Source organism: Saccostrea cucullata, unplaced genomic scaffold (genome assembly GCF_032062105.1).
Source record: "Saccostrea cucullata isolate Sc308-1 unplaced genomic scaffold, CSIRO_AGI_Scuc_v1 ctg176, whole genome shotgun sequence".
NCBI classification, from domain to species: Eukaryota; Metazoa; Mollusca; class Bivalvia; order Ostreida; family Ostreidae; genus Saccostrea; species Saccostrea cuccullata.
The window spans coordinates 698,486-946,106 of NW_026939570.1; the positions used below are offsets into that span (position 1 = coordinate 698,486).

Sequence of the window (247,621 nt, forward strand, 5' to 3'; positions counted from 1 at the left end):
GTAATCTACATATATGAATGACATTGAAGTCAGAAAAAAAAACGAATTTCTATATTTAAAAAAATGCTCAGGATTTCTAAGATCGATGGTAGTAAGAGAAACTGGAATTGTGTAAACCCCGTAATATGATACGCCCCTTGATCTTGTTTAAGATGACTTGTATTTTTATACTTTATTAAAGTAGCGGTTTTTCTAAAATGAATCCTGCACGTAATATATTAGAAGTCGTGATTTTCAAGTAATGAACTCAAACACTCGTAAGTGGACATGAAAAGATCAGATATGAATCAGCACCGAGCCAACTTATTCACTGAACTTCCGTTATAAGTTGAATGATCTTCAAGAATGGAAGGAAACTGCTCTCGATGTAGAGAGGAATCTCTTATAGTCTTATCATCGGAATATTACATAGATAATAGATACATCATGGATATAAATGTAGGCTACAGATAACGGCGGCAATTATTTTTTGTAGATGCTTTGAGTTAAATCGTCTCCGAAAGAGAATAGAGTGGAGGTTGATTGGGTTTACCTTAAACAGCTGTTAATTAACTCAGGAGAAGTTGATTGGGACAGTTACGTGTAGGAAGTTTTCAGCTCTCAAGTATTAATGAACAGAGATTTCTATTCTTACTGACACTGGGCAAATACGTAAAGTAAATAAAGTGTTCAATAATATATATATCGGTCGTTTTAAATGTTAAAAAATTATTAAAATGCTTGAATTGATTAAAAACTTCGTAATATTCAATAGGAATAATAATCTTATTTCCAAGGGCAGATTACTCTAAATGCATGACATTTCCACAGAATCAGAACATAAGAGGGTAAATTATTACCTGTTTAAAGAGCAATAACTCAGCTGGAACAAGTTTGTCTGAAGACTTAAAAACAACTGAGAATTCGGAGGAACTTGAAGTCCCTTCTCAGTTGTTTTTAAGAAGGATTCAGACTTAAGTATGGAGATGGAAAATAATATTCAGAGAAGATTCAATCTTTCTTGAAGATACTTTTGTAGACTTACACTACCTGTAATTATGAAATCTCAAATTTCAATCTCACCTTTCTTGTAATTCCGCGCTCTACGTGTTCCTTTATTTCTCCAAATTAACGGATTCACAACATATTCTGGTCAGTTATTCTGTACGTCAGTAATATAGAGTGCAATCATTTACAGCAGTTCCTTTAAAAGCCCCCACCAAGAAAGTAAACGATAAATGAAAGTTCCGGTGACGTGAACGCACTTTTTTTCATTCAATTCATTGTAAATGATTTTTCCTTTTTGATGATCATGAATAGATATTATGTAGACTAAGCAATCTATTTAAAGTTTTTCAAAGGTTTACGGTAACTGAGAATTTAAAGTTTTTGTGAAGTGCGATGTAAACATATATAGTGTTTGCGGATTCTCTTTAACCTTGTAACTCGATTTTTTTGGTTCCGTTTACATTTTTCAAGATATAATCCGGTATAATAAAAGTCAGACATGATGGATAGTACTTATTTGTTTATTTTATTTATTTATTTATTTTACACTTAAACGTCAAGATACAAATATTTGGACCTATATAACGTCACAAAAAATCTGATCCTCCGGATATTGCACTTGCTAACTCGCCATTGATTTTTATATTCAGTCTGATTCAAAACATTCGAGTGAGTTTAACTAGTCTCGGACGTTTTAGTCACGGACACTGCATAAGAACCTGGAGTGACAGATTCTCTCTAGCCAGTAACTCTGTTAAGGCTGAGGAGGGAATATGCAACACACATTCTTTGGTAAAGTGTGAATTTTTTTAAACACATCTTGGAATTCATCGATGTCCGGAAGTCCCCATATCTTCCTCGTACCCCTCGTCGTCATAGTAGTCTTCCTCTTCCGGAATGTCAGCCTTGCTGTAACGGCTTCCGCTCCGCATGCGACTGGGCATGCGTGAAGACATTCTGCCATCATTTTGTTCAAGATGTCCATTCCATGAAATGTCATATGGAACGGCTCTTTTTCGGACTACAGCATGTAATAAAGAAATTAGTGAAAATGCTTGTTGTTATTACGAATCACATTGTGAAAATATAAACAATCAGACAAGACTATTGAAATTAAAGGAATTACAGGTGTTAATATCATACCTGGATCAAAGTACACCCCTTGGAATCGCCTCGTTTTCATGATAGGTTTTTGTGCTCGTGGTGATGGTGACATTCGGATATCCGGAGCCGAGTGTCTACCGCTTTCTCTGGATATTGGAAGTTCCCTTTGCTCTGAACGGAAAGACTGGGAAGGTTTAATGGAAGGCTTCTTTTTGTCTTTGTGCGTTGTCATGAATGGGCTTTCTGGCAGCGGAGGCAGAGCAGGTTGTGATCTTGCTGACAGACGAGACCTTTCGCGGGACGGAGGCGGGGAGTGACCAATCTGAGGAAGCATTACTGGATAATACGCTTCCTCTCTAGTGATCGGTCCCTGTGGCTCATCTTCCTCCTCCTCATCAAAATCATCATCATCCATTTCCTCTACTCCTGTGTCATTGTCGTCTTTTTTCTGTTGTTTCTTTTTATTGTTAGATTTGCTTTTTGATTTTTTTAAATTCGGCTGAGGCTTACTTTTAGTGGACACGGCATCTATATCATCTTCCTCGGATAAAAGATCTTCATCATCATCATCTTCATCCTGATCATCCCCCTCTTCATCATCTGAGAAGGCCGGTAATACTGGTTTGGGGTAACCATACACATATTTCATCTTCGGTCGGGGAATTGTCCTTTCTTTCTTCTTGTTTTTCTTTTCGTTGCCCTTTTGTTTGGGAGCCGTTTGAACGTCTCCTTCAATCCAGTTATCCTCGAATCTAAATACACCTGCATGTGATTGGCCTTTTAATCCAGTGTGAACACAGGTTATATTTTCATAAAGCATGGAAGGAATGTTTTTATTTTTTCGTCTTGGGAAACAACTACATGTTTCATAGTCGTCTGCAGTTTCTGCCCTCGGTCCTTTTGGTTTTGTTGATGGGGGCGGTGCATATTCTGGGTAATAATCCACAAAGGAATTATCTTCACTGACATCGTCCTCATCCTCTTCTTCTTCATCGTATTCATCTTCATTTTCGGCCTGTTGACTAGGACCTGCTGCTCCTCTGGATCCGCCCGTCTGAGATGGCCGGGCCGAGATTCTGCCTTGTTGAGATGGTCGTTGAGACCTAGGTGTGACGGCTTGTTGAGACAGGTTACTTTGTGGGATAATTTCTTCCCTATTACTCCAGCCTCCAGGACTTTGAATCACTGACCGGTTTCTGTCCTGTGTTTGTAAAACAGACCTTTGTCCATCCTGGGTTCTCTCTCTAGATCGAGGATCCGTCTGCTGACTCCTCTGTCTGGACCTGTTATTGTTCTCATAGTCTTCGTCATATCCTTGTTGAGATCGTTGTCTAGATTGGTTGAGGTTGGGTTCAGGTTGAGTTCTCTGTCTTGATTGATTGAGGTTGGGTTCTGGTTGAGTCCTTTGTCGTGATTGGTTGAGATCTGATTCAGGTTGAGATCGTTGTCTTGATTGGTTAAGGTTTGGTTCGGGTTGAGTTCTCTGACGTGATTGGTTTAGATTTGGTTCAGGTTGAGATCGTTGTCTAGATTGATTAAGGTTGGGTTCTGGTTGAGTCCTTTGTCGTGATTGGTTCAGATTTTGTTCAGGTTGTTGAGATCTTTGTCTAGACTGCTTGAAGTTTTGGTTCTGGTTCGACCTTTGACGTGACTGGTTGTCTGTCCGGCTTTGTATTTGTCGTCTGTCGTCAGACTGACTTTCTCCGTGTTGGGGAGGCCTCGCCGACCCTCTCGTTTGTTGTTTAGTTCCCGCTCTTGACCCCTGTGACGTGTGTTTCAAAGTCCTCGCGGCATCATTCATAGAAGTCATAATGTCCAGAAGACAGTTTTGTTTCAAAGATAGATCACAAATACCTTACAAACAACACATCCAAAATTAAATCAATGGCTTTTACACTCTATTGCCAAGAAAGTTTTATTACTTAGTAGTATTTTATGTGGATCCGATACAAGAATCCTTAATCCGAATTATAAACTTTAACTGACCCGGAACAAGTGGCTCATAGCATTTAATCGTTGCCCAATAACAGTCTCAAACACGAGTGCCATGTCGCATACTTACAGAGTATTTACTTTCTTCACTGACCACGTATTTCACATATAGAGTCACACGTGTTTTACTTTTTAATGCCTTCTAATACTTTACAATCTTTTAAATTACTCATAAATTCATACAGTTTTGTAATGTTTACTTTGACAACAAAGTATTTACAACCCTTTTATATTTATGTAAATTTCAGCAAATACCGCACGACCGAAGAAAATGAAGAGCGGGTGGAGTGGGGGCAGTATTTCTGCTGTCATATGTAGATGACATTGGTAGTCTCTTTAGAATTGCTATCGAGACCCTCTCCCCCCTCCTCTTTCCAAATATCATTTTTTCCTGTTGGTGGACCGAGCTTCTGCTAGACCTGTCTACATAATTACACTATATATCACAAAGATACATAATGATAATTGTAGCACGGTATCTGCCATTGGCAGATACCGTGCTATAATTATCATTATAGAAGTAAAGCATTTCGATGAAAACTGAATCGACTTTTTAAAAAGAACTATATGAACTTTTTTAAGTCCCCTATCGGTGAAACCAGGATGACTAATGTTTATAATGTTTCTAGCTGTCTGTCTGTTGCTCCGTCTGTCTGTCCGTCTAGCTGTCTGTCTGTTGCTCCGTCTGTCTGTCCGTCTAGCTGTCTGTCTGTTGCTCCGTCTGTCTGTCCGTCTAGCTGTCTGTCTGTTGCTCCGTCTGTCCGTCCGTCTAGCTGTCTGTCTGTTGCTCCGTCTGTCCGTCCGTCTAGCTGTCTGTCTGTTGCTTCTGCGCTTTTTTCCCCAAAAACGCTTGAAAATATTGATTTGAGTTTTATTAATTACAGATCAAGTTTGCATTTCGTTTCGATTAATTGTTTTTAGGAATAAGACCATTTTAAATAATTTATAGGGATTTTCCGCATAATTTTGCCACCCGTTTTCTGAAAGTGGGGGATATAATGTGGGTTTGTCTCTTTCTGTCTGTAACACTTTCGTTTACGCACGATATCTCGAGAAGCCTTTGATTTTTTGCAATAAAATTTTACAAAATAACTCCCTGTGGCCTAAGGAAGAACAGGAAGAAACCCCTCCCCAACTGATTTTGACCTCAAAGGTCAAGGTAATAAATCCTACACTTTCATTTCTCCGATATATCGAGTAGCCTTTGAGCTTTTACAATATACCATAACTCCCTATGGTCTAAAGAAGACGTCTATTGATTTTGTGGTCCAAAGGTCAAGGTAAAAAAAAAAAATACATTCTGTTTGTCTGTATCACTTTCATTTCCGAACGATATCTGAAGAAGCATTTGGGTTTTTTACAATAAAATTCATACCATTACTCCCTATGGTCCCGCCGCCCCTACCACCCTTCGACCCCCATCCCTCTAGATCCGCACATGCTCTTTTTTTTTCTTAAGCGAGGGACACATATTCTCTGAATTAGCTTGTTTCCAAATGCTTGCAGATACCGAGCTGATTTCTAGTATGTGATTATAGATTCTACCTTGATAAGCTATGGATCAAGTTCGTATTAAGTTATCCTTCTAGGATTTTTTGACGAAAATCACGAAATCAAATTTTTAGTTTTTAATGCGAAACCGTTAACGAATTGCACTACCGGCTAAATGTACTGTTCATTATTTTCAAAAAAAAAAAACATGAATGGTAGTAACCTAACGTCAGAACTTAAAGATAAATATGACTTGAACTTTTCTATTGCGAACTTCTCTTACTTCTCTAGCAGTATACATGTACCATTGTCATCTGGATATAGAGCTTATGTCTCCCTTTTGATTCCATATGCAATAGCTGCAGTAGCATGCTCTAAATCTAGGCAAGCTTCAGACAAATAAGTTGATAATACAAAATATCATCGATCTTGTTTAAAGCCAACATTTAGCAAATTTTAGTCGATAAAATGGCCTTAAGAGGAAGCAATCTATCAAGTCAAATGTTGAATGGAATTTTTCATAAAAATTGTTAGGCCATTATCATCTAAAGATTTTCCTTTGTCTGATCATGACAAGGAGTACAGATTATATGTGACTGGTTGACAGGGACACTCAGTGGCACCTGATCCCAGCTCTGATGTTGAATGAATGGGTACAAAACTGATACCTCCCCCAAACCACCTATGATGAAAAGGTCAACATAGTAAACGTTTTCGGTCAATATTGATATTTTTCTGGTGAAAATCAAACCATATTTACCACAGAAAAGAGTCCGTATTAATTTAGAAATGCTGCATTGAACAAAACTTTCCAGGCATGAATGTTTGGTTTGATAATACATACTTGAGCTCCCTGCTTAACCATGAATGTTTATGATTTTCAACATCAGTCACTTTAAAATCTGAGTTCCATGCAGGATTTAAAACACTTCAGAGCAAGTACACTTAACTCAGTCATTTTTTTAAAATTGGTATGGATACAGGCATTATAAGCTCAAAGCCAATGTCACCTTAATCCTGGCATCACAGACATATACAGTAAAACTCGGTTAGTACGAACACGGATATTGCGAATTCACGGATATAGCGAAGTTATTTTGGATCCCCAACTACATGTATATGAATTTAATGAATTCTTTATACGGATATAACGAATTACGGATATAGCAAAGTGATTTCATAGGTCCCTGTGACTTCATTATCACCGAGTTTTACTGTAGATGATAAACGCAGTTCTATCTGCTTCCCCCTTCCCAATTAAAAAGAAAATCTTGTTTGTGATGTTTACATGAAGAAGCTGCAATATGTAGCCCTGTCTGTTTTTAGACGGGGTCACGTGACCCCGTCTATTAGTTTTTTTTTTTAATCTGATACACCCCCCCCTTCAAGAAAAATAACAAATAACCAGAGAGGTCTACATTATTCCAACTAGATATTAAGGTGATTGTAAATTCCAGGGAAAAATTCAATTTCAATTACCCTTATTAATTTGGCCCTCGAAGTTTCTTTGTACAATTCTCAGTATTGCTTGGACTTTCAGTAAGGCATGGCATTCTCGACGTTACATAATTAGCATCTAAAATTTACACAGCTTTCATTTACTGTTTAAATATTCATGGGACAGAAATTCAGGAGAATGTCAACGTGTAGAAAATAACCAATAACAGTGTCTCGTAACACAAAGAGGTGTATCGTGCGACAAAGAGGTGGGGCTTAAGTTGTCTCATTGTTTCCAAGAACAATTTCAAGTTCTTGATGTTATTACCATAATTTCTTAACCAATGAAAATCTATTCGCTATTGACAGATGCTAACTATGTAGCCCCAAGATTCCACGCCTTACTGAAAGTCCAAGGTTAACTGAGAATTGTACTATTTTCCTTTGTTGACTTGCCTTTTATGTTCAGATGTTCTGATTAAGACAGTAAATAACAAATTTCATGTACTTTTAATAATCCTCAAAGACTGTAACTGCACGTTATAAAAGTCACAAAATGAATTTTCTAGGTCGGCTTTTTAGTCCCTGAGCCTCGTGGATCTGTTGTAGGGGGGACGTCCGTAGAAGAATTCTCGGAAGATACCCTTATCCTTGTAAATCTCGTCGTGAATCTTAACTCCCTCGATTCTCCTGTCATCGCTGTAGTACCATCCCTTGTAGTCCTTGTTGTATCTCATGTGTTCATCCACCATATGGTGTTTACTCCTTAAAATGGTGAAGCATTAATGGTCATTCAGTGAAATAAGAAGCTTGCTTTACGTTAATTTTTTAAAAATAAATTTATTAGGTCACCTGAGTCACTCAGGTGACCTACTGCTATCTGTTTTCATCCGTCGTCATGTGTCATGCATTAACATTTGAACATTTTCAGCTTCTTCTCTGAAACCACTGAACCAATTTCAACCAAATTTGGTATATAGCATCTATGGGTAAAGGGGAACAAAAATTGTGAATTTTATGGTCCCCGCCCTCCTGGGGCCTGAGATGTTGGGCCACAACCACTAAAATTAATGAAATCTTTAATAATCTTCTTCTTTACTCCTGGACATCAAGCAGTCAAACTGTTGGCATGAATGTAATGAGCATTGAGTCCTCTACCAAAATTGTGAAATTCATGGCCCCAGGGTCAGGGGTTCTAGTACTAGGGTGGGGCTATATAGATTATATGGTGAAAATGCATTATTTCTTTAAGTCTTCTTCTCTGCTCCTGGGTTTTCAATAAACTAAGTACATAGTTATGATGAGGAAGAAGACTGCCTCTTCCAAAATTGTGAATTTCTTGGCCCCAGGGTCAGGGGTTCTGGTGTTAGGGTGGGGCTCTATTGATTATAGATTGAAAATGCATTAAATCTCTGAAAATCTTCTTCTCTGCTCTGGAATATTAAGTAAACTAACTAAGTACATAGTTATGATGAGCAAGAGTGCCACTTTCAAGTTTGTGAATTTCATGGCCCTAGGGTCAGGGGTTCTGTTGTTAGGGCGGGGCTCTATTGATTCTATAGTGAAAAGGAATTATATCTTTAAAAATCTTCTCTGCTCCTGGGTATTAAATAAACTAACTAAGGCTAAATAAAATTGAAGTCTTGGTTCTCAGGCCCGCGCGCATCCATTTTGAGGTAGCCGCATTGCCGATTTTATTGTATTTTTTAAAAAATAAAAAGTGGGTATTGCGGAGACCAATCCGGGAAAAAAAATTCCGCCCTCATTTGTTTCGTAGTTTAGTATTCAAATATCACTTCCGGTAGCCATTTACAATGAGATTTTGGCTACTTCGTTTGAAAATACATTTGAGGACATTACCTACGATGTTTACACGCTAATGCATTACATCCTTTACCCCCTGATGCCACCATTTGACGCTATGCCCCATTTCCCTGATGCCACCATTTGACGCATACACACAACAACCCTAAATTAGCTCTGTAATTTCCCCTGTTTCTAAATAAATTCAGCTCTAAATGATAGCCAATCATGTGTATTACACATTAGGTAATGTTACTATAATTAGTGAAGTCACAGCTTGGTGTGAATTCACTTGAGATTTACCTGTGTGAAAACAATGGCACCCAGTCTGTTTACAAGAAGAAATTGGGCCTTGTCACAAGCAAAATTCAGCCTTAATATTGCATTTTATGTAACATACCTTGGATTGTATTAATTAGCATTCACAATGTTTTTACATCAGTTCTAAAGTTGAATTTAATAGAAATAAAATTTTACAATGAAAATTAGAGGAAGAACATCATAGACTTTTTAACAAGAACAACAATGGCGGCCACAGATTTCCCATGCGTTTTATGAGTACTAAATAATCTTTTGAAGCATTTTTTTCCATCAGGGCATTGATTTAGATAAAACATGTATTAATTTATTTTCCCAAAGACTTTTGCAAGAAGTGGTCAACTAAATATATAAAATATTTATAAATATGCCTGCTTGAACATGATTGTGAAGTTTAATTGGCTCAAGTCTAAGATAATTACCTATCATTATTAATCTATCTTAATTAATATTATTTAAACAAAAAATAAAGAGCCTTTTAATTGGTTTGGTATTATATTTTAAGTTTACTGGTATATTTTATAGAAACTTTCTCTCATATAAAGGATAATATGAAGATTAGTTGTGAAAAATTCATTTTACCTGGTTTCACCTATATATTGTTTATTGTAGATTAATTATTCTTAGAAAATTATATGACAATACTAAAGTTCAATCCATTCCCCAAACATTGATATATAATATGTGACACTTTGATGATGTTCAGGTACTTAATTAGCATGTTCTAAATGTAATGGTCAGTCATTTCAAGTCAGTCAAAATGGCTTCAGGGGGCAGCCAGATAAACACTCTAGGGAAATCACAAGTGCGTCAAATGGTGGCAACAGGGGGAAAAGAGTTAAGCAATGGATAAGGCAGAGAATTTGACCAGAAATGGAAAGTATATCTGTGATTAAAAAATTATCTTTATGTTAAAGAAAATTCGGAAATTAAAATTAAAAAAAAAAACCTCCCTCATCTACTTTATTGCCAATAAAATGAAAAATAAAATGCCGTCCTCCCGCATCTGTTTTGGAGAAAATTGGCCTGAGAACCAAGGAATTAAATTTAGATAGCCTAAGTGCAAGGTTATGATGAGCAAGAGTTCCTCTTTTCACTAATTCACAATTATCTCCCCTTGGAAGAGGGGATGGTCCTTCATTTAAAAAACTTGAATCCCCTTCACCCAAGGATACTTTGTGGTAAGTTTGGTTGAAATTGACCCAATGGTTCTTGAGAAGAAGATGAAAATGTAAAAAGTTTACAACAACGCCGACGATGACATGCAACGACAACAACGACAACAGATAACGCACAAATTTTGATCAGAATAGCTCACAGGAGCCTTCGGCTCAGGTGAGCTAAAAATACCAACTTCTGAACTAAGTCATTTTTACAAAATGTTGCATACAGGGCATGTCATTTGACCAGATTACTCCTCCTAAACTTTTCAACAATGGATTTTTTTAATTTTCAAAACAATTTTTTATATGCAAGATATGCATATACTAGGACTATAGATATTTAATTTTAACTACATGGATTTAAGAATAATAATATTTGTCATTTTTATCTAGAATCTCCCAATCAGCCCCTTCACGATAACTACAGTACTACACTTTTGCAGGGCAAAATAATAATGCTTGGCGAAGTTTTTGTTGATAGATAATTAAATGACGTATCTTTAACAATTACTTTTACGTATATTTCGCCAAACTATATCATTTTGCCCTGCAAAAGAGCAGTATCGCAGTTATCGTGAAACGGTCTATAGGGAACATTGATTTTGTTGGAATTTCACCTACAATTTTCAGAATAGAAAAACTTTCATAATAGACAATATTCACATTTAAGGAAATAACTCTTCCAAATGCAAAGTTCATCTATTCATGTGAGAAAAACCACAGTTTACACAAAGAAAAACCTGGTAGGCTGTCATATTGACAGATTTCCATTTGTTCTTTTTTGGGAACGAGGGAATAATTAATTTTTGAATACAAATACTTACTTTGCAATTTTCCTCCTACATTTCAGGTCAATGGTATGCAGATTCCTTTCGTAAGCCTGTTCATATGATGAATAAACCCATTTGTGCATAAATCTTTGAACTGGAGTCTAAAATTATATAATAACATTACAATCAAGTGTATATACCTTAAAAAGAGAATAAATTCCATTAAGATGCAAGGTAATGTGTGATAATTAAATGGCTATCATATGAAGAGGCAGCAAGATAAACATTCAATTCTATTCAATGTTCCGTTTTTCATGTTGAAATTGACAGTAAAAAATTCAAGTCAAAATTTTTAACCGCTCCTCTAAATGGCCTTCTACTTCTGAGTTGTACTTACTTGTCATAACATGTATAAATGTGTTTATTTTAAGTGATTTCCCCCATTGAGAGTACTGACTGATGTCTATATTCCTGTAGCTGTGATTTACCCATGAAACTACCAGGGTAAGTGGCTCCCCATGGACACATGACCTCCCCATTATTTATGTTTTTTTCTTGTGGTGTGCAACACATCTTGAGGTTATCCAAATGCACAAGTTCTCTCAGAGATGAATCTTACCCTACAGTATTCCCAGAGGTAAATCTTACCCTACAGTATTCCCAGAGTTAAATCTTACCCTTTAGTATTCCCAGTGATGAATCTTACCCTACAGTATTCCCAGTGGTGAATCTTACCCTATAGTAATCCCAGTGGTGAATCTTACCCTATAGTATTTCAGTGATGAATCTTACCCTATAGTAATCATAGTGGTGAATCTTACTCTATAGTATTCCCAGTGGTGAATCTTACCCTATAGTAATCATAGTGGTGAATCTTACTCTATAGTATTCCCAGTGGTGAATCTTACCCTATCGTAATCATAGTGGTGAATCTTACTCTATAGTATTCCCAGTGATGAATCTTACCCTATAGTATTTCAGTGGTGAATCTTACCCTATAGTATTTCAGTGGTGAATCTTACCCTTTAGTAATCCCAGTGGTAAATCTTACCCTATAGTAATCCCAGTGGTGAATCTTACCCTATCGTATTCCCAGTGGTGAATCTTACCCTATAGTAATCCCAGTGGTGAATCTTACCCTATAGTATTCCCAGTGGCGTGGTTCATATCCCTCGGGAATATCCTTTAATTCAGCTGGACCTGTAAAGAAACTGTACCATAACAAAACAGAGAAAACTTTAATAATCTATATAATACACTCCAACTAAGTATAAAAGGTTAACAATCTAGTTTTAATATATTGACATTATGTTACTCAGTTTGTTAATCATGGAGGAAGTGAAGGTTCTCTAGCAAACTGCATCCAGTTCAACAAATATCTTCAGGTTACCCTGAAATACAGCTGACATCATGACATGCAGTCTCTTTTAAAAGAGTTATAGACACTTGAACGTAGGTCTCGGACTTACCTATATAAGTATTGACAAGTCCTAAAGCAGCAACAGGGGCCATGGCAATCCAGAAATACTTTATCTATTAATAAAGCAACATAAAAAAGAAATTAATTTTTATTCTGCACATCTTCATCTTTTCTCCTTAATCTTACTCTTAAACAAACACATAATCAAAGTCCTAAGGAGAATCACCAACAAAAAATGCCCCTTTTAATCATGTTTATGTCTTAGTGTGTTTGTTTTAATTGCTAACTTGTGAAATTTTAAAATTAACTATTTAATATTTTTGTACATGTTTACAAATAGAGTAAGACACCTGTAGATTTTGGGATCGTGTCACTTTGTCTGTGTGTATGTCTGAACTCTGAATGTAAATCAACTATTAGTATTAACTACAAGTCATAGTGCTGCTTTTCAGCAGTGACCTCTATGTGAGTCCCTAATGTGCAGAGTGCAACATATAATAGCTCTTGATTGTATAAGGATCCAAAAAACATTGCTTCTTCAGTTTGCACACATTTAATTAAAAAAAAATAAAGCCAATTTCTTATTCAAAGGCTCTGCAATCTTCATTTTGTGATATCTCTCAATTCAATATGAATATTTCTAATAAATCATTGTATTTAACTTACCAGATCATCTCGCACATAATATTCCTTGATCCTGGTTCCAAATCTTGGAACACCAATATAACCATTTCCATAGTGTGCACTTCTCACCAGTTCTAAATAATTTTTTCAAACATTTGTAAGTTCTGACAGTTATTAACTTCCTACTTTTACAAGTTAAAAAAAGGTATGCGTTTCATTTATAGTAGTCGTTTTAAAGTCACAAACCAAATTAGTGATTGTCTATTTATTTTATAAAGAATTTTAAACAGAGTAAGTTAACAATTTCATTGCTTTAAAATTCATACGAATTTCCTCTACTCTACAGTTTTACCTTGCAGGGCCGACTTTGATTTCAAGATTTCACTTTTTGTTTGTGGTGTTTTTATCGCTAGACTAAACATTTGTCGTGTCCCCTGTCCAGGAGCGATCCTCAGGCAGCTAAAGAGGATCATTTTGATCCCTTACTACCCTTAGCTCTTGGATTTTTTAGTCTCTTCGGCTCATTCAATAATTTTTGGTAGCTACAAGGTTGCAGCAGGTTCGCAGTAAATGATTTATAAATTGAAAAATTGACGGACAATTTTTCCGGACGTTAAAGTGTCATGCATTTTTAAAAGATATTTTTATATCCGTAATCCTATATAATAACGAAAGCTTTGAAACAAATGCATAAAGTATAATGGAATTCTAAAATAACTGTATTTAAAAAAAAAAAAATCGACCATAAAATATCGGGTTCGTTTTTAGCAGTACCTAAGCGATAAATTTAACCTCGTTTCCCGAGGTGGTAATTCCCCGATGTCTACCGAATGTGCATGCAGTAGGCCTCGAGAACTTAGATACAGAAGCTTTCGCAAAAAATTATTCAGTGAGTAACTGAAAGTGTGAAAATGGATCTACTTGGTTCCATTCTCGGTAGCATGCAAAAGCCGCCAACGATAAGCGATGCAGAAAAGAAAAAAGCAAAGGGTACAAAATTGATCTTTCTCTTTTTGTAAGAAAACGTCAAATAATTAGTTCGAATTTGCTCAGTGCGTTCGAATTTGTTCGAATTAAGAATTACACCTGTTTATATCAGATGCGAATTATATACTTTGTCGGTCTGTTTCAAAAATTGGACCAATACGTTAAAATGTTTTGTCAGTCACTGTCAGTCTTGGTCCGATTTGTAAAACATTGTGGATGAAAATTAATAAGGTCAGTTGATCAGAATGTGGTCACTTGACTAATCCAGCTGCAGTTGCCTGGTGTATAATTTTATGATAATTGGACCAAAATTTTAAAATAATTTTTCATTCAGATTTTTTTTAGTTGAGAACTTGTTTAAGGGTTCAAGAGGCACGGAATTGAATATTTATCTGGTCCTCCATGTGTACTCGGGGTAGACTTTACTTTACCGGTCCCCAGATCCGCAAGAACCTCGCGCTCATTGGACTATGATGTAACAATATGTCACTCAACTGAAAATGGGTTAAATCTGCACACTATATAGAATCTATTTGACTGATTAGGGTTAATCTTGCACCCACCTGACAGATCAGGGTTAGTCCTTGCACTAGTATTCAATGATTTATTCAGTTGATTAGGGTTAGTCTTGCATCCATCCGAGAGATTAGGGTTAGTACTCGCACATTTTTCGACTGATTAGGGTTAGTCTAGCATCTGCCGGGGATATTTTGTCTAAACGTCGTAGTCCTTATATACCATCCGATGGATTTATAGGGTTAGTGACTTGTTCTTTTGGATAAGTTTAAGAAATTCAGTTGTTTCTGTAATTTTTCCAAGATCATGAATCAGCTTCAATGGTATTTCGTTATTTGTTTACATGGAAGAATGGCTGTGTCCAAAAGAAATGGCACTAAGCATGCGCGGCACGCGCATCATTCAGAATTATTAAATTTTTACAATGAATCAACAATATTTATTGATTTTTTTCAGAGAACAGGGTTAAAAACTACATTTAAAAACGAAATTTTAAACTAAACTTTTAACCGTACAATTCAATTTTTGGGTCAAAAGGCCAAAAACCCTCGTATTTAATTTTTTTTCAATCACTCACGTGATCTCATTTATACTGAAGTTGCCTTCAGTGACATTACATTTAGCGTGTTTTTCTGGGGACTGGTAAAGTAAAGTCCTCCCTAGTGTACTCCTTTCCTGCTTTTGATGTTTGAACCTTGACCCAAAATTGTCTCGTGAAAAAAAACACCTGCATTCAGTATTTAAAATATGCAGATTCACAAACCAACAACAAACTTTGATCGTATGGTAATTCATTACAATTTTCTTTGTTGAAGTGTTGTAACATTTTTTTAAAATTATCAGAGCAAAAGGTTTTACTTGAGAAGCAACAAGAAAAAGAGAAGAAAAGTTTGCAAGAATTTAGAGAAAAGGTATGTTGTTCAGGCACTTTTATTTTAGCATCCATGTTATAGAACTGTAAGTAAACATTTTGAAGCATCAGTCAATTATAATACAATTTGCAGATCTGATGACTATGATAGTTTTACTGCAGGTTATTTTGTGCATGTTCTGCTTAATATACAGATTTAATTTTGTCACTTTCATATGAAATAAACATACATGCATGCATACATGCATATTTCAAATCCAGCCACTGCACATATCAGCTCAAGACCAACTGCTCTCTCACTGAATGTTTTTCAAAAATTACAGATACAAAAAAGAATACATGATTTTATCAAAGATGGGACAAAACAGAAGAGCAAATTTGAGCCAATGGACAAAGGATGGCGATCCATAGTGTAAGTCTTATTTAGTAGAGAGGGTCTTAGGACAGAGGATGTAGAGCCATGAAGTGTAAGTTTAGGTTAAATAGAGGGGGCCTTAGGACAAATGATCATGGCGTAAACTTGACATGAAGCCTTTGAGTATGATTATATACTTAATGACTTTATTTTGAAGCCAAGATTCCTGACTTCTTCACCTTTCTGAATTCAGATGAAAGCTTGTTTTTTGAAAGAATTGTTTTTTTTCATACATCAAGTATGTTTTAGTAAACTGGACACATATTTAATCTCAACGATTTGCTGAGGAAAAACAAGTGTCCTGATTTATTAAGCTTGACTGTATACAGTGGATCCTCAGATATTCGGATGCTTCAGTTTCCGGACGATTATTCATGGGAACAGAATTTTGTGAATTGTATATATTTGTCTTTTCTAGTCATGAAGTTGCTGATGTTGCAGGGTTGACCTCCTTTTCCTTTGGTGTAGAAGAACATGACAGATATGTCATGGTTTGGAAGAAGGTAACAAATGCTATACAACTGACAGAGAAATGTTGCAAACTGAAAGTAAAATATAATACACAGAATACAAATTTGATGAATGTTACACTGACATAAAAATGTAACATTGACATACAAATGTTACTTTGACAGACAATTGTTACTTTGACCATGTTGACATACAAATGTAACACTGACAGGCAAATGTAACAATTACCTGCAAATGATACTGTAAATTACTTTTTATACAAATTGACAGTGTGGCGAAAAAATGTAACAATTACCCACAAATGATACACTGACATATAAATGTAAAGCTGGCAGGTAGATGTAATATTGACACTAATGTATTTTTGACAGAAATATTTGTACACAACATGTTCATTAATTAATGATTCATAACATAGACTTCTTAGGTTGTTTTTTAGTTGTTTTTGGTTTGATACTGTAAACAGGGTAAGCTTTCTACATTGAATTCTATTGTGAAGTGATTGTGATGATTGTGATATGAGCTACCTTGACATGTCTACAGTGTGCTCTGTGTCTTCTGCAGTAACAGTGCTGTGTGTTTTGTAGGAGTTTGCTCCGACTGATGACGAGATAAATACCCTGAGGGCCGGTAAAGAATGGGATCCAGAGAAAGCCAAAGAACTAGAAAAACAAAGGGTCAGCACACATTAGATTGAATAGATTCTAATTCAAAACTAGTGCTAATTGTAACGGGAACCGTTACAGATGTTCCCCAAACGCTCCCCAATTCATTTTTGGTGCCATATTCGCTGTAAGCTTCATTAAATAAGACAAACTCTGTGCATTTTTGACTTTAACAACGTTTTCTTAGAAGGATACCAATTATATTCAAATTCTAGCATTGCACCCGTGCGCATGTTAATGCATGTGCGTATTAATGATCATATCATCTTGTCTACACTATCTACATATTTAAATATACAATATATTAAAGCATTCAGTCCAAAAGTATGAAAAATCATTATTTCAAGTGTATTTTTCATTTCACTCGTTAAAGACGCACGTGCGTGCACGTGCATGATGAATACCTTATTGTAGGAGTCCCTTATATCTATCTATATTCTAAATCCCATCCTGTTAGGTTGAAAAACAAGGGAGTTATAGTCATTTCAAGTTTAAGCCAATCAGATTGCAGCGCACGTGCATGCCCGTGATTTCATGATTTTTTCTTTCTATATCATATTGTAAGATATCCTAATGCATGACTTTGTATTAAATTTCAAAGCATTTCGTCAAAAAACAAAGGAGATATAGCCATTTAAAGTTTCAGCCAATCAGATTGCAGCACGCGGGCATGCGCATGCTTTCATGAAAATTCTTATATATCATGCTGTAGATCTTCATAATGTATGACTATATTCAAAATTTCACAGGATTATGACGTAAAACAAGAAAGATTTTGAGACTTTAGTTTCAGCCAATCAGAGCAAAGAGCACGTGCATGCGCGTGAGATCTTGCTATTTTGACCATGTCGTTTTGTCTATGCTTCTAATATATACTTATAATATGAGTTTCAAAGCATTTCATCAATAATTTAAATAGTTACGTCTGTATCAATTATATTGGACATTTATCGTGTTGCACGTGCGAGCTCTTGCAAGCACATGTGCATGCACATGCTTTCATGATAAATCTTATGATGCAGGCTGTAAATCTCCCTAATGTATGACTATGTTCAAAATTTCAAATGATTTTATCAAAAAACTAAAAAGATATTGAGACTTTAGTTTCAGCCAAAGAGCGAAGCGCAGGTGCATGCGCGTGCGATCTTGCTATTTTGACCATGTCATCTTGTGCATACCACTAATATATCCTTACATTATAAATTTCAAAACATTTCGTCACAAAATAGAAAAGTTACGGTTATATCCATTATATATTGGTCATTTTAAGTTTTGCACGTGCGCGCTCTTGCAAGCACGTGCGCGCAAAATGACCTTGTCCGCAAATCTACATAACATGCCTACTTACCCTAAAAAGGTTTCACCTAAGTCGGATGTGTAGTTTACAAGATCACTCGCGGAAAAGATTTTCCCAGGAAGAAATAATAATAAGAATAATAATAATAAGAAACAGAGTAAAATCAATATGTTCCCCAACTTCGTTTGGGGAACATAATTACTTGTAATTTGTTTCATCAGCATGAATCATGTTCCTTCTATCAGTTCTGTGTGAAGCTATTATAAAAAGGGCCATATTTCCAAAGAATATTATTTTTTACCAGATCATTCAGAAAGTTAATCATAATAATATAATATAGTCCTTCAAATGTATATTTTAGTCTCAATGTCTTACTTATTAAACACTGAATACACAATAGTGTCATTTTGTAGACTATATGTTGAAATTATTTTTAAATGAATATTACTAATGGGGTCATATTAAGGGGTTCTTTTATTTGTTCAGTGCCTTTCCAATAACATCTTTATATTTGCTTAGAGAATTTAGAACCTTAGATTTATTACTTTACCAAAGTTGTAATCCATATTTCAGGAATTAGAGAGACTGAGTGCTGAGGAAAATCCATCACATCAGAAGAAAATAATCCCTAATTCTAACTACAAAGATAAGTACCGGCATCTGATTGGTGATGAAGCGGCAAAGAAAGGCGCAAAACAGACGACAGCTAACAGATCGTACGGATTCGGTAAGAACCAGCGAAGCATGTATTGTATGTCTGATAAATTCCTGTAAACATAAATATCAGGTGTTCTGGAACTATACAAATAAAAATTTACCTGAGAGTTGACAGATTACTTGCATAATGTGTAAAAGTTTAATGTCATTCTATGTAAAGTATGACAATATGCTTTTGGAAATCCTGAGTAAAAAGGAAGGAAAGAGAAAATACTTGTAAAAATTCATATATCAAGTAGTCAATAACAAATGGAGATGTTTGATGCAGTCAGATATGAGTTGTTTGTTATTTACAGTGCCAAGTGAAAATAAACGAGACCATAGGACAATAGAGGAAGTGTTAGCGGAAACCAGGGCCAAGAAAAAACTTAAAACGGAGGCCCAGAAAACTCCTGTCAGTGGTCCAGTTAACGAGGGCCATAGCTCCCCCACTGTGAACTCTGGGGATCAATCGTCAGAATCAACAGACAATAATTCTTCCAGTGTTTGACCCGTTACAAGATACAACATTAATGCAAAAAAAAAAATCCATGTGTGATGACATTTACAATGTTTTAATTTTGTTTTCTGGACTGAGTTTTTATTTTTCAAGCATATTCACTTTTTATTTTTCAAGCATATTCACTTTTTATTTTTCAAGCATATTCACTTTTTGTAAATACAGTGGTCCTTCAGATATCCGGACGCTAGATATCCGGATGCTTCAGTATCCGGACGCTTTTTTATCGGAACAGAATTTTAAAATGTTATACTGTATACAGGGTTATTTTTGCCCCGTCTTATTTTCGCCCTTTCACACCTACAAACAATTTTGCCACGTTTTAAATTCGCCCAGTCATAGGTTTGTTTATGAAATTATACTGTATTCTTTGAATTTGTCCCATTTTAAATTCGCCCAAATGAGGGTTGGGCGAAAGGGGCGAAAATTTCCCTGTATACAGTAATGTCTTGTTTAACTGGTGATTCAGGTATCCGGACGCTTCACATATCCGGACAAATTTACTGGGAACCAAAGCGTCCGGATAAATGAGGCTCCACTGTACATTGAAGAGAAATTCTATTTCTTCTCTGATGAACTCATTCAGGAATACATGTATATTCATGTGCAGAACTACTTATCAAACGTATCATATAAGAGGAATGCATCCATAACATATGATTAGAATGCAAAACATAACTTGCATTGACAAATTTTGTTCATGAAAACTGTATACACTCTACATAAGTCAAAGTGTACTCTCCTATTAAGAAAATTATTATAGCTACATTTATGTATGCAATTTGAATTGTGTTGAATACCATGCCATATTGAATAAATGTCAAATAAACTTAATATTTCATTGAAAGTTATCTTTTTTTAATCTAGGTAATTTAAAGGAGAGAAGCTTTTTCATCAAGATATTACCCCCTTTTGACTATAAGTCTGTAGGAGCTATGGTGGTGTCAAAGAATTCTGTTTATGAAAAAACTTGCACCTATATTTCTCTCTAAAATCAAAAACAAAAAAATCCCCAACCAGCTGACATGTTCATAGTTAAGCTGCAGAAGATCTATGTCTGTAACTGTAGCTGATGCTGGTAGTACATACTGTAACACATGTTAAAATTTGATTTTAGCATTCAAAATTACTTTAGCAAAGGTTTTTCTAAAGATTCATTTATTCACAATTTCACAGACTATGTAAAAAACAATAGTACAATCAAAAGATAAAAAAGAGCCCCCCACATGGTACTGGAGTAACTGCTATGTCCAGAGTTACACCCCTTTGCAGTACAGTGACACTGGGTGACCTCCCCTTTGAAAGGAACCAAGTCTGTGACGCAGTGTTTGTTGTTTCCACTTCCTTCCATGAGACCAGCTACTGCAGTCTCTGAACAGGATCTGTCCACTGAAACAAGAAAATTCATTAAAAGTGACGTTTTTCCTTGGGGGCAAGGCACAGGCGCGATCCAAGATTTTTTTTCAAAAGGGGGGGGGGGGGGGGGGTCCAACCTAGTCCAAAAAAAATTCCAGCCCAAAAATGTCTTGACAAGCAAAAAAAGTAAACTCCTTATTTTCCTAAACGTGAAAAACCTATTCCATGGGGGAGGGTGGGGGGCTTTTCTAGCGGGGTCCAAGGTCACTTTTAGTTGGTTTAGTAAATACATTTAATAACCCTGCAAATGCCAGGGGGAGGGGGGTGGAGGGTCTTGACACCCCCCTCCTCTAGATCCGCGCATGAGGCATATGCACACAATAAAATATGTGATATATATTCTTTAATCTATTTTTTAAAAATTATGTTTGTATTGTTCTTACATGTCTGGATGAATTTACTGGATCGCTTCACTTTAAGACAAGCAAATGGACATTCTACCAGAAAGTCGGATCCGCCCCAGAAAGGGTCGCCACACCGAGGGTCGTGTTTGGTACTGCAGTTGTAACAGGGTATTCCTGATGCTGTCAAGAAGCAATGTGAAAAATTCAAATACATGTAACAATTCTGTATGGTTTCACCCCATGCCTATTCTATGCTCCCTTGCACTTTTTAAGGGATACTTGTTCAAATGTACTATTACGTCCACATCTACATGTGTCCTGCATATTAGCTGCTTGTTTTCTGGAGGAGCATGATCCGTATTCCATCCGAATGTGAGATCATAACCTTTTGGTTTAAGTTTTTGTTTCCCCGTCCCTAACAAGTTCAGTTTTCCCCCAAAGGAATTAAACCCTGGCCTATATAGCCGCTTTTAAGGTCACCTGAGTCAGGTGACCTATTACTATCCGTTTTCGTCCGTCGTCGTTCGTTCACATTTGAAACATTTTCAGCTTCTTCTCTGAAACCACTGAACCAATTTCAACAAAATTTTGTATACAGCATCTATGGGTAAAGGGGAACAAAAATTGTGAATTTCATGGTTCCTGCCCCCCCCCCCCCCCGGGGCCTGAGGGGTGGGGCCAAAACCACTAGAATTAATGAAATCTTTAAAATCTTCTTTACTCCTGGACATCAAGCAGGCAAACTGTTAGCATGAATGTAATGAGCATTGAGTCCTCTACCAAAATTGTGAAATTCATGACCCCAGGGTCAGGGGTTCTAGTGCTAGTGCTAGGGCGTATAGACATGAAATAAAATGAAATTCCATGTCTAATAAGTATCGGATGGGGTGAAGTAATTGAAGGACATATTCAATAATTCCCAATACATGCGTGGATCCAAATTTTTTTTCCAGGGGTTGGGTGGGTTCCACCCTAATCAAAAGAATTTCCAACCCTGAAATTTCTCGACAAGCTACAAACGAACAAACTAAAAAAATCCGTTATTTTCCATTTGCGAGGATAAACCCTATCTCGTGATGGTGGTTTTGGGATTCACCATTTTTAGCGGGGCCGGAGGGGGGCCCAAAGTCATTTTTATATGCTTCTGTCCAGAAAGGGGTCTGAACTCTCTCCCCTTCTAGATTCGCGCATGTCACATGTGTTCTTATCTGGTGTAATTGCTCAAAGGTATTGAAGGTTAATGTTGATTTTCTTAAAATGCATTTTTAATTAACATTTTATGAAATATTTAACGAGAATGGTCACTGCTGTTTTCATATAAATAATATAAAATTGTTAACAATCAAACCTTGGTTGATGTTGATGCAAACAAATAAACAACAAGCTGCAATCACAAAGGAATCCATGATGATGTCGAGTTTTTGTCGTCATAAGAAATTCTAAAGGGGAATAACAGCTCAAGAAAGGGGGACAAATTTGCCAATAATTTAGAAAATAATGTTAACCAAAACTAATGTTATTCCCCTTCTCCGGATGATTCCTTATCGTGAACTGAGGTTTTCATGTCTCTCGTGATTTGATTCTGTAGTAAATCAAACATATTACTACAACTACATGTATATTTACCATGTAGATGAAAAAAATCTGGAATATTGTAGCTAATTGTAACTTATGAAACAAAGAAATGAAACAAATCACTTAAAATCGAGAAGGAAAACGGAGGAGAAATCATTGTAGAACTCTGACCTCATTGTTTAGATAAGTAAAAGTATTCATAATTCATTTTGGAAAAAAAAATACATTTCTGCAAAATATCCAAATTGAATACATCTTGTAAGAATTCACATGCGGTATAAAGATATTTTTTTTCAATATAAATTTTGTATATAAAACAATAAATATTTTGCAAAAGAGAAAAGTTTGTCGTTACAATTAAACAAGCTTTTTTTATTCCAAAGATTTCAGATTGATAAGGGTTTCGTTTTTATAACTGATAGTTTTGTTTTTAAAAAGGAAATCTAAAACTTCCCGGAGAAGAATTTCATTTTGGGAGAAAACACGAACAAAAAAAAACAAACAAACAGAAAATTGGATTAAACAAAGACACAGTACTAACATGAAAAGTGGTCTAATTAATACCTTGTTTATTAATATCCTTATATTAAATATTATCTTTTTTTTTTCTTATCCAAATGTGAATAAATCTGGTTTTATATCAACTTTTTACATGAGACCACATAAATGATTTGATGTACAAGAGTTGATGATAAATCATTAACTTCAAAAAATAAGCAAAATTAAATTTATGTATACGTCAAAACAGTTTGTGGGCTAATTTTAGCTTTATTCAAATCTTAATGTCACGTGGACTCTTCCACGGTCCGATGAAGCGGCTTCTATTTCCCCTTGTGGCGCCCCTTTCTTTAATGACAGGAGTTAATTTATTCCCCCGTGTCTCCGACTCTTCACTTTAGACCAGCCAGCCAGTCGGATTAGCGGTCACAGGTATGTTATCCTTTAACTTTCCTCATTTCCTTTAGATTTATTAATCAATTAATTACTGCAATTGATATTACCGGGAACAAAATCATCGATTAGCAAAAAACCAGAAAAACCAATAATATCACAAGAGAATTCAATATACCAAACCATTGACGTCCTTTCTCGACAGTTTCAAGGGCAGCTATCAGTTACTGGCTATTTCTACATATACGCGTAAATGTTTATTTATTTAACAAATAAGTTTACCTAAAATGGACAAAAAACTTTTTCATCTCAGACGGTGTTGATCTTGGTGATGTAATGTTATGTAATATAAAACCTGAGATAATCTTTGGCTTTTATACCATATTATACAAAATTATCTAACAATTTATTGTTCTCTAAACTAACATTTATGTCCCTCCCAACGTTTAAATCCAGTACCTCCTCAAAGCACCAGAATATCTACCATAAATTTTGTTTTTAAAAATGTAGACTTGACTTTGAAAAAAAAAATGTTACAACACGGTGTATAAATATGATGTAGAACCGCCTGAAGGTGTACGCACTACAACTCAATTAGCTTCAGTTGTCTGGTGGACAGAGGTCGAGTTGTTTGTTAAGTTGATGTTCCTGTCAAAATTGTCCAATATCTACATTTACAATTCTTGATTTATTTTGACACGTTTATTATGCGTGTTCAGTATAACTTTTGTAGAAAACAGCAAATATTTGAAACCTTTTTCTTAATCATTTTAAGAAATTGCAAATTTCTATATTTTTACAAGTTCCTTATTTTTCTTTCGCGAATGTTAATAAGTTTTAATTATTGGTTTATTTAATAATTTTTGTAGTATCTTACAAGGAACACTCTTGTACTAAACGCATTATAAGTTATATTAGTTTCAAAAAATATTTTTTAAATGTCATTTCCTACCTTGATAAATTAGCTAAAACAAAAGAAAGGAGCAAGGTGCCCTTGATGCATATATTCATTGAGTGAAACAAGTGCTTTAGACTGTAATAAATTTTGTCAGCCAACACGTATGTAACACTTGTCAGAGCGACCAGAATTTTACATAGCTCATGTTTTATGGATGTTCAGAATTTGATTAAAGCTTAATTGACCTATTTAAAAAAAATTGAAAGAAAACTGGAAGAGATAAATGTTTATTTGATTACTTTGTATATTTGTTTGGACAACTTTCACGATACGTGAGATCCCCTACCTCTTTGTCTTTCAGAAATCATGGAAGTCAACTCGCTACTGATTGCCTTGATTTTCCCCGCCATTGCGGTTGCCCAGGTTACCAACACAGGTAAGAATTTAAAACATAAAAATACATATTAAATGTACATGCATATTAATTTATGCAAATTGAACTTTAATGAAATAATATACTTAACAGAAACTTTCACATTGGGAAAAACATATAAAATATATTGACGAAATCTTGTGTTATATTAAACATGTTACAGTTGAATTTAAAACTAGGCGTTACATTTCTTCCCTTTATAAGGCTGTAGTCTGTCAGTAAAATCTACAATTTACAACTACAATATATTTACTTTTCTCTTGTAAATGGTAACTATATATAAATTTAATTTCCCGCGCTTGCGCGGGTGTTTATCTAGTAGTTAAAAAAAGGGTGAATAAATACTGATTTCTTTTTTTTGGTCAGTCTATCTGGACAACTCGGCAGGAAATGAGTGTGGGAAATCAACCAAGCTGTCCAGTGGATCTCAGATCCGCCTCAGCACCAATGGGAAGACAGAGGACGGGTACTGCGGCTTCCTCATCCACCGAATCTCCGACCCCAACACCAAGTGCCCTTTCCCGGGAATGTGCGCGCGCATCGACAACTCTAAAATGACGTCATGTCAATCTAAAGTAGCATTTACAGGAAAATATTTCGATAAAACTCCAGATAGTACACAGGTATCAAAACTTTTTAAAAAGCTCATTTTATATGAGAGTTTAACGGATGACCATATGATTCTGAGAGGAGAGATGCTTTATTTATGCATTTTCCTGCCTCGCCGCGCAGCTAGGACAATTAACTGTTTTATTCTGGACAACATTGTCGCATTGCAAGGATGATTTTCCAGGGACATTTATTTCCAAAATCTGCCAAGTCCTCATCCATCAAAATGAATCTTGATAGTTCCCTTAAGTAATCAATTGTGGCAAACGATTAGAAGATAGTTAATCGTATTGGTACTTTTCTTAAAACTATGGCAATTTTGTATGAAATGTCTTTCAAATTGAAAAGATTCACTTCTATCATTGCAGGAACTAAGCTGCTACATAAAACCAAAAGGAGCTCAGTTCTGCACGCAGGCGCCAGCCATGCGCGTGGAGGTGACGGAAAAGCCCGACTATGCAATGAAAGAAGCTCATGATTACGGATTCAACATCACTGTGTACTCCCAGTGTTTTGACAACAAAGAGGCTGTTATTGTGGAATATGTTGAAGATGGTAACAATTTTCTTTCACGTTTAGCATGCACATAGATTCAGAAACCCTTAGCAAAGTCTAAAAGGGGAGTGACTCTAGCACATGGTGCGTAAGGGGTGGGGGGTGGGGTGGGGGTTCACGGGGCCGTGAATAATATTGCCAATAAATATACTTTACAAGGAAAAAGAAAGAAAACTAACTGTAACGTCTCCTCTATGTTAAGTAGATAACTATTGCAGGCATTGTATATGTACGACTCACTAAGTACAAAACACCATATAATATATATATATATATATATATATATATATATATATATATATATATATATATATATATATATATATATATATATTGTGACTCAAAAAACTAATATTAATTTAGCTATTTATTAATTGCCCAATGTATTTTTATTTTATATGCACTTATAAAATACTAATTCTTATTTATTTTAAAACCACAATGGTGACTATATGCAATATTATAGTACTAATACAGTTAATTATAATAATTCACATTTAACTTAGTACAAATAGTCTATTGCTTTCGTTGTTTTGAATTTAACTTCTCCGTATTAATATGTTACATATTATTTGTTTTCTGTACATACTTGTTGAAAGTTGTTGGCAGTTTATTTTGATAATATTAAAAATGATTTCTTTGGTAAGTATTCTGTTTAGAAGTCTTTTTTTCGTACTTTTTTTAATTACAGAGATTGCTATACTAGTATATTTTTATTTCGTCCAACTTAATAAATATACTAGTAAGCAGAATTCTAGTTACTGGAGTTTGATCATTCAGTATTAATTCAAATTGCTGAAAGTTAAGATATCATTTCTGAAAAATTGAATCAGCATTACATTTTCTCACACTTTTTTTTAAATGTACACGTACATGATAAATACAAATTTAAATCTTTCTGTTTAGATCAATTTACTAAGGTTTATTCACTTATTAAATTGATAGACATAATTTAGGTCTATCTTAAATTAAATATCTTCCAAAAGAAATCAAATTCAGCATTAGAATGTACACCGTCTCAGCATACCCTGACGTGGAAAATTATGACATAAATCATGCACCTTCTGATAATTGTACAAAGGAATGGCAGTCATTAATCTCAGTAGAGTTATCTCTCTTACCAGATGGTCAATGCACCTTAATTGACGTAAAGCCTTTTGTACCTCACCCATATTTCATGAAAATAATTCCCCAATACCATCAATACAATTTATATTTACTTATCCCATGCTTGTTAAACTTGGAACTACTTTTTTGTGTTTGAGAGTTTAAAAAGGGGGAGGGGGGGTCCACACCATCTGCATGCAGTTGTTGTTTTCCTGCTTTTCCAGACCATGACGGATCAAGGGTCACATCGAGCTTCATGAGATAAAAGAACTCTTTCTAATCTGATATTTTCTGTCTTTTTCTTTCCATCAGATTATAGGGCTCCCAACTTGGAGGAGGGCTGGCACATGAATTACATCTTGGGCATCGTCACAGCCTCGTGCATTTGTAGCATATTCCTTATCATATTGTGTACAGTCAGATTGTACACGCGCAATAATCCAAACTACAGAAACTTAAGTAGCGACGCCAAAAAATAAAGACACACAAGAGTGACCCTAGAAAAATTAATAAATATTTCAATTTCTCCTTTTTATTTTATTTTAACTTTATTAGTGTAGTTCGTGTTCTATGTATGTACTTGTAATCGGGTCTCACTAACCAATAGTAGCTCTTTGCAATCTATCGCACTATCACGACACGCCATTACTTACACTTTCGAACAGTTAGCCAACATTTTCATGTTTGATTTCTTTATTGGTCAGTCAAAGGGAAATTGATTTGAGTATATGGGGCGTTTATGTTCTTCCTTCAGTATGTAAATTAAAATTGTTTAAATGATATAATAATTTTTTTAGGAGTACATTTATAATCCATGTTAATAACTTACCTATTGTATGAAATATGTTGCATGCGCAACAAGAAAATGGCAAAATTAAGAAACAGGAGATGAATGGCATGAATGCAAGAGATAAATGCTCATGAATATTGTGTTTGCTTTTTGGATACAAGACTGACAGAAAATGGCTGAGAAATGAATTGCTTAAAATTTCCAAGAAATCTTTATTAAAAGCTTGCAACTTTTAAAAAAAATTAATGCTTTTAAATTCTTTAAAATTAATGCTTTTAAACTTCAGATGGACTTGAACATTTTTGCATGATAAAGATTTGGAAGTTTTTCTATGGAGATTTTCAGATCGGCTGATTTTTAGTTATATTTATAAGAACAGAATAGTTCGCACGTTTCGATGAAATGCTAGCTTTTTGGGTCCCTGTGACCGTGCATGTTTTCGCTAACTGACACACTGGCTTGCTTTCTTACAGACTACAAATCCCCGGATCTGGAGGCCGCATGGAGAAAGAACTACATCCTGGGAATTATCGTTGCATGTTGTCTATGTAGCATTTTCCTCATCCTCTTGATTATTTTGAAATTTTACTATAGAAACAAGCCTTACGCTGGAATCAAGGAGGACAGATAAATTTTAGGTCTCTTTACAGTTCGGTGCTCTGTCTTTCTGCCTTTATATCGTAAAACAATGTTTTTGAAGAAAATAAGATCCGAAGTCAAATCTAATTTGAAAATTCAGTATGATGAAAGTCCTTTGAAATACCTTTTCTTCAGGGACCTCGGAGCACCGGACTGTATTTTTATAACGAACCAAAGAGCATTCCTCCTCAAAATGTAATGTACACTGAACTATTGTCCAGGGCAAACCCTTGTGAAAAACACGTCTACGTTCATAAAAGTTTTTTTTACTTTATTAATAGAACACCATAATGAAGTTGAACTAAATGTTCAGTGTAACATGCCAATGTAACGAAACATTTAAAACTGGAAATGCCCTCCTATAATGATCTTTTATATTCTTGCACGAATCAGCAGTCAATAATTTAAAACCGAATTGTATCTTCTTTACTTGTTTAAACTTTTAGAAACATTTGTTGTAAGTCAAAATAATTGTATATTTGTAAAATTTTGCTAAACTCCGAGAATGTGTTACAAAAAAGATGAATTGTGCTCACATATCTGATGACGTTTACATTTTATTTTAAATCTGTGTTGTCTTTGTTGTATATAATTTAGAAGTATGTACAAGCATCTTTGTGACAAACCATATTATCTGTAAGTGTACATGTAGTAATAATCAGGGATTCCTGGAATCGACTCTGTAGCAAGATAAAGGGGGCTCGTCACAATATGAAATCTCCCTACCCCACACTATGCTATAGTGTAGGGGTGGGGCAATTGATCGATTGTGACAAACTCCAGTGATTTGATTCAGTTAGCATTGTCCATTATATGTCTATGAAGATCTTCCATCATCAGTCAACGAATCTCGATGTTCTAGTCCGACAGAAAATAGCTTTGTTTTCTCTGTTTATATATGTAGATATGTGCAATTCTCATTGTTTTTGAAATGTTTTTTCTTCATGCAATAAACAAGAATTTTTAATTACCATCACACTTGTTCATTATGTTTTGTGTTCTGAAGATGACTTCTGAAATATTTCTCTACGCTTTGCAAATCTTGACTTCCAAAAGCATAAAACATGTAAAACATCTATCTAGGTACCAGTATGTATGTAACAAGAGGCCCAGGGGCCACATCGCTTACCTGAGTACTGTGGTGAGCAAAAATCAGTTTAGTATTAAAAAGCTTAAATGCATGAGTGGTCCCAATCTACCCATAAAAGGCGTAAGGGGGAGTGGATACGATATGAACAAACATGAATCGAAACATACATGACAATTAAACCATGGCATTGCTGTTCTTGATAAGAAGATTGTTCCTACTGGTATATATATACTCCTATAGTAAAATTTGATCGTCCATTGTGACTCCACCCTACCCAGGAGATCATGATTTGAACAAACTTCAATCTACACTACCTGTGGATGCTTTCACATAAATATGAACAATCATAGTTTTGTTGTTCTTGAGAAGAAGATTTTTTTTAGGATTGTACCTATTATACTCCCATGTTAAATTTTCATCATCCAGTGTGACTCCACCCTACCTAAGGGGGTCATGATTTGAACAAACTCGAATCTACACCGCCTCGAGGATACTTCAATATAAATATGACGGGTGCATATCATTACCGCTACATTTTCAAAATGTTCATTACCGCTACATAGTCATTACCGCTACAAAAAACTTACATTACCGCTACATAAAAAAATACATTACCGCTACATTGTTTATTTAGCCAGCAACATATGCTTGTACAGTACAACCTATAAATGCATAAAACCCGTTTCCCCTGCTCATTATGGGGAGGTGAAAGTAGGACTTTGACCAGGATGTTTTTTTTTTCATTATTAAAATCAATTTTATTTCATAAAACACAAAAAAATGAAAATCAAGCACTATTCATAGATAAAGTTCTAAGTTTTGTCAAATGTTTTTAACACTCTTGCTAAAGCCTTGAAAGCCATTTGCGTGACATATTAAGGTCTTCCGTCTTCAGCGGAAGACCTTTCTGTTATTCTTAGGTTTCTTTTTCACTTTTATTATTGTTTTTTTTCTTACCGATTTTGTGCACGCAATCGAAAACATGAATTTTTATGAAACTTTAAAAACTTTTTATCATCATAACCTTATGCATTTTTTTTCTTTTCTGATTACGTCACTTCCGGTCTGAGATTTTGCCGATTTTATGAATTTTAAAGGGTCAGGTTGTCCAGAGTTTTTCTGGAAAATGGGTTCAGATGAAAACTTTCAGGTATGATAGACGTCTGTAGATGTGCCTTTCGCATTTAACTTTTTCCGGAAACGCCGCACGGTTTTCCAAAATAGTCCTGTCGAGAATTTCAAAATTTCTAACACCTTTTCTTCGATATCTTTTTACCTAGAAATATTTTGTTAAAACATATAGAACAAAAGAAGTATAATTGAAAAGATCTTTCAAAAGATATGTACTGAAAATCTGAAAATTAAGGGCCTAGAGGGAATCGTAAGTTTTTTCTTTATATCTCAAAAAGTATTGAGAATTTTTAATAGGTCAAAGAAGCAAAACAAAATGTCAAGCCTATCTAATGAATTTTCAAAAAATATCAATGTGCGATTGTCATATAAACCGGAAGTAGATGAAAGAGTCAGAAAATGTTTGATATTTTTGCCATTTTTGACACGTTTCTGAGTAACTCGGAATTTTCATCTTTAGAAGGAGACATTGAAAGAAATAATAATTGCAAATGTTTATCCCCACGGCCACATACTGTCTCGTTTGAAATAATGACATGAAAGAAACTTCAATTATTCCATTTATATCACAGGAGAGTAACAAACCATTTTTTAATGAATGAAATTAAAGAAATAAAATTAAAAATCAACATATTCAAGTTCAACAAAATGAAGTATCCAGGTTTCATGTGATATGGAATGCATAAGCATACGTATATTAAACCATTTTTTTGATCACGATACATATAAAAAGAGTAGTCAATATTTATTCTGCATTCATTAATTTTGCTAAAAATGAGTATATTTGCACTGTAAACGTTTCGTCAAACGATAATGGTCTGCGACGCAAAAAAGGAAGGGGTGGGGGTGATAGGGGTATTCAAAAATTGCCTAAAAATCTACATTTAAATACGCTTTACATACGAGAACTTTTAAATTTGTAAGTTAATATACTTTTGAAGCAAAAGCAATATTTCAATTTAATTTTTTTTAATGGGTATTTGTAGATTCATATAACAAAGTGATAAGTGAAAGACGCGCGGGAACGTGATTTATTGAGAAAGGGGGAGGGGGTAATTTTCCCTATTAAATTTGTAACAAAATTATACAAAAAATAATGAAGTGCTACCAGAAAGTTTTTTACCAAAATTAAAGCAGGTTTTTTCACAAAAAAAAAATTATTAAATTTCAAGGCTTGCAGAGTTTTTATTTATATAAAAACGTTTTGATTATGTATATCAAAAAGATGACTATGTTTTTGTGTTAAATGGTTAAAAGAATAATCCAATGAAATTTGACATTTATATCTAACCTGGTTTTTTTGAAAATCAAGGTTTAATACATTGATTAAAAATTTTCTCTCCTTGTAAACCTGGCTAAATCGAGTTATGTCCAAAAACCAGCGATTTTGTCCAAAATATGCATACAACCAGTAAATATAGTCATATACTAAATATACAAAAATAACGAAAATTAAACGACAGGAATTTTTTGGGGTAGGTGTGTTGTACATCCTTAAACCATGGCATTGCTGTTCTTGATAAGAAGATTGTTCCTACCGGTATATATATAATGTAAAATTTGCGATAATGAAGTCATGATTTGAACAAACTTTAATCTACACTAATGCTTTCACATAAATATGAACAAAAGTTTTGTAACGGTTCTTGAGAAGAAGATGAGTCCCATGAAATTTTTGGCAATGTAGCGGTTATGTTAACCAAGGCTTTGATGTTTCCGAGATTTTACATTCCTATGTAAAACTTTGATCAGCCATTACAGTCCCATCTTATCCCCGGGGTCCTGATATGTACAAATTTTAATCTACACCACCTGCAGATGCTTCCATATAAATATGACAAATAATGGCTTAGCTGTTCTTGAGATTTTTAAAGATTTTCCCTATGATATTCCTATGTAAAATTTTGATCAGCCATTATGGCCCCAACCTATCCCCGGGGGTCATGATTTGTACAAACTTGAATCTACACCACCTGCAGATGCTTCCATATAAATATCACAAATCATGGCTTTGCTATTGTTGAGAAGAAAATTTTTAACGATTTTCCATATAATATATTATATTCCTTGTAAAACTTTGATCAGCCACGTGGCCCCGCCCTACCCCGGGGTGTCATAATTTTAACAAATCTAAATCTGCACTACCTGAGGATGCTTCCACATGAGTTTCATCTTCCCTGGCCCAGTGGTTCTTGAGAAGAAGATTTTTAAAAGATGCCATTAAGAATTTATTGCTAATTCATAATTATCTCACCTTGGAAGAGGGCATGGCCCTTCATTTGAACCCCCTTTATGGTATTTTAAGCCATTAATCTAAATCTCTATATTTGCCTACTTACAATCACATTTTCCCATTCTTTCCTTTTTAATTACCTCTTGAACAAGACATAAAAATCATATGCAGGTTATACATGTATTGGATTAATTTGCAAAAATTGGAGAGGTTGATGTAACAGCTGAAGTCATACTGTTTGTCATATAGTCAGTTCAACATATATTTAAACAAGATTTGTTTGTGAAACACTGATGCCCCCCATAGCAGTTTCTAGCAAAGGTTGAAGTTTCTCAAATGCATGTCAAACTCCAGAGGTCAATGTCAAAATTGTTGGTATCAAGAGGAATGTCTTTTCACAAGGAATACAAATATGTGAAACATGAAAGCCACAATACTAACTGTTAAGGTGAAGTTAAAAAATACTAGTATTTATACCAGTTTTAAAGATCTTGTCAGGATGAATACATATGTTAAGTATGAAACCCTAGCACAAACTGTTTAAAAGTTATCGCCAAGGTCAAAGTTTCTTTTTTTTTTTTTTTTGTAAAAGTGGGTCAACCTACTATGAAATTACTGTATAAGTGGAAATTTTAGCGAGACGCAAATTTAGCAATTATTACCTAAAATCTGGTATTTTAATACAGTAATTTTGTGATTTTAAATTGCTAACTAAATAAGCTATTACAAATAGTCCCAATATTCAATTTTCAAAAGTTATAATGCCAAAATTAAATCCTCGCTAAAAATTTTACTTATATGGTATATTTCCCTGAATCTTTGATTAGGGGGGAGGGGCATTAAAAAACCTATCAATTCATTCAACAAACAAATTTTAATCTGAAAGGTTCACTGGTTCCTCTGGCTCCTCAGGTGTGCAAATATGAAGTATTCACAAGTAAGACAACTATCAGATTCACTATCATTTATTCCAAAGGCTTGCAATGTAATATTTGACAACAGATTTTATTTCATAACATTCACTCAATTTTTGTAGTAAAAAATATTGTGGAAAAAGTTTGATTTTTTTATAAAATGTTATTTGTGTGCTTGTGTCAGTACCCTTTTCCTTTATCATCCTTAAAATTAAATCCTCGCTAAAAATTTTAGAAAAGGCGCTGGTATAGTAAGGGTAGGCTGAGTATATAAACCGCTCATACTGAGTGTGCTGTAACGGCCTCACCGACACCTACAAAAGAAATCGTCAAGTCAGTCAAAAATGTACACCAACCTGAAAAGTACAACCTGTACCTTTTTTAAAATTAAACATTAAACATATGTATAACTTATTATAAAGAACTATTATCTAACCTGTGTAGACAACTATCAGATTCACTATCATTTATCCAAGGAACTTGCAATGTAATATTCAGGTAACAAAGGTTTTATTTCACTGAAAAACGGAAATTCAAAAATAACAGGGATTTTTGTAGTAAAAAATATTGTGGAAAAAGTTTGATATAAAGCTATTCATTATTAAAATGTTATACATGTGTGCATTATAAAATATATATCCCTCTTTTCCTATAGGTTTTATGCCTTTAAAATGTAGAAACATGTACAGCTTGGTAAATGCACACATTATTTTTTTCTAATTATCAAATATTTGAAGAATATATATACATCCAAAATGTAAGGGTTTTTTTTTTTTTTTGAAAATTCAAAAGATTCTTTAGCATGTTTCAGATAAATTGATCGTCTTTCTAAAGTATACACTGATAACTCCTACAAATATACCAAGCAGAACAATTATCTAACAGAGAAATATCAATACCAATTTTGGCTAAAAATGATAGTGATTTTTAATGAATTTATATAAACAACCTGTACCTATTTTAAAATTAAACATTAAAGTTGATGTATAATAACTTATTATATAAAAATGAATAAATTACTCTGATAGATACACTCTTCACACCTTTAAGATAATCTAAGAGGTCAGTGTCTTTTAATTTTGTACTTGATTCAATTTCTAATTGTAATCCAGGTTTTTTCTCTCTTTAATGCTTTTACACTTTAAAACGAATATTCGAATCATAAATTTATATTCAAATATCAACTCATCGAATGAATATTCGAATATTCGTTGACATCCCTAAAAATAACAGTGGAGAAATATCTGAACCATCAAAAGGATTTCAGAGAGAAGACCCTAGATATCTCTATCAGAAAATTCAATACATTATCATTCTATAGAAATACATCATTTTTCTGTCTATGTTTTTGATGAGATTATCTACAGTTATTTAAAGTTACATAAATTTATCCTGAGTCCTTCTTACTTGAGTTCTTGAGAGTAGTTCTGACAAATGGGTCAATGCGGACGAATTCCAGCTGGACATCTTGACCAGAGAATGGCTTCCACTGACCGTCCTTCAGTTCTTCTATCTCAATAGAGTATTCCTACAAAAGCCATCATTCATAAACCATTATTCAAACAACAAAAGAATGTATGGCCCAATAAAATATATTTAAGGCCATGCAAAGTTAATTACTTGGTTCTCAGGCCTTTTTTCAAGAAATATGATGAGGGAGGAAGGCATTTTTTTTTTCTTTTTTATTGCCCTCAAAACATGATACAGCTTTTTACATTGTACAAAACCCAAAAAATGATCATAGTTTTTATTTTATTGATTTAGCAATTTGGCACCCTTGGAAGAGATGAGGGAGGGCCTGAGAACCAAGAAATTAATTTTTTTTTGCCTAAATAAATACAGATATTCCTTGGTATTTTTTATCAGGCACTCACCATCATGTCATAGACAGGTTTGCCTGAGGACATCTGCACTTACCACCATGTCAAAGACAGTATAGACCTGACACATTTGTACTTACCACCATGTCATAGACAGTGTTGTTTTAAGTATTTGTACTTACCTACCACCATGTCATACACAGTGTAGACATTAGGACATTTGTACTTACCACCATGTCGTAGACTGTATAGGCCTGAGGAGGCTCTTTTTCTCCCTGTTTGTTGTGTTTCACTGCCCCGACACGTAGGACTCCCTTCTCCTTAAACACCCACTGAGACAGGCTTACAGCTAGGTCCTCATTACCTGACTTGGAGAACCTGGAATTAAAGCCATTTCTCATTATGGATTATATATAATGTTTAGAAAAGATTTCCCGTATGGTGTAATTGAGATTTATCAGCTTTATATCAGATGCATGTTACAGAATTCAAATATCAAAGTTTTGAAGAATACAAATACCTAATGAAAGAGGGTATCTCTATAATAATCTTTCTTACTTTTTGTTGGTCATTCCATTCTGGACATTGGCAGTGAAGAATTCATCACTGAAGAAGTCCAGGGAACCAAGGAAGACAACTCTTGCGTTGTTTCTGGCCTGTAGAGCTGCTACCAGCAGGGTGTTTTTCCCGACAGCATGAGGATACTAGAAGTAGGAAAACATGCTCAAAAATCTTATAATAATTCATCATAACTGAATAGCATTACTAAATAAAGGTTTTCACAATACAGTTACTTAGATTTCTCTTCACCGCATACTGAGGAAATATGATGTGAATTGTCAAAGATTCCATAAGGGAACTACAACTCACATCGTCAATGGGTTTGTCTGGGAAGAAGGAGTATGCAGTAGAGGAGGCATGTAGGACACTCAACACGAGGGGGTTCTCTGGATCAGCCACCATTCTGTAGCAACACATAGCAACAATATAAATGATATATAAAAGTTAAACAAAATGAACAAAAAATCTCTAATTAAACTATACCTTTATTGCAGAACTTTGTAGTTTATGATTTACTTTTCACTACTAAGGTAAAGAAAGATTTGAAAAAAAATGATGACAATCACCTAACCAGGACTTATATATAAGCTTTTATAGTCTTTGACCACAATAACTTAAAAGGATAACAGCACCCTATCCCTATTTATTACATTGTTCACCCTTTTCTAAGTGCCCCTCATTTACCCCACTCCGCGGTACAGCAGGGGGTTGATGTTCTTGGAGCCAACTATAAGGGGGGCATCAAGCAGATTTTTTGAGTCAGCAATCACCATTGTGTGCTAAAAAGTAAAAACATAAAGAATGTTTCCTGAAATTCAATCTGAAAAGTTTGATCATAGCTTACAAGGGTACAGGCTGCTATTTTATTTCTTATCTTTGTAAGAGTTGTTTGGGTGTCCAGTATCCCCTCACCTTTCCCTGATCCTTGATGTCATAGTTAAGGTGGTCAATAACAGCTGTCTTCTCGTAGTCAAACTCTATCCCGCACTCTGTGGCCAGCTCACGAATCGGGTCACCTGAGTGACAGAAAATATTGGATGTAAGGTATCAGTACCTCATACAGAAATGTTTGAATGTTGAAAATACTTAATAGCTTGTAAAATGTGTTGATAGAATACCTATATCTGAACTTGCTGCAACTAAAACATTTCCCCCTCCGTCGATAAAGTTAGTGATGGCTGCCACGTCAATTGATCCTCCAAACTCTGTCAAAAGATATTAAAGAAATTAAAGTACACCAGTACTTTACACCTTACACTATAGAGCTGTATATTTACATCCAGTCTGAATATTTTCTCCCTAATTTCTTAAAAAAATTTCTCTTAATCAATCCATTTACATTAAACTACTTAAAATCTTGTTTTCCAAAGCCATTTATAAGACTATTATATTTGGTGATAATATGATATGTACACTTACCTTTAAATGTATACATACAAACTTACCATGGAAAATAATAAAAAATTCAATTTTAAGTATTATGTATAATAGACAGGTGTAATATAGATTTAAGACAAAAGTTACCTTCTACAGAAGGAGAAAACAGGACCAGGTTGTCGTACAGGAACTCTCCATACTTAACGAGGGCCAGACTGGAGTCATCAGCCGTCTTAAAGGTCAGCTCAAAGCCACGATCTAACATTGAATAAAAACAACATAAAGGACTATCATTAACACATCAGAAATTTGAACTAATAGCCCATGGGCCTTGATAGAGTTGGGTATTGCGAGTGAAAACCATATTGCGATATATTGCAATATTTTACTTTGAATATTGCAATATATTGCAATATATTGTAGGTTAATTATCATTAATAAATTGGAGCAGAATCTTTAAAATGCTGTCAAGTTCAAAGACTATTTGAATTTTTAAAAAGGTTTTAAAGGGGGAGGAGGGATAAGAAATTAATTGCACACATAATAACATAACTTTTAATCAAATTCAAATACCTAATAATATAATAAAACAAAATTAACTCTCTTGGAAAATTTTCAAATTGAAAAAAAATTATATACATAATATATAATCTTTATTATTATCATTATTTTTTTTTCGGGGGGGGGGGGGGGGTGTCAATGAAGTAGCATAAAATGTTATTACAGATTAAAACATTACATACTAGATGAAAATAATTTCATTATTGTGGTTTCAGAATAGAATTAAAGCCAGAGAGAAATTGTGACCTTTTTTTGTGCGTTTTGGTGTTTTAGTCTAACCCGACCTAATTTCACATTATGACATACTATGAGGAAATGGCCTATATCTACTGTTTTAATATACATGCTCCTGGTATAGGATGAAGGTGGCTAAAATGGCATGAAAGTCATTAAAAATAAATTAAAGCAATACTTCTACAAGTGAAAACAGGGATGACCATTTACTTGTACAGCCTACTCCGGATATATTGAAATTCAGGGGACCATGAAGATTATTTCAATATATCCATAATTCAATATAAGCGAAATCGTGAAGCCGCCGTTTTTTTAAAATTAAAAGTTCAATCCCAATCTTAAATTAAAGAACAAACCCGAACAAATTAATTTTGTCTCATCGTTTACCTATAACATTGTACATATGACATGGAATATTAGTACTTGAAAGTTTAAATAAAATTGTTTTTTTCTTTTTCATCGATAAGACAATCTTCAACTTCATTATTATTCCCCTATCGCGTTTATTTACATTTTGGAGTAAAATCAACGATGTCAAACCGTTGAGTACTGCTGAGCGCTGCATGTATTTCATCGTAAGTGTACTCGGGTTGATCTCTTAGCTATTTCAAATTAAGGTTTATCATTAGCCATTAACAGTACGAATTTAATTTGAAAGTTAAGTTTTTTCTAGATCTGTTGGGGTTACCATGTTGTCTTTAGCTTAAAACTTCCGTATCATATACATAGAAACAAAGAATTTAGCAGTGAATAATTTTATTTCGTAAGAGCATGCAGTATAAAAACATAAACATAAAAACACATAAGGTGAAAACTTAATTATTCACACCTTTGTATATCAACTGGTCAATCAGGCATAATTTCTGCCAACAACCGTAATGACAGCCGCCAGGGAGTACTTCATTATAACCGTTATGAAAACAACTCATTATCACCTGTGGGGACCGATCAGTGGCTTCAATATAAGCGAAATTTCAATATAGCCGATTTCAATATAACCGTTATTTTAATGCAAAGAATATGAGAGTCAAAAACTGGGGATTTATTTTTATTTCAATATAAGCGGAATTTCAAAATAAGCGAGTTCAATATAAGTGGAGTAAACTGTATTATGAACATGTATATATATAACTATATTGAACATCGATCGTGTACATTCCATGTAAGATTTCGAGAACCACAGTAAACATGGTATTCACCCTGTAGAAATGTTTTATATATATTTTCTTATTAATTTTATTTTTAAGTTTTAACATTAATTACTGATTTTATTTTAAACATATTTAAAATTGCAACAGTGAATTTAAAGCTTCCTCTCTCTCTCTCGGCAAGCGGTAAATCTCTCTCTCTCTCCCGAACGAAGCTGACGAATTATTCTTTCAACGAGACTGAAAAAACCTTTAGGATGTTACAAGTATTATTTCAGCAGTTTCTACAATAAAGGAGGTTTTTATATATTGTTATAGATATCGTGAAATACCGGTATCTGATTTTCATATCGCGATATATTATCGTGGTGATTAATACCGCAATATACCGATATACCGGTAATATTGCACACCCCTAGGCCTTGATGTTCTATCCAAATATAAGGAAACAAGACATGTGGCCAAGTCGTTATGCAACAGGTTGGGAACAATTGCCCAAAGGGGATATAATAACCCACCTGGGATAAAAATTTACAGTGGAAAAATTGAAAAATTTTATTTTGGCTATAAATATCAGAAATCGGTATCAAAATACTTTAAAATGAATAACTTTTGGCAAGCAAGTTTTTCTGCAACCCTTAAGGATTGTTAGCTCCCCAACATGCCCAAGAACTTCCGAGGGATCAATCTCTTAAACAGGTTGGGCACAGTTCCTTTTTCGGAAAGTATTACTATAGGCCTATAACAGGATTGTTCCTCTTTTCAGTAATAAAAACATTATTGTATACGATGGATTTTTTTAACTTGTTTGCCCTCTATTCCTGTGTTTGCTTTGAATAAAAGATTAAGTGCAATATTATTTTCACATCCACTAAATATTTATAGTCTATTAAGTGTATGGTTGCCTAAAACTACAAAATTTATTGCTGCAAAAGCTGAAAAAATGCAATGAAATTTTTCTCTGATATAGATTTCTTATGGAAGCTTACCTGTGTTAAAACTGTGAGATTGAATACGTTCAGCACTTGCTAACTTGTTTATAAATTATTTTTTCTAATTTAATTGTATATCATTTCTTTAAAAGACTTCATAAATTTACCCGGTAATTTCAAATACCACTGCTTCTTTTAAAATTTGTTACAGATGAAAATAATTATTTGAAATATTAAATCTCATCATAGACATACTCCTGATTGCAACACTAAAGGACTGACATATTTGCTCAGCAAGGTTGGTTATTACAATAAAGTTAAAACACATCACTGTCATCACATTGTATTTTTCATGCACTTTTTAATTAATGAACTGATTCGGGACATTAGAGAGGTTGAGATTTCAAACGTGTACGTGTACAGGTACGTCTAGTAGGGGAATAATCTAAATTCTGTGTGTATTACGTCATCAATTTTAGTGACGTCAAGATTACTACACGTTCTTAGAACTTGTAAAAGGGCATCTACACGTAAGTGAAAACGTGTAGCTTTAATAATAAAAATCGGTCAATTTATGTGTGAAAATGTAGTTGTTATACATTTTTAAAGATGTTTAGTTTCATGCGAACTTATTTTAATCTTTTGTTAGCTACATAAAATCAAACTGACGTAACAAAACTTCTAAAAAGTTGTTACAGAGACTCCGATGGCGGTGTTCAAGTACATGTTACACGTCACAAAAATCTCAACAGACAAGTTACAAAAACGTATTCGTCAAAATTGATGCACATCTACACGTACGCGTAGACGTTTAAAATCTCAACCTCTCTATTATTTGAAAATATGACGAAAACTCCTGTATTCAGTAATGCTTTTTATTACTAAAAAGAGGAAAAATCTTGTTTTATAGTACATTTGTAATTATAAATACTTCACAGAAAAAGGAACTGTTCCCAACCTGTTAAACAGTGGTCATACAGAAAATTTAACCAAAAGTTATTCCCGTATAAATATTTTGATGTGGATTTATATTTATAGCCAAATTTTCATTTTTTGCATTGTAAAGGTATACCCCCCTTGGTATATTCTATCCCAAACAGGCTATTGTATCCAAGGACCCATTTGGGCCATTGGTCCCCATCTGATGTATTATTTTATAGGTTATTGGTGCTTGGTTTCAGGATGGTGTAGTTTGTGTATTAAGTATTTTTCTATGCATGTCTGAATACCCTCATCAAAACAACAAGAGGCTCATGGGCCACATTGCTCACCTGAGAAGCTTTGACCATTGTGGCCCCACCCAACCCCCTGGGGTCATGATTTAAACAACTTAGAATCTAAATTACTCCAGGATGATTCCACCTGAGTTTCAGATTTTCTGGCCCAGTGGTTCTTGAGAACATTTTTAAAGATTTTCCATATATATTTCTACGTAAAACTTAATTCCCCATTGTGGCCCTGGCCCCAAATCACGAAGGTCATGATTTGAACAATTTAGAATCTACACCACCCCAAGATGCTTCCACCTATTGACCTAAGTTTCAGCTTTTCTTGCCCAGTGGTTCTTGAGAAGATTTTCTAATGACCTCACCCTATTTTTCTTTTCTTGATTATCTCCCTTTGTGAGAGGACCGGGCCCTTCATTTAACAATTTAAATCCCCCTTTACCCAAGGATGCTTTGTACCAACTTTGGTTAAAATTGGCCCTTTGGTTCTTGAGAAGAAGTCAAAAATGTGAAATGTTTACTGATAGACGAACGATGGACAAAATGTGATCAGAAAAGCTCACTTGAGCCTTTGGCTCAGGTGAGCTAAAAATTGCTGATATTAGCATGCTTTAAAAATGTCATTATTACTGTATATAAAAAGAGTGAATGGATGACACTTGCAATCTTGGATTTCCGGGAGTGTCTCTGTTCAGACTTGTCTAATGAGTTTAATCAATATCTACACTCTGATGAGGGTACTGAAAAGGGGATTAATTTCACGAGTTGTAATTTTAACGTTTTTCTCTCATCTAACATGATCGCGGTTCCTTGAATTCGTGGAATTGGTATATAATAAAAGTTACCTCCCTTGTCTATATCCGTTTAATCCATACCATAGCTACATGTAAACGACATTAATCGGCATTATGTCTTTTTTTTGCGAACAAAAGGGTAGGTTAATTGTTAAATTTAATACATAATTGACGATTAATTAAAGCAAGAGCAGTTATCAAAAGTCCTTGACTATAAAAGTCAAATGACTTTCCTATATACTATTACGAAGACTGCATGTGCACCCCGAGATCTTCAATACAACGCTGCGAAAAAACATTGGTCATAAATGTGTTAATGTAGGTTGCTGGAAATACTAGTAATATCCTTCCACATCTTCAGTAAGTTCGATAGTTATCTGAATTATTTTTTTAAAAACTGCAATATTGATAAAAACTAATATGCATGATAATGCAGGTAACACACATACACGTGATAACATTCGTTGCGCACGGGTAATCTGAGAACCCATGGCCCACGTGTTTTGATTGATGAAAAATGTAGCGTTGGGTATTAAAACTGCTTTTCAACAAATACAGGTTATTATCTGCTGATATGAATTAAAGTAAAGCGTTATAATTGAAATAATTTCAATGACAAGTACTACTCGTAATTACTAAAATGGCTGTGTGCTGCACATACATGTATATAAATCTATCGTAGTCTATTCTCAAATTTCCAATAAAACATGGAGATTATTAAAAATTTATTCACAGTTTCTTGAATTCACAGATTTATTAACACCGTGAATATAGCGAATATTAACACTGCGAGTTATTTTCCCCCTATACAGTACTGAGACACACATAGAACAAGATGTGTTTGTGAAACAATTATGCCCCAGTATGGCAACATAGCGTAGATTAAACTTTATTTAATATATTGGTACCCAAAATAAGTCCTCTTACTTCAGTCTCTTTAAATACAATTGTGAAATATCAAAACCCTAGCACCACCTGATCAAAAGTTATGCCAAGGTTAAAGTTTTTTCATAAGAGTTTAAGTATGGAAATCTCCAAGGTCAAGGTTGTTGGTATCCAATGAATGGTCTTGCCACAAAGAATGTACATATGAAGTATAAAAGTTAAGAAGTTATGACCAAAGTAAAAGTTTGGAATTTGTGTAAAAGTGGGTCTAACTCCAAGGTCAAAAGATCCAATTTGGTGGTACCCAAAAAAAGGTCTTGTCACAAGGAATACATAAATAAGAGAGTCATAGCTCCACTAAATCAACAGTTATAGACATGGTTAAAGTTTTTGCAGACAATCAGACAGAGAGAGACAGGCAGACAGATGGACATGACAAAAACTAAATACATTATACTGCAATAAAAACACTTAATACACAAAATACACCATCCTGAAACCAAGCTCCTATAATCTAGACAGGTCCAGCACGATACCCTGATACGGGTATATAGCTTAATAAACTATATAGCTAAATCAAGGTACAGTGAAGTCGTCAATTCCGGGTAGTCTCCAATTCTGGGTCACTCGTGTATTTTATGCCATATTGTTAAAATTAAAGCGGAAAAAACTTAATGAATACACTGGTCATGAAGAAGTGGTCTTTCTGTCTGAAATTAATTACAACATTTTAATTTTGAAAATGAACCTAAAAAGAGCATCGCACAAACAAAAATATGAAACAGGCTCATTGAAGACATGGATGAATCTGTTTTGTTGATGGGCTACTTTCGTTTTTTGTTCACTGAAGTAAGACTGATATATAAGTTCTAGATAAACAATAATAGCTCGAAAGTATATCACATGCATTTAGTTTTAATTAAAAAATCAATCATAATGATCACTGCTCAAACAAATTTACACTGATTAATAAATCAAACTGTAGTAATTTCTCTAATTGCAGTTCACATAATCTCAAGGTATGAAACATGTCAAAACTCAATGTACAAAACCAAGTGGAAACCGTGTATGAACCTTGATTATTAAAAGGGTTTTACCTGGAAAATATTTTCCTGAAAAATAAATTTGAGTTTATACTTTTTAAATTCTGTTAAAAAAATATATTCAATTGTCTGATTTTAATCCTAATATCACATTTGTAAATTCTGCATATTGCAATTTGTTTTGTTGTTATTATTTTAAAAATAAATCAAACTTATTACTGTGGTTGTTTTCATTTTTCTGAGCTGCATGCATTCTTAGTTTAAAAGATATTTTCAGGCTCTGACAAATCCCATTGCCCGACGCCCGGGGCTAGTGAATTTTAGAGGCAGGCAAGTGAATTTTTAAAGCAATATGAGCTGCAGTTTTGAGAATTTTATTTTGCTGGTAAAATGTGTTATTATGATAAATCTGTATGTAATCTAAACCCTTATGATCAATAAAACCAAAATAAAGTTTAAAATGTTTCAGAAGAAATATTTCTGTACAACTGAATATACAGTATTATATAAGAAATCATTATTGTACAGGACGACAATAATTCAATTTTGCTTCAATCAAAGCTTCCATAGCAATATAAACAACAGAAGTTTATTAACGTTCTATTTTTCTGTCATTGAAGTAGTTAATTACAAAGGATCACTTCATTATAAATAGGGGTCTGACCTATAGGACCGGGCTTGGTTTTATTCTCTACAAAAAGCTTGTCGATTTCCGTTCTGATTGATGACATTAGGCTGAATACATATAACAATTTGTTTCTCCTAAATCTTTATTTCAGTGAGTAGAGATAGGAGGAACCCTTTTTATTGATTTTCTGATTTGTTATCTCCAAATGTAATAATTGATATTTGTCTTTACTTCTCATTGTGCATAAAGGTAATGTCTACTGTCTCTGAAATTCTATTTTTTATGTCTAGGCTATTTATCCGTGAACATAATAAAAACTTGTCATTATTGTGTGCAAATTATAAAGGCCTAAATGAAATACAAGGGAGTGCATTTACTGAAATATGTAGCAAAAATCAATGTGATTAAATTCTAAGGAATATATACAATTGAAATTCATCGCAGCTCAATGCTGCCAAGAATACCCATATTGAGTAACACACAGTGAGTTATTCTTGTCCTCGGAGAAAGTGTGCTTATACTGAGGTTCGTTCCACCTGACTGACAACTGTACATTGGATTGTTACGATTTGATATCTCTTAAGTGTTTCTTATATCAAGAATGGGCATGCAAAAATAGAAAATTGAAGGAAAAATACACAAGTCTATAAAAAAAAAATTAAAATAGTCTTTGAAAAGGCGAAATTAAAAACTTTATAAGTGTTGTACCAGGTGGATTCGAACCACCGGCTTTAAAAAAGAGAGTATCCAAGGTATAAAAGTCAGCTCATATATCAACTGAGCTAGTCTGACTATAAGAATGAGTGGCATAAATTTAAAGCAGATTATGAAGATCTGGTTTCCTTATTTTTTGTAGGTTTTTTGTGAATTTTGACCTCAGGGCAGGGGTGCCCCTAAAAAAATCTTATCTTAAATTATTCCTTACATCCTAACCTATCAAAATATCACAATTTTATTTAGGGGCAGGCCTGCCCTGATGGACTTCAACGCCAAAATTCATGCAAAAATCAACGCTTTAACTAACAAAATGGTGTTTCGATCAACTTTGGAGGTTTATTGTAAAGTTGTAAATAACAAATTTTACGTATAAAATACAAATTTAAAAAATTTAGACATATATACGGTAGAAAACAACAAATAAAGATTGATTTTTAAATGTCACTTTTTCCGGGAAATATTTCTCTCCTATAGGTCAATTCTTTTGTTAAAGCGAATACATCCTTTGCAACATTTTTTTCCGATGTCAAACATGCAGCTCATATTGCTTTAATAGGCAGCTGCCTGTGGGCAAGTGACTTTAAAAAAAAAAATCAATAAATATTTCTAAAATGCCATAGTTTTCCACGAAATTAAAATTATTTTGTTTTCAGAGTTATCTTCCTTTGTTTGTCACACTTCGTATGCGAACCAGTTTAATTGTGTCAACATTATGCAATTTATTACAATTAAGTTTTACTGAAAGTTTTAAGTACATGTATTTGTACTTAATTGAAAGTGACAAATTGGCATTGGAGAAATAGAGAAAGTTTTGACAGTTATGAGACAAAAAACGATCGAAAGCTGATGATAAGTACATCGTCCATAACAATGTTAGTGAAAAACTCAGTACAAAACTGTCAAAGCATACTGGGTATGAGAAAAGAAAAAACAAAGGTCCAAAACCATTATTTTTTAACAAATAGCAGATATCATAAATACATGTATAGCTGAAATATGATAGCAATTTCACGTCTCTATATGAAAGAAAATATTATTCTGCAACGGGAGAAAGTGATTCGTAACCGGGGAAGCTATACGCCTGTATATATTGTTCCTATTTAGTTACTTTGAAAATTAAAAAACATTTGGATTGTACTTTTAATACATAGATTGCATAAAATATAAATGCAAAATATCAACAAAACACCCTGACCTGACCCTGAATTGGCGACTTCACTGTATTACAAATACCTTGATCAAGGTATTTTATGTAATAAAAAACAAAAAAATTCTAAAATAAAAAAAAATAAATATACTGAAAATTGAGTTCCGAGTTGTCAGTAAATGCACTCATGCATGTAAAGTACTCAAAAACATAGAAATCAGTATAAAAGCATGTCGTGTGAGGATACATTCTTTTGTGCTCTCTTTTTGATATCTGAGTACTTTTCATGCACGAGTGGACACATTGACCACACTTGTAAATTCAATTTTTTAATTTTTTAAAAGTAGGTGCGAGGATAGTTATAAAGCAAAATGTGGGAGAAAATAACTAACTGGAGTTAATACTATGCACTTTTTACATACATTGATATAAAATGCACTTTAGAAATTAAAATATGAAAATAACTGTAGACAGGTAGGCCTAGATGCCATGCTGGGCTGGGGCAATATTACCTCGTAAAGTTCGGAAAAATACCGAGTGCGTTTCTCTAATCGACCAGTTATCCACTAGCACAAGAGTTCTTTTACCAGCAGTTGCTGCACAGATGTACAAACTTATGAAAGGCAAAAGCCACCTCATTCTGAAAATGAATTTCCCCTGAATTTTACGTGGCGGAACCGGTTTCCGTCAGGTGGCGCTACGATTTTATATATCCTGTGGAAGAACGGTGTATTTAAAGTTCCTAACTGAATGTGACTAAAATGGGTAGCGAAACCCGGGCCGGGCCGGGAATTTCGAAACTGAAAACCGGGTTTTTGATAATTACGAAATAAATACTCATTCTTTCTTCATAAAATTTACGGACATAGTTTATTATCTTAAGATTGGCGTTCGCTGAAAGTTTTAAGTCAAAATGTTTTGTTTTTCAATGATTTTCGCCGATTGTCCTTTTCCAAGTGACTAAAATGGGTAGCGAGCCCGGGTTACTCATTTTGGCGATTTAAACTTAATTTCGGGAACATATTTACAATTGTTTCATTTGGATCTTTAAAACTGAACTTAAACTACCTAAAACATCTAACTGTTGCAGTAATTAATCCAAATTATTAAAAATATACGCATTTTTGTGTACCCGGGATTGGTCAAAACCGGATACGTTCATCCGGGCCGAACCTTTTATTTCCGAAATACTTATCATAGGATGTTCGCTATGGTAAACCACACGGAGGTATCCTCATGGGCATTGACGGTAATATTGAACAGTATGAACACGAACTCAGAATTTTAAATTAATTATATAAATCTCCCGGCTAATATATAGCTGTATACCAAGCTGGCTGTGCAGATTTATCATATTTACTGAATCTTAGTCTTGATGAATCTTCCTAGCCAGATGTGCTGACATTACACTGGTCATTAATTTCAGATTAATATCTGAACACCAAGCTAACTGTGCAGAAAAACTTGTCAATGACATATAATTAAAATATAATTTGACTGTAGTTTGATTTGCATATTTTAAATTTTTTTTTTCAGTTTATTTCATAGACGCATCGATCAAGGACTGAAATAATCAAAGTACTCAGAAGTACTGAAAACCGGGCTTATTTACAGGGTAATGAACAAGGACCGTGGTGACAGTTTCAAATCAAGTTCAGACATTCAGAGGATATGTTACACACAAAAATATCTCAATGGCATGTAGTATTAAAAAGTTTTAAAAATTTAAAATAAAATATAGCTAGAAATTAATAGCGTAATATATTTCTCACAAGTATCGTTTCGGGGTAACCGGTTTTATATACAAACAGAAGTAAATAAACACCGATGCAGCAAGATTAATTAAGGTCAAACGACTCTGCACTGATGTGTCCTCAGCGGGGAGTTTTGCATCAAGTCATTAATGATGTTCTCTGCATTTGTGTTAGCCTGATAGTACAACCTTTATTTATAGAATATGACGCAGACAGGGATACCTGGTGAAAACCTTTTGCACCTTTTGAATTGCTTTGTAAAATATTAGTCAAAGGAGCCAGGAAAAATATTAAACAATTTAATATTTTGAAAAAAATATTCGATTTACTATTTCTTAAGGTGTTTGAATGGATTTTGTTTTCTCAACAGCGGCTGGACGTACGAACTACATTCTTACTCGTAAACTCAATTTGGCGGTGAAGAAGCAGCATTTTCTGTTGCTCACCGTCGCAATAGCCGGGCATTGCTCTACGAGCAATGAGCCCGGCTAAAAATCTCTGGCAATCCGGAATTTTTAAGTTTGTCCCGGGTAAACGCGTCCGGTTTTGACCTGTCCCGGGTCTATAAAAAATGACAAAATCCCTCATAATCGTCATTTAATTTCATAATGATTGAACATTTTAACTATTTGAAGGTAATAAACAACCAGTAAATGCAAATATCACATACATTTTCAATGCATTAAGCTTAAAATCGCCAAAATGAGTAAACCGGGCTCGCTACCCATTTTAGTCACTTGGAAATGGACAATCAGCGGTAATCATTGAAAAACACAACATCTTGATTTAAAACTCTCAGCGAAGGCAAAACTTATAGTTATAAACTATGTCTGTAAATTTCACGAAGAAAGAACGAGTATTTATTTCGTATTTATCGAAAACCCGGTTTGCAGTTTCGAAATTCCCGGCCCGGCCCGGGTTTCGCTACCCATTTTAGTCACACTCTTCCTAACTGCAGTAGCTTACTCTTTAATGTCGCTTTTTTAGTTTCATTGGTGATAATTAAAATTTTGATATGTATTATGTTATGTTTGGCAAACTTACAAACTCTTAATTCTTAACTTTGATGGTGCTCATTTTTCCTTACCTGGAATCAAAGAGTTTAAGATTTTTTTCTTTGATATCAATAAGTACATTATTTTGATATATATTATGTTATGTTTGGCAAACTTACAAACTCTTAATTCTTAACTTTGATGGTGCTCATTTTTCCTTACCTGGAATCAAAGAGTTTAAGATTTTTTTCTTTGATATCAATAAGTACATTATTTAACAACTGTTCGATAATAATACTAAATAAATTACTTCAAGCCATACTATAACACATTTCCTCTTTTAAAAGTGTTCATACTATTTGAAATATTTTGCAACTGTAATTCTCTTCTACATTTAAAGATTGTTATGTCCCTCCATATTAAGAAGAGGTCTGGAAAACAAATTTTGTGCTAAAAATAGACCACGTGCTGCTATCCATGAACTACTTTCATGGTTCTTTACACTCTTTTTGAAGACAACGATACCTTGTTTTGAACTTGAAATTATCATTTAAAAGTGCAAAATTTAGACATTTTCTCAACAAATTGTTGTAGAGAGAACATTGATGCACAGTTTGCATATTTTTTTGGATTTTTTAAGGCTCTGCTGAATTCTGTAGGTGCGCAGTTCTAAGGAGCATATCAAAAGCATTTTTCTGCAAAAGTATAGATTATATATGCACAACATGCATTCAGTTATGAATATTTATTGTATCTTTATCATAAGGACTTAAAATTTGATCAAAATATGATGTATTTTAGCCATTTGAAGAAATGTTTACATTTTGTTCTCACGGCACTAAAGGTGGCCGTACATCCCCCTTAAGAACAACTGGACCAGAAAAACTGAAACTTATGTGGAAACATACTGAGGTAGTGTAGATTCTGAATTGTAAAATTCATGACCTTCGGGGGTAGGGCGGGGCCACAATTGATAGGGAATTCAAGTTTTACATAGAAATATTTAGGAACAATCTTTAAAAAATTTCTTCTCAAGAACCAGCTAGTGGGCCAGGAAAGATGAAACTTATGTGGTAGCATCCTCGTGTAGTGTAAATTCTAAATTGTAAAAATCATGACCCCCAGGGGTAGGGAGGGGCCACAATAGGGAATCCAAGTTTTACATAGAAATATATAGGAACAATCTTTAAAAATCTTCTTCTCAAGAACCAGTGGGTCAGGAAAGATGAAACTTATGTGGAAGCATTCTGGGTAGTGTAGATTCTAAATTGTTAAATTCATGACCCCTTGGAGTAGGGCGGGGCCACGATAGGAAGTCCTAGTTTTATATAAAACAAGTATATACTGACAAAACGTCAGAGATACTCAAGCTGTAGAAAGTCAACTAGGAAGTGTCATTAATATCCTAAAATGGTATAAGATGAGGGTTATCGAGTTCAGTCTTAGAACTGTTAAATAAAATACATGTACATGAAACAAAATTCATACATAATATTGAATTTAATTAGAATAAATATAATTAATGGTACTACTTTTTAAAATGAATTTACTTACTTACTTTTAGCAATATTTTATGGAGCATAGTGGCCGTTTCTTAATTTAATGAAAATTTTTTTATGTTGATATACTTCAAACTATATGTACGTTTTTTTGTTTTTTTTTTGCTTAATGAAGTACATCGATCACACGGGTTCATCTGGCTGTGCGATATCCGTATGAATCCAAACGAAGTTATATAGGTTCGTTACCAAAGCTAAAGATAACTAGAACGATCTTTTGAAATTAAAAAAAAATACGAGGGAAGTTTTATAATTGATGTTATGCTATTATTTTACTGTCCTTCTAAGTGGATATGCACTTCATTCTCAGGCCCGTGAGAAGCAATTTCAATATGGGGGGTACAACCATACATTTTCTGGCCATGCATAGTAGAATTTGTTAACGATGGGATAACCTGCATTACCTTTCAGAGTAAACAGTGGACTCGTCCAATGATGCTTTGTCAGCGTCTGTAAAAGTTACCTGAGATTCTTACGCAAAGGAAAGCGCGAAATCTCTGTATAGAAACTGTTGCGGCTGCGGAGCTTCACTCATTGTTCATTCGCCATAGAAAAGAATCCGACATTTAACGCTTAATATCTTTGAATATACAGACTTTATCAAAATAAGCTTCATTTTTGTTTCTAGAAATATTTTTATCTACAAAAATAATATCTTTTCGTGTATTTTAACTGAGTAAATCGATGACCTAGCATCGTTTTAGATAACTCAAGCCCCTCTAGGGCTTGAGTAAATATATTGGAAAAGTCTTCTTCTCAGGCACCAGTGGGCAAGGAAAGCTGAAACTTAGGTGGAAAAATCCTTGAGAAGTGTAGATTCAGGTTTGTTCAAATCATGTTCAAATCATGAACCATTGGGATAGGGCGGGGCCATAATAGGGAGTCCTAGTTTTATATAGAAATATATTGGAAAAATCTTCTTCTCAGGCGCCAGTGAGCAAGGAAAGCTGAAGCTTATGTGGAAGCATCCTTGGGTAATGTAAATACTTAAATGTTAAAATCAAGATGAGGGTTTGGAGGGGGTAGGGGGCCACATTAGATGTAAGAAGAGGGCAAATCTGGTAAAGAACTGCATCATCAAAGTTACTCAGGTGAGCGTTGTGGCCCTTGGGCCTCTTTTTTTTTTTTTAAATAATGCCTATTAATAAAATAATGACTTGGACCAGGAATAGACCTAATATAGGCCACATAATCAAGAAGATGAAGATAATTAGCAGTGATCATGGTGACCAACCTCCCAAAACATGTGAACTCAGCAAAACATGGAAAAAAAAATACTTATGATACTGAGGTCAATCGGCAATCCTCGGCTGACTCCGCTACGCTTCATTCAAACAAGTTAGTGTGCAAGGTACTAGCCACCAGAAGAGCTCCGAGTGATTATAGGTAGATGGAACATTCCCTAGTTAAATTCAGTTTTAAAACCGGTCCAGTGATTAATTAATTAACAACTAATATTATAACAACCATAGCTTTACACGGGGAAGTTGAAATCCCTGTAACGTCAACTTATCTGTCACAACTGTAAATAGCCTGTTTCTGAGTAAAAACTGATCATACACGGATCTTGCTCTTGAGTATCGAATAAGGTACGTTAAAAACGTAAACACCATATACAGGTTATAGTAGAATATTACTACACAAACTAGAGGTACTGTGAGCAATGAGCTCACTAAATGATACCCCCCGCCTCCCATGCAATTATAACTGATGACAAAGTCCATGTTTTGCTGTGGCCGGGAAACCCAAAATATGTGCATGTCAGATAAAAAAGTAAAATAGGAGGTGCACAATGGCAATATGTAATAAAGATTCTATGAAAGATTCATTAAATTTCACTCAGTTGTATAAGAGGAGTTGCGGATAAGAGATGGGTACCCTAAAGCGTAACAGATGGACGGAAGGACGGACGTACAGACAGACAGACATACCGATTACAGTATACCCTCCCACTTTTCAAGCGGGGGGTATAATGAGCTTATCTGGGAAATTTAACGATGGAAAAGCTGAATTTATTACATTTGTAAGTACATGTAAATAGCTTAGCCGTCAATTGGCCCTTATCGCCTATAGTCAGAAAAACTGTGAATATTCCTGTGAATAAGGTGAAGTAGAAAATTAAACATCGTCGATGTACATATAATCTGTATTTAAGTTGTTCGCTACTTCTCATATTATTTAGAAGTTTCTGAATAAGTTCTGCATTACTAATAGGTATTTATAAGAATAAGTTTGATAATAAATCAAAGGCGCATAATTCATTAGTACCAATCTAAACACAATCCGAGGTTCTTGTGGACAGGACCGCTACCTCGATAAACTAGATTCAGTGAGGGTACTGTGAGCGATGAGCTCACTAAATGATACCCCCGCCTCCATTATAGTTATAATGGCAAATTCCATGTTTTGCTGTGGCTGGGAAACCCAAAATATGTGTCGGATAAAAAAGTAAAATAGAAGGTCACAATGGCAATATGTAATAAAGATTCTGTGAAAGTTTCATCAAATTTCATTCAGTGGTATGAGAGGAGTTGCGGATAAGAGATGGGTACCCCAAAGCGTAACAGACGGACGGAATTAACGATTACTATATATACCCTCCCACTTTTCAAGCGGGGGGTATAATAATGTTTAGCTAAGTGAATTTGTTAAACATCCCCCCCCCCCTCAATATATATTTAATACAATAGTAACAATATTTTTATGATCACGTATATCATTGGAGTAATGGAGAAAAACTCAGAACAAAAAACACCCAGTTTCATACGATAACCTTCTTATTATACCCCAGCTTGAAAAGCGGGAGGGTATATAGTAATCGTTAATTCCGTCCGTCCGTCCGTTTATCAAATTAAAGGCATATATTCGCACCACTGCCGTACACAGGGTACACAGTGCATGAGAGAGGCATACCGATATATTTTACATGTAGTATATTGTATTACAAAATATAGCCACTTTATACCTCCTTCGTTTTCAACATTAAATTTCCTTCAGGCCCGTTAGAGGCAATTCAGTTCAGTGGGGGGGGGGGGGGGGGGGGGGGGGGGGGGGGGGGGGCTCAACCAAACATTTTCACTGAATTGCCCCCGCCACCCCTGGGCCCTCATTTAAAAAAATCTCTTTGGACTTTGAGTGTTTCTTCACCCTCCAAAAACACGTGAAATAGTTTTGAAGTTGGGGCCCACTTAAATTGTTTTTTATTTTGTCCTAGTTTCGTGAATACCTGAATTTTTATCAATAAGTTAAATATCGAAAAATTCTAACCCCCCCCCCCCCCCCCCCATATATAAATACACGTGTATTTATATATAGAGGGGGTAAAATTTTTCGATATTTGGCATATTGAGAGACTGATTGATAAAAATTCAGGTGCCTTTGGAATACTATTTAGCCAGCTTCCCTCAAATGGTACTTCGCTAAAACTACTTTTACACCGTTCTTTAGAGCAGCTGGTCGGAGATTTACGATGACAGCCGAATGCTGCGTAGCGGAGTTAGACGAGGATTGCCGATTGTTTCTGCCAATCAAATGATGACTTTCGGTTTTGCCTACAAATTTTCCAAGAATATAGAGGAGTACTGTAAAGAGTTTGATTTTAAGAGGTATTATAATTGTGAAAATTACGATGCTGTATTATTTTATTACATATAGGCCTAGTTAAAATTTTAGGAGCACTATTTTTCACTGCCAGGCGACAAAGTATAAAAAATATCAAGCTTTGTAGACAGTCATGAGAGACATCTGCAGTACTTTCGTTTTCATTTACCCCATGTATTCAGTGTCCGAGTGTTTCTTTTTGAAAATGTCAAATATAAATAAGTCATGCAGTCTTCTTAAAGTAATAAAAAAGATTATAAAGCTTTTGTCACAATGAAATTGTTACTTCCCCCTTAATCCCCAAATATGAAATTACACATTTACAATAGTTGCATGATACTTTCGTTTTATCAGGTCCGGCACAATCTCTTGATTAAGCTATAAGCTTTATTTAGCTGTATGGCTTAACTAAGCTATTCAGAATAGCTTGATTAAGCTATTTTCTCAGACTTTTTTTCTCAAATGTGTTATTTTTTCAACATGTGCAAAAAGTCGCACCTTGGTGCAGTGGAAATATTGTCATCTCGTATCCTATTTTCGACCGTATTGTATTTTCGACCTATTTTTCCCAATCTGTTTCCCATGCAGATACCGCGCGGTAAAACATTATTTTCGGTTTCTACACTTGGAAAAATACCTTTCAAGCACAACTGTATTGAAAATACCCAAAATAATTTATTCAACGGAATTCCCTCCGTGGTTTTAGTCCGATGTCAGAAATTCTGTTCTTTTTACTAATGCACATTTTATCTGTAGATTACTCAAAGCCGTAATCGGTTAATAAAAAAGATTTTTTGATGACATTTTCCCGAAAGAAAGAAAAAATCTCTGTCAAAGAGACACATGAATATTGAAATGAATGGGTGGATCAAACGAATTTTTTTTCTCCCTTAGATATGGGCACTTTCTTAGAGATTTTTACTGAAAAATGCAACGTTATTTCATTGATTTCTTTTGGAAATGCACAGCTCCTGACAAATATGTTCAACCAACGAATAAATGTATTTGCAACTGAAATATGGAACTTGTTCAATGTTTTTTGAAAGACAGGCAATCGTATTTTTATTGTTTGGAATAGCCATCAGATATTTAAAGCCAATACTGTTTGGTCATTGATACTTTATTTAGGTCGAAAACACAAGACGCTAATAGCATACATGTTAACTCTCCCGATTTAGGCGGGAGTCTACCGCTTTTTCATTCCATCTCCCGCCTACCGATTTAATGCAGAAATCTACCGCTTTTCTACAAAAGCTTCGTCTAAAGTATTTTTGGTTCGCTTGGGTATCCATTTTTGAAGCCACTCTCATAAAATCTCGCTAGATATCGTGTGATTTGACTCGGAATCATACAAACGCTTTCTTTGTACTTAGATTTCAAGCACGGATTTGACAACGACAACAACACAAGACTACCAGTGATTACATTGGTTACGATAAATTAATCAACATCCCTGCCATGAAAAAGGAGATACAGCTTTTAAGAATTAAATGAAAACATTTGACATCGTCTTTAAAAGCACAGAAGCTCACAACTTTATCAATAAAGTCAATAGAAATCACTCGATTGACCAAGCCATGTTGCACATCTGTACTTTCGTTTTCGATCATCGCGGGAAATCTGATTTATATAACGAAAGATAGGAACTTGCTTTAGATCTAGATTAAACCATTTTATCATTTGTTTTGTTTAAAAACTGAATGAATATTTTGAATTATTGCTTCTAGGCTAAATCAGCAAATATCACTCTTCACAAGGCTAAGTAAAGTAGCCAATCCAAGCAAAATGATGAGCATGAAAAATATTTGAATTTGTACAATTTATGTCAAACTTAAGGTTTTTCTGTCTTCTTCTTTGCTGTTGATATTTAAGATTAATTAGTGTAGGTACCTGATTTCATTTAAGGCTTATAATATACATGTATATATTACATGAAAGATATCGATAATCGAAGCGTTAAACAACACGCGCGCAATGCTACCGCTTTTGAGGTCTGAATCTCCCTCTTTTTCATCACAATAGGTTAACATGTATGCTAATATTTTTGTAGGTAAAAATGCACCCTCCCCATATTATGGCATATAAATAAAATAAACACAAAACTGCAATTTGGGTTGTATAATTTTATTCATAGACACATATGCTAACATTTTAAGCCCATAGTTTTTCAGCTTCTGTAAAGTTTGCAATAAATTAATAAATTACATCTAAATAGGTCGAAAATACAATACACCAGGATAAACTTTGTACTTTGTATTTGACACAATATGCCATAAATTATAGCATCCAATCCACTAAGACACTCAGAAAGCTGGGAACCATAATTCTTTGAATTTGTTTGTTGTGTAACGTCGCCGTAGCGTTCAAAGAGCGATAACTCTTTATTTTCAATCCTCTGAATGAATTACGCAAAGTACGTTTAAAAGTTTATTTGCACTATTTACACATCATAATAAAATCACAATAACATCCAATAATCACACACATATAATCCCAGTATTAAAACAATAATATAATCCAATGTTCACATAAGTACAGATTCTGAGCAAGTGTTTTTTTCTGAGAACATCCCCCCTATATATATCTTTAGGCCATTGCTCGCGAGGAGCAATGCGTGTTGGTCATTATATAATAGTTGACCATTGCTCGCGAGGAGCAATGGTACGTAAACAAAGACTACAGGTATCTATAATTATATAATAATGGAATCAAATATAAACAAACATAATAATAATTAAAGACCGTTACAACTTCCCCCCACTTAAGTTTTTGACTCCGTTCAAAAGAAACTGACTATTTACAAAACAAGAGGCCCACGGGCCTTATAGGTCACCTGAGTATTGTGCAACAACTTTCAAATTATTAAATTTGGTTCCTGTTTTAAACCAGAGGCCATGAAATTCGCAATTCACAATATTGAAAGAGGCACCATTGCTTATCATAATTATAGACTTAGCATGCTTACTCTATTTACTTAATACCAAAAGGAAGATCAGAGTAACATAGAGAAAATGCACTTCTGCTTTTATAACTAGTTGTGCACATCATCCCAAAGGAACCCCTGACATTGGGGCCACATATTTCAAAATTTTGCAAATTTTATCATAAAATGGTTGATTAATACCTAAGAGCAGATTTCAAAGCATTAATTTTATTTTCAGACTATGTACCACCACCCCACCCCCCCAACCCAGGAAGGGGGGGGCATAAAAAAATAACCATTTTGCTAGATGCACCTTTCTTCATCATAAATATATATTCTTAGATCATTGGCATAAAACCCAGGAGCAAAGAAGAAGATTTTCAAAGAATTAATGCATTTTCACTATATGATCAATAGAGCCCCGCCCTAACACCAGAACCCCTGACCCTGGGGCCACAAAATTCAAAATTTTGGAAGAGGCACTCTTGCTCATCATAACTATGTACTTAGTTAGTTTATTTAATACCCAGAATCAGAGGAGAAGATTTTCAAAGAATAAATGCATTTTCACTATATAACCAATAGTGCCCCGCCCTAACACCAGAACCCATAACCCTGGGGCCAAAAAATTCACAATTTTGGAAGAGGCACTCTTGCTTATCATAACTATGTACTTAGTTAGTTTATTTAATACACAGAATCAGAGGAGAGGATTTTCAAAGAATAAATGCATTTTCACTATATAACCAATAGTGCCCCACCCTAACACCAGAACCCCTGACCCTGGGGCCACAAAATTCACAATTTTGGAAGAGGCACTCTTGCTCATCATAACTATGTACTTAGTTAGTTTACTTAATACCCAGGAGCAGAGAAGAAGATTTTCAAAGAAATCATGCATTTTCACTATATAATCTATATAGCCCCGCCCTAACACCAGAACCCCTGACCCTGGGGCCACAAAATTCACAATTTTGGAAGAGGCACTCTTGCTCATCATAACTATGTACTTAGTTAGTTTATTTAATACCCAGAATCAGAGGAGAAGATTTTCAAAGAATAAATGCATTTTCACTATATAACCAATAGTGCCCCGCCCTAACACCAGAACCCCTGACCCTGGGGCCACAAAATTCACAATTTTGGAAGAGGCACTCTTGCTCATCATAACTATGTACTTAGTTAGTTTACTTAATACCCAGGAGCAGAGAAGAAGATTTTCAAAGAAATCATGCATTTTCACTATATAATCTATATAGCCCCGCCCTAGCACTAGAACCCCTGACCCTGGGGCCGTGAATTTCACAATATTGGTAGAGGACTCAATGCTCATTACATTCATGCCAACAGTTTGCCTGCTTGATGTCCAGGAGTAAAGAAGAAGATTTTTAAAGATTGCAATAATTTTAGTGGTTTTGGCCCCACCCCTCAGGCCCCAGGGGGGCGGGGACCATAAAATTCACAATTTTTGTTCCCCTTCACCCATAGATGCTGTATACCAAATTTGGTTGAAATTGGTTCAGTGGTTTCAGAGAAGAAGCTGAAAATGTTCAAATGTTAACACACCACGGATGACAGACGACACACGACGACGGACGAAAACGGATAGCAATAGGTCACCTGAGTTACTCAGGTGACCTAAAAAAAATGTACAGATATAATCTTCAATCTCCATAGTTAAACAAGTTAATAAACACAAAAATAAGTATTAAAAAATAATAATAACTAGATGAGATCTCGTTGCGAGCAACGAGTAGGTCTTCCGTTCGATTTTTGATAAGATCATAAAACAACTTTAAATGAAAAAAATGTTCATATCAATTAATGAAAATACGTGAAAATACGTGAGAACACATTTAAGAGTGAAATCTATAAATTTCAAACAACTTCCGGTCTTTATAATTCACTTCCGGTGTGACCGGAAGTACTTAAAATGACCTATAACTCCTCTCTGAGTGTGAAGGAATCATCCCTGATAATTTCGAGGAAAAATGCTCATTTTTGGACTACTTCCGGTTTGGAAAAAATAACTTCCGGTGGACATAATATTACTCGAGACACTCTATTTGCCTCCATAAGAAACATTTAAGAAAGAAAAAAATAAAATTTTGCATATTTTTAAACCACTTCCGGTGGACAACGGACGCGACGGCAACAAAAACTATATAGCCTTCTCAAATCTACGAGTCATAATCTATCATCCTTGAAAGTTTCAGGATTCAATCTCCAACCGTTTTCGAGAACACTCTCGGACAAAATGACACTTTAAAAATAGAAAATTGGCCGTATCTCGCGACCGGAAGTGACGACGGCAAAATAAAAAAAAATGCATAAAGTTCAAATAGTTTCCCATCATTGCTGAAAGTTTCATGAAAATCTGTCGAGGCGTTCTCGAGAAATCGTCTGCACAAAATCGGTAAGAAAAAAAAAAATAATAATAGTGGAAAAGAAACAACAGAATCAGTAGAAGGTCTTCCGTTGGAAACGGAAGACCTTAATAACATGACACAATGAAACATAGCGTATAACAAAACATTTCTCCTGTCTTGAAATAATATAAACATGACAAGTTATCATATTTAGATTAAATATTTTCACAATTATTTACAACTTATATATACAACCAAATCACAAATTTCCCTTTACAAGTCTCACATGTACATGCTGATCAGTGAAATGTTTGGGTACTTCACTTAAAATGTCTGAAGCTACTGATTCAAAGTCAATGTCTTCGGGGTTCACATCTTCAGAATACACAATCTGCGAGTCGCGTGTAATTTCCTCTGTCCCGCAAGGGTCCCGTCTCAATGTACGGTTCATTACCAGGCAAATCGTAGTCTTCGTCACAGCGCGATTGTTATTATCGTCTGTTTCGGTCATTATGGAATAAATCACGGTCAGAATTAGTGTCATCACACACAATCACTTGACGAGTATCCATGTTATCGTTCCCGTCCTCCGAGATAACGATCCGTCCATGTCGGCTAGTCCTCGTTCTGGCTTCTGATTGGTTGTCGGGGAGTGACTGATCATTTTGGTCAAGACCATGGCGCGTGTCTGCCGGCAACTTCAAACGTTTCCCTCTCGCTGTCGCGCGTCGCTCGGGTACACGGGCGTTGACTGTCTGGTCACTTGTATATTCCGTCGGGGTCCTGGCAGAATGTGTATTCCCTTGGTACGGTTTTAAGTTGTCTGTATGAACAATTACGGGTTTTGAAGTTTTTGAATGTCGGATTTGGTACAGCACATCACTCAATCGTTTCACCACATACCAAGGACCAGTCCAATTGCGTGCTAATTTTGATTTTGTTCCCTTTATTATTTGTCGTTGATTTCTTCTAACTAAATCTCCAATATCGTAGTTAACCTCTCACACTTTTCGATCATAATTACGTTTTTGACGACACACGTCTTTACCTGTCACATCTCTCACAATGTCGTATAATTCACAAAGGGAATTTTCCAGGGTACGCACATATTCTGAAGGTGTAGAAACACGGTCTTCTTCCCGATTAACATTTTCTGTCACTAATTCAACAGGTAATCTCATTTCTTCTCCAAACACCATTCTGTACGGCGTAATCCCGGTCGTATCTAGCTGCAGGTCTGTAGCTCTCCGAAAAAAAATATATTGATAGACCGGAGAGCTACAGTGCCACCCATTGAAAAAACTGTATATTTATTGCGCACAAAAAAGTGCGCCCGGTTCTCGATTTATTTCTCCATGTTTTTCAAACTGTAATCTCAAAATATTACTAACCGTGTGTTCCTAACATATTCTTTCGCTTTTTCCACAACCAAACATTCCTCATAATTGTTGTTAATAGTCCTCCTGACCTTGATATTGTAATCATCGAACATTTCGCTTATTTATACTGCCATTTTGGTTTCAAAGATAATTCGGTCCAATATGCTTCGTTCGGATGTCAACTACGAGAGTACTTGATAGAAGATAAAGAAATTTTTTGAAATCTTTCCTTATTTGCAATTGAGGTAAGAATTTGGAAGAATTAATTAAGAACCGAGCGCACTTTTTTGTGGGCAATAAATATACAGTGTTTTCAGTGGGTGGCACTGTAGCTCTCCGGTCTATCAGTAATTTTTTTCAGAGAGCTACAGATCTGCAGCTAGGTCGTATCATGTATCGTGCTGTTATATGCGAATACAACTCCGTCTAAGAATTTATCCCAGTCATTTTGATGTACAGAAATATACTTCGATAGCACATCTTTCACAGTTCTGTTTAAACATTCAATCATCCCATCTGATTGGGGATGATAAGCGGTAGTGCGCGTTTTGTTTATCTGCAACATTTTACACAATTCCTGGAATAACTGGCTTTCAAATTGTACACCTTGGTCCGAATGTAATTCCTGGGGACAACCATATCTTTTGATCCAGCCACGGAATATGATATTTGCTACTGTCTCCGCCTCAATATCACGAAGAGGGAATATTTACATAAATTTAGTGAAATAGTCCGCAATCACTAGAATATACACAAATCCGTTGTTTGTTTTCGGGAATGGGCCAGCTATATCCACCGCTATTCGCTCGAATTTCACTCCACTTAGATAGGTTTTCATGTATGCGCGTTTCTTGTTACTTGGATGTTTTCGCTCCTCACAGATATCACATGAAGTCACATAATCATGTACACTTTTCCTGAGATGAGGCCAATAGTACTGGCTTTTGTTTATCTTGTCCAGTGTTCTTCTGACGCCCATGTGTCCTGCTGTTTCTGAATCATGGAAATTCCACATAACATTGTCCCTTAGAATTTTTGGCACACAAATCCGGAATCGCTCACAATCACTGTCAATCCATCAAATACACAATACACCTTGTTTCACAGAAAGTAATTCCCAACGAGCATATAGAAACTTACTTTCAAATCCTAATGGGGAAATCGAACTAATCGATGGCTTCTCAAATTCGGAATCTTCCTTCCATTTCAGAAATCTACGAATATCCTTATCGGTCAACTGTGCCTCCCTAATATTTTCCAAAGTTAATGAAACCTCTGGCTGTTTCTTTTGTCTTGCTCGTGATGGTCGGTTAGCTAGTACATAAACACTACGACAATTCACTGGTAGTACTTCGTCGTCGTCGTCGTCGTCAAATAATCCAATAAGTGAATACACATTATTACTCACATTTACGGGTACAGTTCTTAGTTGTTCTACGTGGTTATATATTGGTCCTGAATATTCCTCTGTAACATCTAGTTTACATTGTTTGCACATAACTCCCTGTACATTAATTCTGCTCAGGCTATCGGCATTTCCGTGTCGCTTTCCTGATCTGTGCTGTATCTTAAACGTAAATGCAGCTAACTGCTGTAACCATCTCGCGATCTGTCCATCCGGGTCTTTAAATTTGTGTAGCCACACTAAAGATCCATGATCTGTCCTTAACGTGAATTCACGACCAAGTAAATATTGTTTGAAATGTTTTACGAAAAACACAAGTGCTAACATTTCCTTGCGGGTTACACAGTAATTCCTTTCTGCTGTTGACAATGTTCGGCTACCATAAGCAATCACTTTTTCATTTCCATCCTGAATTTGAGATAGTACGGCTCCTATGGCATCGCTACTAGCGTCCGTATCCAGAATAAAGGTTCCTCCATTAACGTCTGGATAGCTAAGAATAGGCGAACTCACGAGCTTACTTTTTAACAAACAGAAAGCTTCATCACATTCTTCAGTCCACGACCACATCTTATTTTTGCTGGTAAGTTCATGCAGGCATCTCGCAATCTTTGCAAAGTCCTTAATAAATCGTCGATAGTAAGATACAAGGCCTAGGAAACTTCTGAGTTCACTGACATTTGTTGGCGTTTTCCAGTTCTTAACTGTATCAGTTTTACTGGGATCCGTTTTCACTCCGTTTTCTGAAATAACATGGCCTAAGAATGTCACTTCTTTTCTAAAGAATTTGCATTTCTTTGCCTTCAATTTCAAGTTAGCTGAATTCAAGCGATCAAACACTGAATTAAGATTTCTCAGGTGCTCATCGAATGTACGACTATATACGATGATATCGTCCAGGTAGAGAACGGTAATATGCCATTGTAATCCACTAAGTGCTTGCTCAATGACTCTCTGAAAAGTGGCGGGGGCATTACACAAACCGAAAGGCATGACATTGTATTGGTATAATCCGCCTCGAGGTGTTCCAAATGCAGTTTTCTCCTTATCACACTCGCGCATTGGAATCTGATGATAGGCCATATTTAAGTCTAATGATGTAAACCATTTCAATCCAGATAAAGCGTCTAAATCGTCAGCAATTCTGGGGATCGGATATGCGTCCTTAATTGTCTGGGCATTTAACCTTCGATAGTCAACACAAAGTCTCCAAGTTTTATCCTTCTTCTGAACTAAAACTAAAGGTGACGACCATGGACTTGTTGTTTTCTCTATTAATCCTTGATTCCTTAACTTTTCAATTTCCGCATCTAAAATGTCTCTTTTAAATATGGGAACTCTCCTCACTGGTTCTTTAAATGGGGTCTCATCACTCAAATCAATGCGATGTTCACCTAAATTCGCACGCTGTGCTTGCAGATTGGGGTCTGCAAATGCGTTTTGGTGATTTAATAAAAATGTCTTGAATTCACTTGCTTGTTCCGGGGACAGGTTTTCGCATCCTTCGCGAAACATATTACACAAAAACTCGGGAAGTTCAGCTGAACTATTTCCCACTGTTATATTACACACCTTCACATCATTGCTTTTTAAGGAGTCCAACACATCCCTAACTGGTGTTAATAATGCAATCTCTGTGTTCTTCTTAACACAAACTTCGCTGTCGCCTGGGTTAAACACACGCGCATAAATAACTCCATCTTCGGAATTCACTAACACATGCGCAATTGCGAGTCCATGGGTGTGGACAAACAATTTAAGAGGCACTAATATCCCTTCTTTGGATTTTGTACCGGAAATCACTCTTGATTTCATCACGGCTTCATACATCGGGGGAATCACTTCATCCTCCATTGAAACCACCAGGCAGCCTTGATTTTCATCATTTCTGTGCGCACAATTTATCATCATATGATTATTTCGATAGTCCCACTGACACTCAAACTTGGTCATAAAGTCCTGTCCAAGCAAGTTACTTTTGACTCCTCCCACAAATACACGAAAATATACACTTATTGGCCCCATAGTTAACAACATATTTGCAGTTCCAATAACTTTAAAAGTAGTTCCATCAGCTGTCTCAAACTTTTTCCGTGCACGCTGTAGTACAGGTCTCTCTTGAGGAAGTATACTGTAGTACATGTCCTCTGTAATGAAGGTATTTATCGCACCTGTGTCAATTTTCCACTCTAATGGCGTACCTTGCACTAACCCTTTTACAATCATCCCGGGTTTGCCCTCAACAATGACACTAGGCATTGCCGCCCCTGAGTTGAAATCTATATGCGCTTCATCTAATTTATTTTTCGTCTTAGAAAAATCAATGTGATGTTTCACATCTACTGTACTAGGCCTCTCATGTGCTCCCTTGACCGACGCATGGCCTACTGCCTCGGTCGGTTCCGGTTTAACTGTGGATTGACATTTTGTTGGATATGCTGGTTCTCATGAGTTCCGGTCCAGCCACTCTGTTTGGATCTATTGTCACGGTCTCCCTTTGGGCAATCTTGTATTAAATGCTGCGTGGAGTTGCATTTGAAACATTTCTTGATACCCTTGTTCAAATTAGCTGTTGATTTATCTTCCCATTTTCGCTTGTCTCCCTGAGCATTTCTAACATCATAAACTTGGGGTGGATATGTCTTTGGGTTTAACTTCCTGTTCTCTGTACAACGAATACACTCTTCCTGCATGGCTGCTGTGACTGCCTCGGCAAGAGTTTTAGGTCGGGTTTGTTTAACAGCAAGTCTAAAATCATCATTTCCACTACAGTTGTCCAAAAACGTTTTCATGGAACTTTCCGATACATATTCCCTATTGTTAGGATAAGCTCTCCTATACAAGTCCTCATTGGCTTGTCCGAAATCTCAGAATGTTTCGTTGTCCCTTTTCCGCCTTAATTTCGCCTCTGCGATATAACTGTCTTTCAATGCCGTGTGACCAAATCGTTCATTTAAAGCATTTTTCAGGGAATTGTAATCCTGTAAAACAGTCTCCGGAAGTCCATAAGCATAAGCTTCAGCTTGGTCTCTGAGCGTAGTTAATAGAATTCGTCTTGTACGTTGTTCTGTCCATTGGTTAAGGTTTGCGACATTCTCAAAATATCGTATAAATTCGCTCCAGATTGCAGTTCCATCTCCTTTAAAGGTGCGTTTAAGGGGTATGTTGACAAGAGAATTTCCAGCTGGCATTCCTGGCGATAAATAAGTTGAATATACCGGTGAAGGTGAGTGGGGACGGGTTCGTCGTCGTCTTGTGCTCGTCACAGGGGGTCTAGGTTGTTCAACGGCATCCTGAACTCTATTAGAGCAAAATTTCCAAATAACACTCAGCAATATAACACATGTCAGTGTTATCACAACAAGGAATTGAAATTCCCGGGTGAATTGTATTTCTAGGTGTGTCGGGAGCAAATGGTAAAATCCAGCAATCACTGATGCACAAAACACTACTAACAAAATCCAGAATGTTACAAATCCTTTCCATCCCCAATTGTTATCAATCTCATGAACACTTAATTCTGTTTCGGGCCGTACCGACGTTATCACATTCAAATCGACCTCCGGGGTGTCTGGTAAATCTGTATTTTCAAAGTCCGGTAATAAATTCCGGCGCACCGAGGGTGTTCTGGGCACCCTAGGTGTCTCGGGGGTTCTCACAGTATCCATTCCTATTTCCTGTCTTCCTGAATGAGTCCAGAATAAAGTAATCACAATCACAATATGGGTCACAACCACAAAATAAATAAATAAATCCAGCTTGGAAAAAGTTAATCCATGGCGTAAACGATTTAATAATTCACGGACTGCTCCTGAAATGCTCTTATCCTACATCCACCACAAAACGGACACTTGTAGAAATAGATTTTCCTACTGTTTTTACGAATCCAGTGACGATTGTCATCCTTGGTAAACATTACAAAGCAATTTGGACACTCTTTCCATTTACTAACGTCTATGCATCCAGAAAGTAAAAATCGTCCATCCTCCGTAATCGAGTATGTATTCACAAACTGCGGCATTTTTCACTCGAATAATCCATGTACACGGAAAATGAATAATCCAAATATCACAAGAAAACACATTTAAAACACTAATGGCGTTGAATAAAATCCACACAGAATAAAATCCATCGAATATATAATATCCACATGAACTAATTAAATCCAACCGGAATAGTTAAATCCCACTGAAATTGTTAAATCCCACCAAGCTGCCACCAGCTGTAACGTCGCCGTAGCGTTCAAAGAGCGATAACTCTTTATTTTCAATCCTCTGAATGAATTACGCAAAGTACGTTTAAAAGTTTATTTGCACTATCTACACATCATAATAAAATCACAATAACATCCAATAATCACACACATATAATCCCAGTATTAAAACAATAATATAATCCAATGTTCACATAAGTACAGATTCTGAGCAAGTGTTTTTTTCTGAGAACATCCCCTTATATATATCTTTAGGCCATTGCTCGCGAGGAGCAATGCGTGTTGGTCATTATATAATAGTTGACCATTGCTCGCGAGGAGCAATGGTACGTAAACAAAGACTACAGGTCATTTAAGACTATAGTCAATTTGGATGTAGCCAGAAATTATTAATAGACATCATGGACATAGAAAGTGTAATACTGTAGATTCCTTATTTTTCACGTGTAGTTATTATCGCAAGATGGCTCTTCAACGTCAAATGAGAGGAAATAATTATTCACGAATGGAGGTTGATCAAGAGAATTTACATGGATTTGAGCACCATGAAAATAATAAAAGAGAGTTATTTTATTTCATGAATGATACATATTGTGAAATTACGCAATAATTAATTAATTCCTCTCATATAATTAGAAATCTACAGTATAAACTTTAAAAAATATTCCAAACCAGGTGAATCTTTTGAGGAAAAACAAAATGATAAAAAATCAGAAAAATCACATATTGGGCTGATTTTAACAATTTTGCTTTTCCCCATAAAATTCACCTGAGCCCTGTTCAGCAGAGTGAGTGTTCAAAATTCCTTATACCTCCAATAGTAATTTTGGCGAGCATAATTTTGGCGAGCACTCGAGAACGTTCGCTCTGCTGAACAGGCTTGAACTGGCTTGCTATATTTTTCTGAAGATCATATAAAACTTTCAGCACCAAGCTAACATATTCTGAATTTTTTTTTAATCTGTAACCCAAGTGTGATTTGTCGATATTTTGTAATTTTTCCAAATTAAAATTGTTTGTATTATTTGTCCTTATATCATAACTGTTTTTTGTTTCAGATGTTGAGGACAAATAATAGACTAGCTCATCAATAGATTTTATCAGTATATCTCCAATGGCAGACTCTGAGCATGGAATAGATGATGTAATTGAAGGGATCAAGAACATGGGTATTTGATAGAATATATATATATTATTATATAAATAAGATTGCATATATTGTATATTCATTGATTTTCAGCTCACCGGAGCCGAAGGCTTAAGTGAGCTTTTATGATCAAAATTTGTCTGTCGTCGTCTTTGGTGTTGTCGTAACTTTCCACATTTTCATCATCTCAAGAACCACGTGGCTGATTATAAACAAACTTGCCACAAAGTATCCTGGTATTTAAATTTGTGCAAATGGAGGCCACACCCTCTTCCAAGGGGAGATAATTATGAATTATTGAAAAATTAATGACATTAAAAAAAAATCTTCTCAAGAACCATTGGGCCAGGAAAGATGAAACTAAGGTGGAAGCATTTTTAGGTTGTTTAGATTCAAGTTTGTTCAAATTATGACCCCAGGGGTAGAGTGGGGAACAATGGACGGTCAAAGTTTTACATAGGAATATACTGGAAAAATCTTTCAAAATCTTCTTCTCAAGAATAGCAAATTTTGCCATGATTGGTGATATTTATGTGAAAGCATTTTTCAGGTGGTGTAGATTGAAGTTTGTTCAAATAATGACCCCCAGGGGTAGGATGGGGCCACACAATGGTCCCTCAAAGTTTTACATAGGAATGTATAGGGGAAATCTTCAAAAGCAAAACAGTTTGCAATATAGTTTTTACGTCAAGTACGGTATTATGACGTAACAATGGAGATATTCATGCTTATCCATGGTAGTTCATGAAAATATGAACAAAATTCTAATTTGTAAGGAATGTTATAAACAAATAAATGGAAATGTAAATATTTTTAGCTACTGTAGATCACTATATTTTGGCGACACCTTATTCTTGCAAGATAGTCATTGACTCCTTATTAGCAAGACATAATTTTAACGAATTGTGGCTATTCCTGAATATAAACTTAAGGAATAGTATTATATGCGAGAATGAAGTTTTCGTGAGCTCACTGTTTCACGTAATTACGCGAAAATAATGTTCTCGCGAATAAAAAGTGATTTACAGTAACTGTTTTAAAGTTGAACATAGATTTTACTCTTCATTTGAAAAAAACATAAAAAATGATTCCAGAATGTATTAATTTTTATGCTTTTGCAACATTTTGCAGAAATGGCAGACAGGTTACCTGGTGATGTGGAAAGCTCCGCCATTAGTATCCTGAAGAGGGCGGTAGAATTAGAATCCAGTAAGCGCTATGATGAGGCGGCGACATGTTATCAGGAGGGCCTACAGTTACTGCTAGATGTTCATAAAGGTGGGGCTGGTTCTGTCTCAGGGTCAGTTGAGGACTTGTTCTTGTTCAGTTAACTAGAATGGTGAAATTAACGTGTTGTGAGTTCTTTATTTTATAAATCTAGGGAGTGGAAACTTTAAATATTTGATTATTGTCCACCATAATTTTTTTTCAAGACCTTTTTTACAGGGAAACTTGTATGGGGTTAAAAATGTTTTTTAATGCTTGATAAGTGATTTTTCTAGATTAGTAATGAAGAGCGTTTTGATAGAATTTGAAATATTTTTAGGAGAAACAGATGTGACAAAGAAAGGTAGACTTCGACAGAAAATAGAAGAGTACATGGGTAGGGCCGAGGAACTGAAGAAGTTTGTCAAGGAGGAAAAAACAGGTTCTCTTTTTAATTTTACAATCGTACTCAGTAGCATGGTTCATTTCATGCATGTATAAAACTGTGTAACTGAATTGAAACGGATATATGTTAACTTGCTGAAGGCTCAAGTAAGTTTTTCATATACCAGTTGTCTGTTGTCCATACATCTGTAAACTTTTCACATTTTCAACCTCTTCTCAGGAACCACCACTTCAAATTGCTAAAATGAAGGGCCAAGCCCCCTTTTAAGGGGAGATAATCCAGGGAGGACAAAAATAGTGGTGTCATAAAAAAATATTCTCAAGAACCACTGGACCAGCAATGCTGAAACTTATTTGTAAGCATCCTGGGGTAGTGTATATTCTTAATTGTTCGGATAATGACATCCAGGGGTAGAATGGGGGCCACAATAGGGAATTGAAGTTTTACATAGAAATATAGGAAAAAAACTTTAAAAATCTTCTTCTCCAGAACCATTGGGTCAGGAAAGCTGGAACTTATGTGGAAGCATATTGGGGCAGTTTAGATTCTAAATCATCCAAATTATGAGCCATAGGAGTAGGGTGGGGTCCCAATAGGTATTACAATGCATGGCCAAAGTTATTCAGGTAAGGAATGTGGCCCATGGGCCTTTTGTTTAGAATATCACCAATTGTCAAGCAATGTTGACTGTTGAGTGATTACATTTTTTAGGTCATCTGAGTAAACACAGGTGACATACAGTACAGGCAACGCGGATCCCGTATTAGACCGCGTCCCCTCCGCGGTGTATTAATCCTTTCCGCGTTACACCGTCGCGGGTTTTGATCGCGGTGCTACCTGAGACCGTGTTTACACCGCGGCGGGGCCAGCTACCGTTATTCTTCAGATAAGATGTTCTTACCTGTAAAGTATTGTCGATTTTTAATCGTGTCGCAATGAGGGGGGGGGATTATGAGCACATTGTTATTATAGATTTATACCATTACATGGATTCTTTAAAAATTCATTTTTTAAGTTTTATCAAATTGTTTAATAAAAAACATTTTTTTTTTGTACCAATAGTCACTCAAAATTAATTAATTCTCAAACACGTCTGTTAACAGTAATACATGTACAGTTTAGGATGAAATAAAGTCGAATGATTTATCGAATATATTAACTTAAAGTTTATTTTCAAAATCAATAATGCCACCCCAAATGATCTTCAAATTTCTAAAAAGGTATACTAGTAATTAAAATTTAAAGAATACCGTGATATCACTTCTCTTTATATGCACTGGTGTAATCAGGTGTTCACAATTAGCCCGTGCAGTTGCAGTTACATGTAGCTATGTGTTTATTTATCTGACCGTGAGATCATTTCAGTCATTTGGTTTCGTTTAGAAAACTACCGTTACTTCTGTATACATATCTGTTATAAATAATAGCATGAAAAACGATGATAGATAGTGATACATAATTACAATTAAATTTTAACAAAACACGCGTAAGTGTAGGAATACCGTTGTTCCATTATTATGCACTACACTGTAAGACTATGAACTAAATATCGACGATTTTTATGTTTTTTTTTTTTTTTGTGTTTTTTTTGGGGGGGGGGGGGGGGGGTTATTGTTAATAAAATAATCACAGGTCATTCTATTCAGAATATCAATAATATCATAGCTAGTATTTGAATGTATTTCTATTTTCTGCTCTTTTCGAAAATTACTAAAATCATGTCAATGAACATAAACAAATTTCAGATTTCTCCGGTTCAAATAAAACACAAACACAAATATGGGCCCTTAAAATATTTGAACACACAACACAGAAATTAACTTATTTTAATCAGCAAGTTGCCAAGCTTCAAGTTTTCAGATGTCTGTGTTACCGTTCGGTTTTCCTCAAGTTTGGTGTGGAGTGGAGCTTACTCGAAGCGGATGAGAAGCCCCGAGGGAACGACGCTGTCTAGTGTACATACTACCTATTAGATAGAATGTTCTATCGTTAAAATGATATTGTCCTACGGACCCGGTTTAACGATATAATTCTTTCCGTGTATTCGTAATGTAGCAGAAAGAAACACGGACGATAACTCGCATAGTGCATTTAATAGGAACAATCTAGAGAGTTCCGAATGTAAACACGGCAGGTAATTTGAATCGCGAGAAAAACGTTGAGAAAATTAATTGGATTTTCGTATTTATATGGATTATTTTTTGGGATAAAAGGCATAAGCAATCTCAAGAAGGTTTGTTTTGATTATTTTGGTAGTTATTCCCAGTGCAAATCATTTTATATTCCTCAAATTCGTTTCGGAGCGGATCCGCTCCGATTTGCTACATTGCAAGTATATGGGACGTATTCTAACTGTGGTGAGGGCCTGTACCGAGACACAGTTAGATTATTCTAACTAACTACCTATATACACAGGGATGTTACCTGAGTGTATTACCTGTATGTGTTTTCCTACGACATTGTAAAACGAAGCCGTTTTTTTTTTCATGTGTAGCTCATGCAGTCATGGATTGAAATGCATGAAATAAAGAATTCAATGTTTTTGTTGCAGACAGAATCCTTTTTAAATTTTTTGTTTCAAATAAATATTTTCAATAATTCGACAATTTTAATGTACTGTGTTTTTCTTAATCAAATTTTATAACAAAAATACATTTTTTTTACCACCAAAATATGTCGTTGTAATCTGGCGACAAAAAGGGAAGCAATTCAAATTACATGTCATGTACATATGCTAAATGAAAGAAGAAAGTGGATCATAAACAAGTCTCTCGATAAATAACAATAAAACTTAGACAAAATCCACAAATGGTCAATAAACTGATAAATCAGCGGTAGTTTTATTCGCTAGACTTAAGAAATTGATATACTGATCAAAAAGGAGGAAAAACGATCATGTACGTGCCTTAATATTGTGATATTTTTCTTCTCTCTCTCTCTATCTACTAACTGGTACAGATATAAACAGACACGAAATACCATAGTAATGGATCATTATTTGATTTAAGTAATATCCAATACTTCATTAATTTGTTTTAAAAGTTTGCTTTTTGTTTTTTACTTTTATTCTTTTTATACACTCCGTTTAAAAAAAAGCAACAATAATTTGACACAAATTCCAATGCTAATATCGCATCTGAAAATGATATCGATGAAATAATAATGAAACAATGAATCAATTGTGTTGTTGAATGGCTAGACAACGATGTGCACATCCAGCGAACGTTACCCAAGGTAAACTCTAAGACAGGTGTGAAACCCCCAGGGCATGTCGTTTCCTGCTCAGGCACTGCTAATCCCTATACACAGGAAATGATCGCGGCTAATACTTAATACACAAAGAAACAGAATTTGTCAAAGAAAACAAAAATATGTGAATTTTTGGATTGAATATTTATTAATATAAACTATAATTTCGTCTGTGAAGTTTATCATTACACCTGCACATCCTATCTTATCTATTGAACACGAAAATCGAGAAATATTAAAATAAAAAAGAAAGACATTGTTTTAGAAAGTAATACATGTTAATATGAAGGTGAAAAACGATATTTTGTCTTGATCTCTTGTATAAAGTTCATGTGCTCAAAGTTAACTCTCGCCATCGAATGCTTTTCAGTCATTTGACAATTTGAGAAAAATGCCTGCACATTTATATAAAAGAGGGAAATAAATTAAAGAAAAGTTTTCTTAATTTGGGAACAGAACATAAACGATGAGAAAAAAGAAGAAAAGAACTTTTTTCTTGATATCTTGGATAAAGAAAATTTAAGTTCACGTGCCCTCTCCATGTAACTGCAAATGCTCGTCATCTGATGTTTTCCGGTAACTTGACACTTTAAGAAAAAGCCTGCACATTTTATATACAATAAATCGAAATTAATAAATAAACAATATGAAGATGTACATTTTTAAAAAGATGTACATCTTTTTTTTTTCAAATGAATGCTGAAAATCGTTTATCGAAACTTAAACAGTCTGAGTTCAACATTTATTACAGTTTGCATATAATATGAAGATTTAAAAAAAAAAAAAATAATTAAAATTTCTAGTATTTAATTTTGTTTCTTGATAGATTCTTAGTAACAAAAAATAATTAACCATTGCAAAGACGTAACAATTTAATAAAATTTTCTATTCAATATTAAATATTGATATGTAATTTTAGAAACAAAAATAAACTCATTTTTTCTTAGTTTAAATTCTATTCATAGCAAAATTAATTAATAAACACATGGTTTTTTGTTTTGTTTGGTTTTTTTTTTTTTTTTTTGGTTACAGGGAAAATTTGCAAATTACAATTCGGGGAGATAACTCCCGTTTGTTTACGATACTAATTGTATCGTGCTTCGTGTGTTAACATTTGAACATTTTCAGCTTCTTCTCTGCAATCACTCAACCAATTTCAACCAATTTTGGCACAATGCATACATGTTAACTCTACCGATTTAGGCGGGAGTCTACCGCTTTTTCACTCCATTTCCCGCCTACCGATTTAATTCAGAAATCTACCGCTTTTCTACAAAAGTTGCGTCTAAAGCTAAAGTATTTTTGGTTCGCTTGGGTATCCATTTTTGAAGCCACTCTCATAAAATCTCATTAGATATCGCGTGATTTGACTCAGAAGCATACAAACGCTTTTTTTGTATCGATGTGTACATAGATTTCAAGCACGAATTTGACAACGACAACAGCACAAGATTACCAGTGATTACATTGGTTATGGTAAATTTAGTCAATATCATTGCCATGAAAAAGGAGGTGCAGCTTTTAATAATTAGAAAAAAAATGTCATCGTCTATAAAAGCACAGGGGCTCACAATTTTATCAATTTTAAAAGTCAATAGAAATCACTCGATTGACCAAGCCATGTGGCACATCTCTACTTTCGTTTTTGATCATCACGGGAAATCTGATTTTTATAACGAAAGTATAGGAATTTGTTTTAGATAAAGTTTAAACCATGTCATCATTTGTTTTGTTTAACAACTGAATGAACATTCAGAATTATTGCTTCTAGGCTATACTGGCAAAGATCACTCTTCAAAATGCTAAGTTTAACAGCCAATCCAAGCAAAATGATGAGCATGAAAAGTATTTGAATTTGTACAATTTATGTCAAACTTGAGGTGTTTCTGTCTTCTACTTTGCAGTTGATGTTTGAGATTAATTATTGTGGGTTTCATTTAAGGCTACATACATGTAAATATTACATGAAATATGTCAGTAATCCAAGCGTAAAACAATGCACGTGCAATGCTACCGCTTTTGAGGTCCGAATCTCCCTATTTTTCATCACAATAGATTAACATGTATGCACAAAGCATTTATGGGTGAAGGGGAACAAAAATTGTGAAATTCATGGTCCCTGCCCCCCTGGGGGCTGAGGGGTGGGGCCAAAACCACTAAAATTAATGCAATCTTTAAAAATCTGCTTTTTTACTCCAGGACATTAAGCAGTCAAACTGTTTGCATGATTGTAATCAGCATAATGAGTCCTCTACCAAAATTGTAAAATTCAGGCCCCAGGGCTAGGGTTCTAGTGCTAAGGCAGGGCTTAATAGATTACAGGGATTTATCTAGCTATTTTGTTTTACTACCGTTTTATATGTAAAGGGAAAAAATGAGAGCCGCAGGCTCGATGAGCGCCGGAGGCACGAGTATTCTAGGGCGGTCCGCCCCCGGGGTTCCCCCCCCTCCCCCCCGGAAAATTTTTAAATAAATGGAGCAAAATCCTGCATTCTTAGAGCTTCTGAGGGTCATTTGTAGACCTTTACAAAGGCCACAAAAACTTCACTTTTTAGACAAAATATTAACCAAAAAAAAAAAAGAAAAAAATTAAACCAGGTCAGGACTTTATTTAATTTTTTCTCTAAAATATCTATCACAAATCACTTCTCCTGTTTTTCAAATTTAACTACTGACATTGTTTTTGTTGTTACTCCATTCTTCTGATTCATAGTGATATTTATAAGCTATATCTTACTCATCTACACTTTTCTTTTTAACTCTGCAAAAGCATACGTATCTTTCGACATCATGGACTTGGCACATGTTTACCGATCAATATCAAATAAAAGCTTGAATAATCTATTCTTTCTTTTAAAAGCGTTTGAATGACTAGGATGGTAAATTAGGATATGCTGTTAAACTTCAATCGGACAAAAACGGAAAATTTCAGAACGATGTTTTATGGGGACGACCATTTGATTCTGAGGGGGGGGGGGGGGGGGGGGGGGGGGCTGGCAGATTTTGGAAATAAATAATCTGTCCTTGAAAATGTCGAAAATAAATAACCTGTCCTCCACTACAGAGAAAATAAATAATCTGACCTTGACTTCTGATAATTAAATATTGTAAAAATACCATTTTTATTTACGTGTAATTGAATCTCAAAAGTCTTCAATTCAAAATTTTTTTTGGCTCGCTTCGCTCACCATTTTAGAACAAAATAGTATTTAAAATCAGATTACCAGACTGGATACTTAACATGACAATGTGCACTTAGTAGGTGTGATGAATAACTTTAAATACAAACCAATTCTTATACACCACAAAAGATAAATTTTCTTGTTGAATAATTATACAAATGATAATAATTAATACAAAATATACACTGGCAAATTTAAGGGGGACGTACATGTGTACGACCCCAGGCCCTCCCTTAAAATAAAGTATGAAAAGTATGATACGAATAATAATAATAATGCCATACTTTGGGACAATACCAATATTTTTGTGCCTAGTTTTACTCTTAAAAAACACAAAAACCCAAGAGCTTCAGGGACCTTCGCCCCCTGGGCCCTTTTCATTCAAAGTATGATATGACTTAATAATGTCATACTTTGGTACACATCTAACCAATTCCTACAAAAGTTTTACTCTTGTACATATTGTAAAACCCAAGAGCTTAAGGTGGCTTTGCTCCCTGAACTTACTTCATTCAAAGTACGGTATGACCAGTATTAATTATGTCATACTTTGGTTCAACATAACCAATACTACTATAATAGTGCCTGATTTTACTCTTAAAATACACGAAACCTCAAGACAAGAGGTTAGCGGGGGGGGGGGGGGGGGTACACCACCAGGGCTTTGCCCAGGACCCAATGGGGCACTTTACGGCGGCCCCAGACCTCTTGCCTAAACAAAGTTATACCTGTCCCCTCCCCAAATCCTGTATTCGAATATGGTATATAAATGATTAGTCTTCTAGAATCAATTGATCAAGGTACGGTAAGACATAGAAGAAAATAACCCTTACAGAAATTTCTGATAAGTGACTTATAAGTGATTTATTCTTTTACTTATAAGTTGTTTATTCTTGACTTACACTTCACTGATACATTTAACTTGTAAGTGACTAATATGTTACTCATTAGGATTTTATATGCAAATGAGCTGCTTGACCTATAAGTGACTTATAAGCAAGTATTAGCCACTTATGCTTTATGCAAGTATAGTCACTTATAAGTGACTATAAGTGACTTATAAGTCAGGCATTAACCCTTCATACTTTATCAAGTATTAGTCACTTGTAAGTGACTATAAGTGACTTATAAGTGAAGTACAACACTACCTGTAAGATCTTAATTTAGAACAGAACTTCCAACCATGTAGGGGTTGCATGATATGTTCAAAGCTATTTTTTTACAAATGCACATGTATCTGCACTTTAGATGAAATAATCAAGTAAAAATTTTATGGAAAAAAATCACTTTCATATGACATTTCTTTGATGATGCAAACTTAACGTATTAATTCAGTTTACAAACAAAAATGTTGAACAAAAAGGCAACAAGATTTAATGACCTTGAGGCTTCTTCAAATTTATGAAATCTGAAAGCAACAGAGTCAATTGATTCAAAATTTCAGGCAAAGGAAGTTAAAATAGAGAGATGATGTAAATAGAACCTACTTGTTGTACCTGATGTGAAGGCATACTCAAAATAAATCTAAAATCTCCAACATCCTTTCACAGACACAAACTTGGTTTCAAATTCTTGTTGCTGATCTCTGCAGAGACAAACTTTCTGATTGACTACCTTGAATACCCATAATGCTCCTTGAGAGAAGTCTAGTATAGGGTAAAAATTCTAAGTGCACACACATACTTCGCTCATACCATACTGATCTTCACTTATAAGTGAGGTATAAGTGAACTATTCACTGATATGTAGCTCATCTTTACTTATAAGTGAAGTATTAACGAAATCCGTTCTTCACTTATACTTACTTTGACTTATAGTACACTTATAAGTAAATTTCAAAATTTATAAGTGACTTATAAGTTGCTAATAAGTGGATTATAAAACACTTATAAGTTTCTATTAGTTTTTTCTGTAAGGGAAATAATCTGTCCTTGATAATCTTGAAAATAAATAATCTGTCCTCGACCGGCATGAAAATAAATTATCCGTCTCAAAAAAATTTGCCAGCCCCCCCCTCCCCCCCCAGGATCAAATGGTCGTCCCCTAAATATTCTCCGTTTAATCGGAGAATTTTCTATCTGAAAAAGGGGAATTTTTGCACCTTTTTCAGGAGGGGAAAGGTACCCCGTTTACCGGTAGTAAAAACAGCCTTGATATATATCCCTGGATTATATATAGTGAAAATGCATTATTTCTTTGAAAATCTTCTTCTCTGCTCTTGGGCATTAAATAAACAAAGCAAATACATACATGTACAGTGGAGCCTCATTTATCCGGACGCTTTGGTTCCCAAGCAAATTGTCTGGATAAGTGAAGCGTCCGGATATCTGAATTCTATTGATTTCTCTTCCAGGTATACTGTATTTGTATTGTAACTCTTGTACACTGTATATAAAGAAAGATAAAAGCTATCATACAGAAATAATAATTTATTATTTTATAGACTATATCTTTAGTGTACATCAGCACTACTTTTAAACATTTTTTTCAATTATAATAAATATTTCTATAGCTAAAAACTAAGCGTTGGCAGATTTTTTTCTCTAAGCTGACGGAAATGCCGACTCGCGCTCTCTTTGCTGGCGGTGTAGACATGGTTGTAGCTGGAGAGCAGAATGTCAAACATTTTGTGTTTATATGGGCAGATTTTTAATTACCCAGCTTATTTTTACTTTCTACTTCCTATAAATTGATGAACATAGGCAAGCTAATTCTCTCATTTGCAGCTTTGATTACACCCAAGCGAGCTGTCAGTATCGAGTCTAATTTTAATTTGAACACTCATCCACGCTAAATCTGTTATGTTAAAAATTCACATAGTAATCATCCCAAGCGAAACCATTGATTGTCTAAAATTATTCAAATTTGATTGAAGTTTTTTTCGATGATAACTGCCACCAATCTACAGAAGAAAATAACAATACCGGTTTGTTTGTGCACATGAGTAGACAACGAGATTATGAAACTATGTCGTCCTGTCTATAAAAAGAAAAATATTTAAAACCAGCTCTGTACTAAAATCGTAAATATCTCGCAGATAACAAATAACTGGATAGAAAAATTGTTTTCGGTTACCAACACAGTTAATTGTTGATTTTCATTTGTGTACCGATCCCTCGTATATTATGACTATATCCACTAATTAGCTTGTTTAATCTGTGGATTAATCATCGTAAGTCATTCATAACAGGGCCTAGGTGATCGTCTTGTAAAAACAATCAATTCGGCCAGTGTTTTGATACCAATTATCACTCAGTTCAGGCATGAATGTTGACAAGAATAGAAGTACAAATTGAAATTTACCGTCCGGATAAATGAAACGAATTATCACGTAAAAATACATTTTGTAGTAAAAAAGAGCCGTCCGGATACGGAACGCGGAATTCCGGATAAATGAGCCAAAATAACGTTGAAAAACTCCGTTCCCGAGAAAAATCGTCCGGAAGGTGAAGCGTCCGGATATCTGGCGTCCAGATATCTGAAGGTCCACTGTAGTTATGTTATATAAGGCTGCCTCTTTAAAAATTATGAATTTCATGGCCCCAGGGTCAGGGGTTCTAGTGCTAGGGCGGAGCTATATAGATTATATACACTAGTGAAAATACGTTAATTCTTCGAAAATCTTCCTCTCTGCTCCTGGGTATTAAATAAACTAACGAAGTACATAGTTATGTTGAATGAGGATGCCTCTTCCAAAATAGTGAATTTTATGGCCTCAGGGTCAAGGGTATAGTTTTGGTGCTATAAGGCAGGGTTCTGTTGATTATGTAGTTAATATACATAAATTGTTTGAAAATCTTGGTCCATGGTATTAAACAAACTAACCAAGTACATACTGTAAATCACTTTTTATTCGCGAGAACTTTATTTTCGTGTAATTACATGAGCCTGTATGCTCGCGAAAATTTCATTCTCGCGTATAATAGAATTCATTAAGACTATATAGAGCAATGACCACAATTCGTGAAAATTTTGTCTCGCTAATAAAGAGTTAATGCCTATCTCGCGAAAATATGGTGTCGCGAAAATTAAGTGATTTATAGTAGATATGATGAGCAAGAATGTCTCTTCCAAAGTTCTGAATTTCATGGCCCCAGGGTCAGGGGTTCTGGTGTTAGGGTGGGGCTCTATTGATTGTATGCATTGTTAAAAAGACATTAATTCTTTGAAAATTTTCTTCTCTGCTTCTGGGTATTTTATAAACTTTTTAAGTACATAGTTATGATAAGCAAGAAAGCCTCTACCAAATTTGCAATTTCATGGCCCCTGGGTCAGAGTTTTTGCCATTTGGTGTAAGGGGGGTGGGGTGTTAGGGCGGGTCTCTATTGCTTATACAATGTACATGTATAGTGAAAATACATCAATTCTTTAAAAATCTTCTTTTCTGCTCTTGGGTATTAAGCAGATGAACTACTTATATAACTATGATGTGCAAGGGCCCTTCTTCCAGAGTTGTGAATTTCATGGTCCCAGGGTCAGGGATTATATAGTGAAAATGCATGAATTTTTTGAAATTTTTCCTTTGCTCCTGGGCATGATGCCAGTGATTTTAGTACATATCTATGGTGAAGAAAGGCACCTCTTCCAAAATGGTCAATTTCAGGGCCCCAGGGACAGGGGTACTGGGGGGATACATAGTCTGAAAATAGATTAATGCTTTGAAAACTGCTCTTTGATATTAATCAACCATTTATGATGAAATAAATCTTATGATAAAATATCCAAAATTTTGAAATAAGTGGCCCCATGGTTAGTGGTTCCTGTAGGGTGGGGTTATAAAGTGGGAATGCATTTTCTCTTTGTTACTCTGACTTACCTCTGAGTTTTAATGAACCAAAGCTAGCATGCTTAGTGCATAGGTTGATCAGCAATGGGGCCTCTTTCAAAATTGTGAACTTCATGGCATCTCATTTAAAACACTAACTAAATTCAATTGTTAGAAAGTTGTTACATGATACTCAGGTGACCTATAAGGCCCATGGACCTCTTGTTGTCAATGAACTGTCATGGTAGCTTAGTCGGTAGCTGATTGAGAAAATTTGAACAAATAAAGCAGAGAGCTACAGATCCAAGCATTGGGAGGAAAAGGAGGAATGAGTAAACATACATTGAAAATTCATAAATACATATATTTTTAAACATATGGCTGGACTGGGAATCGAACCTGGGACTTCTGTTATACTAGTCAGGTGCTCTAACCACTGAGCTATCCAGGGCGATGTCCTCTGTCCAGCCTAAATTCCTACTGTACATATGCTTAATTATAGGATACTATTCTAAAAGCCAGAGAAAGCTTTAACTACAAGAAATAATAACTAAAGTAGCGATAAAAAAATTGGGGGCATAAATCGAAGATTTTTACAATGCTTGGATCTGTAGCTCTCTACTTTACTTGTCTGAATTTTGTCAAGCAGAGAGATACAGTTCTGCAGCTACTTAGAATGCTAGCTCTAAGACATGAAGGTCGTGAGTTTGAATCTTAGCTGCCACTGACTTAAGTCGATAAAAAGTAGGTAGCAACTGTTCCTTCACCATTTGCTTGGCACTTTGAAGTGAAAGTTGCGGGTCCTTTGAGACCTTAAAACCGAGGCCCTGTGTCACAGCAGGCGTTGGCATGATAAGGATCCCTCACCGCTCAATAGCCCTGTGTGCTGAGAAAAGGTCAAAATTTGAAGCCCTCCACTGGTATATGGTGATGTCTCTATATTAGTGAGAATTTTTGAATGTGTTGTAAAACAACACTCAATCAATCCGTCTTATGAAGTGCCTCCTTTTATGCTATTCAACTGTCAATTTCAAAAGAAAGCAATTCACACTATAATTTAAAGTCAAGGTACAATATTTTAACATAAAAATAGAGATATTTAGGCTCATCCATTACAGTTCATGAGAAAATGAACTGTTATCTTTATTATTTGTAAAGAATCTTGAGTGACAACACATGGAAATGTAAATATTTGAAAATGAAATACAATTGTGAGAGTTTATGTCTTTAAAATGACTAAATTTTTTCGGACAAGAAAGATTCAGCACATCCTAGTGATGTGGTGGCAGCTGGAACCAGACCTAAGTCACCTCAAAGGGGCACGCATTACAGAGGTTAAAGAATGTCATTGATCACAATTGTTACATGATCCTTAACTCTTTTAATTTGGAAGTTTTAATTGAAAAGGAGACCTATTGCATAAAATAAATTATTTGGGTATCCAAATATCTTCAGCGAATTGATTTAAAGTCTACAAATTTTTTCTATTAAATTAAATGGTGTCTGGCATATGTCTGTTGTCATGTGTTGGTTTAAGCAATAAAATGCTTTCTTTGGTTATTAGTATTGGAATTAATAATGTCCTAGCAGAACTAAAGTTCTGAAGTGAAAATTTAAAGTAAAAATGTTTAGAAGATGTGAAATATAGTTTTACTTTGCTATTTTATGCTATTTTATGCACTCTAAATGACCATTAAAATGATGAAATTCAGTTGGACCCCCAAATTATGCTTGCCAGCACCCACTGGGGGTCTGGAGTGGCCCCCCACACCTGGCTGATTTTCCAAATTTCTCAAGAAAGGATAGTTTCCCCCAAAACGTAGATTAATCCCTGACTGTAGAGAATAAAAAAGTTGATGTAAAGATAAACTTTTTGACTTGCAGAAGCTGAGAATCTCCTGGATATCCATGAATGCTGGAATGAAGCCAAAGTGGAAGTGTCCTTTAAAGGCAAAATTGAAGAACATATTCTGCATACAAATGAACAACCCCACATTTTCCAGTTTATTGTACAAAAACAGCCAGATACACTAATCCAGAAATTTATGGAACATGGATTCGTAGTTAATGTCAAAAGATCAAAAAAATGTCTTTCAATTTCCTGTGAGGAACATTTTAATACAGAAGAATTCAAGAAAAAGTTGGAGATAATTTTTCAGTTGTGGATTTCTTCGACAGTGTTGATATCTTCAACATGTATGCAAATTGAGGAATCTTCATGGCCTTTTATTGAAAAAGAATTCAGTGAGATGGCAAAGCAGTCATTAGAAATGGGGCATATTCAGCTTATTCATAAAACCAAGAATACTTACTTTTTGGTTGGAATTATGAAAGAAGTAGAGAAAAATAAATCAATATTAAAATCCATCTGTGGAAGAGTTACCATGGAAAAAATTGAAAATATGGAACTTTTTGAAGCTTTGCAGTTGAAAGAACTTTTGCAGTCAAAGTACAAAAATGTTCAAGTACAAGTTCATGAAGAGAAATCTCAGTTAGTGTTAAGGGGGCAGAAAACAGAAATCATGGAATGTAAAAAGTACTACCAAAGTTTGTCAGACTTAAAACAGCTGAGGTCAAAAACTTCTGAAGTGTCAAAGTATATGCATGCATTTTTAGCATCTGAAAAAGTAAGACAGGCAATTTATGAATTTCTGAAAGAGAGAGGTTTTCATGTTTTCTTGGCAGTGAACAATATTAAAGAATCAAAATGTACTATAACATGTTATGGAATGGAAGATAAAAGTATTGGAGAAGCTCTTATATTTCTCTTCAAAGAAGTGCTTAAAGAAGTTGAAATTGAGAAGAGACTCTTGCAAGACAATATGCTAAGAGTTAGGAGTGAAAATTCTGCTACCTTTGAAAAAGATGGAAATTTTATTCTTGTGTATTATGGTAGTTTTCCTTCAGCAGCTGAAGACATTGAGATACAAGGAACAGCACAAGTTAAACCAAATTGTATGAAAAAAGTTGTTCTCCCATTTGCAGCTGGAGTTGCATATTATTTGAAAGAAAAGCTCAATGAAAAGTTATCCACAATACAAGAAGATTGTGATGTCTGCATTTCATTAGACAAAGGAGGATGCCTCATGTTGAGTTCAGCATCAGATATTGCTATCTGTAAAGCTAAAAAAGAACTGTTTGACTTGGTGAAGAATATTGCACACAAAAAGGAAGTATTTAAAATCAGAAGAGGCATGAATGGGGATACCGTGAGAAGAGGTATTGCAAAGGTAGAGAACAATGGCCCTTGCTGTATTTCACTGTCTAGAAGTGAAGCTGAAGAACCACAGTATTACAAGTGCTGGATTAGTAACCTAGGCATTAATGTTGTGATTGCTGAGGGAAAGGTAGAGAACTCAGTCACTGATGTGTTAGTCAGTTTTATAGATCAAAATTGTGAACCACTTGGAGAATCATCAGTGCAAATATTTCAAAAAGGTAGGTCAGTGCTCAGAGTGATTTTAGCTCATTTGCATCAAAGTATCCCTGTTTGCTATTTATTAAGTTACCATTGAAAATTGAGTGTTTTACCTTTTCCAGTATTATTCATGTTAAAGATTCATGCTTTCTTAAAACATGTATAATATTTAAATTACACATATTTTAATTTATTTTTACAAAAAGGAGGATGGACTGAACTGGAAAATGCTGCAAAATCTCAGAAAGAAGATAATGGGAACATTGTCCAAGGAGCAGATTCGTCTAAATGCAACATGTATTTGTCATCCAATACAGCAACACTGAATTGCAAAAGAATTTTATTTGTCTATTCCAAAGAACTGGAGAAAAATATGGAAATCATATGGGACACCTTATGCACTGAAGTAAAAAAGAATCGTTGGAGAAGTGTTTGTTTTCCAGTTGGTGATAATCAGGTTGCTGATGCAATTGTTCAGAATGCTTCAAAAGGTTCTGCAAAAAAATCTAAAAATGGACTTGAAATAGTTCTTTGCGTTCAGAAGGACAAGACAGAAAACAGAACACAGCTAGAAAATATTTGCCAAAAAGAATTTAAAAAACCTCTTTTTCATCCCATCACTTTTTTTTGGGAGGAAGTGCAGAGGAATTTGAATGAATCGCCTGAAAGTAAGTATATTTTGATATTTACATCCACTGAATAATTTCTCCTTTATTTCTTAAGAAAACCCATTGCGTTCATCACTGCATGAACTACATTAGGCATGTCGCCAGTACAGATTTCTTGATCAGTGGCTGTTCCATCAATGAAACGTATAAAGACATTTGCATCATTAATACAATAATATTAATCTTTTTATTCAAACTTTAAATGATTATTTAAACAGATATAAATATAAACAATAAAATTCTTTCTTTGTTTGTTATTACTGGAATGAACGGTCGCAGCTATTGCAGAAAAAAATTACATAACCCGCTTACGCGGGTTATGTATTTTTTCTGCAACAGCTGCTTCCGTTAATTCCAGTAATAACAAACAAAGAAAGCATTTTATTGTTTAAATTAATCATATTATTATATACCTGTACTATATGAAGGTAGTTCAGTAATTCAGTATATCAGTTTATGATTTTAACAAACAGTGTGCAGTGTGTTGCTATGGTTACTTTAAAATAGTAATGATTCTTTGAAATTTTTAAAATTGATATTCCTTGTAGAATTTTGGTTAAATAAAATTTCAATTGGACTCGTGGACACAAATATACTACACTTAAATACAAATTTCTTTCTATCATTTTTGTATTTCAACAAATGAAATTTACATGCTTACTAAAAATAGTTGTACGTCACATTTTCATTGAATACTACGTTGCCTACAGTTTTGGTCTGAATAAGTTCTTATGCAGGTAGATTAGTAAGATAGACTTTTAAGCTTTTCTGATCACCTTGTCCATCGTCCGTCTGTTAACTTTTCATATTTTCAACTTTTTCTAAAGAATCACTGGGCTAATTTAAACCAAAATTATGACAAAGCATCCTTAGATGAAGGGAACTTTGAATTGTTAAAAAGAAGGGACAAAGCCCCTATTCAAAGAGAGATACGGTAATAAGAAAATGCAAAAATAGTATGGGGTCTTTAAAAATATCTTCTCAAGAAACGCTTGGGCAAGAAGCGCTGAAACCTGTTTGGAAGCATCCAAATGTAGGGTAGATTCTAAATTGTTCAAATCATGACCCATGACTTGGGGGTACAGTGCTCCCAAGTTACACTTACTTTGCTATTAATGATGTCCTAAAAAAATTTTGGTTGCCATTTCAGAATTTCTGGTCACCATAAACAAATAATTTACTTGTCATGATAAAAATATTTTGTGAATAACACTAGTAAATTTAAACACAGATATATATTAAATCAAGGATTACTCATAACTGTGACTAGAAACAATTTGCCAGGCTATAGGAGATATTTTTATTTAATAAATGCAACTACTAGTACCCTTATGGTTGTTCAGTACATTGAAGAACACAAGTCATCTGGTCCTAGAATTAAAATTTATTCAAAAGAAAATACAAGCTTAACAAGCTTTTGAGACTGGACTTTTCAGCTGTTTGTCTTGTTTATTAACTACATCATGTACATATACTATCTATCTAACCCATTACACATGTGACATTCATTATTAATGCTGCCAAAACTCTTAATTAGTTGTTATATGCAAGCAATTGACCAAACAAGGTCGGTTCTAGAAAGTTTATGAGTTCGGATATAATTTTAACGGGCGTTATGTATATATAGTTTATACATCTTTGTTTTTATTGAACTTTGTATAAATAGTCATTTTTATAGCATGCTGTCATTACATGTGATCCAAGTCATAGAGAAACTTGATAAACATAATTTTTGATACCGATCTCAAATTTCCTCAATCACGAAAATGTGAGTTTAGAAATAAACAACAATGTTAAAAAGTTCTGTGGGAAATGAACTTAGTTGGTCAACATGATCAAAACTTGCCAATACTGAACTCTTTTCAGTTTAAGTTTAAGAGTTTTTAGGTCACCTGAGTAAACTCAGGTGACCTATTGCTATCTGTTTTCGTCTGTCGTCGTGCGTCGTCCGTCGTCCATCGTGTGTGTTAACATTTGAACATTTTCATCTTCTCTGCAACCACTGAACCAATTTCAACCAAATTTGGCACAAAGCATCTATGGGTGAAGGGGAACAAAAATTATGAATTTCATAATCCCTGCCCCCCTGGGGCCTGAGGGGTGGGGCCAAAACCACTAAAATTAATGCAATCTTTAAAAATCTTCTTCTTTACTTCTGGACATCAAGCAGTCAAACTGTTTGCATGATTGTAACCAGCAATGAGTCCTCTACCAAAATTGTGAAATTCATGGCCCTGGGGTCAGGGGTTCTAGTGCTAGGGCGGGGCTAAATAAGTAGGTAGTGAAAATGCATTATTTCTTTGAAAATCTTCTTCTCTGCTCCTGGGTATTAAATAAACCAACTAAGTACATAGTTATGATGAGCAAGAGTGCCTCTACCAAAATTGTGAATTTTATGGCCCCAGGGTCAGGGGTTCTGGTGTTAGGGTGGGGCACTATTGATTATATAGTGAAAATACATGAATTCTTTGAAAATCTTCTTCTCTGCTCCTGGGTAGTAAATAAACTAACTAAGTACATAGTTATGATAAGCAAGAGGGCCTTTATCAAAATTGTGAATTTTATGGCCCCAGGGTCAGGGGTTCTTGTTTTAGGGTGGGGCTCTAATGATTATATAGTGAAATGCATGATTTCTTTGAACATCTTATCCTTTGCTCCTGGTTAATATGCTAATGATCTAATTACATATTTAAGGCCAGGATTTATTTTATTTTCAGTTTTACAAACCCTCCGCTCAAGGTTTTGAATTTTCAGAAAAAAATAAAAAAAATTTTCTTTCCGATGTCAAATTTGAGTCGGGATCGAGATTTCAAATTTATGAATTCGCTCTTCCGGGTTTACGATGAAGCGGCGGGTCTGTGAAGATAGCTTGGTTTAGTGTAAAATTCATCGATAAGAGTGCCATTCAAAACGTTTCACCCGTTCAAAGGACAAATAAAATGCTGACGACTTTGTTGCACAATGACATGCTGGTGAGGTAATTATGTATTCATTTCAAAAGTAACAGTCTGTAAATTATTTTCCTCCCCCAGGTTTTAAACTGCCCGTGGTAGCTATTGCATATTGCCAGCGACATTGTTTAGGTCTCTGTTATAGCTTACAGTCTAAGCATCATTCTTCAGAAAAGGGTTGCTTATGCATCAGATGTAATGAATAAAACTATGGGAGAAGTTAAGTCCATTTGAAGAAGAAATAAACAATAACCTGAAGAAATTAAAAAAAAAATTCAACTATTAAAAGGCAAGAATATACAAATATATACAGGCATGTAGTATCATTTGTATCAGCCAGAAATATTATTTTACACTCAGTGATTTTTCTACAATTTTTAAAAGGGGCCTGGGCCTTTTCAGTTGGGAAAAATTGTCGACATTTGTGTCAAATTGGGAAAAATAATAAGATTGTAATTCACCTTCATATTGACAAGTAAAATAAAATATTTAAGTTAATGTAATGTCATCAAATTAAATTTATTTGCTACAAAATTTTCAACAAAATGGACACAGTTATATTTTTAGCTCTTCTGAGCCAAAGGCTCAAAGAGCTAATGCTATGGCCATTTGTGCGGTGTGCGGTGTGCGTTAACTTTTTAGAATATGGGCCATAACTCAAGAACCCCTTGGCCAATCAGTACCAAATTTGTCACAGGGTATCCTTGGCCCAAGGGCTACCATTTGTACTAAAATAAGGGTTGGGACCCTAAAACAGGAGAGATAATCAGGAAAACAAAACCAAAAGTACTGGTTGCTAAAAAATCTTCTTCTCCAGAACCACCAGGCAGATTTTCACCAAACTTACATACAAGGATCAGGATATGTTGAAGATTAAAAATTGTTCAAGGCATGACCCTGGGGCAAAGGGCGTGGTCTCAAGGTCACTTCAAAGTTGACCTAAATTTACAATTAATAAAAACGTGTATATTTTTCTTACTATAAGGACTAGAATCATCAAATCTTGTAAGTTAATGCATCTTACGACTTCACATCATGTTAACTCAAAAGTAGGTCACGGTGACCTACTTTTTAAACTTTGTGGGGATTTGTTTTCAAATTGATTTGAAGGCATATTTTGGACACTTTAAGGCCTATGATCATCAAACTTTGTCAGTTGATGCATCTTGGGTCCTTGAACAATGTCAACTTAAAAGTAGGTCACTGTGACCTACTTTTTGAACTTTATGACTTATCCTTTTAAAAACATTTAATCCCATTATTTCAGACACTGGGAGGTTTAGAATCATCAAATCTTGTAAGTTGATGCATCTTGGGACCATAAAACATATTTATGTAAAAGTAGGTCACTGTGACCTACTTTTTGAATTTGCCGGCATTTGTTTTCAAATTGTTTAAAATGCATATTTTGATTACCTTCAGACCTACGATCATCAAACTTGGTCAGTAGATGCATCTTGGGTCTTTGAAAAATGTCAACCAAAATGTAGGTCACGATGACCTACTTTCGACATTTTATGGCTATATTTCAGTATCTTAGGCATTTATTGGCTTAGAATCATCAAACTTTGTGAGTGGATGCATATTTAGTTTTCGGAGAGTGACTACCAAAAAGTAGGTCATAGTGACCTACTTTTGACATTTTATGGCTTTATTTAAGTATCTCCGGTACTTATTGGCTTAGAATCATCAAACTTTGTGAGTGGATGCATATTTAGTTTTCGGAGAGTGACGACCAAAAAGTAGGTCATGGTGACCTACTTTTGACATTTTATGGCTTTATTTAAGTATCTCCGGTACTTATTGGCTTAGAATCATCAAACTTTGTGAGTGGATGCATATTTAGTTTTCGGAGAGTGACGACCAAAAAGTAGGTCATGGTGGCCTACTTTTGACATTTTATGGCTTTATTTAAGTATCTCCGGTACTTATTGGCTTAGAATCATCAAACTTTGTGAGTGGATGCATATTTAGTTTTCGGAGAGTGACGACCAAAAAGTAGGTCATAGTGACCTACTTTTGACATTTTGTGGCTATAATTATCTCTGGTACTTATTGACCTAAAATCATCAAACTTTGTCAGATGATGCATCTTGGGTTTTCGGAGAATGTCGACCAAAAAGTAGGTCACAGTGACCTACTTTTGAATATCTCAGGTGCGTATTAGCTTAGAATCATCAAACTTTGTCAGTTTAGGCACCTTGGGTTTTCGGAGAACGTTGACCAAAAAGTAGGTCACTGTGACCTACTTTTGAATATCTCAGGTATGTATTAGCTTAGAATCATCAAACTTTGTCAGTTTAGGCACCTTGGGTTTTCGGAGAACGTCGACCAAAAAGTAGGTCACTGTGACCTACTTTTGATAATTTTTGGCTATATTTGATTATATCTGGTACTTTTTGGCTCGGAATCATCAAACTTTGTCAGTTGAGGCATCTTACGGTTTCATTGAATGTCCAACAAGAAGTAGGTCACGGTGACCTACTTTTGAATATCTCATGTACTTATTGGCTTAGAATCAGCAAATTTTCTCAGTTTAGGCATCTTGGATGTTTGGATAACGTCGTCAAAAAAGTAGGTCATCGTGACCTACTTTTGACATTTGATGGCTATATTTAATTATCTCTGGAACTAATTGGCTTAGAATTGTCAAACTTTGTCAGATGATGCATCTTGGGTTTTCAGAGAATGTTGACCAAAAGTAGGTCATGGTGACCTACTTTTGAATATCTCAGGTACTTATTTAATTGGAATCATCAGTCTTTGTCAATTAATGTATCTTGAGTCCTCAGAAAATTCCAATCAAAAGGTAGGTCACTTTGACTTACTTATGGTATTTGATAATTATATTATAATATCTTCAGTCTTAACTGGCTAAATATTATCAAACTTTGTAAGTTGATGCATTTTGGGTCTTATGATACTAATAGAGTTGGAGGCTTCTAATAGAAGTGATAGATTGTACAATTTATCAGAAGAGCGATTTAAGGCCCTTGGGCCTCTTGTTTATTTCCTTTCGTGTTTGTTCTTTGATTGTCCTATATTCCATTTTTTCCATAATGGTAGACATAATTGAGAAAAAAATCATTCCCGATTTCTCGTTATTGCTCGCATTGGAGATGGAATAATCTTGACACAATTTACAAGCATGTATTGCTGTATTTCTCTGCAATGCAAGTATCTTCAGGATGAAGAAACAGTTTAATTTTCGTGAAATCAAGAAAGCTTGTTGTAAAACTACTAGTACTTGCAATTTACAAATAAAGCTATGTTTAACCGATTCACATGCATATTAAATTTCTTACGATGAATTGATACACAAGTTTGACATCCACATGATCAATGTGTTTTTCCAAGTCTTGCAAACACCAAATAAACTGCTGTTTTCCGCCATTATTTTAAGCGTCCGAATGACCAAAAACCATATGGTATAGCGTTCCATTTTAGATAAGTCGTACATAAAAAATTCAATATAACCAAAACAATACGTTTTGATTTGGGGAAAAAAGCAGTTGAAAATTGGGAAAAAAATAGTAATTTTTGAGAGGGGAAAGGGCCGATATTCGGACCTAAATTGAGTGTAGAAAAATCACTGTACACTTAATTGAAAAAATGTTCACCCTACTCCCCAATACTCCCTGTCTGTTTTATGATATAGGAATTATAATTTTAAGGATCAAGTAAATTTTAGAACAATGTCTACACATTCACCTAACACATATTAAAAAAATGAATATATAATGAAAGACTTATAAAGAATTGATTTTTTAAATTATATTTTGATCAACATCACAAAATTTATATAACTGGCCCAAACTAGCAGATGATGAAATTAATAAGCAATTAAATGTTCTACTTTCCTATTTGTAAGCATTATGTGTCCAGTGGTAAGGAGCCTATTAGGATAGCATAAAAAAGGAATGTACAAATGTTAATAATTGATTTATCAAAAAAAATTTTTTTTTTCCTTCTCCTTTGGGATTTTTTTATTCTCATGTTCATAACTAAACCTAAACCTATAAAAAAATGCTGGCCTTATAATGAAGAAAAGGGCCTCTTTCAAAATAGATAATTTCAGGGCCGCTGGGTCAGGGGTACCAGGGGGGTACTTTGACTAAAAATAAATTAATGCTTTGAAATCTGCCCTTTGATAAGCAATGGTGCCTCTTTCAAAATTTGTGAATTTCATGGCTTTTGGATTAAAACACGAACCAAATACAATTGCTGGAAGTTGTTACATGATACTCAGGTGACCCATAAGGCCCCTGGACCTCTTGTTCGCTCACCTGAGCCGAAGGCTCAGGTGAGCTTTTTTGATCACGTTTTGTCCGTCGTCCTTCTAGCTGTCCGTCTGTCCGTCAGTAAACTTTTCTAGTAAAGAACAGAATGATCAAAGCTTCTCAGGTGAGCAATGTGGCCCATGGGCCTCTTGTTTAGCTCACCTGAGCCGAAGGCTCAAGTGAGTTTTTCTGATCAAAATTTTTCTGTTGTCTGTCGTTGTTGTCGTTGTAAACTTTTCACATTTTCATATCCTTCTCAAGAACCACTTGGCCAATTTCAACCAAACTTGCTACAAAGCATCCTTGGGTAAAGGGCATTCAAGATTGTTCAAATGAAGGGCCCAGCCCTCTTCCAAGGGGAGATAATTATAAATTAATGAAAAATTAATGGTATTTTTTAAAAATCTTCTTCTCCAGAACCATTGGGCCAAGAAAGATGAGACTCATGTGGAAACATCCTCAGGTAGTGTAGATTCAAGTTTGTTCAAATCATGACCCCCGGGCGGGGCCACAGTGGCTGATTAAAGTTTAACATAGGAATATATAGGAAAAATCTTTAAAAATCTTCCTCTCCAGAACCATTGGGCCAGGAAAGTTGAATGTCAACTCATGTTGAAGCATCCTCATGTAGTGTAGACTCAAGTTTGTTTAAATCCTGACCCCCCGGGATAGGGGGCACAATGGCTGATCAAAGTTTTACATAGAAATATATAGAAAAAATCTTCTCCAGAACCATTGGGCCAGGAAATGAAACTCATGTGGAAGCATCCTCATGTAGTGTAGATTCAAGTTTCTTTAAATCATGCTCCCTGCCCCGTAAGGGGGGGGGGGGCACAAAGGGTAACAAAGTTTAACATAGGAGTACATTGGAAAATCTTTAAAAGTCTTCTTCTCAAGAACCAGTGGGCCAGTAGAAGCATCCTTTGGTAGTGAAGATTTTGAGTTTGTTCAAATCATGACACCTGGGACAAAGATGGGTCCTTTATGGGTGATCAAAGTAGGATTACATAAAAATTATCTTTAAAAATATTCTTCTTGAGTTGTGATCAAAGTTGTGATTGGTCATAGTTATATGGATGCATCCTCGGATAGTCTAGATTCAAGTTAATGTTCAAATCATGACCCCCGGGGTAGACATGGGGCCAAAATGAGGTATCAGAGTTTTTACATAGAAATACTTCGGAAAAATTGTTAAAATGTCTCACAAAGCCATCACGATTGATCATCAATTTAAAGCATCATTAAAGTGGATCATAAATATAAACAACAAAGCCATATATTAATTCAAAAGCATTCTTAGGACATGTAGATTTAAGTTTGCCAGGTTTAAATCCCCCCATCCTTCAAACCCATTTTATAATATATTGAAACTTTTCAATACTGAACTGATTTTTGCTTTTACCTAGTTATTTGCTCAGGTGAGTGATGTGGCCCCTGGGCCTCTTGTTTGTGCTCAAATGAGCAATTTGGAGTATGTTTTTAGCTCACCTGAGCTGAAAGCTTTTTTCTGATCACATTTTGTCTGTCGTCCGTCTGTCTGTCTAGCTGTCTGTCTGTCTGTCTAGCTGTCTATCCGTCTGTAAACTTTTCACATTTTCGACTTCTTCTCAAGAACCGCTGGGCCAATTTCAACCAAAATTGCCACAAAGTATCCTTGGTTGAAGGGGATTCAAGTTTATTCAAATGAAGGGCCACGCCCTCATTCAAGGGGAGATAATTGGGAATTAATGAAAATTTGGTGGTATGTTTTAAAAATCTTCTTCTCAAGAACCAATGTGCCAGGAAAGATGAAACTTATGTGGAAGCATCCTCAGGTAGTGTAGATTCAAGACCATCATGACCCCCGGGGATAACGCGGGGTCAAAATGGCCGACCAAAGTTTTACATAGAGATATATAGGAAAATTCTTTAAAAATCTTCTTCTCAAGAATAACAAAGCTATAATTAATCATATATGTGATTGTAACAAGACTGGATCTACATGACTGCATAAAATGCCATTTCTTATCAAATGTGTGAATGCGGTTTTTTATACTAACTTTTACGACTGTAAAATGGTGAAAATATTGACCAAAATGATGTTCAGATTTGAAAATTGTCTCTAAAATCATTGTAAAAATTATTCTGCTCCAGTTTCATTGAAAAATTATAACTGATTCTTTATTTGTCATGCTTTCACAAACTAGGCTGAACTAATTTTATAATTATTTTTCCACCTCTTAATAGTAAAACTTGCATTAATGTGTCTGTAACAGGAAGGACAAAATTTTAGGTGAACCAGTATTTTGATTTCTTCTTACTCCGAAATCAAATAATTTCCAGGTTGGAGTTTAGTGTTTTTGTGTTCTTCAGATATGTGTTTTATGGTAACGATTTAAAAAATTTGATTCTAAATGCAAGGAATTTGCTGATTTTTCCAATATTTTTTTCTGCGGTTTTTGATGATGACTCTTATATGGAAGCATCCTCAGGTAGTGTAGATTCAAGTTTGTTCAAATCTTGACCCCCGCGGGTAGGGCGGGGCCACAATGGCCGACTGAAGTTTTACATAGAAATATATGCGAAAATTCTTTAAAAATCATCTTTTCAAGAATTGCAAAGCCATGATTGGTCATGGGACTACTTTTGGATTTGAACTTTTCAATAATAAACCAATTTCTACTTGTTCCCAGCCACAGTGCTCAGGTGAGCTATGTGGCCCATGGGCCTCTTGTTTTTATGATGTTTTTATCCAAGTACAAAACTTACATAATGGAGGAACTTGAGTTAAATTTAAACTAATTCTGCTTCTCTTTATATTCAAGGTTTGCAGTCTTCAATTGACATAGAGATCACTGTGGGGTCCATCTTGGATGTTGCCAATTCTGAAATAGTAATTCATATAATGTGTCACCCCTAATATTACTTTTGTCAAAGCTGTCATTAAATAATACTTTTCATTTATTAACTCATTTGTACACTATTGCTATCCTGTGTCAGTTCTTTGCGCATTTGTAATCCCTGACAAACTTCATTCATTATTTCCAGGCATGCTTCTCTTATTGATATTAGCACTAATGAAATTAAATTAGTCAGATAATGTAAGTTGAAAATAAATGAATGACACATTAAATGCATGTTTTAGCTTTACAAGTTAATTGTTACAAGCTGAGAGAAAACAAATGTTATCTCCAACTTTTAGTGTCTTTGTGTGTGGGGTATGTCTATGGCATATTGGTTCAAATATGAACACATTATTATATATATGTAATTTGGTATTAAACATGATCTATAGGTAACATTCTTTTTTATGATAAAGTGCATATTAATTTTTGGCAGGTTGATGTTATAGTCAATTCTACAAATCCTTCATTAGAACTAAAGAAGGGATTTGTTTCATCTCTTATTTTGGTTCACGGTGGCCAGGGAATACAGAATGAATGTGCAGATGAGTATAAGGATGGCATAGGCATTGGAGATATTGCTGTCAGCTCTGCCGGAAAACTTAAATGCATGAAAATTATTCACTGTGTTTTATTTGACAACTGGATGTCAACTGGAAACCTTTGTTTGAAGGTAAACTTTTAAAATCAAAACATTAAAAAAATTACTTGTGATGACTTTTTAGCTCACCTAAGCTGAAGGCTCAAGTGAGCTTTTCTGATCATATTTTGTCCGCCATCCATCTGTCTAGCTGCCTGTCTGTTCATAAACTTTTCACATTTTCAACTTTTTCTAAGAAACCACTTGGCCAATTTTAACCAAACTTGGTACAAAGCATCCTTGGGTGAAGGACAATTTGAATTGATACAGTGAAGGACCATAAGTCCTTCACAAGGGGAGATTTTCAAGAAAAGACAAATATAAGGTGGGGTCATTAAAAATCTTCTTTTCAAGAACCACTGGCCGAGGAAAGCTGAAACCAATGTAAAAGCATCCTGGGGTAGTTCAGATTATAAATTTTTCAAAACATTATCCACGGGGGTAAGGCAGAGCCACTATTTATAATCCAAGTTTTATATTGAAAGAATGAATGCAATTTAGTATGTCATTTGGAACCTTTTCGGTAGGGATGTCAACGCATATTCGAGTAACGCTTACTTCACAGAATGGGCGAAGCTTAATATCATTTTCATCCGTTGGTGTTCGTAAGTGATGGACCTGATGTTACATTACAAAAGACAGTACAAAATACATGTATGTGAAAAAAAATAAAATGAAAGGTATAACAAAACATTTATTGACTGTTTTTGGGCAAAATGTGTTTTGTCGACCCTCGAACCAGACTGTCTGCCTTCGGCCTAATGACCTCAGACAGACAGTTTGGTTCTTGGGTTCGACAAAATGCATGTTGCCCTCAAACTCAGTCAATAAATATATATTACTGTATTTGTGCTGTTGCAGAGTATCAAGTCCAACTGCTTCTTTTCTCTGCCTTTCTTATACTTTTATAATACAAAAACGTACAGTAAAGTTACATTCTCGACAGAGACCTCTGGTTTAAATTGATAATTTTTCAAGGTCCAAAAGATCATTAGTATAAAAGGCATTGCTTTTTTTTTAGCTCACCTGAGCCAAAGGCTCAAGTGAGCTTTTCTGATCACAATTTGTCCGTTGTTGTCGTTGTTGTCGTCGTTGTTGTCGTTGTAAACTTTTCACATTTTCATCTTCTTCTTAAGAACCACTGGGCCAATTTCAACCAAACTTGCAATAAAGTATCCTTAGGTGAATGGGATTCAGGTTTGTTCAAATGAAGGGCCACGCCCTTTTCCAAGGGGAGATGATTATGAATTGGAGAAAAATTAATGGCAATTTTAAAAATTTTTCTCAAAAACCACTGGGCCAGGAAAGATGAAACTCATGTGGAATCATCCTCCGGTAGTGCAGATTCAAATTTGTTCAAATCATGACCCCCGGGGGTAGGGTGGGGCCAAAATGGCAGATCAAAGTTTTACATAGGAATATATAGGAAAAATCTTTAAAAATCTTCTTCTCAATAACCACAGTGCCAGGAAAGATGAAACTCATGTGGAATCATCCTCAGGTAGTGTAAATTCAAGTTTGTTCAAATCATGACCCCCGGGGATAGGGTGGGGCCAAAATGGCCGATCAAAGTTTTACATAGGAATATACAGTGGACCTTCAGATATCCAGACGCCAGATATCCGGATGCTTCAGTATGCGGACGATTTTTCATCGGAACAGAATTTTGAAATGTTATTTTGTCTTGTTTAACTGGTGATTCGGGTATCCGGACGCTTCACATATCCGGACAAATTGACTGGGAACCAAAGCGTCCGGATAAATGAGGGTCCACTGTATAGGAAAACCTTTAAAAATCTTCTTCTCAATAAACACTGGGCCAGGATAGATGAAAGTCATGTGGAATCATCCTCAGGTAGTGTTGATTCAAGTTTGTTCAAATCATGACCCCCGAGGGTAGGGTGGGGCCAAAATGGCCGATCAAAGTTTTACATAGGAATATATAGGAAAAATCTTTAAAAATCTTCTCCTCAAGAACCACAGGGCCAGGATAGATGAAACTCATTTGGAATCATCCTCAGGTAGTGTAGATTCAAGTTTCTTCAAATCATGACCCCCGGAGGTAGGGTGGGGCGGAAATGGTCGATCAAATTTTAGCATAGGAATATATAGGAAAAATCTTTAAAAATCTTCTCAAGAACCACTTCATGACTTGGCCAGGAAAGATGAAACTCATGTGGAATCATCCTCAGGTAGTGTTGATTTAAGTTTGTTCAAATCATAACCCCCTTCGGGTAGGGTGGGGCCAAAATGGCCAATCAAAGTTTTACATAGGAATATATAGGAAAAATCTTATTCTGAAGAACCATTGAGACAGGAAAGATTAAACTCCTGTGGAATCATCCCCAGGTAGTGTAGATTCAAGTTTGTTCAAATCATGACCCCCGGGGGTAGGGTGGGGCCGAAATGGTCGATTAAATTTTAACATAGGAATATATAGGAAAAATCTTCTTCTCAAGAACCACTGGGCCAGGAAAGATGAAACTCATGTGGAATCATCCTCAGATAGTGTTGATTCAAGTTTGTTCAAATCATGAACCCTGGGGGTAGGGTGGGGCGGAAATGATCGATCAAATTTTAACATAGGAATATATAGGAAAAATCCTTAAAAATCTTCTTCTCAAGAACCACTGGGCCAGGAAAGATGAAACTCATGTGGAATCATCCTCATGTAGTGTAGATTAAAGTTTGTTCAAATCATGAACCCCGCGCGTAGGGTGGGTCCAAATGGCCGATAAAAGTTTTACATAGGAATATATAGGGAAACCTTTTAAAATCTTCTTTTCAAGTACAGTGGACCCTCATTTATCCGGACGCTTTGGTTCCCAGTCAATTTGTCCGGATATGTGAAGCATCCGGATATCTGAATCACCAGTTAAACAAGACAGAATAACATTTAAAAATTTCGTTCCAATGAAAAATCGTCCGGATACTGAAGCATCCGGATATCTGGCGTCCGGATATCTGAAGGTCCACTGTACTTCAAAGCTATGCTTAGTGAAATTTTTAGGGAATCATCCTCAGGTAGTGTAGATACTATTTTGTTCAAATCATGAGCCCCTGGGGGGTTAAATTCAAGCCCCCTCCCCCCCCCCCCTCAGTTAACTTTCAGTTCTGATCTGATATGTGCTTTTTCCTAGCCAATTGCTCAGGTGAGCGATGTGGCCCCTGGGCCTCTTGTTTTATCAATATGATTGATAATTCATTTATCAATTTATTTTATGAGAAAATATGTTATCAGTCATAAAGGCATCCTGTATTTTGTGGTATCTCTTTTTATATTCGGTCAAAGTAATTGTATTTCAGTCTTACATTTTTCTCTTAAAACAACAGATTTTGTCAAGTGTTGTGAGGAGATGCCTTTCAGCTACAGAGAAACATAAATTCACATCAATAGCATTTCCAGCTCTTGGGACAGGAAATTTGGGATATCCATTCATCCATGTTGCACAAACAATGTTAAAAGCTGTGAATGATTATGGAAAACAGTTTCCAAACACCTGCATCAAGACTGTGCATATAGTTCTTCATGATTCAGAAAAAGAATGCATTAAGGTAAAGAAAAAGGTTCTACGGTACTTGGTATATACTCGACAATAAAAATGCTAATATACATGTAAGCTAAAAGTCTTGTAGTTCATTCACAGATTGTCTAAAATTCATTGATAAACATTAATTGCCCATATTTAAATCAAAGAACTTATGACCAGAGAATTTTAAAATATATTTGTTCAAGGTCCTTTTGGCATGTCCAATGTCCCCTTTAGAAAATTGTATTTGAGCAACTTAAAATATTGAACCTTGGGGTGTAAATTTTAAGCTTACTCACAGTACTTCTAGTTAATCATGTTCATTTTGTATTTCAGTCATTTACGAATGTGCTTGACAGTGAACTACATACATCAGCCACTAAGATTGAAGGTACATGCAATTAGGCCAAAATAAAAAATAGTCTTGTTTCCTGCTACCCGACCTACCCTATTTTTTTGCATCGACCCTAATGTTTTTTTTAGCTTTTGGGGAAAAAATTCAAAATTTTAGAAATTTCATGTTTCAAAAGTGAAAAAATTTATATATTCTCAAGTTGTATTTCATGAAATATATGTTTAAAATATGGACTTTCATAAAATTCCACTTGAGTTGTGCATCCAAAGACATGGAATTTCATTTTGAAAGATGATATTGACCTTAGCTATCTAAGCTATGACATGTTCAATTTGGTTTTGTAGTAGTTCATATCCAAAAAAATACCATTGGAAAAAATAAAATAAAATTAAAAAATAAAATAATTTTCCTACCTACCTACCCTATTTTTTTCTGGCTGGTAGCAGGAAACAAGACTATTATTTTTTTTGGCCTTAGATATTTTATTGAAAGCAGAATTCCATTTTGATATTATATTTATCTTCGACCATTTTTTTTGTGCTCTGAATATGGCCAGTGCAAAAGTATATGCCTTATCCTCTTGACAGATTGCATTATACTTTCCAGAAACTGTTCAAGATATTTTTATCACAATCTTAACAGGCTCTTTAAGGTATTCAATCCCTAATAGGAACAAATTCAACGAAATTGAACACTTAACAGATGTGAAGGCATTGAATACTCAGTTTATAGACATACTTCCCATTTATTATGCCCCTCTTCGAAGAAGGGAGGGCATATTGCTTTGCTGCTGTCTGTCGGTCGGTCTGTCGGTCCACTTAGTTTCTGTTCATTTTCTTCACAACCGTTGCACATACTGAAATGAAATTTTGTATACAGATATATCACATGAATTTCTAGGTCAAGTTCTGGTTTGGGTACGTTCGCGCCATTTTTGACAGAGTTATACCCCTTGGACTTAGGAAAATTCCAATTATTTGCAGTTTCCGTTCATTTTCATTGCAACCGTTGCACATACTGAGATGAAATTTAGCATACAGATTTATCAGATGAATATCTAGGTCAAGTTCTGTTTTGGGTACAATCGCTCCATTTTTCACTGAGTTATGCCCCTTGGACTTAGAAAAATTTCAATTATTTGCAGTTTCCGCTCATTTTCTATGCAACCGTTGCACATACTGAAATGAAATTTTGTATACAGATGTATCACATTAATATCTAGGTCAACTTCTGTTTAAGGTATGATTGCACCATTTTTGACTGAGTTATGCCCCATAAAAAAAATTCCAATTATTTGCAGATTCCGTTCATTTCTTCACAACCATTGCACATGCTGAGATGAAATTTAGTATACAGATTTATCAGATGAATATCTAGGTCAAGTTCTGTTTTGGGTACAATCGTGCCATTTTTGGCTGAGTTTTGCCCCTTGGACTTGGAAAAATTCCTATTTGGGGGGAGGGGGGCATAAGTGTTTTACAAACATCTCTTGTTACTATTAGTATGTATAGTGGGATGTGTCCTAATTTATGACCTAGAATTTTGGTAAGAGTTATCTCCCATAATTTTAATTAATAAAAAAAATCAATTAAAAAAATTTTAGCCGGTAAAAAAGCTGTTTCAATAGTCATTCTATTTCTAATTAATTCAATGTATCTTTCCACCGCAGGATTTATGGACATTCAAATTATTTGAATTTTTATTCTGAAAAAACGCTTTTTCCCATAGACTTCAATGCAATCTTTTTTAATTAACTACTGCTTAATTAATGAAATTTTTGAAACTTTCTCACGGGCAATCCTTTTCAAATATAAACTGCTTTAATATAATATCAGAGTATTACGTACTTGACACATGTTTAAGGGTAGAGAATTTTAGTCCCATTAGGGATGGAAATCCTTAAATTATAATGAGAGCATTGTGACTGCATCCAAATTTTTTCGTTTTTACTTTGATCACACTTCTTTGCTCATCTGAGTTGAAAGCTTAGCGTCAGCTTTTCTAATCAATTGTTATTGGCTCTTCTGAGCCAAAGGCTCAAAGAGCTAATGCTATGGCCATTTGTGCGGTGTGCGTAAACTTTTTAGAAAATGGGCCATAACTCAAGAACCCCTTGGCCAATCAGTGCCAAATTTGTCACAGCTAGGGTATCCTTGGCCCAAGGGCTACCATTTATACTAAAATAAGGGTTGGGACCCTTAAACAAGGGGAGATGATCAGGAAAACAAAACCAAAAGTACTGGTTGCTAAAAAATCTTCTCCAGAACCACCAGGCAGATTTTCACCAAACTTACATACAAGGATCAGGATATGTTGAAGATTAAAATTTGCACGGGGAATTACCCTGGGGCAAAGGGTGTGGTCTCAAGGTCACTTCAAAGTTGACCTAAATTTACAATTAATAAAAACATGTATATTTTGCTTACTATAAGGACTAGGATCATCAAATCTTGTAAGTTAATGCATCTTAGGACTTCACATCATGTTTACTCAAAAGTAGGTCACGATGACCTACTTTTTAACTTTTGAGGGCATTTGTTTTCAAATTGATTTGAAGGCATATTTCGGACACTTTAAGGCCTATGATCATCAAACTTTGTCAGTTGATGCATCTTGGGTCCTTGAACAATGTCAACTTAAAGTAGGTCACCTTGATCTATTATTTGAATTTTATGGTTAATCTTTTCTAAAACATTTAATCCCATTATTTCAGACACTGGGAGGTTTAGAATCATCAAATCTTGTAAGTTTCTGCATTTTGGAACCTTAAAAGATATTTATGAAAAAGTAGGTCACTGTGACCTACTATTTGAATTTTGCTGGCGTTTGTTTTCAAATTGTTTAAAATGCATATTTTGATTACCTTCAGACCTACGATCATCAAACTTAATCAGTAGATGCATCTTGGCTCTTTAAAAAATGTCGACCAAAATGTAGGTCACAATGACCTGCATTTTGGGTTTTCGGAGAATGTCGATCAAAAAGTAGGTCATAGTGACCTACTTTTGACATTTTGTGGCTATAATTAAGTATCTCTAGTACTTATATATTGACCTAGAATCATCAAACTTTGTCAGTTGATGCATCTTGGGTTTTCGGAGATTGTCGACCAAAAAGTAGGTCACAGTGACCTACTTTTGACATTTTATGGCTATATATTTAAGTATCTCAGGCACTTATTGGCTAAGAATCATCAAACTTTGTCAGTTGAGGCATCTTGGGTTTTCAGATAATGGCGACCAAAAAGTAGGTCATGGTGACCTACTTTTGAATATCTCAGGTACTTATTTACTTAGAATCATCAGTCTTTGTCAATTAATGTATCCTGAGTCCTCAGAAAATTTCAATTAAAAGGTAGGTCACTGTGACCTTCTTTGGTATTTTATAATTATATTATAATACCTTCAGTCTTAACAGGGTATATATTATCAAACTTTGTCAGTTGATGCATTTTGGGTCTTATTATGCTAATAGAGTTGGAATAATAACTTAAAATAGAAGTGATAGATTCTACAATTTATCAGAAGAGCGATTCAAGGCCTTTGGGCCTCTTGTTTACTATTATCTGTCCGTCTTTAACTTTTCACATTTTCAACTTCTTCTCAAGAACCAGGTGGGCTAATTTCAACCAAACTTGGCACAAAGTATCCTTTGGTGAAGGGAATTCAAGTTTGTTCAAATAAAGGGCCATGCCCTTATTCAAGGGGAGATAATTGAGAAATAGTGAAAATTTGATGGTATGTTTTAAAAATCTTCTTCTCAAGAACCACTGTGCCACTATCCATCGGTAAAGAAAATTCCAAATTTTATAAAATAAAGGGTGAAGCCCCCTTAATAAGAGGAGATAATCAAGTATCGTTTTATAATTAACTCATGGGTCGCTATTGGTTTTCTGGTCACTGGTTGAGATTTGATGGTTACTTTGGTCACAGCTAGTTTAATTATCAGTCATTCTAAAAAAACATGACCAATTAAGGTTTTCTATGTCGCTTACAAATATACCACTCTAATATCTTGACTATAAATTTTATGATCGTTTTCAACTGTAAGTCTCAACATACACACATGATTTTGTAAATATTTACCTATATGTATGCAGTTCAAGTTTCCATAAGAATATAATGTAATGTTGAAAAACAAATTCAATTGCAAATCTTCATGTCGCTTCATTTATTTACAATTTTATTTAAGATGGAATTCTCAGCCCTAGAAGAGTCCCAAACAGATTGTGATGAATGTTACCAAAAGTTTTTTATCCTACATAAAATGAAATCAAACCACTTCTTGCAAAGAAATGCATGGATCTCTTTCATGCAAAATCATTGCATGTTGCTAAAAATTGATTAACTTCGGTAACAATCTGATTAAAATACAGATCTCTACATAGCACAAAGTGCTCTCTGCGTATTTTAATCATATTGCTTTGGTAACCATTTTTAGCTCACCTGAGCCAAAGGCTTTTCAGATCACATTTTGTCCATCGTCCGTCCGGCTGTCTAGCTGTCCGTCTGTCTGTCTGTCCATCTGTAACTTTATCACATTTTCTACTTCTTCTCAAGAAGTTCACTGGGCAGATTTTGACTAAACTTGAAACAAAGCATCCTTAGGTGAAGTAAAAATTAAATTGTTAAAATGAAGGGCCAAGTCCCCTCACAAGGGGAGATAATCAAGAAAAGACAAAAAAAGGGTCGGGTCATTAAAAAATCTTCCTCTCAAGAACCACAGGGCCAGAAAAGTTGAAACTTGTGTGGAAGCATCCTGGGGTAGTGTAGATTCTAAATTTTTCAAATGATGACCTCTGGGGGCAGGGCGGGGATGCAATAAGGAATCAAAGTTTTACTTAGAAATATGTAGGAAAATCTTTAAAAATCTTCTTCTCTAGAACCACAGGGCCAGAAAAGCTGAAACTTATGTGGAAGCATAGTTGGGTAGTGTAGATTCTAAATTGTTTAAATCATGACGCCCGTGTGTAGGGCGGGGCCGCAATAGGGAATCAAAGTTTTACATAGAAATATATAGGAAAAAATCTTCTTCTCAAGAACCACAGGGCCAAAAAAGCTGAAACTTATGTGGAAGCATCCTAGGGAATTGCAGATTCTAAATTGTTCAAATCATGACCCCCCCCCAGGGGGGGGGGTACATAGAAATATATAGGAAAAATCTTTGAAAATCTTTTTCTCCAGAATCACAGGGCCATGGAAGCATCCTTGGGTAGTGTAGATTCTAAATTGTTCAAATCATGACCCCCGGGGTAGGGGGGCCACAATAGGGAATCAAAGTTTTACATAAAAATTTATGTGGAAGCATACTGGGATAATGTAGATTTTAAATTGTCCTAATTATGACCCATGGGGTAGGATGGGGTCACAGTAGGTATTACAAGGGGGAAATCTGGTAAAGAACATCATGGTCCAAGCCTCTCAGGTGAGCCATGTGGCCCATGAGCCTCTTGTTTTAAAATTTCACGAACAGAATGCAGATTTCAAAAAGAGCTGAAACTTATCTGAAAGTGACCACGGAACCTTATATCCTTGATTTAATAGCGAGTCAGGTCATTTTCGAAATAAAATGAATTACAGAAAAACTGTTGTCTCTCTTAAAGATTTAACTTCCGTAATGGTATTTCAGGAAAATTTTTGCATTAAAGGTATACCATTTTTAAGGTAGGATTTTCTCAAATTTTCTTGTATTTAAAAATTAATGAAATTTTCTCAGAATGAAGAGGACAATACAGTAAAACTCGGTTATAACGAAGTTACTGGGACCTGTGAAATTACTTCACTATATCCGTAATTCGTTATAACCGTATAAAAAAATTATTAATTTATATAGCTGGGGCTCCAAGATGACTTCTCTATATCCGTAAATTCGCAATATCCGTGTTCGTACTAAACGAGTTTTGCTGTATCGCTAAGTGACAGTATCACTGAGATTAAATTTGACTGTTTAATATTAGAGGCAAGGTCATGTCAAGGTCATTACCTTTTACCTGGACAATTAGAATAAAAATTCCTGTTGCCAATCGCGCGATCCCTTCTGGTATTTCATACATATATATATAGCAGGGGTGTGCAATTAGAAAAATCATTTACTAGCCCATGGGCTAGTAGCAGCTTTAAAGTTACTAGCCCAAATATATGGGCAAAAATTTAAATAAAATGAAATTAATTGTTGAAAAAGTCAGGGTACTGAGGTAATTCTCTTTAAATTTAATGTATAATTCTCACTATTAAAATAAATCATGTATAAATTTTTATGAAAGAAAATTAAAATGAATTTAAATAAATCATCTTCCCTTCTTCTAAACATTGCACTAGCAGCAGCTCATTTATAATGAAATTAAATTTATTTTGTTTTCATGTTAGATCATTAAATACACTAGAAATATATTTTATGTGAGTCACAAAACACTTATTTTTCAGTTGATTGAGTGATTGTAAATATTTTAATGAGATATCTGCATGTATTTACCATAAGCGAAGGAATAGAGGAAATTCGGATTAAGAAAAAAACGATCGTTTTTGGAAGTAAATAAGTCAGGTAGTACTGCAAAACAGAAAGATTATTGAGATTTATTGACAGTTGGAGCATATTGTCTGGAAAATATTCACTGGTTGGGAATTTAATAGCAAAAAACCAGTGAAAATATCGGTTGTGCTTTTCATGTATTGTGTGTAGTTATAATTTTTACTAGCCCGACGGGCTACCTCCTTGCAGAAAATCACTCGCCCGAACCCAAAAAATGGTAGCCCCGGTGTCATATAATATATTGAACCCCGTGATATTTTGAACCCGGGTTCAATTTGAATATTGAACCCCCCTATAAAATATTGAACCCGGGGTTCAAAATATTATGGCCATAAAATATTGAGTCCCCCTTCCCTTTTAATTTATGAAGGAGGGGGGTTCAAAATATTATGGCCATGAAATATTGATCGAGTCCCCCTGTCCTTCTTATTTTACAGAGGGGGGTTCAAAATATTATGGCCATAAAATATTGAGTCCCCCTTCCCATTTAATTTATGAGGGAGGTGGTTCAAAATATTATGGCCATAAAATATTGAGTCCCCCTGTCCTTTTATGTTAAGAAGGAGGGGGGTTCAAGATATTATGGCCATAAAATATTGAGTCCCCTGTCCATTGAATTTCACAGGGAGGGGGGTTCAAAATATAATGGTCATCAAATCTTCAGTCACCCTATTGAACTGTTTTGAAAAGGGAGTGATGATATAATATGCCTGCAAATAATCTAAAACCCTTCTCCCACTTACACACTTCCACTACTTGAGAGTAGGGTATCTTTATAATAAAACTTATTTTTTCGTCCACATTCATGCAAAAAATCTTAAAAGAATTGAGGATAGGATAATATAATCATAATATTGAAGTGTACAATAGTTACCTAGGAAATAAAAAAAAATTGTTTTTTTTTACTATTAAACCCACAATATTCTACATCAAATAACTATAAATATACACATGTATCATGATGTCTGATAGAAAATACAGATACATTTATTTCTGTGTTTTTCATTGAAGCCCATAAGGTATTTATTAGGGCCCCGCAAGAATTTGCGGGTGCCCTATAGTAATCACTCTGTCCGTCTGTCTGTCATTCTTCTGTCCACAAATTTTCTGTTTTTTCCTAATAACTTTTTTTATGGTTGTCCAATTAAGTTCAAATTTGGTATGGTAGTGCAGTAGGCAAAAAGACATATTTTGATGCTAGGTTTGTTTCTCTATGTCCTCTGGTTTGGAGCAGGGGTGGTGGGGTAGATTCCTTAACTTTATATAAGAATGCATTGGCAAAGAGAGATAACTGCTAAAGATGTTCCCCATTGTAAACTGAATACTGCAATTAGTCTCTTGGGATTAATTAACTTTCCTCCTGAAGAAAATCCAAAGCATTATCTTTATCTGTCACATTGAGATGAATTACCACCTCTGCCTGCAAATGAAAGAAGAAGGTACAGTTTCAATACAAATAAAGCCCTATATTTTTCTAAAATATGAAAGTGATATAAGAAATTAAAATTCTTGTTTTCTGAACAATAGTAATTCTCTGCAGTGAGAATACACAATTGGTTTTTTCTCATATGACCTCCTAAATGCCAATTGTGACGTCATTAACTTGTGCATTTTCCCGTATTTTCTTAAAAAGTTGCAGAAGACCTCAATTTTCAGTGGAATTTTCTTTTAGAAAACATACTCTGCCACCGTCGCCCGGAAAGATTTTTAGATATGTGATTTTTCATAGCTGTTTGCACAATAAATCCGAAATTCAAAGCGGGCGACGGTGGCAGACATTATTTTCTAAAGGAAAATTAGCACAGAAATGAGTCATTCTGCATTAAACTTGAAAATGTACCAAATTAATGACGTCATATTTCAAGAAAGGCTCTTCTTCATGCCATATTCTTTAATGATTTATCATATTCATCTACTCAACTATTGTTAAAGCCAATTTCATATCTTTTTAATAACATTAAATTTTTAGGGCACAATAAAGCTCAAACCGTACCGTCTTCTTTGTTTTGAAGTTAAGTCAATTTGGAATGCTTTGAACACCCTGAAATGTGGATTTAAGTATAATGAAGGTTTATACGTGTACTTTATTTTTGTTAAAATATCCTGTACAATGAGTTCTGATTTCATTGAATTCTAAAAACAAGAAATAGATTTAAGAAGATATAAGATTAAGAAGATAAATTTTTAAGGTAACCTCATTCTATCATTAATGAAATATTTCTTATAATTGTAAATTTAAAAGAAAATGATGAGAGAGAAGTACAATTTATTCTTTGGGATTAATTATCTAGCCTGCTGTAGAAAATTTAGAAGGCTTATCTTTAGCTGTCACTTTCAGATAAAAGAAAACCTTTGTCTGCAACTGCTGTTTGTTTTTAAGTTAAGGTCAATCCTTCATGATATTTGCATTCATTAATGGCTGGCATTTTGTATAATGAGTTGTTCTTTACTGCCTTATGTAAATACAAGGATATTATTTACAGCCTTTTGGATATTCAGGTATTATCTTGAAATTTTAAGAATATAGTTGCTTCTTCATCATATATTTTTTAATCATTCCGTAAGCTGCAGCCCTATAATTCTATCCCATGGCGGGGCCCTTGCTGACTGGTCAGTTTTCTAGTTCATTTTTGTTTAAATTGTATGTAAATGTAATTTACAATACGACATTAAAGGAAAATTTAAGGAGCAATATGCTATTGAATAAGAAAGGTATCCCCCTCCCCCATAAATTAAAAGGACAGGGGCCTCAATATTTTATGGCCATAATATTTTGAATCCCCTCAATGTAAAATAAAAGGGCAGGGGGACTCAATATTTTATGGCCATAATATTTTGAACCCCCTCCCTCTTAACTTAAAAGGACATGGGGGTTCAATATTTTATGGCCATGATATTTTGAACCCCCTCCATGTAAAATAAAAGGGCAGGGGGGGTTCAATATTTTATGGCCATAATATTTTGGACCCCCTCCCTGTAAAATAAAAGGGCAGGGGGACTCAATATTTTAAGGCCATAACATTTTGAACCCCCCTCCCTCTTAACTAAAATGGGCTAGGGACACAATATTTTATGGCCATAATATTTTGACCCCCCCCCCTCCCTCTTAACTTAAAAGGACAAGGGGTCTCAATATTTTATGACCATAATATTTTGGACCCCCTCCCTGTAAAATAAAAGGGCAGGGGGACTCAATATTTTAAGGCCATAACATTTTGAACCCCCCTCCCTCTTAACTAAAATGGGCTAGGGACACAATATTTTATGGCCATAATATTTTGAACCCCCCTCCCTCTTAACTTAAAAGGACAAGGGGCCTCAATATTTTATGACCATAATATTTTGAATCCCCCTCCCTGTAAAGTAAAAGGGCAGGGGAGGACTCAATATTTTATGGCCATAATATTTTGAACCCCCCTCCCTGTAAAATAAAAGGGCAGGGGGACTCAATATTTTATGGCCATAATATTTTGAACCCCCCTCCCTGTAAAATAAAAGGGCAGGGGGACTCAATATTTTATGGCCATAATATTTTGAACCCCCTCCCTGTAAAAGTAAAAGGGCAGGGGGACTCAATATATTATGGCCATAATATTTTGAACCCCCCTCCCTCTTAACTTAAAAGGGCAGGGGGGGGGGTCAATATTTTATGGCCATAATATTTTGAACCCCCCACCCTGTAAAATAAAGGGGCAGGGGGACTCAATATTGTATGGCCATAATATTTTGAACCCCCCTCCCTTTAAAAGTAAGTTGGCAAAGGGACTCAATATTTTATGGCCATAATATTTTGAACCCCTCCCTCTTCAATGAAAAAGGTAGGGGTTCAATATTTTAAAAGGGGGTTCAATATATCGCATCGAAAAAGTGAACCCGGGTTCAAAATATTATGCGATATATTGAACCCCGGTCAATATATTCTAGTATCAAAATATTATGCTACACTGGGCGTCGGGCGATGCTAATTGCATACTCCTGTATAGGATCTATAAGATGATATTACTCAATTGACATAAATAGTATAACTAAAATGGATATTGGCTAATCCAAATTTTCTATACTTTTCTTAAATTTTTAGGATAAATTAGTTATTTTTATATGCACCCTATATCTAAATTTTTCTCATTTTCACATATAATAAAGTTGTCAAAGATACAAAATTATACAAAAACAAAAAGTTTTCATCGTTTACTTGGAGAGAGATAACACTTTTTAGCTCACCTGAGCCGAAGGCTCAAGTGAGCTTTTCTGATCAAAATTTGTCCGTCGTCTGTTGTTGTCTTTGTCATCGTTGTTGTCGTTAACTTTTCACATTTTCATCTTCTCAAGAACCACTTGGTAAATTTTACCCAAACTTGCTACAAAGTATCCTTGGGTAACGGGGATTCAAGTTCGTTCAAATGAAGGGCCTGAAGCCTTCTTTAAAGGGGAGATAATTATGAATTATTGAAAATTAATGGCATTTTAAAAAAATCTTCTGAAGAAGAACCACTGGGCCATGAAATTTCAGATTCATGCGAAACTTCATGAATCTTTTTTTAGTGTTCTATACTGAACAAATGAAACTAAAAATTGGTCAAATTCTGCGTTTTTAAAAAAATAATAAGGCTTGATCAAGCATTAACTTTCGTGCTTTGTAAGCAGGAACCAGTATGTACTGATCATGTAATCTAATACTTTTTTCACTTCTGGATTATTGAAAATAGAAGAATAGATGATTTACAAATTGTCCCTCAATCTTTTTAATACTAATCTTTTTAAGAAATATCCAGAAAAAAACTTTAAAAGTCTTCTTTTCAAGAACCACTGGGCCAGAAAATTTAAACTTACATAGAGACATCCTGGGGTAGTGTAGAATCTAAATTGTTCAAATCATGACCCCTAGGGGTAGGCAGAGTAACAATAGGGAAGTTTTACAAAGAAAAAAGGGTTAACTAATAGTATTTCATTGTTAAAAATACACTTATATTACCAAATTATTTTTATACCATACATTTTTTGTAGATGTTATTTCAAGACCAGACATACATTTTTTGGAGTACAGATTTCATGAAAGAGGCCTTTTGATTCAATTGATGCCCAAAGAGACTGATGAGCAGGTGGATGCAGTTATAAAATTTTCGAACAGCAATCATAGTGCAGGCCCAGGTATGCTACTCTTTATTCATCTTTCTACTACCTTTTTAGCTCACCTGAGCCAAAGGCTCAAGTGAGCTTTTCTGATCACAATTTGTCCGTTGTCTGTCGTTGTAGTCGTCGTTGTCGTCGTTGTCGTCGTTGTCGTCGTCGTCGTCGTTGTAAACTTTTCACATTTTCATCTTATTATCAAGAACCACAGGGCCAAATTCAACCAAACTTGGTACAGAGTATCCTTGGGTGAAGGGGATTTAAATTTGTTCAAATAAAGGGCCAAGTCCTTTTCCAAGGGGAGATAATCATGAATTTATTAAAAATAAATGGCATTTTTTAAAAATCTTCTTCTCAAGAACCACTGGGCCAGGAAAGATGAAACTCATGTGGAATCATCCTCAGGTAGTGTAGATTCAAGTTTGTTCAAATCATGACCCCCGGGGCAAGGGTGGGGCCAAAATGGCCGACCCAATTTTTACATAGGAATATATAGGAAATATCTTTTAAACATCTTCTTCTCCAGAACCACTAGGCCAGGAAAGATGAAACTCATGTTGAATCATCCTCAGGTAGTGTAGATTCAAGTTTGTTCAAATCATGACCCCCGGGGCAAGGATGGGGCCAAAATGGCCGACCCAAGTTTTACATAGGAATATATAGGAAAAATCTTTAAAAATCTTCTCCTCCAGAACCACTAGGCCAGGAAAGATGAAACTCATAAGGAATCATCCTCAGGTAGTGTAGATTCAAGTTTGTTCAAATCATGACCCCCGGGGCAAGGGTGGGGCCAAAATGGCCGACCCAAGTTTTACATAGGAATATATATAGGAAAAATCTTTAAAAATCTTCTCCTTCAGAACCACTAGGCCAGGAAAGATGAAACTCATGTGGAATCATCCTCAGGTAGTGTAGATTCAAGTTTGTTCAAATCATGACCCCCGGGGCAAGGGTGGGGTCAAAATGGCCGACCCAAGTTTTACATAGGAATATATAGGAAAAGTCTTTAAAAATCTTCTCCTCCAGAACCACTAGGCCAGGAAAGATGAAACTCATGTGGAATCATCCTCAGGTAGCGTAGATTCAAGTTTGTTCAAATCATGACCCCCGGGGCAAGGGTGGGGTCAAAATGGCCGACCCAAGTTTTACATAGGAATATATAGGAAAAATCTTTAAAAATCTTCTCCTCCTGAACCACTAGGCCAGGAAAGATAAAACTCATGTGGAATCATCCTCAGGTAGCGTAGATTCAAGTTTGTTCAAATCATGACCCCCAGGGCAAGGGTGGGGCCAAAATGAACGATCAAAGTTTTGCATAGGAATTTACAGGAAAAATCTTTTAAAATCTTCTTCTCCAGAACCACTAGGCCAGGAAAGATGAAACTCATGTGGAATCATCCTCAGGTAGCGTAGATTCAAGTTTTCAAATCATGACCCCAGAGGGTAGGGTGGGGCCAAAATGAACGATCAAAGTTTTACATAGGAATATATAGAGAAACCTTTTAAAATCTTTTCAAGAACTTCAAATCCATGCTTAGTGATATTTTTATGGAATCATCCTCAGGTAGTGTAAATTCATGTTTGTTCAAACCATGACCCCCTATGAGGTTAAAATTCATGTAAGCCCCCTCTCCCCCCCCCCTTTCCCCCCAAACTCAGTAAACTTTCAGTAGGGATCTGATATGTGCTTATTCCTAGCAAATTGCTCAGGTGAGCGATGTGGCCCCTGGGCCTCTTGTTGAAATTGGAATTTTATTAGGCCACATAAACTTAAAATTTAGATTCTCATCCTAATTTTCTTAAAAATTAGGGTGGGTGGGCGGATTTTATTTTTTATTTTTATAAATGAAAGTATCAACAAAACATGGACTCTTTGAAGACATTTTTCTTTTCCATTATGTTATGCCAATATGAATAGATTTTATTACGTCACCTGAGTCACTCAGGTGACCTATTGCTATCCGTTTTCGTCCGTCGTCGTCTGTCGTGTGTTCACATTTGAGCATTTTCAACTTCTTCTCTGAAACCACTGAACCAATTTCAACCAAATTTAGTATACAGCATTTATGGGTGCAAGGTAACAAAAATTATGAATTTTATGGTCCCTGCCCCCCTGGGCCTGAGGGGTGGGGCCAAATCACTAAAATGAATTAAATCTTTAAAAATCTTCTTCTTTACTCCTGGACATCGATCAGGCAAACTGTTGGCATGAATGTAATGAGCATTGAGTCCTCTGCCAAAAATTGTGAAATTCATGGCCCCAGGGTCAGGGGTCCTAGTGATAGGGCGGGGCTATTTAGATTATATAGTGAAAATGCATTAATTCTTTGAACTTTTTTTTCTCTGCTCCTGGGTATTAAATAAACTAACTAAGTACATAGTTATGATGAGCAAGAGTGCTTATTCCAAAATTTTGAATTTTATGGCCCCAGGGCCAGAGGTTCTGGTGTTAGTGTTGGGCTCAATTGATTATATAGTGAAAATGCATTAATTCTTTGAAAATCTTCTTCTCTGCTCCTGGGTATTCAATAAACTAACTAAATACATAGTTATAATGAGCAAGAATGCCTCAACCAAATTTGTGAATTTTATGACCCCAGGGTCAGGGGTTCTGGTGTTAAGGTGGGGCTGGATTGATTACATAGTGAAAATACATTAAATCTTTGAAAATCTTTTTCTCTGCTTCTGGGTATTAAATAAACTAACTTAGTATATAGTTATTATGAGCAAGAGTGCCTCAACAAAATTTGTGAATTTCATGGCCCCTGTGTCAGGGGTTTTGCCATTTGGTGTAAGGGGGGCTCTTTTGATTATATAGTGAAAATACATTAATTCTTTTAAAGTCTTTTCTTTTGCTTCTGGGTATTATGCCAGTGATCCAAATATATATATTTATGATGTAGAAAGGTACATCTAGCAAAATTGTGAATTTCATGCTCCCTGGTCAGGGGTATCGGGGTTAAGGGGGGTACATAGATTGAAAATGAATTAATGCTTTGAAATCTGTTTTTAGCTCACCTGAGCCGAAGGCTCAAGTGAGCTTTTCTGATCACATTTTGTCCGGCGTCCGTCTGTCTGTCCGTCTGTCTGTCTGTCTGTCTGTAAACTTTTCACATTTTCGACTTCTTCTCTAAAACCACTGGACCAATTTCAACCAAACTTCCCACAAAGTATCCTTGGGTGAAGGGGATTCAAGTTTGTTCAAATGAAGGGCCAAGCCCTCTTTTAAAGGGAGATAATTATGAATTAATGAAAAATAAATGGCATCTTTTAAAAATCTTCTTCTCCAGAACCACTGGGCCAGGAAAGATGAAACTCATGTGGAATCATCCTCAGGTAGTGTAGATTCAAGTTTGTTCAAATCATGACCCCCGGGGGTAGGGTGGGGCCACAATGGCCGATCAAAGTGTTACATAGGAATATATGGGAAAAATCTTTAAAAATCTTCTTCTCCAGAACCACTGGGCCAGGAAAGATGAAACTCATGGGGAAGCATCCTCAGGTAGTGTAGATTCAAGTTTGTTCAAATCAAGACACCCAGGGATAGGGCAGGGCCATTATGGGGAGGAGTCAAAGCTATAGTTTAATTATAACATATAGGAATTAATACATAGGGAAAATCTTTTAAACTCTTCTTTCTTAAGAACCACTGGTCCAGAAAGGATGAAACTTATGTGAAAGTTTTTTTTTTTTAGTCTTAATTCTAATTTGTTCAAATCCTGACCCCTTTGGGTAGGATATTGGGTCACAATAGGGAATCAAATTTTTACATAGAAATATATAGGTAAAACCTTTTAAAATCTTCTTCTCAAGAACTACTGAGTCAGAAAAGCTGAAACTAATATGGAAGAATCTTAGATAGAGTAGATTCAAATTTGTTCAAATCATAACATCCAGGGGTTGGGCTGGGCCTTGACATTGAAAGGAGGTCAAAGCTATAAACATGAGATAATATAGCAAAAATAATTAAATAATTTTGAATAATTAAAATATTCCTTTAAATATTACTGTGACTTTGAATACTGTTATGAAAAAATTAATAAAATTATAAAAACAAGCTTAACACCGATATATAAGTAATTTTTCCTTTGTTTAGAATATATTATATTTCAATCAGGTTCGATATCCAATTACCTTGAAAACGAGGCTTCCTGTTGTGGCCATATTGGAAGAAAATAGCGGAATATTCAATTCAATTCAATAAGTCTGTGTAATATCGTGGTAGTTTATAAGCAATAATCGGTTTCATATTAGCTGTATGAAGGTAATGTGATGTATTTATTTACAAAAGAGAAATACACAACCCGTATTTGTAGAAAATAATGAGACAGACGATGTAAATGAGGGAAGTATTTTATTTAAAACTCCATGATATAAGCGGTAATTAAACACTATCAGCCCGTACTGCGATCTTTAAAATCTAAATAGAATCGTTTTTCATAGCCTAACAATCAAATTAATGAAAATAAGAAATACGAAAACAGTGTGTTTTTTAGCTCACCTGAGCCGAAGGCTCAAGTGAACTTTTCTGATTAAAATTTGTCCGTTGTCTGTCGTCGTCGTTGTTGTTGGCGTTGTAAACTTTTTACATTTTCATCTTCTTCTCAAGAACCCCTTGGCCAGTTTCAATCAAACTTGCCACAAAGTATCCTTAGGTGAAGGGGATTCAAGTTTGTAAAAATGAAGGGCCACGCCCTTATTCAAGTGGAGATAATTTGGAAATAGTGAAAATTTGGTGGTATGTTTTAAAAATCTTCTTCTCAAGAACCACTGTGCCAGGAAAGATGGAACTTATATGGAAGCATCCTCAGGTAGTGTAGATTCAAGTTTGTTCAAATCATAACCCCTGGGGGTAGGGCGGGGCCACAATGGCCGATCAAAGTTATACATAGAAATATATAGGGAAATTCTTTAAAAATCTTCTTCTCAAGAATAGTAAAGGCATGAATGATCATATTTATATGGAAGCATCCTCAGGTAGTGTAGATTCAAGTTTGTTCAAATCATGACCCCCGGGGGTAGGGCAGGGCCACAATGGCCGATCAAAGTTTTACATAGAAATATATAGGAAAATTCTTTAAAAATCTTCTTCTGAAGAACCACTGTGCCAGGAAAGATGAAACTTTTATGGAAGCATCCTCAGGTAATGTAGATTCAAGTTTGTTCAAATCATGACCCCAGGGGGTAGGGCGGGGCCACAATGGCCGATCAAAGTTTTACATAGAAATATATAGGGAAATTCTTCAAAACTCTTCTTCTCAACATGCTCAAGTATAGCAAAGGCATGAATGATCATATTTATATGGAAGCATCCTCAGGTAGTGTAGATTCAAGTTTGTTCAAATCATGACCCCCAGGGTAGGGCAGGGCTACAATGGCCGATCAAAGTTTTACATAGAAATTTATAGGGAAATTCTTGAAAAATTTTCCTCTGAAGAATAGCAAAGCCATGATTAGTCATATTTATATGGAAGCATCCTTAGTTAGTGTAGATTCAAATTTTTTCAAATCACAACCCCTGAGGGTAGGGTGGGACCACAACATGGAATCCAAGTTTTACTTAGAAATATGTTGAAAAATTCTTTAAAAATCTTCTTTTCATGAATGGCAAAGCCATGATTAGTCATATTTATATGGAAGCATTCTCATGTAGTGTAGATTCAAGTTTGTTCAAATCATACCCTCTCCCCTTTAAGGATTGGTTGGAACCACTTTTGGGTTTAAACTTTTCAATAATAAACTGATTTCTGCTTTTTTTCAAGCTACAGTACTCAGGTGAGCGATGTGGCCCATGGGCCTCTTGTTTAGTTATTAATCAACCATTTTATGATAAAATTTCCAAAAGTTTGAAATATGTGGCCCCACCAGGGTCAGTGGTTCCTTTAAGGCGGGATGCACAACTGGTTTGAAGTGGAAGTCTATTTTCTCTTTGTTACTCTGTTCTACGGTCCCCTTGTGAAAATAGACCAGGAAATCCCAAGATTTCCTGAGATTTTCTCAGGATATCTTGGTTAAAAATCCCAGGAAATCTTAAGATTATCCTGGTACCTGACCTAAGGAATTGTCAGGATGGTATTGGAACAAGGATTTCTCAGGATTTCACAGGACATCCTGGTAAAGCAAAATATCCTGATATGTCTAGAGAATTCCTGGGACACAATTATCCTGACTTCAGGAATATTTCACATGTTTCATGGTAGTACTAAAATCCTGGGATGTCTTGAGATTTCCTGGGATTACAATCCTGTCATAATCCTGGCCTCAGTTTGACTTTGTAGTTTAAAAATCCTGGGATATCTTGAGATATTCCTGAGATCAACAATCCCCTTATTGTCATAACGACCTCTGGGATTTTGTCACTTTTTTCAAAAACAGGTTCAAGTTCTCAAAATGCAAATGGACAATGTCTCTCTGTACATTTAAAAGACAAAAGAATTATTATTTATGCAAATTATTCTTTAATCATTTTCGCTTTGGAACTTAAAAAGTCTTTCATGATGCAAGGAATGGTGGTAAAACTGACTCCTGGGATGCATTCTGTTATTAGGCCTGTAATGTAAATTAAGTTACTTTATTTAATTATTCTAAAACAATCACAATAATGTTTATATTAATGGTCAAAATCCTAAAAAAAGATATAATATTTTTCATAGTTCAGTTGGTCATGAAATTTGAATAAAAAAAATCATATATGCATCAATATTAAATTAAGCAAATTACACTGAAAGAAATAATATATAAAATACTGCACTGAGCTGTGTACTATAATAATGTACATTAGGCCATGTTTATATTTAGTTCTTAAAAGAAACTACAGAGAATCTGCAATAATTGTTCAGGAAAAAATTTGATCATATATTAAAAACTATTTATAAAACATTAATTACATCATGTCATGATGTAAATCATGTACATATATTTTACACATGCATTGTATTTACTGATAACATACTGTATTTATATCTAAAAATTAAGTACTGATTTACTGTTAACACAGAGGTTAAAATACTATGCTATATAATCATAGTAATCAGAAATGAGGGATGGACATACAAATTTAAGCCCATGCACTTACCCTTTTCAGAGCATTCTTTAGTACCACCAACAAATCTTTGAAATTTTCCTCTCCCTGCATCCAGGTCATTCGTATCTTCAATATTTCCTCATCTCATGGACATAGACACAATCAACTTTTAATTTATATTGACATCTAGTTCAATATGGTGATGGCATATTGTATTTCCCAAAGCATATTTCACTTCTTTACTCAGTGTAAATACTTCATGTTCCTCACAAACATTCCAGTTTGCATTGAAATTTTGAACTGGTCTGAGAAGGCGCACAAATTCTGACTGGCTCTCCTCATTGGATACTGCCCTAGTTTAAGTAATTGTGGGGGGCACAACAGGTTGTTTAGGTGAGGAAAGCCTTTGCAAATTGATGGGATGAAGATTAGAAGGTCAATAAATGACAGAAACTCCTGCCTGGCCCCCAATCATTTGTGATGCTTTCATCAGAAAGAATTAACACTTAACACATGGGCAATTGTAATTAAGGGACCACATAGAGATATTGAGTCTTGAGTTCAGGATATTCTATGACTTTGAATTGAACAGTCCTGATCTCAAGATATACCAGGTCTTATTTGATTCCGTTTGTTTTAGTCCAGAAAATATCAAAAGTCATGAGATTTCTTTGTGTCAGGAATTGATCTCTTCTGAAAGACCTGAAAAATCCTGGGAAGATCCTGTTCTGGTAAAGAGTTTACATGAAGTCCTGACATTTCCTGAGAAAATCCTGAACCTGATATCAGGACATCTTAGGATTTGACAATTGTCAGGATCAAAATTTTTGGAGAGCAGGACATGTCAGGATATCTCAGGAAAATCCCAGGATATCCAGACTTCTCCTGACCCTTCAGGATTTATTTCTGCAAGGGCGGCTCTGGGTATTAAGTGAATAGAGTAAGCATACTAAGTTTATAATTATGATAAGCAATGGTGCCCCTTTCAAAATTCTGAATTTCATGGCCTCTGGTTTAAAACATGAACCAAATTCAATTGTTGGAAAGTTGTTACACGATACTCAGGTGACCTATAAGGCCCGTGGGCCTCTTGTTGTTTTCATATTCATTTAAATATCTTCAGAAGATTCTTGTTATTAAAAAAATAAATATTTATAGTTTAAATTAACAAATTATGAAGTACACATAAAATGCACACGCAAAACAAAATGAGGTGCGGATACCAATAAATTGCATATGCATATACACATCTATCTCATCGGCCTTCCTCAAATACCTTTTAGTTTTACCAACAAATCCTTATGTTTTGTGTAAAATATCACAGATTTCAGATTTCCACCTTCCTCAAAAATATGAACATTCTTGAGACTTGACATGTTCAACATTAAAATGTAGTTCATATTTGCAAAATCTATAAAAGATTCTACTGAAAAGCCTTGGCCTGAACAGTTTTAAGACTTAACATTTCTTTTAAATTAGCACTAAATTTCCAAGTCTACTGAGGATGTTGTTATTTATTTTTTCTAATGCAAACTCAAAAAATCACATACAGCTGGAGATCATTAAAACTTGACCAAAGGTATCATTTTCCTCATCTATTTTTAGCTTTTACTGGTCAGAGACAAGAAGAGCTTATGCGATGATAAGGTGTCCGTCGGTATGTCTGTCTGTAAACAATTTTTCAAAATGCTACTCCTCCTACAGTTTTGGTCTGATTTCAATGTTACTTTGCACACAAGTAGACTACACTATGATACATAAAATAAGGCATCGGTTTTTGATTTTGATGAACGATGTTGCCATGGTTACTAAAAATAGAATTTTTGGAGAAATTACTTTAAAACTCTACTCCTCCTACAGTTTTGGTCTCATTTCAATATACTTGGCACACAAGTTTACTACTTTAAGATACATAAAATATTGCATCAGTTTTTTATTTCGGTGTTGCCATGGTTACTAAAAATAGAATTTTTGGAAAAATTATTTTTAAATGCTACTCCTCCTATAGTTTTGGTCTGATTTTAATATAACTTGGCACACAAGTAGACTACACTAAGATACAGAATTCTATTTATTGCTGCCTGTTGCAAAGTTTCAAATCCAAGTGCTACTTTTCCTTTTTTACACATACAGACCAGTAGAGCTACAGTCTCATCAAAGACTTCTGGTTACTTAGTTAAAGCTGACATGAACTCTTAAAAAGGCATCAGTTTTCATCTTTGTACGACTTACTGCATTCCTGTACGCCAATGTCTACCATATTTCTTCGATTCCGCCATTTTTAATCAAAGATTTTTGGCCACCCGTACCAGCTATATATAGCCTTGTAGAATTGTTTCACTTGAGTGATTTTCTAGCCTGGCTCTCGACATGTACACATCTCCTATATCACAGTTTTTAGAAGTCCATAAACTGAACAAATGCATGTTTGAAAAGTAAGAATTCAACAAAAAAAAAATAGAACTATACCGAGAATTAAATTATTTTTGAATGCATTTGCTGCAATATAGAAATTACACTAACATGGAATACATTCATGTACAGCAAAAATCCATGCAGGTCGAGAAAACGCGTCAAACGCAGTGATAAAAACATTTACCTGACTACTGCTATTGTTACAGGAATGTGCACATGTCGAAAGAATTATCCTATTTTACTTTTATTGAAAAATGCATCTCAGAAGTCGTGTAATCCATTGCTAACTCAACAGTAAAAGATGCTTGGACACATGTGGTCCATGCCGATCATTTTATTTGGTCAGGGAAAATATCAAAGGTTGAAAGCTCAGTGGGGTTGATTGAAAAAAATGCAAGTAATTCTTTCAAAAATAAACATTACTCTTGTCTGTAAATGTTGTAAATAATATTTATGATTACATGGTTTAACTTCATTAAATTTATAATAAAGCATGCATTATTACGAATAATTTACCTTTTCAAGATATTTTCCTTTCATAGGAGGGGGGGGGGGGGGATAAAACATGCATATTAACACTCTCATAAAAATAATTTAATAAAAACGTCTGAAACAGATTGGATTTCTTTATGATTAATTATTATCAAATAAATACTGTGTATTGGCTTTATTAAACCTAAATATAATTTTATTTAAAGTGATTTATAATTTTATGCACAATGAAAGAAAAAGTGAGCAAGTTCACATACCCCACGCTCCCCCACAAGTCGAAGTGCTGAAATTCCCAGGAAAAAAATAAAGGAATCGTAATTTCCTTGTAATATGACAAAACTCTGTGCAGTGGTTTATGAGAAGTTGCGCTGACCTAAAAAAAGGACTGATTGACGGCTCAAAAACATTATACCTCATGCAACTTGTTGCGAGGGCTATAATAAACCAGTTTGATTCGTGGTACAATGATAATGAAAATAGAATTTAATGTGAATTAAATTATTAATGATTATTAGAAAAAGCATAGATAGAGAGAGAGAGCAAATACCCCGTGAGAATTCCCCGTGAGAATTCCACATTCTACCTACAATTAGTTTTTTGAAAATTCTGTTGTCCAGGTCCAGGTTCGACACGTACGTTTGAGCATAGGCGTCGGAATGTGTGGCGGGGGGGGGATGTGTGGCTTTTTTTACAAATATATAATTAGTATAGACATTGAACATTGCTGCGTAAGTTTAGCCCCCCCCCCCCCTTTCCACAGACAAGTCGCAGTATAGGTTAAAAAAAGGAAAGTGTTGGTGTTTGGAGAAAAATTTTGTTATTGAAGTTCGAACCTACCTACAACCCCCTTCCCCCACGAAATAGGATTTTCGTGTTTTGGAAAAGGACATTTCCCTTTTCTTTAGCTTGCCCCCCACTTTCAATTTTCTTCCGACGCCAATGCGTTTGAGAAGATATTTGAGCACGTTCCCAAGGTTCCCATTCCTATGATGTATATTTCACGTTTATTATATCCCCCACTTGAAAAGTGGGAAGGTATATATAGTTATCGTTATGTCCGTCCGTCTGTCTGTTAGGCTTTGGGGTACCATCTCTTATCCACAAATCCTCTAATACCACTTACTGAAAGAACTATATGCGGTATTAACCAACATTTGCCCCCCAAAATTGAACTTTGATGGAGTAATATTTAATTAAGTCCTTAAACAGGGGAGTATATGCTGACTTCAAAGCACTGAATAATTTCATAAGTAATGACGTCATATGTACGCAATGACGTCACAAATATGACGTAAATTTCAGTTTTTTATGAATTTTGCAGAAAAATGTACATATTTCTTCGATATTTTAAATAAAAGTCACCGAGCGCATGTGTGTTCAGGATTAATATTTTGATATAATGTGTAGAATGATAATATCAATGAAATATGTCAATATTGTTCCTGAACACACATGCGCTCTATAAATTCTAAAGCTTAAATTGTTGAAATTTTGTCCATTTTGTCCTCTTTCTGAAAAAGGATATAAAATCGGACTAGTTTGTGACGTCATAAAAACAGAAATTGTGAATACACTGCTCTGGAACTATAATATTTTCTGTTAACTTATATTTCTCGTACAATTTATTGAATTCAGCACATTTCAGGAAGTTTTCAAAATTTGACTTTTGTGGGGGCAAACATATGCAATATACCGCATATAGTTCTTTAATGAATCTTTCACAGAATCTTAGGGTTATTACATATTACCATTGTCCACCTCCTATTTAACTTTATGATCTGACACGTATTTTGGGGTTTAATGACAACAGCAAAATATGGACTTTGCCATTATAACCAAATGGGAGGCGGGGGTATCATTTAGTAAGCTCATTGCTCACAATACCTCTAGTTTCTCTTTCAATTTGGGTGTTTGGGTTAACTTCTTGTCCAAATTAGAATTATTATTCAATTTATGAAGTTTCGACATCCCGCCTGAAAAAAATCCTTGATCTGTCCTAAGGCTTAATAAATGGTACAGCACAAAGTGGGTACTGCAGTGTACGAAATTCCCGTCCGCCCGCACGCCCGAGACGTACTAAATCGAGAGCGGACGTGTAAACTTTACTTTGCATCAGCCCGCTTGGACGCACTTATTTTACCACACCCCTTCCATTTTTTGCAGAAAATGTTTTAAGAAGGTAAAGACCAAATTATTCTAAGTACATGCAAGGCATTATTCCCCGGGACAACAAGAAATAAACAATTATTGATCAATAAATCTGTAAATATACGAAGAACACCACCATCGTCTTTTAACCTGAATTTCCTCTGTTTTCACGCATGAAACGATATTTTCAACTTTCCACTGGTATATTGTGCATTCTTTTAACTTAAAGGATCAGATAAAATTCAAACACATTCAATGTGTTTATTTATAAGAATTCATTAAAATTTTAGCATTAATTAATATTTGCATAATGATCATGCCGTTGATAATTATAAAGACAAAGCTGAGTGTACTCTATGAACTTTCATCTAAGGGTAACGTGCTGTTCTTTAATTCAATGGTTGTTTTAAACTCATTTTTGTTTTAATTGAATAAAAAAAATTAAGGAATATTAAATCATATCACAATATTTTAGCCTTTTAAAATTCTTATTATAAATTAATTATAATGAGTGTTAAAAATTGCTCTTAATAAGTACTAAAATTAAAGATTGTATTTTTTCTTTTCAATTTCAATTAAAATCAAACAAATAAATTATACATGTGAATATACCTACACGTATAAACGTTTATATTATTTAATATTATTATGACCATACATGTATCTATGCTATCTTTCAATGTATTTCAAATGTAAAGAAATTATAAGGAAAAAACCCGACAACATAGGGCATGTCTTTTAGATTAGCAATTAATAGTGATTATAGTGTATTGATTTTCATTTTTCCTATAACTTCATAATGATCGAAGTAAACAATGAATGAATAAAATTTTAATCTTTGTAATTATACTGTGTATGAAATTCAAGTGGATGTGAAATAATATACAAGTGTGAGTGTGCTTATACCCTAATATTGAATTTTATTATGCGGGCTTGCTAATTTTCAGCAGGGCTGGCAGATTTTTTGAGTAGTCAGCCCTGATGGTCCACCTGAATTTTTTCCAAGTTTCGTACACTGGGTACTGTAGGATCTTGTTCCTATTATTGCCCTAACAGATGGTTACAGAGTGAGAGAGAGGGAGAGAGAGGGAGTTTGTTCAATATACAAAAGAGTAAATAAGAAGTATCCATATTCAACCAGTGTCAAGTATCCTAGCTTTTAAAACTATCTCCCAAATACTCCTACAGAAATTATTTTCATATAAAAAAAATAGCTAAACTATCAGGCAGGGATACTGAAATCTCGAAAGACTCTCTATAACAACATAATTATAAAACATGCAGTTACATTCCTCAAAATGCACATACTTTGTGGTCAGAGTGACACATTTTAAAACAATCTCAAAATTGAATTTGGTAGAAATGTATGTCTTCCAAGAATATTTAAATAACGGTCATGTCAATTATTTTTGCATGTTCCCCCCCCCCCCCTAAAAAAATCAAATGCCTTAATGTCAATCTGAACAGGGGATGGCCTTTCTCCATGTGTTTGTGTGTTAAAGAATGTATAGATGTACACATAAAAAAATTGTATTCTGGTTAATTGCTTTTAAGATTTGAAGTAAATAATTACTGTACATCAAATTACTAAGTACTAAAATAGTACTAAAATAGTCAGTTAAAATTGACAAATGAATTTTGCAATGCAAACCAACTGCAGACTATATACTGTAAACCAACTTTTATTCGCGTGCGAGAATTTTTCGCTATGTTCACGAGAGCCTCGTTGTCGCGAATATTTCTCGCCACGAACCGGTCCTCAAGGTCTATTTGCCTATTACTAACAGAACCAAAATAGGCTTGATCGCGAAAATTAATCGTCGCGAACTAGTTTATTCCTAGTAAATCGCGAAATAAAGTCGTCGCGAATAAAAGTTGGTTTACAGTACATGACTTTGTATAGAATGTATATTAGAACTTCATGTAGATAGACAATTCACAATTATAGCTTATGAACAGCAGTTATAATACTTTACCCCCCCCCCATCCTTTCAGCCGCGCAAATACCAAATAACTTCTCTTTCCACTTGTGATATTTTCCCTGAGCAAAATCTGTTCAGCACAGACTAAGTGTATCGACATGCTAGTCTATACGGAGTAATGACAGTGTGTTTACTATTGAGATTTTATGGAGTTTATTTCTTTTTGTGATGCATATTTCAATAATTGGAATTCAGGGTGTATATCACTTGACTTGTGCATATCTTTGAACCGATGCAGTAATCTTATTACCAGGTATGGATACGTTTACAGTGTTCAAGGCGTTTTCTCGATATGCATCAATTGCATAGGAGCTGCAAATCAAAGACGTTGGTAATTTGTTCCATTCAAATGATATAATTTCAAAATGTGTTTGCAGATTTTTCTGCTTTTTAGCTCACCTGAGCCGAAGGCTCAAGTGAGCTTTTCTGATCACATTTTGTCCGTCGTCCGTCCGTCTGTCCGTCTGTCTGTCTGCTATACAGTTGAGAGGTACATTGTGCATTTTTTGGAAGGTGCGGGGTTATCATTTTGCTTTGTGGGGTTATTAATAGTAGAGTGGTGACTTGAGAGGTTTCATTAGGAATTCAAACAAATGGTATATTGTGGGGTTAAAGGTCTATATTTGTGGGGTTAAAGATCTATGTTTGTGGGGTTAAAGATCTATGTTTGTGGGGTTAAAAATTAATTATTTAATATCAAGTCAACTTCACAGGCAACTAATTATAAGTACTTAAAATTGTTACTGTTTATCAGAAGAACTTAGAACGGATATAGCAATAACATTTTTCAACAACTGCATAGCAGTAACAATGCAAAAAAATGTTTTTATTTGAGGATAACTGTTGCATCAAAGTAAATTAACCCATCATGTTTCCACATGAAGATGATAGACAAGAATATCCCAGAAGTGTTAAACAAACAACCCCACTATGCTATATAGATATAACAGACAACACTAACCCCATAAATTATAAGACAAACAACCCCAGTATGTACTCTTAAAAAGATAATAGACAACACTAACCCCATTAAGCGTTTGGACAGCAACCCCACTATGTACTCTCATAAAGATAATAGACAACACTAACCCCATAAAGTGTTTGGACAGCAACCCCACTATGTACTCTCATAAAGATAATAGACAACACTAACCCCATAAAGTGTTTGGACAGCAACCCCACTATGTACTATCATAAAGATAACAGACAACACTAACCCCATAAAGTGTTTGGACAGCAACCCCACTATGTACTCTCATAAAGATAATAAACAACACTAACCCCATAAAGTGTTTGGACAGCAACCCCACTATGTACTCTCATAAAGATAATAGACAACACTAACCCCATAAAGTGTTTGGTCAGCAATCCCACTATGTACTGTTATAAAGATAATAGACAACACTAACCCCATAAAGTGTTTGGTCAGCAACCCCACTATGTACTGTTATAAAGATAATAGACAACACTAACCCCATAAAGTATTTGGACAGCAACCCCACTATGTACTCTCATAAAGATAATAGCCAACACTAACCCCATAAAGTGTTTGGACAGCAACCCCACTATGTACTCTCATAAAGATAACAGACAACACTAACCCCATAAAGTGTTTGGACAGCAACCCCACAATGTACTCTCATAAAGATAATAGACAACACTAACCCCATAAAGTGTTTGGACAGCAACCCCACTATGTACTCTCATAAAGATAATAGACAACACTAACCCCATTAAGCGTTTGGACAGTAACCCCACTATGTACTCTCATAAAGATAATAGACAACACTAACCCCATAAAGTGTTAGGACAACAACCCCACTAAGTACTCTTATAAAGATAATAGACAGCACTAACCCCATAAAGTGTTTGGACAGCAACCCCACAATGTACTCTCATAAAGATAACAGACAACATTAACCCCATAAAGTGTTTGGATAGCAACCCCACTATGTACTCTCATAAGATAGTAGGCAACACTAACCCCATAAAGTGTTAGGACAACAACCCCACTATGTATTCTCTTAAAGATAATAGACAACACTAACCCCATAACGTGTAACAACCCCATTATGTTCTTATATAGATAAAAGATAACATTAACCCCACAAAGTGTTAGACAAGAACCACAATATGTTCTGATAGAAAATATCAGACATCTTAGTAACCTCAGAGTGTTAAACAAACAACCCCGCTGTGTTCTCATGTAACAGATACCAGTAACCATATGAATTTAAGTGTTTGAAAACCCCAAGTATGTTCTAATATCAAAAAACTCTACCAGGGACTGGTAATAAAAGAACAAGTACCCCTACTATGTTCAATCGCAACTTCTCGAGCCTTTCTGACTAGCTGACAAACGACCTCGAATGTATTAGTTAGACGCCATGGCAACAACCCCCCCCCCCCCCCTTTCATGATCTTCGAAATAAATGCATGAAGACCTTTTATCTGTGGAATATGGAGTTTAACTTTATTCAATGCTATGATATTACATAAAATATACTATAAAAGGGACTTCTTAATTCCTCTATCCTATATTTGAAAAAAAACAAGAAAAGCAAAACCTTTAACATCAGGTGATGTTAATACATTCAAGGTTGTTTTTCCAAACTCTGACGGAAAGACCCTGAGTGAGATGATGCGATTGCCAGTACGTCATATCCTTTTTTTTTACTATTAAAAATACCAAACAATACTCATAATACTTTTTCCTATTTTGATAACATACTCGAAAATTTGTTTTAAATATTTTTCAAACTATTTTAAATTGGATAATCTCTTTATCTTTACTGCTTATTTCTAATGATAATTTTTCCTTTGAATCTGCTGGTGCATGAATTTGAAGTGTACATTATGCATCAAAAGCATACATAATTTCATTGTAAATTAATAATAATAAATAAAAGAGATGATCCTGATTTTAAAAAAAAAATTTAATCAAACTTTTCAGTTACTCGACAAGTTGAACACAGATAAGAAACATGTCAATAAATGTAGAACACAGAAAAAAAAACCTCAAAATTTGAGACAATCTTCATAGATGTAAAAAAAAAACCAAGTATATAGTGAGTTGTCAAATAACTCTAAAACTTGCATGTTATTGCTACTTATTTTAAACAAAATATATTAATTAAATTGAAGTTTTAAGAAAAAAAGTGTAGTCTAATATCTCATCATTTTGCATTTTAAAATTGATCTTAAAACAAAAATAACGATGTACATCCTTTTGGAAAATATACTCAAACTTAGAGCTGCACCCCCACTCCCATCCCCTAAAATAAAATGAAAAAAAAAAACCAACATGCAATTGATTCATAATTTTCAAAAAATTAAAATCAAACAACATAAATGTACATTTCAGTTTAATAATTATTTCTCACATTTAAAATGAGATCGCTAATTAAAAAAGACGAAAACTATGACTGTTAATGTATAGAAATTCGCCATGCCGAATGCAATGTTCATAAAAGATCCTTTTGTCTTAAAGCTGAACACTACTCATAAACATAAGTAATCAGAGATTACATAGCTCAATTCAAAAAATGATTACTTCAAGTTAACACGGTCTCACATTTAACTAATAATTAAGAAGTTAATTTAAGGTTTGCAGTAACTTGAGAATAGACATCCAAATACTTGAAACTAGTTGCCCATCAAGAAAATGTAATTCAAATCCACGACCCATGTAAATGTTATCTTTTTAGATTAACTTTCAAAAATCGATTCATCTTCTTTTTCTGAAAAGTAAGTCAGGTCCTGAATGTCGCCGTTTGGAGAAGGCAATGGCAAAAATGAATCGGGATTGTGCTTGTTCTTCTGAAAAGTCTTTAACTCATACTTCATGTATACCTGTCAAAAAAAAACAACAGTAAAATATATTTCTAAATGATAATGTTGAATTTTTTTTACAGGTTATGTTTTAATTTATTGTAAAATAATATTGTTGTCTTGATTTTATGGGCACTTATAACATGTACTAACCACCGATCTGGATGTCTGTAATAGTTGCTTTCCTTAAATTTGTGAACTATATTCAGATCACAAATTGTGTGTTCAAGTCATGGGTTTGTTCTTTCAACTTTATGAATGTCCGACGCCTGCTGGTGTTACTGCAACAATAGAGTGGCCTAGATCATCAAAGTTCCACTGATGTTCACTTTCAGTGGTATCTGAACTCTACAAAGGAATACAGAAGCAAATGTTTATTTATAACACACACAAAAATTCCGAGTTACTAATTAAAATTCATCGAAATTTATTTATAGCATAGTTGTCATGTACTGTGAACTACTTTCTTATATTGGTAAAAGGTGAAAAAGTACAGTCAAACTTGTTTTAAGCTTTGGGAAGTCCAGAAACTAGACAGGTGGCCTCTTATTCCAGTTTGCCAAAGAAGTAGCCAGTCGGTCAATAAATAAACAGCAATAACCACTACAGTTGATTTAATTAAACATGACAATTTCACAAAACCTTTGTATGTGTGTATATATATATTAATCCATGCTTATTTAAAAAATATCAAATTAAAGAATTCCAAATTTTTAAGGTTTTGTGCATGTTCAGTGGCGTAGCTACCATGTATGCTTGTATGCTCGAGCATGCACCTCATTTTGAAAAAAAAAGATAATGAGACTCTATGACTTGACTCCTTCTCAGTCATGTACAAATTAAATTATAACTGTAGTATCAAAAGTTATGTTTCTTCTAATTTTCTTTACATGTACACTTGCGTAGTTTTACTACTTAAAAAAAAAATAAAGTCACTGACACTGTAAGTTCGAAAACCATTATGGCAGCTACCGTAAAAAATTGAGCATTTCATTTTCTCAAATGAAATTAAGTTTTAGGGTTGAATTTACAAAAATATTTATTTTATAAGATGAATTAATAAGTAGATTGTTCTGAGCCACTTTAATTTTATTTATTACCTTACGTAATATTCTTTTTTTTCGTAATTTTTGCGGATAAAAAACATCGCCGAAAATTTTTATACTAGCCAATCTACGATAGCATGTCCTGTATTACTTAAAAATTAAGTCTTTTTTTTTTTTTTAAATCGTCTCTCTACAATTATAATTGCTCCTTGGGTTTATTTATAATGGTAAAACGTTGTCAAGATATGTATTTTCTTCACTTTCTTTTATGATTTTATGAGTGTTTAAATCGTCAGAATCCAGGAGCTTCCAGGGGCTTCGCCCCCCTGGGCCCCCACCAGGGCTTTGCCCTGGACCCACTCGGGGCCTCAGGGCGACCCCCAGACCCTTGCAAATTGGAGCATGCACTTCATTTTCAGCCTAGCTACGCCACTGATGTTTCTGTTCCTACAAAACAGTTAAACTTCATACATTCATAAGTGTTCAGAGTTCCCGAAACGCACCTGTCCACTAGGGATCCCCGTAAACTTTGAATGGGACCGGTAAAATCTTAATTTTATCGGTCAAAATGTGTGATGGTTTTTTTTTTACAGACTGTATAACGTTTACATATAATCTTAACAAAATCATTTAATTCAATTGTCCTGACAATAAACAAATGCAAAACTAAAGGAATGAAAAAAAACGTCAGGGGCGCGCCAGATCTTGTTTAAATAAAATGTGTAAAATTGTCTACTATAAAAAGCTACATATTAAAATAATAATTTCCATAAGTCTGGGAGGAAAAACAGTTTTAAAAACACTGTCAAACAAATATTTTCCCTCTGATAAATATATGCACTCTGTAGTTCTGACAGTAAAAAAAATGTGACAATCTACTTTCGTTTTGAAGGACGAATTTGCAGGGTTGCAAGAGTTGCCTGCTATTTCTGCTTGATTACAGACAATTTGTTACCATTTATTATTTTCTCTATAATTTAATCTATTAGCATGATAATATTATACCAACTTCTGGATTTTTTAAATGTATTTGATAGCATTTAAAATACATGCGCGTTTTTCCCCTTTTCTAAAAATAGCGGACTGACTTGAATGTAGTAAAACGACAACAAATTCACTTAAATCATCATTTTCATGATAAATTTGCATATCTTTATATCATTAGTACATATTTTTAACTGTGTGGAGGATATAGAATAAATTTTAAGTAGTCAGAAATATCGGACGTTTTCCAGGCTTTTTAAAACGAGTTTGATATTTTACGTAATATTTTTCCTGGCACATAAAATACCAAAATCCTAAATCCAAAAGAAAAAAGCCTGGAAAACAACATATATTTCCCACTAATTCCAAACAATCAACCAAGAGTTGTCATGTTGCAGATTTTATTTTAAAAATTTTTTTAAAAAATCTGTCAGAAAGGACATAATAATTTTATACGATGAATTAAGCGTTGGTCATCACACGCCGTCGGCGACGTCAAATCCTGCATACACAGGCCTTATAGAAAATATTTTAATCATTTTTTTGTTTTAAAATCTGCATTTGCCATCTTTTTATTTACACACATTATTTATTATATCGACACAATTTCCAATCCTATAATATGTTAAATTTACATACAAAAAATTAATGTCAGGTAAATTTTACAACTGTCCGGTGAATTTTGAATATTTACAAGACAATTGTCCGACATATATTTGACTAGTTTCGGGAACTCAGAGTGTTCTTTTGTTACATTCAAATATATGATAATTGAATTACAGTATCATTCAAGAAGAAATACATGTGCCTTACTACTATCTATTTTTTTAATAAGAAAAAAATACACAAGCTTTAATTAGAAGACAGTTTAATGGTGAATTAAAAGTATGAAAATTTATTTTAGTAAGTGTCAATAAAATCCATTTAAAAACTTCACTATCATATGTTCAGGTAATGATCAGCAGTGTAACCCCCCCCTTCTTCAATTAATCCTCGATCAACTAGTTTGCTGAAGCTTTTAGAGTCTGGTAAATTTTTAATATTATTTTTATAAAGCTGTCAGAATTTCTATCTAACATGCAGACACACACAAAAAATTATTCAATTGACCAAAGATTTGTATTAACGCAGTTTAAAATCATTCTACACAACACAGGTGTCAAGTGCAGTAGAGCGTAACTAATCCCTATCGATCGTCTCCTGACTTTGAAATTCACGAGATAATCATGCTATACAAAACATTTGTTTTGACAAAAATTGCAATTAGAGCTTCTACACGGAATCAAAATCTAACAGGTGTGAAAATACTGATAGCCCTGTATTAGCTAAGTCACATACTCTCACTGTAAATATTCAAAGTAATGATGAATTAATATTGTAAATTACAAAATGTAGCTTTAAGCTTGAATTTCTTTAAGTTTAGCTATGGAAAAACTATTAATTGTGATTTAATTCTTTTAAATTTTCAATCATCGATCTTGAAAAATAAGAACAAATTGATCTCACATGACAATTATATTTTTTCCATTAACACAAACAGAGTTATATAATTTTATATACGTATCTAAAGGTAATTTGTTTAATTTCTTTAATAGGTGAATTTTATTATCGGGCACATAATTACACAAGCGAATGTGAAAAAAATGTGACATAATGGGTATTTTAACAACTGATTAAAATGTCCTGCACTCATTTATAAACATTGATTGTCATTTATCAAATTGATATACCACTAAATTTTACAACCTAATTATACAACCCCATGTTGATTCCTACAAAGCCTACTTGCTGTGAAAATTTATTGCAGTGACATTGTTAATTCCATTTTTCCATTCTGATTTTCTCTCTATAGATTAAGGTACGATTACAAGTACATGTAAACAAATGTGTGAAGAGTAGATAAACAATTGGTACGTACCTAGAATGAATTCAGAGAGAGAGAGAGAGAGAGAGAGAGAGAGAGAGAGAGAGAGAGAGAGAGAGAGAGAGAGAGAGAGCAATTATACTACGAAACAGGATAAAATTAAAGCCAAAAATATTCAATTTGAAAAAATTTAATCACGGAAGATTAAAAAATTAATCGGGAGGGACGGAACAGGCGTGAAAAATCCAGAGATTTTGTCTCCCGTCGGAAGAATCACAGGTATTTATGTTATGAGATATCTGCATGTATTTACCATAGATATAGAGAAAATTCGAATTAAGAAAAAAACACGATCGTTTTTTGAAGTAAATAAGCCAAGTAGTACTCAAATACGGATTAAATTATGGAGATTTATTGACAGTTGGAGCATGTTATATGGAAAATTTAAATGGTTTGGATTTTTATAGCAAAAAACGAGTGAAAATACGTACCAGGTGTGCTTTGCACGTATTGCATGTGTATAAATAATCTTTTTTTACTGGCCAACGGGGCGACCTTCATGCAGAAAACCACTAGCCCGACCCCCCGGGTATCGGTCGATTTTCATTGCAGACTTCTGATTAAAAAAAGAACTATCAGTGCATTCATTATAATTTTTTTCACAAAAGCCCGTTTTCAATAGGTATGTGTTTATGTGGACTACAGATGTCCTTTCCTTGACTTTAAATAAATTCTACAACTGCATAATGTACGTATGAAGCATGTCAAACAATTTACAAAGCTTTTTTTCAATGTGGTGCAACAAAATAGTGAGACTTACTGCATTTGCGTTTCCGAATTTCCTCACTGCTAATACAAAGTGTCCAAACACAGCTACTTCCGTAATCTGCGCATGCGCAGTTAGTTTTAAATATATGCGCATGCTCAGGTATTCGGAACTCCTCGATTCAATTACCGAACTCCTCTAAACAGCAGATTTCTGAATGTCTGAGCGTTTTGGGCTAAGGACATGTCCAAAATTTGGACAAAGTCTTTGCGAGGTTAAATCTAATTTTAGGTTTTTCGACCTCATAGAGTAATTTTGAACGTAATTAGACCTCTTCATTATGGGGTTAACCCCACAGTACCCAAAAAACCCCACACTGCTGGAAAATACGTTAATTTTACCCCACAATGTACCTCTCGTAAGAACAGCTACTGTCTGTCTGTCCGTCCGTCTGTAAACTTTTCACATTTTCGACTTCTTCTCAAGAACCACTGGGCCAATTTTGACCAAACTTGGTACAAAGCATTCTTGGCCGAAGGGGAATTTAAATTGTTAAAATGAAGGGCCAAGTCCCCTCACAAGGGGAGATAATCAAGAAAAGACAAAAATAGGGTGGGGTCATTAAAAAATCTTCTTCTCAAGAACCACTGGGCCAATAAGGCTGAAACTTATGTGGAGGCACCCTGGGATAATGTAGATTCTAAATTGTTCAAATCATGACCCTCGGGGGTTGGGCGGGGCCACAATGGTGAATCAAAGTTTTACATAGAAATATATAGGAAAAATCTTTAAAAATCTTCTTCTCAAGAACCACTGGGCCAGAAAAGCTGAAACTCATGTGGAAGCATTGTGGGGTAGTGTAGATTCTAAATTGTTCAAATCATGACCCCAGGGGGTAGGGCGGGGCCACAATAGTTAATCAAAGTTTTACATAGAAATATTTAGGAAAAATCTTTGAAAATCTTCTTTTCAAGAACCACTGGGCCAGAAAAGCTGAAACTGATGTGGAAGCACCCTGGGGTAGTGTAGATTCTAAATTGTTCAAATCATGACCCCCGAGGGTAGGGCGGGGCCACAATGAGGAATGAAAGTTTTACATAGAAATATATAGGAAAAATCTTTGAAAATCTCCTTTTCAAGAACCACTGGGCCAGAAAAGCTGAAACTCATGTGGAAGCATTGTGGGGTAGTGTAGACTCTAAATTGTTCAAATCATGACCCCTTGGGGTTGGGCGGGGCCACAATGGTGAATCAAAGTTTTACATAAAAATATATAGGAAAAATCTTTGAAAATCTTCTTCTTAAGAACCACTGGGCCAGAAAAGCTGAAACTCATGTGGAAGCACCCTGGGGTAGTGTAGATTCTAAATTGTTCAAATCATGACCCCCGGGGGTAGGGCGGGGCCACAATGGGGTATCAATGTTTTACATAGAAATATATAGAAAAAATCTTTGAAAATCTTCTTCTCAAGAACCACTGGGCCAGAAAAACTGAAACTGATATGGAAGTACCCTGGGGTAGTGTAGATTCTAAATTGTTCAAATCGTGACCCCAGGGGGTAGGGCGGGGCCACAATATGTATTACAAGGGAGAAATCTGGTAAAGAACAATATGACAAAAGATTCTCAGGTGAGCGATGTGGCCCATGGGCCTCTTGTTATTTCAAGTTTTTTCTGCTTAAATTGGCGCACTGTAAAAATACGTACTCGTGCATCTAAAAAAGAAGGTACGTTAGGCACCAAAATCCGCCTAGTCCCAAAATCTGGCGATAATATTTAAATGATGTGTCTTGGATACCCCTGTTCTAAATCAATTTATTTTTTGAAAATATCTCAAACCGTTTTCCCTACACAACTCACTAAAAATGCAATGTTTTCTTAAGAAAATAACACTGACGACGTCATGACGTCGTAACGTTCACATGGCGTTATCAAATTTAACGTAATGATTCCTGTACAGCGTAAAGAATTGTACATTTCTCAACCTAAAAAATATATTCTCTTAAATAAATTCATATTTAAGTCTATTTTTTACTTATCTTTTTTTTTATTTAATCTGTTCTAAATTAAACCTTTCATTTTTTTTTTCTTTATATGAATTGATATTTACAATAACCGTGGGTCAATTAAGGAGATAATTTTCCGAGAAAAACTATTTCATTAAGAAAGCGTATTTATTGTCAGAATTTTTTACCCTCTCCATTTCCCTAAAATTCATGATATTAATTGAAATACTACATTAAATTTTGAAATACCAGTATACGATACATTCATGCTTATCTTTTATTTACTTATTTAGGTATACACATGTACGGGAATATACATACATAATTTTATGTATGTACACTTGAAAGTGCAAGGTGTGCTATTTTACTGCGTATTAAATCTTGACTGCAACATAAAAATCAGTTTTTATATGCCAGCATTTTCCTTGATATTTTTTTCCTATTAAAGATTTATTTTTGATTTAGCTAAGACATTATCTATGCATTACTTTGTTTCGGTTTTAATGCTACAGTATATTATTTTTCAGGCACGTAGTATCGTTTTCGAAAGTGGGGGGGGAGGGGCAACCTGAGAATTTTTTTTTTTACTTACCTGAAAAAGTTGACGAGCAAAAAAAAAAAAAAAAAAAAACAAACAAAAAACAAAAAACAAAAAAAAAAAACAAAACCGAGAAATTAAAAGTTGCTCAAACTCGCCCAACCTATTTCGTGGGGGGGGGGGGGGGGGGGGGGGGAGTGAAAAAATTTTTCAAGACCAACTACCTTTTAATTCAAAGTTTTTGGGGTAAATTTTCTTTATAACACTGTACTGTGCTGAAGTGTGGAGGGTCCAACCTTACTTTGAGTGAACATTTTCTATAGTAAAGGTAATGTCGGGAGAAAAAGTGATACCACGTCCCTGCTTTTTAATAGTATGTACTCATTATTGATATGAAGCTGAATAAGGTTACATATTTTTTTAAAAACAAAGAACAGACAAATATATTTATCTTACGTGTATGAAAGAGAAAATATTCCCAACGACGACAGCTATGTCATCCCCTGTCCTTTTGACAATCACATATAATCTGTATTTAGTATTTGTGGTAGTCGGGTCTGTTATTATGCTTCTAAAATAATGTACATTGCACATGTATTTATAATTATGACGTGAAGCGGTCACCCATCCAAAGGTTACACAGGCTCGCCGTTGCTGAAAACCTACATGTAGCAAGGCAGTATAAGTTGCATATACAGTGTACTCCCCCCCCCCCCCCCCCCGGCTTAGGGAAGCTTCGAACCTAAGCTTAGCATGAGTTCTCCCTAAGTGTCTGGACCTCTTCAGTATCGGCAAATAATGTCGTCCACGAATACAAAGTCTGTACCTGGACACAAAGTCCTAACCTTAGAGCTTCTTGATGCTAGCTCTAAGACTTCCGGAAGCAAAGTCACAAAACAACACGCTTCCATCAATTTTGTCATGTTTGTGAATGAAGCCCGTTATGCTTAAATTTTCCCATGTTTCCCACTATTGTTGATGTCCCTGACATACCCTCCTAACTAGACAGTGATTCCTTATATTTCCATTTCATTGTGAAATAAAATTGTAGATTTAGACTTTAAAAAATGCAGACATGGATTTAAATTACACGATGATTCCCATCCCAATTTCAAAAGCCCTCGCCCACTGACATCAAACACAAAGGCAGCCACACAAGATTTTCATGCATATTTGGCATCCTTAGCGTCAGGCTCCGAGACAGACGTGCACAAGATTTGCATGCATATTAGGCCTCCTTAGCTCCTGACATATTGACCTACCATTTAAATTCCGGTAGAATTATCAAGAAATTAACTCCGCTAGCTCTCAAAGAGTTATCACAGAGAGAAAAGTTAGAAATGGAAATATTTACTTTTAAACCACTGTATGACTGAATGAGTTTTTCGAAGATGTTTACAGACCATTTCATTAAATTCCCAGTAAATTTGACAAGCATTAAAAAATCAAAACTACGTTCAGTGTTTTTGACGGGTATAGATACCCCCAGTCAATGTCAGAATATACTTCATTACTTGTCCAAATGTTCTTGTAAATATTTATAGAAGACACCACCCTTCACGCGACAAACAAAATAAAAAGGAGCTAGTGAAGGTTTGATTTTAATCGGACTGCCTTTTATGCATTTACTTATAATGTCGTCAATTGAAATTCAATTGTATTTGCTTATTTACCGCTGTCTGTTTTCAAGTCGACGAAAGAAAATTCGGAATCCGATTTCACACAACTTTTTTGAACAATGACACTAAAATGCAATTGCTGGAGTAAAATAAGGAAAGCAAGTCGTAATAAGACAAAATGCAAGTGCAAGCCAGAAAATGAATACTTATCCATCTGTTTATTCGCACGCACTTATATATATTATCTATTTATAACTCATTTATATAACCCCTTACAACTTTGTTGCAATTTATGGAGGAACTGACAATGCGGAGTCAGTTCAAGTATTGTTTTTAGAAGGAAAAACAAGGTACATACATACAAATTGTCACGGGAAGGGACGGGAGAGGGGGGGGGAGGTTAAGATTTTTTTTTTTTGCAAGAACATGTTTATGAATCAGTCAAAAAACTAGGTTTCTGAATGTTACGTGTGGAATTATTTGAAATTATTACACAGGTAAATTGTATAAAAAGAATAAAATTAAAAATAAAACAAACCCGGTTCTCTCAAACGAAGGGGCGTGCCCACCCCCCCCCCCCCCCCCAATTTTATAATTAAATTACATTCTATACTTATAAACAGTGTAATGAACTTGTAACATGTATTATGCAATATGCACCACTAAATATACATAAAGGCAGTGGATTTTATTCATTTTACATAATACACTGAAAACAATAAAGCCCACTTATATGATCTTAATACCATCGGGTGTACGAGATATTGATATTTACAGCAACAATGACTAGTTTTGTTGGACAGCTTACCTTGAAAAAAATAATCTATCATATTTTCTTTTTCTGGATTTCAGAACGTATTTCAGTAGGAACATGCAACAATTTATTTGTTAGAAATTTTACAAACATTTTTATTCTTATTTTAAATAAGTAGGCCTAGATCGATTGAATTTACTTGAACAAAAAAAAAAAAAAAAATTTACCTTTCTCGTCCACATAATCTCAGGATCTCTTCACAATTTTAAATTGTCATATATCTTTCAAATTACCTTTTCTAAGGAATTATGAAGTTCTAAAAAATATTATCAACAGCAAGTCAGCAACTTAAAAAAAGTTGAAAAAAAGTATTTTTTACACGATCTATTGTGACGTCATCAATGAATCTATTGCGTAATATTCATAAACATTTCCAGGCGAGAATCAAACAATTATATCAGTTGCAAAACAAACATAAAAAGTGCTAAAAATCTTGATTATTTAAATATTTTCTTATTTGCGTACTATTACAATCTTTCTCTGTTACATTTTTTTTTGGGGGGGGGGGGGGGGGGTCAGATGAACACTTTAACTTAAATCTTTAAGCATGCTGAAATAACGTTATCCCAAACGATATTTTTCACCTGAAGGGTGGATAAAATATATTGTCTACCTAATTTATTGTTCAGTCTATGTTCTTAATGATAATGATTAGACTTATTTACTTATTTTGTAACTTTCTAAAAAAAAATTAACAGCAATTACGGTGCCTTTATTGAAAAATGATTTCACATTAGATTTCTCAACTTGAAATCCGGAATAACAAAGAAGGCATATAAACTCAATTTCAACATTGGCCGCAGCAAACGCGATTCACAAGATGTTGTTAAATCGAAACATTTTTGAGTTATAAAAAATATATGTAAGTTTCATGAATCGCGTTCATTGCGGCCAAAGTGAATTTTGCGATCAAAGATATAAAAACTGCCATTTTTAGAGAATGTATTGAAACATGATATGGTTTTGAGATTTACGTAGCGTTTGTGTGACGTTTTGGCGCCATTTTACATCCGTGATCAGATAGACCTGATCGTGTACAAAATATATCAACACTTTATTTTTGAAGGTATCATTGTTTATTTTTGACGAATTTACTAGGCCGATAGTGGTAACAACCGTATTTTCTTCTTTCTCTTCCAAACTTGCATTTTTTTCTTTTGATTCAAATCAATAATTATTCAGAAATATGATTATTATGTTGTTTATTGTGGTTTTGAAATATCTTGATCACCTCATGTGTTCTCATATGCTTTACCATCGGAGATGTGCACAAGTCGATACCCAAACCAAAAAATCATTCAAGTGTAACGAGCGGGTTGGGGTATATATATATACATGTATATTGTTACAATGAGACAAGGTATCTGAAAGAAATATGGCGGAATACAGCTATAGTTGGTATGAAACAAGTCGTACATAGATGAAAATGTTGCGTTTTTAAGAATTCATGTCAGCTTTAAAATCTCTTTTAAAAACTTGCTCATGACAGTGATGGTATCTAGATGTGTTTATGCTGTTTTTCTTCTCTGTCTTCTCTATACTGACAAATTATCTTTCTCTTACATATTTAAACTGCTTTTATTGCCGATTTTTCTCCATTCTTCACATGGCTATAAACAGCGACATGCAACTTTTAATACAGACTGGAGATAACTCTTAAACTTTGACCCACATTCTTGCTGAATGAAAATACTTTTTAACAACCAAAAATCAAAATAAAAAACACCGGGGCAGGACACTTTGAGAGGGGCGGGCAGGGATGAGAATCTAAAGATTAATATTATCTGGCTTTATTAAATTTTATTTTATGTAGACAAATACTGTTGGCATGACACTGTACATTGCGCTTTTACTTGATGACAAAATTTAATGGTATATATATATATTTTTTATCGTGTAATACTTTGTGGCAGTGCCACATGGTGAAGTAAAATGTGTACAGCAAACTCGTTTAATACGAACACAGATATTGTGAATTCACAGATATAGCAAAGTAATCTTGGATTCCCAGCTTTGTAATTTTAACAAACTCTTATATGAATATTAACGAATTACGGATATAGCGAAGTAATTTCACAGGTCCCAGTGACTTCGTTATAACCGAGTTTTACTGTATATGCTTTTAAAGCAACCATTTTCACATTCACAAAATTTAACAAAATTAAGAAATCTTAAAAATCCATCAACAATTCAGTGTGTATATAATGGACTAACAATTAGTATGAAAATGTCAGTCAGCATTTGACTTAATGATAAATTGTATTTGCTGACAAGGTCATTGTATTGACCATAGAACTTTCTTGCCTTGCGTATTCCAGGTCAGGACCTGGCATGTAATGATTAAGTGACTTCTTTAGTATGTGTTCCAATTCAGCCCACATCCTCTGTCTTATTTCAACATCAAATGGTTCCGGCCCTGTTCTCTTCCATAGTACTAGCAAGCAAAGCCATCATTAGTTTTTCGTCAAAAAGTGAAGATTCAGTTTTCAAGTCAGGTAGGTTGGGGTGAAGTAGGTAACCAGGTTTACTTTGTATGTTTATTATTTATTATACCCCATGCAACAAGTTGCGGGAGGTATAATGTTTTTGACCCGTCCGTCAGTCAGTAGGAGTGTCAGTCAGTCAGTCAGTCAGTCAGTCAGTCCTATTTTTTTATCAGCGCAACTCCTCATAAACCACTGCACAGAGTTTTGTCAAACTTTGCAGTTATTTAGGACACAATGTGTAGATGTGCATATTACCAGGAAATTCCGATTCCTTAATTTTTCTGTGAATTTCCGCACTTTTCAACTTAGATTTTTGGCCATACCTAGAGTATAGAGATGAACAGATTGTCAGCCAACTCCTCTAAACCACTGCACAAAATTTCGTTAAACGTAGCATATATTTAGGACACAATGTGTAGATGTGCATATTACTAGGAAATTCTGATTCCGTAATTTTTCTGGAAATTTCAGCACTTTTCAACTTAGATTTTTGGCCATACCTTGAATATAGAATTGAACAGATTGTCTGAGTGCAACTTTTCAGAAACAGCTGCACAGAATTTCATCAAACTTCGCAGATATTTAGGACACAATGTGTAGATGTGCATATTACCAGGAAATTAGGATTCCCTTATTTTTCCCAACAAATTCAGCACTTCAAGTTTTGGGGGAGCATTGGGAATGTGAGCTTGCACACTTTTTCTTTCCTTGACACACTTTTTTTTACCTTTAGTTGATTTTACTTGGTGCAAGGAAGCTGGACATTACACAGGTGAATTTGAGTATCAACAATCCAAAGTGAAGATTCTTGCTGAAAATTGTTTCAGGATGTTGGAATCAAAAAGGATCACTTCCGCAAGAATAGACATCAAAGGTATTAAAAATTACAAGAATTACAATAATTACAAAAATGTTGATTAATCAAATTTTTATTGGCTTACTTGATCAGAAGACTAGAGTGAGAATTTCTAATCAAAGAGTGTCCAGAGTCTTTCAAATCCCACTATCAAATTTCAAGTTTTTCACCAATTTCAAGTTAACTTGCTGTAACATATTTTTATGCCCCCATCAAAGAAGGGAGGGTATATTGCTTTGCTGCTGTCTGTTGGTCCACCATCAGTTTCTATTAATTTTATTTGCAGAAGTAACACATATTGTAATGGACTTGGGTATACAGATTTATCATAAACTTATCAAGATAAATTTGTTTGGGTATGTTTGGGCCATTTTGGACAGAGTTATGCCCCTTGGACTTAGGAAAATTCCAATTATTTGCTGAGCTCCTGCTCATTTTCTTTGCAGAGGTTGCACAAATTGAAATGAAATTTGGTATACAGATTTATCATGAGAATATCTAAATCAAGTTAAGTTTTTGTATACAATTGAGCCAAGGGGATTCAAAGTTTGTTGAAATGAAGAACCACATCCTCAATATATTTTTTTGAAAGGGATTCAAACCTAGTTTTAAATTAAAAATGTTAAGTTCTTTGTCCTTGGGGGAGCTTGAGGGGGAGAGGCCGCAATAAGGATTACATTGTACATAGGAAAAAAAAATATATACAAGAATAGCAACCGTTCCATGTATCGTATGGACATGTATTTTCCTCTGTTGGTGTCCATCACTCAAATTTGGCCCCTGTGCATAAGATGGGGCCACAAATGGTGATCAAAATTTTACATTGGAATACCATATATTGGGGGAAAATATATAACAGAACAGGGGGTTCAAAGTGAATCAGGCAAGCTTTGTGGTCCATGGGCCTCTCCCTATAGTTTTCCAATATTTTAGACTTTTATTCAAATGAATTCATGATAAACTCTTGGATAGTTATTTAACAAATGTCATTTTATTTTATTTTTTATTTTTTTGTAGATATGTATAAAGACAGAAATGGACACTATGAAGAAATAATAGAGGAATTTTGCAAGAAACTATCAGTAACTGCTTCAAGCAAAAGTGGATCAAATACTGACCAAAATGACAGGATGCGTTATCTGAAAAAATTACAACTTCTCTTGCATGAGGAAGAGTTTCAAAGGATACTGGAGCAAAGGAGTTACACTGAGTCACAATCCAAGTTAACCAAGTGGTTTCCATCACTTTTAAAAAAAGGTAATTTTATTTTTATTTATTTTAATTCACAAAGGCATATTAACCAAGTATCAATCTATAATATATGTGGTGCCTGAAAGACGTGTGAATAAAATGGTCAAATAAGTAACTAAATAAAACTGAAACAAGTTGCACCTAGGGGCAACAGAGTTCAAAAAAGCTATTTTTAAATGTAGGTCACAGTCAGGAACACAAGGTGCCATTTGAAAAAAACTTAATTAGTGAAGTAAGCATACCAAATATAAAGTCTCTATTTCCTATGGCTCAAAAATTATGGCAATGGTTCGAAAAAGCTATTTTTAGCATATAAGTCACAGTCAAGGTCACACAAGGTCATTGACCTTGATGACATTTGAAAGAGCTTAAATAGTGAAACTAACATTCCAAATACATGTATGAAGAAAAGGAAGGGCCAGGTCCCCTCAAAGGGAGAAAATGAAGGAAAAAAAAAAGGGTTGGGTCCTCTTCTCAAGGACCACTGAGCCAGAAAAACTGAAACTTATCTGAAAACATTCTGGAGTAGTGTAGATTCTAAATTGTGTTACAAAGTGTAATACATTCCTAGGTTTATATAGGGATGCAAATGTTCAAAGCATTTGTTTTGTGAGAGACTCTGACCTACTTATTTACTACTACTTAGAATTACATTTGTTGATGTGAGCTTTGTGATCTTTTATTAGGTACTTGTACATAAACATGTCTTGTTTCATTAAAGATGCTGAATTGGACTGGAAAGAAGTTCAAAGAAGACAAGCACCAGAGGTGCTCTGTTGTGTTCTAGGCCCGTCCCAAAAGCACGTACAAAACACGCTGGAACACTTTAAGGAAGAAGTTGCATTGAGAATTAAGGTACATTAAGAATTTTTATTTTACAGGTATTAATTGTAGGAAAGTGAGGCTGAGATAAGTAGATTTTGTAGATTTAGGTTTAATGGCCCCTCAGTCTGATATTTTTCACACAGGCTTATTTTCCATGCTAGCCTAATGTACTTAATAAAATATGTAGATTTTATTGTCCCATGGCACAATTAGCTGCAGTCGAGGAGAGATAACATTGTTTCTCAGCCTCTCCACACTTACAATAAAGGACGAACTAACCCTTATATTCATTTTTAAGTTAATCAGTGAAATATTTCTTAAAATAAATGGGTTACATGTAACCTGTTCCAAATTTTGACCAATTCCGAAAAATTATCAGTTTTAGCACTGATAATAAATAAATGGATGATGCATCTTGAAATGAAACAAACATGCTTTAAATGCTGCATCTGCCCTGTATTTTCCAGATGATTGAATTTTAGCTATACATGTACTTTAAACAAAGGATGATGTGACATAAATGCTATTAGAGGCCCCTTTTTCAACTACAAATTATTTAATTTACAATATGTTTTTGATAGTTTTCAAACTTGAGTGAATAAATATGATGCCTTTTGAATAGACTTTGAAATAGTTCTGACACATTTTAATTATAGGGAATACTACATTATCTATGATTTTTTATACCCTAGCTATCACGGCAATATTCAGCCTGGTTTGTGACAACATGTCCTTTTATAGGAAGAGATCGGCGGGTCTTCGTATAATATAAGAGGAATCTGCCTTACATGTAAATGGCTGTTGTTATTATTTCACACATAATTACTTGCCAAGAACAACTGTCTCATCAGATGACAGAACGACAAAACATGCTGGTTTACTACATGTTTTCATTCTACCACGTGGTTTAGGTCAATTTACCTATTATTCTCTTCTGCATTTAACACTTTTAATGGTCAGCCAAGGCTGTTTATACTTAATAATAAGCATGGATTCTCAGCGCTTGTGGTTTGTGGTCAAGAAAAGCACACAAAAGTTGTATTCACTTATACTCAGGAATACATGTAGACCTAGTGAATTGCCCACCAAACACTTTACAAAATTTTAAACTATGTATATCTATCAATCGTTTGTAACTGGATCTCGGAAATTGTACATATGTACATCCGTGTCTAATCTGTGACTCAAATGCATGAGAAAATTATCAGAGAGCAGGTAAAATAAGCCTTTTTTTTCCAAGCATGAAATTTCCATAATATCAGAGCTGCCAACCCTTACGATTTTGGTGTAAGTCATTCGAAATTAACACCTAAAATATGCCTTACAATTTCTCTCTATATTCTTCCGATTTTGGTTTTTCTCGATCAAAGTTTATAATACCAGAATTTTCATAGCTGCCTTCTACAATTTCTACTATTATCATTAAATATTCATAATCCTTGCAACGCTTCCTTGTGTTGTTGCTTCGGTTTTAGAAGGCCGATCATATTCATGAAAATGTTTTAAAGTAAACAAAATAGAAACATGTTCACCCTAAACGTCAGCTGAATAAGAATTTATAAGTTCAGGCAAATTCTTAACATTTCTTTACACATAAATTCTCATAAAACCGGCCACTCCTGAAAACCGGACACCGGCCACTTTTCCAAGAACAAAAGTTAAGAAACATAGGAAATTTCCCCTTTACAATTTTTTTCTGTTCTTATTTTAGAATTCATTTTATAAAAATCAACAGGTATGTCGAAATCATCCTCACTTATTTTAGAATTCATTTTATAAAAATCAACAGGTATGTCGAAATCATCCTCACTTATCACTAATGATAAAATATGCTGTTTTTTTTTTTTTTTTAGACCTTTGGTATACATTACGGTTCTGGCGATAATTAGTAACATGTTGAAAGATAATTATAACAGACACCAATTCTATGTAATCTTTTCTAGCATCTGGCAGATAGTTCCAAATGCAATATAACAGCTTGCATATTTTTCTTCAGGAAATCATACTCAGCATGAAAAATTTTGTTTGTACTGTTTATTTTATTTGGTATTTTTATACTATACATACTACATTAATGCGTACTACATCATACATGTACAATCGTGCAAGTATTGAAAATCTGCAATTCTTGAGTATGCTAAATTCTTGGGAAACCAGGTCACCCCTCTAGTCCGGCCATTTTATTCAATCTGGCAGCTTGCCGGTTAAGAGAAGTTTTACTGTATTGCCAATTCCTCAGTTAGCATAAGAATGTATTCTTACATCAGAAAATCTAATTTCAGTGATTTGGTTATAATGGGAAAGGCCAGCTAGATTTTACAATTTTCATGCCTTGCCATGAATATGGCAGTGGCATATAGTGTTTTTCATGTCCGTCTTCTGTCCTTCCATCTTTCCATCCTTCCTTCCTTCAGTCCTTCCATCACACTTGGTGTTTAGCTCCGTTCAGAGCTCTGTTTCAAGGAAACTGTCCAAGATATTTTCATCAAACTTCATATGCTGATAGATATTGATGAGAGCTATGCAACTGCATCAACATTTTTTGACTTCCACCTTTCCTTTGACATTGACCTCATTTCACTTCTTAAATTAATGTTTAGCTCAGTTTTAACCATACCTTTCAAGATGGTGTTGTCAAACTTCACATGTTGACACATACTGATGAGAGCTATTCAAATGCATCACCATTTTTTACCTTTACCTTTCCTTTGACCTTTATGACCTCACTTTTCTTTAATAAGTGTTTAGCTCAGTTTTAAAGATACCATTCAAGAGAGTATTATCAAACTTCATATGCTGATACATACTGAAGAGAGGTATTCAACTGCATCAACATTTTTGACTTCGACCTTTCCTTTGACATTGACCTCATATCACTTCTTAAATTAATGTTTAGCTCAGTTTTAACCATACCTTTCAAGATGGTGTTGTCAAACTTCACATGCTAATACATACTGATGAGAGCTATTCGAATGAATCATCATTTTTGACCTTTACTTTTCCTTTGACCTTTATAAGCTTTTCTGATCACGTTTTGTCCATCATCCGTCTGTCTGTCTGTCTGTAAACTTTTCACATTTTCGACTTCTTCTGAAGAACTGCTGGGCCAATTTCAACCAAACTTTTCACAAGGCATCCTTGGGTGAAGGGGATTCATGTTTGTTCAAATGAAGGGCCATGCCCTCATTCAAGGGGAGATAATTGGAAATTAATGAAAATTTGGAGGTATGTTTTAAAAATCTTCTTCTCAAGAACCACTGTGCCAGGAAAGATGAAACTTATAGGGAAACATCCTCAGGTAGTGTAGATTCAAATTTGTTCAAATCATGACCCCCGTGTGTAGGGCAGGGCCACAATGGCCGACCAAAGTTTTACAGAGAAATATATAGGAAAATTCTTTAAAATCTTCTTTTCAAGAATAACAAAGCCATAATTAATCATATTTATATGGAAGCATCCACAGGTAGTGTAGATTCAAGTTTGTTCAAATTATGACCCCTTGGGGTAGGGCAGGGCCACAATGGCGGACCTAAGTTTTACAGAGAAAAATATAGGAAAATTCTTTAAAAATCTTCTCAAGAATAGCAAAGCCATAATTGGTCATATTTATATGGAAGCATCCTCACGTAGTGTAGATTCAAGTTTGTTCAAATCATGACGCCCAGAGGTAGGGCAGGGCCACAATGGCCGATCAAAGTTTTACATAGAAATATATAGGAAATTTATTTAAAAATCATCTTCTCCAGAATAGTAAAGCCATAATTGATCATATTTATATGGAAGCATCCTCAGGTAGTGTAGGTTCAAGTCTGTTCAAATCATGACCACTGAGGGTAGGGCGGAGCCACAATGGCCATTCAAAATTTTACATAGATATATATAGGAAAATTCTGTAGAAGTCATCTTCTCAAGAATAGCAAAGCTATGATTGGTGATGGGACTACTTTTGGATTTAAACTTTTCAATAATAAACCAATTTCTACTTTTTCCTAGCCACAGTGCTCAGGTGAGCAATGTGGTCCATTGGCCTCTTGTCTTTAATAAGTGTTTAGCTCAGTTTTAAAGATACCATTAGAGAGTAATATCAAACTTAATATGCTGATACATACTGATGAGAGCTATTCAACTGCATCAACATTTTTGACCTTGACCTTTTCTTTGACCTTGACCACACTTTTCTTAAACAAGTGTTTAGCTCCGTTTTTAAGAAACCACCCAAGATATTTTTTATCAAACTTCATATGCTGATGCATACTGATGAGAGCTATTCAACTGCATCAGCATGTATGACCTTGACCATTCCTTTTACTATGACCTTACTTTTCAATAATTAGTGTCAAACTTCTTATGCTGATACATACTGATGTAAGCAATTCAATTGCATCAACATTTTTGACCTTGACCTTTCATTTGACCTTCAAATTGTGTAAGTCAGTTTTAAAGAAATTATTCAAGATTTTTTTCATCAAACTTTATATGTTGGTACATATTGATGATAGATATGCAACTGCATCAACATTTTTGACCTTGATCTTTGCTTTTACCCTGACCTAACGTTACTAAATTATTGTCGAACTTCATATGCTGATACATATTGATGTAAGCATTTCAACTGTATCAACGTTTTTGACCTTGACCTTTCATTTGACCTTTGACCTCACTTTTAAAATTGTGTTTATATCAGTTTTAAAGAAACCATTTATAATTTTTTCAACTTCATATACTGATACATACTGATGAGAGCTTTTCAACTGCATCAACATTTTTTGACCTTGGCATTTTTGACATTGACCTCAGTTTAAAGAAATTAGTGTCAAACTTCATATGATGATACATACTGATGTAAGCAATTCAAATGCATCACTATTCAAGATATTCTGATCAAATTTCATATACTAATAAACCCTCAGCGGGGCATTCATGTCCTATGGACATATTTCTAGTTTAAAATAGCATGTAAGTGGATACAATTTTCTCCTTTCACATATAGGAAGATTTCAATAATATACATTGACCAGCCAAAGGAGAAAATTGTACCTATCTGTGCTCGTATATTTTAAGGGCTTCAAAGAATGGGGCGGAGTTAAAATTAAATGGGAATTGGATGTAAACATGATACCCCTACCCAAATGAAAGATCTTTATCTTTCAAATTACAAATCTTTTTTGTTCAAATAGTATTACATTAGTTGCATGCAAAAATTAGAGTAAAATTTGGACATTTAATTTTTTGTCAATTTACTGTGGGCTGTAAATAAGTCACCTCATCCCTAGCATAGAAGATTTATTTGGGATGAACACTACCAGACTTGCTTTGGATGCTGGATCTGACCTACATATTGCAGATCAGAGATCAGGGTATGTTTTGGATAAACTCTGTAATTTAATGGCCTGTTGTGATTAAACTTGCATAGATGATGCATCTAAGGATTGACTCTTGCTTTGGTTGTTGGAACTGAAAGAAACAATTTCTTGATTTGTGACCAGGTTAAACTTTTTGGAGCAGGTTCATTCCAAATAAACTATTAGTCCTATTTAAACCAAAGTTTATGAATATTGTTCTCAGGATGCACACTAAACTAAAAAAATATGCTGTGAGATTTACATCAGTAATAATAGCATTTGTGGCAGTGAGCTTCATATGATTTGATTACCTATGTTAAAAAAAAAAATGGTAAGGCCAGTGATTTTACAACAATTAATATAAAACAGTTCATCTTTCATTCTTGTTTAGATAAACATTTAATTGAATAAATATAAGGTGTGATGTTTTTTAAAACCTTATGTAATACAAGGATACTAATTGCCTGTCTGTCTGTCTGTACAATGAAGAAATTGAATTTGAATATTGTTGTGAATGTATCTTTCATGATGTTATGTTTATAGCTCACCTGAGCCGGAGGCTCAAGTGAGCTTTTCTGATCAAAATTTGTCCATCGTCTGTTGTTGTCGTTGTCGTTGTTGTCTTCTTCTCAACAACCACTGGACCAATTTCAACCAAACGTGCCACAAAGCATTCTTGGGTGAAGGAGATTTAGGTTTGTTCAAATGAAGGGCCACGCCCTCATTCAAGGGGAGATAATTGGGAATTAATGAAATTTTGGTGGCATGTTTTAAAAATCTTCTTCTCAAGAACCACTGTGCCAGGAAAGATGAAGCTTATGGGGAAACATCCTCAGGTAGTGTAGATTCAAGTTTGTTCAAATCATGACCCATGGGGGTAGGGCGGGGCCAAAATGGCTGACCAAAGTTTTACATAGAAATATATAGGAAAATTGTTTAAAAACTTCTTTTCAAGAATAGCTAAGCGATAATTGATCATATATTTATCTTGAAGCATACTCAGGTGTGCATATTCAATTTTGTTCAAATTATGACCCCCGGGGGTAGGGCGTCACTGGCCACAATGGCAGATCAAAGTTTTACATCGACATATATAGGAAAATTCTTTAACCATCATCTTCTCAAGAATAGCAAAGGCGTGATTGGTCATGGGACTACTTTTGGATTTAAGCTTTTCAATAATAAACCAATTTCTACTTTTTCCTAGCCACAGTGCTCAGGTGAGCGATGTGGCCCATGGGCCTCTTGTTGAAATTACTTTGATAGTAACGGAAAAATGGAATCAGCTTATCAGTGAGTAAGGCTGTCGCGATTGCTCCATGGTGACAAAAAATGCTGATTTTACAATAATATCACCTTATTGAGTTCCATTTGATCAATTAACTTATGAAATGAAACAACATACTACAGTTACTGTACATCCTCAAAACTTTTTTTGCTGTGAATTTGGACATTGAATTAATTTCATTACCATTTTACTGTTTTCCATGTAATCCAACACCCTTTCTGTTCTGTCACAAAATTTGTCTCCTGGTGCATGTTGTATATTTCATTACTTATTCATTTAACTTTGAGGGACCCTCAATGAGGATTGAGGAATCATGTTTTTATTTACTTGTTACATTTTATGTATGAAGAATACAAATAGATAGTTTACCACTCTTAGATTCTGTGAGATGTATTTGTAGCTATATAGCAGGCAACAAATGCATTCCTTTGGAACACACTAGTTATCTATATTTACTGATTTTGACTAAATGGTAGTACTAAATGTTTTTTCTTTCTATTTTCAATCACTGAAAATGATTGTCAATGATTAAAATTTGGGTTTTTAGGTCACCTGAGTAAACTCAGGTGACCTATTGCTATCTGTTTTCGTCCGTCGTCGTGCAGTGTGCGTCGTGCGTTGTCCGTTAACATTTGAACATTTTCAGCTTTTTCTCTGCAACCACTGAACCAATTTCAACCAAATTTGGCACAAAGCATCTATGGGTGAAGGGGAACAAAAATTTTGAATTTCATGGTCCCTGCCTCCCTGGGGCCTGAGTGGTGGGGCCAAAACCACTAAAATTAATGCAATCTTTAAAAATCTTCTTCTTTACTCCTGGACATCAAGCAGTCAAACTGTTTGCATGATTGTAATCAGTATTGAGTCCTCTAATAAAATTGTGAATTCATGGCCCCAGGGTCAGGGGTTCTAGTGCTAGGGCGGGGCTAAATAAGTACATAGTGAAAATGCATTATTTCTTTGAAAATCTTCTTCTCTGCTCCTGGGTATTAAATAAACTAACTAAGTGCATAGTTATGATGAGCAAGAGTGCCTCTACCAAAATTGTGAATTTTATGGCCCCAGTGTCAGGGGTTCTGGTGTTAGGGCGGGGCTCTATAGATTATATAGTGAAAGTTCATAAATTCTTTGAAAATCTTCTTCTCTGCTCCTGAGTATTTAATAAATTAACTAAGTGCATAGTTATGATGAGCAACAGTGTCTCTACCAAAATTGTGAATTTTATGGCCCTAGGGTCAGGGGTTCTGGTGTTAGGGCGGAGCTCTATTGATTATATAGTGAAAATACATGAATTCTTTGAAAATCTTCTTCTCTGCTCCTGGGTATTAAATAAACTAACTAAGTGCATAGTTATGATGAGCAACAGTGCCTCTACCAAAATTGTGAATTTTATGGCCCTAGGGTCAGGGGTTCTTGTGTTAGGGCGGAGCTCTATTGATTATATAGTGAAAATACATGAATTCTTTGAAAATCTTCTTCTCTGCTCCTGGGAATTAAATAAACTACAAGTACATAGTTATGATGTGCAAGAGTGCCTCTACCAAAATTGTGAGTTTTATGGCCCCAGGGTCAGGGTTATGGTGTTAGGGTGGGGTTCTATTGATTATATAATGAAAATAGATTACATGAATTCTTTGAAAAATTTCTTTTCTGCTCCTAGGAATTAAATGAACTAAGTACATAGTTATGATGAGCAAGAATACCTCTTCCAAAATTTTGATTTTATGGCCCTAGGGTCAGGGGTTCTAGTGATAGGGCTAGTGATAGGGCAGGGCTCTATTGATTATATTGTGAAAATACATTAAATCTTTGAAAATTTTCTTCTCTGCTCTTGGGTATTAAGCAGATGAACTACCTATGTAGTTATGATGAGCAAGGACCCTAATCTTCCAGAATTGTGAATTTCAAGGCCCCAGGGTCAGGGGGTACCATGGGGGGGGGGGGGGTGTAATTATATACTGAAACTGGATGAATTGTTTAAGATCTGCTCCTTGGTATTAATCAAATATTTTTGAAAAGCAAGGGTGCCATTTCAAAAATTGTGCAATGTGTGGATCTAGGCCTAAGGGTCAGGGGTTCATGTGTGATAGGGGCATTACTGATTATTGCTGAATATTACTGATTACTTGAAATGCATTTTTGTTCCCCCACCCTGCCTATGGGTATTAAGTAAACAAACTAAGCAACTGGTAAGTGTATTGTTATGATGATCAATGGTGCCTCTTTCAAAAATTGTGAACGCCATAGCATCTGGCTTAAAACATGAATCAAATTCAATAACTGGAAAGTAGTTGCATAAAGCTCAGGTGACCTATATAGCCCATAGGCCTCTTGTTCTCTTCTGTTTTGATTTTTTTTTTATTGAATCCTTAGGGTACTGGAAGATGGTGTGTTTGTCGAGATTACAAATGGGAGTTTGTATCTAAAAAATGCAATATCAAACTCAATGAGGCAGATGAGATAGGCTCATCAGCAATAGAAATAAAAGATGAGGATGGTATAACATACACATATAACATTGACACAATGGAGAGACGACCATCTGAAAATCAAGGTGATATAAGGAAGCAGAAAATTTTATGCATTGAAGGTGAGTGGAGTAGAACTCTTACATAAAAGAATGAAATTCCATGAATCTGAGTTGGCTCTATGTTTATATATGCAATATTTCAAGCTTATAAACCACTCTTTCACTTGACCTATCAAACTAATTAAGCCATTGATTATTTTTTACAGTATTTTACTGATCAAATGTATTTGTTTTGTTTTTGTATAATTTGCCTCTTCTCTCCACCCACTCCCCCCCCCCAAAGGAAAATGATGAATTCAATCATAAACTTGTTAATACTGTATAAGTGGAATTTTAGCAATACTCAAAAGCGATTTGTCCTTAAAATTGGTGTATTATTCTTAGCGCAATGGAATTGTCAATTTTAAAATGCTCACTAAAGAAACTATTATAAGTCTGGTTGTAATGACTGAGGGATGATGTCTATATCAAATGATGGAGTGTTTGTTGCTGTGTCGATTTCTAGCCATGATTCAGATGGCCTTGTGAGGCCTCAGTGATAGTGGACAGTGTTGCGCTAGCTACTTGCTTTTGATCTGAAGACAATTCATTATTTATTTTGGTGCGCCAACAACTTACTTTTGATCCCAAGATCATTAATTATTTATTTTGTTTGTAAAATGATATATCATATCTAATTACTAGTGTTGGCATCTCAGACGATTTTTAGTAACCGGTTACTCGCTTCATCTTCCGATCGAGTACCCGGTTACTCGGATGATTTTTGGTAAAAGTATCAATCTCTACTATTTATCTTATTCTATACTTATTGGTAGTGGTAATGCACAAATATACTGTATAGGGACATTATATTTACAATACACACATACGATATTATTAAAGATTTACGATTTTAAAATAAAGAAAATTAATAGGGAATTCGACACACAAAGACAAATCTTCATCGTCAATCACCATTTTACACTTTCTTTTTCAGCCCCCGAAATATGTCACAATCAAGGAGAATAATTATTTACATACTCCATAATTAATAATTAATATGTGGAGTGTCCAGTATCATACATGTTAACTCTCCCGATTTATGCGGGAGTCTACTGCTTTTTCACTCCATCTCCCGCCTACCGATTTAATTCAGAAATCTACCGCTTTTCTACAAAAGCTGCTTCTAAAGTATTTTTGGTTCGCTTGGGTATCCATTTTTGAAGCCACTCTCATAAAATCTCGCTAGATATCGCGTGATTTGACTCGGAATTATACAAACGCTTTTTTGTACATAGATTTCAAGCACGGATTTGACAACGACAACAACACAAGATTACATTGGTTACGATAAATTAATCAACATCCCTGCCATGAAAAAGGAGATACAGCTTTTAAGAATTAGATGAAAACATTTGACATCGTCTTTAAAAGCACAGAAGCTCACAACTTTATCAATAAAGTCAATAGAAATCACTCGATTGACCAAGCCATGTGGCACATCTCTACTTTCGTTTTCGATCATCGCGGGAAATCTGATATATATAACGAAAGATAGGAACTTGTTTTAGATCTAGATTAAACCATGTCATCATTTGTTTTGTTTAAAAACTGAATGAACATTCAAAATTATTGCTTCTAGGCTAACTGAATGAACATTCAAAATTATTGCTTCTAGGCTATACCAGCAAAGATCACTCTTCAAAAGTCTAAGTAAAGCAGCCAATCCAAGCAAAATGATGAGCATAAAATATTTGGATTCGTACAATTTATGTCAAACTTAAGGTGTTTCTGTCTTCTTCTTTGCTGTTGATATTTAAGATTAATTAGTGTAGGTACCTGATTTCATTTAAGGCTTATAATATACATGTATATTACATGAAAGATATCGATAATCCAAGCGTTAAACAACACGCGCGCAATGCTACCGCTTTTGAGGTCTGAATCTCCCTATTTTTCATCACAATAGGTTAACATGTATGCCAGTAAATCGCTGGTTTCCGAATAATTTAAGCTTAGGTGATTTAATAGATTTTGAATCAGCTGTTCTTTTGTTACAACTCCAAGCTTATTATGTCTGCGGCGGCATCTCGTTAAATAATCAAATGAGGTAATCCTAACTCAGGCGTTCAAAATATGTATACCCAAAGCAATGAAAGCTATCAATTATATAAACTGTGAAAACTAATCAAAACAATTTGATTCACTACAACCATGTACTAGATCAAGTCTAACGGTACCTAAAATTAGGGAAATGTGTAAGTTAGTATACATTTATAGTTATAAAACTTTCATTTTCTATACCTTTACTATGTAGAATTTATTTCATCCGAGTAACCGAATAGCAGTTTTACTAACCGATACTCGCAACGTTCGACGGTTAACCGGTTAAGCGGGTACTCGTTGCCATCACTACTAATTACTATGTAAACAATTAAACAAACTTTTTCTTCTTCAGTGAATTCATATGCCAGTCATATACATGCAGGTTGACATTTGACCCTTGGGTAGTATTTCAATGGAGAAATATCATACAACTAACATACCATAATTAAAAATAGGGAGATTTAGACCTCAAAAGCGGTAGCATTGCACGCGTTGTTTTACGCATGGATTTGCAAAGATGTAAGTATGTTAATATGGCCTAAAATGACCACTGGTGATAGAGTAATCTCAAATATCAACAACAATGACACTTAGTTTGCCATAAATTATAAAACAAATATTTTTCATGCTCATGAGTTTGCTTTGATTGACTGCTTAACAGCCTTTCGTAGCATTATCCTTGTTGATATAGCCTGGAAGCAATAAATTCTGAATGTTCATTCAGCTCTCAAACACAGAAGATGATGACATTGTTAAATCCAGATTTAAAATGTAAACCTAAGATCTTTTGTTAGATAAACTGAATTTCCCGTGCTTATTGAAAACGAAAGTAGAGATCCAGATGAGTATCGATGCAATATATCTCGTGCCTCATGGCTTTGTCAATGGAGTGATTCCTATAGATTTTATTGATAAAAATGTGAGCACCTGTGCTTTTATAGACGATGTCACACGTTTTCATCCATTTCTGGAATGCTATATCTTCTTTTTCGTGGCATTGATATGGACGACATTTATTGTAATCAATGTAATCACTGAGTTTTGTGGTGTTGTCATCAAAAACATGCTTGAAATCCATGAATACATCAGTACAAAAAAGCATTTGTAAGCTTCCGGGTCAAATCATGCAATATCTGACGAGATTTTATGACGAGTGGCTTCAAAATGGATACCCAAGCTAACCAAAAATACTTTTAACAAATCTTTTATAGAAAAGTGGTATACTTACGAATAAAAGTGGTGGGTGAGAGATCAGATGGAGTGAAAAAGCGGTATATGCATAGACTCCCACCCAAATCGGTAGAGTTAACATGTATGGAAATATACATGCCATAGGATATACACTTGTACCAAGAAATTAACAAGATGGACTTTTGTAGTGTACGTCTATCATAGAGAAAACAGTTGGAAATAGAGATATACATAAAAAATTCCATTTCTGTTTGTTTTCTCTGTGATAACTCTTTGAAAGTTAGTGGAGTTGATTTCTTGATAATTCTACCGGAAAGTAAATTAGGCAAATCGATAGGTCAGGAGCTAAGGAGGCCTAATATGCATGCAAATCTTGTGTGTGTGTGTGTGGAGGGCATAAAACACTGACTCCTGGAAATTCCATAGGTGGGATCAAGTGCCTATAAGGAGCAAACAACCCTTGTTGATCAGTCAGACTCACTGTGAGCCCTGCTTATTGATTAGGTAGATGAAACTTTCTGTAAAAACATTAAGGCCTAACAATTTATATGGAACAAGTCCGCCAAAATAAGACCCAATGATAGGTATAATTTGCTTTATCTATATCATTATAACAACTGTACAAAATGCTAACTTGAAACAAGCTAATTCAGAGAATTTGTGTCCCCCGCTTAGGGAAAAAGTCGGATCCCCCTGAATTTGTATAAAGTCCGCCGAGAACCTGTTTTATTAGCTCACCTGAGCTGAAAGCTCAAGTGAGCTTTTCTGATCACATTTTGTCCGGCGTCTGTCTGTCTGCATGTCCGTCTGTCTGTAAACTTTTCACATTTTCGACTTCTTCTCAAGAACCGCTGGGCCAATTTCAACCAAATTTGCCACAAAGTATCCTTGGGTGAAGGGGATTCAAGTTTGTTCAAATGAAGGGCCACGCCCTCATTCAAGGGGAGATAATTGGGAATAAATGAAAATTTGGTGGCATATTTTAAAAATCTTCTTCTCAAGAACTACTGTGCCAGGATATATGAAACTTATGGAGAAACATCCTCAGGTAGTGTAGATTCAAATTTGTTCAAATCATTACCCCCGAGGGTAGGGCGGGGCCAAAATGGCCGACCAAAGTTTTACATAGAAATATATAGGAAAATTCTTTAAAAATCTTCTTCTCAAGAATGACAAATCCATAATTCATCATATTTGTATGGAAGCATGCTCAGGTAGTGTGGATTCAAGTTTGTTCAAATTGTGACCCCCGGGGGTAGGGCGGGGCCAAAATGGCCGACCAAAGTTTTACATAGTCTAAGAAATATATAGGAAAATTCTTTAAAAATCTTCTTCTCAAGAATGACAAAGCCATAATTCATCATATTTATATGGAAGCATGCTCAGGTAGTGTGGATTCAAGTTTGTTCAAATCGTGACCCCCGGGGGTAGGGCGGGGCCAAAATGGCCGACCAAAGTTTTACATAGTCTAAGAAATATATAGGAAAATTCTTTAAAAATCTTCTTCTCAAGAATGACAAAGCCATAATTCATCATATATATGTGGAAGCATGCTCAGATAGTGTAGATTCAAATTTGTTCAAATCATGACCCCTGGGGGTAGGGCAGGGCCAAATTGGCCGACCAAAGTTTTACATAGAAATATATAGGAAGAAAAAGGGTTCTCGAGATATCATGTGGAAACGAAAGCGTTACAGATAGACAGAATGACGGACGGACAGACACAAATTAATATTAGGACTGAAACGGTTCACCATGGTATTTTTTCTCGGTTCGATACATGGTACGAAATCTCAACTTTCGGTTCGGTTCATTTTTCGGTCGGGATCGATATTCAGTCGGGATTGGTATAAGGTATAAATATGTTTCTCTGTATAATTAGTTCAAATTCGTAAATTTTTGTGGACTTTCAAGTTTGTAAAATAATTTTTAACAGTCAAATCAATGAAACTGATTTATTCTATCCATTTTGACATAAATTGTTAGAGAAGATTAAGTAAAAGGAAGCATAAAACAACAGTTGAATTTGTTGCCTTCTATCAAAATGTATCATATCGAATATAACCGAACTGCGATCAAATTTTACAATACGTATCGAACTGTGAAGGAGGCATATCGTTTCACCCCTAATTAATATCCCCCACTTTTCAAGCGGGGGACAACAAGGCTCTTGAAATCCCTAAAACATCAGCTTATCAGTGAGTAGCCTGTCTTGTTAGCTGATATGAGCTGAAGGCTCTATTGTCTTTGAGCTTTTCTAATCAAAATTTGTCAGTTGTCTGTCGTTGTCTATCTGTTGTTGTCGTAAACTTTTCACATTTTCATCTTCTCAAGAACCACAGGACTAATTTCAACCAAACTTGCCACAAAGTATCCTTTGATGAAATTCAAATGAAGGGCCAAGCCCTCTTCCAAGGGGAGATAATTATGAATTAGTGAAAAATTGATGGCATCTTTTAAAAGTCTTTTCAGGAAAGATGAAACTCATATGGAAGCATCCTCAGGTAGTGTAGATTCAAATTTGTTCAAATCATGACCCCTACCCCACTTGGGGAGGGTGAGGCAAAAATGGGGGAACACAGTTTAATCATACATAGGAATACATAATAAAAATCTTTAAAAATCTTCTTCTCAAGAAACACTGGACCAGGAAAGATCAAACTCATGTGGAAGCATCTTCTTGTAGTGTAGATTTAAGTTTCTTCAAATCATGACCCTCTGACCCTCTGGGTAGGTTGTTGTTACAATGGGGTATCAAAGTTTAACACAGGAATACATAGGAAAAATCTTTAAAAATCTTCTCAAGAACAGCAAAGACATGATTGGCTAAGGTTATATGGAAGTATCCATGGTTCTCCACAAGGGGTTTTACCATGGCGGCCCGCCATGGTTAAATTTATGTGCGCCATGGTTAAACGAGCTGCGCCATGGTTAAAATCGACAGCCGCCATGATTAAATTTTATTGCATTTCAGTCCTAACACCTTTTTTAATCATCTGAGTAGTTAATTGTGTTTATACTACGACTGCCATGCACCCTGCATGCCTCGAAGGGAAGGAAAGCGGACTGTGCTAAACAAACACGTCATTAATTAGCGACTGTGATGTGAAGCGTGACAATCAATGGAGAGACAATCAGCTGATCAATATTTTGAGAGTTTATTATCCTGTACACATGTAAATAATTTTGGGAAACTTCAACATGTTCACTAAATTATTAGATATATAACAGGTTTAAAGATGACAATTATGAGCATGATAATAGTCATGCATGCGATTCAGGTTTCTGTGCCAGAAAAAAATACTCTGTAAAAATATGTCATATTCCTCTGAATTTAATCAATTTCCCATGCTCTGCATGTTTTTTAAGCTTTAACTTTATTATATATCCGATCAAATGTGCATTGGGCCTACTTGTCAATCGCCGTCTTAGTTTTAATCGCCGTGTTAGTCTTAGTTTTGGAGTTACTTCCCGTTGTTACGAAACGTCGTATGGCGCTATTTTTAGCACTTCGACAGTGGAGAAGTAAACAAAACTTGGTAAAAAATGCAGTATCTAGAAAAATAAAACGTTTCGCAAAAAAGGGACACTAGTCCAAATGTTCCTTTGTGTGTTAACTTAAAAAATACTACCCATTCATCAGTTTTAGTCATATTGAAACAAAACATTTCATACAACAGGCTGCAATTCTTACATTATTAATTTCTGAAAAAATATTGCCATAGTTACTGACTTACTGTGTCAACAATATTTCTTTTAATTCCTTCAGAAGGTTATATTATAACTACAGTTTTTGACAAATTTTGGTACATTTGTGAAGTAAGAAATTGGATAAATCCTTTTCAATTTAATAATTATTTTTTTTATTTTAAAAAGTGTAGTTATTCCATTGTTTTGTGTTGCAGTGGTTAAGTTTAAAAATTGTAATACCAATCATTGATTTTTAAAGATAAGAAATGTCTAACATGCATGTTAGACACATGTTTTCACCACATTTCGCCTTCGTGCAGCTTCCTCCATGGTTAAATTTTCAAATGTGGAGAACCCTGAGTATCCTCTGGTAGTGTAGATTCAAGTTTATTCAAATCATGACCCCCTGGGGTAGGTTAATGGGGCCACAATGGGGGATCAAATTTTAACAAAGGAATACATATAAAAATTCTTCAAAAATCTTCTTCTCAAGAACAAAAAAGCCATGACTAATCATATTTATTTGGAAGAATCCTTAGGTATGTAAATTCAAATTGTTCAAATCATGACCCCTGGATGTAGGGTGGAGTCACAATGACTGATCAAATTTTTACATAGAAAAATATAGGAAAATTCTTTAAAAATATCAAGATCAACAATGCCTGGTTATTGTTCACATTTATATGGAAGCATCCTCAAGAAATATCGATTCATGTTTGTTAGGAAAGGACCACAAGGGATGAGCAAAGCTTTACATAGGAATATATAGGATTTTTTTTTTTTTTTTTAAATCTTCTCGAGCACAGCAAAACCATGATTGGTCATATTTATATGGATTCATCCTTAGGAAGTGTTAATTTAGATTTGTTCAAATCATGAGGAGGGGATGGTAAAGTTGAGGGGGGCACAATATAAGTTCAAATGTAAAGGGCAATATCTAAGCCACAGGAAGTCAAAAAAATATACAAACATCCTTAGTTGGTGTAGAATCAAGTTTGTTCAAATCAAACCCTCTCCCATTGAAGGATTAAGTTTGGGGCCAATTATTGGTTTAAACTTTATAAAAGCATCCATAGGAAGTATAAATTTAAGTTTGTTCAAATACCCCCCCCCCCCTCCTCACCATAACCCACTTTTATATTTAAACTGATTTTTGATTTTACCTTGCCAGCTGCTCAGGTGTGAGCGATGTGGCCCCTAGGCCTCTTGTTTTAAAACTGATTATTAAAACAAATGTTACCATAGTACATTGTAAACATCATGAAGAAATGATTGAGCTTCAGGTTATGTTAAAAACTCATCAGATTCTGTGTATTTTTTATATATTTGAATATTTTCTTTCCTGGACCCATCCATCCATCTACCTGTATATAAATGGAAGTGACCACCATATATTTTGCCCTCGAAGTCTCAATATCTCGGAAGTTTTTTCTCAGCCCAATCAGGTTGGAGATAACGAAGTTTGACTGTATATATGTGTGATGGTCATGGAAAGAAATAGAAATATGACTGGGATAGCTACTGTAGATCATGTTTCTAAGGTGCAGTTTTGTTTAAACATGTATGTTGTCTCATTTTAGGTGATGATGAAAACATCCCCTTTCATCCAGTAAGTATCTCTAAATTATTCTAAAGGAATAAATTTTATGCACAAATAAAAGATGACGGTGTAGGAATTAAATTTTATTTAATATCATGTTCGAAAACATGATGAGGATCCTGCATAATTTGCATGTGCCTTATAGTACGGTAATCACTCTGTGTCCATATGTCTGTCTGACCTTCCAAAAATTTTCTGTGTTTTTATGCGCCCGAATCGATAGATCCGGGGCATATATTGTTTTTGTCCTGTCTGTTTGTCTGTTTGTCTGTTTATCTGTTTGTCTGTCTGTCTGTTGTCAACTTTAACCTTCGCCAAAACTTTTGAACCATAAGAGATAGAGACTTCATATTTGGTATGCATACTCCACTAATAAAGTTCTTTCAAGCGACATGAAGGTCAATGACCTTTAGACCTTGACTGTGACCTATATGCTCAAAATAGCTTTTTCAACTGTTTGTCATAACTTTTGAACCATAAGAGGTAGAAACTTCATATTTGGTATGCGTACTCTACTAATAAAGTTCTTTCAAATGACATCAAGCTCAATGACCTTGTGACCTTGACTGTGATCTATATGCTAAAAATAACTTTTTACACTTTTTGCCATAACTTTTGAACCATAGGAGATAGGGACTTCATATTTAGTATGCGTACTCCACTAGTAAAGTTCTTTCAAACAACACCAAGGTTAATGACCTTGTGACCTTGACTGTGACCTATATGCTAAAAATAGCTTTTTCCACTTTTTGTCATAACTTTTGAACCATAGGAGATAGGGACTTCATATTTAGTATTCATACTCCACTAATAAAGTTCTTTCAAACAACACCAAGGCCAATGACCTTGTGACCTTGACTGTGACCTATATACTAAAAATAGCTTTTTCAAACTTTGTTGACGCCGGGCGCATAGTGTTTCACAAACACATCTTGTTTTTTTTTAAATTTACTTTTTAAACTCAAATGTATGTTGTTCATGTAGTGGGTTGTTATTCAAGAAAAAAGATTAAAAAAAAAATCAACTTATAATTATATTATTTGTACCAGTATCTTTACTATCTTTTATTGTCCTTTGTCACCAACTATTTAAAAGTGCATAGACTCAGATTTGATGTTGATATTTTCTCAAATTTTCTGTATTATTTTATGACTCATATGTTGCTAAAGCATTTCTTAGGAAAAAATAATAAAAATCTTATTTTTTTCTGGAAGTTATTGAAACTTCGAATTTCTAGATGCATTTGATTGACACATCTTTACACTTTTACAAATTTTAACTTTATCCTTGATAATTAAGAAAAGAAGCAATTTTGTTGTGTATTAATAAATAAAAATAAAATTGAAATCCAGAAAATTCTGAATCAGATTAGAAATGTGAGAAAGCAAAACCATTTAACACATCAGTTTTGTCATCAGTTATTTGTTGTTGTGTATTAATTGATGTGTCTTATGTTTATTTGATAAATAAGTTATTTGATAAATAAGTTCGGTGCAAAATAAAATCATTTTGTTAGACTTGCTGTTTATATAATACAAAAATGAACAGTTTGGGATTGAAGGGGTTTGGACACAGAGTCAAGTATAGTTTCTCGAATTTTCTGTATAATATCATGACTCATATTGCTATAGCATTTAACAGTCAGAAATATATATTAAAAAACTCATTTTATCTGGAAATTAATGAGAATATGAATTTTAGGATGCATTTGATTGACACATCCTTGAAATAAATAGGGGTCTTTCTAGGCCAAAGGGAGTTGTGGTATAAAATCTCCTACTGCAAAAGCTCAAAATCAAGCTTCTCTAGATATGGCACAGAAACAAAAGTGTTAAAACAAACAGATTTCGAATGGTCTTCCTTGAGCCATAGGGAGTTATTGTGTAAAATTTCATTGCAAAAGCTCAAAGGCTAGCTTCTTGAGATATTGTGTGGAAATGAAAGTGATACAGACAGACAAAACTACACAGCTAGACAGAACAGCTAGACAGACAGACCGACCAAAATTAATATCCTCCACTTTCAGCAGGGGACAAAAATATGCAGTTAGTGTCAATGAATGCAATTTAATTCCATGAGACTAAGCTTACTTTTTATTTCATTCAGAAAACAGCAGTTTGGTGTGTATTGCACAAAGACAGATGGATGTTTTTGCCATTCCAGTGCTGCGAGGAGTTAAATGATGCAGCTAAAAAGGGAAAGAAGTCAGTAAAAATTCAGGGTGATGTTACAAGTGATGAACAGTTGTATGAGTATGATTTGGACCGAAAAAAACGGAAATTAATCATGCAGGGTAGTGAACAAAAAAGCGAAGATATCATTTCCATAGAAGGTATCATCTTTCATTTCTGATATTGAGTTTTTGCATTAAAATATAAAAAATTTTAACTTGAAATACTGTAATTTAATATTCATTGAGGGAAAAAAGGTAATTGTGTCACAGTGTTAAAGGCTATCAATATGATATTCTGACACTGTGAGACAATCTTTCTATATATCTCAACAATTTACGTATAGCTATGATAACAATTTCAACTATTAAAAGAGGTGATACAATCTCCTAATGAGAAATGAGTCAGTTTATTTTTAACTACTTGGCAAAAATAACAATGCATGACTGTATTTAGGATTTATCACACTTGGCAATGTCTTCAAAAAAAAAATCTTTTGAAATCTAAATAAAATGTTATCAAGCTAGTGTCAAAGTATCAGCTGACCTCCTGTTTTATTGTTTTGGTTTTTAAAATTGATTTACAATAAATTGTAGCCCCCCAAAAGGAAGGCCTGGTTGATCAAGAAATGGACAAGTCAAAGCTAATGGTAAAAACTTTCAATTAAATATTTAATTTACAATTGCCTGTGTATATACATGTACTTGTGTAATTTTAAAATATGTAACTTAAATTCATTATACATATATATATATATTTGTTGGATATCTTTATTTATTTATTGTTTACTTTATATACATTATGGCAGAAATTTAAAAGGGTTTAGATTATTAAGATGAACAATGATAATATAATCTAAACACTGCATACACAGCAAAGTTAAAGTACCAGGTACATAATATTTTCAATAGATAAAAATATTTACAAAATGTAGCATATTGGGGGCTGCTCTCTTTGTATAAAAGGCATTCTAAATAACCATGGGCAACAGGTTTTTGTTGGTATTCCAGAACTTTGGAAGGAGCGAGCAAGTTCCAGGTTCACCTGGGGGTTTGGGGGGGGGGGGGGGGGAGCAGGAAATCATAGATAGCACTCATTCCACAATGTAAATTACCGGTATGAATATACTCCATTTAACCTGGGTTATGTGTATAATTGAAAAATTCATAGTATGAGAATTTTAATGTGTGAATTAAATGATTTTAGCCTTTGTTAAATAAGTGCAAGCCCCTAATGAAAATAAATGCCAAAATGTTACAGTGTTTAAGTAATAAACATAGATATAGGTACACAATGGAACTGGTAAAACCATTGTACAAACTAAGATTTCATTCCATAACACATTTTCTCTTGTGCTTCATCAGCAATCTTTTATTGGGTCACCTGAGTATCTTTTTTTGTCCGTTGTGCGGTGTTCGTCGTGTACGTGTTGAACATTTCAGCTTCTTCTCAGCAACTGTTCAACTAATTTCAACCAATTTTAGCACAAAGCATCTTTGGGTGTAGGGGAACAAAAATATTGAATTTTATAGTAAAATGCATGAATTCTTTGAAAATCTTCTCTGCTCCTGGGTATTAATCAAACAAACTTATTGTGTAGTTATGATGAGGAAGGGTGTCTTTTCCATAATTGTGAGGGTGAGGGGTTCTGTTGTAAGGGTGAGGCTCTACAGATTATACAGTGAAAATGTGTGAATTCTTTGATAATCTTCTTCTCTGCTCCTGAGTATTAAACAAACTTACTACAATCATGCATATTAATGGTGAGCAAGAGTGCCTCTTTGAAAATTGTGAACTTCATCAGGCCCCAGGGTCAGGGGTTCTGGTGTTAAGGTGGGGCACTATTGATAAGATAGTGGACTGTAATGTTCATTAATTCTTTGAAAACATTCTACTCTGCTCCCTATATATCTATGATGAGCAATGGTTCTTCTTGCAGAATTGAGAATTTCAAAGCCCCTGGGTCAGGGATACAGTTTGAAGTTCTGGTGTTAGGATTAGCCTCTCATTATACTTTAAATGAATTAATGCATAATTGAAATCTTCTCCTTGGTATTAATCAAATATTTATGATGAGGGAGGGTGCCTTTTCCAAAACTGTGAAATGTGTAGCTCTAGGGTCAGGAGTTCTTGCTGGTTTGGGGCACTGATTATTACTGAATATTACTGATTAGTTGAAATACAATTTTTTAGCTCACCTGAGCCGAAGGCTCAAGTGAGCTTTTCTGGTCTTGTTTTGTCCGTTGTCCGTCCATTCGTCTGTCTGTAAACTTTTCACATTTTTGACTTCTTCTCAAGAACCACTAGGCCAATTTTAACCAAATTTGGTACAAACCATTCTTGGGTAAAGGGAAGTTTTTAGCTTACCTGTGCTTTTCTGATCAAAATTTGTCCATCCTCTGTTGTTGTTGTTGTGGTAAACTTTTTACATTTTCATCTTCTTCACAAGAACCACTGGGCCAACTTCAACCAAACTTAATTGCCACAAAGTATCCTTAGGTGAAGGGGATCCAAGTTTTTAGCTCTACTGGTCAGAGACCAGAAGAGCTTATGCGATAGTAATGCGTCCGGCGTCCGTCCGTCTGTCTGTCTGTCCGTCTGTAAACAATTTTTCAAAATGCTACTCCTCCTACAATTTTAGTTTGATTTCAGTATAACTTGGCACACAAGTAGACTACACTAAGATACATAGAATAGTGCATCGGTTTTTGATTTCGATGAACGGTGTTGCCATGGTTACTAAAAATAGAATTTTCTGTGAAATTCCTTAAAAACGGTACTCCTTCTACAGTTTTTGTCTGATTTCAATATAACTTGGCACACAAGTAAACTACACTAAGATACATAGAATAGTGCATCGGTTTTTGATTTTGATGAACGGTGTTGCCATGGTTACTAAAAATAGAATTTTCTGTGAAATTCCTTTTAAACGCTACTCCTTCTACAGTTTTTGTCTGATTTCAGTATAACTTGGCACACAAGTAGACTACACTAAGATACATAGAATAGTGCATCGGTTTTTGATTTCGATGAACGGTGTTGCTATGGTTACTCAAAATAGAATTTTCTGTAAAATTCCTTAAAAACACTACTCCTTCTACAGTTTTTGTCTGATTTCAATATAACTTGGTACACAGGTAGACTACACTTAGATACATAGAATAGTCCATCGGTTTTTGATTTCGATGAACGGTGTTGCCATGGTTACTAAAAATAGAATTTTCTGTGAAATTCTTTTAAAACGCTACTCCTTCTACAGTTTTGGTCTGATTTCAATATAACTTGGCACACAAGTAGACTACACTAAGATACATAGAATAGTGCATCGGTTTTTGATTTCGATGAACGGTGTTGCCATGGTTACTAAAAATAGAATTTTCTGTGAAATTCCTTAAAAACGCTACTCCTTCTACAGTTTTTGTCTGATTTCAATATAACTTGGCAGACAAGTAGACTACACTAAGATACATAGAATAGTGCATCGGTTTTTGATTTTGATGAACGGTGTTGCCATGGTTACTAAAAATAGAATTTTCTGTAAAATTCCTTAAAAACGCTACTCCTTCTACAGTTTTTGTCTGATTTCAGTATAACTTGGTACACAAGTAGACTACACTAAGATACATAGAATAGTGCATCGTTTTTGATTTAGATGAACAGTGTTGCCATGGTTACTAAAAATAGAATTTTCTGTGAAATTCCTTTAAAACGCTACTCCTTCTACAGTTTTGGTCTGATTTCAATATAACTTGGCACACAAGTAGACTACACTAAGATACATAGAATAGTGCATCGGTTTTTGATTTCGATGAACGGTATTGCTATGGTTACTCAAAATAGAATTTTCTGTGGAATTCTTTAAAAACGCTACTCCTTCTACAGTTTTTGTCTGATTTCAAAATAAGTTGGCACACAAGTAGACTACACAAAGATACATAAAATAGTGCAATGGTTTTTGATAAGTACAAACCAGTAGAGCTACAGTCTCGACAGAGACTTCTGGTTTTTCAAATGAAGGGCCACACCCTTATTCAAGGGGAGATAATTCAGAAATAGGGAACATTTGTTCAAATGTTGACCCCCGTGGGTAGGGCACGGCCACAATGGCCAATCAAAGTTTTACATAGAAATATATAGGAAAATTCTTTAAAAATCTTCTTCTCGAGAACCACTGTGCCAGGATAGATGAAATTTATATGGAAGTATCCTCAGGTAGAGTAGATTCAGGTTTGTTCAAATCATGACCCCTCGGGGGTAGGGCGGGGCCACAATGGCCGATCAATTTTTACATAGAAATACTGTATACAGGGAAATTTTTGCCTTCGTTTTATTTTTGCCCCTTTCGCCCTACTTACATATGGGTGAATTTAAAACGGGGCGAATTTAAGGTAGGATTCTTCTCTGGTTTCAGACTAGATGAAACACTCAAAGTATATTTCCTTATATGTCTTATAAATTGAGGTGTAAGGAATTTAAAAGACCATATTTTTCTTTCCTCATCACAATTGTACAACTTTAAATAGAAATGGTAAACTGCCTTTGAAAACTTGCAGGGACTATATTTTTGGCGGAATGGTGGCGTATGAAAATATCTTCTTTTCTGCCTCTCAAAATTATAATAGAACAATGAATTTAGTTATAATTTTTACACAATCGAAGACTTGGAGAAATTTTCAAATGTAAGTTAAATTAATAATGAGGGACTAAACTTTCAAAATATATCAAATAAATATGATTTTTCAAACAAACAAGAACTTTGTTAGCTTTTAAATGCTTCCTATCAAAGTGCAGATTTGAGCCAAAAATCCATAAAAAGTATTTTTTCTCTCTTAGTAAACGATCAAAACTTTTTGTTTTTGTATCATTTTGTACATTTATAAGACTACTTTATTATATGTGAAAATAAGAAAAAGTTAAATATAGGAAGCATATGAAAATAACTAATATATCCTAAAAAATTAAGAAAAACAGAGAAAATTCGGATTAGCCAATATCCAGTTTAGTTAAATTATTTATGTAAATTTGGTAATATCATGCTAAAGACCCGATATAGTAATATGTTTTTATGCAAAAAGAACAATCATTAAACTTTTGAAATAGAAGTAGGTATCACTTGATTGGCAAGTTATTTTTATGGTGTCGAGCTTTAGCTTGGCGTACATATAGCTAAGAGGAAATCTCTGACTGTTCACCGCTTTCTTTATGCGCCAAATAATATAGTACTCGAACCAAGACCGTCATGTATCTGGCGTAGGAATATACTTGGCAATTTTTGCGTTTATTCGATACATTGCTTGAAAATCATACAATTTCAACAATCCTATATGTAGTTGACAACTCACCCACTTTCGTCGGGTTACTTTTCGACCCTTAACCTGATTATTTTTTATGACACGGCGGGACTTGCTTATCGCTATAATCCCCGATTTCCGGATTTGGTTCGTAAATTAGGTTATACTTGTAACTTCCAGTTACAACCCAAGCTTGCTCTACGTAAACAATGCCGATGCCTATGTTCAGTTGGCCAGTAAATTATCAATGCTAGTGTAAACAATTAACTGGGATTGTTTTGAAAAATCAAAATTTAAAATGGCTTTCATTTGTTATCAGGACCGGCAAGCAGTAAATCTACTCCTCTCAACTCCCGACGGTCCCGGTTTTTGGATTTTTAGCGATTTCTTACAAGTGCACAGAATTTATTCAAACTTTTCATAAACATTTTCCAGGTTTAAACGAATTCATTAATGCATAAAAACTTAGGAAACATGCGTATTTATTACTGAATCAGCAGTATCACCTGCCAAACAGCAGTAAATCTATTACTCTGTTATAAATGTTAAAACCAAAAACGGACATCATCGCAATTAAAAACAATGAAATGAAGTATATTTAAAAAAAAAAAAAAGAAGGAAAACCTGGTGTTCATTTCATAAATGCTTAAATCGTATTATTTTATCTAGATATACAGCTAAGCTATATAATTCTGTAGACATATGCATGCTTTTGAACATGCTTGGAAATCCAATCATTTCACGGTATCACTGCCATATATGGCATATCTAAAGAGCGGCACCATTGTGGCCCTTCAGGCCTTTGATTTTATTCTTATTGTCAAGGAAAAAGATAATGACCTTGACCTGTCCTTGTCTCTAATATGTAACGGTCAAATTTATTTTTACTGATGCCAACACGTAGTGATACTGTCTTCTTGATTCTGTGAAAATTTCATTAATATTTTTAAATATTAGAAATATGAGAAGAATCCTACCTTTAAATAAATTATCCCATGTTTCCCACTATTGTTGATGTCCCAGGCATACTAAACTAACTAGACAGTGATTCCTTATATTTCCATTTCATTGTGGAATAAAATTGTAGATTTGACTTTAAAAAATGTAGACTAATCGATTTAAGTTACATGAGGACTCCCATGCCAATTTCAATAGTCCTGGCTCCCTGACGTCAAACACAAAGGCAGCCGCACGAGATTTACATGCATATGGCCTCCCTAGCATCAGAGACAGATGCGCACAAGATTTGCATGCATATTAGGCCTTCTTAGCACCTGACCTATCAACCTGCCTAATTTACATTCCGTCAGAATTATCAAGAAATAAACTCCCCTAACTTTATCACAGAGAAAAAAAAATTTGAAATGGAAATATTTTAAAATCTTCTTCTCAAGAACCACTGTGCCAGTAAAAATGAAATTTATATGGAAGCATCCTCAGGTAGCATAGGTTCAAGTTTGTTCAAATCATGACCCACGAGGGTAGGGCGGGGCCACAATGGCCGATCAAAGTTTTACATAGAAATATACAGGGTAATTCTTTAAAAATCTTCTTCTCAAGAATAGCAAAGGCATGAATTATTATATTTATATGGAAGCATCCTCAGGTAATGTAGATTCAGCTTTATTCAAATCATGACCTCCTGGTGTAGGGTGAGGCTTCATTGGTGGATCAAAGTTTACATAGAAATTTATAGGGAAATTCTTGATAAATCTTCTTCTCAAGAATAGCAAAGCCAGGATTAGTCATATTTATATGGAAGCATCCTTAGGTAGTGTAGATTCAAGTTTGTTCAAATCATGACCCATGGGGGTAGAGCGGGTCCACAACATGGAATCCAAGTTTTACATAGAAATATGTAGAAAAATTCTTTAAAAATCTTCTTTTCACTCTCAGGTAGTTTGTTCAAGTCATGACCCCTGGGGGTACGGCAGGGCCACAATGTCAATGTAAATGGCAATAAAGCCACAGGTAGTCAAAGAAATATGCAAGCATCTTTAGTTGTGTAGATTCAAGTTTGTTCAGATCATACCTTCTCCCCTTTAAGGATTGTTTGGGACCACTTTTGGGTTTAAACTTTGATAATAAACTGATTTCTGCTTTTTTCCAAGCTACAGTGCTCAGGTGAGCAATGTGGCCCATGGGCCTCTTGTTATTTGTTAAAATGAAGGGCCAGGTCCCTTCACAAAGAGAGATGATCATGAAAAGACAAAAATAGGGTGGGGTCATTAAAATTAGTGATTCAGCGATAGTCGCCTACGATCGAAAAATCATCGTTGGAAGCTTGGCAATGCCGACAATCAATAGCTTAACAGCAAAATCAATTGTCGCTATATATAGAGATATTTTGAACATAATGCTAAATCTTAATATATATTGTATTTTTTTGGTGTTGTGTACTTTTTTTCTCTTGTACAAAGATGGTACTTTGATTATTGTCCCCCGCTTGAAAAGTGGGGGATATTAATTTGGGTTTGTCCGTCCGTCTGTCCGTCCGTCCGTCTTTCTGCCTGTCTGTAACGCTTTTGTTTCCACACGATATCTCCAGAACCCTTTGAGCTTTTGCAATGAAATTTAGCATAGCAACTCCCTGTGGCCTAATAAAGACCCCAACTGATTTTGAGGTCAAAAGGTCAAAGTTCAAGGTCGTAAATTTACACATTCTGTCTGTGTGTAACACTATCATTTCCGGGCGATATTTCAAGAAGATTTTGAGCTTATTCAATGTAATTTTATACCAAAACTCCCTAGGACCTCTCTCACCCCTCTCAAAGTGCCCCGCCCCGTTTGTTTTATTAGTATTTATAGTACATTGTATTACATGTTGCTATTTTTAGCACAGGGGCATGAGGAGAGTTATTGCGTATAAAACAGGTTCTTGGCGGACTTTATGTTCTTATTACATCTATTAGAACTGTTTAATAAAGGCTAAATAAATCAAACACCATTGATTGTGTAAAATTTTGACAATACCGAACATGAATATATAAATGTATATGACTTCACTTCTGCATATACTTGCCTCCATGTAAAGCGATTCTGTGGTCTAGTGGTATGTTTCTCACTTCCCATGTGAGAGGTCCAGAGTTCAAGTCCCGGACAGACCACTTTTTGTTATATAAATACCTTTTTTTTTTACTAAATAATAGTATTCAGCACGCGAAATGAAAAATTTACGAGGTCTGGCTTGTACAAACTCATAAAATCATCATTACAGTGTGATAAATATTCCATATAAAAAGAATCTTCTATACACATAATAAAGAATAAGCAATTAAATCTTTATATTCGTAATGGTATATTCTATTTGCTTCAGTATACATGCATGTATACATTTAATAATTCTACAAATTCAGTGAGGGGGATCCAACTCTCCCCCCCTCCCTCCCCCCGAACTGCGCATGTTTTACTTTTTCCTTAAGCGGGAACACAGAATCTCTGAATTAGCTTGTTTTTTATGCATCTTCCATGTGCACACAAGTTCCTGACCATCGCCTGTACTAAACAGTGCTTGTAACCACTGGTAACTGAGTCAGTGAATAATTTGTAAACATGCTCAGAAAATAATAATTATGCTAAATCTAAATAATATTCCCTTCCATTAGACATAATTCATATAGGCAGCAAAAGAATTGATGACGAAATATAGCCACTAAGAGCACCACTTAAAAAAAAAATCGTCTTTTAACCTGAATTTCCTCTGCTTTCACGTGAAACGATATTTTCTACTTTCCACTCACATTTTTGTCCCCCACTTGAAAAGTGGGGCATATTAATTTAGATTTGTCCATCTGTCCATCTGTCCGTCCGTCCATCTGTCCGTCCGTCTTTCTGTCTGTCTGTAATGCTTTTGTTCCTACACGATATCTCGAGAACCTTTTGAGCTTTTGCAATGAAATTTTGCATAGCAACTCCCTATGGACTAAAGAAGAACCCTATTGATTTTGAGGTCAAAAGGTCAAAGGTCAAGGTCATAAATTTGCAAATTCTGTCCGTTATAACACTTTCGTTTCCGCGCGATATCTCGAGAACCCTTTGAGCTTTTGCAATGAATTTTTACATAACAACTCCCTGTGGTCTAAGGAAGACCCCTATTGATTTTGAGGTCAAAAGGTCAAAGTTCAAGGTCATAAATGTATACATTCTGCTTGTGTGTAACACTATCCTTTTCGGGAGATATTTCAAGAGGGTTTTGAGCTTTTGCAATGTAATTTTATACCAAAAGTCCCTAAGACCTCTCTCACCCCTCTCAGAGTGTCCCGACCCGTTTGTTTTATTAGTATTTATTGTATTACATGTCGCTATTTTTAGCACAGGGGCATGAAGGAGAGTTATGTATAAAACAGGTTCCCGGCGGACTTTATATTCTTATTACATCTGTTAGAACTGTTTGATAAAAGTTAAATTAGACACCATACATTGTGTAAAATTTTGACAATATATCGAACGTGAATATATACATGTATGTGACTTCATGTTTGTATATAATTTTCGCTATTTCAAAGCGGCTCCGTGGTCTAGTGGTATGTCTCTCGCTTCGCATGTGAGATGGCCCGGGTTCGCTTCCCGGACGATCCATTTTTAGCTCACCTCAACGAAGTTGGGGGGAGCTTATGTGATACCCTCGGCGTCGGCGTCGGCGTCCCGGGTTAAGGTTAAGTTTTTTGGAGCAGTTTTCTTTTTAAGTACTTCTATGTCCTATATTGATTAGACATGCATGGAAGATGTTGCTAGTGTGTTTCATTGTACCAGTCAAAGTTTCAGATGCTGCAATTTCAGCAAAGGAATGACCAGGTTAATGTTTTTGGTGCAGGTTAACATTTTTGGTGCAGTTTTTGGTGTAGGTCTCATTTCCGAGTAACTATAATCCCTATGTTGACCAAACTTACAAGGATGATACATCTTAGGATGCATACTACCAGCCTTGCTTCGGATGCTGAATCTGACCTACATTTTCCGGTTGAGTGAACAGGTTAAAGTTTTTGGTGATGGTTTCATTTTGAAGATACTCTGAACCCTATAATGACCAAACTTGCATGGATGGTACATCTTAGGATGTATTCTACTAAACTTGCTTCGGATGCTGAATCTGACCTACATTTTCCGGTTGAGTGAACAGGTTAAAGTTTTTGGTGCAGGTTTCATTTCCAAGTTACTATGAGACATATAATGACCAAACTTACATGGATGATACATCTTAGGATGCATACTACCAGCCTTGCTTCGGATGCTGAATGTGACCTATATTTTCCGGTTGAGTGAACAGGTTAAAGTTTTTGGTGAAGGTTTCATTTCGAAGATACGTTGAGCCCTATAATGACCAAACTTGCATGGATGGTACATCTTATGATGTAATCTACTAGACTTGCTTCGGATGCTGAATCTGACCTACATTTTCCAGTTGAGTGAACAGGTTAAAGTTTTTGGTGCAGGTTTCATTTCCAAGTTACTATGAGACATATAATGACCAAACTTGCATGGATGGTACATCTTAGGATGCATATTACAAGACCTGCTTCGGATGCTGAATCTGACCTACATTTTCCGGTTGAGTGAACAGGTTAAAATTTTGGGTGCAGGTTTCATTTCCAAGGTACAGTACTATGAACCCTATAATGACTAAATTGCATGGATGGTACCTCTTAGGATGCATACTACCAGACTTGCTTCGGATGCTGAATCTGACCTACATTTTCTGGAAGAGTAAACAGGTTAAAGTTTTTGGTGCAGGATTCATTTCCAAGTAACTTTGAGCCCTATAATGACCAAACTTGCATGGATGGTACATCTAAGGGTGCATTCTACTAGGCTGGCTTCGGATGCTGAATCTGACCTACATTTTCTGGATTAATGGAAAGGTTAATTTTTTTATACAGGTTTCATTTGCAAGTAACTTTAAGCCCTATGTTGACCAAACTTGCATGGATGATACATCTTAGGATGCACACTAATGGACTTGCTTCAGATGCTGAATTCGACATACATTTTCCAGATAATAGACCTCGTAAAAGTTATGGGTGCAAGTCTATCACCAAGAAACTATAAGGCTTATATAAACCAGTTGCACAAATGATGCATCAAGGGATGAAAACTCTCAATCTTGCTTCAGATGCTGGATTTTAATTACATTTTCATGATGAAGAACTAGTTTTTAGTTTTTATATAGGTCTATTCCAAAGTATCAAATTTGCATAAATTTTGCCTTTTTGGATGTACACTTTTTGTTGTTTAATTGTGTGACTTAATTTGCCTTACTTAAAGACAACACACGTTGAGGTGAGCTCTGTAATCTCTGATTACCTATGTTTTTTTTTGAAATACTTTTTTTTTTACTAAATGATAGTATTCAGCATGTGAAATGAAAAATTTATGAGGTCTGGCTTGTACAAACTCATAAAATCATCATTACAGTGTGATAAATATTCCATATAAACAGGATCTTCTACACACATGATAAAGAATAATCAATCAAACGTTTATATCCATATTGGCTTATTTTATTTGCTTCAGTATACCCCTGCGAGATGATCATGAATAATTCATGATTTTTCTTGAACTTTTCATGAATTTTATTCATGAAATGTTCATGAAGATCCTATGAACTTATTATTGGACATTTTCAAATCATGAATTTTTATTCATGAAAGAAAATTGATGAATTTTCATGAATATTTTTTTCATGAATAATTCATGAAGACTCATAATCATGAAGATTCATCATTTCAAGAATGTCCAATAATAAGTTCATTGGATCTTCATGAACTGTTCATGAATAATTTGATGAGTTTATTCAGGAATGTTCATGAATGAATAAAATTCATGAACCATTAGCATTCATGAATATTCTTGCTTATTTGTAAACAAAAAATGCAATATTTTTATTCACATTTATTCATGAAAATGCATGAAGTTATGGCAAAAAACAGTATCAAATGTTTTACAATACAGCATCTTGAAAGATTTCACAGAATTTTTGTTTTTTCCCAACCATGGCAACAAAATCTTTGTTAAAATAGACAATTCAGATATATTAAACCATAGTAAATGAATAATGTAGTTCATTACTGGTAAAAGTATGAAAAATTTCAATTCAAACGCAACTCTTTGCAGAATGTTTAACCTTACTTGGTCAAGAGGAGAGGGGGGTCCTTCCTCATCACATTTCAAAGTGTGTTTTAATGCCAGAAATGGAACAGTTTTTAATTCCAGTCTAGTGGAAAAGTTTGTTCAGCACCAGGGCAACAGCTTAAAGGGCTTTGAAGCAGTTCGAGCAGAGATAGTCAATTCAAAAATCCTTATTGTCTCTCTAAGTAGAATTTCCAGAATTTCATCATTTGGATCCTTTGATTGAATATCATTCATATTTTCATTTCTTTCTTTTTTTTCAAGAGCTCAGATTTTTTTGCTAGTGTTTCTTGTCTTCTGCTCATCAACATTTGTGAACTGCTTCTCTTTTTCCTTCAAGAAAAAAGATTTTCCCCATGATTGTAAAACTTAAGACTTTTTTGCATTTTAGTTTCATTTAATTTTGCATCAGAGGCACTTTCAAATTAAAGCATTCTGAGTGGAATTTAAGCCTATTTTCCTGGGACACCATTTTGTAGATCAATCAGGCCTATGTTTTGAGTCCCAGTCTGTAATTAATGTATGTTAAATGGTTGGATCCCAACTCAAAGCGAAGTTTTACAAAACTTTCATTAAAAAAAGACATAATAATTTATTTTACAAATAGACAGTAACATTTACAGACAGATTTCTGACAAGTGATTGCCTCCATTTTTTGTAACTCACAAGTTATGAAGTAGATTGATCCTCTGAATATATATTCTTCCTTCTTCATATTCTGTTATTTTCTTTAAAAGTTGCCAAATATCAGTGACTATGCAAATTATAGATCAGAAATACCAATCCTCCCACTCTGCAAATTCACACTTCCAACGTCTCGCGCGTTTCAAGTTTGCGCCTTTTCAAAAATGTAAGGTAGAGCTAAGAAATATGTTAGTTTCGAATTTTAAAAAAAGAAATGAAAACACTTTCTGAATAATTTTTCACTGCATGAAAATACAAATTTTTATATCAAAGTAAGTTTTATCAATAAAGAATTCGAATTTTTTTACGTCATCAATTATACCTGTATTGCATTTTAGTTTCATAGCAAGTATGGCTGCCCCCATTAACAGAGAACATGACATGATAATAACAAACTCTCGCCCTCAGACTGAGAATTCTGAGCTGTGAAAACGCATAGGAGAATAAAAACTACAAAATACGAATGTGGATTGTGTCATAGATACTTTACAACCATGCAGTCTGTGCTTTATCATTTACACACGAATCTGTGACACAATGCAAGGGAAACTTTTGGCATTTTAACTGCACCAAAAATAATATGTATAGCGGTTCGATCCAGGAATAATACGGTACAGTACAGACAAGAGATATAATTTTTTAGTTGTTAATAAATATATGAAACGTTTTTGCGAAGATCACAAAGTTTTTTTCTAGAATGTTTCATTTTCTAACAACTTGTTTCAAGTTTGACATTAGAGAAAATGCGGTCGAACAAAGTTGTGTTGTGAAAAACGAGATTATTTAAAGCATGATCAATATAACTGTTCAGTTTAAATTATGAAGGAACATAAGTAATCAATTTGAAAAAAAATGCTGTCGATGATGATGCAGTGTTTGTTTTTATTTATATTCAAATAAAAACACGAAATGTTTAGAGATTTCATGATTTATTTTTTCAGATAGTTGGTAAATGCATGTTATTAAATATAAATTATACCAGGGGCTTGTTCAACAATTGCATCTGCATGCAAAAGTTGTATTATGAGAGTAATGATCGAGTGTTTTCTGTCAATTATTTTAGTCTTCATGAAAATTCATGAACATTCATAATACCTTGAACTCTACATTTTTTCTGTCTTTAAAATGAAAATTACCAATATTCATATATATTCATCATTTGTTCATGAACTACATTTTATGAATATATTCATGAATAAAGTTCATGAACCATCTTTTATGAACCAATCATGAATCATTCATGAACACATCATGAATGTTCATGAACGATTCATAAAAGTTCCTGAAATTATGAATTTCACCTCGCAGGGGTACATTTAATAATTCTACAAATTCAGTCAAGGGCATCCCCCCCCACCCCCAAACTGCGAATGGTTTACTTTTTCCGTAAGTGGGGGACACAAATTCTCTGAATTAGCTTGTCTGTATGTATTATTTTTTGTAGTTTAAATATTAAGAGGCCAGTCAGAAGTTAAACACTATGTTACTATTTTTGTTTAATTATATATAAGGAATTCAAAAGAAGTAGTGTTATTTTTATTGTGCATACACATTCAAATGTGAACATTTATGAAGGTAGACAACTTGTTGAACTTTTACTTTAATTTTTTTAATATATAGGAATAAAATTTTAATGAAAATTATCATCTTTAAAAAATCTAAACATTTAATCAAAATTTTTAACATGTTACACTGATCAATATAGTTTAATCATTATAAACATGTTAGATGTTATTAAAAAAATGAAACATAATTGTCTACAAGTTATCAGTTTAATAATGTTATACTATTAAAATTATTTTTCTTTGATATTTAAACAAGTGTAATCCTTTCCTTTAATAATAGTAGAAAATCACCAGATTCAGTAAAACTGAAATATTGGCCTACATGTTCTTTAGATCTTATCAATAACACAATAAAAAATCAAAGTACTGAAAGTACTCATGGGAGTTGAACATTGTTATCTGAAAGATATCACAGGAAGTATAGGAACATCTTCATGCATTCAGATTCAAGTCAGCTAGAACTGATTTGTTAGAGATACAAAACGAAACATTAAAAATGATTTCTATTGCATTTAAATAGCCAAGATCATGGGACTGCTCTTAAATTAGCTGCAGAATTGTAGCTCTCCGAAAAAAATTTTTGACAGACCGGAGGGCTACAGTGCCATCCATTGAAAAAACTGTATATTGATTGCACACGAACAGTTAAGTTTAGTTCTGGATTAATTCTTTCTAATTCTTACCTCAACAATTTAACCAAACCAAACAAACAACCTCCATCACCAAAAAAAAATATTTTTTTCAAACTCGAAAATACTATTTTTGTTGTTAGGTTTTAAACTTCTTTCAGTACCATTTATTACTAAAACTCAAACACTACCCTTATATTTCTGAAACATTTGAATCAAAACGCCCCCTACTCTCTTTAGAATGTGTACAAGATATTTGGTCCCAAACAAACAAACACTCTTTATATTCGATGTTACCATCACCAGACACTAGATTTTTCTTCCTCTGATTAAAACAAGTATTTGATATTCTCTTTTGGGTATGAATGTTTCTTTTCGGACACAATAATTAATTTTTATAGAACTCCATGCTTATCTATTTTATCAAATGTATCTATCTTTATAACTTAATGATCAAGTTTTGTTATTCCATAATTTTAAATTTCATTTCAAGTAATATCTATATAGAAGTAAGTATGTCTGAATGCTTTACATTTTGTTTGTTTTACATTCGATAATTTTTCAATCATATTGAAACACTTAGCTACATGTAAGTCTACAAATTTTTACCTATGCGCGGCTCTCAAAACCATTGAGTAGTGAGGGATCGTTTTGTGCAAGCACATACTGCGACATGGGATTTCGGTTTATATGGTCTCATCAAAAGAGTTTATCTCCAAATGCATCCCACAGGATTCGAACCTGCGACGTAAGGATCAATTAACACCTTACGCTGAATCTCTAGAGCAAACTATTTTAACAAATGCGCCACGCGAGTGAGACTTAAAGTTTGTGATTTTGATTTGATTCAAATGTAATTAAAAATCAGACATAGTTTAACGAGCTACTACAAGAAAAAAAAATAGTTGTAATCATGAGGAACGATCTTTCTCACAGATCGATCATTGGGATTATCATACCATTGTGTCCGTGCATACGCATGTATTCATTAATCTTAACTGTTTTAATTATATAATAAAATCAAATGATACATTTTATAAGGTAATACTGCAATACAAGTACACACACATTTTTCAAGTTCAGATTTGGTGTTGTACATGTGACCAACTAAATGCTGATAACTTCATGAAATTAATGATGCAAAATTAATGTCATTTGAAATTGTGTGATCGAATATCAACAAACTTTAATGCTATTATTTTTTCCCTTTACCAACGTAAAAAAAAATGAATTGCATGTATCTGGTCTGACAAAAAATTTCCAGTCTAACAGATCATTTTACTTGTCAGAGCAAATAAATATTTTCTGCAGTGTTTTTTTTAAAAAAAAAAAAAAAAAAAAAAAAAAATTTTAGAAACGTTCTGTCTCTTTATTGCTGAAACAAATTGAATTAGCGTTCCTGTCCTTACATCTTTGTTTACGTCTCTATATTTAGACAATCGCGTCATTGTCAAACCAGTTAGACCAGTTGTTGCTCCTTGGATGACCTAGCACTTTTTGTAATGGAGTGTAGTGGAGTCAGCCGAGGATTGCCGAATGATAAATGACGGAAATCAAAATTCAGTGTCATTTCTCAAGAAAGATGACAAAAATATGCTATTCAAATTAAGTTAAATAAAATTCTATTTCATTTACTTTCAAATCATTTATGAAAATTAGATTAATTCAGAAAAATGAGATGGACTATTTTTATTGCGGAAGTTTCTTCGAGTTTATATAGGCTGGTACTAGTTTGTATTGAATATCACAGGGGAGTAAATTGGGTGACACAGAAACACCACGACGGCCGCTATATGATTCATTGTAAAATTACTGCGCTAGAAACTGCGTGACAGCCTAGGGAGTCTGAACATAGTTCAACTCCCAATTAAGGCCTTTCATAATGTAAAAAAAGAAATGAGAAATGTCCGATTATTTTCGATTATGAATCGACACGGAGTTTTCGATTCGATAATCAATTGTATTTTTAGCTCACCTGAGCCGAAGGCTCAAGTGAGCTTTTCTGATCACATTTTGTCCGGCGTCCGTCTGTCCGTCTGTCTGTCTGTAAACTTTTCACATTTTCGACTTCTTCTCAAGAACCGCTGGGCCAATTTCAACCAAACTTGCCACAAAGCATCCTTGGGTGAAGGGGATTCAAGTTTGTTCAAATCAAGGGCCACGCCCTCATTCAAGGGGAGATAATTGGCAATTAATGAAAATTTGGTGGCATGTTTTAAAAATCTTCTTCTCAAGAACCACTGTGCCAGGAAAGATGAAACTTATGGGGAATCATCCTCAGGTAGTGTAGATTCAAGTTTGTTCAAATCATGACCCCCGGGGGTAGGGCGGGGCCAAAATGGCCAACCAAAGTTTTACATAGAAATATATAGGAAAATTCTTTAAAAATCTTCTTCTCTAAGATAGAAAATCCATGATTGTTCATGGGACTACTTTTGGATTTTACCTTTTCAATAATAAACCAATTTATACTTTGCCTAGCCACAGTGCTCAGGTGAGCGATGTGGCCCATGGGCCTCTTGTTCCTCCGATTCTGAAACAGTAATTAAAATACATTTTTCATAAGAACCACTTAGCCAAAAAAGCTTAAACTTATATGGAAGCATCCCAGGGTTGTGTAGATTCTAAATTGTTCAAATCATGACCCCCAGGGGTAGGGCGGGGCCACAATAGGGAATCAAAGTTTTACATAGAAATATATAGGAAAATCTTTGAAAATCTTCTTCTCTAGAACCACTGGGCCAGAAAAGCTGAAACTTATGTGGAAGCATCCTGGGGTAGTGTAGATGTAGATTCTAAATTGTTCAAATCATGACCCCTGGGAGTAGGATTGGGGCAACAATAAGGAATACAAGTTTTACATAAAAATTTATAGAAATTTTTTTTAAAATCTTCTTCTCAAAAACTACTGGGCCTGAAAAGTTGAAACTTATGTGGAAGCATCCAGGGGTTGTGTAGATTCTAAATTATTCAAATCATGATCCCAGAGGGTAGGGTTGAGCCACAAAAGGGAATCCAAGTTTTACATAGAAATTTGTAGGAAAAAACTTTAAAAATCTTCTCAAGAACCACTGGGCCAGAAAAGCTAAAACTTATGTGAAAGCATCCAGGGGTAGTTTAGATTTTAAATTGTCCAAATTATAACCCAGGGGTAGGGTGAGGCCACAATAGGTATTACAAGGGGGAAATTTGGTAAAGAACAGGCATGGTCAAAGCTACTCAGGTGAGTGATGTGGGCCATGGGCCTCTTTTCGTTCCCCTTCTATGCTTATGGATATTAAGTATGCATATTTATGATGAGCAATAGTGCCTCTTTCAAATTTTTGAATGTCATGTCCTCTGGTTTAAAACATATGAGCCAAATTCAATGGTTAGAAAGTTGTTGCATGATGCTGAGGTGACCTATACATACCTTATTACTTTTTTTTTTAAAAAAATACTGACAAGATATTTTTATGTAAGAATATACACTGATACTTAATTTGGTGAGAATTTATAGACTATATCTGCTTTTTTTCCTTGTCCTCCCCAATGACCTTAAAATTTATCTATAAAACTTACAGAAACTGTTTTACAATTTTTCATTAAACTAATACATTAATTCTAATCATATGTCTCATTAATAATGAACCTTTGGCTTTAGGCCTATGATGAAAAAAAACAAAACAATGAGATAGTCGAGAAAAGGCAAACATAGATTGAGATTATGAAAAATTCTGTAACTTACATGGAAGTATTCTGAGAAAGTTTAAGACACTGAGGGTCAGGTTGGGGCCGATCTTAAAATCTTCTCAACAACCACGGAACTAGATAAGGTAAAAGGTTTGTGAAAGCTTCCCATGAAAGTTTAGATTCATGGACACAGGGGTATAATGAGGGGCAACGATAAAGGATAAAAGATTTTTAATATTTATTTTCAAGAAATGCTGGATTAGAAAAGATGAAACTTAAGTGTACGCTTCCCAAGAAAGTGTAGATTCTCAATTATTCAAATTATGATCATGACTCTTTGGGGTAGGGTTTGGTAACAAAATAAAAGATAAATGTTTTACATTTAAGTACGAGGGCCGTTCAAAAATTACGCGGACTTGTTGCACAGAAAAAATACTTGACAACATAATCGGACAAAATGTCACACACAATATAAAAGAGTCTTTACTTATATGGTCTTCAAAATTTTATATCAAAATGGTGTAAATTGGTATCAATTTTGAGTGATTTATCAGGACATATCACTGAGTCAGGGAACAGCAAAATCTTCAACGTCACAGACATTATAGAAAAAAATTGTGATTGAGCTTTTATTTTTTAAAGATTTTCCCAAGAGTACCTGTACAGTTTGAGTTACCTAATATCTACTCAACATCCAAACACCATTTTTTGTCATGCTTAAAATCTATTAAACAAGTAAAGAATATTCTTTTTTATGATTTAAAACCAAAAACTGGAGGTATTAATGAGATAAAGTGTGATATTGATGACTCAATCACGTTCTTTATGGTCTGGATAAAGGTTTCGTCGATAATCTTCCCATCCTCCCTTATAGCCTTCTTGCAGAGGTCTAACGGTCTAAAATTTCATTTTGCTATTTGTGGACGAATGTCACAAATACCCTAGTTTACTACATGTTTTATTATGCATATTTGGGATCTATGTTGGCGATATCTCGTGCATTACACATGATTTAACAACAGTATAGTGCGCCGTCAATTCAGGAGACGTCATTTTCACGGGAATCGCATCGGAGAAAAAATCACTATATATTCTGTTAGGACTTAAACTATTATGTCAGAAATCTAAATACATAATGATAGAACAATTTAAAAATACATTTGAGAAAATTGTCGAAAAATATCGCGAATTATAGAAAGTTAATGAGTTAAATTTTGGATTTCGCATGCTTTTGCTTAAATTTTTTTGTTGTGCTCCATACCTCTCCATCAGCGATATCAAAATACCGATAATTTTCGTAGAATTTTTTTGAAAAACAGAAATTTTGCCCAAAATTTATTGGAATCTTTTAGATACGTTTTTCTGTGAAATTTCATATTAACTATATGATGTCTGTAAGAGTAAATAATAGCACAGTCCGCGTAATTTTTGAACGACCCTCGTTTGTAAGAAAAATCTATCAATATCTTCTATTTTGTATGGAAGCATTCTCTGGTAGTTAATTCAAATTATGACCCTAATATTAGGAGGGGAAATACATTGAACAGCAGGTCCATATTTTCTCAGATGAGCGTTGTGGCCCATGGGCCTATTGTTGTATAATTGAAGTCTTGTGACATGATGAAACTTGATGATTAATTCTTTTTTAATTTCATGTTTTTAGAATGACTTTCCTATTTTTGAATTTGTCACTGGAGTTGTAATGTGTCAGGAAACAGTATTCGACTTCTCAAAGGAAGAAATTTGTCAGAAAATAGAAGATGCAGGATGCAAAATAGAGAAAGACAGAAACTCTGTATTGCTTATACAAGGGAGCTTATCACAAATTATTGAAGCAAACAGAAAATTATCTGTTAAAGGGAAGAAAGGGGAACATAGCTCATCAGATATGATAAACTATGTTATCAATATCCCTATGAATGAAAGGGATTACAGAGCATTCCTTTACTTTGCAGACCAACACAGCTGGTTTAAAAAAGTAGCTAATGTTATTCAGTATGTTGAAGATGCTTTAGTTTGCACTTTGCCTGCTGATGAAGGCAAATTCACCGAAGAAAAGATGAAAGAGGAATTAAAATATGTACAAATGATGAATTCTGATATCATTATGACAAAGAACAAAGACATTAATATTCAAGAGATAAAAGAAGAAATAAGACAGAAGAAGCCAAATGTCTTTCTTTTACATAGAGAGGATAGCGTTGAAATAATTTGTGAAAGTTATACTGAACTGTTAGAAGTGAAAGGTTTGTTGGATCAGAAATTGTCCGGTAAAGTTAACAGAAGGGCAGGACGTAAGTTTGCAAAGACCGAATCTGCAGAAACAGCTGCAGATAGTGATGTGTATAGGAGAAGATTCAATTCTGAGGAAGGATTTCACACAACATCTAAGTCTGAAAATGACACTAACAGGCTAACAAAGGTTGAGTTGAAGACTCCTGAGGGTTTAGAGATAAAGATATACAAAGAAAGTATTATCCACTTAAATGTGGATTGCATTGTCAATGCTGCAAATGAAAATCTTTGGCACGGAGGAGGAGTTGCTGCTGCGATATCAGATGCGGCAGGCTATGCATTTGATGAAGAAAGCAAGGACTATATAAGAAGGCATGGCCCTATACCAGTAGGTACATGTGTTGAGACATCCGCTGGCAAGCTACCCTATAAGTATGTGATTCACACAGTTGGACCAAGATGGAGTGACTATCCTGACAAAGATCGTTGTCTACGTGATCTCTGTGAGTCTGTAGAGGTCACATTTAGAAAGGCAGATGAGTTGGGGATGAAGTCAATTGCATTACCAGCCATTAGCTCAGGTAAATGTCTAAATATTTGAGTAGAATGTAGAATTTACACTTTTGATTTATTTTTTCAATATCAATAGATTACGAACTTAATATTTACATTAGAATTATAAGACTACTGTATACAGGGAAATTTTTGCCCCTGTTAAATTTTCGCCCCTTTCGCCCTTGTCGGAAGTGGAAGAATTTAAAATGGTACGAATTTAAAGTAAACAGTATAATATCTTAAACAAAAATCTTTCAGGGCGAATTTAAAACAGGGCAAACTTGTTTCCAAATGTGAAAGGGTGAAAACAACCCTGTATACAGTATTAGAGTTGACCTCTAAATAATTATGTATTGTGCAGACAATTGTAAAAGCAAAAATTTTAAATTAAAAAAGCTACTATGATTAGAAGTTGCCAGGTAAAATGGCAAATACCATGGAACAGAAAATTATGAATAAACTGAATAATTTCTATGTTCTGATTGGCTGCAATCCAACATTGTTAAAAGAAATACTATGATATTCATTAAGAAGTATGATATATTAAAATTTTAAACTTTTATTTTTTTTCTTTTCTATTTTTAAATTGTTAACATTAATTGTAAAAATGAATTTTATTATTTATTTCATGTAAGTTAAAAAAGATGGATAAAAAATCCTTTCAGGAATATTTGGTGTCCCTGGAGATAAATGTGTAGAGCAATATTACAAAGCAGTGATAACATTCAGCAGACGTTATCCCTTTCGGAGTCTCAAAGAAATCCACTTTGTTGACAGAGATCCATCCATGGTCAGTGCCATACAAGCAACATTCCAACAAAAAACTTCTTCTTCCTGCTATAGTACTACAGGGTCCTCAGAAGCACCAGGCAGCGGGGAGACATTACCACCAGATGACAAAAAAATGTCATCAACTCATGGAAGCCAATTAAACAAACAGGCATCAACTGCTGATTCCATTATCAAAATATCAGATATGCTTACAATCAAAGTTCATCTGGGAAATATTACAGATGTGACAACAGACATTGTAGTTTGTCCTCAAGATGAATACTGCTCATCAAGAGGCCAAGTTGCCAGAGGAATTTTGAATACGATTCCTTCACAGTCTGAAAGTCCAAGTTGTGGAAGAAAGAAAATTGGTCAAATTTTGATGCAAAACATTTTTGGAAATTCTCCATGGAAGATGATCATTCATGCTGTTACACCAAGATGGAACAAAGATTCAGCAAAAGACCCAGGGAACTTTGAAAGAACATTGAATATAATGATCCAAGAAATTATAAAAAAAGCAGATGAGTTAAAGTACTTTTCCATAGCTGTTCCACTCTTAGGTGCAGGTAAAAAATATACTCTCATTTATATTTCTCTTTTTATTTCGCCAGAATCACTCAGTTGATCTATTGCAATCTGTTTTTATCCTTCAAAATGCATCCTTTTTTTGTTGTAAACTTTTGAACATTTTCATTTTCTTCCTCAGACCGCTGAACTCATTTCAAACAATTTCAGTAAGAAGGTCACCATGACCTAATTCTATTTTTTAGACTTATTTTGAGAATTTCCAATGATAATTGGCTTAGAATTTTAAACTAAAGTCCCCAATTTGTCAACTTAAAGAAGGATCAGCACGACTTACTTTGTGAATTTTGTGGTTTATTTAAAATATTTCTGAATCTTCCTGATTGACAATATCTATTTGGTTTTTGGAGATCAGGTCTTCCAACAATCTGTTGGAATCCCCATGGGTACCAAATGCACTCTGTTATTAGCATACCTATTTTTGTTTTCATATGAAGCAGATTTGTGCAAAATGTTAAGGGTGGAAAGAAAAAAACACTTGATGAGGCCTTCAACTCGACATTTAGATATATCGATGACGTTCTGTCAATTAACAATGGTAATTTCCATTCCTATGTCGATGGTTATATTCTGAGGAGATTGAGATAAAAGATACCACAGAGTCGGACACATCTGTTTCATGCTTGGATATTTTACTTGAAAAAGACGTTAATGGTAATCTTAGAACCAAGGTTTATGATACAAGTGATGAGTTTAACTTTACTATCGTCAACTTCCCTTACTTATGCAGCGAATATACCTTCATCACCTGCATACGGAGTTTATGTATCTCAGTTGATTCGATATGCAAGAGCATGCTCTATGTATGAAGAATTTCTAAAACTAGGTAAATTATTGACAAACAAGTTGATGAAACAAGAATATCAGCAGTCTTGTTTAATGTCATCATTTCGTAAGTTCTATGGTCAATACAATGACCTTGTCAGTAAATACAATTTATCATTGAGTCAAATGCTGTCTGACGTTTTTCATACTTGTTAGTCAATTATTTTTACACTGAATTGACGACGGATTTTTCTGTTATTTTCCGATCATGACGAGGAGCACACGGCGGGTGTGACCGGTCGGCAGGGGATGCTCACTTCTCCATGGCACCTGATCCCACCTCTAATGTTTTGGAGGTCTGTGTTTGCTCTGCTCCTGTTTTGTATTGTTTTATGGACTTTTGATCTTGATCAAATTTTGTCAATAGATGCATCCTTTAAAGTGCAAGCTGTTAGTCAGACAACTTGCTATATAATTAACTTTTGAATTTCCTGACTATTTTAAAAAATATTTTGATGTTAATTGGTTAAGTTTAACACAATTCCTGAATATTTCAAACATTGAGGGGCTTAAGATTTTCATGATTACATGTATTAAACCTTGTCATGTGTTGCATTTTGGAAGTGTTAACAAGAAAGTATTGTACAGTGTCATAGTTGGAATTTAAAGCTTTGTACAATATTTTTTAAAAAAGAATGAGGCTTAGAATCTTCAAACTTTGTCAGTTCATTCATCTGGAGTCCTTGGAATATTTAAACTAAGAAGTAGGTCTCAAGTGTCCCACTCTGAAAGTTTCATGGCTTAATTTATCTGAATATTTAAGATATCAAGGGGCTTAGAATCCTCAAACTTTGTCAGCTGATGCAACTTATGTTCTTAGAGAGTTTCAAGGCTATATCAAAGTATATAGGTTACTAATCGGCTTAAAATGGAAATATTTACATACAGTGTAATTTTCTTCATGAAATCCATTAGAAATCCCTATGTTTAAATTTCACCTTTATTTCCTCGCAATATTAGTTTGCGTTATTTAACTTCGCAACATCACAAACAGCTTTTACGTCTATTAAGCACACCAGTTTTGAAGGGCGCGAAATTCACATGAAAGATTAATGAAATAAACAATTATGAAGAGGGAAAATTAGAGAATGTAAATATAAGCATTGAATTCATATTTTTGGATTTTTGCAGTCCTTTTTTATGAATTTAATTCATTATTACTATTTCTTTGAATTCGTTAAAACGATTTTAAATCTGTGAAAACAAATATGTTGAATTCATGAAAGAGAATTCTTTAATTTGTTTTAACGAATTAAATTCATTTATTACATTCGTTTAAATAATTTCAAATGTTTGTTATTACAAATTTCATTTGTTTAAACAATTTCCAATTTTTAGGTCACCTGAGTAAACACAGGTGACCTATTGCTATCACTTTTCGTCCGTCATCGTACGTCGGTCGTAAATTTTTGAACATTTTTAGCTTCTTCTATGCAACCACTGAATCAATTTCCACCAAATTTGGTACAAAGCATCTATAGCTAAAGGGGAACAAAAATTATGAATTTCATGACCCCTGCCCCCCTGGGGCCTGAGGGGTGGGGCCAAAACCACTAAAATTAATGCAGTCTTTAAAAATCTTCTTTACTCCTGGACATCAAGCAGTCAAACTGTTTGCATGATTGTAATCAGCATTGAGTCCTCTACCAAAATTGAGAAATTCTTGGCTGGCCCCAGGGTCAGGGGTTCTAGTGCTAGGGTGGGGCTAAAACGAGTATATAGTTTTTCATTGAAAATCTTCTTCTCTGCTCCTGGGTAATAAATAAACTAACTAAGTACATAGTTATGATGAGCAAGAGTGCCTCTACCAAAATTGTGAATTTTATGACCCCAGGGTCAGGGGTTCTGGTGTTAGGATGGGGCTCTATTGATTATATATTGAAAATACATGAATTCTTTGAAAATCTTCTCTGCTCCTGGGTTTTAAATAAACTAATTAAGTACATGGTTATGATGACTAAGAGTGCCTCTTCCAGAATTGTGAATTTCAAGGCCCCAGGGTCAGGGGTTCTGGTGTTAGGGTGGGGCTCTATTGATTATATAGTGAAAATACATGTACATGAATTCTTTGAAAATGTTCTTCTCTGCTCCAGGTTATTAAGCAGATGAACTACTTATATAGTTATGATGAGCAAGAGCCCTTCTTCCAGAATTGTGAATTTCAAGGCCCCATGGTCAGGGTACCATAGATGGGGGGGGGGGGGGGGCTACTCTTATATACTGAAAATGAATTGTTTGAAATCTGCTAGTTTGTATTAATCAAATATTTTTGATAAACAAGGGTGCCTTTTCAAAAATTTTGCAATATGTGGACCTCTAAGGATCAGGGGTTTATGTGTGGTAGGGGCACTACTGATTATTGCCAAATATTACTGATTAGTTGAAATGCATTTTTGTTCCCCTACCTTGCCTATGGGTATTAAGTAACCAAACTAAGCAATTATTACGTATATAGTTATGATTAGCAATTATGGCTTTTTCAAAATTGTGAGTGCCATAGCATCTGGCTTAAAATATGAACCAAATTCAATCACTGGAAAGTTGTTGCATGATACTCAGGTGACCTATAAGGCCCATGGGCCTCTTGTTATTATTAAAAATTTAATTTGTTTAATCAAATTCAGCAATTATGGCCTGTAGAAAAATATATATGTATTCGAAATAAATATTTGTCAGATTCGTTAAAACGCATTTTATTCATTATGACAAATCAAAGAATTTGTTTAAATGGATTCAATTCGTTATAACAAGTTGTTGAATCCCTTAACGAGAGTTTTATTTGTATTAACAATTTTTGAATTCGTTATAACGAAATTAATAAATTTGTTATAACAGATTTAATTCATTATAACGAATTCAACGAAATTGTTAAAATGAATTACATTCGTTATAACCGAGTCGAGAATTCGTTATATCGAATTCAAAAATATTTCTTGATAGGTCTTAAATGAGCTTCCATACAGAACACACCTGTGCCAACATTCAATATGTCTGCGTGGCCAGGTGTGTTATAGGTCCAGTGACATCCAAAAATCTTAATTCAATGCTAAAGTCAAAGGTTGTACAATTTCTAAGGGCAATTTTATGCCCATGGCCCTCTTGTGTATGATCTCGGGGCAGGGTTATGTATCAACGGTATTGCCAATATTATCATTATGTAAAAGATCCTCATTTTAATTCTTCTTCAGTATAAATAGGCAATTCCAGACTTTTTCTTATAGAATCAGATTTTTTCTCTTTTTTAGGTCACCTGAGTCACTCAGGTGACCTACTGCCATCCGTGTTTGTCCATCGGCGTCCGTCGTTCATTGTGTGTTAACATTTGAACATTTTCAGCTTCTTCTCTGAAACTGCTAAACCAATTTCAACCAAATTTTGTATACAGCATCTGTGGGTGAAGGGGAACAAAAATTGTGAATTTCATGGTCCCTGCCCCCCTGGGGCCTGAGGGGTGGGGCCAAAACCACTAAAATTAATGCAATCTTTAAAAATCTTCTTCTTTACTCCTGGACATCAAGCAGTCAAACTGTTTGCATGATTGTAATCAGCAATGAGTCCTCTACCAAAATTGTGAAATTCATGGCCCTGGGGTCAGGGGTTCTAGTGCTAGGGCGGGGCTAAATAAGTAGGTAGTGAAAATGCATTATTTCTTTGAAAATCTTCTTCTCTGCTCCTGGGTATTAAATAAACCAACTAAGTACATAGTTATGATGAGCAAGAGTGCCTCTACCAAAATTGTGAATTTTATGGCCCCAGGGTCAGGGGTTCTGGTGTTAAGGCGGGGCTCTATTGATTATAAAGTGAAAATACATGAATTCTTTGAAAATCTTCTTCTCCGCTCCTGGGTATTAAATAAACCAACTAAGTACATAGTTATGATGAGCAAGAGTGCCTCTACCAAAATTATGAATCTTATGGCCCCAGGATCAGGGTTTCTTGTTTTAGGGTGGGGCTCTAATGATTATACAATGTATAGTGAAATGCATGAATTCTTTGAACATCTTATCCTTTGCTCCTGGTTAATATGCTAATGATCTAATAACGTATTTAAGGCCAGGATTTATTTTATTTTCAGTTTTTACAAACCCTCCGATCAAGGTTTTGAATTCTCAGAAAAAATTTCTTTCCGATGTCAAATTTGAGTCGGGATCGAGATTTAAAATTTACGAACTCGCACTTCCGGTTTTACGATGAAACGGCAGGTAAATAAAGCTAGATCTGAGAAGATAGCTTGGTTTAGTGTAAAATTCATCGATATGAGTGCCATTCAAAACGTTTCACCCGTTCAAAGGACAAATAAAATGCTGACGACTTTGTTGCACAATGACATGCTGGTGAGAAAATTATGTATTCGTTTCAAAAGTATCTGTCTGTAAATTATTTTCCTCCCCCAGGTTTTAAACTGCCCGTGGTAGCTATTGCATATTGCCAGCGACATTGTTTAGGTCTCTGTTATAGCTTACAGTCTAAGCATCATTCTTCAGAAAAGGGTTGCTTATGCATCAGATGTAATGAATAAAACTTAGGGAGAAGTTAAGTCCATTTGAGGAAGAAATAAACAATAACCTGAAGAAATAAAAAAAATTCAACTATTAAAAGGCAAGAATATACAAATATATACAGGTATGTAGTATCATTTGTATCAGCCAGAGAAATTATTTCACACTTAATTGAAAAAATGTTCACCCTACTCCTGAATACCCCCTGTCTGTTTTATGATAGGAATTATAATTTTAGGCATCAAGTAAATTTTAGAACAATGTCTACACATTCACCTGGGCCATTTTCAAAAAAAGTCCACTTTTTTGTCTTTTGATCAGAAAAATAGGAAAAAAAATTTTTAGAGTGAAATTTTTTTTTCGTTGGTTAATATACATGGTCATACAGCTTAAAAGTTATTTTATGATCATCTCCCAGGTGTTTTATAAAAAATATTCTATGCATTCCGAGTAAAATTTAACAGTAAAACCATGTCACATTAAAAAAAATTTTATAAAGTGCTTATTTAAATGATAGGGAAAATATTACCATGTGAAGATATGTACAAATTTTGTACCTCATATTAATTGAATTTATTTACAGATTAATTTAATATGATTGTTTTACTTATGCCGCCAACTAAATACTAGTATTGTGCATTTAACATTCATGAAGTGACATGTCCCTCCAGTTTATGTCATTCCTGTTTCCAAAAAGAAAATGTTAAAATAAAAAGTATCTCACTTTTCTATGAACTGTTTTCATGATCCACAATATATCATCATTTTCTGTTGTCTCAAGTTTATGCGCGCCATGATTTGAAAGTGAGTAAAGAATGGGTTCAAAGGTCGATACGTTTGTCTTATTGGTAGAGTATAATTAAAATACGTCCTATCTGTTACCTTCTTAATATGCAAGTACTCTTTAAATTGTTTATTCTGCTAAAACAATTAGATTAACTAAGCTACAAAGAAATTGTTTCAATGTCTCGATGATGCAAAAAGAGTACGTTATACTAAATAACGGGTGATTTATATGAATAACATCCATCCTGTTACTGTCATTTCTGTTACCATTAATATGGTAACAGTAAGGAAAACTGGACTTCATATCTTGAGTTTTAACAATAAAAACAATTACTTTTATTTTTCTAAGTAATATAAGTTTAATAACACATGTTAAAAAACTTCGTAAATCATATTGAAATATGTTAGTGCTTCAAATAGTGCCATTACTACTTAAACATGCACTCTTGTAACATAATGGACAGAATTTGTAACAGGAGGGACTAATTATCCTGGTATTTATATACCGATTTAAGTTTTATCATTTCTTTTTCTTAAAATTATGAAAAATTCTTAGTTTTGCAACATCATAGAGTACCTTTAATAAACAAAAATTAAAGTGATAAATATTTTAATAGCACTTTACAATTAAATTTCGTAACAGGATGGACATAAATGTCTTATATTGTCTCGAATTTGCCAGATTTGACAAAATCATGTTTCTATTTTACATTTATTTCTCTTTTCCTAACCAATAAAGTTAAAAAAAAGTCAATTTTTATTTCAAATGTAGATTTCATTGTCCATCCTGTTACACTGTTTTGTCCATCCTGTTACTGTTTTGTCCTTTCTGTTACCCGAGTCCTTACTGTTACCAGTATATTTTCCTAGTTTAAATTGCTTTGGAAGAGCACCTGTTTAAATAACTTTCTGTAACTGTTTATTCTAATCACAAAAATAATGTACAAGAATGTTTTTTTTCAACTATAGCATATAAATATTCAGCAATAAGGCTTTTCATGAAGAAAAACCCATAGATTTTGCTTCTGTTTGGTATATGGTAGTTTGACATGCTTTTAAACGCTCATATATTAGATGAATGTCAAACATCTTGGCATTCAATGATATTTTTTTCATTTTTTGACGATATACAAAAGATTATTAGATAAAAATTTTGAAATGGACTTTTACAGCTCTTTTTATGAAAGTAACAGGAAGGACATTAAAATCTAAATGACTAAGATAAAATGTCAATATTTTTTAAAAGAAATATTTTTCTTTTATGCAATGCAGTGGATTTTAGGAGTTTATTACTATATTATTCAAATAAAGTTGAAAAAGTCATAGTAAAACCACTTTCATTTTTCAAAAATATGTCATTTAAAAAGTGGACATTTTTTGAAAATGACCCACCTAACACATATTAAAAAAATGAAGATATATTGAAAGACTTTTAATGAATTAATTTTTTAAAATATATTTTGATCAACATCACAAAATTTATATAACTGGCCCAAGCTGGCAGATGATGAAATAAGCAATTAAATGTTCTACTTTCCTATTTGTAAGCATTATGTGTCCAGTGGTAAGGAGCCTATTAGGATAGCATAAAAAAGAATATACAAATGTTAATAATTGATTTATCAAAAAATTTTTTAGCTCACCTGAGCCGAAGGCTCAAGTGAGCTTTTCTGATCACATTTTGTCCGGCGTCCGTCTGTCCGTCCGTCTGTCTGTCTGTCTGTCCGTAAACTTTTCACATTTTCGACTTCTTCTCAAGAACCGCTGGGCCAATTTCAACCAAACTTGCCACAAAGCATCCTTGGGTGAAGGGGATTCAAGTTTGTTCAAATAAAGGGCCATGCCCTTATTCAAGGGGAGATAATTGAGAATTAGTGAAAATTTGGTGGTATGTTTTGAAAATCTTTTTCTTAAGAACCACTGTGCCAGGAAAGTTGAAACTTATGGGGAAACATCCTCAGGTAGTGTAGATTCAAGTTTGTTCAAATCATGTCCCCCGGGGGTAGGGCGGGGCCACAATGGCCGACCAAAGTTTTATATAGAAATATATAGGAAAATTCTTTAAAAATCTTCTTCTCAAGAACAGCAGAGCCATAATTGCTCATATTTATATGGAAGCATCCTCAGGTAGTGTAGATTCAAGTTTGTTCAAATCATGTCCCTCGGGGGTAGGGCGGGGCCACAATGGCCGACCAAAGTTTTATATAGAAATATATAGGAAAATTCTTTAAAAATCTTCTTCTCAAGAACAGCAGAGCCATAATTGCTCATATTTATATGGAAGCATCCCCAGGTAGTGTAGATTCAAGTTTGTTCAAATCATGACCCCCGGGGGTAGGGCGGGGCCACAATGGCCAACCAAAGTTTTATATAGAAATATATAGGAAAATTCTTTAAAAATCTTCATCTCAAGAATAGCAAAGCCATAATTGCTCATATTTATATGGAAGCATCCTCAGGTAGTGTAGATTCAAGTTTGTTCAAATCATGACCCCCGGGGGTAGGGCGGGGCCAAACTTTTGGATTCAAACTTTTCAATAGTAAACCAATTACTACTTTTTCCTAGCCACAATGCTCGGGTGAGTGATGTGGCCCATGGGCCTCTTGTTTTATTTCCTTCTCCTTCGGGACTTTTTTATTCTCATGTTCATTACTAAACCTAAACATAAAAAAATGCTGGCCTTATAATGAAGAAAGGGGCCTTTTTCAAAAATAGATAATTTCAGGGCCGCTGGGTCAGGGGTACCAGGGGGTTAATTGGACTAAAAATAAATTAGTGCTTTGAAATCTGCCCTTTGATAAGCAATCTTTCAAAATTTGTGAATTTCATGGCTTTTGGATTAAAACACGAACCAAATACAATCGCTGGAAAGTTGTTACATAATACTCAGGTGACCTATAAGGCCCGTGGGCCTCTTGTTTACCATAGTTTTTATAAGTGAAGTTCTTAGTCCGGGGCAGGGTTCTGTTCTAATGATATGGCCAAGATGGTCCTAAAATGAAAAAAAAAATGATTTTAATTTTTAGCTCACCTCGACGAAGTCGAGATGAGCTTATGCTATACCCCCTATAGCTATCTGACCTACATTTTCTAGATGAGTGACCAGGTTAAAGTTTTTGGAGCAGGTTAAAGTTTTTGGAGCAGGTCCATTCCCTAATAACTATAACCCTACCTAAGCCAAACTTGCATAGGTGATGCATCTAAGGATGGACATTACCAGACTTGCTTCAGATGCTGGATCTGACCTTCATTTTCTAGATGAGTGACCAGATTAAAGTTTTAGGAGCAGGTTAAAGTTTTTTGAGCAGGTCCATTCCCAGGGAACTATAAGCCCTACCCGGACCAAACTTGCATGGATGATGCATCTAGGGATGTACACAACCAGACTTGCTTCAGATGCTGGATCTGACCTACATTTTCCAGATTAGTGACCAGGTTAAAGTTTTTGGAGCAGGTCTATTCCCAAGGAACTATAAGCCCTACCTGGACCAAACTTGCATGGATGATGCATCTAGGAAAGGACACTACAAAACTTGCTTCAGATGCTGGATGACCTACATTTTCATTCCCAAGTAACTATAAGCCCTACCTGAACCAAACTTGCATGGATGATGCATCTAGGGATGTACACTACCAGACTTGCTTCAGATGCTGGATCTGACCTACATTTTCATTCCCAAGTAACTATAAGCCCTATTTGGACCAAAATTGCATGGATGATGCATCTAGGGATGGACACTACCAGACTTGCTGCGGATGCTGGATCTGATCTACATTTTCATTCCCAAGTAACTATAAGCCTTTACCTGAACCAAACTTGCATTGATGATGTATCTAGGGATGGACACTACCAGACTTGCTTCGGGTGCTGAATCTGACCTACATTTTTATTCCCAAGTATCTATAAGCCCTAGCTAAACCAAACTTGCATGGATGATGTATCTAGGGATGGACACTACCAGACTTGTTTCATATGCTGGATCTGACCTACATTTTCATTCCCAAGTAAATAAAAGCCCTAGCTAAACCAAACCTTCATGGACGATGTATCTAGGGATGGACACTACCAGACTTACATCAGATGCTGGATCTGACCTACATTTTCATTCCCAAGTAACTATAAGCCCTAGCTAAACCAAACCTGCATGGACGATGCATCTAAGGATGGACACTATCAGACTAGTTTCGGATGCTGGATCTGACCTAACATTTCCATACAAGAGACCAGGTTAAAGTTTTGGGAACAGATCAATTAGAATGAACTTGAAGTCATTGATATCTGCAGTATTAACAGTTATGAATATTTGTTTACACTATACATGTTTTTCACGCTACACGCGTAGAAATGTGTATATGCCATGTAAGGGGTTAAACACAACTTGCAAGAATATTGTTGTTGGGATGAATACTAAATATTAAGAAAATATGATGTGAGATTTGCATTACTTAAACTGATAACATTCGTCGAGGTGAGCTTCGTAATCTTTGATTACCTTTGTTTCTCTCTCTCTCTATATATATATATTTAAGAAATAAGGTATTTTTTGAGTGTTATTGAGATGTAAAACGGGTTTGTCACGTGATCAAATCCCATAAAGCCCGAAGGGCTTTATGGAAGATTTGATCATGTGTCAACACGTTTTACATCCCAATAAAACTCAAAAAATGAAACCTTATTACTTATATTTACATTTGTGACTTATTCATACTTTAAATTTGCCTGATTGTGACTTTTAACATGTGAAATGCATTATTTTTCAAACCCAACGGCATGTATGTAATCCACTAAACGCGCGTCGACCCTTCATGGCGTCACTGATAAATTACGTCGAACGTTTATCCATACGAACATCTATGACCTCTTGACCCCGTACCTGTATTTATACAGTTATAAAAACGCTTGCTTTCAGTAGTGTTATATAAAGGAAAACATTTGCAAATGTAAATATATACATGTATATACTTATGACTATGTCTTTATTACATGTATGCAAAGTTTATGGAAGGTAATGGTGGTAGATAATACAAAGAATATAATAATAATATAGATGATAGTATATAGATGCTAATGGTATAGATAATGTCACCAATTAAATATGATGAAGAAAATCGTGCTAAAAATGCAATGAATGCATAAGGCATTGTTTTTTGGGTTGACCTTTTAAAATTAAATATGCTGTTTATTTCAAAGGGGTAGATGATTACCAAACACCTATGGAAACATGTGCTCGGAACCTTTTCAAGGCTGTAAAAGCAACACGCTCTTCACTGATTTATCTCAAAGAAATCTGCCTTGTTGTGAAAGAAGAGGCTGCCGAGAAAGCATACCTGGATGCATTTGAAGAAGGAGGTTTTCAAGTTATACCCAAATCTTTCTCTGAGGCATCCGAACCAGGGAGCAAAACAGATTGGGGCAAAACAATAAAACCTTCAGACTTGCCGCAAGAACAGGAGAACTGCTGTGTGTGTATGGATACACCCACAAATCCAAAACGATTGGGAAAATGTGGCCACATCTTCTGCAAAGAATGTATTGAGCAGTATTTTCAGTACAAGCCAGTCTGTCCTAGTTGTGGTCAGATTTATGGGAAAATGAAGGGGGATCAACCTCCAGGGACAATATTAATGAGAAAAACTTACCAAAGATTAGAGGGTTTCAATGATTGCAGTAGCTGTATTATTGTGACATACACATTTCAAGATGGATCTCAGGGGGTGAGGTTCTTTGTATCTAAACTTTATCTGATATTTGTCAATTAACTTCACTTTTTATTAAAGATTGAGAAATGATATTTGGGAAGTAAAATATTAATATTTACAGCCTGATCACCCAACCCCTGGTAAGAGGTATAAAGGAATAAGTCGCTCTGGTTATCTCCCTAACAATGAGAGAGGACGTCTGATAGCTAAGTTGCTAAATATAGCATTCAGCAGACAACTAGTCTTTACCATTGGTCGCTCTAGAACTACAGGTCACGATGGTGTTATTACTTGGAATGATATACACCATAAAACTAGAGTTGATGGGGGACCTCAAAAGTATGTAGTTTTTGTTTTGAAAATGCAACACAATAACTTCTACACATATTCAATAATTTTCCATGATAATGAAAAAAGAGAAAAGAAATTCTTAACTTTAAAATCTAGTAATGATTAATTAGACATTCTTTAAAATAGTGTTTGTTTGCCTTTTCTCGACTCAGGATGAAAATAATGGGTCAGTAAGTAGATGGAAAAATCTTCTCCAGGAAATAATAGGAGTAAAACAAGAAAAATATATTGGGTTCTGGAATGTAAAAGAAGTTTTGAGTCCATATTAGCCAGTCAGTCAGAAGAGAGCAAACAATTTTTTAAGATAGCCTTTATAATTCTGATATCAGAGTTCAGATATATTTTGATTTTTACAAATAAAGAAAATGTGTGCTGTCACTGCCAAATGCCAATATGAAACATAATTCAAGTTTGATGTTGTTATAGATATTTATTTCAAACACGTAAAACTTCTAAATATGCCTACATTTTACAGAAATGAGATTCCTTTCATTAATTTTTTTTACAGATTTGGTTATCCAGACAGTACCTACCTTGATCGAGTGTTGGAAGAATTGGCAGCAAAGGGAGTGACTCCAGAGTCAGCTGATGATCCAGAGGAATACAAAGAATATTCCAACTTTGTCAAATACTACAGCAGATAAACAGATTAACACGTATTTGAAAAAAGAATAGTCAAGACTGATCATTATAGTTTTTTAGAATATTACTTGTCATTTCTCAGAAAATTATTTATTTTTACATAGTAGATGAGTGTGATCACTATGAGTTGATTATTTGTTGAAGGAACATGTAAATGGGTTTGTATATCGTATATTAATAGTTCACTTTGTTGTAGAAAATAGTACAGGCTTTAATTACAATTTTCCCATTATATTACTTTACACTTGGATATTTTTCAGTGTGATTAACATGTATTTTATGAGAAAATTATTATTAATACTCTGCAATATGCATAAATTTGTGATCGTGGAGTTTGAATGGGAATCAATATAATCAAAGATCCTTCGATCTGCTTCAATAGATGTAAATTTCTTGACATAGACATGAGCTTGATATATTCCAGAAGAGTCAATGCTTAATTCAGCTGGCACACCACTATTACTTATTGGTATTCAACTACTGGTAAAAAGTGGAATCTGAAATAATGCTGAATGATTTTTTTTAAAAGATGATTTTAGCATCTGTATGTTAATTATTTGTATCCTTGATTGTATAATATCAGTTCTGCAGAGTTTTGATGATAACATATATAGTGTGATTTTAATATTATTATATTATATTTAGTTTGGATTTGTCCCATTTTTAACTATTATTCTGTTAAATATCAAAAGGTTTTCTTTACAAAAAATATTGAATTATCCTATAACTATAGCTTTCTGGTTTATGGTCAGTCACATTTTTTGATGTAGAAAGATTATTCAGTTCATTTAGATTAATTAAAGTTGTCTGGCCACCTCCCTTATTGATTTTTTTGTGAAATATAATGTTTGAATAGATAAAAAATAATCTTGTAAGACTTCTGATTGGCCATATAAATTCATAGAATATTTCAAAGAGAATAGTACAGTAACTGTTTTTCCCATGATGTACATGGATACACTTGAAATGTTTTGTTGTGTTACACCAACTTTTCTTTACAACCAAAATAAATAAATTTAAAAAATGATAAACAAGAGAAAAAGGAATTAATAAAGAAAAGAGAGATTGAATTAAAATATATGAGGGGCGATTGACAAGTCCTGTTCAATTTCATATTAACTATTTCTCAAAAATGGCTGAGCATGATACCATTGAAAAGTGCTGGAAAATTTGCACTCATTTTAACTTTTTTCTCCTTTTCATGACGTGATAACTCAGAAAATGCCCTCCAAATGGTGAATGATTTCTGTGAATTTTATTAGATGGAAAAGTGCTGTTAAACACTACTAATCTGGCTAGAACTGATCATGAACAGATGATTTATTTTCTTAATGTCACCGACAAGATTATTTTCAACATTTTTGAGAACATACCATTTCTAAACTCTAAAGGCTCAACCCCTCAACTATTGTCGTAAATCCTATTCCGTGGGGGTTGGGTGGAGTAGGTTCCAAATTTTTCAGTACTTCTGTACCTTATTTTTTACTTAAAATAAAATATTTTTTGTATCAGGCTTAGTGAAATAGTAAACATGTGAATTTATATCTTTATTTGAATGTCTTCTACTTCAAATATTTTTGTAATGAATTAGGAATGAAATTTGCCTTTGTATACTTATTATCAAGACAGTGTAAAATTTCAACATTGGTCTTTAAAAAAAATGTTTTAAAGAAATTGAACAAAAATTTCTGATGTTATCTACAATATTCATTTCAGATCTTGTTTTGCAGAATATTATGTCAAGCTTTATGGTGTAGGTATTATTTTATAAAGTAATTTATTTATCGCTCAGGATAAACATCCTATGGCATATTACAAATTGTACAATAATATTTACAGAGGAAATTAAGGAAAGCCCACACTTTTACGGATCCGCTTCTAATTTTACACATCAATATAGAATTCTGATTTTCACTTGTCTATTGATATAAAATCTTTTTGGGTGATTGAAATAATTTAGCAAGTATACATTTGTTTATTATAGTGTTATTGTGCATACAAAACATATATCATTTATGGAAATCAACACTTTGCACTCTGTCCATAAGATCTTTACGTCATTTGGTACATACACAGACACAGAATTCTTAATTGCTTTTAAAAATCTAAATCTTTTTAATTTTCTTTTGAAAAAACTAACCTTAGATCTATTTTTTGTGATTAAGAGCCTATACCATCCATTTAATTTTTATTTTTTTAAAATTTTGCAATGAATAATTTAAAATAATTGATATTCCAAAAATTGGGGTATACGTCTTCAAAAGACTGTTTTGTTAAAATTTTCTGGTCAACCATAATAAATTAGATGTTTTTGTTAACATATTAGATATAATTCTTAATAGATTTGAAGAAAAAATGGCATCTAAACAGTTTGGATTTCGAGAATTATAAAAAATAAAGATATTTTGAGATTTTTTTCTGAATGACATGGACAGATTCAACATCAATTTGTTAATGTTTTGCAGTAAAGATTTCAAATATTCTCTCGGAAAATGAATATATTTGATCTTCATAAGTTTTAACATAAATTTGATGTGATTTGGTACATAACTATAAGACAAACATGTTATCACACTTTTTTGTGTTCAAATTTGGCTGTTGAGTTTTTAGAGGTATGTGCGCTTAGACATGTTGTATGAAAATTAACCGGCAAAGATATGTCTTTTATAGGTGTTTTAGTTAGTTTAAGACTTATTCAAGGTATTCAAATTGAAAAATTATCAGTTTGACAGAAAATTCTGAAAGTACGGACCTACCTTAAGTTATAAGAAAGTTTACATAGGAAATTATTATTAAGTTCCAATTGACTATTGGGAATTCAACTTTTTGCCCTATTTGGATTTGTAAAAGTAATTGACTGTAAAAAAAAGAAGACATGTCTGAGACAAAGAAGTTGGGGGGATAAGGTGGACGAAGTGTCTTTAGTGCGACAGATAAAAAGTGAAAAATTAAATCTCAATTATATCCACATTTATTTGATATTTCATCTAATGTTAAAGTATACTTAATGTTAAATCTGTACAATTTACAAAAATCTCATAAACACTTAAAAAGATTTGCCTATGAAAAAGCATACACACACTAAAAAGATCAGAAACGATCATTTTCCCATTCTTTAATTTTGTTTATATGAATGGGAATTCCTCCCTATTTTTGAAAGATAATCCTAAAAGTTTGCAATAAAATATACATTTTTTAGTTTACAAAAACATGGAGCGACGTCCCACTATACTTTAAAGGTACACTTATGGCACAAGATTCGCATCTTTCTGAAAAATATTTCAATTCCATTAAGTCAAGGGTTATATCACAAATATGATTTAAATGCCCGAAAGCATTTTGAGTAATGTAGTATAGTGGTTAGTGCATTAGTCTCAAAGCAGTATGAATGATACTTCAGATTTTTATTGCTAGGGGTTCGAATTCCACGAAAACCATCTAATATTTTTATGAAAGAAAAATTTTTTTTGTGATTTTCTTTTCTCTCAAGAAAAAGTTTTTTTCTCTCATAATTTCATAAATTTCAATAATGAGAAGTTGATTTGAGGTCTTTCCACTCTCACAATTTAATGGTTAAAAGTACAAAAATTGAATTTATTTCCATTTAATAAAGTTAAAATTTACCAATTATTTCCAAATACCGTATGTATATGTCGTATCATAAATATTATGTAAAAACTTATTCAAATGCATAATTATGATGCTGAAAGTTGCTAAATACTTGGTACTTATAAGATACTTTTGAATTGTGAATATCAGGGAAACTATTTCACATTAAAGTACAATGAAGAAAATGCATGAATGAAGATACCTGAGAAAGAATTATTGCCCTTGTCTACATTTTTATCAAGATTGAATAATTAAAGGAAATATGCATTTTTTAAATTCTTTTACTTAACAATATTTATCATTACACCTATGGAAAATCATTCTTCCAAAATATATTGTTCTATTGGGTATGAATTTAATATAATCAAAGTTTTTTTTTTTTTTATAAAAATATCATTACATTATCATTACACCTATGGAAAATCATTCTTCCAAAATATATTGTTCTATTGGGTATGAATTTAATATAATCAAAGTTTATTTTAAATAAAAACCTATGTCATAAAAGGAGGGTGGAATTACCTTAAATACTCAATTCATATACATGTATTGAATATGATATCTTAATATCTGTCGCTATAGGCATTCTGCCGCCTTTTCCCCTTATCATCTTTGAAAAAGTTTTTTTTCACATTATGATCTATGAAAACTGTAAACAATTTTTGCTTTATGCGAAAAATATTCTTGATTGTGCGATTTTTTAATCCGTGAATATTTCCCATTTCAAAAAAGAAAATATACCGTAGAATCCCCATTAACCACCCTGTCCCTGTAAGCGCCCCTCTAGATCTTTTTTAAGTGTAAGGAAATAAGGGCCCCCTTTACAGTAATTAAAATCATCTAGAATTGTATCAAAATTTGAAGAAAGTGACAATGAAACTTATCTACTATCAAATTTCAGTGGAAAATGAATCATTTAGCATAATTTGGGTCAATTATCTTCACTTAAAGTAAAGTTAGACATTATTTTAGTGGTTCTTAGAATTTATTGTTTTTGTCAAAAGATTTTTGAAGTTAAAATATGACATTAAAGTACATTGTATAAGAAAGGGAATACCAAAATAACACGTTTCTAAGCACTCGGGGCGGTTGATAGGGATTATACGGTATATATAAATTTCATCATATGTTTATGCAGAATGTTTCTCACAACGAGAATAATTAAATTTTAAAATAGCTTTAGTGGTCACAGGTTTGCAATCATTTAAACCACATATTTGTTAAATTTTGTGAACTTAATTATTTATATTTCTTTGAAGAGATAATAAGCTTCCATTCATTTATCATTTGAAAACCTAAAGTCGTTGAGTTCCTATCTATTTCGATGATTTTTGTTTTCAATTTATATGCTTTAATGCTGTATATTTTAAAGCATATACCTCTTTGATGATTTGCAAATAAAGATTTGTTTGGAATTAGTTATTTTTATGTTTAAAAGGAATTTATTGTATATGCATGTGAAGGAAAATTCTTGCAAAAGCTCTCCTGTGCGTTTGAATTGATAATAGAACAACAGAATTCATAGTGTTAATTGTACATTTAAATATTTGTAAAGACTAAATATTTATGATGGATGTTGATTTGCTTCCTATTCAGGTGAACTATATCAAAAGTAAATTAAAGGAGAATTTCTGATAAAAATTTGTTCATTGCCAAAGCCTGGTCAAGTAAACTTTCCATCATTACTTTTTATCTCACCTGAGCTGAAAGCTCAAGTGAGCTTTTCTGATCACATTTTGTCCGGGAAACATCCTCAGGTAGTGTAGATTCAAGTTTGTTCAAATCATTACCCCCGGGGGTAGGGTGGGGCCAAAATAACCGACCTAAGTTTAACATAGAAATATATAGGAAAATTCTTTAAAAATCTTCTACTCAAGAATTGCGAAGCAATAATTGATCCTATTCATATGGAAGCATCCTCAGGTAGTGTAGGTTCAAGTTTGTTCAATCATGACCCCCGGGGGTAGGGCGGGGCCAAAATGGCCGACCAAAGTTTTACATAGAAATATATAGGAAAATTCTTTAAACATCTTCTTCTCAAGAATGACAAAGCCATAATTTATCATATTTATATGGAAGCATGCTCAAGTACTGTAGATTCAAATTTGTTCAAATCATGACCCCGAGGGGTAGGGCGGGGCCAAAATGGCCGACCAAAGTTTTTAAAGAGATATATATAGGAAAATTCTTTAAAAATCATTTTCTAAAAAATAGCAAATCCATGATTGGTCATGGGACTACTTTAGGATTTAAACTTTACAATAAATAGCCATTTTCTACTTTTTCCTACCCTTAGTGCTCAGGTGAGCGATTTGGCCCATGGGCCTCTTGTTTCAGCTCACCTGAGCCGAAGGCTCAAGTGAGCTTTGCTGATCACATTTTGTTCATAGTCCGTCCGTCTGTCTGTAAACTTTTCGCATTTCAATTTCTTCTCAAGAACCACTGGGCCAATTTTAAGCAAACTAGGTACAAAGCATCCTTTGGGGATGGGAAGTTTAAATTGTTAAAATAAAGGGCCATGTCCCCTTCCAAGGAGAGATAATCAAGAAAGACAAAAATAGGGTGGGATCATTAAAAAATCTTCTTCTCAAGAACCACTGGGCCAGGAAAGCTGAAACTTATGTGGAAGCATTATGGGTTAGTGTAGATTCTAAATTGTAAAAATCATGACCCCCGGGGGTAGGGCGGGGCCACAATAGGAAATCCAAGTTTTACATAGAAATATATAGAACAAATCTTTAAAAATCTTCTTCTCAAGAACCACTGGGACAGGAAGGCTGAAACTTATGTAGAAGCATCCTGGGATAGTTTAGATTCTAAATTGTAAAAATCATGACCCCCGGTGGTAAGGCGGAACCACAATAGGAAGTCCAAGTTTTACATAGAAATATATAGGAAAAATCTTTAAAAATCTTCTGCCCAAGAACCAGTGGGCCAGTAAAGATGAAAATAATATGGACGCATTCTGGGGGTAGTGAAGAATCTAAATTGTAAAAATCATGAACCCTGGGGGGTAGGGCGGGGCCACAATAGGAATTCCAAGTTTTACATAGAAATATATAGGAAAAATTATTAAAAATCTTCTTCTCAAGAACCAGTGGGCCAGTAAAGCTGAAAATAATATGGAAGCATCCTGGGGTAGTGTAAAATCTTAATTGTTCAAATCCTGACCCCCGGGGTAGGGCGGGGACTCAAGGAAATCCACGTTTTACATAGAAGTACATAGGAATAATTTTTAAAAATCTTCTTCTTAAGAACCAGTGGGCCAGGATAGCTGAAACATATGTGAAATCATCCTGGGGTAGTGTAGATTTAAAATTGGTAAAATCATGACCCCTGGGGTAGGGCGGGACCACAATAGGGAATCCGATTTTTATACAGAAATATATAGGAAATATCTTCTTCTCAAGAACCAGTGGGCCAGGAAAGCTGAAACTTAGGTGGAAGCATCCTAGGGTAGTGTAGATTCTAAATTGTAAAAATCAAGACGGGGGTGGGGGGGTGGGGGGAGGAGGGGCCACAATAAATATAAGAAGAGGGGAATTCCGGTAAAGAACTGCATCACAAAAGTTACTCAGGTGAGCGATGTGGCCCATGGGCCCCTTGTTTTTTAGAACAAATGGATCAGTTTAATCTTTTATGGGAGAGCGTATCCATACATGTAGGTGAAGAGAATTCGTAGTAGAAATTCAGGTTCAAATCATACCCCCTGGAATTATGTATAAGGGGTTCCTTCCACCGATCCCAGGCGTAGTCGTATGTTATGAATTTAATAGATACAGCTGTAATTAAAATTCCCACCAATCTTTCATTTTCTATATGATAAACGTGATGACTTTAACTTTTCTATCATCAACTTCCCTTACTTATGCAGCAATATACCTTCATCACCTGCATATGGAGTATATACATCTCAGTTGATTCGATACGCAAGAGCATGCTCTACGTATGAACAATTTCTAAAACGAGGTAAATTATTGACAAGCAAGTTGATGAAACAAGAATATCAGCAGTCTCGTTTAAAGTCATCATTTCGTAAGTTATTTTGTCGATACAATGACCTTGTCAGCAAACACAATTTATCATCGAGTCAAATTCTGACTGACTTTTTTTCATACTGATTGTTAGTCCACTATTTATACACTGAATTGACGACAGATTTTTTCATTATTTCCCGATCAAGACAAGGAGCACACAGCGGGTGTGACAGGTCGGCAGGGGATGCTCACTCCTCCATGGCACCTGAACCCGCCTTTGTTATTTGGAATGTCTGTGTTTGCTCCTCTCCCATTCTGTAATGTTTGATGCAAATTTTTAAGTCGAATACTGTTCGTTATGTAAAGTTATAGGCCAAAAACTATCCATTATGGTAGAAGAAAGAACTGTTAGAGGGCTGTTAGGCCCGAAAATAGTTCTTTTTTCTCACAGAATGGACAGTTTGAGGCCTATAACCTACTTAAAATATTTACCCTATTGTGTTCATAATGTACTCTTTTAGAACTTTTTCACATCCATTGTATTAAAGGCAGAGATTTTAAGCACTGCCTTCAAAAATACCTGGTCTGGGTAGCCCTATCGATCAAGTGCATGAAGGTCCATCATTGGAGGCTGGAACTTGATTGACAGTTACTTACTGGTCCCTGTGTATACCCTGTACACTTTGTTTGGGACTCGTGGTGACCGTCTAATTAACAGTTGATCCTTTGATGTTCACTGAACATGGTATACTTAAACTGTATTACTATGAAAATTTTTAGATTGATAATATATGAATTAAATATACCTTAAGTATTTGAAAAGATTATAATGTAAAATTCATTTCAAAATAAATTAACCTTTGGTACATAAAAAAAATATTTTCAAATGAAATTCCGATACGAATTTTAATATGCTAAATGGTAAAACCTTAAAGTGGAAATATTATTGATATAAAATTCAAAGCAGCACTGTGTGAAGTAATTAAATTTAAATTTAATGTATCCAATCATGGGTCACTCAGATAAAAAATTTACAAGCAATCTTTTTTTAGCGTGTTTCATGGTGACAAAGCCTTATTAAGGTTAGGATAAACCTCTAGTAGATAATTATTTAGTGAAATATGTAGGAAACACGGCTCCATTTTCATTTAATTAATAGATGGTATCTTAGGGATGAATTAATGAAGTTTTATTTGGTTGTTACAAGACTTCTCATCTAAAAATAATCTTTGTTTTAATTAATATTTGAATTTATAGTATGATAATAATAATTTTTAATGGGTAGGGGTGTTTTCAAACAGTCAAAAAAAAATCAATATATAATTGAAAAACCTTTTTACTACTAATTTTAAAAAATTGTCTCAAAATCCCCAACACAGGTAGATTTTGGCATCTGGGTATTTCACTGTGTATTAAATCACTTCCTGTGTATAGGGACCAGGAGAGAGATGAGCACAGGTAGACTGCTAGCCCCAAGGCATTCACACCTGTATAGAATAAGCCCCTCCCTCACCTGGAATTTACCACCCGGTAAAAAATCTCTGTCTTTGAGGGAGGGGCTTATTTTGTACAGGTGTGAATGCCTTGGGGGCTAGCAGTCTACCTCTGGTCATCTGTCTCTTAATCCCTATACACAGGAAGTGATTCAATACACAGTGAAATACCCCAAGTGTCAATCTAACTAACTTTACCTGTGTTGGGGATTTTGAGACAATTTTAAAATTAGTAGTAAAAGGGTTTTTCAATTATATGACTTTTTGAAAACACCCCTAACCATTTAAAAAAATATGATATAATACAATAAATTCAAATATTAAAACAGTGATTAATTTAGATTTGAGTGTATGTGTTAATTAAAAAAAAAATCCTGTAACAACCCAATTTGACTTTTGAAATTTATTCATCCACAGAATTCTCTCTATTAATTAAATAAAAAAAGTTGTGTTAACTATATTTCACTAAAAAAAAATATCTAGATTTATCCTAACTTTAATTGATAAAGCTTTTTCACCATGAAACATGCTAAAAAGACTGCTTGTAAATTCTTATCTGATTAAAAAAGGAAAATATAAGTGATCCATGATTAGAAACTATATTTCAAAATTTAATTACTTCACTTACTGCTGCTCTGAACTTTATCAATAACATTTCCACTTGAGGTTTACCATAATGATTTAGCATATTAAAATTAATATCGGAATTTCATTTGAAAAAAGAAAACTATGTACCAAAGGTTAATTTAAAAAAATGTAAATTATATCATAATCCTTTCAAATAATAAATTTAATTCATATATTATCAATCTAAAAATTTTCATAGTAATACAGTTTCTGTATACAATGTTCAGTAAACATCAAAGGATCAAAAGTTAATTAGAAGGTCACCACAAGTTCAAGACAAGGTGTACAGGGTATACACAGAGACCAGTAAGTAAATGTCAATCAAGTTCCAGCATCCAATGATGGACCTTCATGCACTTGATTGACAGGGCTACCCAGACCAGGTATTTTTGAAGGCGGTGCTTAAAATCTCTGCCTTTAAAGACGATCACATGATCAGCTGGTCGGAGTTAACGGAGACAGTCGAGCGTCTGGTTGAACGAGACTAGGTCAATACAGCGAAATTTGTATATATGTCTTAAGCAGGAGAGGAAAGATATATTCGAGAAAGGTATCTATAAATCTAAGATTATCTAACTAATAGATTCCACTATTTTAACATATATATTATATAAATTGACAAAATAGATTATTTGTTTTGTACAATTAAAAAAATCGTCTACTTTCGATTTAAAATTTTTATTTAATATAGGCCTTTCCCTTCTACTGTTGAAAACATATTTATATTAAAATTTCTAACTATAAGGGAAATCAAAGAACAAGATTTTTTAAATTCAAAAAGAATGTGAATATAACGAATACCACGGTCTATCTTATAAATCAGCATAATCGTGAAAGGGGAAATCTGGGCCCAGCAACAGCAGAATTAATTACATACAGAAAGACCAGTTCTTCATTACCAGCGTATTCATTAAGTTTTTTGCGCTTAAATTTCAACACTAGGCATAAAATACACACGAGTGACCCGGAATTGGAGACGACCCGGAATTGGCGACTCCACTGTATATAGAGAGGTCCTGTCTACCCACATGTATCAGTCACACCAGACGTATTGTATTTCTGAGGTTAGCGAAACAACCTGTTAAATAATCTGAAATAGTGGAGCTGAATGAATTGTGAAGATACCAAACAATACAGGGGTAGAAACTCCCCAAAATCATAACTCGCAAGTAATTGCAAGTACCGAAAAAAAGAACTCACATTTTCTAACTACAATTCGCACTTTCAAAATTAAAGCTTTTCAAAAATAAACAGCTTTGTATCGAAAACTTAGTAATTTTTAACATGATCATCAAATGGAACATGCTCGTTCATTTAAAAATGGAAAATATAAACAGTAACTAAAGAGAGAAAAGCTAAAACTGGTTTGAAACGGATGTTTCTTTCTTGGGTGAAAATTGCAATGAAAAAAATCAACTCGCAAATTTTTGGATATTCTAACTCGCATTTTGCGAGTTGTATATAGTGAATTTCGAACCCTGCAATATTAAGTCATGCTCAAGTGTCAAAAAAAATAATTATCCAAAAGCAAAACAAAAGAAGCAAACAAAAAGAGAAAAATCGCCAGCAGAGCAAAAATATCAGGGACTTCATCAGGAACCATAACTTTTTTAAAGCTCAAATTAACTTAACAGAACATGTATTTCTGAACATTGACACGTGAAGAATATTACCAGTATATCATGCTGTTATCAGATTTTGAGGTACCTATTTGATGTTTGCATTCCTTGAATACTAGTAATTTAAATTAACTAGTTTCGATTGAAGTTTATATTTTCTAAAATATCTATAGGGCGCCATTTTGGTATTTACTGCCAAAAAGTGATATCACCTATTCGAATTATTTATGAAATAACAACAATTCCCAAGACTTTAGGTTCCTACATCTTATTTACTTTCACTTTCGTTTTATAACTCATTCTAGGAGACAATCGATTACAGTTTTGCATATTAATAATTTCAATCAACCCAATAGAAATTGTAGTTTGTTTTGCTCACAAATTAATTTATTTCACTCATCTATATCAGGCACGTAGCATCGTTTTTGAAAGTGGGGGGGGGGGGGGCAACCAGAGAATTTTTTTTTTACTTACCTGAAAAAGTTGACAAGCAAAAAAAAAAAAAAAAAAAAAAAAATTAAAATTTTCCCAAAAAACAAAAATACTATTTAGTGGGGGGGGGGGGGGGGGGGGGGGGGGGGGGGGGGGGTGGCAAACTTTTTCGGAACTAACTTACTATCACTTCCAATTTTTTCCCTATAATTCTGATATCACTATACTATGGTATAAAGTGGGGGGCCAACCATCCTTTCAATGAACATTTACTATAGTAAAGGTTGCTACGTCCCTGTATATCATGTAAACTTTAAGAAAAACTGAAAAAAAACGCATGAAAACTGAGTAGTCCAAATTTTCTTGGTCCCAGTGGTAATCTTTATATTATAGGGAACATTCATTATTCATTGTTGTAAGAATTTCAAATAGGTGATATCACCAATTCAAATTGAATAGGTGATAAAACCTATTTAAATAGGTGAAATCACTTTTTCTAATAGGTGATATCACCTATTCAGCACAAATAGGTGATATCACTTATTCGAATAGACGATATCATTTCCAATAGGTGATATCACCTACTGTATTCGAATAAGTGATATCATCAATTCGAATAAGTGATATTGAAATTGAAATTTCAGGATAAAACTTAGACATTTCAACGATGGCAGATCCGGAATCCATTGAAAAAGGTTCTGATTTTGAGGTAGTTTACATTGTTTTCTGATGTATTTTTATCTCACCTGAGCCGAAGGTTCAATTGAGCTTTTCTGATCACGTTTTGTCCGTCGTCCGTCCGTCCGTCTGTAAATTTTTCACATATTCAAATTTTTCTCAAGAACCACTGGGCCAATTTTAACCAAACTTGGTACAAAGCATCCTTGGATAAAGGGGAATTTAAATTGTTAAAATAAAGGGCCAGGTTCTCTCAAAAGGGGAGATAATCAAGAAAAGACAAAATAGGGCGGGTCATTAAAAAAATCTTCTCAAGAACCACTGGGCCGGGAAAGCTGAAACTTATGTGGAAGCATCCTTGGGTAGTGTAGATATTAAATTGTTAAAATCATGACTCCAGGGGGTAGGGCGGGGCCACAATAGGGAGTCCAAATTTTACGCAGAAATGTATAGAACAAATCTTTAAATATCTTCTTCTCAAGAACCACTAGGCCAGGAAAGCTGAAACTTACGTGAAAGCATCCCTTGGTAGTGTAGATATAATATTGTTAAAATCATGACCCCCGGGGGTAAGGCGGGGCCACAATAGGGAATCCAAGTTTTACATAGAAATGTATAGAACAAATCTTTAAATATCTTCTTCTCAAGAACCACTAGGCCAGGAAAGCTGAAACTTACGTGGAAGCATCCTTGGGTAGTGTAGATATTAAATGTTAAAATCATGACCCCCGGGGGTAGGGCGGGGCCACAATAGGGAATCCAAGTTTTAAATAGATATATTTAGGAAAAATCTTTTAAGAATCTTCTTTTCAAAAACCACTGGGCCTGGAAAGCTGAAACTTATGTAGAAGCATCTTGCATGGGGTAGTGTAGATTCTAAAGTTTCAAAATCATGAAAGGGAAGGGGTTAGAGGGCACGATAGGTATAGCAAAAGGGGAAATTTGGTAAAGAACTGCATCACCCAAGTTACTCAGGTGAGCGATGTGGCCCATGGGCCTCTTGTTTGAAAGTAGGATACATATGCTGATTCGCCGGATTATGAAATTAATCAACATTCAAGTGAAATCAAAATGGGAAGTTTCCAATTCCCCTTTCTCTTTCAATATGAATGTTTTCATTTTTCGCTCTCCATAGTTTATTCAGTGTTACAAATAATGGAAGGCGGAAAAGGGGTTTTTGTGAGGTTTATTATATTCTAAAATTAAATTAATATTTTGAATTCAGAAAAAATTATTGAAGTCAAATATAAAGTGTTCCTTTATACATAAGAGCACTTTTTCTGTTCTACAAGTACATGTTCTTTTATCATAATTTATATCGTTTCTTCGTTTCTATGCAGTTTTTTGTGTGAACACTTTTCATCGAACTTTTAATAAAGTTTTAATATTTTTCATTAATACACAACAAGATTGCCACTTTTTCTAAATATTACGAATAAAATTAAAATCTGTGAAAGTGAAAAGAAGTATCGAATGCGCTCTTGCTTTATTTCAATAAACTTTGAATAGAATAAAAAGTCTACAATTTGGTCAGTGTATGTATGTGAATTTTATTGTAATCCTGATATAATACACGAAATTTGAAAAAAAAAAACTCAAATCTATGAATAAGCACCTTTAAACTGGTTTTGAAAATATAAGATAGCAAGCTTTGGGAAACTAATCACATGTATGCATCGTATGTTATGTGGCAGGAAAATCAATCCCCCTTAGAATTGAGAAATACCGGGAGACTGCTTCCTTTCACTTTGTGATTGATATTTGTAGTGTAACGAAATCCAGAGAGAAAATCCAAGAGAAGAAATAGCACATAAAGGTATGTAAAGTCTTTAATTATATTTCCAAGATAAGTTCTATAGATCGATGAGAAAGGCGAAGATAACCTTGATCAAACTGAAAAATCAACAAACAATAAAATCTATGAACAGGACATAAAACACGGAAAATCCAGAGATGGAATCAGGTGCATAAAAGGAATAAACACCCCCTGTCTACCAGTCACACACGCGAAGAGTCCTATTTATTGTTCAAATAGACAAAACATTTCATTGTCAAATTCAGTATAAAAATCAATCCCGGGAAAGGATTTAAAAGACAGGTCATAATACGACAAAATGACAGGTTATATTTACTAGCAAGGTCATGTTAATAACCATAGAATTTTCTAAATGTGACGAGGTTGTTGAAATCCCGTAAACATCAACTTATCTGTCAGTAGCTTGCATTGGTTTGCAAAGTGATAGTACTCAGGGTATGCTTTTGACTAGAGAATGTTCCATCGACCTGATTAATACATTGGGCTCACGACGGATTTAAAAAAGGATGCATATTCCTCCTAGGCACATAACTTTTGAATTTTCAAGAGTCCATGTTATTATTATTTTTTATTTTTGACAAAACAGACAGAAACTCACTATTTATTTTCTTCTTTACGGAAAAACCTACTATGGATGTTCTTAACCACAAAGCTTTTTAGATAAATACTTTAACAAGCAGACAAAAATAATCGATATTTAATTGAAAAATTAACAAAAGGCCCATGGAACACATCGCTCACCTAAGCACATTGGCTAGCAAAAAGGACAAATCAGTTCAGTATTGAAACGTTACTGGGGGTTTAATTTTATTCTAAGTTAGGGTGCCTCCATGTCAATATAGCATATAACTTTGCTGTTCTTGAGAAAAAAGATTTTAAAGGGGTTGGGTGGTTGTAGCCATTTTTAGACTATTTTGATCTCCTTTAGAAGAAGTGAGCTCTATATAAAGATATAATAAAATGATCAAATTTTTAAACTGAAAGTTATGAAATTTTTCTTTTCCAAATGATTGTTGACAACTTAAGATATCATATCTAAAACAATAAGTTATATCTGGAGGTTAATAAAAAAATTTATTTACCCCCTAGCCTCCTTAAAAGTTTTGATTTTCTTCTTATATATTACTTTTTAAAAATCTGAACCCCCCATTGCTGCCCCTCCTTAGACCCAAGAGGTCATGATTTGAACACATTTTAATCTTCACCTCATGGGGATGCCTCCTTAACATAGCTATTCTGTTCTTGAGAAAAAGATATTTTCTACTATTTACTTGTTTAAAACTTGTTCACCATCGTGGCCCCACACTAACCATAGTGGGTTATTAGTTGAACAAACTTAAATCTACACTACCTGATGATGATTCCATGTAAATATCACTAACCATGGCTTTGCTATACTTGAGAAGAAGATTTTTGAAAGATTTTTATGAAAAATTTTGAAACCCTACTGTTACCCAACCATTTCCCGGGGGTTATGAGTTGAACAAACTTTAATCTACAAATATCACTAATCATGGCTTTGCTTTTCTTGAGAAGAAAATTTTCAAATATTTTTTCTATATATGTAAAACTCTGATCGGCCATTGTGGCTCGAACTTACCCCTAGTGGTCATGATTTGAACAATCTTGAATGTGCATCACCTGAGGATGCATCCATATGAATAAGGCCGTCATAACTTTGCAGTTCTTGAGAAGATTTTAGAAGATTTTTGTTATATGTACCTATGCAAAACTTTGATACCCCACTGTGTCCGAAACCTACCCCAAGGGGTCATGGTTTGGACAAACTTGAATAACAAATACATGAGAATGATCTCATATCAGTTTCATCTTTCTTGGCTTAGTGTTTCTTGAGAAGATTTTTAAAGATTTTTCCTATTTCAATGTAAAATTTTGTCAGCTATTGTGGACCCACCCTTCCCCAAGTGGTCATGATTTTAACAAATTTGAATCGACACTACCTGAAATGATTCCACACGAGTTTCATCTTTCCTGTCCCAATGGTCACTCTAAAAAAAGTTTTACTTGTTGTTTTTAAAATAAGATATTAGATTAAGAAAAACTAGTAATTATTAGTAATCCATTTAGTCAGAATAGCAAGTAAATGACTATCATGGTTAGTAATTGTAAACATAATTAGTAATAAGGTTGAATTCATTTACTTATAAAATGATTTACTAAGTATCAATACTTAATAGGAATTATATTACTTAGTAAATGAACTACTCATTTTTAGTAAATTATTATTACTTAATTTAGAGATAATATGCTTTCTATTTACTAGATTTTATGAATTATTACTAAGTAAATGTAATTCTGAAATTAATTAAAATCTAGAATATTATTACTTAAGAGAATACTAAGTAAATGAAATACTTATCATATTTACTAATATCGACATTATTTACTAGAAAAACTGCAAGTTAAAGGAGATACATGAAACTATGAAAGTATAAAATGTAAGACTTATCACAGTTTTCTAGATCATAGTTTCTTAATTGAGCTTTTTGAGTCGTCAATTAGATGAAGTCTACATCAGATGGTAACAATACTTTCTATTTCTTTTGCCAATTTCTTTGTAATTGTTTTATTATATTTTAGAATAAAACATTTGATTCCAACATCAAAAGCCTTATAAATTGAATAAATTGTATCTTTTTCAGGACCATTTTAAAAATGGTTTAAAGTTTCAAGTACTTAATACAGCATTTTAATTAGTATGACTTTTTTTTTTACATGAAGGAATATTTAGAAGAAAGATAACTCCTCCTCACAGACAATTAATATGGAAGCCAAAATTATATATTACATTTCAAGAATTCAATCCTGATAGTGATTAGACTACCATTTTTAAGTAATTATTTGTATTGCAACTGCTCTGATTTCTCCTTGATTCAGGAAATAAATTATTGTTTTAAGTAAATCAATTAAATAGATTTTAAACAAGATGTGTTTGTGAAACACTGATGCCCTTCGTATGGCAACATAGCAAAATTTAAACTTTTCTTATATGCAAATTCAATATATTGGTATTTCTTGATATCTCAAAGGTCAAGGTCAAATGGTCAATGTTATTGGTATCTAAATGAAAGGTCCTGTCACAAAAAATACATATCTGAAATATGAAAGCACTAGCCCCAACCCTTCAGAAGTTATGGTCAAGGTTACCAATTTTGAAATGTAGATCAAACTCCAAGTCAAGGACAAAGGGTCAGATTTGGTGGTACCCAAAGAAAGGTCTTGTCACAAGGATGAAATATGTAAAGTATGAATGCACTAACCCTAACCCTTTTAAAGTTAAAGTCAATGTTTGCTTTTTAAAAGTGGGTCAAACTCCAAGGTCAAGGTCAAAAGGTCAAATTTGGCGATACTCAAAGAAAGGTCTTGTCAAAAGCAATGGACATGTGAAATATGCAAGTCATAACTCCGCTAAATCAAAAGTTATGGGCAAGGTTAAAGTTTTTGCGGACAAACAGTGAGACAGACAGACAGAGAGACAGACAGACGAACACGACAAAAACTATATACCCCCAAAACTTCATTTACGGAGGCAAAAAATATTAGTTATATAGTGATTTAAATAGTGGTAAAATGTAGGTAAAGACCAAGTAATGTTATTACTTATATACACAGATTTAAGTAAATATAAATTACTAAGTAAAACTTTTTAGTGTGTAAGTAAAACAATTCTTTAAAATACAAAAATCAAGTAAAACATTTGAATTTAGTAATTGACATATATTTCAGTAATTGATTTAAAATTTTAAGTAAATGCTTAGTAATTATCTTTTACTTATCTTTGTTATTTCAAGTAAAAAATGACTACTAAGTAAAACTTTTTTAAGAGTGGTTATTCATCAGAAGATTTTAAAGGAATATGAGCTGCAATCTGAATGTCTGAAAGTTTTGTTGAAAAATAGTAATTAACTATTTATTAATAGAAATAAGAAATTTAAAAAAAACTTCTGTCGTTCATATTTGCGATGGAAGAACTATTAATTTGCTTAGACTAAAGCAAAATAACATTTTTGTCGTCCTGCAAAATATTGATTTCTCATTTAAAGCTACACATTCCATTGCACAGAAATCATTTTTCTGAAATAATTTAATGCATTCTTTCAGCTTAATTCTTCATAAAGGTTTTAAAAATTACATACAAATTGAACTGTGTATTTAAGCACATTTTCACAACAAAATGTAATTCTCAAAAATGCAGCTCATATTGGTTTACATATTTTTTCCTATATATTCCTATGTAAAATTTAATCGGCCATTGGGACCGCATCCTACCCCTAAGGGGCATGATTTGAACAATTTGAACAAGTATATCAACAGTCTCGTTTAAAGTCATCAAAATATTTTGTATATAAGTTCTATGGTCGATACAATAACCTTGTCAGTAAATACGATTTATTATTGAATCATATGCTGACTGACGTTTTTCATACTAACTGTTAGCCCATTGTTTATACACTGAATTGACGACGGATTTTTTCGTTATTTCCCGATCATGACAAGGAGTACACGGCAGATGTCACCCATTGGCAGGGGGTGCTCACTCCTCCATGGCACCTGATCCTACCTCTAATGTGGAGGTCCGTATTTGCTCTACCCCTGTTTTGTATTGTTTAATATGGACATTTGATCTTGAATACTGTTCTTTACATTTTCACAACAAAATGTAATTCTCAAAAATGCAGCTCATATTGCTTTACATATTTTTTCCTATATATTCCTATGTAAAATTTAATCGGCCAGTGGGACCGCATCCTACCCCTAAGGGGCATGATTTGAACAATTTGAACAAGTATATCAACAGTCTCGTTTAAAGTCATCAAAATATTTTGTATTTAAGTTCTATGGTCGATACAATAACCTTGTCAGTAAATACGATTTATTATTGAATCATATGCTGACTGACGTTTTTCATACTAACTGTTAGCCCATTGTTTATACACTGAATTGACGACGGATTTTTTCGTTATTTCCCGATCATGACAAGGAGTACACGGCAGATGTCACCCATTGGCAGGGGGTGCTCACTCCTCCATGGCACTTGATCCTACCTCTAATGTGGAGGTCCGTATTTGCTCTACCCCTGTTTTGTATTGTTTAATATGGACATTTGATCTTGAATACTGTTCTTTATCTCCATATGTTCCATATCTTGCACACAGAAACATAAGGATATTTTTTAAAAAATTTCATCTCAAAAACAGCATAGTGATATTAATGCAAACTTAGAGTATACTCAGTTAGCGTACATTCATATTTTTATGAAATTTTCTGATCAAAATTTTTCTGTTGTCTGTCGTCGTCGTTGTCGGCATCGTCGTCATTAACTTTTCACATAAAGTATCCTCATGTGAAGTGGATTCAAGTTTGTTCAAATGAAGGACCAAGCTCTCTTCCAAAAGGAGATAATTATGAGTTAAATATGAATTAGTGAAAAATTAATGGTATCATTTTAAAATCTTCTCAAGAACTACTGGGCCAGGAAAGATGAAAACCACTTGGGAGCATACTCAGGTTATGTAATTTCAAGTTTGTGCAAATCATATTCCCCAGGGGTACGGTAAGGGCACAATGGGGGATAAAATCTAACTTGGGAATACATAGGATAAGTCTTTTAAAATCTTCTTATCAGGAACAACTAGGTAAGGAAAGATGAAACTCATGTGGAAGCATCTTCAGGTAGTGCAAGTTTGTTCAAATCATACACGCAGCGATATTTTTCATAAAGCGCTTGAGCTTTATGAAATACCCGGTATGTGTACGTGAAAAGTCTGTATGATTTACACGACAATAACTTACACAAAACATTCTGAAATGAAACAGACTGAATTAATAAAAATATATGCAATAAATTTATTTTCTCCAAAGTACTGATACGAAACAGATAGATCCTAGGCACGGCAGACTATAACTAAATGTATACATTGTAAAATCTCAGCACTATTCACACATATTGTTCCTTGTGAAAATGTTAAGACATTTTGTATCATTTGAGATTTTTTTATTTGCATTTTAGCCAGAGGATTGCAGATGAAGGCGGTAGATATTTGGAAAGAATTTAAAGTTAGCCTCTGCATTAGGACAAAGCAACACAGTACCAGAAGACGGGTGAGAGACATCACAGGAGTGTTTGATTTTACTCACTCCATTTCACCTCAAATAATGCAGTATGTTTTAACGAAAGACTGTTCAAAATTTAAAGATCATTTACAAAATAAAGGTTTTTCTCTTGACGAAAATAAACAGCCAATTGAAATTTGTCAAAATTCTGGAAAAAGTACTGTGGAAAATCTCGAGGATTTGGGTGATGAGTTGTGTGATGTAATTTCTCATTTCATCGTTGGTTATGATGTCAGAACCATTGTACTTTTAACCGGAATGGATATTTCTACAATCGATAGCACCTTGTCTTCACGCCTAGTTCTTTCTGGTTGGAACGAAGAGAAGAATCTTTTATATATCTTTGGAGAAAACAATCAAGTCGAAAACGTATACCATGAAATACAGGAGAAGAATGAAGGTTTATGGACATATCCACAAAACGTATCCTTATCAGTGAGTTTTATAATACAATTTCTATATCTGCACTCTTTAAAGAAATGTCGGATATATTATTGCTACCCTGGTCAGCTCCTCCGTCCGTCCGTTTGACACATTTTCTTCTAAATCTTACTACTTAAACGTTTTAAGAGTTCAACTAATCCTTTAGAATATGATAGATGGATACCTATAGATGAGCAGTTAAGTTTGGGAATTTTCAGTTTAACCTTGGGGGCAAAATACTGGCACTAATATGTTAAAAAGAAGCTGTGAAAGTATCAGGCCTTTTTTAACAATTTCTGAAAAAATCAAAACTGCTCAGTTTGGGTTAAAAATGCAGTCTTTTTCACTTTGAATGTTGGTGATCATGTTTCAGTTGAACATAACGTAATTTTCCCTATAGTCAATGCATTATGACGTCATAAATTGTGTTATGTTTACCATATCCTGTAAATTCCTTTAAAAATGACCTAAAATTGAAGCATCTTTTCAAAATTGTTTATAAAGCACAACCTTTGATTCAAAAAATGGAATTAAGTAATGAAAGATCTGTTTTTGAAGATAAAAAAAAATGTCTAAAATTTTGGATCGTGGGCTGTGTTCATATTTTAATTCTTTGCTGAAGGTAAGAAAATACGCATGTTTTCTGCAAAATTCAAGAACAGTTTATTTTATAAAAGCCTGCTTTCCAATAACTAGATTCTCAAAAAGAAAATTTATTACAGAAAATGGAAGCATTAAGTCTATATTTTGATACATAAAATGGGAAGGAGGTGAAAGTCAAATAATTGATTAGGGCGGGGCTATTTTACGCATAAAGTGAACCTCGCTCTTTTATAAAGTATTAAAGGAGGAGTTGTTTATAAGTAAATGGTGCCCTTCAATAAAAAATATTAGAGAAAAATGGCAGTATTTATGTTTTGTTACTGTAAATCCAAAATATGAGTCCGATCAAAAGTAATATTTTAAGTACGAGGTGCACTATGTAGCATCAATTCTGTGAAAGTCTCATCAAATTTTATCCTGTGGTATAAGAGAAGTTGCTGATAAGAGATAGGTACCCCATATCATAACGGATGGAGGGACAGACAGACATAAAAACAGACAAAAGGACGGACGGATGGACAAACCCACAAACCCATCACTTTATAACCCCTGCTTTCAAGTGGGGCATAACATGTGGGCTAGTATAGTCTACTTGTAGCATCAAAACTGTAGGTTGGGTATAATTTTCATAGAAGATCAAATACCACTAACACCGGGTATATAGTTTATGATATTTCTTTTTAGTTTATCAATGAAAGTGAAAAGAATTTTCATATCGTGGCATCAACAGAAGTGAAAAGTCATATTGTCAAACAGTCATCACTGACAATTGATGTCCTACCATATGTTTGTGATCGTAAAGCTCTATTCAGAATACTTTCAACACCTGGTGTACAGTCATCGATGAAGGAGGCTAATGCTAAAATGAAGGGAGGATTAAGTCGACCAATGGTTGGAGAGCTAGAGACAATTTCTCTAGCTGTTCTGAACTCATTCATCTCTTTCACTTGTGGATATATCTGTCGATCTCTCCAGGTATCACCGGAAATTCGTCAAGACGTGCAAACAAAACTGACTGGTTTTGAATACGTCTCAATTGTATGGGATGAAGATGAAAATAGCCTCTGGGTATGTTCTACAACAGATACATTTCAGACTGTATTTGAAGATGTCATGAAAATTATCCAAGGATCAAAAATCCGTGTTGAATGTGCTCAGGTTGCAGTAAAGGAAGAAGAGGTAAATGGATAAGACCATCCTTAAAATTATGTTTGTTTGCCCTTTTCCAATTTAGGATTTAAAAAACTAAAGGCTAGGTTGTGGGCAAGTTTTTTCTCTCCAAAAAATTCAAAATACTTCTTGATTTGGGGAGATAGGGTATCGTTTCATGCATGTTTAAATAGATTTCAGTTGGGCCATTTTCAGACAGTCACCATGAGAAGTCAAACTAGCAAAGATGACCTAAATATTGATGTATAAAATATATAGTAGCCTAAGGTACTTATTATACACCCGGGTATTTTTTTTGTATGTATTTTATACTTAATTGTTTATCTAAATAATTAATTTTTAAACTTAAAATACCATTAAACTAGCTAAACTTCTCATCAAAAAGGGTACGGGTTCGCGTTCTGTTTTTTTTTAATATGAGTATACACTTATGTGTGTTTCCTTTTTGAAAATAATAAAATTGAAATCATTTGTGATAGTTCTACTGATATGCTATAAATAAAATGTTTGTTGCAGCAAACAATGACGGAATATGTAAAAGGGAGCTCGAGAACAGGTCGCATGTTTAAAAAGACAGAGGAAACATCAATGCAAGGAATCCCACCGAGTCAGGATATAAACAAACGAAGATCAAATGATGATGAAAGTTTCAAAACTGGTTTGAAGTCTCAAAGTACACTATTTACGCCACTAGCAAAAGTCGGATTTACAACAGAGGAAGGACTGACAGTTATGGTCTATAATGGCAGTATCACTCGTTTAGATGTGGATTGCATTGTCAGTGCTTCAAATGAAAATCTCTGGCATGGTGGAGGAGTTGCTGTTGCGATATCAGAGGCAGCAGGCTATGCGTTTGATGAAGAAAGCAAGGACTATATAGCAAAGTATGGCCCTATACCAGTAGGTACATGTGCTGTGACATCCGCTGGCAAGCTACCCTACAAGTATGTAATTCACACAGTTGGACCAAGATGGGGTGACTATCCTGACAAAGATCGATGTTTACGTGATCTCTGTGAGTCTGTAGAGGTCACATTTAGAAAGGCAGATGAATTGGGGATGAAGTCAATCGCATCACCAGCCATAAGCTCAGGTAAATGTCTCAAAATTTGAGTGTAGAATGTAGAATTTACACTTTTTAAATTTATGCAATATCAATAATAATGAACTTAAATTTTACACTAGATGTATAAAAATCTTGACCTCTAAGTAATTACATGTATGTAATCTGCAGACAATTATACAAGAAAATATTCTACATTAAAAAAGCTACTATGATCGCAAATTCCCAGGCAAAATGACAAATACCTTGGAAAAGAATATTACGATTGAAATGAATAATTTCTATGATCTGAATGGCTGCTATCCGACATTGTTAAAAGAAATACTATGATTCTCATTAATAGAAAGGATAAATATTACCATTTTTTCCTTTCTATATTTAAATTGTTAACATTTATTGAAAAAAATGATTTATAAAAAATCTTTTCAGGTATATTTGGTGTCCCAGGAGATAAGTGTGTAGAACAATATTATAAAGCCGTGGTGACATTCAGCAGAAGTTATCCCTTTCGGAGTCTCAGAGAAATCCACTTTGTTGACAGAGATCCATCCATGGTCAGTTCAATACAAGCAATATTCCAACGAAGAGCTTCATCTTCTTCCTGCTTCAATACAAAAAGGTTCTCAGAAGCACCAGGCAGTGGAGAGGCATTACCACCAGATGACAAAAAAATGTTGTCAGCTCACAGAAGTCATTTCAGCAAACAGCCATCAGCTGCTGATTCCATTATCAAAATATCAGACATGCTAACAATCAAAGTTCATCTGGGAAATATAACAGATGTTACAGCAGATATTGTAGTTTGTCCTCAAGATGAATACTGCTCATCAAATTGCCAAGTTGCCAAAGAAATTTTGAATATGATTCCTTCACAGTCTGAAAGTCCAAATAGTGGAAGAAAGAAAATTGGTCAAATTTTGTCGCAAAACATTTTTGGAAATGCTCCATGGAAGATGATCATCCATGCTGTTACACCAAGATGGAACAGAGCTTCAGCAAAAGACCCATGGAACTTTGAAAGAACACTGAATTTAATGATCAAAGAAATTATAAAAAATGCAGATGAGTCAAAGTACTTTTCCATAGCTGTTCCAATCTTAGGTGCAGGTAAAAGAAGGATACGGAGATAACGAACAGTATTCAATCTCAGAGTCCATAAAACAATACAAAATAGGAGCAGAGCAAACACGGACCTCCGAAACATCAGACATGGGATCAGGTACCATGGAGAAGTGAGCATCCCCTGATGACCGGTCACATTCGTCGTATGTACCTTTTCATGATCAGGAAATAACGAAAAAATCCGTCGTCAGTGTATAAATAATGGACTAACAATTAGTATGATTGATTGATTGTTTATTGTTTAACGTCCCTCTCGAGAATTTTTCACTCATATGTAGACCTCACCATATGCCGTTGAAGGGCTTCAAATTTTGACCTTTACTCGACACTCAGGGCCATTGGGCAGTGAGAGATCTTTATTGTGCCAGCGCCTGCCGCTGACACGGGGCCTCGGTTTTAAGGTCTCATCCGAAGGACCTGCAACTTTCACATCAAAGCGATCATCATGCCGAGCGCATGGCGAAGGAACAGTTGCTACCCCTTTTATCGACTGGGTCAGTCGCGGCCGAGATACGAACTCACGACCTCCCGATCACGGAGTGAGCGCTCTACCGACTGAGCTACCGTGAACGGTACAATTAGTATGTAGTTAAATTAATTACAGTCAGCATTTGACTCAATGATAAATTATATTTGCTGACAAGGTCAGTGTATCGACCATAGAACTTACCAAATGATGACTTTAAATATACTATCATCCTTCAACATGCCCTTTTTGTAAACTAATGAACATTTTCATCTTTTTCCTAAGACCGCAGAATTTATTCAAACAACTTCATTAAGAAGGTCACCATGACCTAATTTTTTTAGGCTTATTTTGAAAATTGCAAAATTAATTTGCTTAGAATTTCAAACTTAAGTCCCCAGTTTGTCAACTAAAAGAAGGATCAGCACGACTTACTTTGTGAATTTATAGGCTTATTAAATATGTTTCGGAGTCTTCAGAAAGTACACAGCTCATCGCACTTTTTAAACTCACATGGTTTTTCGCACAAATTAAGATCACATTTTTCTTGCAATAAATTTTAAAATCATCGAGCTTCAGTACGAGACATAACCCTTATATTATTAAATATTTCACGATAAAGGTGCATATTCTCTAAAATCATGATCCTAAGTTTTGAAACATCGATGTTTTAAAAGGAAATTTGTTTATAAATTGTATGATGTTACATGTGTATGATTCTACCATAGATATTAACAAATTATTAATCGAGCTTTCCCTGATACTTTTAAGTTGAAATGTTCAAACTGACTTCTTACAGATGAGTATACTACTTAATACTTTGAACGTTTTCCATACTTGTCTTGGTTTTGTCGAAATGCAGCGCCAAAAAATGGCAAAACTGCATATAGAAATTATGTCAAAGGATAGGATAATAAAGTTTTGTTTATCTTTCAACATAGTAAATACATGTAGTTACTATTGAAAAGAAACTTCTTTTGCATTTATGGACTGAAACTTAGAAATTTTTCGTTGAAAGGTATCTTTTTTGATGCTAAATTTCAGAAAGTTAATCAGAATAAATGCCATCTTTTTAACAAAGAAAGCAGTCGAAAGGATGAAAAATACTTCTGTCATCTTGCGCCTTAGTGTCATACTAATGTACATAAAATTCAGAGGTAATATGAACTGCACTGTTTCTGTATCTAGGCAAGGCAAAGGTATGCTTTAAAATGAACGGATGCAAAGACGTCCGTATTTGACGAGAAACCATGAAAAAAATCATTTGGGAACTGTCATAATTTATCACACAGGAACATATAAAAATCTTATTAATTATTATGTGCGAATTATGTTTAAAGTAATAGAATAGGATCAAAATGAAGTTATAAATCACTTTTAAAATATATATTGTTGCCACGTTACACAATTTTGCATTATAACAATGTGACCTTAATTTGTGCGAAAAACTATGTGGGTTTAAAAAGTGCGTTAAGCTGTAAATCAAAAAGCATGTCTTATTGACATATTTTTTGTAATTTCATAGCTATAACTGAACATACCCGATAGTAATTTACCTAGAATTATCAAATTTTGTCAGTTGTTGTATCTTGGAAAGTACATGCTGTTAGTCAGGCAAGTTGTTATCTATAGCTACTTTTTGAATACCATTACTATTTTTAAAAATATTTTTGATGCTAAGTGGTTGAGTTTTGTTATGGAATAATGAGACAATTCCTAAATATTTCAAACAATAAGAGACTTTAGATTATCATGATCATCAATCATTTTCATCTGTTGCATTTTGGGAGTGTTAACCAGAAAGTAGGGTACAGTGTCAATTGCATAGTTTTCGAATTTAAATCTATGTACAATATTTTAAAAAAAATAAACCTTAGAATCATTTAGTAATAGAATAATCTAAATGTGTCTCGGGACAAGCCCTCACCACAGTTAGAATAATTTCAGAATTAATTGTAACAAACCTTTTTGAGGTTGCGTATGCCTTTAAACCTAAAATAAAATTCAAACAAAGACGAAAATTTAACTAATTTTTCAAGGTTTTTTCACGTTTCAAAATAACAAGAGACATTTACATTCGGAATTCTCTAGATTGTTCCTAGTAAATGCACTGAGAACGAGATATCGCCCATGTTTATTTTGCTACATTGTGAATACATGGAACGAATTCTATCGTTAAATTGGGTCCGTAGGACATATATCATTTTAACGATAGAACATGCTATCTAGGAATCATATAACTTTCTCAGTTGGTGCATCGTGAGTCCTTGGAATATTTAAACTATTTACATTCAATGTAATTTTCTTTATGAAATCCATTAGAAATCCACGACGGTGAAATCACTATAACACACGTGAAACCTTGTCACCGCGCGTTATTATACACAATGGGAACCCTAAAGGCATTTTCAACACTTTAGGAACATCCAAATGTGCAATGTTTTGACCCAATTTCATAAAAATCTATAAACCTGTTAAATTAACGTAAAAATGCAACAAATGAGCGTTTGAAATGAATATTTCACTTTTTTTTCCCTCGCAATGTTCGTTTGCGTTATTTAACTTCGCAACGTCTATAGGCACATCAGCTTTAGAGAGTTCTAAATTCACATTAAAGATTAACGAAATAAACAATTACGAAGAGGGAAAATTAGGGAATGTAAATTTTATATGAGCATTGAATTCATATTTTTGGATGTCGCTAACGTGCGGTATTCAATTTGCCGTGCCAAAAATATGAATTCAATGCTTGAAAGAAAGGTTTCACAATTTCTAAGAAGAGCAATTTAATGCCCATATCCCTCTTGTTTATGACCTCAGGACAGGGTCACATGTATGTCTCAACGGTTTTGCCAGTATTTTCATTATGTGAAAGATCTTAATTTTAATTCTTCTTCAGTCTAAATAGGCATTTTCAGACATTTTCTTCTAGAATCATATTCTTTTTATTAGCCTAGTTTTTTGGTCACCTGAGTAAACCCAGGTGACATATTGCTATCCGTTTCGTCTGTCCTCGTGCGTTGTGCGTCGTGCGTTAATATTTGAACATTTTCAGCTTAATTCTCTGCAACCCTCAACCATTTTCAACCAATTTTGAAATAAAGCATCTATGGGTGAAGGGGAACATAAATTGTAAAATTCATGGTCCCTGCCCCCCTGAGGCTTGAAGGTGGGGCAAAAACCACTAATATTAAATTAGTGCAATCTTTAAAAATCTTCTTTACTCCTGGACATCAAGCAGTCACACTGTTTGCATGATTGTAATAAGCATTGAGTCTTCTTCCAAAATTGTGAAATTCATGGTCCCAGGGTCATGAGTTCTAGTGCTAGGGCGGGGCTATATAGATTACATAGTAAAATGCATTATTTCTTTGAAAATCTTCTTCTCTGCCCCAGGGTATTAAATAATCTTACTAATTACATAGGTATGATGAACAAGAATGCCTCTTCCAAAATTCTGAATTTGATTGCCCCATGGTCGGGGATTCTGGTGTTAGGGCGGGGCTTTATTGATTATATAGTGAAAATGCATTAATTTTTTGAAAATCTTCTTCTCTGCTCCTGGGTATTAAATAAACTAACTTAGTACATAGTTATGATGAGCAAGAATGCCTCTTCCAAAATTGTGAATTTGATTGCCCCATGGTCGCGGGTTCCGATCATTAGGCGAAACTCTATTGATTATATGACCAAAACGCATTACATCTTTGAAAATACCTTTCTCTGCTCCTCTTGTTATAAGTGATGTTCTTAGTTCAGGTCAGGGTTTTGCTCTAGTGAAATGGCCAATATGGTCATAAAATATGAAATATTTGAATTTTGATTTTTTTTCTCCACAGTCTCCTTAAAATTATACTGAATTGAAATCTGTCATTCACTCGTCTGAGAAATTCAAACAATATTCAGAAAACTGACTAGATTGGGCAAGAGTCAAACTAACTATGAATACCCTCTCTATAAAACACCTTGACTGTATATATAGAAATTATGTCAAAGGATAGGATAGCCTGAATATATCGGCACCTGATCCAAACACTGAATTTCTAGAGGTCCGTGTTTCTTCTGCTCAAAATTAGTACATGAAATGTTTAATGGACTTCTGAGCTGGAATGCTGTTCATCATCTGTATCATGCAGAGTTTATAGATGATAACGGTGGTAAATAATATATAGAATACAATAATTATATAGATGATAATAATTTATATAGAGATGCTAATGGTATAGATAATGTCACCGTTAAAATGATAAAGATCGTGTTAAAAATGCAATGGATACATAAAACATTGTTTTATGGATTTACCTTTTAATATATATGTTGTTTATTTCAAAGGGGTAGGTGATTATACAACACCTGTGGAAACCTGCGCTCGGAATCTTTACAAGGCTGTAAAAGCAACACACTCTTCACTGATTAACCTCAAAGAAATCTACCTTGTTGTGAACGAGGATGCTGCCGAGAAAGCATACCTGGACATGTTTGAAGATGAGGGTTTTCAAATTATACCAAAAATTTGCCCAGACCTTTCTCAACCAGGGAGTAAAACAGATTGGGGCAAAACAATTAAATCTTCAGACTTGCCACAAGAACAGGAGAACTGCTGTGTGTGTATGGATACACCAACAAATCCAAAACGATTGAAAAAATGTGGCCACATCTTTTGCAAAGAATGTATTGAGCAGTATTTTGAGTACAAGCCAGTATGTCCACGTTGTGGTCAGATTTATGGGAAAATGAAGGGGGATCAGCCTCCAGGGACAATGTCAATGAGCAAAGGTCATCAAAGATTAGAAGGCTTCACTGACTGTAATGGCTGTATCATCGTGACATACACATTTTACAGTGGATCACAGGGGGTAAGATATTTCTTAATTTGTATGTCAACCTTATCTATAGTTTGACACAAATTTCTTAACTAACTTGAATTTTTATCAAAAGATTTAAAAAATGACATTTGAGAAATGAAATATTAATAGCCATTATCTGTAACCAATTAAACTTGAATAAACCCATCCAAAAAATTTGAAGTTTCAATAACTTTTTGATGAAATAAAATTTTTAATATATTTTCATGTGAAATACTACATGTATTACAATATATACTGACACGCAAATGAAACGCAACATCCTACTTTAGGGGGAAATAATTATGTAAAGCAAAAAAAAATTGTATCTTAAAATTATGGATATCTGCACTTGGGTAAACACCGGTAATGTAACGGTTGAACGATTTTCATACCGTAACCGGAAGTCAAGTTTGATTCTGCTTAACAAAAATAAAAAATTGCATGTTTAACAAAAAAATTTGGCAATATTATGGAGTTTTAAGGGTTTTAACTGTTCATCATAAGTAATGCAGCAATATTTCAAAAAATAAACTCTCCTTTCCTTTCCCGTAACGATGCTAAGGCTTCTTGAAAATGGCTTAAGTACGCATTTCCATTGCTCTAGCTGGAAAATTTCAATGTAAAGGTGATAGAGAGTTGCTGATGCAAAAATTCACAAAAATACGCCTCAAAAGGGTCTTGCGTATCATATTCATTAAGGACAGTCCTTGTACTGGAAGTCCAGGGGTGGCTTCACTGCTGTAAGTTAGAGAAAATTCGACCTCATCATCTGAAAAACGGGCATTTAAAAATGGCAAAGAATAATTCCTTCGCTCAGATCTCGATATTGATGAACCTATTGTATCGTAGAAATTAAGCTGCAATTGTTGTTTAGGGCAGTCTTGCACGTTTTACTTGAATGCTGGGGGGGGGGGTGTTTTAACAGTCATGTGTTACTCAGTAAAGTAAAAAGATAAACATTTTACATTTTTAGGTCACCTGAGTAACACAGGTGACCTATTGCTATCCGTTTTCATCCGTCGTCGTCCGTCGTGTGTCGTGTGTTAACATTTGAACATTTTCAGCTTCTTCTCTGAAACCACTGAACCAATTTCAACCAAATTTGGTATACAGCATCTATGGGTAAAGGGGGAACAAAAATTCTGAATTTCATTGTCCCCGCCCCCCCCCCTGGGGCCTGAGGGGTGGGGCCAAAACCACTCAAATTAATGCAATGTTTAAAAATCTTCTTTACTCCTGGACATCAAGCAGTCTAACTGTTTGCATGATTTTAATCAGCATTGAGTCCTCTACCAAAAATTGTGAAATTCATGGCCCCAGGGTCAGGGGTTCTAGTGTTAGGGTGGGGCTATATAGATTATATAGTGAAAGTGCATTATTTCTTTGAAAATCTTCTTCTCTGCTCCTGGATATTAAATAAACTAACTAAATACATAGTTATGATGAGCAAGAGTGCCTTATCCCAAATTGTGAATTTTATGGCCCCAGGTCAGGGGTTCTGGTGTTAGGGTGGGCTCTATTGATTATATAGTGAAAATGCATTAATTCTTTGAAATTCTTCTTCTCTGCTTCTGGGTATTAAATAAACTAAGTACATAGTTATGATAAGCAAGAGTGCCTTTTCCAAAATTGTGAATTTTATGGCCCAAGGGTCAGGGGTTCTGGTGTTAGGGGCGGGGCTATATAGATTATATAGTGAAAATGCATTAATTCTTTGAAAATCTTCTTCTCTGCTTCTGTGTATTAAATAAACTAACTAAGTACATAGTTATGATGAGCAAGAGTGCCTCCTATAAAATTGTGAATTTTATGGCCCCAGGGTCAGGGGTTCTTGTGTTAGGGGGGGGGGGGGGCTCTATTGATCATATAGTGAAAATGCATTAATTCTTTGAAAATCTTCTTCTCTGCTTCTGGGTATTAATAACTAAGTACATAGTTATGATGAGCAAGAGAGCCTCTTCCAAAATTGTGAATTTTTAGGCCCCCAGGGTCAAGGGTTCTGGTGTTAGGGCGGGGCTCTATTGATTATATAGTGAAAATGCATTAATTCTTTGAAAATCTTCTTCTCTGCCTCTGTGTATTAAATAAACTAACTAAGTACATAGTTAGTGAGCAAGAGTGCCTCCTATAAAATTGTGAATTATATGGCCCCAGGGTTAGGGGTTCTGGTGTTAGGGCGGGGCTCTATTGATTATATAGTAAAAATACATTAATTCTTTGAAAATATTTTTCTTTGCTCCTGGGCATCAAATGAACTAACTTAGTGCATAGTGTTGATGAGCAAGAGTGCCTCTACCAAAATTATGAATTTTATGGCCCCAGGGTCAGGGGTTCTGGAGTTAAGGTTTGGCTCTATTGATGATGTAGTGAAAATACATGAATATTTCTTTGAAAATCTTCTTCTCTGCTCCTAGGTTTTAAATAAACTAACTAAGTACATAGTTATGATGAGCAAGAATGCCTCTTCCAAAATTGTGAATTTAATGGCCCCAGGGTCAGGGGTTCTAGTGTTAAGGCGGGGCTCTATTGATTATATTGTGAAAGTACATGAATTCTTTGAAAATCTTCTTCTCTGCTCCTAGGTATTAAATAAACTAACTAAGTACATAGTTATGATGAGCAAGAGTGCCTCTTCCAAAATTGTGAATTTTTAGGCCCCCAGGGTCAAGGGTTCTGGTGTTAGGGCGGGGCTCTATTGATTATATAGTGAAAATGCATTAATTCTTTGAAAATCTTCTTCTCTGCCTCTGTGTATTAAATAAACTAACTAAGTACATAGTTAGTGAGCAAGAGTGCCTCCTATAAAATTGTGAATTTTATGGCCCCAGGGTTACGGGTTCTGGTGTTAGGGCGGGGCTCTATTGATTACATAGTAAAACTACATTAATTCTTTGAAAATATTTTTATTTGCTTCTGGGTTTTATGCCAATGATCCAAGTATATATATTTATGATGAAGAAAGGTGCATCTAGCAAAGTGGTTTTTTATGCCCCCTGGGTCGGGGGGGGGGGGGGTTACAGAGTCTGAAAATAAATTACTGCTTTGAAATCTGCACTTTGGTATTAATCAACCATTTTATGATAAAATTTGCAAATTTTGAAATATGTGGCCCCTCGGTCAGTGGTTCCTTTGGGGTGATGAGGTGCACAACTGGGTATAAAGTGGAAGTGCATTTTCTCTTTGTTACTCTGATCTACCTCTGGGTATTAAGTAAATAGAGTAAGCATGCTAAGTTAATAATTATGATAAGCAATGATGCCTCTTTCAAAATTGTGAATTGTGAATTTCATGGCCTCTGGTTTAAAACACGAACCAAATTTAATTGTTTGAAAGTTGTTACGGAATACTCAGGTGACCTATAAGGCCCGTGGGCCTCTTGTTATCAAATCCCTGATGTTCTGAAAAGTGAGATTAGCCTTACTGTATTCATTTTTGAAAATCATAAGATAAAAAAAATCAGACATTTGTAGATGACTGCTTGTTGCGTTTCTTTTGCATGTCAGTATATAAGTAGTGATATTTAAACAGAAAATATTAACTTCAAATCTGTGTCTATGCACCTTTAAGCTTAAATACTATCTCCATATGTTTCATCCTATAATTGTTTTTTAGGTCACCTGAGTAAACTCAGGTGACCTTTTGCTATCCGTTTTTGTCCGTCGTCGTGCGTCGTCCGTCGTCGTGCGTCGTCCGTCGCGTGTTACCATTTGAACATTTTCAGCTTCTTCTCTGAAACCACTGAACCAATTTCAACCAAATTTGGTATAAAGCATCTATGGGTGAAGGGGAACAAAATTTGTGAATTTTATAGTCCCGCCCCCCTTGGGCCTGAGGGGTGGGGCCAAAACCACTCAAATTAATGCAATGTTTAAAAATCTTCTTTACTCCTAGACATCAAGCAGTCTAACTGTTTGCATGATTTTAATCAGCATTGTGTCCTCTACCAAAAATTGTGAAATTCATGGCCCTGGGGTCAGGGGTTCTAGTGCTAAGGCAGGGACCTATTGATTATGTAGTGAAAATGCATTATTTCTTTGAAAATCTTCTTCTTTGCTCCTGGGCATTAAATGAACTAACTTGGTGCATAGTGTTGATGAGCAAGAGTGCCTCTACCAAAATTATGAATTTTATGGCCCCAGGGTCAGGGGTTCTGGAGTTAAGGTTTGGCTCTATTGATGATGTAGTGAAAATACATGAATATTTCTTTGAAAATCTTCTTCTCTGCTTCTAGGTATTAAATTAACTAAATAAGTACATAGTTATGATGAGCAAGAGTACCTCTACCAAAATTGTGAATTGTATGGCCCCAGGGTCAGGGCTTCTGGAGTTAGGGCGGGGCTCTATTGATTATATAGTGAAAATACATGAATTCTTTGAAAATCTTCTTCTCTGCTCCCAGGTTTTAAATAAACTAAGTACATAGTTATGATGAGCAAGAATGCCTCTTCCGAAATTGTGAATTTAATGGCCCCAGGGTCAGGGGTTCTGGTGTTAGGGCGGGGCTCTATTGATTATATTGTGAAAGTACATGAATTCTTTGAAAATCTTCTTCTCTGCTCCTAGGTATTAAATAAACTAACTAAGTACATAGTTATGATGAGCAAGAGTGCCTTTACCAAAATTGTGAATTTTATGGCGCCAGGGTCAGGGGTTCTGGTGTTAGGGTGGGGCTCTATTGATTATATAGCGAAAATACATGAATTCTTTGAAAATCTTCTTTTCTGCTCCTAGGTATTAAATAAACTAACTAAGTGCAAAGTTATGATGAGCAAGAGTGCCTTTAACAAAATTGTGAATTTTATGGCCCCAGGGTCAGGGGTTCTGGTGTTAAGGCGGGGCCCTATTGATTATATAGTGAAAATACATTAAATCTTTGAAAATTTTCTTCTCTGCTCCTGGGTATTAAGCAGATGAACTACCTATATAGTTATGATGAGCAAGGGCCTTAAGAACTGTGAATTTCAAGGCCCCAGGGTCAGGGGAACTATAGGGGAGGGGGGCTGTACTAAAAAAGAATGGTTTGAAATCTGCTCCTTGGTATTAATCAAATATTTTTGAAAAGCAAGGATGCCTTTTCAAAAATTGTGTAATGTGTGGATCTAGGCCTAAGGGTCAGGGGTTCATGTGTGGTAGGGGCACTACTGATTATAGCTGAATATTACTGATTTGTTGAAATGTATTTTTTGTTCCCCTACCCTGCCTATGTGTATTAAGTAACCAAACTAAGCAACTGCTAAGTGTATAATTATGATTATCAATGGTGCCTCTTTCAAAATTGTGAATGCCATAGCATCTGGCTTAAAACATGAATCAAATTCAATCACTGGAATGTTGTTGCATCATGCTCAGGTGACCTATAAGGCCCATGGGCCTCTTGTTTATTTTTACGAATAGTACTTATAAAATTAAATGAATATTTTTTTTACTTTTGAATACTTTGTTACCACAATAACGTATACGTAATAGTTGATATACCAGACTTGTTATCGTAAATTTAAAACATCAGGACTTCAACTTTTGGAAAGAGTCATTGCCAGTTGATTCTTATGCCGCAAATAATAATTATTGGACTGTAAACATGTTAATAAATGCCATTTATCAAATTGTAATTCCTGTTGCCAAGGTAACTGTAACACATAGCAACCAATTTTTGCCTGATTTTAGTTAGGTTATGAAAGACTTTAATCATTGAGAGTTTGGAGAAATTCTGAGATTATGCGTGTCACAGCTCCTGTGTAAAATTTCAAGTCATTACAGAGAATGGCTCTTAATATTTACAGTCTGATCACCCAACCCCTGGGAAGTGGTATAAAGGAATAAGTCGCTCTGGCTATGTTCCTAACAACGAGAAAGGACGTCTGATAGCTAAGCTGCTAAACGTAGCATTCAGCAGACGTTTAGTGTTTACCATTGGTCGCTCTAGAACTACAGGCCAGGATGGTGTTATTACATGGAATGATATACATCATAAAACTAGACCCGATGGAGGACCTCAAAGGTATGTACATGTAATTGTAATTATTAGCTCATCTGAGCTGAAAGCTTAGGTGAGTTTTTCTCATCACAAGTTGTTTATAGTCCTGTCTTTCTGTCCGTCGGTAAACTTTTCATATTTTCGACTTCTGCTTTAGAACCACTGGACCAATTTCAACCAAACTTACCACAAAGCATTCTTGAGTTGAGGGAATTCAAATTTGTTAAAATACTATGAATAAAAAGCCATGCCCTGTGGCAACGCACTTTGAAAAAAATTTTTAAAGTGCGTTAAATTTGGGACACACTCAATGCACTTTGAAAAAAAATTTCAAAGTGCGTTAAATTTGGGACACACTCAACGCACTTTGAAAAATTTTTTCAAAATGCATTAAGAGTGTACATAAATATTTTTTACCTTGGGGACATTTAACACACTTTGAAAACAAGATGTGTTTGTGAAACACTATGCGCCCGACGGCAATAAAGTTCAAAAAAATATTTTCAGAAGATAAGTCAAGGTCACAAGGTCATTGACCTTGGTGTCATTTGAAGAACTTCATTAGTGGAGTATGCACACCAAATATGAAGTCTCTATCTGTCATGGTTCAAAAGTTATGGAGAAAGTTTGTAAAATCTATTTTTAGCATAAAGGTCACAGTCAAGGTCACAAGGTCATTGACCTTGGTGTCATTTGAAAGAGCATCATTGGTGGAGTATGCATATCAAATATAAAATCTCCATCTCTCATGGTTCAAAAGTTATGGCGAAAGTCTGTAAAAGCTATTTTTAGCAAATAGGTCACAGTCAAGGTCACAAGGTTATTGACCTTGGTGTCATTTGAAAGAGCATCATTGGTGGAGTATGCATATCAAATATAAAATCTCCATCTGTCATGGTTCAAAAGTTATGGTGAAAATTCGAAAAAGCTATTTTTAGCAAATAGGTCACAGTCAAGGTCACAAGGTCATTGACCTTGGTATCATTTGAAAGAACTTCATTGGTGGAGTATGCATACCAAATATGAAGTCTCTATCTTTCATGGTTCAAAAGTTATGGCAAAGGTTAAAGTTGACAACAGACAGACAGACAAACAGATAAACAGACAAACAGACAGGACAAAAACAATATACGCCTCGGATCTATCGATCCGGGCGCATAAAAATGTGTATTTTAACAAAAAACTCTAGACTTAGATTTTAGTAATTGAGAGAATCAATTTGTATTAATTATATATTTCGAAAAACATTTTAATTTACATGTACTCATTTAAACTCATTGGGAACAAGGAGAAGATGAGTAGAAGGGTTCTCAGCCAAACTCTTTTTTTCTTATACATTGTACTTAGCTGTCTGTAGCAAATTGAAGGTAAACAATCCCCTCAAAGGTAAGCCCCAAATTTCAATGCCTATATATCTTTGCATAACATTTGTGTGCCTAAGACCCCCGTCCCAATAAGGATGTCTATGCTTCACCAAAATATATGTATTTATATAACTGGTATGACGTTGAAAACTTTCAATAAATTTTAGTTTACATATAAAATGCATGCAAACTGGAAAAATTAGGTACATGTACAGTAAAACATTTATGAGAGATAGAATTTTCAAAGAATGGAAAAATCAAAATCGCTCACTTTAACATCCTGAAGTGACCTCATCACCGAAGAGTTATCAAACAGATTCAATTATTTATCTTACCTAAGATTTGCAAGAATATTGACTAGGCCACACAAATTTTTCAAAGTGCATTAATATGGTCGATATTAACGCACTTTGAAAAGAAATTAAATTTTTTCAAAGTGCGTTAATTTGGTCCCAAATTTAACGCACTTTGAAAAAATTTTTGTTGTGCGTAATTTTTCAAAGTACGTTGTAACACATGCCCTCTTTCAAGGGTAAATAACTAAGAAATAGTGAAAATTTGGTGGCATGTTTTAAGAATCTTCTCAAGAACCACTGGTTCAGTAAAGATGAAACATGTGAAATTATCCTCGGGTAGAGTAGTTTCAAGTTTGTTCACATCGTGACCCCAGGGGGCAAAATTGGGCCACCATGGACAATCGAATCGAACAGAGGAATATAAAGGAAAATCTTGAAAAAAATTCTGATGAAGAACAGCACAGCCATGATTTATCATATTTATATGGAAACACCCTCAGGTAGTGTAGATTCAAGTTTATTCAATCAATATCTTTGGGGTAGGATAGGGCAATCATAGACAATCAAAGTTATACATTGCAATACTAGTATTATAGAAAAAAAGTATGCCCAAAGAAGGAAGGGTGTATTGCTTTGATGCTGTATGTCTGTCTTTGTCAGCCCACCATCAGTTTCCGTTCATTTTTTCGCAGAGGTTGAACATATTGAAATGTAGTTTGGTAATCATATTTATCATAAGAATATCTAGGTCAAAATTTGTTTTGGGTTCGACCGAGCCATTTAGGACAGCGTTGTGCCCCTTGGACGTAGAAAAATTCCAATAATTTGCAGTTTCTGTTCATTTTCTTTGAAAAGGTAGCTTATATTGAAATGAAATTTGGTATACAGATTTATCATAATAATATCTAGGTCAAATTCTGTTCTGGGCATGATCAAGCCATTTTGCATTGAGTTAAGCTCCTTGCTGGTACCAGAATGAAAGTTCACAATTATAAGGAAAAAGCCACAGTAATTGAAAGAAATGAGTAAGCATTCTTAGTGTAGATTAAATTTAATTCAAATCATACTTCTCCCTCCCTTTTAGAGGGAGGCCAGGACTACTTATACATTTAAGTTTTTTTCAATACTGGATTGATTTTTGCTTTTTAGCTCACCTGAGCCGAAGGCTGAAGTGAGCTTTTCTAATCACATTTTGTCGGGCATCCGGCTGTCTAGCTGTCAGTCTGTCTGTAAACTTTTCACATTTTTGACTTCTTCTCAAGAACTGCTGGACCAATTTCAACCAAACTTGCGTCAAAGCATTCTTGGGTGAAGGGGATTCAAGTTTGTTCAAATGAAGGGCCACGCTGTCATTCAAAGGGAGATAATTGGGAATTAATGAAAATTCGGTGGCATATTTTAAAAATCTTCCTCTCAAGAACCACTGTGCCAGGAAAGATGAAACTTATGGGGAAACATCTTCAGGTAATGTAGATTCAAGTTTGTTCAAATCATGACTCCGGGGGGTAGGGCGGGGCCACAGTGGCAGACCAAAGTTTTACGTAGAAATATATAGGAAAATTCTTTAAAAATCTTCTTCTCAAGAATAACAAAGCCATAATTGATTATATTTATATGGAAGCATCCTCAGGTTGTGTAGATACAAGTTTGTTCAAATCATGACCCCCGGGGATAGGGCGGGGCCACAATGGCCGACCAAAGTTTTACATAGAAATATATAGGAAAATTCTTTAAAAATCTTCTTCTCAAGAATAACAAAGCCATAAGTTGATCATAGTTATATGGAAGCATCCTCAGGTTGTGTAGATTCAAGTTTGTTCAAATCTTGACCCCCGGGGGTAGGGCGGGGCCAAATGTCCGACCAAAGTTTTACATAGAAATATACACGAAAATTCTTTAAAAATCTTCTTCTCAAGAATAGCATGGGACTACTTTTGGATTTAAAAATTTCAATAATAAACCAATTTCTACTTTTTCCTAGCCACAGTGCTCAGGTGAGCGATGTGGCTCATGGGCCTCTTGTTTTTTCTAGCTACATTGCTGAGATGAGCGATGTGGCCCATAGGCCTCTTGTATTGATAGTGATATAGAACAACTTGTATACGTCGTGAATAATTCACCATGATAATGAAATGGAAATGAATTCCCCAGTGTTAAACTAAAGTGTTAAATAATTAGTAAGTCTTACTTTAAAAAGTTAATAAGCTTCGTAATTTAGGGCTATAGTAATTATGTGTTGTACTGCCAAACTTGAATACTTAAATCAGATTGGTTTAGACTCATTTAACAATCCCTAATGTTACTCTCAGCATAAGCAACACACTTGACAACGGGTAACATTACGAAAATGTCACATATGAGCAAATCTTGAGCGTACGGTTCACTGTAGAATTGTCAAAAGTCAGTTGTGCCTTTGAAAGAAGCCCAAAAAAATCACTTCAATAAAAGCTTGCGTCTGATTTATCTTACTTGAAAACAACAACCAACAGACGAAATGTGCTTGCGAGTGCAGAAGTAACAAAACTTTTTATGATGAAGGACCTTTTGACTATCACACAAACAATAGAGAGGTCGGTAAATCTTTTTTGATGCCTTCTCCATGCGAAAAACAGAAGCAGAGAGTTTGAAAGCTTTCTAAACTTGAATCTAACGACGGTCTCAGATTTTTGTTTTAACCACATCTGAAATCAATGACATTCAGTATAATAAAATTAATAGTAAATGTTTTGAGGGTAATAGTTGAAATTGACATCCCAAGGAAATCCATTGTCAACCGATGCGTAACCTCCGCTTACGATAGACAATGGGTTTTCTTTGGGATGTCAATTTCAACTGTTACCCTCAAAACATGCACTTTTTATAAAAAGTCAATATGAATTTTATAGTTCAGGCAAAAAAAAAAAAAAATAATTTCTAGGTTCTCAGGCCCTCCCTCATCTCTTCCAAGGGTGCCTCATTGACCCTTTTTATTGCTAAATCAATAAAATAAAAACAACAAATGACCTCCCTCATCATTTTTTGAGGTTTTGTACAATGTAAAAAGCTGCCTCATCATGTTTTGGGGGCAATAAAAAAGAAAAAAAAATGCCTCCCTCCCTCATCATATTACTTGAAAAAAGGCCTGAGAACCAAGTAATTAACTTTGCATGGCCTTAATGTGTTAACAAACAATCATTACGAACATGTAAAACTTCTAAAGATGCTTTCATTAATCATTTTAAAACAATTGATTGCTTAAACAGTATAGTAAATTTCAACTCTGAAGGTGTTTGATTTAATTTCTTTAGATTTGGGTATCCAGACAGTACCTATCTTGATCGAGTGTTGGAAGAATTGGCAGCAAAGGGAGTGACTCCAGAGTCAGCTGATGATCCAGAGGAATACAAAGAATATTCCAACTTTGTCAAATACTACAGCAGATAAATAACTGAACCTGTATTTGAAAAAATATTATTCAAGATTTATCATTATAAGTTTATAGAATTTTTTTTTATGTCTTAGAAAAGTATTTCAATTTTTTTTTCAAAGTAGAAGAGTTTCATCACTTTGAATTAAAAATTTGTTGAAGGAATATGTAAAAAGTATCGTATATTAATAGTTCACCTTGTTATAGAAAATAGCACAGTCTATAATTACCATTTTCCCGTTATATCACTTTACATTTGGATATTTTTCAGTGTGATTTACATGTTTTTTATGAGAAAATTATTTGTTATTGATACTCTGCAATATGCATATAAAAATTGTGATTGTGGGGCTTAAAGGGGAATCAGTCAAATCAAAGATCATTAGATCTGCCCAGATAGGTGTAAATTTTTTGACATATACATAAGATGGATATATTCCTGAGTAGTATATGCTTCATTCCAATGGCGTACAACTATTGCTTACAAGTATTCCTTTACTAGTGAAGAGTGGAACATGAAATACTGCAATATGATTAAAAAAAAATAATTTTAATCTGTGTGTGTCCTGCTGAGTTTTGGTGATGACAAATATATATACTGTGATTTTTTATATATTTTATATTAATTAAGGATAAATAACACAAACAAACTTTTTTCAGAAATCAGCATTATTTCTCATAGATTTACATTTAAATTGACAACCTGAATAATGTTTACCAAGTAGATTGGGAGAATTTTATAAGATTTTGTCATAAAGTTAAAAAATTGTGCAAAATTTTGTATGGAATTATATAGAAGGAAAAATAAAAACTCAAATCTAAGCACCAAGGAAAACCTACGATTTCTAAATATTTCAGGGATTTATTATTTATATTGATACAAATCAAAATCAGTCAAAAAATATATATCAACCCGCACATCCATTTTTTGTTTGTGGTAAGTACCCTTAAGCTGAGTTAAGATATATATTGAGATTTGTCTCATTAATTATTATTTTGTTGTTTGTCAAAAGGTTTCCTTTTTAAAAAAGATTGAACTATTGTACTACTGTAGTTTTTTAGTTTATTCAATTAATTGCGATTAATTAAAGTTGTTTGGCTACTTCCCTCATTATTTTTTTTCTGAAACATATCTTGTAATAGATAAATCATCTTGTAAAGCTTTTGATTGGCCATATAAATTCATAGCATATTTTCCTAGGAAATAGTATTTTTTCCCAAAATGTAGATAGATACGCTGTTTTTATGTTTTGTTGTGTTACACCAATATTTCTTGACAATCAAAATAAAAAAAAATAATAATAAACAAGAAAAAAAGAAATTTATGAAATATAGGAGATGGAATTAAAATTAAATTGCACAAGGGGCGTACGCGTCTGAAAAATCCTGCTTAATTAAATTTTAACCGTTTCACAAAAATGATTTAGTTTGATACCATTGAAAAATGCTGGAAAATTTGCGCTTATTTCAACATCGTTTTCTCAAGAAAAATGACGGACCTCAAATGATATCTGTCAACATGTTTAGATCGCAAAAAAGCTGTAAAAGGCTGCTTTGATAACAATTTTTTTTCACTGACAAGAAAATAAATAATCTGACACGGAAGAATTTGCCCCCCCCCCCACCCCCAAGTCCACATGGACCGGTAGCATGCTGTATTTAATTTTACGTAATCATTATATATTCCTTTCTGTATTAATAGTGATTACATAAAATTAAATATAGCATGCGACCGGCCCCTGTACTTCACTCCCCTCAGAATCAAACAACCGTCCCCTAATTTAAATTAAAAAAAATATTTAATTTAAAAAACAAAAACACTCGGAGGGGGAGGGGGCTTATAATTAACACTAGTCAGGGACAGATGATTAAAAAATTTTATTCTCTTATCCAGTTAATGACAAGATTATCTATTGTCGTAAATCCTATTTCGTGAGGATGGAGTAGGTTCCAATTTTTTTCAGTACTTCAGTACCGTATTTTTCACTCATTACTTTACATCTACATTATCTTGACGTGACTTTAGTACAACAACAACAAAAAACCGGGGGGGGGGGGACTTCCAGTGAACATTTTCAATGGTAAACAGTTTAACTAAAGTCTGGAAAAGGGGAGGTTCAGGACCCTTGGTCTCTCTGATATAACGTGCTCGAAAATTATTGTATATAACTATGAATAAGTTATTATTAAAGCACACTTAAATACTAGACAAGGTTAGAAACAAAAAATAGGTTTACACTTTACAACAAAAGTTGAAATATAAATGTTTAATATTTTATTTATTTTGATGTGCTGTTTTCAGTTTTTGTACCAAAAATGATGTAACAGAGACATATTGTTTAGATTGTTGACAAATATAAGATGGATATTTGCATTCGGAATGAAATGTTCATCGTATCTCATTTTTAATCAATGTAATTTTTGGACCAATTTCACATTTAGTCACAGATAAAAAATGCATATACATTTATTACTGAAAAGAAAACGTCAACCATTATGTATGATATTCATTTCAGAAGTTCATTTTCTAAAGGTATGAAGGAAGATCTTTTTCATTGGGGAAGTAAACAACAAACATCATATACCATTTTGCTCTCTGAACTGAACTGAAAAATTGATTAAGTGTAGACTTTAACGTCTAGTATTTATGCCCATTCTACTTCAGAAAAATGCTGATGTGAAGTAAAATATTTTGCGCCATTTTTGACAAAGTTAAGTCCCTTGGACTAAAAAAAAAATTCCAATTATTTGCAGTTTCCGTTCATTTTCTTCACAGAGGTTGCACATACTGAAATGAAATTAAATATACAGATTTATAAGATGAATATCTAGATCAAGTTCTGTTTTGGGTACGATTGTGCCATTTTTGACAGATTTATGCCCCTTGCACTTGGAAAAATTCCGATTTGGGGGAGGGGGCATAAGTGTTTTATAAACATCTCTTGTGTATTAGGCTTAGTGAAAATAGTAAATAGTGAATTTATATCTTTATTTGTCTTCTACTTCAGATGATTTTGTAATGGAATTATAAGGATAAGGAATGAAAATTGCTTCTGTTTACCTATTATAAAGACGATGTTAACTTTCAGCATTGATTTAAGAAAATGTTTTAAAGAAATGTATTTTACAACAAATAAACTAATACTTCCAGTATAATATACGATATTCATTTCAGATGTTTATTTTACAGAAAATTACGTCAAACATTGTGGTGTAGGTAACATTTAGTTCCAATTGACTGTTGAAAATATAGTTAGTTTTTTCTTTTTTTCATTTGGATTTGTAAAATTTAAAAGAGCATTTTTCATTTGATTATCTATGCAAACTGTAAAATTTAATATTTTTTGCTTTTATGCGAAAACTATTCGTGATTTTGCGATTTTTTTACACTGAATATTTCCCACAGAAAACCATAAATTATTGTTTATGTAGAATGTTTCTTCACATACGAGAATAGCTTTAGTGGTTCACTGGTTTGCAATCATTTAAACCATATGTTTGTTGAATTATATATATTTAATTCTCTGATTTTCTTTGGGAAAAAAATATTGAGGACCCTCTCTACCACAGTGCAAAATGTTTTTATGATATTGAAAAAATTATATTGAATAAAGGTGTAAATATAGGGATTATCTATTTTATTTTCAATATATGGTATGTGGCATTTAATCCAAGGAAAATTTCATACACAGTATCGGTGAACAGAAATCGCTGTTGTTTACTTCCATGAAGAAAATACACATAAATATGTTCAATTAATTTTCTTGGCTTTTTAAAATGTTAAGACTATTTGAATTATAATTCAAACGTGGGCAATTTACTGTAAATTTCCATTTATTAGAAGTTAGATCTTAGGGCAGATCACTCTAAGTACAGAAAATCCCATAGAATCAGAACTCTTTAGTGTGCAGTGTAGACAGGGTCCTTAGGCGTCCATTCTTTTATCATTAAAGCCATTGAGTTGCTATATTTCGATGAAATTTAATATTATAAATTTTAATGTTCTTTATTATAAAGCATGTACTTCTTTAATTTTTTGCGGAAATAAAAATTCTTTTGGAAGTGTTTTTTATGTTTAAAAGGAATATATTGTATTAGCATGTGGAGGGAATTCTCACAAAAGCTCTCCTTTGCTTTTGATTTGATAGTAGATCAACCTTAAGTGTTTACTGTACGTTTAAATATTTGTAAAGAGTAAATATTTATAGTGGATGTTGAAGTACAAACCAGTAGACTTCTGGTATATGTTTAAAAAGAATAATTGGACATGCATGTATAAAGGAATATTCTTGCAAAAGTGTCCAATATGAAATAAGCAAATTCCCCAGCAGTGCAAACATGGACCAGTGAGAAAATATCACGAGATTGATCAAGAACCATTGAGGAGTAAGCATTCCCCTGACTTTTCAACAAAAAAATCGTTATACAGACTTACGTATTTGTGAAAATTGACACATGAATATAACAAGTATATCGTGCTTTAAGCAGATTTTGAGGCACCTAGATGGTGTTTGTATATATTGGACTATTTTATGAAGCAGACTACTTGTAGTTTCGTTTGAAGTTTGATTTTTCTAAAAATCTGTGAACGGTTTCTTTACAAAAGCACATGGATGCTCGTCAGTTAATTTTCTATTAGATGATTAAAAATGTAAGTTTATTCGACAGTGGCCACAAAGATACGTCATGGTGTATGTTTAGGTTCATTTTCGCAAACATAGTGAAGAATGTGTATGGCTTCGTTAACCATTTTTTTTTCTTGTTTGTTGGTTTATTTTTGAATGAGCATCTCAACCATTTGAGAAAAAATTACCGGTATTCACCCATGGGAGAGGACTATAAAAGCCGGTTTTGGAACTCCCTTTGACATATTGTCAATAAAATATGATCAAAACAATTATTCACCCTAATCGCTAAACATTTCCTGTACTATTTAGTGATGTTGTATGTATTAATATTTTGAGAAAAAAGATAATAAAATACTTAATCAAATCATTCTATAATGTGCAATGTAATGGTTCCTACTGGTGAACTTGAGATATAACATACCACAGAGTCTGACACATCTGCTTCATATTTGGACAATTTACCAAAAAAAGACGTTAATGGTAATCGAACAACCAAGCTATATGATAATTGTGATGACTTTAACTTTTCTATCCTCAGTTCCCTAACTTATGCAGCGGTGTACCTTCATCGCCTGCAAACGGAGTTTATATCTCTCAGTTTATTCGATACACAAGAACATTTATCATTGAGTCAAATGCTGACTGGCATTTTTCATACTAATTGTTAGTCCATGATCTATACACTGAATTGATGAGGGATTTTTCCTTTATTGCTCAATCGTTAAAGGGAGCACACGGCGGGTGTGACCAGTCGACAGGGGATGCTCACTCCTCCATGACACCTGATCCCACCTCTGATGTTTTAAAGGTCCGTGTTTGCTCTGCTCCTATTTTGTACTGTTTTATGGATTTTGATCTTGAATACTGTTCTTTATCTCCATATCCTTCATTATAATCATTACATTCTTCCTTTTCTTAAATGTTCACTTATACCAAATTATTTTGATTAAAGTTTCAATACTGAAAATGTTTTTCAAGGTTACAATAAAAGTCACTGAAATTAGTTACGTTAAAAATTTTACATTTGGAGGGGGGCAGTTCATAAAATTTACACCTTACAATACATATTAAAACAAAGTCATTGAAACGAGCTGTTATCTTACGTTTCCGAATTCAGTGATCTTGTACGCAGAGAGTCGCGATCTTAGGGTCTTCCACATCATTGATCTTAAGGTCGTTCCCATCAGCATGTACGAGGGTTGATCCAAAAGTTCGTGGAATTTCTTCATATTTTATTTATTTTTCATTGAAATCTGTTGAAAATTACAAATGAAGATATAGACACTTGAGGAATATTTTAAATTAAAATTATTTTAAATATCTTTGATAGTAAC

The 247,621-nt window shown here is 34.4% G+C and overlaps 9 protein-coding genes and 1 long non-coding RNA gene across 19 annotated transcripts in view; 4 read left to right on the forward strand and 6 right to left on the reverse strand.

The window, feature by feature from the left end:
• LOC134253327 (uncharacterized) overlaps nucleotides 1-1,272 on the reverse strand; it is an 8,270-nt gene extending 6,998 nt beyond the window's left edge. The window contains exon 1 of the mRNA XM_062735858.1: nucleotides 1,063-1,272. The gene's annotated coding sequence lies outside the window, so the exon portion shown is untranslated. The remainder of the gene's footprint in view (nucleotides 1-1,062) is intronic.
• Nucleotides 1,273-1,789: 517 nt separating this feature from the next.
• On the reverse strand, nucleotides 1,790-4,002 carry LOC134253328 (glutamic acid-rich protein-like). The gene is made up of 2 exons (XM_062735861.1): nucleotides 2,131-4,002; nucleotides 1,790-2,008 (listed from the first exon to the last, which is right to left on the reverse strand). The coding sequence occupies exons 1-2, from the start codon at nucleotides 3,899-3,901 to the stop codon at nucleotides 1,815-1,817; spliced, it is 1,965 nt and encodes a 654-aa protein (XP_062591845.1). The 5' UTR covers nucleotides 3,902-4,002; the 3' UTR covers nucleotides 1,790-1,814.
• Nucleotides 4,003-7,502: 3,500 nt separating this feature from the next.
• On the reverse strand, nucleotides 7,503-13,687 carry LOC134253313 (NADH dehydrogenase [ubiquinone] 1 beta subcomplex subunit 5, mitochondrial-like). The gene is made up of 6 exons (XM_062735838.1): nucleotides 13,462-13,687; nucleotides 13,152-13,243; nucleotides 12,535-12,598; nucleotides 12,204-12,265; nucleotides 11,120-11,226; nucleotides 7,503-7,776 (listed from the first exon to the last, which is right to left on the reverse strand). The coding sequence occupies exons 1-6, from the start codon at nucleotides 13,580-13,582 to the stop codon at nucleotides 7,590-7,592; spliced, it is 633 nt and encodes a 210-aa protein (XP_062591822.1). The 5' UTR covers nucleotides 13,583-13,687; the 3' UTR covers nucleotides 7,503-7,589.
• A 222-nt stretch (nucleotides 13,688-13,909) lies between these two features.
• LOC134253311 (sperm-associated antigen 7 homolog) lies at nucleotides 13,910-20,381 on the forward strand. The gene is made up of 7 exons (XM_062735834.1): nucleotides 13,910-14,099; nucleotides 15,456-15,523; nucleotides 15,807-15,895; nucleotides 16,317-16,401; nucleotides 16,957-17,046; nucleotides 18,905-19,058; nucleotides 19,345-20,381. Exons 1-7 carry the CDS (start codon nucleotides 14,021-14,023, stop codon nucleotides 19,536-19,538), a joined length of 759 nt encoding a protein of 252 aa, XP_062591818.1. The 5' UTR covers nucleotides 13,910-14,020; the 3' UTR covers nucleotides 19,539-20,381.
• Nucleotides 20,198-25,111, reverse strand: LOC134253314 (uncharacterized). Of its 3 annotated transcripts, none has more exons than XM_062735839.1 (3): nucleotides 25,018-25,111; nucleotides 21,347-21,487; nucleotides 20,198-20,936 (listed from the first exon to the last, which is right to left on the reverse strand). In XM_062735839.1, exons 1-3 carry the CDS (start codon nucleotides 25,079-25,081, stop codon nucleotides 20,725-20,727), a joined length of 417 nt encoding a protein of 138 aa, XP_062591823.1. In that variant the 5' UTR covers nucleotides 25,082-25,111; the 3' UTR covers nucleotides 20,198-20,724. The 3 variants fall into 3 exon arrangements, with proteins under 3 accessions (XP_062591823.1, XP_062591825.1, XP_062591824.1); XM_062735841.1 differs by lacking the exon at nucleotides 25,018-25,111 and adding an exon at nucleotides 22,656-22,780 and having other exon boundaries at nucleotides 21,347-21,481; XM_062735840.1 differs by lacking the exon at nucleotides 25,018-25,111 and adding an exon at nucleotides 22,656-22,780.
• Nucleotides 25,033-29,780, forward strand: LOC134253312 (uncharacterized). Of its 2 annotated transcripts, none has more exons than XM_062735836.1 (4): nucleotides 25,033-25,107; nucleotides 25,471-25,727; nucleotides 26,082-26,268; nucleotides 28,639-29,780. In XM_062735836.1, exons 1-4 carry the CDS (start codon nucleotides 25,038-25,040, stop codon nucleotides 28,794-28,796), a joined length of 672 nt encoding a protein of 223 aa, XP_062591820.1. In that variant the 5' UTR covers nucleotides 25,033-25,037; the 3' UTR covers nucleotides 28,797-29,780. The 2 variants fall into 2 exon arrangements, with proteins under 2 accessions (XP_062591820.1, XP_062591819.1); XM_062735835.1 differs by having other exon boundaries at nucleotides 27,688-28,844.
• Nucleotides 29,781-35,523: 5,743 nt separating this feature from the next.
• On the reverse strand, nucleotides 35,524-47,929 carry LOC134253338 (dolichyl-diphosphooligosaccharide--protein glycosyltransferase 48 kDa subunit-like). Its single transcript, XM_062735868.1, has 9 exons — nucleotides 47,758-47,929; nucleotides 38,078-38,188; nucleotides 37,672-37,758; nucleotides 37,466-37,569; nucleotides 37,238-37,332; nucleotides 36,863-36,956; nucleotides 36,551-36,696; nucleotides 36,223-36,370; nucleotides 35,524-35,700 (listed from the first exon to the last, which is right to left on the reverse strand). Exons 1-9 carry the CDS (start codon nucleotides 47,882-47,884, stop codon nucleotides 35,560-35,562), a joined length of 1,053 nt encoding a protein of 350 aa, XP_062591852.1. The 5' UTR covers nucleotides 47,885-47,929; the 3' UTR covers nucleotides 35,524-35,559.
• Nucleotides 47,930-55,110: 7,181 nt separating this feature from the next.
• Nucleotides 55,111-70,935, forward strand: LOC134253323 (MIT domain-containing protein 1-like). The gene is made up of 5 exons (XM_062735853.1): nucleotides 55,111-55,158; nucleotides 68,501-68,611; nucleotides 69,721-69,867; nucleotides 70,136-70,237; nucleotides 70,913-70,935. The coding sequence occupies exons 2-5, from the start codon at nucleotides 68,557-68,559 to the stop codon at nucleotides 70,933-70,935; spliced, it is 327 nt and encodes a 108-aa protein (XP_062591837.1). The 5' UTR covers nucleotides 55,111-55,158; nucleotides 68,501-68,556.
• A 947-nt stretch (nucleotides 70,936-71,882) lies between these two features.
• LOC134253332 (uncharacterized) lies at nucleotides 71,883-72,671 on the reverse strand. Its single transcript, XR_009989104.1, has 2 exons — nucleotides 72,605-72,671; nucleotides 71,883-72,167 (listed from the first exon to the last, which is right to left on the reverse strand). It is a non-coding gene; the product is annotated as an uncharacterized LOC134253332 (long non-coding RNA).
• A 10,614-nt stretch (nucleotides 72,672-83,285) lies between these two features.
• On the forward strand, nucleotides 83,286-241,721 carry LOC134253316 (uncharacterized). Of its 7 annotated transcripts, none has more exons than XR_009989102.1 (20): nucleotides 83,286-84,835; nucleotides 85,022-85,483; nucleotides 95,519-95,586; nucleotides 96,033-96,269; nucleotides 99,570-99,791; nucleotides 100,103-100,157; nucleotides 111,654-111,797; nucleotides 142,525-142,665; nucleotides 143,665-143,904; nucleotides 144,620-144,753; nucleotides 153,727-153,943; nucleotides 162,430-162,458; nucleotides 164,556-164,781; nucleotides 165,217-165,269; nucleotides 185,250-186,402; nucleotides 187,042-187,716; nucleotides 199,038-199,561; nucleotides 199,668-199,885; nucleotides 200,406-202,292; nucleotides 203,322-204,768. XR_009989102.1 is itself a non-coding variant. In XM_062735846.1 (19 exons), exons 1-19 carry the CDS (start codon nucleotides 83,443-83,445, stop codon nucleotides 241,674-241,676), a joined length of 6,327 nt encoding a protein of 2,108 aa, XP_062591830.1. In that variant the 5' UTR covers nucleotides 83,286-83,442; the 3' UTR covers nucleotides 241,677-241,721. The 7 variants fall into 7 exon arrangements, 5 of the variants coding, with proteins under 5 accessions (XP_062591830.1, XP_062591828.1, XP_062591829.1 ...); XR_009989103.1 differs by having other exon boundaries at nucleotides 187,042-187,710; XM_062735846.1 differs by lacking the exons at nucleotides 200,406-202,292; nucleotides 203,322-204,768 and adding an exon at nucleotides 241,541-241,721.
• Nucleotides 241,722-247,621: the final 5,900 nt, after the last annotated feature.

Excerpts from the sequence above, each read along its gene's own strand:
- LOC134253328 (XM_062735861.1), bottom strand. The coding sequence starts at position 3,901 with ATGACTTCTATGAATGATGCCGCGAGGACTTTGAAACACACGTCACAG. Across the intron at positions 2,009-2,130 it reads AGGGGTGTACTTTGATCCAG|TCCGAAAAAGAGCCGTTCCA; the intron begins GTATGATATTAA and ends TACATGCTGTAG.
- LOC134253313 (XM_062735838.1), bottom strand. The coding sequence starts at position 13,582 with ATGATCCTCTTTAGCTGCCTGAGGATCGCTCCTGGACAGGGGACACGA. Across the intron at positions 13,244-13,461 it reads ATCAAAGTCGGCCCTGCAAG|AACTGGTGAGAAGTGCACAC; the intron begins GTAAAACTGTAG and ends AAAATTATTTAG. Across the intron at positions 12,266-12,534 it reads ACTTGTCAATACTTATATAG|GTCCAGCTGAATTAAAGGAT; the intron begins GTAAGTCCGAGA and ends GTTTCTTTACAG.
- LOC134253311 (XM_062735834.1), top strand. The coding sequence starts at position 14,021 with ATGGATCTACTTGGTTCCATTCTCGGTAGCATGCAAAAGCCGCCAACG. Across the intron at positions 16,402-16,956 it reads ATGTCATGGTTTGGAAGAAG|GAGTTTGCTCCGACTGATGA; the intron begins GTAACAAATGCT and ends TGTGTTTTGTAG. Across the intron at positions 17,047-18,904 it reads AAGAACTAGAAAAACAAAGG|GAATTAGAGAGACTGAGTGC; the intron begins GTCAGCACACAT and ends TCCATATTTCAG.
- LOC134253312 (XM_062735835.1), top strand. The coding sequence starts at position 25,038 with ATGGAAGTCAACTCGCTACTGATTGCCTTGATTTTCCCCGCCATTGCG. Across the intron at positions 25,108-25,470 it reads TGCCCAGGTTACCAACACAG|TCTATCTGGACAACTCGGCA; the intron begins GTAAGAATTTAA and ends TTTTTTGGTCAG. Across the intron at positions 25,728-26,081 it reads AAACTCCAGATAGTACACAG|GAACTAAGCTGCTACATAAA; the intron begins GTATCAAAACTT and ends CTATCATTGCAG.
- LOC134253314 (XM_062735839.1), bottom strand. The coding sequence starts at position 25,081 with ATGGCGGGGAAAATCAAGGCAATCAGTAGCGAGTTGACTTCCATGATT. Across the intron at positions 21,488-25,017 it reads GATTTCTGAAAGACAAAGAG|CATCAGGAATACCCTGTTAC; the intron begins GTAGGGGATCTC and ends GCTTCTTGACAG. Across the intron at positions 20,937-21,346 it reads CAGTAAATTCATCCAGACAT|TGGACAGATCCTGTTCAGAG; the intron begins GTAAGAACAATA and ends TTCTTGTTTCAG.
- LOC134253338 (XM_062735868.1), bottom strand. The coding sequence starts at position 47,884 with ATGAGGTGGCTTTTGCCTTTCATAAGTTTGTACATCTGTGCAGCAACT. Across the intron at positions 37,759-38,077 it reads GTTTTCTCCTTCTGTAGAAG|AGTTTGGAGGATCAATTGAC; the intron begins GTAACTTTTGTC and ends ATCTTTTGACAG. Across the intron at positions 37,570-37,671 it reads TGCAGCAAGTTCAGATATAG|GTGACCCGATTCGTGAGCTG; the intron begins GTATTCTATCAA and ends TCTGTCACTCAG.
- LOC134253323 (XM_062735853.1), top strand. The coding sequence starts at position 68,557 with ATGGCAGACTCTGAGCATGGAATAGATGATGTAATTGAAGGGATCAAG. Across the intron at positions 69,868-70,135 it reads ACTGCTAGATGTTCATAAAG|GAGAAACAGATGTGACAAAG; the intron begins GTGGGGCTGGTT and ends AAATATTTTTAG. Across the intron at positions 70,238-70,912 it reads TGTCAAGGAGGAAAAAACAG|GTCATCTGAGTAAACACAGG; the intron begins GTTCTCTTTTTA and ends TACATTTTTTAG.
- LOC134253316 (XM_062735842.1), top strand. The coding sequence starts at position 83,443 with ATGGAACATGGATTCGTAGTTAATGTCAAAAGATCAAAAAAATGTCTT. Across the intron at positions 84,836-85,021 it reads AGTGCAAATATTTCAAAAAG|GAGGATGGACTGAACTGGAA; the intron begins GTAGGTCAGTGC and ends TTTTACAAAAAG. Across the intron at positions 99,792-100,102 it reads CAGAAAAAGAATGCATTAAG|TCATTTACGAATGTGCTTGA; the intron begins GTAAAGAAAAAG and ends TTTGTATTTCAG.